Raw genomic sequence first — 279183 nt, 5'->3', positions numbered from 1 at the left:
CAGAAGTGCCCTGGGTGCCGCGTGGCCTGCGCTGAGCAGCTGTGCAGTGGGGAGGTGGGCCTGCTCCCGGGGATGCAGCTCAAGGGCAGCATCAAAAGCACAAGGAGCACTTCTGAGGCTAGTGGACAGGGATGAGGCAAGCTGCCTTGTAAGCTTAGTGGAAGTGTGGGGACCTCTGGTGTGAGGCTGCTGGGCAGAATGCTGATGAATGCTGGTGGGGTGCAGATGTGCCAGCTCTGAGGCTGGATGTGCTTGTGCTGTTCTGATGGGGGACAAGCAGCTGGTCAGTGCTAAGTGTAAGCTGTGTGGCAACTTGCTGCCACAGTGTGGGTGACTTTGTTTCACAAACGGCCTAGATAAAGTCAGTGTGCTAACAGTTGTCTGTTGTGTAGGTTTTTGGGATAGATAACTAGAAACTGACTAGAACTGCCCCTCCCCAAAAACTCAATCAGGATGGCTTTCTGTATGCACTATTGCAAAACCCATTTCTGTAATCCACTGCCGTGTTAATTGCAACACCTCAAAGAAACCTCAGATTTGGAGGAAGTAATGACAGATGTAGCTTTGAACAGTGAACTTCGCTCCCCTTGCAGGCCTTCTTAGAGAGAACTGTGGAAGCTTAGGCAGAAGTGGCTTCTACTAAAAGCTTTGGCTGGAAGGTGACCTGAATCTTGATTCCACTTGCATCCGTTCCTCGGATGTTTAATATGAAAGAAAAGGCTCCTAATTCAAGGCAGAGCAATCTTCTAGACGCCCTAGGGGGTAGCCATGTTCAGCTAGCATCACTGATATTGTAACTAAGTTTCTGCAATGAATTCTGGACTTCACCTACAAGGCAAGTGAACCCCGTCTCCTGGTTGCAATAAAACTGCAGAATGGATGGAACAATCTACTTCTGAACTGCACCAAACACTTCTTTATGTGTCTATAGGAAAGACTTGAAAAGGATCCGGGTTACAGGAGGTTAGATCTTTGTTAATGCAGAACTAATTTGTAGTTGATGAGGCTTTCCTTTCAGTCTTTAACTAAAACCACTTCTGGGAGGGAGTCTTATGTGATTGTAGCCCTTACTCTCCTGAACTTTTGGTGTGCAGAACTGAGAGGATTACCCTTCCTTCTTGGCTGCTTGAGTTGGCTTTAACTGGATAGGGGAGAATAGCAGAGTGAACAGCCTAAACCATCTGAAAAACTAGCAGCTCTTTTGTAACATCCTACACTAGTGTAAGAGGCAGCTACACATCCATGTGGAACAAACAAGTCTCCCCTCTAGGAAGCTTAATTCCTACCAAGGGTCAGCCAGACTTGCATGTAAGGAGTCCCTGGACAGCACAAGCATTTGAAATGCCTGTTTGCAGTACTTTTTTGTGGCCATTTTGAGCACGCAGGAGTATTTTTTGTGCTACTTAATCAGGACTCAAACCTTTGAGTATTGATGCCATGGTGTCAGGGAATGAGGTGGCCCTTGCATTGCTGCTGGTGCTGTTTCAGCTGTGGTCACGGGTGGCTGCTCAGCTGCTCATCATCTTCCAGTCCAAAGGTGGACTTCCTAATGTACTCCAGAGCAAGGCTGAAACAAAATGGGTCTTTCTAAACGCTTCAGAATCAAAGAATGAACTTCTATGAGACTATTTTAAAGCTTTCAGGTCAGAAGTAACTCTTTTGAGGCAGTACGTCGGGGCTCTTGTTTCTGGCAGTACTCTGTTAAAGGTGATGAGCCCATTTGCTGCTTTGGAGACCAAGCTTTGGGTTTGTGTGCTGCTGGCTGCATGTTCAGTACCTCCAAGGTGGTGGTGAGGAGGTGGCTGTGGTGGTCTGTGGTGGTGGCTGTGGTGGTGAACTGCAAGCTGTGCTGCTCTTCCTGAGTCCAGCAGTTGGGTTAGCGAGTGTTTGGACCTGAATGCTTCATCAGGTGGAGGTATTGCATGGGAGGAGGGAGTCCTTTCTCCAAGGAACAAAGTGTAGCAGGAATATGAACAGTCACTGCTATCTCAATCTATCTGATGAAGCTGTGTGTTTCATCCCAAGTCAGAGCATGGGGCAGATACCCCTTCTCTGGTAGAAAAGGCCTCATGTGGGATAACACAAGGCGACCTGTTAAACACTGGGGGTGTTTAAGAACTCAAAGTTCAGTAACGTTAAGAGCTATGGCTCTCATTCAGGCTGCATCCTGCTGCAGTAGCAAAGCCTGCTTTGCTACGTTTCTTCCCAAATTCCACTGAGGAGAGCCTCTGCATTCTGGACTCAGGGAGGGCACAAATGCCAAGGTAACAAGTTCAAATGCAGACCTAAGTAGGGAATGCGTTTGTGCTGCAGTGCTTGCCCTGCTGTGAAGCTGGCTGCTCAGGGGATGTTCTGTGGCCAGTAGTGCTTGAGCAGCAGCAGTTTCATTTCAGGACTGTGGGTAAGTCACTTCCCCATGCTGTAAGGGAATGCGCCTCCCTGACACTCCAGGTGGTCAAGTGACCAAGTTAGCCTTGCACAATTCTTCCCTGTGCTGACTCAGCTGTTCTGATGCTGCCATCTGACAAAGGCAGCGTTATTTGGGGAACTTCCTAATGTGTCTTTTCTCTTGCAGCCTTGGGAGCCGCTTATGGAACTGCGAAGAGTGGCACGGGTATTGCAGCCATGTCTGTCATGAGGCCTGAGCTCATCATGAAGTCGATTATTCCTGTTGTCATGGCGGGTATTATAGCTATCTATGGCCTCGTAGTGGCGGTCCTCATTGCCAATGCCCTTTCACCAACTATCACACTATTCAAGTAAGTTCTGTATCTGTGAATTTCGTTGAAATTTGAATGCTCTGGAATGGGTAGATTTTTCATTAAGCTCTTCAGAAAGTGTGGGTTGCTGTGAATGTTGAATGCTCCCAAGCTGACCTCAAGAACACCAACTGGACTTCAGCTGTCCTACGCAGTGTCTTAGCATCGGTGATAGAGATGTGTTAGCTGACAGATCAGAAGCAGTATTGTGAGCTACAGTCATGGTTTATGTCTCCAGAAAAGTAGTGCAGCCAGGGAATGGGGGCCTGAGTTTGTTTCACAGTGTCACATTCTAGACATGGAGTACGCAGGTCTTCTCACGAGTTAATCAAGGTATCTAAATAGCTTTCCTGTTGCCTGGGAGATGCAAGTGAATAATTCATGTTGCTTGCTTCTTTACATGCTGGTGAATCAATCCTCAGTCTATGCATTGTACCTCTATACCAGCCATAGTCTGAAACTTAATCTGCTCAGCTTCTGAGGGTAGCTAGCTCTAGCTTGATGGATGTCAGAATAAAACAATGCTTCTGAGGCTTAACAGAGCAGGTAGCTGTGCTGCTGTACATGTGAGCGCAGATGAGCATTGTGGTTGGCTGAGCTGTAAGCCTTTATCTAAGAAACAGCAGGCGGAAATATAACTGCAAAGGAACCAGGTGGTCAGACTCTTAAGGACTGCTCTTCAGGCAGCTCATCTGGAAAGCCAGAGCATCCCTGACTGACCTGTCCATATTAACTCCATGTGCAACTCTTGTGCTGCAGGAGGGCTTCTCACCAGTGTATGCCATGGCTGTGTAATATGGCTGCTGAAGGCAGGAAGGAAAAGCAGCCATGAATAGGCTGCACATCACTGGGATATGTGTTAGTGTGAATGCTACAGTGAGCCCAGAGTAAGCACTGGAGCTAGGAGTCATGGGAGGCATCTGCTTCATGAGATGTGCTGTGCTTGCTTAAATGAGTAGAGATCTTTCTGCAGGAAAGAGGTTCTCTTTAGATGTTTATTTGCCCCCGCTTCCCGAAGAGAGGGACTAAGTTCATCCTGAAGATGGAAGGTGACGTCCTGCTGCTCACCACTGAGCCTTCTTTTCATCTGTCCTACAGGAGCTTTCTTCAGCTGGGTGCTGGCTTGAGCGTGGGCCTCAGCGGTCTGGCTGCTGGCTTTGCCATTGGCATCGTGGGTGATGCAGGAGTACGGGGCACAGCACAGCAGCCCAGGTTATTTGTGGGCATGATCCTCATTTTGATCTTCGCTGAAGTCTTGGGTCTCTACGGCCTCATTGTTGCCCTTATCCTCTCCACAAAGTAAACGTCGCAGTATGATGTAAAGAGATGTAACAAATCAGCATTTAAAAAACAACAAAGCTCCAGAATGGAAATGGTCTCTCCAATGTGTACAGTTGTCCCAATTTGGTAGTTGATCTCTTGTAAATGCGCAATGTACGTTAGTGACTTGTCCGTCATGTGTGTAATTCAATATTAAATTGGTTGGGCAGCTCCAAGCCTGCTGCGTGGCTTGGGGTGGCCTGCGTGCAATTTTCCACCCATTGCTGTTAGTACTTTATGTATAAATATGAACTAGAAATGTAATTTTTCTCTTCACTGGATGTTTATTTATAAAAGACTTGACATGTTCATACATCTATGGAGCAAAGATTTTCAATTTCCCATGCTATATATATTAATCTTATATATAGGTAGATTACACTGTGGGGTCAATTGTAAGTGCAGAGAATTCCTTGGATGTAACTTTGATTCTAAAGATTGCTGTAGTGTCATGGTATTGGAGTATGAGAATCTTGTGTTTTATTACAGCAATTGTCCGAAACACTCCCGTGTTTCAGTAGTAACTGCGTATGCTCTGGCATCAGAGTTGTGCACCCACTGTTGGGTTACGAACTTATACGATGTTTCCAAATAAAACTTCCTCACTACATTGCTGTAACGACTCTTCTGCCTCTGATTTAATGCTTTTGCTGCCGCTCTGGGGAGAGGAGGGGTTCTAAGAGGGGGAGGCAGGGCCTTGGAAGTGACTGAGTGCTATGTGGAAGTTGTTGATGACTGTTGAACGCATTCTTTTTTCTTCCTGGGCAGAGAGCGATGGATGCTGCTGCTGCCTGGGCTGTGCTTGTGAGCAGAATGCTGGGCTGCTGCGGTGCTGTCAGTGCTCGGCTCTGCCTGGTCAGGTGGTGCTTCGCTGTGTGGTTGTGCAGTGTGGGAGTAAGGGTACAAACTGCTGTGTGTGGCAAGGAATGGGAGCTGCTGAGTGACCGCGTGTCCTGATTGCTCTGCAGGACTTGGATGGAGGGATTGCTGCTGGAGTACCTGAACGACTGTCTCATCAACAAAATGGATTCGTTTAGGAACTCGTACTTTGAAAGTCAGGAGCATTCAAGCTGAGAAGTCTGCTGTTGCAGCTGGGAAGCGCTGAAGCAGAGTTCTCCCATCCAGGGGGTTTGTGGATATCACAAAACAATGCTGGAGCTCCCATGGGAGCTGTATGTTGGACCCTTACAAAGCTAGTGCTTGCAGATGTTATCCAGAGTCCATTTGGGAAGTACATGGCCTTTAATAGTTTGGGGAACAGAAAGAGCTTTTTCTGATTCATTATCTAAGTTAATATTACTTAGATATGTAGTAGCATCTTGGTAATCAAGCTGGGAGGTCTGGAATGATTTATCTGTGTGACTGGGAATGCTGGTATGGCAGAGCTGTATCTCAGGTATAGCAGTGCAATGGGCAGCTCTGCACAACACAGCTGTGGCCAGAGCTCTGGGAGCCACTGAGCATCACCACCCTGAGCCTTAACCTGGTAGGAACATGTGCACCTTCAGAATAGCTGATCTTTAAACTAGAGACCACCCAGCAGCATTGTTAACAAGCTAACTGGTTTGTTGGCTAAAAGATGTCTGCCTGGGTTCATGTGACAGGCTGTCAGCTGCTTGGCTCCGGGTTGGAGAGAACCATGGCTTTTGTTTCAAGTGGCTCGACTTCAGGGCACCCTCAGCAACGCTCTCAGTAGTGCTCAGTGGTACAGAGATGTGGGCTGCATGTTTGAATGGGATGGGGATAGAAACAGAATTGGATGGGGAGGAAAATGTCTCTTCAATGTTTCCTGATCTGAATCACATCGATCCCATTTTCCTGAGGAACAGCAGTGGACTCAGACCCTGTGAGCTGTGTTTTCTCAGATGTTCTGAACACTTCTGGAAAAAAATACAATATACTAAAGTCTCCTTGCAGTGATTGCAATGAGTGCTTCTGTGAAGTGCCTGTAGCTTGGAGAGGTGATGGTGGATTCGGGCTGTCTGGAGGAGGTGCACTGCTCTTGTGTGGCAGGAGTCTTGTGTGGAGGGCCTGGCTGGGTGAAATCATTTGAGATCTGACACGAGGAGGACATGCTGCCAGCCTTGCTTTTGGCCAGATGAGAAGAATATAAGCAAACGTGTTTGGGAGCAACCAAATGCTTGTGGTAGTCTGATCTCTGGGATAAGAAAAGCAATTTAAAGGCACCAGCCTATAGGAACTTGTTTGGACCCTGGCATAGCCACAGTGTTGGTTACCAGGCTTAGAATCACGATGGATACTTACATAACCAAATACAGATAAAATGCCATCAACAGCATCTTGATTTATGCCTTGGAGTGCCAAGCCTTCTGCATTTATAAACCCACACAAATCGTGAGAACAGCTTAAAAAAAAAGCCAGGGTTATTGTGAAAGGGAAAGGATTGCCTTGCATTAGTACCTGCAAATACACCAGGAGTAGAATTAACAGTTTAAATCCATTGGCTGTTCTCTGTTACAGCCGTGCTCTAGATCCTCACTGGTGACTCCCAGGTGAAAACTTGCCTTTCAAGTCCTCTGGTGAGGCTACTGTGTCACCAGATTTCTGAGGTGATTCAAAGTACTAAAAATTACAGACCTTTCAGCTCCTTTCCTTCATTTACTGACCGCTCTTCTGCTAGGTCTGAGCGCAGCCCCATCCACCAGGGATTGACTTTGCTTTGGAAGAGCAGAGCAGGCAGCCCCAGAGCATGGAACGACAGCCTCGTGGCGGGCCTGACTGAGAAGAGGTGGCGTCTGCTGGCACATAAATAGTTCTGTGTAATGTGGCAGATTGCGTGCACTGCAGAGTGAGTCAGCCCTGCAGAGAGAACAGAACAGAATGGCTCTGCAGCAGCAGCAGCAGCAGAGGGTGATGTCCATTAGCAGTCAGTTCAAGCTAGGTAAAGGCGAGGGATGCCTGCTCTCCGATGCTGTCAGCATAGACAATGTGTTGGAAGAGCTTACTGACCTTTTGCTTTGTTAGCTTTCGTATGTTGGGGTTTTTTTCCTCACCAAATGCTGTGATTTTTTAAATTATTTAATGCTCTGCTGTAGAAGCAGAACCTACCTATGTTGGTCAGTGACTGCTTTTTAGGACTGCTTTAGTAAATCCAAATGCATCTGAAAATTAATTGCAATAAAGTAACTCCTGTTTGGAGAATTATAGAATCACAGAATGGCCTGGGTTGCAAAGGAGCACAGTGCTCATCCAGTTCCAACCCCTGCTGTGTGCAGGCCGCCAACCAGCAGCCCAGGCTGCCCAGAGCCGCATCCAGCCTGGCCTTGAATGCCTGCAGGGATGGGGGATCTGTTCCAGTGAAACCCCTGCTCCTGTGCCCTGGGTTCCTGTGGTTGCTGCATTACAGGGGATCGAAGTGAGCAACGCCAAACAGAACAGTGTAAAGCAAACCAAGCAATAAGAGCTGCAGAAAGGTGTATATATAAGGGGAAAGCTGGAGATGCCCTTGAACATCTGGATCCCATTTCCAGCTTTACTGCAGTTTGAATGTGATGCTGAACAGTCTCTGCTGCAGTTTTGTAGTGAAATGGAGGTAGCACTTTATGTTTTGTCAGTGATGTGGATTTAGCTGTTCATGCAGTGTCCAGCTTCATTCAGAGGGGGCAGGGTGACAGGACGGCCTCACGCAGCAGAGGGTGATGACCACCTTGGTCCAATGGTTTTGTCTCTCTCGGGCTGAGGGCTAATCTTAGGAAACCCCTGGAGTTCCCAAGGTCAGCATGGTGTCCAGCTCACAGATATGAGCAGCATCTCTGGTCCCTGTTCATTAGAACAATTTTTAGACCTCCTTGGGAATGCACATGAAAAACGAGAAACCAAATCTCCATCTCCACAAGCCTTTATTTTGGCAGCAGAGCTAGCCTAAGCCCTCCTTGCTTTGGTACCTGTACCTTTGCTCACATCTGTAAGCCTCCCCTGTTTCTCCCAAACGTGCTGCTACAGCTTTTCCTGTGGCGAGGCAGTGAATCTGATTTGGGAATTGAGCCAGGTTAAAAATAACTTGACCTGAAAAAGAAATGATTTGCTAAGGGAAAAACAAGTGAAGCTACTGCTTGTGATTCCCTCAGCCTGTTACTGGGGCAGTGGAGAGAAAGAGCATGCAGTTATTAAAGGAGGAGCGTGTGATTCTTGGTGAGGCAAGGCAGGGTTGGTTTAATTCTGTGAAATAGAGAGCATCCAAAGGGACAATCCTTAAGTGGAGATGGGTGACATGAAGTTGGGCTGGGCACCTACAGCATTGCTGAGGCAGATTCCCATACCTGTTGTCTCAGAACAGGCTGTTCTGTTTGTTCATGCAGCAGAACAGAGGGAGGTCAGGGCCATCTCCCAGTGCTGTGATTCAGTGGCTCGCTTCTGGCTTTCATCATAGATGTTTTGCCAAAGGGTTGGTGAAGCTGTTGGCAGGCTGGGCCCCATGGCAAGCTCTGTTATAGTGGACGTTACCACGTGTAACTACCTGGATGTTTCTTCCACTGCCAAGGAAAACTGCTGTCACAACATGCTGTCACACATGCTGTCAGCATGTGCATGCATGTGAAAATGCCATTTGGCTGTAAGCCGTTTGGGTGCTCTGTGTGCCTTTTGACATCTGAATTTAGCTGTTTGGAAGGGTGCTTCTGCCCTAAGAAAGTTACTGGCTTGAATAAACAGGCCTGAGATACATTGTTAGGATTCATTTTCTAATTTTCTGGTTTTGGAGTCTCTTTAGCGGTACTAAAGCCACAAGTCATTCTCACTGACGTGCTGCTGGGTGCCCCTGAGGATGGATAATTCAACCACGATGAGTAAAACCCACCTGAAGCCACTCCTAGCTTCACATTCCCAAACCAGGCTGTATGTAGTTTTCTTGGGATAAACTAACATCATTCTCCATTTCAATGGCCTTTACTGGCATCCTGCTGACACTGAAAGGTAGCTTTGTTGTGCAGACAAGCACTGACATGTGGAATAAGTACAGTATTAAATGCTGATCTCTACATTAACTTCCTGGCTAGACGGGGATGTTATGTTCATGCACCATTACATTTCACTTCATTTATCTTTTCTCAACATGATTCATCAGAGGAGCTCACATCAGCACCCTGCTTAGACACAGTTCTGGACGAGGTAATTGACTCTGCAACGCTGTGGGACACTGAACTAGATACAACGAGAGCAAGTGTTGGTTGGACACTGCTGCAGCAACATGGAGCAAAGAGAATGGAAGGGAATGTCTGCAAGCAGACATCTAGGAGTAAATACAGAGTTCGGTGGGGATGCTGCTTTAATTAGAACAAAGTTTAACATTATGGCGGTCAGACATGATTTCCCTTCTGCCCACAGAGATGCAGACATCAGAAGGACCACTGGTGGCATGGTGTGCTGGTGAGGACAGCCCGGGGCTGGCACTTAGAGCACAGAATAGCTTTGTCTTCTCTCCCAGGCTGCTGCAAACTTGTCAGATGACCGGAGCAGCCTGCCTACAGCAATGCTGTCAGCTTAGAAGTAACATTTAAAAGAAGGAATGACTTACATGTCCAGGTCACAGTTAACTTTCTTTCCCTGAAGCTGAGAGCGGAACAGCGAAGTGAGGGGTTCCAGAAACCTTACTTTGCCCAAGCCAATAAACAATTATGGTTTCATCTTGTTCGTGTAGTTATTGTGGTGTAGCGTTGTGCCTAGCCAGATTTCTGAGCAGCTACACAATTTCCAGCACACTGCCAGCTCTTGGGGCTGAGCATCAGCCACTCCTTCAGCTATTAGCAGGCCTGCATCTGCCTATGGTTCCCTTTCAGGAGGTAAATAACCACGAGCAGGATGGATGCATCACAGCCTGCAGCGCTACTTCCCTTCACAGTGAGCACGGCCCCTCGGCCCCACGCCGTACACATGCCTGCAGCAGGCAGTCACATGCGGGTGCAATGCACGAGGACAAAGCAGAGCAGCTCCTCCAGGCAGACTCCTCATTCCCTGGGGAGGAACGAGCCGCTGCAGCCACTCAAGCCAGAGTTACTTATTCACAAATTCAGACTTAAAAGCCATTAGGAACCACTAATCCCTCTTGTCTGACCTTCCAGGCCTTTGAACTTTGCCTGATAAAACACGAATACTCGAATGTAACATTTCCATGCCATTTAACTGGCGTTGGCATAGGGCTGCTCGCTGAGCAATGCTGGGGAGAACAGCATGGAGATGTGACAGGGCTCTGACAGCAAGGATGGGCCGGGAGCTGTGCTATGCATGGCTCACTGGGGGCTGCAGCAGCCTTGTCTGGGTGATACAAGGGCTGGGAACACAGCTAACTTGTGGAGATGAAGGCACCAGGGCTGCCTCAGTCCTTTGGCATTGATCCTCTGGGCCACCTTCTGCACTAAAGGGCTCTAAACTGGAATCAGCACAGACTCAATGGCAAAAAGACTCTGCCCCAAGTGTTCATAATCTGAGCTCAAGGCAGGAGGCAGCGGGAGCTGTGTGGGATGAGGTAACGAGGAGACGGCTCCCGTGGTCCATGCAGGAGATGGGTGCCCGCTGCCTCCCGCTTCTTCCAGCCCGCCGTGTTTGAAATGCTGTGTTTGAGGTGGGATTCCCCAGGAATCACAGCCTTCCTACTGGTGCTCTGCACACCTTCTCAAGAGCCCTGAAGCACGCTGCACTGGAACACCGGCGTACGCTTCTGCCAGCCTCCACAGGAGCTCAGATGTGGCATTGCAGAGCTGTTATGGTTGGGAAAGACCTCAAAACCTTCTCTTGGAAAGGGTTGATAACAGCAGGATGAGGGGAAATGGTTTGAAGTTGAGGGAGGGCAGATTGAGGTTGGATGTCAGGGGAAGTTGTGTGCTATGAGAGCGGTGAGGTGCTGGAACAGCTGCCCAGAGAGGCTGTGATGCCCCGTCCATCCCTGGAGGTGTTCAAGGCCAGGTTGGATGGGGCCCTGGGCAGCCTGGGCTGATATGAAATGGAGAGGTTGGTGGCCTTGCATGCGGCAGGGGGCTAGAGCTTCATGATCCTTGAGGTCCCTTCCAACCCTGTGATTCTGTGATTCTGTGACTTTTGACATCTGAATTTAGCTCCCTGCCCGCCGGCGGCTGAGGAGAAACCGCGACCTCCCCAAGATGGCGGCGGCCCTTTGCCACCTCCCCAAGATGGCGGCGCCCTTGGGCCGGTCATGTGTGGGGCGGGGCGGGGCGGGGCGGGGCGGCCGTTCGGAGCGCTCACGTGAGAGGACCGGCGGTGCCCCGGGGTAAGCGCGGCTCCTCGCCCCGCCCCGCTCCCCTCTGCCCGCCGCCCTCCGCCGGCGGTCCCGGGCTCTGTGCCCGGCTGCTGCCTTTGGTCCGAACGTGGGCCCGGGGCCGCTGGGAGGAGCCGGGCCCCGGCCCGGCCGCCGGTTCCGCGGTCCCGCCCTGCCCTCGCGCAGCCCCGCTGCGGGTCGACTCCTTCGGCCCGGCGATGCCGTCCAACAAATCCGTGTCGGACGCCCCCATCGTGCAGTTCACCAACTGCCGCCTCCTGCGGGGCCGCCGCCTGCAGCGGTGAGTGGGACCACGCGGGGTGCGGGGGGCCCCGGGCGGGGTGTGAGCGTGGTGTGAGCGTGGTGTCCCCGCAGGGAGGATCTGTGGGTGCGGGAGGGGAAGATCCTCAACCCCGAGAAACTCTTCTTCGACGAGAAGGGTTCTGCCGACGTCCAGCTGGACTGCAAGGGCTGCATCCTCGCCCCGGGCTTCATCGACGTGCAGATCAACGGTGAGGTGCACGCCGCTGCCCCTTCCTCTGTGCTGGGGGGAATGGATGGCGTTGGCTGGGTTTGCGCTGTCAGAACTTCGGGAATTTGGGGCAGAAGTGCTGGTGAAGCCTTTTTGCTTCCAGGCTGTGCTGTGCAAAGCTGGAGGCTTGCTCTGCTCACCCCAAATGGTTCCACAGCGTTTTGGGGTTGGGAATCGTCAGGTGCAGCCCCAGTGCCTTGCTGGGCCCGGGCTGGAGATGGGGCTCTGGGCAGCACTGCCTGGCTGCTGCGGATCCTGCGGCTTCACCTTTGTTTTGTTCATGGTGCAGGAGGCTTTGGGGTGGATTTCTCCCTGGCTACGGATGATTTCAGATCAGGGATTGACCTGGTCGGTCAGAAAATACTCTCCCATGGAGTGACCTCCTTCTGTCCCACCCTGGTGACATCCCCTCCATCTGTGTACCACCAGGTGAGTGACTTTCTCCACCTCTTATCCTTAGGGTGATAAAGAGCTGATGCTGGTACAAGAGAGCCAAGGCTGGTTCCTCAGCCTCATCTTCAGACAATGAGACGGCTGCCATAGTGGATGAGTTGTGGACATAAGGACCTGAACAGCCCCAGGTTTCTTGCCCTTAAGCTTTACACCACTGAGGCAGCAGTGTTTCCCAGGCCAGCAGGTAGCTACCTTGCACAGAGGGGCTTGCAGCTTGCTTTTCCTTTGTGAGCTGCTTGGCTTTTCGTTTCTGGTGGTGCAGCAGCTCTGTGGGAGCCCAAGGTTTGGGTTGCTTTGGCAGTGCTGTGTATGTGAGGTGTCTGACTAACCCCTTTCTATAGATTCTTCCCCAGATCAGTGTAAGAAATGGTGGAGCTCACGGAGCTGGTATCCTGGGTAAGTGATTTTGTCACTGTCCTATTTGGTGCCTGTTGTTTATCCTTTTCCTTCTTAAGAAAAAGAAGCTGTTTTAGGAACAGAAGAATTGGGAGCTGAAGCTTTCTCGGTGGCAGGGATACATAGGTGGGCACAGGCCTGCTGTCTCCCTGAACCTGTCCCCAGCCTTTGCAGTGTGCTCTGCCATCAGCCCTATGGGGTTTGACAGAGTAACGGCTATAGGGCTGGCCAGTGCTGCCTCTGTTGCTGTACTGAGCTCTGATTTACCTGAACTCTGCTTTACTGTGGGAGAATGGGAAGAGCTTGGCTGGAGCAGGGTGGACACGGCAGGTTTCTTGTTCCTTGGTTGGAAGAGGAAGAAAGATGACTCTGTTCCCCTTTGAGCAGGGGCTCACCTGGAAGGACCATTCATCAGCAAGGAGAAAAAGGGGGCACACCCAGAGCACTGCATCCGCACCTTCGAGGAAAATGCTTTCCAGGACTTGCTTGCCACCTACGGGTCCCTGGACTGCATCCGCATTGTCACCTTGGCCCCAGAGATAAAGAGGAGCAATGAGGTGATCCAGGAACTCACCAAGCGAGGCATCTGTGTCTCCCTCGGTAAGGGCTGGGGGGAGGCTCGGTCTGTCCGTGTCACATGCAGCATGGGTCGGGCAGCCCAGGGCTGTGATATCTCTAATGGTGTCTCTGTGTGGCTGGGCTGGGTGGTATTTCCTTTTGTCACCCCTTTCCTGGCCTTCAGGGAGGGTGACAGATGTGTGACATACAGGGAACTCAGTTGATGCTGTAAATCTGTCACCCTGTCTGCAAACAGAAGGTTGGTCGAAGGGCTCCTGTAGTTTTGCACAGGGTAGCACTGGTGCTGGGAAAACACAGGAAAGAACAGCAGTCATAATTTCCTTTCTTTTTTTTTTTAACGTTCAGTTTAATAAGGATGTAATTCCAGGCTGACTACTTGGAAAGGTTCAAACTCTGAAGTTCAGCAGCTTTAGGCCTTATTTGACAGGCAATACTGTTTTCCAAAGGTTGCTGTTGAGTCTTGATGACTCGGTTATACAACTAGAAGAGCTGAAGACCTCTCCCACCACTCCCACCACCCTTTCTTCAAGGTGAAACTGAACCTTAATTCAGTTGGGTATTTGTGCAGCAGAGATATCTTGTCTCACAGTCACGTAAAGACAATCAAAGAAAGGCAACAGATCTGCTGTCCATGTTAGGGAAAACAACATTTTCTTTCTGGGTTTTGTTTTATCAACATTTCATTTCTTGGAGAACTGCCTACTGTCTCCCTACGTCTTTGACACCTCTCTGTATAAAGCCTTGAAATATCTGAGGAGAGCAGAAATGCAAATCCTAGGACTTGTAGCCCAGCCAGAAGGCAACTCTCCCCAGTGCCTGTAGGAGCAAGGCAGCGTTTGTGACTGTTGTGACCAGTGTGTTCAGGTGAATCCCCTCCTGCCAGTCCCCACTGGTTGTGGTCAGACAGCTCAGCAACAAGGCTGGTGCTCACCTAAGCCCAGGGTGGAGCTTCAGAGCAGAGCCCTAACAGAGCATCTTTACTCTTGGGTGTTCCTCTGGGAAAATAAATGCAGAGATGAGCAGAAGAATCACGTAGCGGTCTCTGTTCCAGGTCACTCGGTGGCTAACCTCTCCCAGGCTGAGGAGGCTGTGCAGCACGGTGCTACCTTCATCACTCACCTCTTCAATGCCATGCTGCCGGTGAGTTGCCAAGGGCATTTGTCCTGTGCCAGCATTGCTTTCACTGCTTTCTCTCTTGCTCCCCACAAACGCTTATTTGCATCATCAACTTGTTTTGTACCAGGCCTTGCAGTGGAATTTCAGCACAGAACCTCTGGCTTCATGCTTCTACTGCCTGACTTAAGAGAGTCAAAGCTGTAGCAGTCTCTTGAAATTGGAGGGGTTGCCTGGTTACGCTTGATAATGGATGAAGTGCCCAGCTGCCAGGCACTGTTTGATAGAGATGACAGCAGGAAGGGTCTCAGCCCGCGAGTCCTGGTGTGACACCCATCATCTTTTCCTCTCCCACTTTGGGTAGTTCCACCATCGTGACCCTGGGATCGTGGGGCTGCTGACAAGTGATAAGATTCCTGCTGGGCGGAGGGTCTTCTACGGCATGATCTCTGATGGCATCCACACCAACCCTGCTGCCCTGCGGATCGCCCATCGAGCCCACCCCAAAGGTAGGCCGTACTGTGCCCACACAGTGGCAGCAGCGTGGTGTCACCAGCATCACAAATGCTGTGCCATCTCCCACCACTGCTGTGGCTTGTTATCGTGCTGTCTGAAAGAAGTCTTAATCCGCAGCCTGTCACCTCAGCTGGATGCAGCTGGAGATGTCTTGGTACCTCTCAGGGGGGGTTGGCATGGCACAGAGCTCAGATTATAATGCAGTGGGATTAGTTGCAAAGCTGCTCCAGCCTGTTTCCTTGCATTCCTCAGGCATGGTGCTGGTGACGGACGCTATTGCTGGCATGGGGCTGGCACCAGGTCGGCATACACTGGGCCAGCAGGTGGTGGAGATCGATGGCCTCAACACCTACATTGCAGGTAGGTGCCTCTTGCCAAAGAGCTGCACACAGTCATATCACTCATGCCTATTCCTGGAGAGCTCAGCACACCTTGCAGAGCTCGTCAGCGTGAAGCAGCGCTTGTGCCATCTTGGGTTTTGTTGCCTGATCATTTAATATCTCTGCCATAACTTGATTGCGAGGAGAGTGGTGCATCTCATGAAAAGGAAAATTGACCTGTCTTGTTGGAGTGAGGAGGAATTTGACAATTCTTAGCTTGTCTGCAGCACCTTTGATCTCCTTGCCAAGTAGGGTGGATGCTAGAAATTGGTGCATGGTCAGAAAGGACAAAGAAATCCCACTGTTATTTATTGTCCCTTGTCTTTACTGCAGCATCATCACTTTCTGCTAAGTAAGCTCCCTAATCTGCAAACAGCTGGAGACTGGGAAGATATTCTGGAGGGCTATTCCTTTGTCACTTCCCTCCCTCTGTCTCTGGCAGCAGGTGCCTGCATTGTGAGCTAGAGTTTCAACCAGTCCAGCTGGTCTTAACAGGGGAGCTGCATGGTGACATCTTCATGTGTCTTCCTTCACTGCCAGCACGAACGCTCTTGCCTCTTTCTGTTACTCCTCAGCAGTGGCTGAGAGCCCTTCAACTTGCTCCTCACATGACCCAGGATTTCTGCCCCTTTGGGGTTCTGCTCAGTGCTGTCCTGTTCTCTCCCAGGCACAAAGACCCTGAGTGGTAGTGTGGCAACCATGGACACGTGTGTGCGACACTTTCTGGAAGCTACAGGTGGGTGAGCGTTGTCCACAAGCTGTTCCTCCCCGTGAAGAAGTCTTGTTCTTGCCAGCTGTGTCTGCTCAGCTATAGATGTCCCCTCTTGTCCGAGACACGAGGAGAAGGGCTGACATCAGTGGTACTGGCCTTGGAGACAAACACCTTTAGGAGGGGTGCTTCATTATAACCTGCAGCACTAAGTAGGGTTGAACTGTTCTGCTCTTTTCCCATACCTAAAAGTGAACGACTTTCCCCACCCTGTACCTTAAGAAATCAGTTCTCTTCTTCCTACTGTTTCCCTTAGAGATGTTTCCCCTCCCCAGCTCCAGCCATCTGTGACTGGGCCTCCCAGCTCCTCCTGCCCTGTAGTTCAGGGCAGTAGCAGTCAGATCAGTGTTAGTGCTCTACTGTACCAGGACAGGACACAGAGAGTGCCAACAAAGACGCTGGGGCCCTGCACATGGGTTTGGTTGTCACAAAGATCCCCGCAGTGCCACCAGTTGCCTTAGCCAAGGACTGGGCTGCTCTGCTGATGAGGCTGTTTGCTGCACTAACGCTTCTTCCTCCAAGGGTGCTCAGTGGAGACTGCGCTGGAGGCAGCATCTCTGCATCCTGCCCAGCTCTTGGGGATTGAAGACAGAAAGGGGACCCTGAATTATGATTCTGATGCAGGTACTGTTATGGGGATGGTGGGAAGGGTTTCTGCATGCTGGAGAAAAGTAGGGCCTGCTATAAATGCAGGATGCTTCTGCTGCTTCACTGGGGGCACTGGGGACCCTCACTCTGCCCAGGATCTGCTTTGGGCTTTTGCTTTGGTGATTTTTTTTTTCCTGTGGGTGCTGGTGATGCTTCATGAGCCTTTTGGAGAAGATCCCACATCTCAGATGAGCTTGGAGCAGAGCAAGGATGGTTCTACACTGCAGTCCTGCCCTGTTTCTGGAGTGGGGAGAAACTCCTCAGTGTGGAGGCAGCCCTAGAGCCCAGCTCCTCTGAGCCAGCTTCAGCTGCCCCAGTTGCTCTTCCTCTGTTCCTCTGACAGCTGTTTCTTTTCTCTCCTATCTGGTGCAGATTTCCTGATGCTGGATGATAGCCTGCACGTGCAAGCCACGTACATCGCGGGCGAGGAAGTCTGGAGACAGGATGCTTTAGGCATGTGACACTGGGCTGGCCTGTGCCTTCCAAGGCATCCTGGCACTGTGATTAGCAGCTTTGGTAACCACCCCACTTCTCTTCTCTTGTTTTGTTTTTTTCCCTTCCTTCCTGCAACACCCCTGAAGGAGCCTCATACCAAAGAGCTGTGTTTTCCAGCGCAACCACTGCTTCCAGTTACAGCCATGCCTGCAATGACTCTGTTGGTGCTCAGTTGGTGGAGTGGGGAGAACAAGCAAATCAGGAGGGACTGTCAGTCTCTGGAGAGACCTGAAAGACTGCACAGCTGTCCTGTGTGGAGTCCCCAGACAGGTGCTCACGTGTCCATCTCATAGCGGTGTGAAGCTGTCCCAGCCTTTGCACTGTTTATGCAGCACACAACCTGCCTGTGCCTAAGGCAGACTCAAGCCATATCCATCCCTCTCTTTGCTGCCTTGCTCCTGGGCAGCTGTAACTGGCAGGATGTCAGCAGCCACCAGTTCAGCTCGCAGCTCTTCCCATTACAAAGTTCCTGTTGTGTCAGTGGAAGCTGAGGACCACATTCTGACCGACCGGCCCTCCCTCTTGTGTTCCCTGGAGCAAGGCTGGTGCAGCTCACTGACTTGGTGCCATTGCGGGGCTGTGAATCGGTGTGGGCTGAATCCTCAGGGCAGAGATCAAACCCAGGAAAACGAGGCATTGCTGGTCCTTTGTGCCTTTTTCTCTGCATGGGTGTGGAGCCCACAGCATATGATTTTGTCTGCAGACAGAGATGCTGTCGTGCCCTGGAAATCAACGTTTCTCTCAGCTCTGCTTGACGCCTGGCTGGGTTCTGCAGGCTCAGGACAGCCCCCGCCTCCTCCAGCCCTGGGAGGAGGAGGACACTTGCTTCAGGGATGCATCCAGATGGGCAGTGGGCAGCTCAGAGCTGGAGGGAGAGAGCCCCGTGGAGAAGGGAGAACTGCAGCCACCTTCTGGCCTTTCAAGGCCGTTGCTGATAGCTCATTAATCTTCTGCTCATTATTGTCTTCTTCCGTTTTTGGCTGTCAGCTCTTTCCCTGACATCTGGGCATTTCGAGCCAGGACTGACGCCGTTCCGGAGCCTCCCGCCGTCAGCGGGGCCCCGTGTCGCGTCCTGCCTGCCGCCCAGGCGCCAGCCTCGCGTACATCACGCCTGCAGCCCCCGGGACGGGGCGATGCGGGAGCGGCACCCGGGGCTGCGCTGCAAGCGCTGCGCCTCGGCTGCCGGCGGTGATGCGGGGGGGGAGAGGGGGGGAAGGCGGAAAAAAAGCAATGCGAATAAAAAGTGTCATAAAAATAAAAGGAAATCTGAAGGACGGGGAGCGGGCGGGCCGGGGGTGGCGGGGAGATCGAGCTGAGGGCGGGGGCGGAACGGAGGCGCGTGCGGAACGGAGGCGCAGGGCGCGGCGCGCCGCGGGGACGCTTTTGGCGGCGGACAGCGGCGCTGCGCGGGGTGCGGCGGGGCTGCGGGGCTCACACGCGGTGTGCCGGCTGTCCCGCTGGAGCCAGGCACAGCCCTTCCCCGAGCGCTCAGCCGGAGGTTCCCGTGGGCAGATCGTGGCCCCGGCCCCAGGTGCGTTGCCTCTTTCACCATCCGCAGCCAAATTCCAGCCTTGCGTGGCCAGATTTGTTCTGTTCTTTCTTTCCTCCGTCCTGTTCTCGCGTGACACGGGATTTGTTCCTAATGCGAAACGACACGAAGCTGGTCTGTGATTAAGGCGTTGAACTTCCAGAGCTGTCTGTAAGCTGCTTTATTCTTTTCCCTATGGCTTTGGATCGCCCTGTGTTCTGCCTTGTCTCTTATTTCATCTCCGGTTGCCTGTCGGTTGGTTCTGCTACAGCTCTACTTTAGTTTACCAGACCTGGAGAAATACAGAATCAGAAACAGGCCCTTAAACACCAGTAAGTTTATCTTTATGAGGCTTGGGCTTCATTTTTCAGGTTTGAAGGGGAAAGACAAAATCTGTGAAATGCTTTTCAGGAGAATCTGTTAACGTGTGAAGACGTGTCCTGCTTCTACGAATGGCTCACACTCAGTGTCTAGGGAAGAAGCGTGGTTGCCCTTTGTAAGATGCCTAGCAGAGCGTTTGCTGGTGCACCTGAGGATGGAGCAGTAATTAACACGTGCCCACTCACTGTGCTGGGGCGTCAGGGTGCTTGCTCACCCCCATGTCTTGTGTTTCAACCTTCAAGCTCCTGCCACAGGGCAGCAGGAATGGCCTCTAGAAGCTGTTCACAGCAAGGCAGCGAGAGGCAGACTTGGCTGAAAAGGGCCCATCTGTGCAGTGCCTGAGGGAGGAGAACGAAGCAGCATTGCTGAAGGTAGCCAGGCTGTGGAGTGGCAGATTGCCATAGAAATCTGTGGTGATGGGGCAGATCCCATCAGGATTGAGATCATGGCCTGGATCAATGATGTGCAGCATAGCTCAGGCAGGCCAGCTATGAGATCTTCAGCAAAAATAGCTCACAAATGGGGAGGAGCACTTCCTCTGAGGGTTTTTCTAGTTCTCCCTTTGTAATTGCTCTTAGTGGCAAGCAGTCCTTGATTGCGGCCAGCTAAACTCAGCTGGAGGTGTGTGTGCTCAGGGTGCTGACACCCAGGGGCTATGAAGGTACGTCCCACTTTTTTGGGTGACCACAGCCCCATTGAGGTGCTTCTGCCTCATGCAGAGCCATTACTCCTTTCATAACGTGGGATGTTCAGCATTACATCTGCAGTGCTCCTGCAAGATACCGTTTGTTTGGCTGGTTTGTGTGAGCCTCAAGCAAGAGTCCTGTGTTTTAGGGTGTACTCGCTGCTCAGTCAGCTCTTCCCCAGTTTTCCCAGAGAACAGACACCGTGCTGTGCTCCTGGATTTCTCAGTTGCTCCGAGGGAATGGTTGTTAAGCAGTCAGTAGCCTCAGTGCTGTTAGTTGCACATTTGCCTCACTGTAAGATTCTTCACATATGTATGGTAAGATGCTAAAGGGTCTATTTTTTTTTTTTCTGTTAAGGATGTTTCATGGTATTGTTTCAGCTCCTAGAAGCACTTGGAGCTTATTTTCATCTAACTGTCATGAATCAGAGGTGGTGTAAGCACAGTACACATTCGGAAGAGACTCGGTCATTGGAGTCTCATGGGAGATTTTTTAGGGCCCACCATAACTTGTTTCTTGTTTCTCTCGTCTTTTTCTTGAGTGCAGCAGAAGAGACAGAGCATGTTCTCAAGGTGCTGTGCTCCCATGGGACTGCTTTTGTAAAGAAGCAAGAAGTGATAAACTGTGTGCTTGGGGATTGTCATCTTGAAAGAGCTGAGGACTGGAAGAGCACAAAGAAGGCAGGTGAGCTTGTGCAGTCCCTTTGGGGAGTGGTGCTGTTTGGCTCTTTACTGTGAATTTCCCATCTCACAGCTTTGGGTTGGATTGCTTCTCTGGCAGTGCTTTTACAGGGGGAGTAGCAATGGCATCCCCATAGTAGGAAACAGTCATCATGATAGAAACATTATTTTTCTTTTCTAGGCACAAAACTTGTTGATGTGGAAGTACAGCAAGGCAGTGGGCAGGCTACAGAAGGTATGTCATGTGGGGAACAGTCAGACCAGATTTCTAAGGCAAAACCAGAGGGGTTCACATCATCTCACTACAACACCCAATTTGATTTTTTTGCTTTGTAAAGCAGACCCAGAAGCAGCTGGTGCACCTTTGGAAGCAGTCCCTGGTGTCAGCACTGCTGAGCAGATGCAAACCAGTGTAAGAACCACAGAGCAAAAGAACTCTGCAGTGGAGCTCTGAGTTTTGCTGCCTCTGGCCAAGAACCCAAGTTGTCTTTCAGCTTTGCCATTCCTAAAGAAGACTGTCCTCTGGTCCCATTAGTTCCAGCCAGCCAACGTATGGAGGGTGCAGCAGATCGTGAGGTGCTGGATAATGCAGTGCCTGCTGAGTCAGTAGATGTGGTGCAGATTTCAGCATTGGAGAAGTCTGACTTGGATCAAACTGCGAGTGCTGTGCCCAGAGAGGATGAAAGCCATGTCACACTAAAGATGTCCAAGCCAGAGAGTGCCCCTGGGGATAGCACAGTGATAGAGAAATCAGCATCAGAGGGAGCTGCACAAAGGAAGAAAAAGAAGAAGAAACAAAATGCATCTGTCAGTAAAAAAGACGTGAAAGAAACTGAGACCAAGAGGAAGGCAAAGGTGGAAGCTAATGGATGCCAGAATAAAGATGCAGCCCATCAGGATGAGACCTCTCAGGTATTCAAATATTGATGGGATCCTATAATTTTAATCCTTCAGTAAAAAAGAAACTTAATGTCAGTGCAGTTAGTATATGACATGAATTGAGATGAATGTGAAAGACAGAGATTGCTGCTGACTTGGAGCAGCAGTTTTCTCCCTTTTGAGCCTGATCAATGGAAACAAATGTAATGCTCCTTTGTTTTCTGTTTCAGACCTGTGCTGAAGCATTTGATGTTTAGAGTTGTAATCCTAATCCTGGGAAGCTGGGTGTCATGTTTTATTTAACATAAACCAAGAACTGTCATCAGCCAGTGCCGTGCTGGTGTCAGCGGGCACCGAAGGAGGCACTGTGCTCTTGACTGGCACCTTATCAGGGAGGATGAGTTACTCACAGAATGCACATAGGAAAGCTCTGAGGTGCTGCAGCCGTGGCTATGGCACGTTGCAGTGCAAAGCCTGAGAACTTTGGGGAAGGCTCCCACCGTGAGGCAGGCCCAAGTTCAGCTGAAGTTGCAAGTTATGTGAAGACACCATTAAGATTCTCTGATCTGAACACATCGTGAGATTTTCTGATGTTCTGCTATGGTCCAGGTCTTCCTTTTGTTTTTCTTTTCAGCATTGTTGTAGTTGTTATTATTAAACCCTGCCAGCTGAGCAATTCTGAGACACAAAATTGCAAGGAAGTTGCTTTTAATGTTTTAGACTGAAGTTGTATTATATGTATGCATTATCTGCTTCTTGAACAACAGCCCTGCCAGTAAACACTGCTGAATATCAGAGAGTTGAAAAGATTTGAAAGTGATGCAAATCCCATCCCATTCATTAGAAAGAGACTGCTGTAAGGAAGAGGAAGAGGTAGCATGAGAACTTTTGTGCTTCAGCTGTAGGATGCAGCTCTTTTCCTTTCCACTCGCTGGCTGTGTTTGTTAGGACTTCTTCCATCTTTGAGGGCTTCGTCTCCCTTGACTTCATGCATTTCTGGTTGAGCAAGCACTTGGGCTGAGACACCAGGGCTCAGCTTCTGATTTTGTCCATTGCTTACTGTTGGATTTTGGGCAAGTTTTTGGGTAGCCTTTTGTTTTGTTAATGCTTATTCCTCTCATCCGTAAGTTGAATTTACAGCTTCTTTCTTATGGATGGTCCTGACCAGCTTTCCACTGTGTCATCTGAGTGACAGCCAGCTATTAAATCCATCAGACAGAGACAGTGAATTGCAACTAAACGTTTGTCCAGTGCTTTAAGTTTATCCAGTGAAAATATAGACAACAGGGAAGTTGTATTGAAGCTTGTAATCTCCAGAGCCTGAAATTCGGGATGGTCCTGCCTTTATGCAGCTTGATTTTTTCCTGTTTAGCAACTGCTGCTCTAATTTTGGGGTGGTTTATTTCCTTGTGCTCACTCTGTTCCATAGCAGTCAGATGACCAGCTGCAGAAAGAGGTGGATTGGTGTGTGGAACAACTGGAAATTGGCTTGAAGACACAGAAATCCACTCCCAAGCAGGGTGAGTATTCTAATAAATGAGAAATCTCCCTTGTTGGAGGGTTCAGAGAATCTTAAACTGAGTTGTTTCTCCCTTGTGCTGCTCCAGTTGAGGAGGCTGTCCGTGCAATCAGGACGCTGCGCAGTGACAAGGCTCCGCTGGTGAAGAAACGTCAAATCATGAGAGCCATATTTGGAGACTACAGGAAGAAGATGGAGGAGGAGCTGTGCAAACAGCTGAAGCTTATGCTATGTGGTAGGGAAACTTTGCATGCAGGGGGAAATTAAAGAGGAAGGGACTTTGCTCCCGCCCTACGTACAGCTCTGCAGTGTGGGAGCTTGCCATATGAAGTGAATAAAATCCCTTCCTGCTGTTTTCTCCCCTCTTTAAGATGCAAAATCTGCCAAGATCGTGGAAGTGCAGAACAAGAAATGCCAGGTCATCAGGAAGCGCCCTGGAGCATGCAGTAAAAGCCAAGGATCAGCAGGATCCCTTCCGGAGTCAGCCGACACACCTGACACAGGCACATTCAAATTCACGGTTTCTCAAGAAGAGTTTCGCTTTAATTTCTTCTAGGACAGTCTTTTAGATTGGAACCATGGCTCAAAACTCTGCTAAAGCTCCTTAAGAAGGATGCTGTGCTATAGAAAATGTTACAGAGGAATCCCAGTTTATTTCCTATGGAAAGGATTCTCCTTTTGAGTGCCTTCAGAGGTGCAAAACAGATCTGCCAGCCTGGCATATGAACCCAAGACTCAATCTACTCCAGTAGTCCTCCATGCTCACACTGTAGAAAGTCACCTTTGCAGCATGGAGTCTGGTAGGCTCTGGTTTTCTTCCTGCAGAATTTCTGTTAACTTAAGAATGTCTCTTATACTGTGAGTTTTTCCCACTCTCCTGTTGCCTTCAAGTAGAGGAGGCCTTTTTTAGCAAGTGAGAAAGCAGCACACACAAAACGGAATGCTCTGTGAAGAAGACCCAGTTTCTGCAGAGGGAGAAGAGGGGAGGCAATCTAAATGCACTGGCTGTCTGGATGAATCCATTCCACCTGACAGCTGTGCCATGCAGCTTCTGGTGTCAAGGAAGCACAGGGCAGTGTGTAATTACTGCTACTTTTATTCATAGAATAAAAAAGTTCAGAATCTGGGACAAAAATGAGTGAGAATCATCCTTGCTCTTTCATCTATTTAATTGACAGGTGTTGACTTAGAACAGCAGATGCTGATTTGTTCAAGCCTAGGAATGTTAGAGCAATAGTTTCCAGTCAGGGAAAGATTTGTGTTTCTGAGCTCACTTTCAAGTAGCCCAGAGGATAACTGAGTTGTGTGCTAAACTTTGGGTGGTGGTGAAAAGAGCTGTGGGAGCCCAAAGGTTCTCTTGCATTTGATTTGTATTAAATTTTTGCTTTCTGATCGGCTGAATGTGTGTCTCCTGGGTCTCTGTATTGCTTCAGCCAGTCAGCCCGTGCCCTGCGTTCATGCAGAAGTTCTTCCCCACTCAGCCTAAAAAAGCTGGGGGAACAGAAGTCCTTTAAAAGGAAATGTGGTATCAGGTGCCCTGGGGCCACAGTGCTTTCCTTCCTTTTTATAGTCCAGTCAGTCATCCTGTATGAGAAGCAAGAAATGGAAGTGTAGGCAGATTCCAGCATGTGCTGAGAGCAACAGAGTGTTGGTGGGAAACATTTACAGAGAAAGACTTGGGAAAAAAAAACTCCTGCTGCCTACAAAAAGAAATAGATTTTATTACTAAGCAGCCTGTTGCATCTGCCAGGGTATTTTTTGTTTAAAATATGTTAAATTATGACTGTCAGGGCATAACGAGAAACTGAACGTGAGTAGCATGTGCAGTGGGTAGAGATGAGAAAGAAGACTTCAGTCTGGAAGCCAATAGTTTAGGTGATCCTTGTGGTTTGCTGGGAAGTACTGCAGGCATTTTGACTCTGCGTAACAACCAGGATTCATTTTATTTCCAGGATTAAGTGTATGAAAGCTGCACTGATCTCAAACTTTTAACGTTTTCATGCCATTTGCTAAGATTAATGGCATGCTGTATGTGAGCTCAGAGCCTCAGTTCTTTCCTTACCTAGTTGGTGATGCAGAATATGCCTGGGAAATAGTTTTGGTTTTCTTCCTTTCTTTTTTCAGATGAGTCCTGAGCTGGTGAGACACGGGATGTTCCTGTGCTGTGGAAGGCTGCAGGAGCATTCTAGGAAGCATCCTTACACATTCTTGCTTCGGTCTCTTTTCTTTAGGTATCCACTATTAGAATAGAGATACCGGTGAGTTGAATATTCAGTGTGACTTAATCCAGCCATGTTATCTGCAAGGAAAGCAGAGGGAAAAAAAGGCATTCTCAGAGGTGAGAGGCTGCTGTGGTTTTTCAGAGGTTTTTATATAATACTGACTTGCAAAGCCAACACATATTCCTTTTGCAGGACTTCTTCATAGCCGTGCTTGGCCTGGGTTAGAGTTATTGGAGTGAGGGTTGGAGTTTGGGTAGAGGGATAGGGGTATTAGAGTTAGTGTTAGGGTTTAGAGTAAGGTTTATCATGGTTAGGGTTATTAGCATCAGGGGTAGGATTAGAGTTTAGGGATAGAGGTGGGTTTAGGGTGAGGGTAAGATTAGGGTTACCTTTATTTTAGGGTTATGTTTAGAGTACTGAAGTTAGTGGTAACGTTAGGGTTATTATAGTTAGGATTCAGGTTTGGGTTAGTGTTAATTTTATTAGCATTAGGATTATGCCCAAAGGGTTATGCCCAGGGTTTGCCTGGAGAGCACCAATGGTGGTGCCTATCTGGGGATGCCCCATCTCTGCAGGTGTTCAAGGCCAGTTTGGATGGGGCCCTGGGCTACCTGGTCTTATGGTAAGCAACCCTGCCCATGGCATTTCACCCTAAGCCATTCTATGATTCCATGGTTAGAGTTATTAGTGTCGGGGTTTCAGTTAGGGTTGGAGTTATTAGGGTTGGGGCTAGGCTCAGGGTTTGGGTGTCAGTTCCACAGGTAGTCTGTGTCAGCTCTGCAGTGTCTGTAGCATCTCTGCTGCATTACCATTTCATTAATTTCGAAGGAAATAATATTATTGTAGGTTAGGAAATGCTGTTGCTTCTCTATCAGTCTGTTCCTCTTCATGAAGGTCGTAATGCAGTCTTAATGACATTTGAATTGTTTTCCCCTTTGTACCATTACTTTCTTTAGACTTTTGGTGACATTTCTGGCTTTTGTGATGTCTTATTGCAGCAGTGTCAGATCTAGGGGAGGGCTTAGCTCTACTAGTTGCTGTAATACGTGTAGCTAGAGATATCACCCTACAGAATTCACAGTGTGCAGCAGTGGGAAAAAGAGAAATGTGTCCAGTTTTGGTAGAAAATGTCGCTTAGTGCTGACCTGTCTCTGCCTGTATTCCTGTCCTAAGCTTTGTGCCGTCCACTTGAGATTGGTGTGAGAGGCGCAGGCAGGTTCATAGCTCTATATCCCTCTGGTGGTGCCCCCCAAAATCTAGTGCACCCATTGCAGGCCAGGCCTGTACCAGCAAACTGCTCACAAGAGCCTCCAGAATGGTTGTGACCTCAGGAAAAAATATAAAAACCAGGCAAAAAGGGGCTGCAAAGTACAACAGTGCCTCTAGAGTGGATCCTGACCAATAGCTTTGGTCTTGGGACAGCAGAAGTGGAGGATGACAAGACACTGTTTTTTCTCAGACCGTTTGCCTTGGCAAAGCAAGAGAAAGATCTCAGTTCTGGGAACAAAGTGAGGAATTTTGGAGTTGTTTCTGCGGCAGAAGAGTGAGACCGAGCGCATTAACACACAGAGGCAGCAGAGTGTGATCTCTGCTCCTTTTAGGCTTGGCAGCCTCATCTGTAAAAAGATCCCCTAGCAAAGGTTAGGAAACGCAATCCCATTCCACGCAGACCCTGACTCTGAGGGGAGAGCGGTGCTGATGGCTGGTGGCTGCCCTCCCATCTTACAGGCTGGCCCCATCCTGGCAGATTTTGTCGCTGTTTCCCTTTTGGCTGTTGACTGTGGTTGGTAAGTTCTTCCAATCCCCTTTCGGGCTCGGTCAGTGGACATGCATTCATTGGTCCCTGGGCTGCCTGTCCTCTGCCTTGAGCAGCTGGGGGGCAGAGCCACTGCTGGGCAGCCTACAAAGGCTCTCCAAGGGATCCCCGCCAGGTGCAGCTGGAACCACCTCCGGAGGCCTGGGAGCCCCTCTCCCAACAAAACCAGGCCTACCGAATCTGTAGCAATCTCAAGCAACTGAGATTCCCTTCTGACAGCTGTTTGCAGAGTGCTGGGTGTGCACCTCATGACCCCCAAAGGATAAAACAATCCGTGATCTTCCACAGGAGAGGAAAAACCCAATCCCACCTTATCTTCTGTTTGAATTAGAAAGAAGAAAACCTTACCACTTCAAGCAAGACAGAAAAAGAAAAGAATTTTGAAGAGTAGTAAGCACTGTACCTGCAGTTTCTTAATAAAACCAAGGAGGAATACTGCTGTTCTAAGACATATGAAGCTGTGACAGATGATCCTCCATCTTTCTGCTGAAGTTATTTTACTCCAGGGACAAAACAGTTCTGTTTTCTTTGCTTAAATTTTCTTTTGCTGTCCACCATTGCTGCATTCGTACTTGGAACTGAAGGAAAGTTTACAAGCCATACTGCCTTAGAAAATTGAACGTTGACATTACGTTACTGTGGTGCTTCGATTACTGGCAACAGTCCTTTCCTGTGGATACTGACACACCTACTGTGTTTGGCACATCTGTCTTTTTCCCTTCGAGTACATTGACAAGCATTAGCCACCGAAATGGAAGAAGTCTGGGTTGTGTATCTGTGCCTGATCTTGTTTGTCATCGTGGTTTATCTAATGAAGCATAACCGACACGTGGAGGAGGTCAAGAAAGAGATGGAAAGCAAAAGCCCTCCACCTTCCTCTTCCTTTTTTCCCAGTAACGTTGGCAAGCAACTGGAGCACACCCAGGAGGAGCTGGAGCACTACCTGGAGAGGTTAACCCATGTCTTTGACACAGACGCCAGGAAAAGGGAGGGCCACCACGACCAGAGGTCCCACCATCACCAGCACAAAAGCGCCGGTGCGATGTCTGAAGCTGTGGAGCACTCAGGAAAGGGAGCAGCTTACTCTCCACATCTGGCAAGCCATACAAGGGTTCAGGTACGAGGCCCATCCAAACCTTCAGGCCCCAGCAGACCTACAGCTCCTGCTTGGGGAGCTAAGCCTGTGGAAATGCACAGCCCATAAATTTGGATGGGGAAGAGTTGGGCGGAAAGCCTCACTATTCTGAAGAATAACAGTGCTTCCATATTTTTGCAACATTGAGCAGTCAGTGAGAGGAACCTGTGTGTGACCTTACTTTTATATATGTTGCAAGTATAAGAGATTAACGTTCTTGTTAGTATCTGTGCATGTGTGTGTCTGTCTAAACAACACCCCCTCCTGTGTGAACAGAAACAGGTTTCATTCCTTATTTTAAGAAATGATCAGGCACGTTTTTATCTGTAAAAGTCTCCCACTTTTCTGACAGGCAGTGGTGTTTGGCCACTTTGCTCAGGCAAGGATATGCTGTGGTAGGGCACAGGAGCTCTGCAGGCACCTGGCCTAGCCTAGGCTGAACACGGGCTATTGAGCCATGGGAGAGACTTGGGTAATTTTTCTGCTTTGCATGAAGATGGTGCACAGTGTGCTCTGAAAACATGAGAGTTGCTATTGGCAACCTGCAGAATTCTCTTATTTGGCCAAGGCACTTATTTAGGGAATGGAACAAGATGCATGCCTTTATATTTTTATCGTTATCCTCATTGCAATACATCAGGTTGTGCCCTTGAGATGACAGAGATGCATGGCAGCTATGCAAGGCTGTGTTACTTTATGCTAGCAGCTGTTTATAGTCTTCATTCTTGAGACACGTATCTTGCAGTGCCAATACCCCTCTGTGTCAGTGAGCACGTTCTGGGTCCAGGTGGGAACTCCGGGACGAAGCCGTCCCCATAGAGGAGAGACAGACCTTGATGTCGGTAACCACAGCCTGCCAAAGAACCAAGAGAAAGGTTTCTTTTCATAGCATTGAAGGTGCTGCTATAAACAGCCTTTTTGGGGAGCCAGGCAGCTCCCTAAGAGATCATCGTTCCTTCTTCGTCCAGAGCTGCCTGAGCTATTTGGAATCAATGCATCCACGTGGAGGGAGAGAGGCAAACATACGAAATGTGAGACTGTTGTGCAGAGCGCATGAGTGGAGGCAGTAATTCCAGTGGTTATTTATTTACTGGCACCTTTCATTTACTAAAGTCAGTGCTATTAGTTTCATTAGATCTGCTGCAGATCAAAAATAGCAATGATTTTTCATGTGAAAACGCATCGTTGCAAAATAACATCATCTTCCTCCTGAAGCACAATGGAAAGCTTTTCAACATCACCTGAACAGCATCAGTGCCAGAAAGGCAGAGTTTGTAATTATGGTCATGCAATTGTGCTGGGACAGTTCTGGGGCAGGATTTGAGTGGGCATGGTTCCCCAGGTGCGTGGCGTGATGGAGGTGTCGTTTCTGTGCCCCCCAAGAGTTGGCATTGGGTGGACACCAGGGCTTTTCTCTCTCCTGGGCTGAGGGAGGACCTGCTCAGGGAAGGAGCAGCATTCTTTTCCTTCTGAGCATTTCCTGTCTCTTTCAAAGTGAGTGTAGGTTGGTGCCGAGTTAGGATCTCTGGAAAATGAAATCCTCAGTATTGTCTAGCAGAGGTAGGATTTGCAGCAAAAGCTCCTTTGGAGATCACATCAGTCTTCTTAAGCAGGCACATCCAGAATTTCTGCTGGCTTTCCTGCCTGGTTCTGAGAAAGCAGGCAGCTGGTGCTGCTGTGGGAGGGAGGTGGCATGAAACCTGCTTTGATGGAGAGAAAACACCACCTAACCAGGATGGGCAAGCATTCAGGTGGAGATTGAGAATAACAGAAACGGTGCCAGCAGGAGGCCTTGCGGATTCTTTACAGGCACTGAACTTATTAAATGGACTCTGATCAAGTCGTGGTTGGTCAGCATCAGTGCAGACACCCTCCGTTATCCCATCTTCCACCAGAGAAAGCTCTCCTGTCTTTTAAACTGATGTCCAAAAGGATCTAGAGATGTCTGTCCTTCACTGCACTCATCTAAGCCTTTGTCTAGTAAGGTAGAACCTGTTTTCTTATGAATTTCTATTTGGTTTTGCACATGACTGTACTAAATGAACTACAAGCCATTTCCAGAGATTCCCTGTTCTCATGGAAACTGAGCGGTCCACTCATGGCAGCCAAAACAGAGCAAGCAAACAGTCAGAATTAATGCCACAAAACGCAGGAAGGTGGGATGGGTGAGGGTAGAACAGAGTAGTAAGCAGACCATGTAGGAAAGATGTACTCCGAGGGCTTCCTGCTTCATCGAGCTAAATCAGAGCGGGGTTATTCTCAGGTTGTTCTCAGAAGCAATGGAAAATGAGTGGTGACAGATGGCAAAGAGGCGTGGGCCTCCTACTTGCTGGTAAAATAGATGGCCAGCCAAGCTGCGATACCGTGCAGGGTAGTGAATGCATTCCTGTTAGGACAAGGCAGAATCTGGAAGTCTTTCAACACAGCCACAGGTTTTAGAAAACCCTCGGTGTCAGCTCTGGGCCACGCAGTGGTTGGAAGCACAGTGCCCCAGCTGGGGATGAGCTGAGCTGTATCCTAAGGGATGTGCCCTGCGGCAGAGGAAATCCCAGCTCCGAACGGGCATGTCTGCGGGGTCTGCAGTGGGTAAACACGTGGTAACTTCCCCAACTTGAAGGCAGTGACTCTCCTGACACCCCATCGGGGGCCCATAGTTGTGTGTGCTGTGTTTGACGTGAGTCAAAAGGTTCAGTGCTACCAGTGCTGCTGGAAGTGCCTCCCAAGGTCAGTAAATGAATGCAGTGCTGTCTGTAACTCGTGAGCCCCCACCTGCAGCACTGCATCCAGCTCCAGCCCTGGCACAGGGACCTATTTAAAGGGTGTTGATAAAAGAAAGGATTGAGACCAACTTGTTACGTGGTCTGATAACGATAGGACAAGGGAGATGGCTTTAAACTAAGAGGTGAAATGTGAGGAGGAAATTCTTTACCCAGAGTGTGGTGAGGCACTGGCACTGCCCAGAGCTGTGGGTGACCATCCCTGGAGGTGCCAATGGCCTTGGATGGACCCCAGGAGCTTGATCTGAGGGGGGGGGAGCAGCCAGTCCATGGCAGGGGTGGGGAGGCCCTTCCCACCCACCCATGCTGTGGTTCTACGATATCAGGACATATATCTGAAAACAGATGTTTCACATTTGCTTCAACCCTGACTTTTAAAGAGACACATTCCAAGCAGCACAGGGAACTTGAGGTTCACCTTGAAACACGATGAACTTCCAAGCTTCTCTTTTTAACGTGAGAGGACAGTTCTGCCCTGCTTTTCTTTGCCATTAAGGAAGCGAGGACGTTCCAGCAAGCTGATCAGAGGCTCAGTGCCTTTCAAGCCTATCGTCAGTAATGAGGTTTACAGGTACAGAATTTCCTTCCCCTTGAATCACTTTCCCCGCCCCAGCAGCTGGTGACATTTAAGTAACAGCTATATTTGTAGTCTAGCAGATTAGGATTTTTTAACTTGCAAGATTTAACTCCAGTTGGCTGAAAAATTAATTGTGACATAAACCTTCATGTGATCCATGAGAATCCAGCACGTCCCAGCAGTTGGTAGTGTGAGCCAGCAACCAGCAATGTAGATGTGCATGGATCTGCTCCATGCCTTACAAGAGAGGGACTGACAAAGACTGAAAAGGAGAAGAAAATTCCTTTAATTGTTTGTGCTTTGTTAGCTTGTAGGAGGTTTTGTATACACCATGTCTGGGAGGTGGTATAGAAGAATATTCCAAGAATAAGTCAACATTGTCATCTTGTACGATCCCCATTTTTAGGCTTGTTGAATGATGTCTAGTTTCAGTAGTGGATGTAAGATTCTTGTTAAAGAAGGTAAATGGAGGGCTATAAGATGGCAAATAAGCAGGAATATTAGAATGGTAGAGGATGGAAATTTATGTTCCTCTGTGGATCTTTGCTCTTGAATGGCTGCTCAGACTGGGCATTTTCAAGAGCTCTGTTCCAGGTTTTGAGGACTTTGTGTAAGTAAATTTCTGCCTTGGTGTCAGCCCTAAGCTGTACTGTAATTGTTGTCATTTGGTATCACATCACGTTCTGTGATGGGGCATCTTTAGCCGTGTGAGGTGCTCATACAGCTGGGTGAGATGAGATGAAGAAGGGATACGTGGCTGACTCACGAAGTGATTCAGTTATTTGAGGAAAGATTAGAAAGAGTGGATATTATTTGATGGAAAACCGATGCATGTTTGGTAGAGCCTTGCATGTTTCCTTTCCTGGCTGCTTGAATGAGGCATTGATGAGATCAGGCAGGCCAGGTGGCAGCAGCAGAAGAAAATGACCATAAACAGGCAGGCAAGCTCTTAATATCATACCAATGATAATATCAGTATGGCTTTATCCTGTTGGCATGTCAGTCTGTCCTCCGTGCTGTGCTCTGCAGTGGCAGTGTTCCGGCCTTTGATGTGTAGGACTCTGTTTAACTGAAGGGAAATCTCGATCACAGTGTTGTCTGTGCTCTGCTCTGAGTGTTGCCAGGCCTGCAGCAGGACCCCTGCCCGCCACTTCAGGTGGGCAGAAGTGACCTCAGGGGTATTCACACTGTTTAACTTCAGACATTTCACTTAGGTGCCCCGAGGCACGATTTGGAGCATTGAAGTTAGGAGCAAAAACAAAATGCCTAATGTAGCCTTGATAAAGGGTGTGATTAACCATGTCCCAGCTCCCTTGCCCTTAGCCTGTACCACCCTGACTAACTGTGGTATTCCCACTGAAGAATAGAATGAGGCCTAGAAGCACAGCATTACAGCTCAGAAATTCCAAAGCCTTTCAGTGCTTGTTAGCACGTACAAGAGGCCTGAACCCTTAACTTGTCTAACTGGAGAGGGAAGAGTATGCCTGACTGCAGACTTAGGTACCTACAAGTCCACACATAAAGCCTGAGCTAATTAACCATTGCTGCTACTGTACACAAGAGGAAAACAGGCATCCTCGGAAGGTGATCCGTTGGGTGCATTGGCACCTCTGTTCAGATGGGTTGCCAAAACTGGGTGTTGAGTCCTGGTTCCTCTGTGGTGCAGCACTGTGTGGTGGGGATGCCTGAGCTGCTGGTGGAAACTCAGTGCAGCTCAGTTGGAGCAGAACTCCGCTCACACTAATTAGCTCAGTGTTCTCCTTACTAATTATTTCAAATTGCTTCACAATTTGCAGATCACTGCTGTAGATTTTTTTCAGGTTTTCATGAGGAGGACAAACGTGGTTAATGTGTCTAACTAATTGCTGTGGCCAATGGGCCAGAATAAGAAAAAGGGCCTTTCCACTAAACTCGGGGTTTTCAGGACTTCCTTGTGTCCCATAGAGAATCATAGAATCAGAGAATCACAAGGTTGGAGACTACCTACAAGATCATCTAGTCCAACCGTCGCCTTATCACCACTGCCACCACTAGCACTAAAGAGAATGCATCGCCTTCAATCCCAGTTAAATAAGTTACCAAAGAGATTAACAGACGAGCAAATCTCTACTTTAGTCTTAAAACAAAATGCCTGTTACTTGAGCAGAGTCATTCTTGTGATCATTCTGTGGTTTAAAGGCAATACAGAAACTGACTGAATGTCTCAGGAAATTGCATGCAGACAGAAGGCAATCTTTCAAGTGGATGGTTGAATTATTGACTTGGCTGCTGTGGCATCCTTTTTTAATCCAGTCCAGTTGATAGTAAACACATCTCCTGTCAGTTTGGTACCTGCCAGAGTCCTGGCATGAGCCATCACTGTCCACGCCGTGCCTTCTTTAGAGACGTGCATGGGACGGTGTGCTTGTTTGGTCTTTGTGCCTTTGGACAAACGTCAAGTTCAACGTCAATTCAGAAAGCATTAATCTGAATCTCAAATGCGTCAGGGAGAAAGGCAGATGAAGAGAACAAGGCCAAGGCTGTGCAACCTGAAGGACGCAGGGAAGTGAGCTGGGGATGATGGTGTGCTCGCTCTGTTTCCTTGCAAAAATGGGAGCTAGCCAGCAGAACTGCCAAGCATCAGATTTACAGCAAAGAGCAGCACTCACAGAGCACAGCTGTGAATTTCTGCCAAACAACAGCATGGCAGTCAAATGTATGGATTTCTGAAGAACTACAGGCCTTTGTAAAAGCTGTGGGCATGAGAGGCTCCCTGATTGCAATCAGAAGGACAAATATCCACATAGGATTAATTAAAAAACAAGCAAACAACAATCCTGTTACCTTGTGTACGCCATGTCCTAGATTTGGACATGACCATGATTCGATGGCCATCTTCCCTCAGCAAATGGGATAAGCAAACCAAAGAGAGGCAGGGCACAGTGCTGAGCATTCAGCCTCTGCAGCCTGGCCAGAAGGGATGAGATTCTCCAGTCCTGGCAAACACACAAAGTGAGCTCACAGATAAACCAACAGCACCATTTGTTCCAGCCTGCCTCACTTGTGATAAACCAGGTTTCAAGATCTTCTGGTCATCAGAAGGGAATCCAACATAGTTGCTAGCTATCCAAATCGCAGGAATGAGCAACGATACCAGAATGCGTAATGACAGATTTACAATCGATCACATAGCAGTCCTCGGGTTGGGGACAGCTGAAGGGCTTTGTGAGAAATGCTAGTGCATTACAGAGGGCTCCAAAGGAGCACACGGGTCTACAGCAAGGAGTGGAGCCAGGTTGGGTTCAGCCCTTTGAAGAACCATTATAAGCCCAAAGGTGGATTCCTAGACAGGAGAAAGACTTCTGTCTGCCAGTGGGACAAAAATACCATTTTCTTGGGATGGATCAGTTTGGACTGACCCAGGATTTGGGAGCTGACAGTGAGGTAATAATAATTAGTGTCAAACCCTTTTTGGATTCCCGGTCTTTGGTGAGTAGGACAGCATTATGGCCAGGGCTCAGCAGCTCTGGGTTCTGTGCCTCACTTCTCTGCTTCAGCTTGGATAAGTCTCACTGCAGGCTTTATTCAGCAGAGCACTTGGAGGCAGCCCTCAAGACCAGGTTTACACAGAGAACTGTATGTTCTTCAGATAGACTCTGATGGGCTGTTTGGGGCCACTGCTGAGCATACGGCACAGGTTGCTCACCTTCAAAGCCTTTGAATGCACATGAGGAAGGTTGGAGAGTCCATCATACTCCCAGGAGACACAGCCTCAGCCTGCCTTCTGAAAATGAAATCAGTCCACCCATACATAAGTAAGCCGTAAGAAAGGGCAGTATGGAGCTGCAAGAGGAACGAGAGTAATAGCTCATTTAAGGCTTTTAGTATTCTAACCATGAGATGAGGAAGGGGACTGACCAGAAATAATGAAAGCTTGCGTGCAGGGGCAAAGTCAAAAGGTGCCAGCCAATGCTCTGAGGCTGTGGAGGTAAGACAGAAAGGATGTGATGAAGGGTCTTCCTAGGAAAAGACAGAGTGCCTATGGCGCATCAAGTTTGGCAAAGGAGATGATGCCTTGGCAGAGACACCAGGATAAAACACTGATATTAAGGAAATAGGTGGAAATATTTAAAAAGTTTTTGATTGTACGCAGCACAATTTGAGAACAGAGAAGGTGATTGCAGCTTCCAGCAGGACCTGGAAGGAAAGAACTGATGGCAATGTGAGCACAGAGTGGGCTAGAGGACTGTGAAAAATAGGACAGTAAATTGGAAAAGCAGGTGAGTAGGAAATGTAAAAAAGAATGTGACTGAGAAAGAACGAAGGGGTGGTGTTTGGGGATAGAAAGACAGATAGGACCAAGGTCTATGGACCAGGGTTTGTGGATTTGTCGACTGTCAGTAGTGTTCTCATCAGGGCTGGAAGTGAAGAGTCAAGATGAATTCAAGAAGTCGTGGGACAAGAGGATTGAAAGGAGCAGGTCAGGAGTGGCTAACTGAGCTTCCCCAGAGTAACAAAGAGGGCTGACGGCCAACTCAGTAGGTGGAGAACTGGGCAGGGAGTCACTGAGCGCAGAGAGCCCACAGGATGGGGAGAGGGCAAGTCAGAGTGGTGAGAGGATCAGTGAGGAGCAACCCGGAGGAACTCAGTGAGGGGAATTGCCAAGAAGTGGTAAAACTCTCTGTAGGCTTGAATAAAACTCCCCAGCAGAGCTGCTGAAGCTGTCTATCATGTGCCCACTGTAGCCCACTCAAGTGTGGAGATTTGTATGTTAGTTTAAATCACTCTTAAGATGTTCTAAGTCATTTTTGCTTTGCCACCAGCATGCGCCTTGGCTCAGCTGACGTGGCTCAGCTCAGTGTGTTGTGATGTGGTCATTTGATCTCTTGCAGTGAGTCTGAGGAAGGGTGGAGCAAAATCACTTCTTGCATCTGGCGATGTCCAGTGGCACTGGCACATCTCTGGGTGACAGTTCCTCAACAGGCCTGAGCTTGAGTCAGTAATGTTTGCTCTGCATTAAACGCCCTTTGGGTTTAGGAAATGCAAGTCGCTGAGAGCCGGGCAGCCGTGACCACGTAACACCAAGTCAGGTGTGAGGGAAGCACTAATCCTGTGTGTAATTGCTTGGCAGGAGGAGCTGCTGTGGTTTCCCCATAAACTGTTTGTGCCCAGGGAAGCCAGCAGTCTTGAGTCGTGCACCAGCAGCTGGTCAGGCCCTGTGGTCTGCTCCTCCTGCTGCTCTTGTTCAGGCTCTGCTCTCAGGCTCCGGGCTCTCTGGGCATCCTGGTGTTTGTGAGGTCAGAGGGCAACACTTTGTGGAGCAGCTGGGAAACCCATGGTTCTTAAAAGCTGCTTCTTGTTTGAAAGCAGTCTTGGTCCCAGCATCCCCTTCGCCCTCGGCCACTGCCTGTCCCTCCACCTGGCGGTGTGGGGCTCCTGCAGGCAGGGCGCTGGGGTGTGGGCAGCCTGACCAGCACCGCATTGAGTTACAGTCAGGCCCCCACAGGAATGCAGGGCCCTGCCAGTGTGACCCGTTCAGATATCCCAACCAACAGCAGGAGCCACTGGCTGTCTTTAAACCAGATAGGTCAAGTTAATGTCACAGCTCAGCTTTGCCAGAAGGAAGGCTGGAGTGCAGTGTGGGGGAGATAGCTGGGTTTGCTTTTCCTGTTTGTCCTGTATTTTTCCATTCCTTTGTTCAGCCGCTCCTTCCCACAGATCAGCACTGACCTGTTGGGAAGGCACCAGGTTTGGGATGCTGGAGGGCAATGCTGAAGCCCTGGTGGGCCAACCTTTCCCTGGGTTGCTCAGATGGCTTCTGGGAGCTGCTTGAAGCCCCTGGCTGCTACAGCATGAGCCACCAAATAAAGAGACCTCTCAATTCAGAAAAGCCTGAGCAGCAGCAGTTTGTCTGTGCACCCAGCAAGACTCTTCTCAGCCTAAAGATCAGGTCCTGATCAAGCTGCTCGCACCTGCCATGCAAGTAAGGAACGTGATTCCTTGCACCAGCTCCCTGCAAGGAAACTCAGTAAGCCACAGCTGTGCTTGGAGACAAGAGAAGCAGATTTAGGAGCGGAGTGCAGAGATTTATTTTACAAGCATATGAGGAGTGACCCCAAAGGGCGCCCGCCTGTGAGCTGACCCGAAATGCAAACCCGCTGTTCACAGTATCAGCAGGCAGGCGCTGGGCTCACAGCTGATCCACTGTAATCCATAGGCTCTAGGAAAACAATCTAACACGTCCTTATCATTAAACACTCGTGTGAGAGCTCAGGAGTCACTTGTATCCCTGCTTCTGGTTTGTAGCTGCAGCAGAGTTTTGCTGGCAGCACTCAGTGCTGTTTGCTGAGAGAGAGCAAAGCGTGGCAGCTGGCTGCAGCCCTGCATGCTTGTGCCTCCCTAGCTCCGACACAGCCCTCTTCCTTAAGTCACGTTCATTTCCAAGCTGCCATAAGCAGGATGAGTGCAGAACAGGCAAGGCACGGTCGAGAGCCCAGAAGATATTTTGGGGTTGGTTAAAAGGGGATTTCTGTATTCAGCTGCTCTGTGCCCAAGAGCAGCTGTGGCAAGGGGCTGTCAGCAGCAGAGGGCACTGACGGTGACAGCAGCGTGTGGCTGACGGGTACAGGACCAAAAATGATACTTGCATGTCAAGTAAAGCAACTTGGAGTTGTGTTCTTTTCTCCCTGTGATGGTAAAGGAAGGGATTCATTGTTCTGATCTTTTGAAGTCAGTGGAATGGTTTCCTTTATTATCCCAAACTACAAAGCCACAAATGCTCACCACCTGGGGATCAATGTCCATTTCCACTAAGAAACGCTGTGAGACTTCAGCTGCCATTTCGCCTCATTTCTTTTCCTGGTTCATCTTTTTCTCTGCTGTGGTTGCTGAGTTTGTTCATCGTCGTTCCTCCTTGTGCATGTCAGCCACGCCAGTGGTGTCTTCTGGAAAGATGAGCAGTGGCCATTCTTTGCTCTTTCACCCAAACTCTGGAGCATGCAGTGCCAATTTTCAGGTCTCTGAATGTTGCTTTTTTAAGGAAAAAAAGTCCTGAGAAGGACTTTGCTCTTGACGTGGTTGCACAGCAGCAGAACTGAAGGACTCACGCCGGATGGGATGGCAACCACTTTGCTGGGTGGAGCAGCTGAAGGCAGCCGAGAGCAGGAGGGCTCCAGCTCTGCTCCTGTGATGCCCATGGTCTTAATCGTAGCGATGGTGGAAAGCCCCAGGGCTTCCTGCTCTTCTCTCAGAGCAAAGGGTCAGGTCAAGGAGGCACCCACCTGAGGTTGTTATTCTTTTTTGTTTGTTTTGTTTTGTTTCTGAACAGGAGAGAACCACTCCTCCTGGAAGCACTGAGAATATTGTGGAAGAGATTGGTGAGTTGGGCCAAACTCTAAGATTGTGCTTTTGCCACTTCAACCAGAAGTGATGGGGTGAAACACTCCTGGCTTTGCCCTCTCGTGCATGAACATCCAGCTGTTCAGATTCCTTCCTCGTTAGCGCTCAGTGCTGTGCAGTATCTGCTAGGCACAAGGGGAGTTGTTGATTTCAAAACCAAACTTTATCTTGTCCCCTTACAAAGCAACCCTTCCTTCACATGGAAGTGGTGAGACCACAAGTTGAGACTTCAGTGGGCAGGGCTGGTCAAATGAAGGAGAGCTGCATCAGGCTGGGTTGTGTGGGGTTCATGCTTGTCCCAGCCCTTCAACCACCAGCAGGTTCCCAACCAGCCCTCAAAAACATGTGGTCAACAACTGGTGGCAGCTCCTGGAAGCTTTAGATGTTTTGCTACTATCGCCCACAAAACTATTTTTTTTTTAACAATGTGAAATAATTAAATCCATGTTTTGTTTTAGAGGAAATCTTCTGTTGCTGAAAGAAAAGCATTTATCAGTAACGAGATGATCTTAGTTCAGATGCTGTTCTTGTGAGGAAAATATTTAAACCTTTTCACCTCCAAACCTACTTTGGCCTGCCTACTTCCCCCTGGGTTTGGTTGTTCCCCCTTTAGCTTTAGTGGGAAAACACAGTGGGTGTTTCCCACTGGACCCGTGCACTTGGCATCCCATCTGAGGGTGTTCTAGATAGATGCAGTCACTTGGAATACCAGCATTACCTGTTCAACTATTTAAATACTCATGTGAGTATACTAGTCCTATCATGAGCATCCTTGCAAATTCTTGCCTTTGGTCTGCAGCACCTCTAATGGATCTTCATGTCCCAAGGAGCCACTCACCAAAGGCTTACTGCAAAACCAGCTCTCAGACCAGCTGGGCCATGTGTTGGATATTTGACTAGCTCTCCAGCAATTTAGAATTGTGTGTATTAAAAGGAAGGAAGCCCTCATAATTTCAATTTCCTCTGCTTTATCACACACAGGTAAAGCCACTTCACTCGCTTCCTTCCTCTTTTTGTAAACTCTACAGATCTGTGTTTGGAAACGTCAGCTTATTTTTATGCTAACTGCACACACATTTAACATAATAACTGTGTGTGCACCGTTTGACAATGGTGAAATGTGTGTGCGGCACACAGAGCACAGGCACAGATTGTCAGTTCACCAGCAGGTAAGGAAGAGACCGAACAGCGACGCACTGATGGCAGCTCTCCAAAAGGGACCCATTTCTGGCCATTCTGTTTTGTGCTCTTCTATGCTGCATGAACCAATGTGAGAAACAGAGCAGGTGAGGCACTACCTAGGAAAGCAGGAAAGACAGATTCATGTACAGAGGGTGTGCTGCACTCGTCAGGCCTGCTGTTAGCCAGCATGGAGGAGAAGGGAGGCCAATGGAATGGCCACGGAGCCGTTTGGTGACCGTTCCTCTGTATGCACATAAGGACAGCGAGCGTGCTGGAAGCCAATGGCTCCCTAATTCTGCCTGTGTGGGGCCGAGTAAATCACAGCTGCAGAAGCCCCTCCTGGTTCTTGGAGAGTGCGTGCGCTGTGGTCTCCCTGTGCTGTGCAGCAGTTGCGATTTCAGGAGGTCAGTGTGCTGGGTTTCCAAACATACTGGAAAATCATAATCAGGCTGGAGAGGGTAGAGGTATTTTCAGCCAAGGAAAGGGGGCAGTACAGTGTTTACATGGGATGCGGCACTTGGGCAGCCATTCCTAACCTCCTTAGCCCCACCAGCAACTATTGCCACAGAAACTTCTGCAGGGCCTGCTGAAGACTTCAAGGAGCTTATCAACAGAGCTGTCTCTCTCTTTGTCCTGCTTCCAGAACAAGCGGTTCAGGAGACTGTAGACACAGATTTCTATGTGAGGAGAAGACAGCACCCGTCTGCTTCCAGGAGATACCGTGAGGGTCACTGGTAAACACAGCTCTCCGTGGGTACCCTTGTTTTGGCTGTAGCTCTCCTTGCAACCTCCCTCCTTTGTTTTCTTGCTCTCCTGGGCTCCGTTTATGTTAAGCTCAGATGTGTCCTTAAGCAGTCAGGGGGAGAGGAGAGCTGCTGGCACCTCCCAGTAGTGTTGGTGGCCCCGTGGGGAGGCGTTTGGTGGCCCTGGGGCCGGGGGCTGCTGCGGGAGGGAAGAGGAGCTGCAGGAGTGGGTGAGGGAAGGGTGACGTTGTGAGAATGGGGGATGTGGAGGAACACAAAATAATCCTGGGATGTTTCTCCTCCTCTGATGTGTGGCAGAAGCTCGGGCCATGCAGGAGGAGGAGGACTGGAGAGCAGGTGGCACCATTTGCTTCCTTGATGTGGGCCAGTGAAGAAAGGTTTTCATGAGTGACCTGAATTGCTTGACATGTCAGCAAGGGTTTCCATCACTCACTCTGTGTCCTATCTGGGGAAATGCAGTGGAAATGGAGAGGTCTTTCCCAATGAAATGCCTCTGGGTGGCAGCTGAGCCCCTGATGGCACCCAGCATCCAGCCAGCATCCTGTTGGGCTGCAATGGCCATGCAAGGCACTGCACTTGGTCTGCCTTGTCTGAGCTGTGCAGACGTGCTGGGAGTTGTGCTCTGGGTACGAAGAGGAAAGGCTTCATTAGTGTGGCAGAGCCACTGCATGCAGACTCATCCCTCAGAGTCCGCCAGGCTGACGGACTAGGGCTGAGGAGATTGAGAGTGGGCTCAGCCTGGAGTTTGCTGTGACCCAGGTGACAGGAAGGGGAGAAACTGCACCTATGGAAGCCCTGGCTCTCACAGCCAGGCAGCTGTCTGTCCAGTTTCTTGGCCACTTTGGGAAAAGTAGGAGAGCAGTGTGGGTATAGAGTTTGTGCAAACAAGAGAAGAGTGTGACTACCATGTGCTGTTCAGCTACTAAAAAGCACCTGCTTGGGATTCTTTTTCCTTCCCTGTTTCACTGCTCAATATTTAGATGCGCTCAGAGAACACTTCTGTAATCCGCAGCTTGGGGGGCTTGGTTTCACACAGCCACACTCCATCGTCGTGCTTCTGTCTGACGTGGTGCACAGATGGATGTGTGTGCATACAGACACACGTGGCTGTGTGTTCTTCTAGAGCATTGCTCAATTCCTCCTGCTTTAGCACACGTGAATCATTTGTTCGGGTTTCATGAACTAGATGCAGCTGCAGGTGGTTTACATTCGCATGCTTATGGTTAGGTACGCGCTCCCAGCGATGTTTGTGGTGCACTATCTGTATGCAATATATCATATCATGTACAGCATGTGTGTATGGGGTGCATGTATAATGATAGTTTAATCTTGTTTTGGCTCTGCAAGGTAAGCCACCCCAAATCCTCTGTTGGAGCAATTTAGAGCTGACACAGAGCCCCTGAGCATCAGGTTATCTTGACAGCTGAAGTAACCTTCCTTAGGCATGCCAAGTATCTGCCAGTTTATAATTAGAGCCCTTTCCTTGGCAGCTGCACCAGTGCAATGTCAGCTCAGAGAGAGGTGGGGAGAGTGGAGAAGGGCTCTTGGTGCCTCTCAGCACACTGCAGAAAGGGCATTCAGAGAGCCCATCTCCCAGGAGGCAGCGAGCTGGGAAGAGGACATCCCTTTCTATTAGGGCTGCTGAAAGCAAGAATTTCTCATGCTCTCAGAGCCAAGGGTTTAAAGTGTGTTTTGATCACCTTTGCAAATGCCTGGACAAACAGCCTCAGCTTTTCACAGATGAAATGCTCTTCAAGAATGGGCAGCAGGACCCTGCATGCTGGAAGGGCCTTTGACAATCTGATCTGCTGTGGTTGCTGGTTTTCTCATCTGCACTGTCACAGCTCAGCCCTGGTCTTATTTCATTCTGGTGTTAAGTCCAGCTTGGGACACAGAAGCCATTTGGGTTTTACACCCTTGCAAATAAGATGAGAGCTCAGGCTGGAGCTGTCAGTGTACAAAAAGCTCTGCAACCAGGCAGGCAAAGAGCAGCCTGGTGGGGCTGGTTCTCCTCTCTCCCCTTCCCATCCCCAGTATGGCAGTCGGGGCAGAGCACTATCCCAGCCACGCAGTGGGATACTGCCAGCAAGTTCTCACTTTGCTCCCCATGATTTGAGCTGCCATGTCCTTTGGCCATGAGATACATCAGTAGCTCTCACCTGCAATCGCTGGGCTGAGGACCAGTGCTCTGCCTAGCAAGTGTCCTCCCTGCAAAGGTGATGCCACTGGTTTGTTTCTGCTTTAGCTTCAGGATGCAATTGTCTTCCCCTCAGTAATTGCCTGCATATTTTTGTTCTGTTCCTTTCCTGCAGGCCTGAAACAGCCAGCAAGCCTGAGACCGACAGCACTTAGAGCAGTTGCTGGTACGTGTCCCTCCCCTCAGTGCCCATTGCATACAGCTCCATCGTGGTGTTAGGTGGCCACAGCTTGCAATGCCCCTCTGCCGTGGTCATTACACGTGGCTGTCCTGTTAAACCCTGTGTCCATGGACTGAGAATCAGACGGTCCCTGCAGAAGGCCACCTCCCCTCCTGACTTCCTCTGTCCATGCCCAGGGAGCCCCTGGGCAGCACTGCAGGGTGGGAGGGTTGGGCTGGTGTCCTGAGCTCAGCCTGCACTTCCTATAACATCCCCAGCAGGCTTGGGGTCCCAATGCTTCTTCCTGGCCTGCATGCCATTGCCTCCACACCTGGATGCTTAGGGGAGGAGGATGGAGAGAGATCCCATCTCCTTTCTGTCTGTGTTGCCCTACCACTGCAAGGCTCCTGCCTCGGTCTCGTGGTCTCTGTGTTTTCCATGCGTACCTTGTTACCAGTCTAGAAGATCTATGCTCTGCTGGGATACAGCCTGAGCCTGTCTGAGCAAAACAGAGCTGGTAGAGGTGTTGCTGGCTGCAGAACTTTGCAGAGCCACCTGAACAAACCGCCCGCTCACCTGAATTAGCTGCAGTTGCATTTACTCAGTGCCCAGAGAAATCCCTGGGCCCAGCAAGGGGCTGAGAGATGGTGAAAACTCCCATTTGTCAGGAGGATCAGAAATCCAGAAATGGAAATACACCTCTATAGCCATTACTGTCATCTGCCTTGAAGTGAATCTAGCCCTGTAGTAGGGGTTTGCTCCTATGGAGCAGTTTAGGTGCCCACCAGTAGTGCCTGGTCCCATTGGAGCTACCCTTGGGATCTCCCCAGCTTCCTGCTGTCATTCCCAGAAGGCAGATCTTCTGTAAGCCCCGAGTTACAGCTCTCACACCTTGCAGAGCTTTGAGCTCATAGAATCTCTGGTGGAACTGGACACCTGTGCTTAAACACCTGAATTGCGTCCTGATTTCATCGTGTTTCCCAAATAAGTTTACATCTGATGTTTACCCTGCGTGGTGTAGGAAAAGGAACTGCCCCTCCTCTGCCCTTGTGGAGATCTCAGCAGTCTGCTGCTGGGAAAAGACTGGGAAAAGAAAAGAAAGGGAAGGGAGAGGAGGAAGCAGAGCCCACCATCAGCACCAGCTTTGCTGCATTTGCCTTCTGACCAGATCACAGTCCACCAGCACTTACTCGTACTCCTGCAGTCTCTGTGTGCTTCCCACTCCTGCAGCCTCTGTCTTTGGGTACCAACTTAAGCCCAGCCTCACTCCCTCTCCTTCTGTTCCCCAACAGCTCCGGCTTCCATGGCGTGTGGTGGCAGCTTGCAGAACTTAGCGGCATTGCAGCCTTCCTGGAGGAGACCTGGAATGAACCAAGGGGTCTGGGGGGAGGGGGAGGTCAGGGCATCTTTATGGCATACCCAGGTGAGGGGAGGAGGAACATTCAACACTGCAGTTCTACTTTAGGTAGGGCAAAGAGCTTTCCCTGTGCTGAGGCCAGGTCAGGTACATTTGCTGTTTCTTGAGAAATAAACACTCCATCTTATTTGTAAAGCTGCAGTGTTGATCCAATCAGAAATTTACTGGCAGCATCCCACGCAGCTGCTGGGGTTGGCAGGCACCACTCTGCACCAAGAGAAAAAAGCAATGCCTAAAAACAGAAGGCAAAATCTCAAGAAGCACCAAATGATTTGGCCTGGCCGGTTTCTTTTTGAGTTAGGCATTGCAGTAAGTGCCTGTTTCAGGTTCCTTGCAGAATGCAAAGCTCTTCGCTGACCTGAGAACATCGATAGCTGGTAGCTGCCTGGCTTGACCCTTCTGGCTGAACTGAGATGGGGTTTGCACACACACTGCTGACACTGGGGGCTGGCAGTGCTTAGCTCCATCAGGGGATTCGAGGCAAAAGCTGTTGCCTGCTGTTTCGGTTCAATATCTGCAAATTGAGAGAGGAGCCAGGGAGTGCTGGGGCTGGACACTGAAGGGTTTTCCATCTCCAAAGCCCTTTCCCATATGGCAGCACTTGAAAGTCAGAGGAGTTGGATGTGACCAGTGACATTGGTGACAGAGGCTCAGTGGGGAAGAAGAGTAAACAGTAGGTAGAAATGCACTGGGTGCTGATCCATCATCTACTAACCCACTAAACCCCATCCAACAGATTTTCAGTCCCTTCTTTGCAATGTAAAGGCTGCCCTGAAGGCCTTGCAACGCTCTCTCATCTGCTGTGAGCACTTTACATCCTTGTGCTACAGTCCCTGTGATATCACGTGGGGTGCACAGTACCAAGCAATGTAGTCTGCCAGGAAAAGAAGAAAAAAACACCTCTACAGATCTCTCAATTCACAGCCATTCCAGCCAGCAATGGGGGAAGGAAAAAAGCTGAAGTGGATAAATAGTGGGGATTTCCTCAGGATTTCATCTAGGATGGTTGCAGGTGAGCAACGCAGAGGTGCTGAAAACAGCCTCCAAGCAGACAATGGCTGCCAGGGTCATCCTGTGTGTGGTGCTGCCCTTCCAGGCAGGATCCTGGCAGCACACAAAGCCTGCAGCTCCTGTAGCTCTGCCCAGCTCCCCCGCAGTCTTCCTAAGCCCTGACATCTAATCCTAAGGGTGGGGAGCGTGTCCTTGTTGGGGGCTGTGAACTCCTGCCTGAACACTTCACCTTGCCCCTCAGATGGGCTCCTCACTCGAGCAGCAAATGCCTGACATCTCTCAGCCTACAAGGGACAGGCCAGCGGCTCTGAAAGCGCTTTGCTGGAAGCAGTACAGAGGTCTCCAGCTTCAGGAGGGCAGTGCGTGTTAGACTTGCTTGCAGCAGTAGCCTTAGAGGCAGCACATGCAGCAGCCTGCGCTGTAGAAGTAGCAGTGAAATGGAAAGGTCCTGTGAACACAGGGAGGAGCTCAGAGGTGCCTCTGTTGCAGCAGCAGAGCAGTGCTGCTCCACACATACACGGCCAGGCACGGCTCACCACAGCTGGGTGCTGGCACAGGCTGGGGATGGCCCACAACCTCGTGCCTCCCACAGCTGTCCAGGCACCAGCAGCTGGGTGCAGGCTGCCCTCGGTTCAGGGTGCTTGGAAGCCTCCCCAAGGCAGCCTCCAGCAGCACATGTGTCTGTGTGCACAGCAGAGTCAGCCCATTCCTCGTACGAACCACGAGCCATCAGAGCAAAACCAATAAACACTGAGCTCTTAGTGCCTCCTGCCTGCTGGAACTGCTGACCTGAGCCTCGCTGCCCCTCTCTGTTCTTCACCTCCCCACATCCCCTCCCCACTCAGTCCACGTGTCTGGTGGCACCTCGGCCGCATCCACCTGGCCTCACAGCCTTGTCTGGGCACAGTGCCTGCATGTCACCAGCGGGACATGATGCAGCAGTGAGCACCCCCTGCTGAACACCCACTCACTGTCACCTCAGCCCCATGCTGGCTCCAAGCACATCCTTGCTACTCCCCAGGCCCGCTGGCGCGCATCCTGCAGCCAAGGCACAACAGCTGAGCTTGCTCCAACACCAAAGGACTCCACTGGAAGGCTGCAGCCTGCTCTGCCCCCAGAGGGAGCCCCCCACTGAGATTGGACCCCCCCCCCCCCCCCCACGGCAGTGAGAGCTCAAAGCTTTCCTCCTCATGCTGTGGCCCAGGGCTGCTGGCTCACATCCCTGCAACACAGACACAAAGAGAATGCGAGCATCAGCAACAGGGCCCGAGAACATCAGACATGAGTGGGACGTGAACAGGAGGCCCAACCTGGTTCTGCCCCACTGCCCTGGGCTCCCTGCCTCACGCTGTCCTTGCAGTGGGCCTGCCATGTTTTTTGCCTCCCTAGAGCTGTGGGTTCAGTGGGAAAGACCCAGGAGGGGCAGCAGGAGCTTTCTGTGTGCCCGAGCACCAGCAGAGTGCTCAGGGGTGTGAGGGGACATGGAGCAGGCTGGAACCACATGGGGGACACCAGGAGCTGTGGCCACCTCAGGCCAGAAAGGACTGAGTTGGGTTCCCTTGGGAAAGGGATTTTCCCCTCCCAACAGTTCTACACCACCCTTTGTGCGTCAGAAGCCCTGTGATTGCATAAACACGGTGCTTCCAAAAATCACAGAACTGCAGAATCACAGAATGGCAGGGGTTGGAAGGGACCTCAAGAGATCATTGAGCCCAGCCGCCCTGCTAAAGCAGGTTCCCTACAGTAGGTCCAGCACTCCACCACCTTTACCATAAAGAATTTCTTCCATATGTTAACACAGAACTGCCTGCATTCAAGTTTTAGGCCATTGCTCCTTGTCCTATTGCTACACACCACTGAGAAGAACCTCATCCATTTGCCTCACATCTCCCTTTAGATATTTATAAACATGAATCAGATCCCCTCTCAGTCTTCTTTTCCCCAGGCTGAACAGAGCCCACTTACTCAGCCTTTCCTCATCAGGGAGGTGCTCCACGCCCCTCACCATCTTTGTGGCCCTGTCTTTAATGGTAAAAATGAGCAAACCCTGTCAGGAAGAACACGGGCTCACAGGACAGTCAGTTGCAGTGCCTGCAGGCCAGGGCAACTGTGACACTGCAGAGCTCAGCTCAGTGCTCATCACTGCATGGCATGCCCCAGTGCCAGACACCATCGCTCCAACGGCCGTGAGATGCAGCACCCCGCGGCTCTCACTCCCTGTGGGCTGCCCTGCACTGCCAGGAGCACGCCGGGCTCAGCCTCTTCCCAGAACAACTGCAGCCCTTCTGGCAGAGCTTCCCCCTCCTGCCGGAGCCCTGGTTTCCAGTTACAAGAAGGAGGAAAACACCGAAAACAGCAGGCTGCTGAGTCACCAGCAGGAACTCACATCTGGCTGGCAGCAGGAGCAGCACTCCAACAGCTGAGTGCTCAGCTAGCCTAGAGTGGGCCGGCCTGCTCCCAGCAGCTCTGAGCCCCCCATGCTCTGCGGGCTGACCCACTCCCAGCAGCTCCAAGAAACCCATGCTCTGCAGCGGGGCCAAACCAGTGGAGAGGTCGGCACAGGACCCAGCCCCACAGCAGGCCTGGGGGAGCAGGGCACCAGATCGGTGGGAGGAGGGTCAGGAAGCCCCTCACCAGGGAAGGGGAGCCCAGCGCCACCTGGGGGGCTGCAGGCCGGGCTGGGTGCTGGTAGGTGCATGGCACGGACGTGGCATCGGGGTACAAGGGCTCACGGAGGTCCCACGGGAACCCTGTGCCATGGCCACCAGTGTTGGCTGCGCGCAGCCACGCGGCACTGCCCGAGAGCCCTCCAAATCCTGGTTCCAACACTGAGCCGTGCGAGGAGCGACGCACAGAGCTCCGGTGGGGCTGCGAGTCCCATCGCGGAGAGGCAGGCGCACAGCAGACAAACATCCGTCCGTCTGTCCCTCGCCTTGGGAGAAGGAGCTCCTGGGACACGTATGTGGGGACACGGAGCTCGTGGGCGGCTGCCGCAGCTCTAAGGCGGGCTTTTTCCGCCGGGGCCGCGTGGGGAGACACCCGGGTTCAGATGGACACCGCCCGTCGGAGCCGCTCCGGGCCGCAGCGCAGCGCAGCCGCCCCGCCCCCCGGTGCTGCCCCGATGGCGGCGGTGGTGCGCCCGGGCAGCGAGCGGCGGTGAGTGCGGGGACGGCTCGGGGTTGTGCGGGGCTGTGCGGGGCCCCACGGCCTCATCTCTGTCCCTGTCACCCTGCGGTGGCCGCACCAGCATGGCTGCGAAGCGGGGACGAGGCAAAGCCGCCCCGCGGAGTTGAAGGGAGCTGCGTCGGCTCTGCTGCCCCGCAGGCTGTCCGTCCGGCTCCGCGTCGCTTGTTGCTTGCTGTGGTTTCTTGTGGCTTTCCTTCCGTCTGCGTGCAGCCCCGAGCCGGAGCTCCCCCTTCTTTCTCTGTTCTTTAAGTGAAATGGGGAGAGAACATGGAAATGGGGCACCTGTGGGAACGGGCTGAGGGGAGAGGCGAGTTCAGCTTCCATCTCTTTGGATGCTGGGAAGCACCGAGTCTGCCTGTGGGTGCTAACGGGGGGTTTGCAGAGACCCGTGCCTGGAGTGGGAAAAGAGACCACCGTCCCTAGTAAATTCCCATGGAGACAGCTATTAGCAGTGACATCAGTGTTAAAGCTCAGGGCTGTGAAGCCTGAGATGGCTTTGTCCCACTGCAGCCACTGCAGTGAATCTTGACAAACCTCTGAAGAAAGAGAAGGGAAAATTCGAGATGCCCACACATGCAGGGCTTTTAAACCATTAAATTGCACTGCTGTGTTTCTGTGTTTCCTAACTAGATTTTGTCTTTTCTTCCCCCTTCCCCTTCCCCTGCCCCCATCCCGTGCCTTTTTAAGGAGCTGAGCTGGGAAATCCTTGTTCAAACCATCCTCTTCTCAGTTGGATTTTTGTGGGACTGCTGCTTTGCTCACTCCCTGGAGAAGTGCCTCTTGCATCCAGAGGTCTCATCCTGGTGCCCTGCAGTGGCACAGCAGCAGTGTCCCTCTGTGCTGCTCCGGCTGTCAGAAGGACAGTTTTCTCCTCTAGGTCAGAACTGAAGCAAATCCCAGCTATCATCATGAGAGCTGTCTGGCTGGTTGGACTGATGGGGCTTATGTACATCTGGTTTCCCAGAGTTGCTGCCCAGAGTCCCATAAAAAGCCCCAGGGACCAGAAAACAGAGCACACCCTCTTGATCAATGAAATCAACGCTGACACCCCAGGAGAGGACACTTCTGAGTTTGTGGAGCTCTATCACACCAGTGGTCAAACAGCCCCTTTGGATGGCTACTACCTGGTTTTCTACAATGGCAATGGAAACCAAGCCTACAAAGTTCTGAACCTCCAAGGCAAGGCTACTAACAGCCGAGGGTTCTTCCTCGTTGGCTCCGCCTCTGTGAAGCCAGCAATAGTTATTCCTAAGAACACCATCCAGAATGGCCCTGACGCGATCGCTGTGTATTATGGAAAAGGGAGCTACAAGGAAGGCATGAGCGTCACAGGTAAAGGACTGGTGGATGCCTTGGTGCATAAGACGAAGAAGACAGACAGAGCGGATACGCTGCTAGGGGTGCTGACCCCCGGCAGAGATGCTTTGCTGGAGGACTCCACCTTCAGGTCTATGGACGAGTCAATCGAAAGGTGCCATGGGGCGGACGCTCAGTGGTTCTTCCAGGTGGCCGTGCCGACCCCAGGCACAGATAACCACTGCGTCCTCACTCCTCAGCTGAACGCATCTGCTGTCCTGATCAGTGAGGTCCACGTTGCCTCTTCTTTGGAAGATTCTGAGTTCATCGAGCTCCAGGGTCCCCACTCCACTGTGCTGAGGGACGTCGTCCTGGTGCTGATTGATGGTCAGACCAAAGACATTTATTTCACTATGGATGTTTATGGCAAGACTTCATTGGATGGGCTTCTCCTGATCGGCCCAGCACAAAGAGAAATCCCAGGTAAGGGCTGCACGTTGCTGGCTGCACGGAGCCGGGGGAGCTGTCTGCTGAGTCCGGGGTTGGAGGATGCTGTCTCTTTTTATGGTGGTTTGGCGTTGTGATGGATGAATGCGAGAATTCCAGCTCGGTACTTGGTGACAGATAAAAGAGCTAATGAAAGGAAAAGGAGCTGCGTAAAGCAAGTAAAATATTGGCAATTATTAAAAAAGAGAAAAAATTATTAAAAAAGAGAAAAAAAATGAGGAGATATCTCAGGCTGCTCAAAGAGGCTGTGATGCCCCGTGCATCCCTGGAGGTGTTCAAGGCTGGGTTGGATGGGGCCCTGGGCAGCCTGGACTGGTATGAAATGTGGAGGTTGGTGGCCCTGCATGTGGTGGGGGGTTGGAGATTCGTGATCCTTGAGATCCCTTCCAACCCTGGCCATTCTGTGATTCTGTGATTTGATACTACTGTGTAAATCCATTACTTTCTGGTATCTTGTATGGTGCAGTGTCTTGAACTCATAAAGGATATATTAGGATGGGAGAGATTCAGAGAAGGTCAGGAAGGATGGCCAGTGTGGGGCCCTGCTCAGAAGCAGAGGCTGTGCTCTCACCACACCGCCTGCCAGCACAGTTCCCACTCGTCCCTTCCCCTCAGTGCTCCCAGGCAACCAGAGGAGGAGGTGGAGGAAACGTCTCATTATTTTGGGTGCTCAAAAGGAGATGTTGCAGCTGGGGATGCTGACTCTGCAGATGCTTTGTGCAATTCTCTGACTCACCATTTGTGAGTCACGGCGTGTGTTCGTCACTCACAGATCTGGTTCCCACTTGCAATTCATGAAAGCTGAAGAACTGGGCCGTGTTGGAGTCAGCAGATGGGACAGTCCACAAAGCTGAGCAAAGCTCAGGCGAGTGCTGTGCAGGAAGGGGCAAGCTGCAGCAACTGAGGTGTGTCCTCATGATGGCAGCCCCACAATGTGTTGGTGCCCAACCATCACAGAGCTGCATCAGGGGAGGGTTGGAGGTTGGTAGGGAAGGGTGCTGCACCTTGCTGTGCTCAGCAGCTCTCACTGGCTGGCAGAGAAGTGGCTGGGGGAAAAGGGAACACTATGCACAGGGAAGGAAATAGGGAAACCCCACCAAACTGCAGCCTTAATTCTGTCTGCTGGTATTCTGGACTCTTGCTGAGTATGTGTATTCATGCAGAGAATGTGTGTTTGTGAATAACAAGGATTGTTAGTGAAATGCTAGAACAAAGTACTGCTATTTTAAAATATTTTTTGTGTATTGTCAGAATAACTGCTGCCGTAAATCTTAGTTCATTTTGCAGGCATCTTTTTTGAATTAAAAATGAGCATCTGCACCTGTTTTCCTGCTTCCCTGCTCCTGCCTGAAGCAGCTTCACCATCTGCAGCACCTGCAGAACAAGTGCTGCTCAGGATGCCCCTCTGCCCTCCTGCAGCCTGTGGAGCTGCTCATAAACAGGGAAATCTGGGCTATGAGAGTGGGAAATGTCAGGGAGCAGAAAGGTGTTGAGTATCCCACTTGTTTTCTGTGTTACTGTATCTGGAGCCATGCTATTTTCCTGTACAGGGGGAATTGCTCGTCCCTGGCTTGTGGGGCATGGTTTTTGGGGTGTCACTCTCATGTGTCTGACATGCTGTCCTTGTTCTTTTCCTTGCTGGTGTGCAGTGGACTTGGCATTCCCAGAGAACTCCACTCATCCTGTCCTCAGGGATGGCCCCAATGCCATTGCTCTCTACAGAGGCAACAGCAGCAGCTTTGCTCCAGGGAAAGCACTGACAGCTGGCCTGCTGGATGCTTTCGTCTATACGAGCACTGAGGGACCGAGCCCTGAGCTGCTGGACACCCTGACACCAGGCAGACCTGCCTATAGGAGCGTGAGGTGAGAGAGAGCTTGCTGTCACAGCATTCCTTGCTGCCTGGGGTCATCCCTGCCCACATCTTCAGCCCTCCTGAGAGCAGCACTGACTGCCAGGAGGTTGAGGCCACCTGGGAGGTCGGGGTGTGGGTACATCTGTCTCCAGTTGGGTCCCTGCTGCCCTGTGCAAATGAGAGCTGATGGCACCTTGGGTCATCTCACATCCCACCTGAGGTGGTGGGTTCTTGGCATCTCCACTCAGGCCCTTCTAGTACTTGAATGGAGCTTATGAACAGGAGGGGAATTGACTTCTTACACAGTCTCATAGTGACAGGACAAGGGGGAATGGCTTTAAACCAAAAGAGGGGCAAATTAGGTGAAATGTTAGGGGAAAATTCTTCACTCAGAGGGCAATGAGGTGCTGGCATAGGCTGTCCAGAGAGGTTGTGGATGCCCCATCCCTGGAGGCATTCAACCCAGGTTGGATGGGGCCCTGTGCAGTCTGATCTGGAGGTTGGCAGCCCTGTCCACAGCAGGGGGTTGGGACTAGATGAGGTCCCTTCCAACCTAATCCATTCTGTGATTCTGTTTGATTCTGTGATTTTCTGGGTGGGCATGAGAAAAGCCTGCCTGAGACTGCAGTAGTCAACTGTATCAGGAAAGAGTGTGGTCCACTCACTCCTGTGGCAGTCATCACTTAATCACAGCACATTCCTATTCCTTCCTTTGCACGTGTTCTTCCCACTTGTCAAATAAACCTGCACTTGTCCCATAAGGAGGTTATAGCCTTCCCCGAGGAGCTCTGTTCTATGCAGCTCCTCATAGTGGGGCTTCATCCTCTTTCCTTGGAGCTGAGCTCCTGCCTAATCATTTCACCCACAAGTGTTGCATTTCCAGTTTCCCTGTTGTACCCAACTGCCCTTCCCAGTGCTCGCAGCCTGAGCATGAGTGCCTCTATACTAACTTACTTGTGTTCAGATCAGGCAAAAAATGAGTTGCCAGAAGATAAAAGGAGGCCCATGCTCTTCTCTTTTTAAGGCTTAGGGATGTCTTGGGCACCTTTTTTAGACAAGGAGGTACTGATGAGGGTGGGATGACTCTCCAGACCCCAAGAAGGGAGAAGACTTTACTCTCTGGTGAGAATTTTCCCGCTCTGGTGCAGGCAGGTGTGAGTGGTGGGTGATGAGCAGACCGGTCTCTGGCTGGCAGGTTGTGTTCTGTCTCATTCTCACATCTGTATCTTTCAGGCACCAGCTTGGAGATGTGTCCATGAGCCAGTGCAACTGCTGCTCAGTGACTCGGGACTCCTTGTCCTATATCCTCAGCAGACCCACCCCTGGCAGATTCAATGATTGCCCCAGCAGACGCTTCAGTCAGACTGTTTCCTTCTGCCTTCGTGTAGCAGGTGGGTGTTGGTTACCTCTGCTTCTGTAGGCTGGACCTCCTGAGGAGCAGAGCATGTACTCCACGGCCAGGATATCTAGAATATCCACCCAGGGTTGTGCTGGGGTACACATAGGTACACCAAGGAAATGCAGTCAGGACGTCTGACTGTTCTCTGCTGCACTGTTATTTGTGGCCGCCCTTTCTGGGCTGAAACTCTCTACTATTCACTCCCACTCCCGGGGTGAAGTGGAGCCTTTTGGGCTTTCCAGGTGATGAATAGGAGCTGAGTTGCAGAATGTCCCAGGGACCCATGTCCCAGAATGAGCTGGAGCTGTGCCTGAGGCTGCAGTTAGCTTTTTGTTGGGTAACAGTTAGCTTTTTGTTTCCTAGAATGCCAGGAGTGGCTCCCAAAGTCAGAAGAGATCCTGGTGACTCTGGTGCAAGCCCTTGACAGATCCTGCAGTTGTGGAGTTTTTCCAGCCTACTTCAAAGGTGAGGCAGTAAGGAGTGGAGGAGCCTGAGTGCTGTCAGTGGTTACTGCTCATCTGCTTTTGATTTTTAGCCCTGGGTTTCCTTCTGGTTTGCATCCTCCTGGCTTGGATCTCAGCTAACTTGAACTCGGTTCTGATCATGAAAGTGCTGAGGGTTGGGCAGAGTGTGATGCTGTTCTGCATTGTGCTCCATCAGCTCTGGCAGCCAGCACACATCAGTGCTGGTTTGCAAACGTTGAGTGTTTGCTGTCAGACAGATTATAGAAACACAGAATCATAACTGTTGGAGAAGACCAATAAGATCATCCAGTCCGACCATCAACCCATCACCACCTTGCCCACTGAACATGTCCCAAAGTGCCACATCTACCTTTTTCTTGATGTGGCAACAGGGCCAACATCCCAGCTTGGAGACTAACTGTCCTTGTGATCCATATGGACTGAGCCAAGTTGCAGCAGAAGTGAGAGTGGACTTACTGGTCTGTTTTTCTGGTATCCCTGCTAGATTTCTGCACAAATGGGATGGGCACATGTGGATACATGAAGAAAACGGCGTGACTCTGCAGTGTGCATTGTCAGCAACAGCACTTTCAGCTCAGCATGTTTAGAAGCCCCAAAAAGATCATTCTATCTGCTGCTGGGATTGCAAGGCTTCCAAAAGAATGAGGATGTCTGTCAGTGAGCTGTGTCATCTGGTCCCAGACTCGAGCTGCAGGGTGGTACTGGTGGTACAGGCTGCCCCACCAAACCCTTCTCTTGTGTCTGTCTGACCAGGGGGCAGTGGTGGTAGACGAGGAGCGGATGAGCTTCGTGTCCCTTCCAGGTGAAAGTGCATCTTTAGAGATGTGGTGACACTGAAACAGACCTCTGCTTGCCTTGGCAGATCTAAAGGCAGCCTGCCAGGACCAGGGGCTTGTGTTCACCACCCTGCTCACTGCAAAGTCAGAAGCCCAGCTGAATAGCCTGCTGCTTGCCTTCCAGACCTTCCTGGAGAGCCCCAGGGCTGTGAGTTTTGACGAGAGGAATATCACAGCAGAAAGCTCCTGCTTCAAGGATATCCCTGCTCCAGACTTGACCCCAGGTACTGGTCATCATTCTTGTGTGTTGGGGAACACTGTGTTTGAGGATGAGCATGTGGGCCCAGCCCTCCCAGGTTCAGCTCCTTTATTTTACTGGTGTCCATATGCAGACAAGCTGTGAGAAGCTCTGGTTCCTCTGTGTGCAGGGGACACCAACATGAGCTGGTGCGCTGTGAGGGGCAGCTCCCGTCACCTGGGGGGCATCAGGTTCATGTAGGGCTGGCACAGCCTTGGCTCCTAATGGACATTGTAAAGGCCATTGGGAACCTCTGTGTGTTGGTACAAGAGGGGAAACGTGTGTGTTGGGGTGCTGGGCAAACATCCACAGTGTTCTGCTGAATTTGGTCATTCTCCAGCAAAGCAGTGTGCAAAGCTGTGTTCTTTGCAGTGTGGTGCCATGCACAGGGCCACGTTCTGTTCATGACATTTTTGCTTTCCTAGGTGCCCCATCAGCGATACCAAAAGGAACAGCAGAGCCCTCGAGACAAGCAGGCAAAGTACTCATCAATGAGGTGAACCCAGACAACCCAGGGGGAAGAGAAGACACGGAGTACATTGAACTCTTCTACACTGGACAAACATCCTTTGACCTCCAGGGATACTGGTTGGTCCTCTACAATGGCAAGACAGGACGGGCCTACCGGGTGCTGGAGCTGTCTGGACACCACACAGACAGTCTGGGTTTCTTCCTGGTGGGAAGCAGTGCTGTGCGCCCAGCACCCATGGTCAGGCTGCCCCCAAACACCATCCAGAATGGGGCGGACGCTGTGGCTCTCTACTACAGCAGCAGCACGCGCTACGTGCTGAACATGGCTGTGACTGCCAAGGGGCTGGTGGACGCCGTGGTGTACACATCCCGAGGGCCAGAGAAGGCAGAGCAGCTGCTCAAGGTGCTGGTGCCAGGGCAGGGCATCCTGTATGAAAATGACTCACACAGCACAGAGGATGAGTCCCTGAGCCGCTGCCACAGCCTGAGTGCTAGACAGCAGAGCAGCTTCCAGGTGGGTTGATGGCAGATGTCTGCTCTCCATCTGTAGGCACTGAGAAAGCAATGGTCGTGTTTCAGTGTGTCCCTGATTCCCACCAGGGAAAGTGGGGCATTCTGCTGAGCCATTCCACCTCCAGTGAGCTGCTGCTGCTCTCACCTGCCCTCACCTTTCTGACCCTCCTGTGTGCCTCCTGTTGGCCAGATAACAACCCCACATCCCATGCCTCAGAACCAGGAGATCCCTGGGGCAGCTCACATGTCAACAGTCCCAAAACCTGGGGGCCTGCTTCTGGGCAGCATTCTGGAGCCTTCAGTTACCCTGAGCCACCTCTTCAGCCCCACTTGCTTGGTGCCACTCTGTAATGCATGGCACAGCACTTCACATCCCTCAAATCCAGTTTCCCACATGCCGGTGCATGAAGGACCCTCTTTGATCACTGGCAGGATTCAATTTTAATTTGTTCCAGTTGTTCTTTTTTTTAATGTTGAGCATCAAATAGGCCCCGTGAGAGAATGCTGGCAGAGAGCATAAGTCAGATAAGGGAGGGCTGTACTGTTGCACTGCTAACGTCTGATGGGGTCAGGCCAGCACGGGGGAACGGGTGGGAGGCAGAATGGCTGTAGGCCTGTTGGGCCTGACATAAGCAGATGGCAGCAGCTCTTGTATGTCCTGCAGGTGACTGTGATGACACCGCTCAAGGAGAATGCCTGCAGCAGCCCCTCTGCACCATCCACAGCCACCATCCGCATCAGCGAGCTGGGCCTGGCGGGTGGTGGAACCGTCCACTTCATGGAGCTGGAAGGGCAGCCAGGGGCCAGCCTAGCTGGGCTCAGTCTGCTTGTCTTCACGGGCCAGGAGGGCAAAGTGCAACGCAGCATCACACTGAAAGGCAGCATTGGAGCATCAGGGCTGCTACTGCTGGGCAGTGAGCATGGTGAGGCAGGCAGTGGGCACCGTGTGGGCACCGTGGGGTGGGCACTGGGCACCATGAATCAGGCTGTGGGCACCATGGGGTGGGCCCACACTCAAGATGTTCACCCATTTATCCCACTGACATTCCCAGGTGGGATGGAGTTGGCATTTGAGGACATCTCTGCTGCTAGTGAAGGCATCAGTGCTATTGCTCTGTACAGCACCAGTTTGGTTCCTGGTGGCATGAAGGCAACATCAGAGAACCTAGTGGATGCTGTGGTGTTCACGTGCGGGCCGAGCACAGTGGGAGGACACCTGGACATCCTTGGCCCGCTGTATGCTGTGCCCTGCGGTTATGACAGGTGAGGCCACTTCTCTGGAAGATGTCCCTGGGCTCTTGGCTCCCAGAGCCTTGGCTGGCATGTCACCAAACTTGCTGCTTTGTCCTGTGCAGCCAGGTGTATTCACCAGCCTTGAGTTGGAAAGCAGATAGATGGGCAGTGTATTGCAATGGAAAATGCTTCTACTTCAGTGTAAGACAGCTCTTCCACTGCCAGGTGAATTTTGCTTAGCGAGAAATGGGGTTGAGACTTTCTCTTGGTAGGAGTGCTAGTAGAATTTCTGCTTTCCACAAAATCAGCTCTTTTAGTTAAAACTGTCCTCTGCAAGTCCTCTGCTCCACTGTCACAGTGGCTCGGATAGAGGTTCTGTGTTGGCAGCCTGCCCCTGGGAGCACACGTGAACCAGGAGCAGCCATAGGAGCACCCTTTTCTCAGAAAATCAAAGTCTCCAGCTTCTGGCTGGCTGAAAAATTGTACTGAAAGACCTCCTCCAGAAACCAGTCTCCTTGAATAGGTTTACTATGACCAAGCCCCAGTGCAGTCCAGCTGATGGGGTCAGCTGCTCCCATCTGTCACAGCCCTGTAAAGGCTGATTTCAGCTCCAGCAAACTGTCTGTCATCCCTGGCAGTGCAGGGATTGGGAGCACTGAGGGGGTGTCTGGTTGGAGCCTCAAAGACAGATAAATGTCTTTGATGATGGCATTGATGTGCTTACACTCCTCTTCTGGTGGACAGGTCGGTGTCCTTGAGCCGCTGCCCCTCCAGTGATGCCAGCACAGAGCTGCAGTTTGCCATCTCGGAGCCTACCCCCGGTCTGCAGAACAGCTGTCCTCAGGGCACCTTTGCCGTGGGTCTGGACCTGTGCTTCCTGATACCCAGTAAGCAGAGCTGTGTGCCCCCACCAGCATGTGGAAGCAGTGTGGTGCAGGCCACGGCTGCCTGTGGGAGGTGAGGGGCTGGCAGGAAACCTTCCCTGCACTGTTGATGTGATGGAAAACATACCACTGTCCCAAGTCGGCACTCTTGCTCGTGGTTTTGGTGCACGCTTGTGTGAAAGTGGCTGCATGTTTCATTTGAGACACCTGCAGGCTGCAGCTCCCGCTCGAGGTCCCACCGAATTGTATCCATGCCTGCTGAGCTTCGCTCCTGAGCTCAGGCAGGAAGCTGAGTATTTAGCATCGGGAGTGCGATGGGGATGCCATCACTGGGGCTGAGCTGCACTCAAGAGGCGACCACTTCTCTTCCCACAGATTGCTCTGTGTGGATCCTGAACCATGAGAGGATGCTGGAAAGCTTGAGGAAGGCCTTGGTGAGCTCTCTGGAGGAGAAATGCTCCTGTGGTGTCTCTGAGCTCTACCTGCAAGGTTGGTGCTCCTCTCCATCTCCCTGGTTTGCACCGTGCCCCCCTCAGCCACTGCACTGGGCACCAAAGGGAGGGCTGTGTTCCCATTACTCTGGAGGTCCAGGAGGGCTCATTGCCCAGCAGCCAGTCCCTTCTCAGCCCAACCTACGGGCTGCTCGTGCTGAGAGTCCACAGTGGGCTGCCTATAGGGGAAGGGCAGCCTAGAGGGACCAAGAAATGGGAGTTTCCAGGTTAACCAAAGCATCTCGAAGCCACACATTCTTCTGTAAGTCACGTCCAAGGGCCAGTTCTAAAGGCAGAATTCATCCAGTATGTCATGGGATGGTGGAGATGGGCCTCATTGCCCCTTACACGGGTGTCACACACTTTCTGAAATGGTCCTTGTCCCTTGTGCAGGGCTTCTGAGCCAGACAGCCTGGGGTGACAGTTCTGATCTCCCCACTGAGTTGGTCATGTTGGTTATGATTTAGGACAGCTGCCTCAGAAGGGCTTTGTGAAGGGTGCCCTCAGGTGTCTGTGAGACAAACCGAATATCCTAAACCCGCAAAGTTTAGGATAGTTCTCAACCCTTTCTCAGCCAGGCTCCTATGCTTATTTGAAGTACCTGGAGCAAAAAGTCACTTCTGGAAGTTTTAGAGCTCTTCCTCTTCTCGAGGTTATGAAGAAATATTTTTTATTTATTGGCTGAGCTTGAAGGAAATGAGGGCTCTGCAGTCATGCTGGCTGTCAGTCCTCCCCTGCTCTAACACTATCTGATTTCTATCAGGTTTGATGGGGCCCTGGGCAATCTGATCTGGTGCTTAGTCTAGTGGTTAGCAACCCTGCCTGTGGCAGGGGATTTGGAACTTGATCCTTGGGATCCCTTCCAACCCAAGCCATTCCATGATTCTATGATTCTATGAACACATCTTTGTTCCTTTGAGCAGTTTCAGACAGTTCTGACCAGTGGGTAAAGATCATAATTTATGAAGCAGAGTTCGAAGGACTTTACTGGATTCAGAGGACACTCCCAGCCCATTTTGTTGCTGAAAAAAGAAAAGCCAGAGCACGTGCTCAGGTTGCTTGTTATGAAGTGCGGTGCCCTACAGAAGGTGGTGAAGAGAGCATGGGGGGAGGAGGTGGTTCCTGGAGCAGGAGCAAGGTGTTGCCATGCAGCAGGTGGGCTCCCCCCTGCTCAAGGCATGCCGGTGCTTCTCTGCAGAGCTGAACCTGACGTGTGTAGACTCTGTGGTGAAGATCTCAGGTCGGATGCATGTTCCACTGCCAGAGCAGCAGCAGCCCGTGGAGAGCTGGCGCAAGGACCTCCTGGCCAGTCCCCACCGCTTCTCTGTGGATGGAAGAGAGTTGGAAACCAGCCCCGAGTGTATGGCCCAAAGAAGAACGCCAGTGTCATCGCAAAGCAGTTGTGAGTGGGAGCAGAGCTGGGCATGGGGATCAGCACCAGAAGGGCTGGGCTCGCACATCTGGTGCTGCTGCTTACACAAAGCTGTCTTCTGGCACTGATGGGTGATGGGGAGTGGGGTAACGATGGCTGGCTGCTTCACTGTAAGGGGTGATAGGGCAGTCACCTTGCCATCTTGGTGCCCCTGGAAGTCTGGGTGCCTGCATCTGCCTGTGGGCCTGGGGTAGCCCCATTCAAGAAGCCCCAGTGCTGGCTGCTTGAAGCCAGCCAGAGCTAGAGTTCCACAGGGTGTTTGCAGGCAGGTGGAAGAGGAGTGAGATGGGGGCTGAAGACGGCCCCCTCGTGGCACACCGTGCTGGGCAGGGTCCTGACTGCAACACCCCATCTCTGCCTTCACACCCCCAGCCTCCCTCCACAGCTGGGAGATCGCCCTGTTTGTCGTGGGAGCTCTGCTGCTCGTGCTCTTGCTGGTGGGCCTGGCGTTGCACTTCATCAAAAGGTGAGAAACTGATCCTAAGGTAACCACTGATAAAACCATGGGTGGAAGGGCTGCTCCTTGGAGTGAGCTGGAAGCGACGGATGGTTGAGGATAGGCTTGAGAGGAGACAGCTTCCACGTTACAGCACCGCTTTAAACAATTACTGGATGGCCCTAGCGTTGCTAGCAGGCTGCTTAACGTTCCAGTGGTCAAAAGCAGTGTTGGTGGGTGGGTTATTTAACCAACTCAGGTGATGAAGATTCCGTGATCTTCTTTTATCATAGGCTAGGGTGCTGCTATGCAAGTGCGAGAAGAGAGGAAAGTTATTAAATCACGTTTGAGGAATGGAAAACTCAGGAAGTATTTTACAAGGGAGTGTGAAAAATACTGCCAGGTCTAGAGAGTCTTTTCCAGAAATCAAGGCAGCTTAAAGCCAATCTACTTGTGTAGGTGTTCTGCCTGTTTTTCCCCACAATGCTAACAGGCACCATGGTAAACTCAGTGATTGAAGACTGGTCATCCAGCCTCTTCATTTTAAGTGCAAAGCTGAGATGAAGAGTGAGAGCCTGGTGCCCAGACACAGGAGGGGAGATGGAACAATCATTCCCTGCTTTCTGCCGAAGAATGGAGTAACTGATCTTTCGTTTTACTTTGTCCATTGCTTTTCAGACGTTTCCAAAATTACACCAACATTGAATTGAATGATTGCACTGAGATGGCAGCAGACTTCTAATGCTCCCAGGTACACCTACAGTGGCACAGCCACCACCACCAAGGCCGGGCTTGTGTCTGCAGGTGGCAGACAAGCTGTCCAGCTCCCTCTTCCTCCAGGACCTGCAAAACCCCATGTGTATATATGCATATGTGGGTACATACACAGGTGTATACACACACACACATACGTACACAACATGCCTGAACTATTTTTACACTTCTAATTTTTTACCTCAAACTAAAGGAGTTGAAAGAAACAAACAGATTTTGTGCTGTGATGACCAGAAGGAAACCTCCTTGGCTCATGCACAGCCCTACAGCAGTGAAAGTCTTTCAGCCTCCCCTGATCCCCTCTTGTCCAGGCAAGGGAGTTCAGAGCATCATACCTCTGAAACCTCTGCTGCAGCAGTTCTGTAGCACCAACAGCTGGGGTCACCAGACTTTCTCTGCAGATAATCCATGTAGCCTTTAGGCAGCTGCCACAGACTCTGAGGCATTAGCTTCATGACTTTGTCCTCCTGTGGTGCCAGCTCACCCTGCTGTCAATGCAGCCATGCTGGAACACCCTGCCTTCACGAAAGGTCAGAGGAGCTCCATCCTGAACTGGCACTATGGGTGAGGGCTTAGCCGTGCTGCTGAATGGATGCAGGGCTGGTTGGTCGGCACAGCATCGTGGTTCATGTGGAGCTGAGCTGCTGCAGCATCATCAGCATTTCCTGCTGGAGCCGCTGCTGACATTCCTGCTGGTGCTCCAGGTGGCACTGCCTCTTCAGCTCTGTGTGCAGTGCCTGCCTCAGCTCCTGGGTCTCCGTGTGTACAGCATCCAGCTTCTCAGCAATGGCATGGGAGTCAGGAGCAGCAAGAAGTGCTGCTCCACCTCAAGAGGGGTCGTAATTTCTAGGGCTTGTGGGATTGGGCAGGGCAGTCTGAGTGCTGGCATCTTTGACCTGAAACAGCAGGAGGCATGAGAGAAGTGAAAAATCACCAGCTGCTCCTTCAGTGAGGTCTGGCACTTTCTTCCCCCATGCTTCTCCCAGCCTGGTCTGGACCAAGATACAGCAGGGCACCACGCAGGACTACTCCTGTAGGCACCACAGTGCCTGCTCCAGCTGGAGCTGACTGCTCCTCTGGAACCTGCTTTGTCACCCAGCATCCTGCCTTTTCTGCTGAAGAGCCCTGTCTAGAAGCATTGTCTTTACCACCAGGGGTGGGCTCCTGGCAGGGAGCACAACCAGCCTCACCAAGATGGGTGGCATCTCTATGGGGGCAGCTGTGGTCCCTAGTGTCAGCAGCTCTGTGGAGCCGTGGGGGCATTGTCACCTGCAAGGGGCAGAAGAGAAATGCCTCAATAGGCGATCCCATCCCCAAACTTCCTAGAGGAGAGGAGCATGGAGCCCTCGCCCTGCAGGACTGGGTGGGGACCCAGCTGTACTCCTCCCAGGGGGCCATCCTGCAGGTGAGCCCTCACCACCCTGGCAGAGCGAGGTCATGCTGACAATCTGAATATCCTCCTTGCTGTGCTGGCTGATGGCAGGAGTTGTGCTGGGCAGTGCACGGAGCTGTGTGCCCAGTATCTGGGGTTGCTCAGCCACGTGTCTCTGCTCCATGGACCAGGGCTGTTCTGCACCTCAGTCAGCTACTGCTGTCTCTGGCTCCATGCTATTCTGCTTGATGAAGCGGTGGACAGCCTGTGGTATCACCTGGATGCCATCCAGCTCAAGAACATTCTTGATCTTGCAGAAGCTCATCCCAGCCCTATGCAGTCCTACAGTCTTCTTGGTGTAGTATCCAGGCATCCCATCACTCTCAGCACCTATACCTAGCTGGTGCCGCCGCTCAACCCCACAGCACAGAGCAGAGCAGGGACACAGTGACAACCAGACATCACCATGCAGTGCTAGGGCACTGTTAGCACTCTGCTACCAGGCTGGTGGCTATGGAGCCGTGTGATGACACAGGGCCCAGACACAGGGAACGAGGAGGGGGCTCTGGCTGGCAGAAAAACTTCTTTGCTCATATGCTCTGTAGGGTCCCACCTGATGCCCCAGTCCCACAAGGGCATGGAGGATACTAACGGGCTTTGCTCTGCCCGATGTGAGCAGTGCATCAGAGAAGGGTGGGGAAGAAAGCAGAAGAAGAGCAGGTTCGGGAGGGTGTGCATCTCTCCTGACAGACAGATGGGTTGTTGGAGGACTAGGGTGAGTAATAAACAGGGTAACTCCAAATCCACTCACAAAGCCATTCTGAGGTCTGTTATCACTCCCTGTTGTTATGACCTCCTCGGATGGCTGTGGCTGACCAGGGCAGCCCCCTTGTTTCAGACACAGCCGGAGTATCAGGGTTGTGCCAGCTCTGCGGCAGTGATGTGTGAGTGCTGCTCCTCATTGGTGGTGTGCCACCGCACTCAGACCCATGGCTGCTCAGGTCTGCAAGTGGCCATGGTGCAGCTGTGTCCCAGTGCCCAGTCTGGGCCCCCAGGACTCAGCTCTGTGGGGAGCTGGGTGCAAGTCCTGCCCAGCAGCATGTCTCTGTGGGAGTCCATCAGGTCCCTGCTGGAGCTTTGTATCTGCTTGGTGGCAGGAAAAGCTGTGGTAAGCTGTAGCTTGGTGCCTGGGAGTCCACCCATCAGGTCTGTAGGTGCTGCTGTCTCATACCATTGAGAGAAGCAAAAGCAACCATTTATATGTCACTGTAAAGAAAGTCTGGGTACACACACATGACTGCACCTCCTGGGCTCCCCCTTCCCCATGCAGGGAATGCATGGCAAGGACAGTGGGTCACAACACAGTCACACACCACATGTACATAGGGATATACTTGTAAATATGGGAACAATGCACATATACATGTGTGCATGTCTTCTACAGCAGGGGAGGTTTTTTCCATTTTCTGTCAGCTTCGTTCACCTGCAGGCATCCTTGGAAAATCAGTCCTGCATCTGCTGCTCAGCAAACATAGCGGGGGGCCTCACCTCCCTGAACAAACAGCCCCCAGGAAAGCACAGCACAGCACAATGTTTTGCAAAATACAGTTTGTACCAGGGATCACATTGGGTGGCTGCTGCCAAGCAGATGCCATCCACACATCTTCTCCAAATCCCTCTTTCACAGGCGTACACTGGTCTTGAAAAAGACCTTAACACGTTTTATGTGCCAAGAAGGCACAGAGACTGCTGCAGATCATCTACAGAAAGCCAGGGAAGAAACAGCACTAGTTGTTTGGTTGTACTGCTTTGCGCTGTACTTCTTCCATGGCAAAAAAAAGGGGCATTAACCAGATGTAGACTGCACTTTGATCCAGAGTTGTTTGCAGCTAAAGGCCATCCCACACGCTGTTACTCACGAGTGACCTTGTAGATGAGAGCTGCAGAGGGCAGGCGGTGGAGATCGCAGTATCAAAGAATCGTAGAATGGGTTGAAAAGGACCTCAAAGATCATCTTGTTTCAGCCCCCCCAGGTACATGCAGAGTCGCCAGCCACTAGACCAGGCTGCCCAGAGCCACATCCCACCTTTGTGGCATTTTGAAGCTGCACTTTTGCAGTAATTTGAACATCCAGAAATTACATCCCGTGTGTCTCAGGCTGCCTGCTGCAGGAGGTGGCTGGTGCTGCATGCTGGGCCCTTCCTCCTTTGCTCGCTCATCCCCAGCCCTCAGCATGTCATGCAGTGTCAGACAGCTCAGCTCCAGTTCTGGTGAAGTCTTCTCACTTTGCTGGGTAAAGAACAGGCAGGGAGGCTGGGCCCAGAGAGTGGTGGTGAATGGAGTGACAGCCAGCTGGCAACTGATCCAGGTGTTGGTATTACATTACTGGATAGGACAAGAGACAATGCCTCAAGTTGCAGCAAGAGAAGTCCAGTTTGAGTATGTTGGAAATATCCAGAACAGTATCTCTGATAAAGCAAATTTTATTTGCAGTTGCAATGGTAGCCCTCCCTGCAAACAGGAGAGCACACAGAAAACAGCATTACATCTTTTGTGCCCTATTACTCGATGCTTATCTCTTTCTCCCCTGGTTCCTCGTTGGCTGAGTACTGCAGATTCACAATCTTACCGATGCTCAACTAAACATACCTGGCTAAACTTAAATCTTTGCTGGCTAAGCATAAACCTCTAATTATTTAATTAGCTTATAGCACTTTGTCCACACTTGGTCATTGTTTCTGGACATCTGCTTGTCCTTCCTTGCATAGAGATAAGCTCGGAAGGAGGATAGAGGGGAGTATCTTGATGCCTGCCTGTTGCCTCCCAATCTTCCCACAGAGTGAGGCAGCCCAGCCTTGTGTAGAGGCCCTGGCTTCTTTGATGTTTGTAAAATCTGTTTTTCTTTTGCTGAGAGTTTCTTATCCTAACAAAACAACCCTACAATATGTTTTCTAATCCCTAGCACTATGCCCACATTGTTTGGAACATTTAAAAACTATTGCAGTTTTGCAAGAAAGAATTAATCACATAAATCAGCAGTTATGTTTCTAAAACAGGCTGCTAAGGTATACAGTATTCCTACTTTTTACATCAACTATTTCTAAGGATAAGTTACAGAATACAAAAACATTATGTTCTAATTCTTCAAATCAATTGTCCTTTTAAAGATCTAATGCAGAAACAACACTGCATTCCCATGAGTATTAGGAAAAACTTTTTCTCTGAAAGAGTGGTCAGGCATTGGAATGGGCTGGAGGAGAACATGGCAATGCCCGGATGGACACGGGTTGGCTGGAGTACTGCGTCCAGATCTGGAGCCCCCAGGACAAGCAAGACAGGGAGCTCTTGGAGAGGGTGCAGGGGAGCCACAGAGATGATCAGGGGCTGCAGCACCTCCACTACAAAGACAGGCTGAGGGAGCTGGGCTTGTTCAGCCTGGAGAAAAGAAGGCTGGGGGTGACCTCATTGCAGCCTGCAGTACCTAAAGGGAGCCTACAGACAGGAGGGGAGTCAACTCCTGAAAAGGGTGGATAACAGCAGGACAAGGGGAAATGGTTTGAAGTTGAGGGAGGGCAGATTGAGGTTGGATGTCAGGGGAAGTTCTTTGCTGTGAGAGTGTTGAGGTGCTGGAACAGCTGCCCAGAGAGGCTGTGATGCCCCGTCCATCCATGGAGGTGTTCAAGGCCAGGTTGGATGGGGCCCTGGGCAGCCTGGGCTGGTATGAAATGGGGAGGTTGGTGGCCCTGCGTGTGGCAGGGTGCTGGAGCTTCGTGATCCTTGAGGTCCCTTCCAACCCCGGCCATTCTGTGATTCTGTAACACGGAGCACCCAAACGGTGCCTTTAAGGCGCCCGAGCTGCTGCCCCCTCCTCCATCCCTCCCTCCCCGTGACGTCATCACTGCTCGCCACGCGGAGGCTCTTCCCGCCCGCGCTGCGCTAATCGTGTGCGACGGGTCGGAGCGGTGGTTGCGGAGGGCGCCGAGGATGTGAGTGGGGCGGGAGCTGATTGTCTGCGCGGGCATCGGCCGCCATCCGTCCGGCCGCCGCTCGGTGCGGCCTCGCCGCCGCTCGGGATTGCTCAGGGGAGCCGGCGGGAGCCGATGGAGTGGTTATGGAGGGAGATGAGAGACAGGGATGGCGCCGCGGCCTACCGCGGCCGGGGGCGGGGAGGAAGGCGGGAGGCCGGGCAGGGGCGGAGCCGGGCCTGAGGCCTGCAGCGGAGCTGGGGCCGGGGGTCCCGCCGCCCAGCAGCGGGCGGGCAAAGCGTCGGGAGCGCCCCGCGGGTCTCGCTCCGCTCGGCGCCGTACTGCAGCCTGTGAGCGGCTGAGGCCCGGCCCTGCGCTGCCCTTATAGCCAGGCGGCGGCGTTGAAAGAAGCTGCCGATTCGGGTCAGTCTTAATTCATGCGAGGAAAACTTTTCTATGCTTGACAAACAAGGACCTATAAGCAAGTTGCCGTTCCAGGACGCGCCTGCCAGGCAAGAAGGCCTAGGGAGAGCCGAGGTCGTTGCCTTGGCTGCAGCTGTCTATGGGCATAGGTCTCCTCAGAGCTCACTGTGTGCAGGGAGCAGCTGGCCTGTTAGAGTGCTCTGAGGCCGGCTGTGCTGGGCTGGGTGCTGCATGAATGCTGAGATGTTGGGGGGGGTATCGGAGTTTGTTTCCGTTTTAGGAAGGGAGGTGTTGCTTAGGAATGCCTTGTGTTGTTAATGCGCTCACACTGCAGTGTTATTCTTTATGGAGGTGTGTTCCAGTGAACGCCTGAGCATGTGCATGTGAAAGTGCCCAGGGGCTGCGTCTCCCAGGCCGAGGTTTCCAAGTGAAACTTTCTTGGGAACAGTATATTTTAATTGGGTGAAAGAAGAACGCTGATTAGCCTAAGGGCTGCCTGAAAGCTGACTTTGACAGAAGTTTGCTGGATGTGTCAGCCTCATTTGGTTGTCGTGTCTGGTAAGTGCTAGCCCTGTGGGTGCACGGAAGAGTGGTGCTGCTGGCAGCTGTTTACATGCAGTGCTTCCCAGCACTCCGGCAGCAGGCAGGGTAATGGCAAAGCACTTGTTGGTCTTCTGAGCTTTCATTTCCCATCTTGCAGCAAGGTGCAGCTGGAGCTGGCTGCCATTGGGAAATGGGTTTTGAGCTTGTGGTGTCCTGGCTGCAGTGGTGTGAGAGTGTTTGGTGTGTAGGGAGAAATAAGACAAGCCTGAGTGGTGTGCTCAGGAGAAGAGGGCCAGGAAATGAAAATGTCATCTTTGGAGTAGGCCAGCTGCTTTGACACAGGGACCTTTTCTAAGCTGTGGGTCTGTCATCTTTCTTACTAGAGTCAATAGCTGCTTAGGGAAAAACTGTAAAGCTGAAAATCAGGAATGTAGCGATCTCTTCCCAAAGCTGAGTGTCACTGCAGTGTAGAGGATCAAGGTGGTGATGGTCAGAAGCAGCAGGACCTTGTTAGCTAATTTTGCCTTCGATGCAGCTGTTGGTGCACCAGGAACATGCAGTGTGATTACTGTGTGATGCCTCTGCTGATGACGATGGCAGTTCACAGAGATGCTCGTCTCCATTCTGTATGAACTGGAGGGAGAATGGCTGTTTCTGAGTGTGGAAAGCAATAGGACAACGGGGGGTGGTTTTAAACTGAGACAGGGGAAGTTTAGGTTGGATATGAGGAGGAAGTTTTTCAGCCAGAGGGTGGTGAGGCACTGGAACAGGTTGCCCAAGGAGGCTATGATGCCCCATCTCTGCAGGCATTCAAGGCCAGGCTGGATGTGGCTCTGGGCAGCCTGGGCTGCTGGTTGGCAACCTGCACACAGCAGGGGTTGGCACTGAATGAGCATTGTGGGCCTTTGCAACCCAGGCCCTGCTATGATTCTTTGTTTCCCAAGTGTTTCCTGTGTGGGTAGATACTATGTTTCACAGCAGCGCATATCTGCCAAATTCTTTTCAAGGTTATTAAATGTATGTGGAGGCAGCTTTGTGATCCAGATAGAATCAGCGAAATGCAGCAGCATGTTTAGATGTCACAGAGTATGTGATAGATGACCCTCGTGTAGAAAATGCTTGAAATTGAGCTCTCAGAGTTGAGGTTCTACATGTGAGCAGTCAATTCCTATGTGTGCAGCACACTGCCATACATATTCATTCTTTTCCAAGAACTCCTCAATGTGTGCTCAAGTCCCCCTGGGCACCTGCAGTTGCATTGTGGCTGGTTATATGCCCACTTAGTTTATCCCCATTTTTTCCACCGCCAGCCTCATCACAGAGACTTTTGGTTGAGCTGTAGCTGTTTTTCCCCAGTTTGGCCAAATTCCATTGCTTCTTAGGCCACAGTGAGCAACTTCCAACACAACGTGTGTGAAAATCCAAGGAAAGCATCCTTGCACGTGGTGAGATGCAGAGATCAGTAGTCTGCCATGACTGCAGTGCTGCTTGTGAAGTGGAATTAAGAGAAAACAAGGCTGATCACACACCAAGCAAAGCAGAAATGGAAGGTTTTAGGACTAGCGCTCACTGCTTCCTTCTGCTAAACTAATATATTGCTCCTCAGACTAACTTACTGATCTCTGTTGCTAAACAAACCAGCCTGTATCACCACTCAGCAGCCATCTCTTCCTGCCTAGCATGTGTTCTGTGGCACAGAGGGACTTTGGAGGAAAGCAGAGCTTGCTCCTCAGGAGATGAGGATGTTGGCAATAGGCAGGAGCTGCACGTGTGTCTTGTGTAGGGGATGGACGTCCTCTGTGCGCCTTCCAGGGGGGTGTATAGGATCCTTTTTACTTCTGTGGCTATCAGAATTTGTAGCTTTGAACACGCATACGAGTCTGTATGCCGTGAAGGTGTGAGCTGGCCCAGGCTGTAACGGCCAAGCAGCACTGGGCCTGGCTGCAGTGCCTGCAGACCTCACCTGTCCTCTGGTATGCTGCCACTGCTGCACAGCAGGTCTGCTGTTGTGTCTGTTCATTTCTTGTTTCTGAGCGCTCTCACCTTGTCTCTTGGCTGGTCTTTGGAGTGTACTGCTCTCAATCAGGGGGCACTTCTCAGAATTGAGGAGTTGGAACTGAGATTTGACACAAGTGAGGCCCATTTGGAGCTGCTTTGGACACCTCTGCAAGGGAAATGGAGTTAATGGGAATGAAAAATGATGGGAATGAAAAAGAAGAGTTTGCTAGGACTCAAAGAAAATAATAAAAAATCCAGCACTAGGTTTACTTTCCAAATTTTCAAGGCCTAATGAAGTGGGGGTGTCGTAGGGTGCTGGGGCTTTCCCAGCAAGGGAGAGGAGTTGGAGGTGCATCTCTTTGGTGAACTTGCATATGACAGTTTCCGTATGCTAAAGCTGTTGTCCTCAAAGCTGCTGCTCTGCAACGTGAAACGTTTTCCTTTCTTCTAAAAAGCCCCAACTTACCTGATGCTTTAACTCTGCTCTCACGGTAATCTTGGTCACGTTTGAAGTTCCGTGTTCTGTGTTGCTGTTCTGTGCCTCGTTTGAGTGTGGTTTTCTGTTCTTGTGTGTTTTCCATATTAAACAACCCCTTCTGCCGTGTGTTCTTGAAGGGCTCCCTCACCAACCAAACGCAAGGATAGGTCTGAAGAGAAATCAAAGGACCGATCCAAGGACAAAGCAGCCACTAAGGAATCTGGTGAAAAGGATCGCGGTCGGGACAAGACGCGCAAAAGGCGCAGTGCTTCCAGTGGGAGTAGCAGCACCAGGTAGCTACCATTCCAGGCAGTAACAAATTCGTGTTTTCAGAGCCACCCATGGTTGGCTGAATTCCATGGCTTGGACTTACACAAGCTTGGAATTGCGTTGGTCACGGTGAAGTGATGGAAGGGGTTTTGGATCGGTGAGGTGTGATTGGATCAGTGAACTATGGAGAGTCGCTCTTCATTGCTTTAACTTGCAGTTGCTTTCTGTCTCATTATCAGGAGATCTTCAGCCGTTCTTTCTCTGGGCATTCCATTCAGTTTTTCTTTCCCTTGCAGGTCCCGCTCCAGCTCCACTTCCAGCTCAGGATCCAGTTCCAGCACTGGTTCCAGCAGTGGCTCCAGCTCCTCTTCGGCCTCAAGCCGCTCTGGGAGCTCCAGCACCTCACGCAGCTCCAGTTCCAGCAGCTCCTCTGGATCCCCCAGCCCGTCCCGACGGAGGCATGACAACAGGAGGCGGTCCCGCTCCAAGTGAGTGCTCCGTGTCTTTCAGGAGTTCTAGAGAGCAGATCGACTTCCTTGTGCAATTCAAGGTGGTGATCAAATGGGTTTTTGCCAAGGACTTTTACTTTCTCTGTGACTCAGAGATGTGAATTTTGTTAGAATAGGCAGGTTCCTTTGGATGGCTGTCGAATCATACACGTGCCTTGTGGAGGTGAACGAGGAAAGAGTTTCTTTTCTAAAGGTGATTGGTACATGCTGTATTTTGTGGAGGCAGTTTGAGTCGGTGTTCACCCACTGCAATGGGAAAATGGGGGTGCAAGATGACAGTAAAGGTGTTCACGTATTTCCTGTAAGTTGTAGTCAAGCCTGCCAGAAAAGTTGGGACTGAAAATGGTGGATAGGTGTGTGCGTGTGTGTGTGTGTGTGCACTGTATGTGTAAAAATGATAGGAGTGGGGGGACCAATGGAAGAGTTTTTTGGTAAGGGTGGCAGTCCAACTTGTAATGCCCACATGTTGGGTTTGTTTTTTTTCTTTGGATAATTCTGTAAATAATTATTTAGATTGTGGAAGGCTAAAATCGATTATAATCCAGTTTGCTTTGTGTATCCTGCAGTTTATGGACAGTAAGATTTGGAAGAGGCATAAATACAGATATTCTGCATGCTTGGATTTGGGGTTTTCTTTTTGGTGCTTTTTACAAATGTGGCTTGTAATTTCAAAAGCCTGCAAGCAAACTGTAACACAATTATTTAAATAATTCAGATGTGATGTTTCTTGTCTTCTGTGGTGCACAGAAAACACGCAGGTCACTAGATCCATTATTTGGCTGTGCTGTGCTTTGGTGCTCCTGGCTTTATTTTGCCTCTTTAATTGTTGACACGTGATGATTTTTGTTCCTGCACCTCCAGAGTTAATGCTAGCAATGATTTTGAGTAAATCCTTGGTAAATCAAATTTAGTAAACCTAGCTAACCTTTAATGTATTTAAAATAAATTAAAAAAAGCCCCTTTAATTCCAGAAGGCTGTAAAGCAAAAGCAGACAAGACAAATACAAATCTTCCTACCCTTCTGAGCGGAGCACAGCCACCACCCTAGCAATTCCTAATTTGTAATATCTTAAGAGAAAAGCTACCTTGACAAGAAAAATGGTACTTCTCTTAAAATCACGTGCTAGAAATTGGCTTCTAGTTCTTGTCTTCTCGTTTTCCCCGGAAGCTGTAAATGTTTTCTTGTCAAAATCAGATCCAAGCCACCCAAGAGAGATGAAAAGGAGCGGAAGCGGCGCAGCCCATCGCCCAGACCTACAAAAGTGCACGTTGGGAGGCTCACTAGAAATGTCACCAAGGTAATGGCGTGCTCTCCTCTGATGCCAAGCAGGTGCTTCTCTTGTGGGTTGTGTGCTGGTGGCTTTTTTAAAGCCTTCAGTGTTTCTTTTGTTTGTGGACTGCTGCCAGAACAGTGCTGTTGGAAATTCCTGCTTTGTGTCCAAATGGATGAGTGAGGAATGCTTCAGTAGAGCTTCCCCAAGTCAAATTAAGTGCAGCCTTATGAGATTCACCAGTGTTAAAAGCTCTGTGTGCTTTGTTGGTACCCCAGAGCTTGTACTTCGCCTTCCTAGGAAGAAAGCTGTGTAAGTCAGTACAACAGTAGAAATCACGTGGGAGGCATTAAAGTCACCTGGGGCTTCACTAAAGGAGCTCCAGGGGAGCTGGATTGGCTGGAGCTGTCTTTGCTGGAATGTAGTTTAGAGGTGTGCAGAGGTACAGGTTTAGGGTGCAGGAAAAGATGCTATTTTAAAAAAAGATATGAAGGCTTGTATCTGAGGACTTCCTATCTGAGGACACAACTTCGCTTTCTAAAACCCCAGGAAGGTTTTCTCACTAGTGCAGCTTCTGTAGCCTGTGATGATGCTCAGGAATTCTGATAAGGTCTGGAATGATCTGAAGCAAAATAGACAGAGACATCAGTAGAGGCTGTGGTAACCCCAGTGTGATTTCCACACCTGATTAGTGGAATGTATCTCCTGCGGGTGGCATTGATTTAAAGGTGGTTTGGTGCTGTGTGCTCTGTAGTGGCCAGAGCTGCTCGGTGAGAGAGCTGCACATCCTTAAGTTCTGCTCCTTCTTGGCAGGATCACATCATGGAAATTTTTTCCACTTATGGAAAGATTAAAATGATTGACATGCCAGTTGACAGGCTAAATCCACACCTCTCTAAAGGCTACGCTTACGTGGAGTTTGAGAACCCAGATGATGCTGAGAAAGCCCTGAAACACATGGATGGAGGTGGGTGTCAAGTGCTGCAAGGAGGCTGGGAGGCTGGGTGCTTTGAAAGCAGTCTGTGGAGCGAGTGGATTTGATGTGAAAATGAGATGGAGATGATGGGGTACCTTCTGGGGAGCTGATCTGATATGCTGTCATTCTGTTTTCAGTGCAGATGCCTTTGGCTTTTGTGTGGTGTCAGGACAGATTGGAAAAAAACCAAAACTATTAAAGTGATGTTTTTTTTCCAAACTGAAAATCACTTAAATTTCTGTGAAAATCCTTCCTGATCAATGTCTGATGGGGAACTTGGTTAAGAAGTCTGGTGTGCGTGTGATTTGGTCAGCAGAACTTCAGAGTGCGTGGTGGAAATAGCAGCACAGGGTTGTGTTGCTTGGACAGAGCTGTGAATCACCGTCACTTGGTCTGTTGGTGCTGGAAAACGCTCACTTTCTGTTTGTGACTTTCTGAGCAGGGCAGATCGATGGGCAGGAGATCACTGCCACGGCCGTGCTGGCACCACGACCCAGGCCGCCTCCTCGGCGCTTCAGCCCACCCAGGAGGATGCTGCCACCACCACCCATGTGGCGTAGGTCACCCCCTCGGATGAGGAGAAGGTGAGAGCTGAGCCTTATATAATGTCTTATTTCCTTCTCACTGTAACAAGAATTTATCGCCGAGTCCCAGCATGAGGACGACTTCATCTCATTGGACCTGAGCTTCCCCTCCAATGATGGTTCAAAAAACCAAAACAAAGCACAAAAGAACAAACAAACCACCTTCTGGGCATCAGTTGAACTCAGATTGTACTTCTTGAAAGGTTGAGGGAACTGGGCTTGTTTAACTTGGAGAAAAGAAGGCTCCAGGGAGACCTTCCAATACTTGAAGGGAGCGTATAAACAGGAGGGGAAAGGCAACAAGGGTGGGTAGAGATAGGACAAGGGGTTTTAAACTGAGACAGGGGAGGTTTAGGTTGGATATGAGGAGGAAGTTTTTCACCTAGAGGGTGGTGAGGCACTGGCACAGGTTGCCCAAGGAGGCTGTGGATGCCCCAGCCCTGCAGGCATTCAAGGCCAGGCTGGATGTGGCTCTGGGCAGCCTGGGCTGCTGGTTGGCGACCTGCACACAGCAGGGGTTGGAACTGGATGAGCACTGTGGTTCTTTGCAACCCAAGGCATTATGTGACTCTATGATAATTAATTGCTTAATGCCAGAGTTGACCCTGATCTATTTCCTGAATGAAGTCCATCAGAAATGTTTAGATCCCAGCCTGTTCCCTTCTGTGTAGTGCTTTGAGGTGAAGTGGGGACAGACTTGTGGCTGGCTAGTAGGATGCTTTTGGCAGCCTGGTCTGGTTGCCTTTTTCAGAAGCCCTTATCTCCTTTCTGTCAGTGGGAAAATGAGGGTAAAGCAGTCCTCCTGCATCAGGTGTGTGTGACCCCAAGGAGGGACCTGACATCTGTTGTGTGACTTGGGGCTGCCTGAATCCTCAGGCTCCAAAAAACTTAACATTGATGTTCTCAGCATGTGGGTGAGCTCCACTATCCTGGAAACCTGCTGAAACTCTTGTCCTTACTAATGCAGTTCCTAATTTGAACCAGCTGATTGCTTCTCCATAAAGTGCTTTTTACTGCACTAAATGCTAGGTTGGATGATCTGTTTGCTTCCCTCATCTTCTACTGTGCTGTCTGGCTCTGTTAATATTCCGTGCCCAGCACCTTGGTGTCGTACTGATGGCTGTACAGACAACTGTAGCACTGCAGATTCTGAAGCTCAGCTATTTCTTTAGAGTTGGACTTCCTGTGAGAAGTGTGTCTGTGGTACTGCGTGACCTGTGTAAATACTGAATATTTCAGGAGCTAGAATTTCAGAGGAGCCTTTCAGATGAAGGAGAATCTGATGTAGAAAGAACCTGTTTGTGTTGTGTGAGGTAGAAGATGAGATCCTTGTCTGTTATTTGGATGTGAAGCAGTCTTTCAAATTCTGAAGCAGAGGGATGGCAAAATAGCTAGAAAATTCCTCCTAGAATATTCCTGTTCGGATTGCCCTTCTGCTTTCTGGAGTTGTTGGATCTCTTTCAGAGTATCTATGAGATTTTTCTGGAGGATACGGAAGGAAGCAATTTGCAAACACTGCAGACATTGCTGGAAGCTGCTGTGCCTCCTAACGGAGCTCTTCTCCGTCCCTTCCTGCAGGTCCCGCTCTCCGAGGCGCAGATCTCCTGTCCGCCGGCGCTCGCGGTCGAGGTCTCCCGGACGAAGGCGCCATCGCAGCCGCTCCAGCTCCAACTCTTCACGATAAAGCAAAAAGAATGGACAGCTTTTTATTTTTTAACTTAAATTCCATGAAAATAAATATTGTACCTTTTTTTATAATGGGTCTAGGTGAGGAAGGGAGAGAGGGGGGAGAGAGGATCCTGGCAGTGAGGGTAATCCAAGAGGAGGCAGCAGCAGTTCCTGGCCGTTAGTCAGCCTCTGCTGTGGGGCTCCTGGTTTCCTGGCATTTAATTGACATTATTGAAAAATGGCTGTGATGATTTTTTTTTTATTTTTTTATTTTTTTTTTTAAGGCTATAAAACCAACATCTGTCCTGGATCGATGTTATGGCTTTCTCCAGTTAGCAGACTGCTGCTTAATGATTTCTAAGTGCTTAGCATGCTGTACAGATGAGCATGTAAATCTTGAGCTGTTTTGGAAATGCTGCATAATAGGGCAGGGAGGCAGTGAACCCAATTGCTGGGATTGTCAGAGCGGCTGGAGTCCAGATTACAAAATCTGTCTGAGACTTAATGAGCTGTTTGCTTTATTCCCATTCCCAAACTATGATTAGTTTCTGCATATTGACCTTCTGTAATGCATATACCACTTGAATGCTGCAGAGACAGCAGCCTGGCCTGCTGAATACTGTACTTTAGAAAAGAAGCTGGAAATGTTAATAATGGGTTTGTAGCTGCTGCCCTGGTTGATTCCTTCCACATTTTCTTAAAGATTTTGGTAAGTTTCCTATTCAGTTCCTTAAGGAAATGATGCAAGTGCTTCTGCTTTTACAAATCTCCAGTTAGCAACCAATTGTCAACCCCTGCAAGGAAACTGCGAGGCAGAGCGAGGCTGGGGGCTGTGCTGCTGCCTGGGGAAAGGCAAAGAACCACCTGTTGTACAGTCAATACTATAAAGTTTTGTTGTTTTTTTCATTATTTTTGTGTCGTTTTGTATCACTTTGTAGCCTTTGGGGCCACGTTGTGTTTGTACTTGTATAGGACGAGCGACTGGTAATAAAGCAGTAGAGGTGAGAACTGCCCGTCTCGCTCGTTTCCGCCCGCGCTCTCAGAGACAGAGGGGCTCCTGCGCCTTTAAGAACAGCGTGGGCGGGGCCTTCTTCTGGCACTACCATTGGTCACCACATGGCGGCCGGAAGTGGGCACGGCCTCCACCATGGCGGCCGGAAGCGGTACGATCTCCATCATGGCGGCGGCCTTGGAGAGCGCTCTGCAGGCGGCCGGGCCCGGGCTCCGTCCTGAGGCAGAGGCGGTGGGCGCCGTGCGGGCGGCCCTGGCTGCGGCGGGGGATCCAGCGGCACTCGGCGAGCGAGAGCGGGCGCGCCTCGGCGCCTTCTTGCGCAACCTGGCGGCGGGGCCGGAGGAGCCGGCCGGCCCGTGGCGGAGCCTCTTCCTGGAGGGCCCGCCCGATCTCGCCTTCAGCGCGCTGACCGACAGCCTGGCGGCCCCGCGGTCAGTGCCGCGCCTCGGGGATCGGGCAGGGGAGTGGGGGTTGAGTGGGTCTTCCCGTGGGGTCATGGAGCGGCCGTGCTGCTCGACTCGGCGGCTCGGGGTCGCCTTTAGGGGATGGCAGAATCCAGGAGCGGTTGAGCTGGGAGGAACCTCGCAGCCCCATCCCTGTCCCGGGCTGCCTGCAGCCCACCCACGGCCGGGGTCGGGGCGCCTCGGGGCGGCGGTGCCCGCAGCGGGGTTGCGGCGGTAGCAGCACGGCAGCCGCGCGCGCAGCTCCTTGCGGCGGGGCGGGGTGGGCACTCAGCGCAGCTCTCCTCCTTCAGCTCCGACTGGCGGCTGGCGGCGGTGCCCGAGGTGCTGGAGATGTTCCTGCGGCAGGGCCGCCTGTCCGCGCTCATCTGGGAGCAGTGCCAGCAGCATTCCCGACCCGGCTCGGCCGAACGGCAGGACGCGCTGCTGGGCAGGATCGTGTGTCTGCCCGACCTCGTCGGCAACAGCCTCCTGGGCCGGAGCCCCGCCGTGTTCTTCCCGCAGCATTACTTCCCTCTGCTGGGCGGCGCGGTTCTCCAGGTGCTGCACAACGTCTCTGCTTCGCTCAGAGGTGAGAATGCAGAACTGGTGCGTATAGGCGGCTCCTCTGGAGTGTTTTGTGCGTGGAGCCCTCGACTGGTGCTCGAGGTGTAAATAATGGGTGTTGTGGAGCCTTAAGTTCATCTTCTATTGTGAAGTATGTTGTGCTTTAAGAGGATAAGATACCAGGATTGAGACTGAGGCTGTTAAAAGTCCTGCTAAAAGCTGCAGCCCTGTGAACTATTAAATATCCTCATCCCTTGCCAGCTGTGAGCTAAATGAAGTGTGTGGAAGACCAGTGCAGAACCAACCGCTAATGCACTCACCGTTGTGCTGAAGCAGCACTGAGCTATTCAGTGCTCTCACTCCACCTCTGCGTGGATGATGTTGGGTTGGTTTGTACCTGAAGGCAGATGGGGGGGGTGGGGGTGGCTGAAGTCATGCCTCAAAAGAAAACTCATCTGCATTTTCAGACTTGTGGCCTGTAGGTATGTGTGTACCAGCTTTGTGTGATGCTGGTGATGATCTTGTTAAGCTTCTGTCTGTTTCATTCCAGGTGGCTTGGATTGCTCAGTCTCTTTCGTTTCACATATTCTGGGAAAGGTCTGTGTTCATGGGAGACAAAGTGAGTGTTCTACCTGACCTGGTAGCTTTGAGGTTTTATTTGTGGATCAGCACAGGCTGCTCTCTGCTTTCTGAGGCCGCTCAGCTACAGACCTGATAGATGGCGATGCTCTTCTATCATCTCATGCAAGTGTGATGTGCTCATACCTTGAAAACATGTGAGCTTTCTGCCCTTCCCCTTGCCGTTTGGGGCATAACTATTAAGTGCTCTTCTAGTGCATCTAATCCAGTAACCTGAAAGTGTGTTGTAAATACCAGCAAAAATCACTCCCCATATGTAATAATCATCTCCTATGAGTAGCCTTCAGTCTCGCTTGGCTTAGGAGTTTAAAGTCACAGTAGTTGCTGACAGGGCTTCAGGGACAAGAAGGAGAGATTGCACATCTGTTTACTGCAGTGAGGAATGCTTGCAAGTTTCTTAGGCTGCACAGTGTTCCCACCACAGAAAGAAAATAGAATTGCAGACTGTTCTGTTTCTCCGTCCATGAAGATCTTTATGCTTGCAGCTGACCTCAAGAAGCGTTGCAGTCCTTCTTCCCAGCTGATGTGTTTCTTTCTTTTCTCCTTCAGAGGAAATTCTGAGTGTTTTGATGCCCCACCTCACGGATCTCACCAAGTCTGACTGCATCTGGCGAAGAATTTGCTGGCGGTTGGTTGAGTGTGTGCCAGACCGCTGGATGGAGGCAGTGGTCCTTGGTTTTGTTCAGAGAGCGCCGGGGTAAGAACTCTGTTTTCCAGCTTTTGCTCTGCTTCAGGGAGGAACTTTGCCACAGACACTTAGGACAGATGCTGGCACACACACACGTGTGTAATCTGTTTCTTACAGTGCCATTTCCTGAGGGACCAAGGGACAAAATTGCTGGTTGTTCCCCCTCAGCTAGAACCTGCACTGCTCCCTACAGGCCTGAGCCATGGCATGCAGTGAAAAAAAACATTATTTGCAACCATTGAGTGACTCGTAACACTTAGAGGTGTTCACTTCAGTGCAAATAGCTGCTCAAAGAATCTCATGTAATGAGAGGCAGTGTGACAATCCCTCCATAGATCCCTAATGTTTTGCTGTTGTTTTGCTAGGGCAGATGTCTTGTCTAGATTGCTGGGGAATCTGGTTGTGAAAAATAAGAAAGCTCAGTTTGTCGTGACACAGAAGATGCTGCTGTTGCAGTATGGCTGCACGGTAAGGGCTCTGAGCTGAACAGCAGTGAAGCAATGCCAGTCTTTGCCATAGTGCCAATTTGTTGTTGTTGGGTTTGGTTTGATTTAGCTGAGCTCCAGGTCTAGACTGTGTCTGTTCTGTATTTGTCTGGTCTTGCTGGTACCAGTGCTGCATTCCTGTCCTGATTTGCCATATATTTCATCAGCAATTGCTTGTATTGCTTTTTTGTTCTTATTTTTTCCTTTTTTAATTAGTTTTTTTGTTTGAATGCTGTCAACCAGTCCTTCACATTGTAGTTTAACACACGTTCAGCATTGCTGGACGCTGACTTTATGCCCAGTTAAAGCAAGACCTGTGGTTTTCATTACAGACTGCAGTGCTGCAGAATCTTCTTGGCTATCTGTCCCTGGAGAGCCTTCGTCGTGCCTTACTGATCAAGGTAAGGTTAAGGCATGGCCTTGGTGAGGTGTCTGATCGGAAGGAATTCTACACTATGAATGTGTGTCCGTGTGGGGTGGGGTGTTGGAATTTCCCTAAGTCACTCTTGCTGCTGCTCGTGGCAGCAATGGCAGCCCTGGGATGCTGACTGGTGCAAAACCAACACGTTGTGCAAAACCAAAGACGTTCTGCACTGCTGATGCTTTTCATATTCACTTGGCAAATTGTCCTCCAGGTAGCAAAACTGCAAAGGTCTGGATTGTTACAGGTGCCCTTTGTCCTCCTCAGCTTCTCTCAGCTGACCTGGGTGACAGAAAGTGCTGAAGTTGGTTATGAGCCGTCTGTGTGCTGCATGCTTGATGCTTCAGAATCTCTTTTTCCCCCTTAACCTCAGTGGGGATACAGATCATTTCTCTCTCCAGTTTAGCAGTGTACCACCAGAACTTCCAGGAAGTTTGTATTTCTGGAAATCACCCTGTTTTGGTATCATTTTGATGTGTTGGGTTTTTGTTTGTTTGTTTGTTTGTTTTTTGCAGTGGTTACAAGCTCTAAAATCTAAGACCACTGGCAGCTGCTCTTTGAACATTGGACTGGAAACATTGTGTGATAGCAGATAATGTGCAGAACAATGTATTACTGTCAGAAAGCAGTATGATACTGTGTTTAAGAAAAAGAAATGTGTTTATCATTCAAAAATCTTACATTTAACAAGATATTAAAGGAAGATGGTCTGGACTTCTCAGCTGGCCAAGCACAAGACCGTTTTGGTCTCTGAAATACAAAGTTAGCACCATGGGTAGGGAGGCTGACTGCACTGAGAGGCATTAAGACCTGTGGGCCATCCTGAGGTGTCATGTGCTGTATGTCTGACACGTGGAAAAGATCTGTTCCAAGATAGTTTGGATGAACAAAGTTGTTTATACTCTGATTCAGGTGCTGCGAGAGCTGTTGGAGACCTGGGGCAGCAGCAGTGCAGTGAAACACTCTCCAGTGGAGCAGCAGCAGTACATTAGTAAGGCCATTCTTATCTGCCTTTCTCACCTGAAGGAACCCGAAATAGAGAGCTGCAGGCAAGGTGAGGTGGCAGAAGTGAGGCATGGATGTGTTTAACAGAAAGTCTGACTGGGAAGAGAGAATGATTTGTTTTGATGTGTAGGGGAACAAAACTGTCCTGTCTTCATCCTGTCAGGCCGGGTGTCCTGCTGGAATCCTTTTCCTTTAGCAATGATACAAAGTGATTCCAAGCACGGAGCTTTAAAGTGTGAAGTTGGAGATCGGTATCTTTGAACTGAAGTTCTTAGCTGAATAGTGGCCCTAGGAACCCTTAAGTTTTGTCTCAGGAAAACTTGGATTGGTTCTGGAACTGGGTGGAGGAATCAAGTGCTTAAATTGTCTTGGTGCTGGAGCGTGAGTAACACTTCAGAAGAGATGGGAGGGAAGAGCACCATGAATCAGAAGCAGTTTGGCTAGGCTCTGTCTGTGTGCATTCCTGTGTTCTGCTCCCTCAGTGTGCTCACTTGTTAGGTGAGTAGTGATAGTGTGTTACAGGCAAGGACTGTTTTGTGATTAGATAACATGTAGCAGAGTGGGGTTCTGGTCTGAAAATAAAACTTTTATTGCAAAAAAAAAGTAATATCTGTCCAATTTTTAGAGTTGCTTCTTGTCTGGCTTTGTTTTTCACTTGTTGGAAGGTTGACTTGGGACAACCTGTTCTGCCATTTCAGGCTGGAGTTCATTGTGCTTCACAAGACCTGCTACTGCCTCAAGTTTTACTGTGCTCAAGTTTTATAACCTGTTTTCTCTCTGGCAGCTGCTGAACACATAAGCTTTTCTGAGCTGACAGTAGGTCTGCCAGATAAGGATGGCAATCACAGTTCTCTCTGGGCTGAGAAATGCTGATGTTAGTTACCTGTGTCAGCTTGCCTAGGTGATGAGGGAAACTCCTGCCCCTGATTATTGCACTGGCCAGAATTTGCCATTTCCTCATGCTGTGGGTTTCACTTACCCAGTTTCAAAGCTCTAAACATGAGCTAAGGATTGAAATCTTTTCTGTTTTTTTATACCAGTGAAAAACTAAATATTCCAGATTCATAATATGTTTGTGATGTGTGCTTGTGTGCCCACAACAAAGCATGGCTTCAGTATGTTGGTGTTGAAAGGCAGTACTGCCATTGCAGGCAGAAGTCGTGGTTGCTTAGGCCCTTCTTGCCTTTCTGCCCTTTGCTGGATGACCTCTGAAGGCACACATTTGGCTCTGGCATTGTCTGCGTGCTGTCTGTGTTCTGCAGAACTTCTCACGAGCATGATGGAGGGTGTGAAGTGCCACCTGGACAGCAGCCTGCCTCAGATACGGCGCCTGGGGATGATAGTGGCCGAGAGCATCAGTTCAAAGATTAACACGGATGGGCCCGTCCTGCAGTTTCAGGTAAAGGTTATAGTGAAATTTCTCTCTGGTACGTGGGGCACAGAGGGAGTACAAGTTTAAAAGCAGGTGAGCCAGAGCGTTATCACAGAGTCATAGAATGGCCTGGGTTGCAAAGGAGCACAGTGCTCATCAGTTCCAATCCCCTGCTGTGTGCAGGTCGCCAACCAGCAGCCCAGGCTGCCCAGAGCCACATCCAGCCTGGCCTTGAATGCCTGCAGGGATGGGGCATCCACAGCCTCCTTGGGCAACCTGTGCCAGTGCCTCACCACCCTCTGGCTGAAAAACTTCCTCCTAAGATCCAACCTTCTAACACTTCTTATCTGGAAGTGAGGAGAGTCAGCGATGTTTTCCAAAAGAGAGGTTGCCCGATTACAAAAAGGAATTGCATAAAAACCAGGCGGACGGGTGAGGGTGGCCCTAGGGGCGTAATCTGATGGTTAAGCTTATGGTAAATTGTTAGTAAGTAATGGACCACTGGAAGATTGTCACATTGTGTGAGGAAACCCCAGTCTGACCTATGGGAGCTGGGAGTGGTGAGTGTGTGTTCCCTGACATGCTGGGAACGCCTGCCCTGAGATTTTCAAGATTGACATGGGGATCTTTGTCATGTTATTGCCAGTATAATGTATAAGAATTATGTGATAAAATCCCATTTGTTCAATAAAAACCTGATTCATTCTCCTTGTTGCATTGCCACTTATGAAACGTTTTGAAGATTATAAATAACACTGAGACAAGGTCTGACCAAGCACTACCATGAAATACAGGGGGGAAGATTACGCATGGCACTGATCTCTGTGCAGCTTTAATGTTACTGCTGGTAGTGATTGAAACAAAAGGGATGGCTGTGTGTTCAGCTGAGGATGATTCAGTCCCCATTTGCACACTGCAGAGGGGTCAGGTGTTGCATGCTGAGCATGTTTGTCATCTTGAGAGCAGTAACAGTTATTCTGAATGTCTAGTATGAAGAAGATGATGAAGCAAGAGAGCTGAAGTCCCTTCTGGTACAAGCTGCACCACTCAGTGTCCTCCCAGGTCTTCCAGACAATGAGTAAGACATTGCTGCTCTTCATTTCCATGTAGCAGATACAAAAAATATGCTGAGTAACAGGAAGTTTTGTCTGATTTGATTTTTTCGCTTGATAATCTTTGGGGACTGCATCTGGAAGAGATGTGTTGTTTGATTCTGAACTTTTTAATTCTCCTCATGCCTTTTTTGTCGATCGTTGTCCCTTCCAGACAAGCCCTCAATTTTTTTGTCATTCCTTGTATGTAATCAATTTTGAGCCCCTGGTCATTCTTTTTGCCTTTCTGTGTACCTTTTTTGAGCTGTACTTTAGGACCATATGTGGAATTCAAGATGTCTTTTATATTCTTACAAAGCATTGCAATGCACTGTTGTTATAACGCAATATAATTATCTTAAATTCACAACTCAAATGGTAGCATGTGTTAGAATTGCTTCTTTGACAGCTGATCGTAGTGAAACCATGCTGCAGTTTGTAGGGATTTTACGTTCCCCTGAGCAGAGTTGAATGGGCCTCTCTGTCTGCATCTGAGAGATCTTCTGTGTCCAGACCATTCATCAGTAAGAAAAATATGGGATATCTGTCAGTTGACCATTCCTGGTTCTGTGGTGCTCTTTGCTTTCGTGGCATCTGCTGTAGCTCTTGAAGCACTTATTCTTAACAGCAGATAAATCAGTCACTTGATGTTATTAGCAAATGAAGCTGTCCAGCACTTCAGTGAATTACAGAAGATGTAAAGCTCCTGTTTCAGTGGTGTAGTCAGCACTGACAGCTGCTTAGGCAGCATTTGAGAAGTAGAGAGATTAAAGGACATACCAAAGTCCAAAGAAATACTTTACTGCACTTGTCTCCTTAGGAGAGGTTTGAGATCCTAGCTCTCCACTTGGTCAGTGTCACTGATGGTCTCCAGACCAGTGTGATCCACCTACCACAGACGAGTCTTTCCTTAGCAATCCTAGGTACAACTTAGCAGAGGGAGAATGCAGCAAATGAGCTAACTCAGGTTCTGTTTTCTATTACATTTCAGCTGTGAGATTCTGTTTCTCCCCTCACCGCGTTCTCTGCCTCAGGACTTTGTTCCTTGTGTGGGTGGGACAACACAGAAACGAGAATTTGTCATACTATTGAGGCAGTGGGGCTGTGATGGAGCTGGGAGCTTTTTGCTTGTGAATGCAGACTGTTACCTTATTGGTTTTATTGTTTCTCATTGCTTTCAGCAGGAATGAGAATGCAGATGCTGCACTGCCACCAGTATTGGAAAGTAATGGGAAATCACCTACAGCAGCGACTCATGTGATGCCAGATGAGGAGTCAGATGCTGAGCTTGACAGGTGTGAGTCAAGAAACTGGTAGGAAATGGAAAAGAAATAGTAGGTTCTTAAAAGCAGCCTTGGAGAGGAGGGAGCAAATTTTGTTCTTTCTGACCAGAATGAGGGAGCAGACCTTGTTCAGCTGAATGGTGTTCTGCAGAGTAAGACATCATGTAGGAAACTGTATGCAAGAACATTTGTCAATAACTGGAGCAAAGCCACTGTCAGGCACAACCATTGTATTCATTGTTTGATTGACTGATGAGACATTTCTTGGATTTACTGATATATGTACTCATTAGTGGACCTGCTTATCCTGGCTTTTTACAAATATCATATAAAGAAATCTCAAGAATCAGCTTCATGCCTCTGGGTCTCCTGACCCCTGCCTACACTTGGCCAGATCTGCTTACAGAGTCATTCTTACAACTTCCCAGGGAGCTCCTTTAGCGTGGGCTGCAGCCATGCTGCTCTGCATTGCAGTAGTAGTGGTGTAACAGTGGTGTTTGTGCTGCTTCTTTACTTCCTTGAGGTCAGCTGGGCAAAGAATAGCCTTCCCCTGTGGGCTAACTCCTGCCCTTGTTTTGTTTACAGTGATGATGACCTGACGCCTTACGACATGTCAGAGGATAAAGAACTGAAGAAGACAAAGGCTCCAGTGTATATTCGAGACTGTATTGAAGGTGTGAGATGTTGGGATGAGTCTTCATCTTTTCTGACTGTTTTGGGGAGAGCGGTCTCGTTCGGTTGTTTTTATCGGAGCTAATGCAGAGAAGCTGTATTTTTTCAGTTATCTGGGCTCAAGTGCTGAACTGTCATTCATAAAGAGCTGCAGTCCAGCTCTTAATGCTGGTTGTGTGCTGGGTCAGCTGTGCCTTCTTGTAAGAAGACAAACTGCTGGCAGAGGAAAATTAGGGCATGTACCTGAGCAGAGCCGTTCTGTTAATATCTTGCCTGCCTTCTGTTTGCCTTCAGTCCTGACAGGTTCTGAAGATCTGGACAAGTGGGAAGAAGCTGTCAAGGCTCTTGAGAGCTTGGTTCGGAAGAATCCAGCGGCAGCAAGAGAGGTGAAGCAGTGTGAGCTAACAGTGAGCAGTGGGCTCTGGTGCTGGGCGATCCCTTTGGCCTTGTGAGGAGATCAGTCTTCCCAGCAGAGCAACCCACTGAGCTAATGTCTGAATTTTGAGCTTGGGAAGGGAAATAGAAGGAAATAGTTGCTTTTGAGCTGAGGCTACAGAGCACAAAGAAGTAGGCAGGAGTGAAGGCAGCAGAGTGGCACTGAGCAGCTCCAGCACTGAAAAAGAAATGTGTTTGCAAGTAGACCTTGCCAGTCACTTGGGCAGCAGGGCAATTTCCATGCTTTGTGCTGGGCAGAAAAAGCTTTGGAAAGGCAACACGTAGAGCTGCCATGAATCCCACAGATAAAATAATTTTAATTTTGGATGTAATTGACATTGAATTGAAATTGAATAATTGTTATTTCCCAACAAAAATGAAATAAAATCAAATGGACTTCCTGTCTTTGCTTGTACAAATGTAGCTCCTTAACAAGGGAGCAGGTGGGTTGTGTTATCAAGATTAAAAGCCTGAGTGAAGGGAGCTTAGGTCAAAGATGCTGCTGTGATGACTGCTCACAGCGACGTGGCAGGGAACACCTAAAGGTGGGATTTGATTCAGGAACTGTAGGGTCAGGTCTTCCTGTCTCACGATGTTAGCATTTGTCTAAAAAGCCAAAGTGAAAAATGAACGTGGATGGAGAAATCAGCTGAGGGTTTTGTTCTGTGTTTTGAGAAATCCATCTTGATGATGTTTATCTTAATGTGTTGTTTCTCCCTCGTGAGTAAAGGACATGTTGTTACCTGTATTGTTCCCTCTGTGCTACAGCATTAGAAGTGGAAGGTGGATGGGACTCTGTAAAACCTGTGAGAAGCATAACCTGCAGTGGCATGATTCCTGTTGTCTTATTTTGAGCAGGTTAGCGTGGAGCTGGCAAAAATACTGTTGCATCTGGAGGAGAAGACCTGCCTGGAAGGCTTTGCAGAGCTCCGTCAGAAGGCACAAGTAGCTGTTTTAACCACTGATCCAATACCTGTTAGTCTCTCTTACTGCTTCCTTTTTTCCAGTTGAGGCACTGGCAAAAATTTAAGGAGGTGAAGTCTCTGGCTGGTTTGGTAATGGCAGCTTCAGAGCGTGAAGAGCTGGTTCAAATCTGGCAGTGCCTCAGAGATGGGCTGGGCACGGAAGGATCTGGAATGGATAACAAACAACAGGAAAGCAGAAGCTTGTTCAAGAGCTGTAACAGGCTGAAGGACATGATTTTGTGTGTATGGGTGTACCTGATGAGACAAGTTAGATAAGGATTCCTGCACTAAAGGAAGATGGCTTTATGTAGGAGCAAGCTGAGGCACACTGGCAGCCTGCTGTTTGTAATCAGCTGCCATGACAGCTGTTTGAAAACCTCTGCATAGGGGGAGAGAAGAATAGCAAAGTCCTGTTTGTTGTTCACTTCCTCTGGGAGAATCTAGAATTGGAAGTATTTGATTTCCCCTGTTCATAGAGTGCTCTTCTTCCCCAAGCTCAGAGTCTTGTTGTTAGCTGACAGGAAACTGAACATTGCCTCAAATGGAGAGTTTAGAATGTTTGGAATGAGTAGAAAGGCTGTTTACAGACTGGGCTCACTGCTCCTTGATTTTTCTGCACAGGTAGCACAGTACTTGACCTCCCAGTTCTACTCTCTGAACTACAGCCTTCGTCAGCGCATGGATATTCTCGATGTAAGCGCTCTTCTCTTCGCTTCCCACTTCTCTTATGTCTTTGTTGCACCAGTGCAGTGTCCCTAAGATGCAATGGGGACCCTTTTTCCTTGTAGGAGAGGTGAGAAGGAAGCAGAGGCATGAGAATCTCTTAGTTATATTTGAGCCTGCCATTCTTCTCTTGCTCTTAATTCTGTTGCATTTGAATTAAGCAGCAGTTGTTGCCCACACAATGAAAAATGTGTGATGATCTTTTGCCATAAAGCAGCCATTTTCTCCTGATGTGTCATCATTCTGGGATCTCTTTGCTTTTTGCAAGCCAGCAGTCTGCCTGTGCCTCTTTCTGTGTCAGGGTTACAGAGTCTGAACAGGGGGCTGCTGTTCTGTTTCAGGGCAGTGACTGCTTGCACCATTACCTCAGAGTCCATTCACTGGGTTTCAATTGCTTGCCTTGCAGTTCTTAATTCTAAACTTGTGTCTTTCTGCCTTGCTGTTCCCGTTGTTTTGGGTGCATTCAACTTGTTTCCTCAGTACAGATTATCTCTATTTTAACACCATCCCCCCTTCTTTTTCATCTAGGTGCTGGTTTTAGCAGCTCAGGAACTGTCCTGTGCCAAAGGCCACGGGAAGACCAAACATTCTGGTGCCCAAAACCCTCGTATCCAGCTCCTTCCTGAGAGTGGCAGCTCCAAGGACTGGAGAAGAATTGTTGATGAGAGAATCAAAAGCAAGACGAGGAGGTTTGCTAAGGTGAGGCCACGGCAGCAACAAATGTCAAATCCAGCAGAAACAAGGACAGGAGGGGTTGCTGTAGTTTTATCTGGAGAGAGCAAAATAGACGTGAAATTGAGCCCAGTCCAAAGGCAGGACTGGATTACTTAAAATGTCAGTTTCACTTCAGTGTTTTGTTAAATTTTTTTCAGTACCAAATCCTGTAGTCCTCTCCCAGGAGGAGAATGAAAGTAAATCTTGGTCTCCTTGTCTCGCATTGAAGGATAGCTCTGGCCATTCTTTGCATGTTCTGAGCTTGTCTGGCCACTGCAGGGAGCTGTGGCTGCACCTCAGAGAGCATCCTCCTTCAGTGCAGCTGCATCTGCAGTGGACAGTCTCAGACTTCCTCTCTTTTGCAGGGAGATAAGTTATTGCCAGTTTCCCAGGTCCTGTGACTCCCCAATGGTTCATCCCAGAGGATTGCTTTCCAAAACTCTCTTCTTGTTTTTTATATGTAACCCAGCAGTACTGAGGTATATTTTAGTGAAACATTTGGACGTGTGAGAGGATCTGAAGTGGAGAGTGAGTTGACTGGCCTGGAAGCTAGCAGCCATAGGTGTTCAAGTAAGCAATAGCTGGCAGTGGGATGGCTGCAATAGATGAATGTAGAACTATGGGTGCTGCATCTTGTGTCTAAGTTTATTTTTCCTTTGGACAGGGGCAGTCTCAAGTGGAACAGCCTTCGCATCCAAATGAGTTCAATTCTCTTGCTGGACACTTCTTTTTTCCGTTGATCCAGAACTTTGACAGGTGAGTGAACACCTTGGGATGTGAACTTGACAGCTTGAGAGTGAATCTCTTGCTTGTTCCGCTTGTCTCAGAGCAGCAGAATAGAGCCCAGAGGTTATGTGGGAGTCTTGTGACACCACACTGATGCCTGGCTCGTGGATAAAACACACTGAGGAAGATTTTCTGCTCTCCACTTATCCAATGAAGTTTTCTTGGATGGAAATATGTGAGACCCTGCAGTAAGCGAATGCATTACTAAGCACAGCCTGTCAGCAGGTCCACAGGGTGATGATTTTCGCAGCATCCAACAGCACTTTGGCTGGTTCATACAAAGCCACAGAACTCAGGCTGCCCTCTTTAACAGAAATTAACTGCATCATGTTAGAGGACACGGGTTATTGTCAATCACTCAAGTCTTTGTTTACCAAAGGAAGGGTCAGTAATTGATTCCACTGGAATCAAGATTCTTGTACTATCTGTCTTTATGGTTTGTTTCTAGGATGGCAGCAATGCTAGCTTTGGCATGCAGTTCTTTCAAACAAAGCTAGGCTGCTGGTCAAGCAAGTGATCCTCACTGGAGAGGATGTTTCTGGTCTGGGAGCAAGCAGCTGTGGTCTGTATTGGAGTCTGTGAAGTGACTGCTGTTTTAGGAAGTCAGATTTGCGCGTGACCGTTTGCTCTTCACAACCACCCCAACCATTCCAGAGATCATCCCTGTCACTGGTTCAGAACTGTGTCTTGCACTTGCAGACCTTTGTCAACGTTTGATCTCCTGGGGGAAGATCACTTTGTCCTTGGAAGACTGGTCCACACTTTAGCAGTCCTGATGTACCTGGCTGTCAACACCATGGTAAGGAAGGCTGTGTGGAGTGAGTTCCAGCCTGGGAGCTCAGAGGTGCTGTTGGACACAGCAGTGGGCTCTGAGGCCTGCAGTGAGTTTGGGTCACGTGCTGAGGAGTCCTTAAAGGGCTGAGAAAAGATGATCAGAAAGGAGGTGTGGGATTCAGGCAGCCCTGCACTTCCTTCTGCTGCTTCTGGTAGTTTTTCTTTCAATTTCTATGGGAAGTTGGGTACATCAGTTCTTCTGACTGCCTCAGTTTTCTCTTCTGTAAAATAATTGTTAACCCTGACATTCACAGCAGTGCGCATCGAGATCCAGTCCTTTGAAGTGATGTGAGTGTGAAGGTATTCAGCGTTTGTCATAATCCTGTTTTACAGGCAGTTACTGCAATGGGAAAGGCACTGCTGGAGTTTGTTTGGGCTCTGCGTTTCCACACTGACTCGTGAGTTGTAGCTGTGTGCATTTGTTTCTAAAGATCCCCTGTGCTGGCCAGCCACAGCCTGTCCTTGTCCTTGTCCAGCACCTGGCTGGGAATGCCAGTGACTTCCCCAGTTCTTCTCAACGCTGACCTCTGGCCTTGTGCTCCTTTGAGCATTGCTAGAGTGTGTAATGAAATCATGGCTTTGATGTCAAACAAACAGGTACTAGCTGGTGTCTTCTAGTGTGGAGGTACAATCATTACCTATAAAAAACAGGGCACGTTCCTCCAACTATCCTTGTAATGTTTTCAACTGAATAAGCTCAGAGAACTTTAGATGCAGCTCCAGCATTCAACTTGAAAGGAAATTAACACGTAGCTAAAATGCTGGAAACACACAAGTTCTGTTTTCAACTCAGAGTTTTCCAGGTCTCTGTGTTCTGCTATGCACACTGAGCCCATGTGTGGGAGAGGCTCTGTATGTGAGTGGCATGCCAGCTGATACATAATTACACTCCTAATTAGTAGGAAGGTGGCAATGGTTATCATAAGAGGTCTGGATGAGGAGCTATGAGATACGGTTTAGTGGCCTGTGGTAGCAGTGGTAGTGGGAGGATGGTTGGAATAGATGATCTTGTAGGTCCTTTCCAACCTTGTGATTCTATGATTCTATAATCACAAATAGTGGAAACTGGAGAAGCCTTAAGGTGAGCCATAAGAAGCAACTCAAGGTAGAGCAGGAAGCTGCAGGTTCTGACTGGTTTGCCTCTCTCCAACAGGTACGTGCGGCAGGGGCTGCTGTCCTGTGTCTCCTCCATACTCCTCAGTGTCCCTGCAGAGCATCTTCTGCAAGATGTGACAGAGGAACTTCTGGAGGCTCGGTCCTGGCTGGAAGGTGAGACGTGATGGGGAATGTCAGTGTTTTTCTGGTTTGCATCTCTTTAAGAGTGGCTGCAGCAGTAGTGTGCTTGTGTTGTGCACCACACTGGTGTGACAAACATATACCCACTGCTCGCCTTGAAGTCTGGGGCAGGTGGGAGAGCACATCGTGTGCTGTAGAGACGTATTGTAGAGGTCTCTAAAGCACAAGCTGAGAGGTGTGTGAGGCATCTCAAAGTGCAGCTGTCCTCACGCTTTAGAACAGTTGCCAAACAAATATCCTAGAATATGCTGTGCACCCCCTTCTCTGCCTAAGCCTCCAAGCACTCTTCTCATGAAGCTGCAGAACGCTGTCGCGTTGCACCTTGCATCCAGGCAGTGACATACAAGGCTTATGTGGCTGTGTTATGCTGTGTGCACGTTCTATAGGAGGAGGAAGAGCCCCATCTCCTGACATCCTATTGCTGAAGGAAGTAACAGCCTGTGAAAGAGAGCAGCTTGTGCTGAACAATGTGTGCAAACTCCAATTTTTATGAGTAGTGCACAGCTAGAACTGCACAAGGGCATGGTTGCGTACTGCAGCATGCTGCAGGCACAAGAGGAAATGATGCTGTGTGGTCTGTGCTCCTGGAGCCTGCACTGTTCTGTGTGGCCCTTGTGTGACTCCCTGGGTTGGTTTCCTTCACCATTGCCCCTCTTGGTGAGCTGGCTTTCCCCAGGGAGCAGGCAGGAAGCAGCACTGACACAGGCGGCCTCTGATCCTCACAGGTTGCAGAGCTCTGTGGCCTTTAACAGAAAGAGAGCTGCCTTGTGGGGCCAAAAGCTTTACTTTCCCCATGACATGGTGTGCTCTGAAGAATCTGCTCGTCTCAGCTGTTAACCACTGCTATCACCAAGTAAAGCCTTTCCAGGGATGCTGTGGCTCTCTTTTCAGAATGAGGGGTGTGTGTAGTCTGGTTTTAATGAGTTGGAAGGAGGAGAACAGGGTTAGCAGCATTTTTCTGTGCCTGTAGGAAGTGTAACAGGCTTTTCTTGTGGTGCTGTTGCCTGGAAATTGTGCGATAGCTCCTGGTGGGAACATGTAAGCTCCCATGATGTATTTAGAAACCTTTAAGAACACAACTCTGCTCCATGTGTAGCCAGGTGTCGTTTAAGTGCCACTTAAAACTTGTGTCCTTATGGAGCTTCTTCCTGAAACACAAGTTCTTGAGCTGTGGCTTTGCTCTGGAGGTCCCTTCCAACCCCTACAATTCTGTGATTCTGTGATTGTTGGTAAAAGGTCTCTCCCTGGGAGGTTCTGGGCTCCTCCTTGCTGCTCCTGCAGATGAGGTCAGGCATTAGAGACCTGCCTTTGTGACAGTCAGGTCTGAGGGGAATACCTGAGCGTTTCTAGGAAACTACTCCTTCAAAGGCAGCTGCTGAGGAATTGAGGGAATTCCCCCCCCCCCCCCCCCCCCCCTCCCAGCCTTGCAAGTGCTGTGGAGCTGCCATGGGTAAATTTATTCGATGAAATGAGCTGAGTGTATCTTAGTACCCCCTAAGTGGCAGCAATTCAAGGTCTGTGCTCGTGGAATTAGAAGCAGTGCCAATGTCAGTCTCTTAGCTTATGAGCTCGCAGTAAGCTGTCTTGTAGCCTTCCCGTTTTCTCCTTCTGTAGAGGGAGGGTGGAAACACTGCAGTGAGGCTCTCCGTGAGGTTATAAATAGTTCTGCTCAATCTGAATGAGTCATGTGTTTGGGCTGACAGTGCTGGGCTCTGAGCACACTGCTTGTGCGTACAGGATATCCTTGCACAGGCTCTCTGCTCTTCCAGGCTCCCCCTGCTCAGACATCCTGCGTGCATCCTGGTTTGTGCTTTGCAGGCTCGGTAAGGGCCCCTGAAATAACAGCTGCTTGAAGCAGCTTCGTCCCCTCCCTTTCATTCTCCATAAAACATAAAAAATGTACTAGTTTAGCAGAAGACCAGCAGAAGGAAAATTATGTTAAAGAAGCAGGCATGGAAGTTCCTTATCCCCAGTTCAAGAGTGCTGTAACTACATTTCAGGAGGAAGCACTGAGCTGTCGTGTAGAATTGCAGAATGGAGACTTTAGGCTTCTGAATCAGTATATTTTTAACTGCAGACTGTATTCATGCTAGAGGATGGGCTACAGAATGGTTCCGGATAGCTCAAGGGGAGAAGTGTGAATTCTGGCATGGCAGATGTTTTGCTGTTGCCTTTAGGGCCGTGATGGTCAGTGTAACATTACAGACAGGCTGGGTGAAGAGCAGTGTTTTAGTCCATTTTCCAACTTAGCCTCGGCATGTTCTTTTACAGATGTGGTAGAGAAAGATCCGGATGGGGACTGCAGGAGGTTGGCCTTGCAGAACTTGCTACTAATGGAGAACATGAAGAAGAAACTGGAAACTGCCCCGTCCTAGCTGAAGGGTAAAAGAAATGACCTTAACCTCATCCTCTTGCCAGCTGGACTTGTGTAGGCACTGCTGGGGCCTCTTCAGCAGTCACCTGGCTGGAGAAGAGGAAGAAGGGGGAAGGGCGCAGTGCTGTAAGCCAGCAAACCTGACTTGACATCTGGACTTTGTAGTGGAGGCCAACTTAGTGAGCTATTGCTATCCGGTACGGGGTGTACAGATGCAGGAAGGCAGGCGAGCGCTGCCATCCTCCCCTCGCCCCCAGCCCCCACCCCAGCTATTTATAACCTTGGCAGGTTTGAATGCTCTGCTAAAAATACAGGGAAGATCTCATAGCAGACTTCTTGTCAGAAAAACAGGAGGGCTGGAAGCAGCCACTTACCTCGCAGGGCTGTCTGTGACACCCCCTGACAAAGGCTCCCATCCTCTGGCAGCATTGGAGGGCTGCTGCTTCAAGGGGGAGGTGGTGTAGGGGATGACCCTGAGAGATGGAAGCACTGAATCGCTGCAGCAAAGTTCTGAAATGAATTGCCAGGGCTTAAAGGTTTGAGTTAGAGCTGCACTGGGGTGAGTAAGGAACAAAGTGATTCTTTCTGTATAATACACAGACAGACAGGAGATTCTTCTGAAGTAACTGAGGACCAGATTCTGATCTTAAAATGTTCCTTCACCTTTCTTGTCTGAGTGCATACAATTCAAGGCTTTCCTGGTCACACCAAAATTTGGCACAAAGTCATCAAAAAAAAATCACTGCAAACAGAAGGGCTCATTAATCTGACAGTTCTGTGCGTGACGCTTTCATGGGGCACCATAAGACACTGAAAGCTCAGTGAGCCCTTGGTTATTGATGTTGGCTTTATGTTCCATGCATGCCTGTGGTCCCGTTTGTGCCAGAAAGAAACTTCCATTCTAAAATCTGACATGCACAGAGCAGTGAGAGGCTTTGCTGGCTGCAGGTGACCCTGCTCAGAGACAGGTGGGGTGTGGGACCAGATGACGTCTAGGGCTCCCTTACAAACTCAACCACTCTACAATTCAGAGGCTTCAACTCCAGCTTTCTTGTAAACCACAGCTCCAGCCTGGATGAGCCTATAATATTGAAATAAAGCTTTGAGGTGAGGAGAGCGTGCAGTAGAAGGGCAGTGGTTTGACTTCTGCCCAAGCTCCTGGCCACGTGGAACTGAGATTGTTTTCAGAAGTTTGCTAAGGAAAGAGAAGTATGTTGGCACCTGTACCTGAGAATTTGGCCAGCTCACAATTTTTCACCTTACTTCCTCCTCAAACAAGGCCTGAGCTTGCAATATGCAGCTCTCTTTTAAAATTTTTCTTTATTAAAATACAAAAACTAGATTCATACCAGGCTAGGTACAGTCTGCTTTTTGTACGTAGTGTTTAAAATAATCCATCACTGTTGATTACAGAGTCAAGCAGAAAAAAAATAAATTTCTTGGTAATAATCAAAAGAGTCTGCTGCAGCAGTTGCTGACTGATCTGTGACCCCTAAAGACTACAGAATAAACGATGCAGTGCTCGGCCTTGGTGCTGCTAACTGTGAGGTGTCAGGGCCCTTCCACTTCATCAGCCACTTCTTCTTCCACATCCTTGTTCTCTGTGCTGCTGTGCTGACTCTGCTCTGGAAGCAAGGCTTGGCTGATGGGAATTCCTGCTCCTCGGTGAACCGCCTCAATCGTCTGCTGCTTGACATAGTAAGCCAGGTTTGTGCATGGAATTCTTTTCCGCATCTGTTCCAGGTACTGGTAAGCCTAGAGGAAAGCACAGAAATCACTGTTAGAGGGAGGAGGGTGCGCTGCTTCTACAGCTCCCAGCAAAAAGGTGAAAAGCATCCATCCTCAGAGCCTGGCTGAGGAGCTCTTCAGTTGACAAAATGTGCTGGTGTACAAGTTTGGGCTCTTCAGCGTGTGAGAGCTGAAAATTAACTTACCACATGGAATTCCTCCACTTGTAAATAATGTTCAACCAGAAATCCCAGGACATCGCCCTGCCGGATGGTGTCGTCAAGATCTTGTTCAGCCAGGAGAAGTTCGCACTGTCTGACAGCTTCTTTGGGATCCTCAGAGTAAACCCTAGCAAAAGAGCAAACAGAAAAATCGTGTGGGGGAGGACTTTCAGCTTGCCACGTGAAGCACGGGAAAGATTTTTGTACTGTGCATTTGATAATCATCCAACCAAAGATGGCTGTGGTTCTCCAGGTCAACAGTTACTCATATTTCTGGTTATACTTTGGTCTCGAATGCCAACATAGCTTTTAAAATCACCTCTGGTTCCCTGCTACAACTACTTATAGAAGTGTGTCTTCTGCAAATGATTTATTGAATTGTGAGTGTTTTCCTCTTGCATGATACTTTTGTCATTAGTCTACATGCTCCAAACACAGCAACTCACCTCCGAGCGTGGATGAATCGCTTTATCAGAGCCATCTTGCTTTGCAAATGTGCTAGCTTGCTTTCCTGTTCCAGAGGGCTTTTGGTCTTTGCTTTTGAAAGACATTTATATGCTTCTGTCAGTGCTCCCTGTGCTTTCTCATAGTTCTGATACTCATCAATTTCCACCTGCAGGAAGGGAGATTCAGATGAGGCTCTTACTGCACAGCTAACAACCTAAACACCTTGAAGAATGACAGAAGCTGGGTGTACCTGAGCACACACATCGTAAAATCCTGCCAACAGATCCAGGGCCCTCCCTTTGGTGTAGAAGCTGATGATGTTCTTCATAATCTCTGGGTCCTTACGCCAATCCAGTGACTGCAAATAGTTGGCTGCCATGATGTAAATCTCTCTCTGTCTAGAGACTCCCGCAAAGAAGACAATTTTCTCTGTGTCTCCAGATCTCAGCAGTGCCTTCATAGCCTAACAATGGATGGGGGTGGGAGGGCAGAGAGAGCAAATAGAATACAAAAATCAAATACAAAAATCAAACAGTGCTAAAATGATTGGGAAGCCTCCTCTGGACAGCCTACTGACTGTTCCAAGACCTACCTCTCAAATCACTCTTGTAAAACTGTACAAAGGTGAGAGGCTCAGCCTCCTCAGCTGTTTTTTCTACCTGTCCCAACTGACCTTTAACTTATTTCCAGCTTGTGTGTACTTCTTGGTTGCCATGTGGTAATTGCCTTGTCTCATGCAGCAGTCTGCAATTTGCTCCAAGAGTTCTCTGCGGGACTCCTCAGAGAGGTCCTTGGAGTCCTTAGAGACCGTCATCCGCTCAGCCATCTCCTCTGTGATGGTCAGGTTCTGCTTCAGGCACAGCTGCAGAGCTTCGTGGTACTAATGGAAATGAGAAAGCAGTGAGCTGCTGCAAGCACTGCAGTGTGATTTCATGCTGTCTGTGGTGTCACTTTTAGAAATCAGCTGTATGAAGGCACAAATGCAAGCAGATGATTCTCTAATTAGAACACTTGTGCAAAGTGTCCTAACAGCAACTCAAATTCAAGCATACACTCCCATTTTTTCTGTAAGAACATGATTTCTCATCTCTTTTCTCAGAGGACATCATTAAGTGGCAGAAAAGATTTATCTATTTTTTCTTTGAGTGTGATGCTACCAGAGACATCTGAGTCAGATTTGTTTGGTGTGGTTGATTACGTGGAGGTTTTTCAGCAAATACAAATAAAAGGATACAGGTACTTTGAAGTATTTCATCAAATGTTTTCTTACTTCAAATACAGAAACAAAGGAATAGGATACACCACAGCTATTTCCTTTTAAGCCAGAAAAGAGCTACTGTGCCCTTGCTAACTATGGGAGAAAGTGAGTCACAGCAAATTGATAATTGGGACTCAGAATTTTGGTAAGGCTGAGCTGCCAGCACAAGAAGGAGGGCGATGACTTCAGGTGAGAAATGAAGCACTGTAACTACATTTGGTGGGACAGAAACCACTGGTTTTTATTTATTTGTTTATTTTTGACTGCTAATAATATAATTCCTCCATCTCCAAATATATTTAGACAGTAGGATTTCTTTTTTCTCCAAGAATGCAAAGTCTGTGCAGGTGCCAGAAATAAGACAGAGCCAGGGGTTTATCCATTTCTGCACCTGAGGCAGTGGGCTGCCACCCTGTGACTCAGCAGTCTGAAAAGAAACCTTAAAGCTTACAAATGTTTTTGTGTAGGAGCTTATGAATAAAGAGAGACGTGAGTGCATGCATGTGCACACCTCTTGTGCTCCTCTCCATCGGTGCACAGAGGGAGCAGGAAGGCAGAGCTTACCTTTTTGGCTGTGAGCAGCAATTCCACTGCCTTCTCATACTGAGCATGTTCAATAAAAAAATCAGAACAGCGAGCCAGCAGAGCTGGGTCTGACTTCTCATCAAGGTCTTCAGCAATTAGCTGTAAGGCTCCAAACTGCTGCGTGGCAAAGGCTAACTCCAGTGCTTTGGAGAAATGTCCTGCCTGTAAAATTAAGGACGAGACTTTGGGGACTGGAATAAGCATTGCAGAATTAATTTACCAGATACCCTAGTGTGGATTAACAGAGTGTTAGTGTGAAGAAATGACTGATAATTGTACATAATCAAATCACGCAGCGTCAGTTTAATGTCTGGTATTCTTACTAAGGAGTCATTTACCTTGTGGTACAACATCACAGCTCTGTCCATTTGCTCCCCCTTCTCCTCATAATAGCAGGCTGCCTCTATCATGTCTTCTGGAGAGCTCAGGAGAGCCAGGTTCATCAGTTGATCATCTAAATTGTTCTCCTGGTCAAAAGCAAAGATTTGGGTCTCAGTAAGCAGCAAACTGACTTCACGAGCCTGCCTCCTTTCAAGCTTCCAGCTTTGTGCTGTCACATAGCAGCCCATCAACCACCTTCTATGGAAAACCCATACCAACTCCAATGGCTTTGAGCTGCAACAATCATAGCTTGTTTTAGACAGTTTTCTGTTGACATGTAGGACAAGAAAACACTCAGTCCCACACAACCCTTTGTAATGATGTCCTTGTAGAAGATGCAGGCAGAAACGGGGACCGTCTTCATGAACAAGCAATATCTCACAAGAGAGAATGAGAACAGATCTCCTGTACCACTTTCACTCTGTACACTACCTAAGGGCAGAATCCTACTTCAGGTTTGGACATAACAGTGTGTGTCCTTCCATACCTTACACAGGCGAATGGCATTGTTAAATGCCTGGGCCCTGGTGTAGAAGTGCACAGCCTGCTTGATTTCATCCTGGCTCTCATACTGGCGGGCCAAGTGGTATGAAGCCGCCCAATTTCCTGTTTCATTTGCTATTTCAGCAGCCTGGAAAGGAAATCACATATCTTTATGCTGTGACCATACTCATCCTAGGAATGAGAATTCTCCGGGAACAAATTGCAGCAGGCTGCTTTACCTTCTGAATGTTGCCCTGAAAGCAGTGGACACGGACTAGGGAAAAATAATCCTGAGCCAGTGCGTAGTATTTTAATGCAGATTCCAAATCTGATTGGCTCTCCAGGTACTGTGCCCACCATTTCCACAGGCTCCTAGAAAAACAACATTGATAAGTATTAACTGCAGTAACCAGAATTGCCAGAGAATGCATTTCTCAGCCCTGGAGATCTTGAACTCAAGACCAGATTTATTTTCTTGGAATGCAGATAGGTTTTACCTAAACACAAGGGTGATATTCAAAGATCTGCACTATGAGGGAGCTCAACCTAAACATCCAGTGTGGCAGTTTTGAGTGAAATGTGCCATGATCCTGAAAAGCCAAGGGAGGATCAAAAGGCATTAAGCAGATGTTGAACTCACAGAGGAGAGGATCCCTACTTCTTCCCTGCTCTCCTCACAGACTGTATTTCAGACCCAAAAGTCCCACTCAGGAGAAGGAATGAGCACAGCACTGACTTGTCTTTCATCTTGTTGACGTAGTTCTCCAATGCCTGCAGGTCTTCAGAGAGCATTCGGGGCACCTCGAACCTGTGTGTGTCTGACTTCTCATAGCTGTGGGCAAAAAGAACATATCAGATGTGAAATGACTGACTGAAATCTCACTTCCTTGTCTAAAAAATCCACTTCATGGTTTGTGTTTTTTGAGAGCTACCAAGTTGCAACCTCGATAACAGTGCTCCATGTGTTTCCTCTAAGATTATGAGCAATCAGCCAGAACTACCAAAAACTCTTAAGACCACAGAGGCAATGAGATCATAGAGTTGTAAACACTTCAAAAGTACCAGTGATACTCTGAGGAATGATCCAGGAAAGCTCTCAAAACATTAACTATACCCCTGTGCAACTGGCTGAAAAGGCAGAAAATGCCCTGGGCTCCTCTTGCTTAGTACTTCTGCCACCAAACTGCAATTTCTGGCTCTTTCGCACTGCTGGGAGATGACTGCATTAATGCCACCCATCTACTGCTGCAGTCTGTCCCTGTCTTCCTGCCTACCTGGACCACCTTATGGGTCTGTCCGATCACACTGCAGCTCTACTTTGCTGCTGAATGGGCAGAACTTTCCAATATTATCATTCTAGTGAGATTTCCCACGGTAAAAGTCATATAAAAACAGGACTTTGAACAAATACAACACATGAAAATCTCCACAGAGATTTTCCTCCACAAACTTCTCCAGGGACTCACCAGCCACAGCAGAGGACTGGGCACCAGAAACACCCAAATCAAACCAAATTGTGCCATACAATTTGTGACTGAGACTATCAAAAGCAAACAGTTGGAAAAGGTAGGAGAGTAGCTGTGACCTTTCAGAGACAAGCACAGGACTGGGTTATTACTGGCATTCAGCTATCAGCCCCTGACAAGACAAGGCTTCCTGACAATAAGCTTTATTTCCCCAGGACAGTGCAGGCAGGTTGACTGCAACACTGCTGAGATAAAAAGAGACCAAAAATAAGAATTAATTGCTAGCCCTCATCGCCAGGCATCCTCTCTATCCCACTTCTAGTCTTCACAGAAGAAAAAGGCTCCACATCCCCCAAACACAATTCGGCCATAGGCGGATGCTTACTGGCTGAGTGCAAGAGCGTGCTCTCCGACTGCCTCCAGGTGCTTAGCATAGCTGTAGTAAGTGGTGCGGAGGTGAACCCGGTCGTGAGCTTCAGCTGTTTCAATGGCTTTCTGCCACTGGTTTGTGGCCTGATAGAACTTGTTCAGAAGGTCGTAGCGTTTGCAAGCCTTGTACAGCTGCTCTGCGTCCTCCTGAAGGGAGAGGATACAAGCAGCTCGTTAGCTCCACGTGTCTTATGGGCGTCCATCGAAGCAGAAGGTCACAGCAGGCACTGCACTTATGAGTATTTTAGTTATGCAAGCGATGCAATTAATGCAACAATAATTCAGTCAGGAGGGCTAACCAATGAATATACTTAGCCTGGAATAGCACATTACTGGGAAACAGGATGTTTATGTGAAAATAAGGAAAGCATTCAGATCCTGGCACTTACTGTACAGTATCAACTGGGGGCTGACACGAGCAAGCCATCAACAATGAAACGCTGTCACCAGGAGCGTGAATCACTTCAGAAAGGGGAGATAAGCTGCAGTGAATGGCCACACTGCCTAGGAGTGACGTGCAGAAGGTCAGAGGGACCTCGGAGCAGGTCTCAGAGGTAGGAACTCTTACTTGGATGACTGAGAGCCAGTCCTGGCCATGAGCACTATTCATGTCAGACAGAAGCAGATCAGGAGGATTTTGCCTGTACTGACGCAAGGGTAAGCAAATTTGGAACTATTATTTTTGAGAGGCTCTCCTGTGGAAGAAGCCCTTTCCTGCCCCACCCAACTGCTGTTCAGCTGAACACTATATTTAGTAAATTGAGATTATCTGTCCAGGATAGAAAAATAGTTTCTGTCTCTTATTGTTTCAAATTCTAAAAGCATAGAAAGTCAAGATGGAAGTTGTTGGCACTGTGATGCTACTCTATGAGCAAATAAACCAGCAGAGCAGCATTTGCCTTGCTCCAGCTTCCCTCCACCTCTCCAAACAGATGCCAATATCCTGGAGTATGAACACTTTTCAGCCTCACAGCTTTCTCTGCCAGGAAGCTTTTCCAAACATCTAGTTCAAAAGGTCCTTTTTTCCTCTATTTAATTAAGGATAGTTCAACTACCTCTCTAGCATTTAGACTCTTAAAATGGCTGCAGATTGCTGAATTCTAGCCCTTCCAGTCTTGAAAATCTTTCCAAGAGCTGAACGGTTTGCCCTGATTTTCTCTGAACTTCCAGTTCATCAACATTTTTTTTCTGGTAATGAGAAGAGGTGGAAGGCAACGTTCCAGCTGCAGCTGCAACAACCACACAGATGAAAGCCACCGCAGCCCCGGGATGCAGTGTCTCCGCAGAGGCCCCTGCAGATTTTCTGCTGTCACAGCATTTCGTGTCTAATTGGTGATGTCCTGTGAACTGTGGGGTGTGTCACTATTTCTGTCCCTCTTACTGATTTGCCTGGGACTAAGAACTAAAGACCTCGCTTGTGTTTTTCTAACAGATCACTGATGAAGACATGAGGTGGAGGCTGAGAAGGACACACGCTCTCCTCATCCACGGACCTTGGCGGTGCTCCAGTCAGTTTTCAATCCGTGTGATAATCAGCCTAGGCTCCATTTCAGATCTCAGCTGTATTGGTAAAGCACAATGATCAAGGGCAGAAAATTCAGACTATAAGGAAGCTGAGTAGCAGAGACACTTTGGTGTGCGCTGGCTGCCAGCTCAGGCTCCAGACACGAGGGACACTCTTCCACTGCATCGAGCTGTAGGGAGACAGCAGAACAGCCCAACTGCTCAGTGCTGGAACCAGGCACATCACTGCCAGCACAGCAGGAGCAGGCATGGAGACCTGGGCAATTGGACAGCAGATGACCCTGGGACAACACAAGCAGCCAGTCTGACTGGCCAGAGCTTTCCAACCCTGCAGCCAGACCCCAGCACTGGGGCAGCAACTTGAAACACAGCTCCAGACTGGAATTCTACAAACAAACACTTCAAAACGAAGCTTGCATTTATCATGCTGGACCTTAAAATACATTGGCTGAAGTATTTTAGCTAGAATATTTTAAAGTACATCTTTTTTTTTTTTTTAATCCAGTCAAACCTAGAATTATTAAGTCTGGAAGAATTGTGGCCCAAGAAAAATGCAAGACAGAGCTTACAACGTTTCATCCTCAAAAGATGCTTCCTCCACTCGGCAGTTCTACTGCCATTATATATCCTGAAAACAGACAAATTGATTTGCCATAAACTTATACTGCTATGGCTCTTGGCACTCTTATTTTCTGACACTGGATTCTGCTGTACTCATTCTCATCTAACTTTCAAGAACCACGAAAACAGCTCATGGGACTGATGAGCCTATAGAATTCCCACAGATAGCAGAGAAAGACTCCATGCAATGTGGCACAGTAGCTGTGCATCACTGGGTTGTGTAACACTGGAGGGGATGCCTACTTCTTTAGGATAAAAACACAGCTTCAAGGAATTAATGGTAAGAACTATTGTTCCTTACTCCTTGTAATATGGTTAATGGAAATATGGTTATAGATATTACTCGCCTCCAAAGTTTTGGCATCTCTCTCAGATTTCTCAAATGGTCACGTTTTCACTCTGTTCTCTAGTAAACAGAGTGGACATTGCAGGATGCATATGATTGACAGGCTTACCAGCATGCCCAGCTGAACTGCCAGCACAGCAACTCTGGCTTCCTGCTCAGGTTCCCGCTCTGCTTCCCTTAATGCTTTGGCTCCTCTTGCATGACCCATGTTTCCAAGGCAAATTTTGGCAACATCAAGCCTCTGAGTCTTCACACACATGCGAGCCATGTTCTCCCAGACAGCCTCACTGCGATAAAACAGAAAGAATGGGAGAGCTGTTATGGTATCACCATCATGGAGTGGGTATTGAGCAGGTAAGAGGCAAGGAGCAAGAAAGGCCAATGCATTAGCATGTTCCACACGTATCGGACATGAACAGACTCTGGTTGTTCGACGAAGATTTAAGAGGAATAGAAATGGTTCTCAGACGTAAAAGGTAGTAATGGAGCTGAAGGTGCACGGCTTTAAGGAAGTATTGTGGCATCGGATTTGTACCAATATCTAAGCAAAAGCAGTCATATTTGCACACATATAAACATTTATTGTGCACCCATCTCTTTTGCTTTTACTGTAGCAGTAACATATGTATCTTCTGACTCTCTATTCTCCTGGAGAAGCTGCAGCCCATGACTTGGATAGGTGCACTCTTTGCTGGGTAAAGAACTGGCTGGAGGGCCGGGCCCAGAGAGTGGAGGTGAATGGAGCTACACCCAGCTGGCGACTGGTCGTAAGTGCTGGTCCCCACGTGTTGGCACTGGGACCTGTCCTGTTTGATGCCTTTACTGATGATCTGATGAGGGCATTGGGTGCACCCTCAGTAAGTTTGCAAATGACACCAAGCTGGGGGAAGCATTGACCTGCCTGAGGGTAGGAAGGTCCCACATAACAACCTGGACAGGCTACAGTTTGAGTATCAGGAAAAACTTCTTCTCTGAAAGAAGAGAATGCTGAATTGCTCATTCTCAGCAATGCCTGAGAATGCTCAGGCATTGGAACAGGCTGCCCAGGGCGGTGGTGGAGTTACCATCCCTGGAGATGTTCAAGAACCACGGAGATGTGGCACTGAGGGCCATGGTCAGCAGGCACAGTGGGATGGATTGATGGTTGGACTTGGTGATTTTAGAGGTCTTTTCCAATCTTAGTGTCTCCATATGCATAATACTCCCATATCACTGTTCAGAAAGAAATTTATAAAGAAAAAAAAAAACGGGAACATTTTAACATACAGATACAAAACTTACAGCAGAAACATGCTGCTTCTGTCCTGCGTAGTTCAAAGATGGATCAGCCATTGGCAGCCCACCAGCCATACTCACCAGCAAGGAATGTTGTCTGAGAAACGACTGACCAAACCATTGCGTTCTGATCAAAGTGCACAAAAAGTGGCACAAAGAAAAGCCGTGCGATGCTCAGAATGGGAACACCTCAAGGTTGAGAGTTTACCCTTAACACTGCTAACACATCTGTCATTGCTGGCAGCATTACTACCATCCCAGCTCCAGGCTCCCATGCAGTACGGTCAGGGCCATGCAGCTTCACAGGAGCAAGCAAAGATTTGCACAGAGCCTCTTTACATCTGAGGCTCTTCAGGGTAAAAGGCAGCATGTTTGATTAACAAAACATTTGCATTCAAAATAGGGCCCAGCAGAGATCCGTGTGGCTCTCAGGCACCACCATGACACAAATTAAGTACAAGGATGGTGAAAGCAGGGAAAAAAAAAGTTTTCTTCTTTTTTTTTTTTTGGAAGAGTTGAATGACACTTCAGGTCCTGCACCTGCAAACAAATCCCCTTCCAGTTTGGGGGTGGGGGGGCTGACAATCATGTTTTCCTATGATTAAAATGTTTTTCTCTTCCCAGTGGCTGTGGGAAAGACCTGCACAAACAGGGGAAACTGACTAACCGGGAAGCAGCAAAGGAGATGAGACGCAACGTGCTGTCAAGCACATTCAGCCAGTGAAGGAGGAAAAAAATGTTTTTCCTGATTTACTTTAAAATCAGATTATATTTTTATTTGCAACTACAACCCGTGCAAAATTCTCAGGTGGTGATCAATAGAAATGTGAGACCTACACTTCATAAATGCCAAAGTGTATGGAGGAAATAAAGTAGGATCAGAAGTAATAAATGAGGGGTGAATTTCAGGTGTTCAGAAGTTCTGCTTCTTAAAGCAAAAAGATGTCTCTGAAAATATTACTGAATTCCTTGTATCTGCTTGTCCACACTGACCGTGGTTCAAACACAGCCTCCTCAGCTCTGTGCCGACGTATCTGAGTCCCTTCCAGGAAGAAATGCCAAAAGGAACATGGAACATCAGAACTGGAAATTCCATGCTCCATCCTTCTGAGCGTAAGCCTACGATGCACTTCTGTCCAACACAGAAATGCCGATTTCTACCAGCAGAAGATGCAGCCATTCTCATTCTCGTAAAGTCTTAGTTGTTTTTTTCTTTTAAGCCAGCCACTGCTTATACCCAGAACAGGGGACAGCAGGAAAGACATCTTTAAAGGACATTGAGGTCATATTAGATATTGTCACCTGGCTTTGATCAACAAAGACAGACATTTCTATCACTAGCACAAGATGTCAAATGTAGCATGCATGTATGAATGGCTGCACTTCACGACACACAGGGAAAAGGCCTCTATTTCCCAAACACTGTAACACACCAGAAGAAGCTGCCAACAGCTGAAGGAACACAGGCTTGTGCAGTGCTGTGCCAAACAAGCAGTGCATTTCTGAAAGGAGATCAAAATCTTTAAGAACCCTGAGAGCTTGCAGTTCCCTGGATGCAAGAAGATGAGAGTTCATGGACTTGAACAGAGACAAGGTACGAATTGCATTTAGCCTACAGTGAGTGGAAACTTCTGAAAGAAAATAAACTAAATTGTATATTTTGTACAAAGTTAAAAATACTGGTGTGCAGAGAAACACAACGAGACTTGAAAGAATCATCTAGGATGGAAAAGACCCAGGATGGACATGTGCAGAATCATCTAGGATGGAAAAGTCCTTCAAGATTACCAAGCCCAACCACCAGCCTATCTTAGCAAATCCTGTCACCAAACCACATCCCTCAGTGCTACATCCACATTGCTCCAATACCTGCAGGGATGGTGACTCCACCTCCTCCCTGGGCTTCCAATGCTTGGCCACCCTCTCTGGGAAGAAATCCTTCTTGATATTCAATCTAAATCTCCCCTTATGTCACTTGAAGATGTTGACTTGCATCCTTGCCACCTAAGAAAAGAGACCAACACCTCCTCACTGCAGCCTCTCGTAGGTGTAGGGAGCAATGAGACCCCACTTCCCTCAGGCACACCTCATCGGCCTTCCTTTCCAGTCCCTTCACCAGCTTCATTGCTCCTTTCTGTACACATCTGAGCAATTCAATACCTTTCTTGTACTGAGGGGACCAAAACTGAACCCAGTATTTGAGGCACAGTCTCACTGCATACAATGGACAACCATTTCCTGCTGTTACCTGGCATCTATTGGCAGCATTACGCTTTTGTGAATGGCTGTGGCTCCTGACAACGTGAAAACTCAGTGGGGGCTGCTGTTGCCCACGGGATTCCTCTCTGAGAGCTCCTGTCCCACACACAAACTGTCAGCGTGTCACCCCTGGCACCTGTGCCATCCATACGCCATAGACCACAATGTATCTCCACTCTGAAAAGCTGGAGCTCAGCCATTCCATTTGCTCCTCCTCCACTGCAACCCATATACAGAAGTAAGCTGACCGGCCCCAGCAGCCAGCTACCAACTGGGTGGAACAGAAACAGAGGAAGAAACATTTCCCGGTGATGCGCTCTGGGTTTGGTTTGATTTTGTTACCCTAGGGCGACAATCCCCTCCAGACAGTCAGAGGGGCCCAGGCACCTTCTGTACAGACCCAGCTGGGCAGGAGATGGTGAGCACGCGTTACAGACTGCACAGAGCACACTGAATTTATAAGTGTTCACAGCTGGGCAGTGCTTGCGTGCATTCATCCAAAGCAAGCAAGGCACTGAGAGCAGTTCACTTCACCAGCATGCTGAGTACCTGCAACAGGAAAACACCGCCTCTCCAACTGTTCCCTCCCACTGCCTTCTAGAAATGCTTGAAGGAATGTTTCACCCAAATCATTCAGAGGAGTTCCCATTCTCTCACTGGAGCTAAGGACAGCTCAGTTATCAGACGGGTGGAGCATCCACAGCTAAATCTTCTCCTTTGGCCCAAATGCAGAAGCTGGTTATTTCCTGTGGATGTGCCCCTCACAAAGGACTCTGCTCTGATAAAGGTATATACATGTATTATCATAGAATCATCATAGAATCATGCATGGCCTGGGTTGAAAGGGAGCACAATGCTCATCTATTTTCAGCCCCCTGCTATGATCAGGGTCGCCAACCACCAGACCAGGCTGCCCAGAGCCGCATCCAGCCTGGCCTTGAATGAATACATAAACATACATACGTGCATTCCTGCAGTTCAGTTCCTGCTCCTGCTCTGAGAGACCAATCACTGGCCTCTCACCAGCCTCCAGCACTGCAGCCTACTTCTGATATGGGATCAAGGGTTTCAAACTCAGTTACATGCTGTTCCTTTCCAAAGATCATTTTCATGAGCAGATAAAAGTTCAATATATATTCACATATTGATGCTTGCATTTATTATTTTAACTATTAATTTATCTATTGCATCTTATTTAAAAACCAGAAAGGTATCAGAGTGACATCACCAGAAATGTAAAAACAAACTCATGCAAAAGGCAGGTGGTCTGACTCCCCAACAGAGGCAAAACGCACACAGCTGCTGAGCACCACAGAGCACACAACCAAGTGGAGGCTGGGAAGCAGCACGGATCATGTTGTGCCAACACCACAGCAGGACGGTGCAGCAGACTGAGCTCACACTGATGGCAGCCAGGGCCAGTGTTCATCTTCCCATAACTCCTGCAGAAAGCCCAGAGGACCTCCAGCAACCAAAATGCAGCCAGAACCTCTGTTCTGCTTTGCCCTAGAATCTATTCTATTCTATTCTATTCTATTCTATTCTATTCTATTCTATTCTATTCTATTCTATTCTATTCTATTCTATTCTATTCTATTCTATTCTATTCTATTCCTCAGTGAGCAGCAAGACATCTCCAGCATCAGAACAGCCCCAGGGACAGCCACGCTTCAGTTTTGCTGTCTCAAGATATGCACAAACAATGCAAGCCTGGTTAAGAAACAAGAAACGCCAGGAGCTGAACATTCTCACGTAATCCAAGGCAAGAACAGTTTCTTTTTTGACAGTTGGTAGGTCAGGGAGAAAGACACGTCTGTCTTTACATCCTTAAAAGGCAGCAACTCTTCTCCCAGGGCTGGCCTTGCCGTCACATACACAAGGCCAAGGAATGATTTACCCTCCCCCCCAGACCACATTCTGAGAACTTCCTGTTCTTCCCCTCCTCCTCTTTCTTTTCTTCCCTCTGGAAAGCAGCTCACATCTGTGCTTCGTTAGCCACAACTGGATCCTTAACGGAGACCAGATGCAGCCCCAGCAGAGCCGCAGGAACGCCCTCCCTGCTTGTCTCAGGGAGCTGAGCCTGCCCGTGCAGCACGTCAGCAAACTGCCTGTGCTGCACCCTGAGCTTCAGGCCATGCAGGAGCACGACAGATTCCAAACAAAACCTTGATGCCCCTTCAGACACAAGTTTTTCCACGTATTTGATGAAATAGTTTTTCTAACAGCGTTCTCACCTTTCTGGATCTGTTTTTCTGTGAAATGACGCTTCCAGCATTCAACATCTGATTTCACAAACCCTTCTATCGCTATATATTTTTCCACACAACAAAAAACACAACAGGAAAAGGAGTATTATTTAAAGTGCTGGAGATTCACGTGTCTGAAGCATCTTACAACTCTCTCTCCTCCTTTAATGGGGTTCATTTGAAAAAGGCACATACTTGCATTCCATCTCATCTCTAATATCTTGACCAGGAAAAGAAAGAATCTCTCTTTTCAACTTGGGCCCCACTTTGATAACAGGGTAATGCTATAAGCATCAGACATAGCATCTACAACACTGTGTGATTTATGTAATGCTGTAATGCTGTGGGGAGGTGGGTAGATTTTCCTGCCAGTCACCGAGGACATGCGGTGTAACACTTCCATTTGAACAAGTGACGAAAACAGAGCACGTATTTATCTCAGTCTCAACCACCCTCCCCCAGTAACTCCAGCACAAGGCCGCATCCCAGCACAGCACCTGGGGTGGGTGAGTGTCCCTTGTGCCTCAGACACAGCCTGCACCACTACAGAGGGAAATCCAGGTTTCACTGCTGAGCAAGTGGCAGTTTTTCTTGAGCAAAGAGCAGACACAAGGATGAGATTCTCAGCAGTTCAACTAGCACGCACACAGTGGATGTACTGTTCTGGTGCTAAGTGTTTACTGAGAGACTCACCACAATGTAAACCACGTCTGGGCTGCCCTGGACAAACACTGGGCACCACCCTGTCCCTATCCTCCACCCATCGCCTACATGCTGCTCTTGGGTGTTTTCCATGCAAAGGAAAAGGATGGGACAAAGCAGGTGCTGCTTCCTAAGGAAAATTAACAATATATATCACCATTTTCCAAATGTTAATTACGTGCACCCTTGCCTGGATATCAGTAAATTGAAACTGCACCTGACTAGCCCCAAAAGAAGTGTTAGAATAATGCAATCTGTCTTAAATATAGCATAGAATCATAGAATCATAGAATCACAGAATGCCCTGGGTTGCAAAGGCCCACAGTGCTCATCCAGTCCCAACCCCCTGCTGTGTGCAGGTCGCCAACCAGCAGCCCAGGCTGCCCAGAGCCACATCCAGCCTGGCCTTGAATGCCTGCAGGGATGGGGCATCCACAGCCTCCTTGGGCAACCTGTTCCAGTGCCTCACCGCCCTCTGTGTGAACAGTAGGTGATTCTGCAAGCAACTTCACAGTACAAGTTTGCTAGACTGGTTACAGGACACAAGCATCACATCATGGACCATAGTGGCTACTGGGGGCTCGGACATGGCCACATCAGACACACTACTTGACATTAATGGGGCTTCCAACCTCATCATTTACAAGCGTAAATCTTTAAAGACATCTAAGAACTGAACACTGATCTTATCTTCAAATCAATGCAAAATCAACACGGAGCTACAATACCAGAGCTGGTGGGATGCTGCCTTTTCTCTTGTAATTGGGAAGTTCATCATATTAAATGAATGCTATTCTGGGAAAGGTGTCAAGCATTTTTCATATATGTTCAAAACATTGAAAACTGTCTGGACTATTCTTAGGAATTCTTCCCTGGCAGAAACAAAATGCTTGATAAAGCAGGAAAAGTCTTACAGAATGATATTGGTGTCATATTGAATACATGGCTTTGCCTACTCCAAACTTATCCTGGTGAAGTCAACAGCAAGCCGTAGTTTTGTGTGAATTACATCAAACAAAACCTTGTGTCCTAAGTACTGCAATAAGTACTGCTTTAGGCACAAGAAAATCAGTCACCCAATTCCTCCAAACACCCACTCAGACCTTTTCCTAAGATTTTTTCAATATGTGGTATTCTATTGCAGTATTTGGCAAAATCACACTATCTATTTTTATACAAATGGAAATAAAGCTGCTTGGTTATCATTGGTATTCTTTGCTTCCTGTTCTGAAATTATGTGCACTTCAGTTCCAAGAAAGGACTGGAAGGACTAAGAATGGAATATGCTCATACACATCTGTCAGCAGAGAAGTGTTCACTGCAGTGATTTCTTCTCTTTTAAAGGACAGGCAGGATTCCCTGACTGTTCTGTACTAGAAGCATAAGATCTCTGTGCAAAGAGAACATCACTAAGTGCCAACAAGAACCTGAATGAGACAGTGAGGAGCTAATAAAAATAATAATGATAATAATAATAATAATAACTGAGCCATTTTAGTAAGAGGAAGCCAGGAAAACTTACTGGATCTTTTCAAAACTCATTTGCTTTTCATTTGGTCCAACCTACTCCTTTCAAGTATGCCCCAACTTTTCAGTTTTTGATGTCATTATTGGTTGAATAGAATGATAAATGATTAAAAAAACCACTTGTCCATGGAACGCTGTTTCAACAATGGATCATGTCCTGCATAAACAAATGCAAAGAGAATTTATTAGGTACTAAACAGAGAAACTTCGTACAGAATCAACTAGTTATCCAAATCACTGAGACTCCAAAAGTAGAATTACATTATTTCTCACACAGAAATGCCCCAAGTGCTCTATAAGCTGCTTTGCAAATTGCATGGGAAAATGTAACCCACCACTGAACAGAACTGCACCTCGTCACGGAAGACGGCAAACAGCTCATTATGGACAAGGCCAGCCACCAGAAATTCTGCCATGGGAAAAAAAGTCTTGCTAAACGTGCTTGCTAAATTACTGCAGACAGCAATTATCGCTGCTTTGCATTGCTCCTCAGATACACTTTGTGTGTTATCTGGGTGGGATGAAGACCGCAGTGCTGCCATCCCATCTGCTCTGTATGGAGGGATTGGAGCTCCCAGAAACATTCCCATTATAAGCCTGGAGTTGGCTGCAATGAGACCATCCTCACCTGCAGGGGGACAACATGGACATAAAATTACACAGCACGTTCTGAGATGATCATCTCACTGTAACTACAAGATGCGTCCTCAGGCTTCAATAAATCACTGAAAAATCAGTGACCAAAAAATCAGGAAGGAGCAGAGACAAGTTTACTGCTGGATAGAACAGGTTTATCTTTGGCATCATCTACGATGGCCACATCATCTGCCCTGCTGCAGGCTTAAAATAACAAAAAAAAAAATCCATGGTCTCTCGCTACAAAAGTATGGTCATTGCTGTTCAGACATTTCTTTGAAGAATGATTATAAATGTTTGCCAATAGCAGTGTTTGCCAAATTTCTAAGAACACGGATGTATACCAATATGACCAATCACTTACAGGAAAAGCAGACACAAATGATGCTGCACTGCTGCGAACGCACAAAGTGCCTCAAGCTTCATCTGTCTAAGGACTGAAATGAACCAAGCACACAGACGGGAGGGGAATTTACAGCAAGCTTTGTGCGTTCAACTCTGATGGCTGAAAGCTGACTACAGGGTTGTATGGGATTCACTGAACCATTTTCCACCCCTGTTAGCAACAAGTCAGTCAGAAAAACTAAAAATCTCCTTAAAACAAATTTCCACTTTGCATGTCAGTAGGGATCTGTTTACTACAGGTAATGACACCTGGCTGACAAAAAAAAAACAACACACTGCTTTAAACATTTTTCACTCTCGTTTTGTTAATCCCACGGATGTGAACTGCTGACACACCTCAGCACTGTGCCCATCTCTCTCCCGACTCCTGGTTCCTCACTCTGCAGGCTGACTACAAGCACACCACCCCCCTTCACAAGGCAGAGTATTACCAGACGTTAAACCTAGTGCAGTGTGGGGTTTTTTGTTTGTTCAGCTTAGACACTGCCGATGGGCTCAGAGCAAGGAGCAGCTGCAGCAGAGCTGGACGTGGGGCTCAGGGCCGCATCTGTCCCACAGCCACAGCCCAGCAATCCCCAGCTTCCATCACTCCACACATTGCGACTTCGTTCAGGCACCCACGTATCTTCTCCCAGCTTTACATTTTCTGTTTGGCTGCCAGATTCCAATCGAGGGTTGCAAGGAGGGATGGCAGCCTCCTAACGCTGCAGCCCGACGCCCAGGGGTCTGTGTGGGAGCACAGGGGACCCCGATGTCCCGCAGCCCCCCGGCTCGCACTGAGGGGAGGAGTGAGGCGGGAAGGGGACGCTCCAAGGGGAGGAGGGACAACTTTAGAAGTCTCCATATGTCTTTTCCTTTCAGGAAACACATCCTGTTCATGTTTGACTGCCGTGGCAGCGGCTCTGTTTGTTGCAGTCGACTACGCCCTGAGGCTCACCAAAAACAGCCACAAAAACAGCCATTTCCTCTGAGTGCAGAGGTGGGGGGCGGGGGGCAGACCTTTTCCTCACGGCACTCCGCGCTCCAGCCCCCACCGCTCGCAGCGCTGGTGCTCGGAGAGACGCAGCGGAGCAAATTCCTCGAGATACTCCAGGCTTTCCTAGCTCCTTGGGATGAAAACATTCGTCTGGAGTTCAGCTGGGCTTTAAGGATGCCATCTGTCAGCATTCGCGGGATATTCTGAAGCGCTCATCCGAAGGACACCGCGAGGATCCCGCGCCCCGGGGTGCGCTGGGCACGCTGCCGGCCGGCACCCAGCGCCCGCGCTCTGCCCGCAGCCTGGATCCCCACAGCGCCTGCCTCGGCTCGCAGGGAATGGACCTCCCCGTCTTCCAGTTCATCACCGGCCTGGCACTGCTCATCAAGGTGCAAGAAGGTGGATAAGCCAACGCTGGGAAGGACAGAAACTTGAGTAAGCTTCCTGGTGTTCTTATTTTATGGAATTATCCTACCTACCTCACAAAATTCTCATTTGCTTCTTCAGAAACACCTCTGGAGTTGACTTTGAGAATGAACGGTGATGTCCTCTAGCCACTCATAACATCCTATCCAAGCTGCCTCCATTTCAAGCCCCATTTCAATGTGCTGCAGCTGACTGAGACCTTGCGTCTTCTGCTAATAGAGACTGGCAGCGGGCTGACAGTCAGATATGACTGTCCAGAAACTGGTAGCTACAGCTGTGTTGGTAGCCTTGGTCTCACTTATTCTTAACAACGCGGCTGCCTTTACTCCTAACTGGGTGTACCAGACCCTGGAAGATGGGCGTAAGCGCAGCGTGGGGCTCTGGAAGATGTGCTGGCTGGCAGAGAGGAGCAAGGCAGGAGCGAGCACGAGCAGCAGGCACGGGCAAGGGGAGGAGCGCGAGTGCGAAGCCCTGGGCTGGGGCTCGGAGTCAGCCGGGTTCCAGGAGTCTCGCAGCACTGTCAAATGTAAGTTCCATCTCTTCTCTGCTTATGCTGGATTGTCATAGATACAGAGTACCTGGTGCTGAGGAATGTGTAGCCCGGCAGAACATCCGCATAGCTCATAGCACATCAGTGTGGACCGTTTGATTCTAAAAGTTTCTTAAGGTTAACAGTAAAATAAAATCAGGAGAATGAGAATAATTATGTCCACCCACTGGCTATGATTCCTCCTCCCTCCCCAAAAGAAGTAATCTGCATTGCACTCACTGTCCTGTTTTATGGCATATGGAACCACGCGCTTTGAAAAAATCCGTCCAGAAAACTTAAGTCTAAAGCTCTCAGACGCCTCCTCCTTGCCTTTCCCTCTTCTTGGATTCCTGCTATGAGCGTATATCTCCCCTCATTACATTAAATCATTATCGTGGCTGCTCTGATACTGAAAAAGAGAACCAAATTTTTCAGATTCTATGTTAGTTCCCTTTTTTTTTTCATCTGGAGGACAGCTATATCTTTGGCAAAAATTACTAAGCTGAGCTAGGTATTAACATATAGAAATACACTTTTGGTGAAAAAAACCTAAGTACTTGTGGAATAAGAAAAACATTAAGTGTGGCATAGTTCTCACATGGAATTTCAGACACCTTTGTTAAATCACAGCTGATGGGTCCAAAGGCACTCATTGAGAACCTCTGCTTCCAGCAGCTCTCCCAACCAGCAGACAGCAGAGGAGGGCTCTGAGCAGCACTGCCTCAGGGTTTGTTCCATCAGGCAAACTCAACCAACACTAAGTGGATCCTTCAAGGAAATGAATTTAAAGTATTAAATGTCTATAAAGCTCATGCCTTGGCAGACATTAGGACTTTTTCTAGAGATTTTAATACTGCTTTTAAACTGTGCTGGTACCTCTGAAGACTCGTAACAGTAACATTAGTAAGAAAAAAGGCTCCATGCTTTTTTTTCATGGTTTGAAATATGGAGAAAAGGAAAAACGCTGTTCTGCCCTAAAGTCTCTTATACCCCTCTTGAGACCAAATGAAAATAAGAGAGGAATTTCTTTCCAAAATATGTTTTAGTGTGGGCTCACACAACATCATGCTTTCCAGAAAGCAGCGGCTCCCTTGTGTGCACATGCTAACATCAAATCCCCAAAAGTCACCTGTAGAGAACATGTCAACCACTATGAATCCCTGAATATGATCTTTGGTCTTGCCCACCAGAATTTTTGTTATGACAAACAATAACAAACAGAATTAGACTTTTGAAAAACTTCTTTGATGCCAACCTGTAACTTCATCACCTGAATGACTGCCCTGATTGTTACTGATCAGTCAGGTTCTGACTTAAAAAGCTTGCTTACCATTCACGAACTTTAAAAGTACCTGGTCTCTATGGAACAGATGGAGTAAGTTCCTGTGTATTGAATCGGGCTTCTGTAGCTTTTTAAGCCCACCAACTCACAGTTCCTGCTGTGCACAGTTCAGAAGATGGGTGGTGCTCTAAAGATAGGCATAGAAGAACTGGTTTCATAGCAAAATGGTGTGGCAACAATTTCTTACATGAAACAGAAGCAAAATGTGATAGAATTTTTTTAAACACTATAACTACAGCACAGTCATGTGCCTCCCACCTTCCCCCCAGTTCTCTAACACTTAAAAGCTCTTAAAATGCTGGTTTAAAGAAGGATTTTGAGGTCCAGTGACTCATTTTGTTCAGCATCCATGCATTAATGTGGGAGCCAGCAGTAAGCAGAAGTCAAATTTTCAGTCTCTGGAGAAAGGAAAATCTCACTTCTGCAGCTCTACCATGACAAACTAATGAAGAAACTCATCTGTTGCACATTAAGATGCATTTCCATGGGTTGTACACCTTATCAATACGGGCCTGATCCTGCATTCATAATTTCATAACTTTAAAGATGCTGTCTAATGATGAATCGCATTAGTGATGTAAGAAGGCAGTCCTCATCTGTCAGTTAGAATGACACTGGTGTGTGTGTTACGTACATACATACAGATGGGTGCCCCCTCCCTGGAAGCTCTCAAGGCCAGGCTGGATGCAGCTGTGAGCATCCTGGTCTAGAGGGAGGTGTTTCTGCATATAGGAGAGGGTTGGAACGAGATGGTCTTAAGGGTCCCTTCCAACCCAAGCCATTCTATGTATGATTCTACTCTCTCTCTATGTATATACATGTGCACAGCTTTTTGAATGAAAAATTCCTTCCTCATAGTTAAGGCGTAGTAGTATTCTGGATGCAATAAGTGGAAAAGCAGGTTCTTCCAATAGAATGCAAGAAAAGATGCAGTATTGGTCATAACATTTCTTCACACATTGATGTGGACGTGTTTGTGAGGCAAGTTGATCTCAGTTCATCAGGAAAAACTTAAACCTGTGGGAATTCCAGGTACTGTGTGAGTAACAGCCAACTAAAGGCAGTGCTGTAAGTAGGCTCACTCACTGGCAGAAATGGATATTCTTAAACACTGAATATCATTTAAGGGCCCGTTCTTTCTTCCATTGAAATCATTGGCAAACCTCCTTTCACAGGACACAAAGCCAAGTTTTTCTCTACCCGTGGGTACACAGCCCAAACAAAATGACTTCCATAAGAACAAGGGAAGTCGCTCACTATGTCACAGTCTGCACGTGCTTCAACTGAAAATACACTACACTACATTGAAAGAAATAACAAATTGAGTCTTGCACGTTTGGTAAAAATGACAGAAATGCTCCGTCAAAAGATCACACAGGCCAGCAACAGTCAGTGTGATACAGCACTTCTGCCAAAACTGCTCTGAGATGGAAAGTCAAATTCCACACCAGAACCTCTCTGATCCAATTCCCCACTCATGGGACATCTGCGTAAATCATTGCATCATAACACACAAACCACTGAAGCAAGAGGAAAATTAAGGTGTTCTGGATTTAATTCATATGATATGAACACTGCATCAAGGGTATTAAAGTCAATAAAGGATAGATAGAATAAATACCAAGATGTACATATACGCAACATTATAGATGCTGCAGAGTCACCATGAAGAAACAGAGATTAGAAATAGGGGGAAGAAGTCCAGAGAGAGGAGTCAGTGATGCTAAAGAAAAAACAGATAGTAATTAAATATCTCAGTGTGAACCATCTCTGCAAGGTACACCGTGAAAGAAATGCAGGCGACTTGGGTTCTGAGGGGAAAACTTCAACTCTGTTCTGACCAACGCCTCAGTGCCCCTGGAAGGCGGGGATCAGTCCCTTCTGGCTTTAACCACATTTTCCCTTCCCTCCCTTTTGGCCACACATTCCTGCACCCTTCCTTCAGACACCTGTGATACTAGAAAGCTTCTGTGAGACAGCTGAAATGACTAAGAGCAAGGAAATACCCAGGTTTGAAGAGGAATCCTTCAGGTTTGGATTGTTTTTTTTCCGCTTGGTTATATTCTGATGGATTAAGCAGTGGGCTCAGGAGTCACTCCTTGTTGAAATGTGATGTGTACCTTGTTGATGAAACAAGCACAGGCTGAGTGATGGAGGTGTGATGGTGGCAGAGGGCTCCCTTTCGGAGGCAACACATCAGAGATCTTTCCTTATGCTGAGAATCCCAGCCTCGTTAGGAGGATAACAGGCAAAGTTTTTCCAACAAGGGCAAGCCAACAGATGATACTTCAAGCCACTGAGCACTCACACAGCATGTTCTCTCTTCCAAGCACTTCAGGGAATCCTGCCTGCTCATGCAGCCTTCCACTCCTGAACATGAGCGAGGGCAAGGAGTTCAGCTCGGTCAGCTCCCCCCTCGCCCGGCCCTGCACCATATGTACATACCCCAGCACACTGGGGTACTTGGAATCAGCACTGGTATTTCTGACCACGCTGCTCAGTGCAGCTGTGCCCCTAAGCCCCACAGCACTGCCGGCTCTGTGGACAGATGGAGCTCATTTATTTGTTAGCAAAGGTCACATTCTGTTCCTTTTTGTCTGAAGACCATTACGAACAATTTGGAACTGCAGGAATAGATATTTTTTTAAAACTTCACTTGGTTCTTCAGGGAGCCAGAAGGACTGAATGCAAATCCCAGCAGTGGGATGCTTATTTCTACTACAGATGCCAAGAGCAAGACATCCGTAGTTCTTACAAGCAGCACAACCAGTGACAGGGAGAGGCACGGCATCACGAGTGACTACGTGACTCCAGAAGGACTGAATATAAACACCTGCCAGCCTCAGAGCATGATTTATGCAGACACTTGCACTATGAAGAGCAGTGCTAAGCCAGGCTGCTGCTCTGCGTGGGAACAGCGCTGGCTTTTGTTTGCAGAGGTAACAATTCAGAGTGACACTGGCTGCTGATGTTTGGCTGGACCGAAGCCATGCCATGTCAGGCAGTGAGCATCACATTAGTTTTTTACATAGACAGATCAAGAATGAAGGGTCACTACACCTGGAAAAGACAGCTATCAAGAGATTAAATACAGCCAGACACTCACTGTGTCCATGGGTGCCTGCCCAAGATATAACCTGCAGAGGCTGTTGCACAGACACAGTTTGCCCTGCTGGCAGCTCCGAGCTTCTGATTTCCCTTCCTAGCACCTGCAATGTGATCAGCATTTCAGTTAGTGAAATGACTAATTGCAGCAGGGGAGGCAAATATGCAGGAGGTAAAATTTAAGAGGTCTGCTCTTCAAATTGGAGTCAGTGCTCATCTTGACATAGATTTTACTTCGCTATGGACTCAGTCCTGAAGTTCCAAACCACTTTTTTACTGAGCTGTCATAGTTCAGTTGGGACAGACCTACAAGGATCATCGTGTCTGGCTGCAATAGCCAGAATTGTTTCATTGGGCCAGAACTGCTTGATTCCTTCCCCCTTTTATTTCTCTAATTTGTAATGTATCCACCCAGCATCAGAGTGCATTGAGGACTCCTAAGATCTGAAAGCCGTAGACCTGCTGATGGGGATTCCCTAAGGAAGACTTTACTTTCAAGGAAAGCCCTGCTCTTACAATAAGACAGGCAAAAAAAAAATTGTGTAGAAAGGGTTCCAAAGTTCCTTATACCGTGGGACATTTATTGAAGAGAAATTCCACTCCGATCTTTTTTGCTGTCAATTAAATTCAGACCCTTGAAATAAACTACTGAAGAGGCAGCATTTTAATTAAATCTTCCCATGGTCTGAGTTTCATGATAAAAGGTGAACTTGGATATTCCCAGCACTCTTGTCTGCTTAACAGACACCTTTAAAGAGCTTCAGTACTTCCTAATTCATTCTTCCCCTCCCCCAAAATCTCAAAGATTAACATAAATAACAACAAACCAAAATCAACATGAGAAATGAAAAGTCCAAAGACTTGATAGCACAAAGGCATACAATGATGCTGGTTGTCAATAACCAGGGACAGTGATTCTGTTTATTGCCTTCATCTTAATTGTTTTGCAATGAAAGCCTTACTCTTGTACTTCTGTTGTAAAATGAAGAAAACTCTTTGATCACTTATCATCTTCCCACAAAACCTGTCTCATTTACTCAACGACCTAAGAACAGAGATTAGTGGGCATTCAAACTGTGATAACTAGGAGGGTAAAAACGACAGCACTGCTCATTAATTTTGTATTGTGAATTCGTAATCACACCAAGAGAAACTTCTCAGCACTTTGTATTTATTCTCTCTTGACACTCAAGGCCCAGCTGCAGCTGTTCTCTATGTGAGCAGTGGGGACTTTCTGCACATCTGACCTTTGGTGACAATGCTGACATCCAAACCAGAGGAACAGACAGTTAACAGTCAGAAGTTTGGCTAATGTGGATTTTTTTAGAATGATAAATAAGGGTTTCTTCCAAAAAAACACATAATTCACTTCTCCGGGATGGAATTAAAGTTCTTTAGGAACAAGACCACGAGTAACAGCAAGACAAATCAAGTAGAGAGACTTACACAGCACATAGCTGTGTGCAGCCCAACGCGTCCCAGATGTCCCACATCCCCGTCTGTCCCATCCCCAGGTCCCCATATGGCCCAGGTCCTCACCCTGTGGTGCCCCAATACAGCACCAGCCCCACCTCGATGGCATTGCTCAGTGCCTGCAGCAGCTCTGTGGGGATGGAGACAGGGCCTATGGGGGCTGCGTGGGGTCTGGGAGCACACAGCTATCTAAGTCTGCACGCATCCCTTCAACATCTTTCCTTTCCGATGTGCCTTCATGCACTGATCCAATCAGTGCTCCCTGAAAGACCAGTATAAGCACACTTACACGTACTGTTCTGGCTTTTCCTGACGTTCAGATGCTTGGTTTTGCATTCCTGAAATATGACGTGAATTGTAAAAGCAATTTGGAAAGATTGAAATAGTACAACTCCACTATGAAGAACCACACACTACCGCCAACCTGAACCATGGGCAGGCTTCAAAAAGCCTGGGCATAACCAACTGTTCCTTTCTAACTGCCTTAACTGTGGCAGGATAAGAAATTGAATTCATCAGACTCCCGGAGGAAGGGCTCAGAGCTTGGAACACAAAACAAAACCAAGCTGCTGGCTCTCTGCTCTCTGCGTCTGGTAATGCAGTGCCTTCCCAGAAGCCAGGGGTGAACACATGAAGGCTGCAGTCAGTCTGGGGACACAACACTGCTCTGTAACACCGCTATGGGCTCAGAGAGATGCTGTGAGGAACACGGCTCTCATTTGAGGCTTTCGGAAGACTTACCAGCTATGTTAAGGAAATGTGTGCAAAGACTTCTCAGACTATTTACTGAAGTAGATTTGTTAGGAGCAACCAGAGATGCATCCTTCCTGGGCTAAGGGCTTAGCAAAGTGTCAAGTTCCAGATGAAAACCATGTACTCAGAATGTCTTCATCATGTTAGAGGAAATCTAATTACTTTGCCAATTCAGACTAAATTGTATCAGAAGCAGCAGATGATCTCAGCCTGCAGACAAAGGTTGCAAATAGATACCAAAGAGTGTAACTTTTGGGATTAAGAGAACTGAAGTTAAACATAAGATAACCATTTTAACACTAACACAATCAGTAGGAACAAGCAAGTTTCCTCAAGAGAAGAATATCCTGAAGTACTGACACACTCACAGGTACAATTCAATTAGCAGCAGCTTAAGGTGCTGCTATCCTTCAGTGCAGTGAATTCCTAAGAGCTGACTGAAATTTAAGTTGATCTTTCAGATTTAAACACGCTGTCCCAAAGCAGGGATAGGTGAGCAGTGTGCTTACAGACCGTTCCTCCAGTGTAGATGACAAGCAGTAAGCTGTGAAGCCATGGTGAGATGTGCAGGTCCTGTGCTGCTCCTACACAGTGAGGAAGCTGTGCTCGCTCACCTCTTCCCATGCCTGGTAACTGAAGTACAGAAGCTGGCCTGAAGTTTACGCTGACAATTTTGGAAGTGCTGTTTCTAAGGGAAGTTGTAGATAAGTATTAGGGCATCTTGGGCTGCTTAGTATGAATACAGACACCGTGATGTAATCTGTCAACAGCTCGAATTCCCACCTATCACTGTTTTTTCCCTAAATGCAAACAAAATAGGGAAAGAAAACCTGAGACTTTCAGCAATCAGCACCATCTGATTTTGCAATGAGATCATCCTTCCCAATAATTCTGAAACACTGTGAGTTACCCTCTAGCACGACTAATCTGCTTTTGCAAAGCACAAATAACCCTGAGGCTATCATGTAGCATTAAATTGCTGCTTGCAAATAAGCAAATCAAATCAACATTGCTAATCCAGATGGATACTTCTGGTCTAGGAAATGAGCAATGCAGTGGGGAATTTGAACTGGTCTCATCCCTGGGATTTGGGTTTTGACCCTTGACTGGTCACTGTCAAAGCAGAACTCAACAGCCAGGGCCCCAAACTGTCCAGCTGCACAATAAACCCAGCTGGGTTCCCTGCCCGTGAATTGAGTTCTTCTCAGAGCATACTGGGATCCAGACAAGCTTCCAAAAAGGAAAAGTCAGTGATCAGTACTTTGTAGTATTTAACAGCAGCCACCTAGAGCAGAGTATTGAAGTCATTCAGTACTTATCCCTATCCCTGTTCTCAAGAGTTAAATTGCATTAAGAGAGGTGAAGGAAAAGTGTGACAAAAGCAGGGGAGTACTGGATTGACCTCCACTCCTCCCTTAATTGAGACTCAAAGTAATTATGAACATCTCCTGTTGTCTCCAGTTCTGTTCTGCTAGAAGCAACCTGTTCTAGCTTAGGAAATGCCTTTGATGGCAAATCTTCAGGAGATATGTGCCATTAGCAATGAATTCAAAACAAAAAAGTGGGATGTCCAAAATAGCTGTGTTGTCAGGACAGCCTTACACAAGAGATTCTAGGAGCTACTGGTTAACTGAAATGCCTATAATTGACTACACAACTGTTATGAACCTCTTACTTTCACATTCTGTGACTCATATACATCATTTTGTAAAAATGAAGCTTTTAAAAGACACAAAGGCTGTAGTGAAATCAATATGGTTGGACATTCATACCAATTATAACAAACATGGAAAGCCCACTGGAATGGACTGCAGCTTGCTAACAAGGAGTTTCTGTGAATATAAAATTTAAATATCAACAGGCAGACTGAAAGAGCAAACACCAAATTTCAGGGCTCACACAAAAATGCTGTTATAGCTATCTTCGTGAAAGACTGCTTATGCCTGGATTGACCACTTACGCAGACATGAGAACAGCCTTGTGCCCTTCCTCAGCATAATTTACAGCTTTGAAGACTTTGGGCACAAGCTCTGAAAAAATGCTTCTCGTGCATTTTTTAGGTTATCCTCAGTCATAGATACCTGTGCAACAGAATCACAGATTCACCCAGGTTGGCAAAGGCCTTCAAGATCATCAAGTCCAACCATCAACCTGAATTACCGAGCCCTATCACCACACCACATCCTTTAGTGCCACATCCACGTCTCTCTTCCTCCAGGGATGGAAACAGCACCACTTCCCTGGGGCCACGGGTGCTTCCCACATCGACCACCTTTTTGAAGGGGGTGGTGTGGGGGGGTTTCGGGTTGAAGAAGCTCAGCTTAGGGTTGCACGTGTACGAAATAGAAGTAGGTGCTGAGCTGACAACATGTAAAGTTACGATGGCTCAATAAGAGCAGAGTAAGCTGCAGAGTGGCATTTCCAAACTGAGTACAATTAGTAAGTTCCACTGAGAAAAGAATGGAGTTAATTTTGATTCGCACTGCTAATTTTGATCCCCTTCCTTCTCAAAGAGCAGTCATTACAACTCTGGAACAAAATGAAGAGATGACAGGTCATACATTAGAAGTTTTAGGATGAAACGGCTGCTATATTCCAATAGGGGGGGTGGAAGGGCACTCAGTTATTGTCCTACCTTATCCACAACAATAACTGCTTTCATGTTTCATAAGATCACACCAACTGCCTCCTGCGTAACATTTTACTTAATGTGAAAAAGTGGAGTGGCCTCTGATTCTTATTAAACTCCTTAAAATGAAACAACATATTTTAATGAAGCTTAATTGAACCACGAGCTGTTTCTTACAGCACTGGGAGCTAAAGATGAGCAACGAAGAACATAAAAGTAAACTCATTTTGATGGCTCACGCCGGTAGACTGGACTGAATGGTTACTACTGTGAAGTTCACTCTTGCTTGTCTCTATCAAGGAGCTGTGGGGTTCTTTGCACTCCTGGCAGTCCCCCTAGAGGATCAGGAGTTTCAGTCTCAGCTAAAGGGTTAAGGTGGCAAAGAATGACAAGATCCAACCACTTGGCAAGCACGGCGTTACTTGAACAACAGAAGAGATCAGAATTTCAGCTTACACTCCAAACTCTCTTTGTTCTCTACTGCTGTCTGCTTTCTTAGGTATCAGCTCTTCTGTCATTCATGGACTGTCATGGAAACAGAAGGTGGAAAAAGCCTATCTTTCCAACAAGAAGTCAGTACAACGAATCACACAAAGCCTTACTGCCCAGTAACCTGCAGTGGGAGCAGTGACCTTTCCGAAATGTTCTACAGAAAGGAAAAATGCATTGTGAGGTCTGGAGACACTGAAATCCAGAAACCTGCTGCCAAAATAGGAACAGGCCTTAGGCAAAGCATTCTAGCTGACAACCAATCCTTTGTTAACAGCTTCCCGGAAAATAAAATTAGTGCATCCAAATTCAATGCTAACAGCTCAGTCACTTCTGAAAGCCTGATGAAAATTAATGTCTGGAGCCTTTCTAATACTCTGTGTTTCTAATACTTTGCACATTGAGCTGCTTTTATTTCAGAATAGCAGTGACATATTGGCAAGAGATGTTGAACTGGCACAATGATGTTTACAAAACCCACCTTTTTGCTCAAGAGGAAGGAAAAGGATGAAAACAGGACATCCACCAGGTTAACAGGAAAAGTAGGAAAAGAAGCCTGACTGAAAGGACTGAACTATGCAGTGAATATATTCTGTCCAGCAGCCAGCTGAATCGGGTTCCAATCCAAGACTTGAGATATTTATATCTGTAATTATTTCTGCATTTCTTTACCTTTAATGTGTACAAATACATAAGGTCACATAACTTTTCATGTAAATGATGGCAGAACACCTAAATCAGAACTGTCAAACACTGACATCATTACACAGCAAGAAATACAAGGGCCTTCTCAGAGGGTCCAAAAGATTAATAAATGTTAAAAGAAGGAAGATTTAAAAATTCTCTATTTAATTCTATTATCAACATCTCTTAAGCCAGTAATATATTAGCATTTGCCCACAGAATGCTTAAGGACAAGAGAGCTGCAGATTTCTTTTGCCATGAGATGATTGTTTAAGGGCCTTGAAAACCCAAGCCATGAACCAAGGCTCTATTTCAATCAGTGCCATACAAATGCAGAACAAAAGGACAGTTCCTGCAACACCCAACTCTGACTGCTAATTACACACAGAATCTTTGCAGGGCAGAAGCCAAGAGGTTTTGGTGGGCTGTCCTTAAAATGGGCTGCTTGCTTCAGCCCAGATTGTTTGGCACTGAAGCAGAAGTGACAGGATTTTCATTAACTAAAGGAAAGATCACCTGAAGAAAATCTGTTCCTAATCAGACCACAGAAAATGCAGTTAAGAGGGTTAAGACTAAAGGGCTGTCAGGAGTAGGAAAGATATGTAAGAATCATTTTCCATGGACTGAGAATTCTACATACCTGCTCAGCCAGGATTTTTTCTTTCCTTCTCACCCTCAAACCCTCTTTTTTAATCTCATTCTAACTGTAGGCTTCCTTCTCATGTTTCCCCAGTGCAGTTTGACATGATGCGCGCCTGCAACCTCATCGCTACCGTTGCTCTGACTGCTGGCCAGCTCATCTTCGTCCTGGGCCTGGTGGAGATACCCATCATTTCTCAGGATACCCAGTGGTGGGAGGAGGCCATTGCTGCTGTGTTCCAGCTTGCCAGTAAGTACACTTCTTTTTTTAAGGAAAAATTCGTCCATCCCTACTAAATCCAGGTGGAAAAGATGGTTACTTGGAGCAACTTCCAGGTGACAAGGCTTAGCGAAAAGGCCCCAATCTCAAAGTAAACACACGCTGGCTCTCAAAAGCTCTCCGCTCAAGATTCTGCAGTATATGACTACAAGCTTTCATGCTGGAAATATCAGAATGCTTTTTCTAAGTTGGCAGAAGACTAAGCCATTCCTATTTCCTATGAAACCTGAAAGAAATACAATCAATGCAATGTATTTCCACCGTTTAGCAGGACAGAAAATACCTCAGCAGCTGTTTGAATGCAGAATGACAGGATGAATTTCACTGAAGCACAGCTGTTTTGCTTTCAGCTAACTGAATTTTGCACTGCGAAGATCAGCTGGACTTTGGGAGACAAACGTGTCTTTCAATCTTGCAAATTTTAACAGGGACAGTTGTAACTAAAATTCCCACAGCAATCCTCATAGACAAAAATTGTATATAGAGATGAGTGAGGGAAGGAGGAAATCACAGCATCATATTGAGAGTTTTGCATAAAGTCACTTCATCTTCTTTACATAAAGTCACTTGGTATTTATTACAGTAATCCTATACAAATCCATGTATGAAACCATCATTAATGGAGTACTACATTCAGATTGCCTACAAGTCCATATTAGAAACATATAGTTATTATTAATGTATAACCCAATAGGTTATAATCACTGTTGGTTTTTTTAAATTCAATTCTGATTCTTACAACACTGAATAGCTAGAGTGCTACAAGTGTGAGATCTCCAGCCCACACTGCCGCAGGAGCAGCATCTAGCCCAGGTTATTTAAGTATGGTTCCCATAGCAATAACCACCACACTGAGGTGAACCTGAACTTCAAACAAGAGGAGACTGCAGTTCCCTTATCTCTCAAAGCGTCCCATCCAGTTTCCAGGTGCATTGGCTCAGTGCAATGAGAAGCCAGACATTCAGCCTCACTGCAGAGCAGCCTCCTCCAGCCTTGCACACCACGGTCTTTTGCAACCCTGGATACCTTCTGCATAACTCTCCCTGATCTTCAGGTGCAGTGCTGGCTTTACTCTCACTCCTCCTCCCCAAAACTCTGCATGTCTGTTTTTCACAGAGGAAATGCATTCTGGCCCTGTTTAGATTTGTTGTTTCATTGACAAACAGCGCAGTGGACAGCCCTGTGCCTTTATTCTATCAAGGCTGCTAATTTTAGACTTTTTTTTTCCTGTGCTGGAGTCCGTTTTAAACACAGTCAGAGAGAGACTGAAGGGCGCCAGGATATCCCGACACAGGAGGAGGAAATGCCTGCTATTACCTGTTATGCAAGCTGAACCTTGAAATCCCCAGTGCTGGGAGGGGAGAAGGGAAGAAAGCCAGAGTCAGAGTGATTAACAAAACACTAATGAGAATGGCTGAAGAAGCTGCTGAATCAAGGAGTTCATCTGCTTGTCTGTGTTCAAAAGGTGTGAGGAGAAGGATCTGGCAGCTCATGACAGCTCCAAAGAAAGACGTCATGCTGCATGAATCCAAGCTCTCCCATCCGCACAAACGATGCAGTGACTTTGGTGGCTGTTCCCCCCCGTCATCCTCCTTTGCAATTACACCGTGCTCTCCTTTGCTGTCAGATGGCTGTCTTGCAGTCAGTACTGGTTCACACCTCATTTGCATAATGTAAATTTTACAGTAAACGAAGTCCTTTCAGATATCCAGAACCACCAGCTTTGGGAATGTGTATTTAAAAGAAAAAAATCCTAAAATCCGCCACGATCTCAATACAGAACTGCCTTCTTGGAAACCTCTCTAATCTGCCAGAACGGTGGTATATGAATGCTGATTGCCTTGCTAAAGCAGTGGTCTGTCCTCTCAGGACAGGCAGTTCAAAGTAACAGCCTGCACTGACAGAAGAGGCTGTTTCTTCTTTCAGAAAGAAATGCTTTGCAATGTTGGGCCACCAACAGGGCACAGAAATCAGCCACACCAACCAAATGCCCTGGACTGAGCCCAGATGACAGCACTTTATTTTATATTTTTATTTTATTTTATTAGCCATTTTAGAATGGCTAATGTTATTTCTGATGGATATCAGACAAAACACGTGCAAATCGTGAGTGTGCCCACCATTTCTGTTGTTCTGGTGAAGGATTGCTGCTACATCTAGGACACCACCATTTCTTTAATAAAGGGGAGGACAGGGGCTGCCTCTCGCCCTGCAAACCACAGGCAGTGCTTTGCCTTTGAGCCTCCACCCCAAGGATGAACATTTCATCTGTTTTCAAGTGCAGTAGAGCATCAGAAAAGAACAGTGGATTATCCAAAAGTCCATGCAGCTGCCTGAGCTGAATTGCTACAGGATCTGCTCTACTTCATTTGTATTACAGTACAGTCCTTTGTCACCACTTCCCAGGAGCACACATCCTAGTAATCACATCCAGTCCTCAGGCTGGTTGGTTCAAGGTCAAAAGATGACAAAGATTTCTCAAATAAGCAAAGCAGCTACAGATTAAGTTGTGAAAGACCCTCTGCTTTCACCCAAGTTCAATTCACTGAATTCCTGTCCTGTTACAAAGCCTGTTTTCCATACACATTGAGTAACGTGGATGAGAGAGGGTATTTTGAGGGTTAAACCAATATATTTTAGTCCAGACAGATCATCCGTGTGAGAAGAACAAACATTCTAGAATGTACATACTTGGATCTTATTAAAGATTTCCTGAGTATTGTCTGGGCAATTTATTACACTTTCAAATGTCAACCTGCTGCATACTGAAAATGTAAGCTCCTCATGTTTTCTTTTCCAAAAACCAAATGCTGGGGAGATTTGTTCTGCAGTTCCTCAGTCAGTGATTCAGAGAAAACGTATCTTGGATCGTGTTCCCTCTAACTCCAGTGCACGTCTGATCTCCAACTTTTGTGTCGATAGCAGACAGAAACAAAACTAACAGTCACTGAGAGTGAAATCCAGCATTACAGAGGAAGATTTAAGTATGCAGCTCAGAATCAACATGAACCTGCCACTCACTTATTTTCAGTCACAGCATATTGCTAAAGCATTGTGCGTACAGTCTCCTCAACTCTGAAAGAAGTCATTTTGGCTTCAAAAAACTAAGCAAACTAAATATCATCTTCAAAACCCCATCACAAGTTCAAACCAACCATCTCTGGTCCCATGAGAGACTCCAGGCTTCATTCTGCCACCTGCACAAGTGTTTGACTGCCATTCAGAAAGGATGGACCTCTGACAGAAAATAAAGCCCCAGGAAGCAACGAGGAAGGAAAGAAGAGAGCAAACAGTGTTGCTCCTGGGCCAGCAATGGGATTCACACAGCTCCAGAGCCCTGCAACCTCACACCTCCCAGTTAACAGGAAAGCAAACTGTTTGCTTTGGAAAAGGAATGTGGTGAAAATGGAACCAGTGTTGTATGTGGAATTTTGTGTCACTGCTCAGAAATTTCTCTCCAGAGGGCTTTTCTTTGCTGTTTTTTTCCCAAGGAACTGTTAAAGACTCAATGTGCTGAGCATTAGATGGGTAACAGAGTCACCCAAGCAGTTGTAAAGGGAAATCCATACTAAGAGGATAGGAAATAAAGAGCACTTCAGAAAATATTAATCTACTGCAAGCAGGAACCTGCCAGACTGGATCCCAACTCATGTATTCCAGCCAAGATTCCTCTTCTGTACAACAGTGAATGTTAGGCAGTAGATTGAAATGCTGGAAACAGAGGAGGAAAGCTAGAATAAAATATCCTTTACTTTAGATCTCATCCTAGTTTCTGAAAGTCCAACATTGGAATAAACCTGAATAATAATGATTAATATTCATTCAAATTACTTATCGGTATTAAATTACTTTAATACTATCCTGAAGATTAAAACATTTTGTGCCCCCACTAAGCTTGTCACTTACAGCCAAACCATTACAATTTTACCTCTCCTGAATTTCAAGCCTTGCATACCAACTTTTCCTATGTTTTTCAGCTGACAGAAATTTTCATTCCAGATCCCAACACAGCTGAGGAAACCTGAGTTCATACATATTCATGTCTGTGCTGCTAAGCCTTAAAAAACAAAACAAAAGAGCATTGAACCATTCACCTTCTCTTCCTTCTCAGTATTATAACTCCAGATTTGCTGATATCCAGAAAAAACTTAATGCAGAACAGAACAGCAAAGCAGCCACTGGAGAATAAAACTGACTATAATAATGATAGCAACGCGATCCTGATTTCTGTACAACTTCCTTCCACCTTTTGCCTTCGCAGCACCCACAAGCAAGTTTTGTTTTAAAAGGAGGTTCTATGGAGCTCTAGCCTAATACTTCCTGAAGAAAAAAAAAGCAAATTAATGACTCTAAGTCTAAAAATTGTAAGAAAAAGGAAGAACTCGGCTGCTTGACTTGTGCTAAATGTTCCTGTTATTTCTCACTTTTTTTACTGCAGCACCAAAACTTGTTCTTTTTGTGACTGCAAACCTCACTGATCTTGCTTTCAATGTCTGCAAAATTAACCAGAAAGATCTTAAAATATGGAAGACTATCCTGCTTATTTTGACTGACGTGCTTCACATGAGCCAGCAAATGGGAAGGGCAGCAGCTCAGAACTCTTCACCTGGTAAAACTGCAGACAGAAGATAGTCTGCCTGTATTTTTCATGTCTAAATACAGATTTGAGTAGCAGGCAATTAGTTAAAACATCTCAACATCAATGGCACATTCTGATTATAAAGCTGGTATTATTACCAGAGAAATACACAAGTGTAAGGAACAGGTTTTATGGCTGCGTTAGAAATAATACAGTAATGCAGGAGAAAAAAGATCCCAACAGTTAAAAATCAGTTCATAAGCAAAAAATATTAGATGCCTCCTAAAGTTTCAGCCTGAGCCATTTAGCTAAATCCAACGTTGAGCTGCTGTTTGTCCTTTGATGCATCAGAAGATGGAGCACAGTTCTTGAAAACCCTTAAAGACAAATGACCACCGCTAACATTTCTACAGTTATCATCTGTCAATGACTGCTTTTCTCTGCAGCATTCTTCTCTGCAGCTTTTTGCTCAGGCTGACAAGAGCTCTTACCTGTCTGACTCATGATCTGCCTTGGTCAAAGGCAGAGTTTCATCAGCTCTAGTTGCCTGTGATTCAGAGGTGCCAAGCAATGTTTGCAGCTGAAGTTCAATCTTCAAGCCTGCACATTTATTTTTATTTAAGCAGATAGCCAACAGAAATTATGTCTAATTCACAGGGAATTATTTTTAACCAACATTCAAGAGCTTGCATTATTTCTATGGAAATCTCCAAAAGGTAACTAAGAAAAGACAGCTTATTGTCAGAAGACCTACACTTGTTAAACAGTGCTCAGCACCTCCCTTAGGAGATTTCCACCAACAAAGCAGAAATTGGTGCCTTACACCAAGTCTCTCAGTCTTAGGAGGTTACAGAGATGGATTGCCACATTCAAAGAACACCACTGTTGTCCCTGAGAAGCTCTGCTACTCACAACTTGTGTAATTCTCAGAGATGTTATGTTTTAACCCAAATGCTTGGGAGTTTTTATAGTACTCATAATATCCAGCTGAAAACTCAGAGGCAGCTTTGGGGCATCATCAACCACAGCAATCATACTGCTACTGCTCTCATACTGCAAAGAGCACAGAACTATTACAGAAGGTCTGCACAAACCTTGCACTGTTATAACAGGATATTATTACAGGAAAATATGTTAATTGATTCCTCATTTACATTAACTCCTACGTCATTCACACTGGGAATCTACATCATGTTGATAAAAATGCACTTGTACAAGTAGATGAGCTAAGCTTGCAACTCAGAGTGGTAAAATCATTCTGTATAAAGTTTACTGAGTATGTAGAGAAGGGAGTGAAGCATTCTCCTCACATCCATTTGCTATTACACAGCATAAGAGTGGTTTGTGAATTCTGAACAGGCTGGCTGCTCTATTTTCCTCTGTCTTCCTCTTTCTGGCAGCAAAAGTCACCCTGCAGGACAAGCTTTAAAGAAGAGGATTAGAAACTCTTGCAGCAGTGACCTACTAAGCTGGCTTCTTTGTCTATAGAAATTAGCCTGCTGTGTGCTCTCTTACATAGCAGGGAGCTAGGGGATAAGACTGCTTCCTGAAGCACATGAACCCTGTTACTGATAGAGATCTTTTACCAGCCCAGGAAAAAAATAAAGAATTACAAAATATTCATAAAAAAAGATTCCTAAGATTCGAAGTTCCTAGGATTTCTAAGCAGTGGCACAGGCTGCCCTGCAAGATGGTGGAGCCACCATCCCAGTTGGTGTTTGAGGAGCACGGAGTCGTGGCACTCGGGGGTTTAGTGGGCAGTGCTGGTGGCAGGCAGGCAGGGGGACTGGATGGTCTTAGAGGTCTTTTCCAGCCCCAATGAGTCTGTGAATCTAAGAAGGCAGCATCTGCATACTGAGAAGATTTCTACAATTCAGCCATGTGTCTGGGGGAAAAAAAATAATCGCATCAGTACAAAGCGACTATGAAAGTGCTTTTAAAATGCTACAAGTCTGCAGCTGGCTTATGGCCAGCCACGCTCAAACAGGAAGTTCAGCACACAGATCTAAAATACAAGTTCAAAAAGTAGCATTCCCCCAAACCCACCCCCACCAACAGTCAAATACTGTCCCAACCAAAAGTCTTCCTAGTGAATTTGTTATCTGTTTCCTTCCCCAGCGGAAAAGCCCCCCCCCATTCAGGCTTGTTTTGCTACAGATGGGAAACAACTAGAGATAAACAGCAGCTCTATGGGAAAATAAAGTACTCTAAGTAATCTCATCAGGATTTTAGTAAAGATCTGGCCTCTGTGCAGACTTTCAGACAATGCACAATAAGTGACCTGAAATTGATTGAAATACATTTCTTCCCAGTGAAATTATTCCAGGGAAATTCAGCTATGCATCTAAAAGCCCCGTCACAGCTATCCGACAGAAATGAAATTGATTAGTCCAAAATATTTAGTATTTTTATAACTAAACTCAGAGGACTGAAGAAATACATCCCAGTGGCATGTATGGAAATAACCTCCTGATGCAGCTGGTAAGAGTGCCTACCACTAGGCTTACTACTCACAAGCAGAGAAGGACAGATGGGAGATTTGGAGGTCAGGAGCTGCCTTGTGGGCACTGTGGGCACTGTGGGCAGTGGGGTTGCAGTTCTCTACACCTGGTGAAGTCGGGAGGGGGCTCAGCAAAACCGCCTCCTTGGAGGGTAGACTTTGAACTGGTTGGGACATTGGTAGGGAGGATCCATTGGGAGTCAGTCCTGAAGGGTAAAGGAGTCTGGGAAGGCTGGTCCTCCTCAGGAAGGAACTCTTGGAGGTGCAGGAGCAGGCTGGGGAAGAAGACCAGTGTGGATGAACAGGGAACTTAGAGACTCCAGGAGAAGAAGAGTTTACCTCCTGTGGAAGAAGGGATGGGCAACTCTGGGAGAACACAGCAAGCTTGTTAGGATATGCAAGGAGAAAATTAGAAAGGCACAAACTGAGCTTGAACCCAACCTTGCCTTGCCAAGAGAAGAAAAAACGTTTTAACAAATATATTAACAGTAAGAGGAGGGCTAAGGAGAATCTTTATCCTTTACTGGATGCAGCAAGGAACATGAGCGCTGAAGATAAGGAAAAGGCTGAAGTTCTCAATGCCTTCTTTACATCTGTCTTTAAAAGTCAGGTCAGTTATCCTTAGGGTGCTCTACCCCCTGACCTGGAAGTCTCAGATGGAGAGAAGAATAAACCCCCCACCAGTGTGACTCCCATCTACAAGAAGGGTCATAAGGACCCAGATCTGTCAGCCTGCACTCAGTGCCAGGGAAGCTTATCGAAGAAATCATCTTGAGCGAGATCATGCAGTGTATGTAGGACAACTGGGGTCAGGCCCAGGCAGCAAGGGTTCATGAAAGGTGGGTCCTGCTTGACCAACATGATCTCCTGCTATGATCTAGTGACCCGCCTGGTGGAAGGGAAGGCTGCTGATGGAATCTGCCTGGACTTCACAGAATCACAGAATCACAGAATCACCCGGGTTGGAAGGGACCCCAAGGATCATGTAGTTCCAACCCCCCTGCCTAGCAGGGCCACCAAACATACATATTCAGATCAGGTTGCCCAGGACCCCGTCCAACCTGGCCTTAAACACGTCCAAGGACGGGGCATCCACAACCTCCCTGGGCAGCCCGTTCCAGGGCCTAACCACTCTCCTAGTAAAGAACTTCCCCCTAACATCTAACCTAAATCTTCCCTCCTTCAACTTAAAACCATTTCCCCTAGTCCTGCTGTTGTCAGCCCTTTTGAAGAGTTTACTCCCCTCCTGGGTGTAGGTTCCCTTCAGGTATTGATAGGCTGCAATGAGGTCACCCCGCAGCCTTCTCTTCTCCAGGCTGAACAAGCCCAACTCCCTCAGCCTTCAGCAAGGCCTTTGACACGGCCCTGCACAATATTCTCCTGCAGAAGCTGTACCTGTCCGTGGCCTGGACAAGTGCACGCTTTGCTGGGTAAAGAACTGGCAGGAAGGCCGGGTCCAGAGAGTGGGGTGAATGGAGTTATACCCATCTGTCATGGAGTCAGTACTGGGGCCTGTCCTGTTTGATATCTTTATTGATGAGAGCATTGAGTGCATCCTCAGTAAGTAAGATGACACCAAGCTGGGGAAGTTTGATCTGCCTGGGCAGGAAGGCCCTGCAGAACAACCTGGACAGGCTGAGGACAATGGGATGAAGTTCAACAAGACTAAGACATTGCTATATTTACATTAACAACTGATTTAAGAACCCATTTTATATAACTTCCAGCAGGAGTTGAATTCCAGCACCATCTTTCCTACAGCACATTTTTGCAAATGATACAGAATCATAGAATCACAGAATTGCAGGGGTTGGAAGGGACCTCCAGAGATGACCGAGTCCAAGCCCTGCTAAAGCTGTTCCCTAATTCCCTACAGCAGGGCACACAAGGAGGCGTCCAGGTGGATCTTGAACACCTCCAGAGAAGGAGATCCACGACCCCCCTGGGCAGCCTGTTCCAGTGCACTGCATGAATTTTCAGGAATATTCAGGACAACACATTAAAATATTGATTTAAATTCCTACTGCTGGTAACGGCCACAGTGAAGGCTGTAAAAAAGCATAGAGATTTCCTCTATGAAAATACTTGGCTTCAGCTATGTTAGTAAAATATTAGTCGAATTCCAGTTTCACTCTTTCATTACAGAAATTAGTTACTACTGCATCAACACAATAGGATTTGCAACCACGTGGTACACGTGTTAACTTTCAAGGCTTTACCCATCAGCCTGGCAGAACAGACAGCTTGGATATGGCCATGTAAAAGAGGCCTACCAAAATTATATACCCACACATATATATCTACTTTCTCTGATTAATTGTGGAAACTGTAGAGCAATGTGCTTCCAACTCTCGCACTTCTGTCATGCTTTTTTCTCTCTTAAATGTCAGTTCCTGTCTAGCCCATTGCAAAGAATTCTAAACAGATGCTCTGTTTTTCACTGAAGAGCTCCAGTGACTCACTCCTGCTATCGGCCAAATCAGGGAGCTCTGAAAGTGACTATCTCCCAGTTCCCTCTCGCTCAGTCACTGGCACAGAACTGCAGAAGAAGAGAAAGCCTGTTGCATGATTGGCTGCTCGTCCGATCTAGGGTTCAGGCAAAGGGCCTGTGAAGGGAAACAGTCTTGCTAACATAAATAGTTTTATTTTGGGCCCTGTAAGGAAGCCTTAGTTCTTTTTCCTGGCAGATAATTTCTCCATCAGATAGAAGGATGCTCATGAAGTCAGCCCGTCTAGCGCACCGATGTGCAGCCACTCAGGACAGTAATAGGCCACAAGTGATAGATAAGCAGGAAATAAAAAGATCACCGATATAATTAAAAGCTGTTTGTTTGGGAAAAAAAATTAAATCTTGAAAGTAATTCCTACAGCATTTATTTACCTGTATATTGCCATAAAGGAACTGACTGCTGCTGTCTCAGCTAAACAAGGCACACGATGGGGCAAAGTTATGCCCAGGGGAGTACAGCTCATACACGGTCCTAAAGACTTTTCCCAGCACAAGCAGATCTGACTTTCAGTAAGGAAATGGGAAGCATAAGTTAGAGATAACAGTAAAAACTCATAGACCTGCTGTCAGGAAGGCATCAGTCACAATTCAGCAGCTGAGCACTGTGCTGCAAGGCATTGCTGCCACCAGGGTTACTCTGTGCAGCTGGTGATCCTCACCTAGCTTCCTCTTCCAAGAGCATACTGCAAAGTAAAGTGGACGATCAGCAATTAAAACTGACCCTCAGAGGTACCTGTAAGTGGTTGCTGATTAGCTTTAAAGCTTGTTCCTGCTCACTGAGTAATAAATTGAACCCTATCATTGAAATGCACGTGAATTAAGCTATTTCAAATCCAGCCAGCGCATCTGACAGATCTTATGGTTTGCATCACACCTTTTTTTCTATACTATTTAATGTGGGTTTTTTTATTCCCTGTGAAAACGTAAACTGGGAAAAAGTTCTAAAAGGAACTCAAGAAGAAAAGTGGTAACAAAATTTGGTGATGCTCCAGGCAGACTCATCAGTAAGATGGGTCCCTTGCTTTGCACCTCAGTGCCCCCCTTCCTCTGAGAATGTTAAACCAGAACGAAAAGAAACAGGCCTGCAACTTTTGCCATAGGAATTACGACCAGCCTCCTTTTCTCTCAGCTTCCTGTCTTTACATGAGAAAAGTGGTATCTATCAGCCATTGAAAAGTGGATGGCAACCTGTAAAGAGCAAAACAGTTGCATGAATACCTAAAGACCTCAAACAGAGAAGAGACAAATTCTCTACAAGCACATTACAGCCGGTGCACACTGCTCTCAAAACCATGGCATTACAGAACCAAGACACTGAACTCAAGATAACTGCAGTACATGTACTACTCTGGAAATGAGACAAAACTATCTGATTTCCCAGATACGCCAGAATCTTATGTGCTATTATTGCTAACCATAAAGGCAAAACTCATACAGGACCCAGAAAACAGCAAACAAGCAGATCTTGACTTAGAATTCAAAAGCAATCAAGGAAACTTCACAGAAAAGGAAGAGCACCATTAACTGGAGTTCTGGGGACAAAAGTGGCATTCTGGAAGGGCCAACCAACATAAAATTCAGAGTGGGCTTTGACTGCACAAGGAAAGAACTTTTCCCCTTTCAGGTGAGCAAAGCACATGAACATAAAGCAAAGTGGACTCCTTCAAAGACAAACAACACACCTTCAACATTCTGTCCCATATTCCAGGATGCAGATGACAAACCTGGCTTCAAAACAACCAGGATTTTTAGAAAGCATGCATAATCTGCTGTACAGCATGTCGTCCAACACTTACGATCAAAACAAGATTCAAGCTTGTCAATTTATGCTTGACAGTTAAGTTTCACAAGTTTTCCACCTCAGCCATCAGTATTTCATCAAACAGGAATCAAGAAGCAACTTTCAAACTGGTGCACTTAGCAAATCATGCTGGATGACCTGTGTGCTAACATCCCCTCTCCAACTCAGCGATGGTCAAAACTGCCCTCTTTTCCAATTGGTGTACATTTTAACAAGGAATCCAGAAGCCTGCAGACTCACGTTGAGTGCTGATGAGCAGTCACTGCACAGCTCACTGATTTCTAGCATTGCTAGCATTTTTCTGAAAGAAGAAACACCTGACAGAATGCACACTCAGGCTGTGCTCTGAAAAAAACCAAGGTGCAGAGCCAGGCTGGGACCATTTCAGAGCACTGCGGTGTATCTGTGGGAAGTGCAGCTAATTGAGAAAACAGAGCACGCAGACTCCAGTGCTTCCTAAGGAAAGGCTTCCTCCCCCTTGTCTTTGCCCATGCACTTCAGGAGACAGTGTCTGCAAACCCTTCTGGCTGCTTATGGGCCTTTATTCTCATCTTCCTTTGTGAAGGGCTCCCTTTGTCAATGCAATTTCTTGTGATACGGCGGTGGTTAAGGTATGAGATCTAAGAGAAAGCCTTTTCCTGTGTCAGAAATATATTTGCCTCTGTTTCAATCTAAATTGTCTCAGAAAGCTGAAAAGCAGTTTTATTTGGGAGTAGGGATAGAAAAACAAATACAGTGAACAGGGAGCAGAAAACTACCTGTGCTTACTGCTGCGTTCTTCAAGGAAAGGGCATTCTTATTAACACTAAAAAGTGGGAGTCGAGGACATGGATTCAGGCTGTTCTAACACGCACATCCTGCATGTTAGAAAAGCCACCTCACCTTATCTGCAATATGACAACCTTTTATCAGTGGTGCTCACAAAAAAAAAAAGGAAAATCTTTTCTTTCTCCCATGTTTTTGCAAGTGACGTTGTGACATCTGTGGATGGAAATACTAGATAAGTGCACTGATGTTATTCCTGTATTAACTGCCTTTTAAGGAATTTAATACTGTGCTTACTGTTAGAAAAGGAACAGAAGCTTCTGGCAGCTTCTGCAGGCACATTAAAAAAGTAGGACCCAGTGATTTCAACCTCTTTCTTTTTCTTTTGTTTGCTTTCATGCATTCGCACGCAGAATATATATTTTATCATTTCTGCAACACAAAGGGATAAAACATGAAATGCAACAAAGTAGGAGTAAGAAATTTAGACCGGTGTCAACAGATTTAAGCTGAATGTTAAGACTGCTTTGCAGGCACCTCGCTTTGCATATTCCATCGTGTTTAAGAGCGGGTTAAAGAACACACGCAGCGCAGTGAACAGCGAGGGAAAGGCTCTGCAGATTCAGAAATGTCCAGCTTGTAGCATCTGGCCACTGCAGAAATTCAGGAGTAACCGAACAATTCTCACGCTCTTTGCAGGTTTTGTTCTGGTCATTGGATTGGTGACCTTCTACCGCATCGGGCCGTACACCAACCTCTCGTGGTCCTGCTACCTGAACATTGGAGCCTGTCTTTTGGCCACACTGGCAGCTGCCATCCTCATATGGAACATCCTCCATAGGCGCGAGGACTGCATGGCGCCGCGGGTCATCGTCATCAGCCGCACCCTGACCGCTCGGTTCCGCCGGGGCCTGGAGAACGACTACGTGGAGTCGCCGTGCTGAAAGCGTGGACTTGCAAGGGGAAAGGTCTCCAAGGAGATCTGCGATGGTGTTTTATATAAATAGATGCTATAATTTAAAACTAAGGGTTGAAGGACATCACGAAGCTCACTCTTGTGGGCAGAGGCCCTCAATTATTATTTGGATGGGCTCCATCTATATACATATGTATAAAGCATATAATTTTATATATATTATATTGCCCTCTTCCTCTACTGTACAGCGCAGAATATTGGGCTGTCAGAATCCTGACAGCATCACAGCTGTGTGTCAGCCAGAGCAGAGAGATCCGATGAGACCACAGAGGAGAGACGACCTAACATTTACTGCCTGGATAAAGTTGTCTTGCTCCCTTAATAACATGGAAAGCTTTGGGAGACCGGTGATGACCAGCTTTCCTTTGCAATTAACAGGCAGTCTGAGAAAGCAGAAAACTCACTGTAGAGTAAGTGATGATTTTTAACAGCTGTTAAGATTTCATGGCTTTTTAGCCTTCCATCCCCATCCCATTCATCCATTTCAAGGAACTTCTCATTAACTGCAACACCTACTCTTTTCAAGCCACATCATAAAGCAAGAACTACAACTCTAATAGCTCTAATTGGTAAAGGAATGCAGAAGAATTCAGCTGCATTTTCTCCAGACACTGCTTTCTTCACCCTAAGAGAGAGCTTTGGGTTTATCCTATGTGTAAATAGATGCCATTAAAAATGAAAAGGGCATGCCACTAGAACAGGCCTTACACGGTGCTGACAGTCTCCTTCAGTGTTACACTGTGGGCAGATCTACAGAAGGCGGTGACCTGGATTCTCTCATAATCATAGATACTACTGATTCTACTGATACTACTTCACAGGAAATTATTAGTAATAATCAATATTTCAGCCCACATAAGTTTCTTCCTGGCTTGCTTTAACTTTTGCCAGGTAACTTCCAGATTAGAGTGCTATGTTAGGACGTCCAGCTCTGCCCAGCAATGCTCAGAGGCACCTTATAGAATACTGGAGACAGTACCTGCTACTGCAGCACATAACTGGAGAATAAGACAAACATAGACTTTGCCATGAGATAAAGCATCTGTCCGTTAACTTCATATGGTAATGAAAGGAAAATTAGTACCTCCAGAGCTAGGCACGATGCCTGTTGGCCTCACAAGGGCTCACAAGGCATGCATGCAGCCTTCAGGAAGAAAAAACAACGGGTCAAAAACTGTTATGCCAAAATACTTCAGACACAGCCGCAACGACAGACGTTTAGGAGTTGTCAGCAGAGGCTCCTCTGAGCACTTCCTGACAGATCTGAAGGGCTGAGCTGTGAATGTGAGCTGTGAATGTCACAGACTGCACGACGCTGTCGTGTTGCTCCCAGCCAAAACACTGCTCCTCTTTGCTGTTATTTTCACCATAGTTCGCCACACTTAGAACGTGATCATCAAGCTGGCTCTTGAATTCTGTTCTCAAACTCAGTTCTGATGCGATAAGAAACTCACCCCCAACTGCTACTCTGCATCATGTTCATAGTCAGCAACCCTGTGCAGAGACTGATGCTCCAGAGCAATTTATTGTTCTAGACTATCAGCACAGAATACCTTCATGCTGACAAAGAGTTTCTTCTAACAGTAGGTTTGTAAAAACCAACTAAAATTTGTATTCACTCGCCTGCATTACTTCCTGGAAAAGCTCTACCTTTCCTAGAAGCAACATGCTATGATTAATTGCAGGGATTTTTAAAAATTAAACTATTTGAATATTTAAAAGACATTATATTATTTCTTCTAATATTGCAATATCCGTATTATAATAATGTACATTTAAATTTAAAAATCAGCTATGTGGTCAGTAAATTTGTAATACTTGGTATGACTGTGAGTATTTTAGATGTATAAATAAAATTATGAATGTTCACTCTCCTCTGGTGATAAGGCAGAATTTGTGCCAGGCACAGGGGAAGGTTACTCATCTGCCCCCAGTCAGTGATCAAAATCTGCAGTTCAGTGCCTCGTGGACAAAGAATAAGCAGAGTTTACATTAAAAGTCAGTAAAATAAAGATTTCATCTTTCTGAGAATGAAAGGGAAAATGAAATAAAAGCAGTAAGTGAAATTAAGAGGATCAGAATGTCCCGTCAACTTTCATTGAAAATATACTCCACTCGTAAGGAAATGCACACAGATACACGCTGTACCTTTTTATCAGCTTGATGGACTTGAACGCCTCGTCCATGTCCCCAGCAGTCAGATAGAAGCTGAAGTTCAGCATGGCATCCCGGGTAGCCTTATCACAGTCTCCTAATCCAACAAAATCTCTCATGGGTCGTCTGGAAGCCATCTGCAAGACCTTTGAGCCTGACTCCGCTTGTCCTTTCCCGGTTTCCCCTGGCTAAAACGAGCACACTGTCATTTAGGTATCAAGGAGGATGAAGTTTACTCCTTTCAGTGTCCGAATGTTAAATTTCCACTGCAGTCCCAAGATTTCTATTCCTACAAAACCACGACCAGTCGTGACAATAGCCACAATATTTCTGATCTGCCTAGAAAATACCCCAGGGCATGAAATGTCACAGACGAGCTTAGCGTGCCGTGAGTCAGAATGAGCAACCAACAATTCAGGATGGGCAGCTCAGGGGCTTTCAGGAGGCCACCCAGAAGAGGCAGCCATGGTTCTAACAGCTGCTATCGTAGTCTTAGCTGTTAGTTCAAGTCTGCAGAGTTCTGAAAGTTTCAGACAAACTTCTCCGGGGTTTGTTTCTTCTGAAAAATCAATCTGCTATTCTGGAAGTTAACAATAGAGACCAAGTTCATTTATTCTTGCCTTCGTGTGAAGGTTATAAATATTAAATCTCAGATTCAAGATGTTCCCCATACAATACGTAGTTCTCGAGCCTCTAAACCTTCAGTAATATCCTCACTGGTCACTGAAAACCACCCCAGAGGGGCTTTGTAAGACAATAAGAATCAAGTCAATCACCAATATGATATTATCTGTCTAGAGTGTAAGGCAGCCATTTTCACAACCCGATAGCAAAAAATCATCCCAGTCATGACACCGAATTTCACGTATACCCCATAGCAGCCTTATAGTAGAGGAAAGCATTAAGAGTTGCAGAAGCCATTGCAATGTAGTATTTTAAATGCACTATTTAAAAAATTATTAGGGGCAGAAACAATTCAGGATAGACAGCTCAGGGGTTTTTAGGATGCCACCCAGAAGAGGCAGCAGATTCTAACAGCTGCTAAAAGAAACCAAAAGCACATTTTGGTTTGACTACAGTTTGGGGAATTTCTGGAACCAGGAAAGATACTACAATAAGAAGAAACGATGGAGTGAAACTCAGTCAGGCCAGACTTCTTCACAAAAGCACACATGGCTGCGGTGGGCCCTGCCACCCCCCCGCCCTGCCGTGGTCTGAGCCCCAAAGCTCAGCTCCCCAAGGCCCATCTGAGGCCATTGGTGCCTCCAGGGATGGGCACCTGCAGCTCTGAGCAGCACTGCCAGCACCTCACTGCCCTTTGAGTGAAGGATTTCCTCCTAATATCTAACCTAAAGCCTCTCTCTCAGTTTAAAACCGTTCCCCCTTGTCCTACCGTTATCAGACTATCACCATCAGCTGTTGCATCAACTGGATTTGTTGTATTTAAAGCACACTACCCCTGTAGTAAAACACGGTTCCAAAATGAACTACTAGAATCATAGAATCATAGAATCACCAAGGTTGGAAAAGACCTCAAAGCTCATCCAGCCCAACCGTTGGCCTATTACCAACAGCTCCCACTAAACCATGTCCCTCAACACAACATCCAGCCTTTCCTTGAACACCCCCAGGCTCGGTGACTCCATCACCTCCCTGGGCATCCATTCCAGTGCCTGACCACCCTTTCTGAACAGTAATACTTCCTGATGTCCAGCCTGAATCTCCCCTGCCGTAGCTTGAAGCCATTCCCTCTGCTCCTATCACTGATGACACGAGAGAAGAGGCCGACCCCCAGCTCACTACAACCTCCCTTCAGGAAGTTATAGAGAGCAATAAGGTCTCCCCTGAGCCTCCTCTTCTCCAGGCTGAACATTCCCAGCTCCTTCAGCCTCTCCTCATATGGCCTGTGTTCCAGACCCCTCACCAGCTTTGTTGCCCTCCTTTGAACACGTTCCAGGGCCTCAATATCTTTCTTGCAGTGAGGGGCCCAAAACTGGACACAGCACTCGAGGTGCGGCCTCACCAGTGCTGAATATAGGGGAACAATCACCTCTCTGCTCCTGCTTGCAACGCTGTTTCTGATGCAAGCCAGGATGCCATTGGCCTTCTTGGCCACCTGGGCACACTGTCGGCTCATGTTCAGCCGAGCATCAATCAATACCCCCAGGTATACTACATAACAATTTAGTCACAAAGCTGCATGTAACCCTACTGAAGGAAGGAAATGCGAACAAGAGAAAAGCAGACAATGAAGCAGAGCTGAATATTACAGTTAACAGATACTTACAGATTTATAGACAAAGTCCCTCCAAAAAATTAACTAATGGCAGCAATAATCCACACAGATGGGCAGAGAGAAAAACAAGAGAAGCAGTATCAAAGTAAAATAGCACAAGTCATGATCAGGGAAGTGTTATGTTAACACAGTGGAAAATGCAGCAAATCTTGGATGTTTCAAACTGATGGGAAAGTAAGAGAGCAGCTCTAACAGCTAAATATATTTAAAGTGAAAAAAATATCTAGATAAAAGTCTCCTTGTTTAAATTAACCCAGTATATGAAGTTTGGTTCACATAATTGCACTGGTCTGTTATTCAGAAGAAAATCATGGGATTAGAAGTCACATTAAGTTCCTAAAATGCCTTGGCAGAAGAAACAAAATAGGTTCCTCTACAAGAAGGCTGCAGGAGATTTCATTATAATCACAGATCTTAACTAAGATACTCATGTCAGAGCTTAACCAGAAAACCAATCTGTAGAGAACAGGCTTAACTTTCTCCAGTACACATGGCATTAAGGTACAGACAATTTTGTCTTCACGGTCGAGTTTCCAAGATGTTACAGCATGCAATTCTAGTGTTTGCAGCAAGGATGCAGTGTCAGTGCAGAATGAGCATTCTCACTCTTTGCTGTGCTGTGGGAAGTAAGCTCCACGCCAACAGGAAGCGGGCTGCTGCTGCTGAAGCTAGCAGGAACTGTCTGCTGTTATGGGATGTGCAAGCCTGACACACACCTCAAATGCAAAAGAATGGTGCCTACATAACAGTGAGGTTTTGCTGCTTTTGAGCACCTCCTTAGTTGCAATGCCTGGTGACTGCAGTGTCTGTACATCTCACCCAGTCCACAACACCCAGGAAGAATATTAACTTCATGTCACTGCTACAGCTGCCACTGGATTTGCCCTATTTATTGCAGGCTTTTGGTTACGTTTGAACCCTACAGAATGAAAATTTGGAACCTATGGGAGGGGAAGGAATTGTGAAAGATGCCCTCACCTTTTTTGCAAAGTAAAAATGTGGTACATCAATGCCCAGAAGAACCTCACACGATGAAGGCAGTGGGAAGCTGTCCTGAAGCAAAAGGCCGTGTTCTTCAGTACTGAAGAATGATACGACCCAAACATCCACCTGGAAAAGAAAGTCGAGAATTGTTTTGTTTTTATGATGCAACATCCTCCTCTCGTTTTGTTTTTATTTTCCATTCTCGGTTGGCAAAACCTTCTCTCAAAAATAATGACATCCATTCTCCCACACCTGCTGGAAAGAGCAGAGCCACGCACTTCCTCCCTGCAGCGAGCTGCCAAAGATTCACTCTGCATTTCAGACTGTTCCTACTGCAAAGGGCCCTCGACCTCTGCATCTCAGGAACTAACTGCATCAGTCACAAAAAGAGAAGCCCCAGGCTACAGGCTGATGTTCCACAGGTCTGTCAGATCCCCTCGTTTCCAGCATTTTTTAAACACAGCATTATTTCTGGTCCAATTTCAGCAGTTCACTGCTTTGGGTTCCCAGAGAATGCACCAATCATTTAAACACAGTCTGTGTAATGGCTGACTTATTCAAGTCAAAACACAAGCATTTATTTCCAACTGAAGTTTATCAGACTTCTCATTTCTTCAGCAGTAACCACAGCAAAAACTTCTGTGGAATAGGGGCCAAACATCCAGTTACACTCCTTTCACATCCTTTTCTTTTTCAACTTTACATGGAAACACTTTTGCTTCTTTACACAAGGAATATTAGGTTGAAGTGTTCTTTTTTTTTGCTGGAAGACCCTAGCAAGCCACTTTGAGCCATCCCTATTCCACTCTTCGTAATATCACTTTCTATGTTGACCTTCCCAGAATCCTTTTTACAGCCAATTCAGCCAGCAAAAGAAACAAAGCTTTCCATCTCTAAATGGAAAAGAATTGACTAAAATTATGCACAAATCAGAACACTAATTGAACATGGACTTTTTAAATTAAAGGAATATTTAGGAAGACACTTCTACAGACAAATTTTTAAGGGCTACTGCAAGCACGTCAGCAGGTTAAGCAGGGAATGGTTGCTGAACTGATGAAAGCTCTTTGCTTGCATTGTTTCTGATCTATAAAAACTTTCAATTTTTCTACAAGATGATGCACACAACTACTTCTGCAGGTTAAAAAAATACCAATGATTTACTGCTTGGTAGGGAAAAACATCACGTAGAGCAAGGAGAAACAAAACCAACCATACCGTGCTCTCAGTCTGACTGTTCTTCTGACCTGGGGGCCGTACCCCTGTTTCAGGAGCTGTCTCACATACAAAAAGTCTCGGTTCACTGCAGTCCCAGAAATGGCAAACAGGGATGTGATTGTGCAGCTCTGGATACTCCACAACAGACCTATCAAAAACCAGACACACAGAATCATAGAGTCACTGAGGTTGGAAAAGCCCTCCAAGATCACAGAATCACAGAATTGTAGGGGTTGGAAGGGATCTCCAGAGATCATCGAGTCCAACCCTCCTGCCAAAGCAGGTTCATACAACGTAAATTATTCTCTGATGAGTTTACTAGTTTTGATTTCAGGATGCTCTAAATGAAGCACTGATAAATGAATCACTCACACAGACTCTGCTACTCACGAGTCAGTGAAGCTGTAATACCAGCTTGTAGTGGCCTCTTATGGGCTGCACAAGACACTGCACTTGGAAACAACTTTCATTACTCACATTTGCCTAACTGACAGGATTTGCAATGGGTTGTTTATTCTACTTTGCAGCACTGAAAACCACACCATAATCTGGTTTGCCCATAACACCCAGTTGTTGAAAAGGACTAAATCACCTTCTAGTCTAAGGCTGTTACTTCTTAAGAAAACTTCATTATGAAAAATCACTGTAAAAACAAATAGAAATTTCTACCCTAATGTTCCACTGTATTAGAAAACCCAGTTGACTGCATTTACTCTCATTGCTACAAGGATTTCCAACGTGCTGTGGTGTTTGCACACTGATAGGCAGCTCAGCTCCACCGTAGCACTCTCTACTTCTTCCTTCTCTAAAGGTTAGGGGGGGAAAATGCAGAAAAAGCTCATGTATTGGAAAAAAAAACAGGGAGATCACTCACCTATTACCACTATTGATAAAAGGCTCAGCAGAAAGGAGATTAACGCAGCTTTTTGCCTACTAATAGCAGCTTAGAGCAGGGAAGCAAAATCAAACTAAAAATACCTCCCTTCTTCATCCACCTTCTTCTACCTCCTTCCCCTAAGGTTTGCAGTCAGTCCATAATGCTTTGTTTCGTTTCTGCTGCTCTTTCCTCCTTGCTCTCTTACCCTGCTCCAGCATGAGGTCCCTCCCTGGGATGCGTCCCAAACTGATCCTTTGTGGGCTTCCTTTGGCAAGGAACACCTTTCATTCAGCTGCATGTTGTCTGAAGAATCATCACCTCTCCTCCTTATTTTAAGCTTGCTTTACATAGCTTTTTTTGGTACTCCTTAGTTAATGGATTGGGAGAGTCAGAGATGCAGGTTGATTGGCTGCTAATGCACCAGTTTAGTCAAACTAAACTTCTGAGTGCCAAACCGGTCTCTATCATCTTTTGATAGGTCTTAGAGAATGAGAGGGGTGTCTGAAGACTGGGGAATATCTAACGTCACTCAAGTCTTCAAAAAGGGCAAGGAGGAGGATCTGGGAAATTACAGGCCAGTCAGCCTCACCTTCTTCCCTGATGATGCAACTTGTTCTGGATGACATCTCCAAGCAGTTAGAAAAAAAGATGGTTACCAGGAGTAGACGACATGATTTCACCAAGGGGAAATCATGCTTGACCTATCTGGTAGCCTTCTGTGTTGTCACCACTGGCTGGGTAGAAGAAGGGAGAGCGGTGGATTTTGCATACCTTGATTTCAGCAAAGTGTAACAGTCTCCACAACACCCTTATAATGAAGTGTAGGAAGTGTGGGATGGATGAGTGGAGTGATGGGTGGATAAATAGCTGGACTGGCAGAGCTCAGAGGGCTGTGATCAGTGGCACAGAGTATAGATGGAGGCCTGTAACTAGTGGTGCTCCCCAGGGGTTGGTGCTGTGTCCAGTCTTGTTCAATATCTTCATAAACAGCTTGGATGAAGGGACAGAATCCACCCTCAGAACATTTGCTGATGATACAAAGCTGGGAGGAGTGGCTGCACACCAACGAGACCTGGATGAGGCCACATCTGGAATACTGTGTCCAGTTCCACATTCCTCAGTCCAGAAAAGACAGGGATCTCCTAGAGAATCCAGTGGAGGGTGACAAAGATGATCAGGGGCCTGGAGCATCTTCTGCACAAAGAAAGGCTGAGATACCTGGGACTCTTCAGTCTGGAGAAGTCTTAGGGGGGTCTCATTACTTTCTAAACATTTAAAGTGCAGAAGTCAAGTCAATGGGCAAGACCCTTTTCAGTGGTGTACAGCAATGGAAGAAGTGGCAATGGACAAAAACTGGAACACAAGTTCCATACAAACACCCTTTTTTACAATGAGAGCAACTGAGCCCTGGAACGAATGGCAAAGAAAGGCTGTGGAGTCTCCTTCACTGGAGATATTCAAGACCTACCTGGATACTTTCCTGTGTGACCTACCGTAAGAACCCTGCTTTAGTAGGGGAGTTGGATTTGATAATCTTCAGAGGTCCCTTCCCACCCCTACAAATCTGTGATTCTTGAGAAAACAATTTAAATGGCCTAAACTCCTACACAGAGTAATGCCAGTATCAAGATGTTGCTCATCTTCACAGGGCAGATTACCTTAAAGTCTCAAGTAATAATGCTCAGAATTGTTACTTACCTGCCAGTACCATGCCCAGAAGAAAGCTTATCTCTACCAATTCCTTGTTCAGCTTTGAAATCAAAGAGTGTAACTTTGTCCATTTCAACATCATAGAAACAGACTTTGGAATCAGTACTCCCATTTGCCTACAAGAAGGCAAAAAATATTGCTGAAGCACACAGTTAAAGAAAAAGGCTGACAGTTTGGATAGTATGTTTATCTCATCTGATCCATATTCCTATGGTTTCGTGTACTTGTAATCATACAAGAACATTCTCTGCAAGAGTATCAGAAAATTACCTGGTGTTCTTCTATTCTAGCAAGTTTGCTTTGGATTTCTTTGAAATGCTACAGAACAGCTTTTGTACTGAACTACTGCTTTCATTGCTGTGCTCTTCTCAGAAGTACAAAACCTTAACACAGCTTAACTTAAGCATTCAGCTACGTGCTTGCTGTGCGCTTTGCAGTCCCAGTGCAGTGCACAGAAGTTGAAGGTTTATTTCTGTAAGGTTAATCTTGCATCTTTAGGAACCATCTTGACCTGTACACCAGTCTGTTAACTGGTGTTGAGGCCACACGGTGCTAAATGAAGTTTTGCCTCACCTTGCTAACGAGGATGCTGACTTTACTGCCGTTAGCGTTGCACTTGACAGATGCAATGTTTCCAAGGCCAGGAAACAGCTCAGAGAAATTCTTGCTATTGCAGTGCACTTTTGCCTCTCTGTGAAATGGAACAGACTCAAGTCATACAGTGGCAAGCATGTGCCAACAGCTGTTGGCCAAAACATTTTTCAAGTTAAAAAATAAAAAACCTTATCAACAACACCAACAAGTTATTTCTACCCCCCAGGACCACGGCCCCAGACTCTTGCTTCTCCTGCTGTGACCTGCCTTTCCTCTAGAAGTTAAGGAAGGAAAGGCTCATTCCTCAAAGAGCTAGCAAGAACAAGCTCCCATGCTTCTCCAGGAATCCAAAAAGAGCAATCCTACCAGAGTTTTAAATACAGAGGCCTGCATTTTGCTCTGCAAGTTGAACAGTACTGTAATGTTGAATATAGCCTTTCGATGAAGTTCAACATATGGAAAAAAAAACACTCTGGAACAAAAGAAAAGAAAAATCACTGGGAGTGGGGGTTCATTTATGTTGTACCAGCTGCTTTCCAACTGTGCACAAGTCCCAAAAGACTGTCCCATCTCTGAAGAATCTCATCACTTCTACAGATACAAACCCAGAAATTATTCAGCAAAGAAGACAAACCTCATCAATCTAAAGAATGTAACAGAAAGAAGTGACAGTAACTCAGACCCATGATATGATTCCACACAATAGATCTTTGATTCTGTAAAAATGACATTCTTGGGTTACGTTTGGACTTCTCATTTATTTTAAGTCATCAGTTTTAGCTTTAAAATTAAGGTGTGCTATGCTGTCATCATTTGAGAAGGGGTGTCAGGTATTATCATTATTAGCCACGACAATTTAACAGGCTACAGATGAGTTCAGCTAGTAGCTTTCACTATCAACAACCATAACCAGTCTAATGCCGGCCCAAAACTAACACCTTCAAATTGTGTCCTATGTCGTATGTAGGCAACTTCAGTCCAGCAGTTCTCTGGTCACAGTACCTGAGAACAAAGATTATTTTGCTCTTACAGGTAATTTGGAAAAACTTCATCATTAGAAATCATTTTTTGAATTGAACATTGTGTCAGGCACATCTTTCACATGCCACAGCAGTTTGTCAGAATGGGAACACAGCATAAGTTGAACAAAATTAAATAAACCTCTCACTTAACCTAATAAGGAGAAAGAACAGCATCCACAATTCACTTTCTTCACTGGATTCAAGTTTGTTGGTTTATGAGAAGCTGAGTCTTTTTGTCAGCTTTTCTGAGGCTGTCAGCAGAAATGATCATAGAACCATAGAAACCTTAGAGCTGGAAGGGGCCTCTGAGGGCCATCCAGTCCAAGTCCCTGCGATGCACAGGGACACACAGCTGAACCAGGTTGCCCACGGCCTGATGCAGCCCGGCCTTGAACGCCTCCAGCAGCCTGTTCCCGTGCCTCACCACCCTCACTGTGAAACACTTTTTCTTTTATCCAACCTAAATCTCCCCTCTTTGAGCTTGAAACCATTTCCCCTTGTTCTCTCACCACAGACCCTGCTGAAGTGTCTGTCCCCTTCTTTCCTGTAGCTGCCCTGCAGATACTGATGGGCCACTCTCAGGTCACCTCACAGCCTTCTCTTCTCCAGGCTGCACGTCTTCCATAAGTTCTCCATCCTCTTTAAGTTCCTACATTCTTTGTTCTGTGACTTACCCAATCATTCTATGATTCTGCTCTTCCCTTGCTTCAGAAATGCCATCAGTTCATACAGATTGCACGTATTGTCTTGTTCAAAGAGGTTACTGCTTTTCAAAGGATCTAAGCCAGCTAAAGATTTCCCACCCCTCACACACAAAATGAGCAGATTGTTTTTAAGGCTTGTTAGTACCTGCGAGAGAGATCGAAGATTTTAAAGTGAGCCAAATCAGTTCCCACAGCCAGGAAGTTTCCACAGACATCCAAGAGGCACGGATTCCCCTCTGCTTCAGAAAACACCAGAAGCTGTTTAACTGTTCCCTGAGAAGAAAAGAATAACACTAGGTTTGGACATTTGGGTTTAACTAGGAGGGATTTTATTTTGTCTCTAAGCCAGCCAATGAATCTCTGTATTAGACAAATCACCATCAGCAAAATGAAAGAAACTGCTCTTTACACAGACTTCAAAAGGTCTCACAGTCTGCTTCAGGTTGAAAACGAGATGTGTGGTCTCCAAAAGAGTTCAAATTTTTCTTGTGTTGGCCCTTTGATAACACACCTTTTTTCATTAAAGAAGGATGCATGAATACAGCTCCCTCAACGTTCATTAATATGAAGTTGGAAAAACAAATAATGCATACATAAGAATGGAATCATTCCTTAATCTGACAAAACCTACCTTTTCTTGAATATTAAATAAAATCATACATCAGAACTATAAAGATTTTATCTCTCCCTTTGGTTATGGTTGACAAGGATAAGCCACAAGCTTTAAGTGACACTCCATAGTGAACACACAATATGCAGGGGATATTTTCATCCTCTCAAAATGCACTATTTTCTATTAGTAATATGTATTTGTATGCTAACAATTTAGATCCTCATAAGCAGTCTGGTCCTTAAAGAATTCTGTTTTCTATTATAAATACTTGTTACTGTTAGCTGAAGTGTAGTAGCTGTTAAACGTGACACACTAAAGAACTCAAATTGTAAACGAGCTCAACAGGTTTTTCCTGTGACAAGAGTACAGTCAGCAGGTTTGCACAACTTCCTTTTATCTTCTAAACTGCAACATCAGTCTCTGAAAAACAGTGAGATGAATTCCTTGCTCTGAGTTTTCATCAGCTCTTACCTGCCAGGTACGAACTTGGACCCGATACGGCTCAACTGTGTACAGATTTTCTCCATGCACTGACAGAACTGGAGAGTCACAAAGAAAAGAGCCTGGAACGATCACAATAAAACCATCATCACAATAAGCAGATGGCTGGGACTTCTGTGTGTGTTTTGGTGTTTTAAAAAGACTTGAAATGACTGCTCCCATCTTGCACCAACTGCATTTTACAACCCATGACTCCTACTGGTTCCCAAACTCCTTGGTATTCTGGTCTTCCTCCAGTCTGTCACTACAGTGAAAGCTGGGACTCCTTCTGTGAACAGGCTTTTGTACATTCTGCACATAAAAACGAGCGGGAGAGGATGGGGAAGGTGCTGAAATGGGTGATGACAAAGAAAACAAGTAGTGCAGTATGAAGTTCCATCAAGGGAATTCACACGTTCCTTCACTGAATAGAGGAACATCTGTCAGAAAAGAGTGGTTTTAAAATAGTTTCATTGCTGGGAACTTGGTTATTAAAATACAAAGCCTGAACTGTCCCTCGAGACTTTGGGTAGGATTAATGAAATTCTGCATATCCTGTTTCTCAATGAATGAATATGCAGGAAGAATTCATCACAGAACAAACTAATTTACCTTAGCCAGCTGTACATTCAGCAATGTCTGAAACAGCTTTTCCTGACAGCTGACACTAGAACCCACTCCTTCCCCATTCCTGTGCAAGTGCTGTGCAAACATGACTTGCAGATGACACCAGGCTGTGTGGTGCACTCACACACAGCAGGGAAGGGATGCATCCAGAGGGACCTGGGCAAGCGTTAGAGGTGGGCATGTGCAAACATCACGGAGTTCAACAAGGCCAAGTGCAAGGTCCTGCATCTGGGTCAGGGCAATCCCAAGCCCAAAAACAGACTGGGCAGAGAATGGGTTGAAAGCAGCTCTGAGAAGAACTTGGAGGCATGAGCAGGCCAAGGCATTTTAATCAAAGACCTTATTTGTAAATCATACAGGAATACCAGCATATTCTGAGGTCAATTAGCATGGTATATCCCAGCACATTTAGTGAATAAAGCAGAGATCTAGGAGCTGGTATTTGAGTTCTGGTTCTGCTGATAACTTGTGTAATTACTGACCCATAGCTTTATAATATAACCTTTCTGTTCTACAGCGTGGGGATATGAAGTCTAATTAACATTCATAAGTGCAAAGTGAAAAATGTTATTATAACATGACAGTTGATATGAATGAAGAGAATGTAACTTTGCATTCATTTTGGTCCAAAGAAGGGCAACGAGGCTGGGAAGGGCTTGGAGAATTGCCCTATGAGGAGAGACTGAAGGAACTGGGGCTGTTTGGTCTGGGGAAGAGGAGGCTGAGGGGGGACCTTGCTGCTCTCTTCCAATACCTGAAAGGTGACAACAGCAGAGCAGGGTTGGTCTCTTCTCACTGGTGACAGGATGAGGGGAAATGGCCTCAAGTTGCACTGGGGAGGTTTAGGTTGGATATCAGAAACAACTGTACAGAAAGGGTGGTTAGCACTGGAATGGGCTGCCAGGGAGGTGTTTTGAGTCACCTTCCCTGGATGAGTTTAAAATCCATTTGGATGTGGTGCACATGATTTAGGACATGATTTAGGGGTGAGTTCTGAGAGTTAGGGTGTGTGGTTGGCTTGTGGTTGGACTCGATGATCTTTAAGGTCTTTTCCAACCCGAGTGATTCTGTGATTCTATGGTTCAATGATTCAGGAACACAAACACTTCAACTCTGAACAATTAGCTCATTGCTGTTTTCCAGATCCTACCTGCATTTCTTAAGGTATCTTCTGAGCACTCAAAGACAGTAACTTGCTTCCCATTCCAGAGCACTACAGCATCCTAAAAAAAAATTTTAAAAATGAGTCATTTTGACTCATGCAGTAATTCATGCAGAAACACTGAGATTTTCCACACAATTGCCACCTTTTACTGGTTGCCCTGTATATTAGGCTGGAAGGATTTGCAACTGAAAAAAACTGAAGTCAGTATCCAGAGAACTCCCAAGTCAGTGCACGACATGAAAACCAGCACAATATGATGGCTATGAGCCACGAGAGTACTTCTGTTATACAAATGGAATAACAAAGAATTATATTAAGGACTTGGAAAGTCTGGTCCCTATTGTATGGGAACTGCTGAGTCACGGCCTGAACCTCTGATTGATCACCTGAGGTGAGCCATGAGTCAGCCAGAGGAGCACAGGTGAAGGCAATTCACCTGTGCTACCAGAAGGGGTGGAGCCAGGCTCCAGCCCTCCTGGACCTATTTAAGAGCTGGCTACCAGAGGGGAAGGATCTCTTCTGGAGATCCTCCTCTTTGATATCTTCTAGTGAGCTCAACCCAAGGGTAAGCTCTTCTACTTATTCTCTTTTGTGATCCTTGTTTGCTTTGCCTTACTCTTTTGATTATATTGCAATTATAACATCTTGGTTATACACCTATACTCCTAGCTAGGCAAACAGTTGAGCAAATATCCAAAAACGTGACCTTGGTAGCGAAGACTCCGTTCACAGTCATATCAACATGAAGATTGTGTGTGGCTCCCGTGCTGAAGAAGGTCACATTAAACAGGCTGGGAGACACCTGCACAGCAGCCACTTGCTGATTATAGTGACACGACATGGCCTGCTCACTGAGGATGACCACAGAGCTGATGCTGTTCACTGCCAGGAGGTTTTTTCGGGAGCCCCACTGCGTGCGGGAGCAAGAAAAGAAAGCACAGTGAGTAATTGCATCTGAGACCTCAACAGTCACAACAGCATCCCAGGAGAGATGAGGAGGGCTGCGATGGAATAAACACTTTGTGTCTATATGTACGTAAGCTCAAGCACACATACATGGTACAAAGTCCAACTACAGCCAACAACTAGGAATTATGAGATGAAAATATTACACTTGTTACCCAGCTGCTCAGACTCAGTTTAAGTAAAGGAACTGGTTTTTGTATTAAAATAATTTTTCTTCTTAAGATATTATTATACCACCTTATATTTGAGAGAATCACACTTGAAGGGGTTAATAACACTTTGATTTGTTGCACTTGCAGTATTTTATTTGATTACCTCTTTCTTTCCTGCAGTTTTGATAGCCCTCTCAGTGAGAGCAGTTCACATTCCTCAACAAACAGTGCTATGTCACAACTAAGTGATCCAAAAAACACAGGGATTCTTCAAGGAAAAGGAGGAAGTATTCCAGCTAACTTTTTAAGTGAGTGTTATGAAGATGCATCTTTCCCATCCTATTTTAGGATTGAAAAAGAGCGCTCGTACAGAGCAGAGCAATCCCAAAATTGAAGTTACACTTCAAAAATTCACAGAACAATAAGATGTGCTTCTGAGATGGCTTGCAAGGACAGACTTTAACACGCAGCTGATTAATTATTTCTGTATGAAGGAGGAAATAATGCACCTTTTTTCAATCTGTCTTTCCATATTCACAGCTAAGCAAAAGCATCTGACACTGATCATGTTTATTCCTACCACAGGACAATTCCTTTCAGAAAGCACTGGGGCAACCAGCTGACCATCCAGGAGCTCTTCTTCCTTAAGATGTTAGTGAGAGATGGTCTGAATGTTTACAGTCTGGAACCTATAACCACATGCACAGTGCAGGACAGTGGTGCTCTGTCTGAACTCCAACTCTATTGATAACACTCCCTGATGAGCAAGTTATCATCACAGGTTTGAAATAGAAGCTGCCTTCGTGGCTGGGCAGGGCACACAAAGGCCACAAAGGTCAGGGGAGGAGGCTCCTGTGTCAGTAGTTGGTTTTTGTGTTTTGTGGTTGGTTGCTGTTTCGTTCATTTGTTGTAAAACTAACCAACACTTTCTGACAAAAGCAGACAGAACATCATTTTATACGTAAAAGTATAGCGTGTCCTTCTGGGGAGCACCTCTTTTCACATGAAAAATATTCAGAAGGAAATATATATTTGTTATTTAGCTGCCGGTGAAAGCAAACTTCACACTGAGACAGTGACAAAAAAATAAAAAAAATGCCCTATCTAGAAAATAATTTAAATTAGATTTTTTTTTGTTTGCTATGTTAATACATTTAAATAAACTTCAGATATTAGGAAGAGGTTTTTCAACAGAGGGTGGGTGGCAACAGAGGGCATGGAACAGGCTCTCCAGAGCAGTGGGCACAGCCCCACACTGCTCTCAGATGCAGAGCTGAGCTCTGGGTGTTGCTGTGCCAGCAGTCAGATCAAGGAGCCCTGCAGTCCCCTCCAACTCAGGATATTCTACACTTCCATCAAAGGTGACATTTCTGCCAGTCTGTCTTCTCCAGAAAATAATTTCAGCATGTTGAATCCAAAGAGTTAATCAGTGAGAAATATGAAGGAGAGATGTTTGGATTTAAGGATGCTGCGACTCCCACTTCTCCCGGGCAGAGAGATCTACAAGGGCTGCTCCAAAGGCAATGCCTCCTAGTTGATTGTATTGGCCCAAGATGTCAGAGGTAGGGATGGCAATAGAGATTGAACCTTTCCACCCATATTCCATTATATTTTGTTGCCATGTGATGGATGGCAGCAGAGTGTGACAAGATGATGTCTGACATGGAAGTACATACGAAGCAAATGTGCCATTGAACTTCATGAGGGAAAAAATGACAACCGCTGACATTTGACACTTGCTGAACATTTAAGGAGACCAAACAGTGGATGTGAGCACAGCGAGGTGGTGGGTGATGCATTTCAGCAGTGGTGACAATGAGGCACCTCCCCGGGTGCAGATTTCTGGTAGCGCAGCATGCAGCTCTTGTTCATCGCTGGCAAAAGTGCAAAGTTAATGGTGGTGACTACACTGAAAAACAGTGCTTTGTGGTTGAGAATTCACTCTATCAAAAAGTATTACAGTGCTCTTTGTTTCTGATGTGGATGGAAACAAATAGGAGCAATCCAGGTATTTGCATTTTGGTGCATATTGCTGTGCATTTCATCCCTGTCTGTAACACAACAGCTACAAGCAGTTAATACTGCAGCTCATCTCAATTTTGAAAGTTGCTTTATTCAAGGGCTTTCCTCCTCCAGGAAGCTGACTGGTCCCTTCGGCAGTGTGTGCATCTGCAGATTAGCAGTCATAGTTGTCTATTTCACAAACATGGCATACTCAGCTGATGTTTCTGAAGCCTTAATAAAATGCAGGAATGCTCTTTCTTTCCTTACCTTTATCTGAGTGATATTTCCTTCAAGTTCTGTAGATGCATGGAGCTTCCACTTCTCCTTGCCCTCCAAAGCCCCTGTGCTCTGACTGGATACTGACATGTTCCTCCACATTGCCACTCTCCCTTTGTTAGTACCAGCTGCTAGGAGACCTGCCATTCACAGACATTTCAGACACTTCTCATCTTATTTTTATCTTATCAAGCTTCAGAAAAACAAACAGGACACAAAGCAGTAGGCAGCCTAGCTCTGCTTCTGAGGCACTGGGAAGCCTTATTCTAGCACAGTTTGTTTCCTTGCCCTCTGCAAATCAGCATTCTAACCCTGTACTGGAGAACCTTTCAGGAAAAAAAATGGAAAAAGTTCTTTTTGAGAATCAATGGCTGTTTTCTAAGCTACTGGATGAAGTTATCTTTTAAATACATCAGACACTGATTTCATTTTAAATAACTACTTTTGTAGTACAGATAGACAAGTCGCCATTAAAACCACTCTGCTAGGCCGAATCTCTGCCTACATTAGCAAACAAGGCAACAGATAGGAGTGACTCTGTAGAGAAACCCATTGCAAGGCCCAGCATCCACACTATGCATTTGGTAAGTTCTGCTCTGCATGAAGTTCTCATATAGGCTTGCTGACTGTCCATAGCACATGGGAACACGGTAGGTGTGCTCCAGGAACACATTCACTGCTTCAGTCTCAAAGGGAATCCAGCCAGTGTGCTCAGAAACAACTTCTCAATGGGAAAAAAAATGCACTGAGTGCTGAATGATCTCACTGCCCCTTTGGGAGGGCTACACCAAACCAATCCTACAAGACATGCTACTGCTGAAACGCCCTGTAAGAAGAATCTACTGAAATGGCTACAGAGCACTGAAGGCTGACAATTTGAAAAGGGTTTGGAATCAGAGATCACCGCTGCCCTATTATTCCTCACCTTTAGCACTGCAGTAAGAAACACAGTTCATGCACTCCCCAGCCTCAAAGCCAAATTGCGCATCGGGGGAGAGCACATAGTTCTCACCTCGGTCCAAATCCCAAAACCTAAAGGTACACAAAACAAGAGTTAACAATGCTTCTCCTTCCAGCTACCTTGCTAAACTGTCAGGATGACTTGTACAAGGCACTAATCTGCTATTGCCTTAATCACAGAATGAACTACATTGGAAGAGATTTCAAAGGTGATCTAGTTCCAGCCCTCCTGATGCAGCCAGTAGGTCAGGCTGCCCAAGGCGCATCCAGACAGGTCTTGAGCACCTTCAGGGATGGGGCATCCACCACCTCTCTGAGCAGCCTGTTCCAGCACCTTACAGCCTATCACTGATAACACATACATACTTAATTTTTAAAGTGAAATTGTCAGCAGCTGCCTCTGGAATGAGAACTTCTTAATCTCCTGTTTGCCTTCGACTTTTCAGGATGCAGGATGTTTTGTGAAAGGAGTCAGAAGCAAACCCAGTTTTAAGGAAAACAACAAGAAAATGAGGCATAGCTGCAGTATTCTCCCCCCTCTTTTGTGGCTCCAGTATTCCCTCTTTCAACCTGTAGCCCTTCGGACTACTGATATATTCTCTAGAACTAAACATTATCAAATTCCTTCTTGCTCAATACTTGATCTTTATCACTTTGTCATAACATTAACAGACTCTTCCTGGCAGTAGCTGGCAGAGACTCAAACAAGTGAACCACAGATGTTAATGGAATTCCCTTCTTCCTCTCCTCACCCCTCAGATTCAGAGGAAATAAGTACAGTAAGTCACAGTAAAAGCAGAAGGGAAAAAAAAACAACAATGTAGTACTTTAAAAAGACTCCAGAAAAAGTAGTTTTAAAACTACATAACATTATAATATAGCAGCATGGCAAAGTAACAGTGTTCAATGAATTATGGAAAGAAATCACTATAATACTTGTGTTATATTGCAGTAAAAGAGAAGTCCTAGAAAATAAGCACTTTTTCCTGCTGTTATTGCCATAATTATCATAAGAATCGGACAGTAAAGATGGAAAGAACAGCAAAGTGGCTTTCTCATGTCAATAAGGTAAAGAAAACCAAACACCCACACAACCCAAAGAACTCAAGAGACTAGAAATCGCTTGGTCAGATTTCTCACGTGCAGCAAGAACAGCTTAAAAACAGGATTCTTACCTGAGTACTGTCTCACCCATTGCTGTAACAATAAGGCTATGGTCTATTAAAAAGATGTCTGCAGAATTACCAGTTTTCCCACTCAACTTCACCTGTTAACAAAAGTGAAAACAGAAAAGTGACAGAAGGTAGAATCAACACTCTGAATGTCTAAGCCTCTGAATTGTACAGTACGACCCCAGAGTTCAAACATAAACCCTGACCTGTGTGATGATTCATAGAGACCAAGGAGTGACCACCATTAAACTTATCAAGTATCAGATGTATACATTCACAAAAAGAAGTTTCGCAGTCAGGCAGGAAGGTAAGGAACAGTGTTTCTTCTTGTATTGGATCTCCTGGGATTTGGTAAGTATTGTGTTAACTGCAAAATCATAGAATGGTTGCAAAGGCCCACAGTGCTCATCCAGTTCCAACCCCCTGCTGTGTGCAGCTCACCAACCAGCAGCCCAGGCTGCCCAGAGCCACATCCAGCCTGGCCTTGAATGCCTGCAGGGATGGGGCATCCACCAATTAATAAAAAGCTGACATTCTTGTGACACAGAAGTGCCCACCCTTTTCTGATCTTAGTTGAAGAAAACCAGAAAACAAATATGAAGGCCCTTCCTCACCTTCAAAGCAGTATGCCCCAACAGTACAGCATTTTATCTGCACGTTGGTCAAGGTGGCTGTACCTGATGGAAGACGTCAGTTTGGTTTTCAGCCCTACACAAATAACAATGTAGTGACACAGAAGTCATTCTACGACTTGGGGAGTTTTTGTTTAAAGTCTTCTGGGACTTCTGCAGCTGCAGAGGACACTGTCACAAAGTGAGAACAAAGCCATCTTTCAGGCTTACAGAAAAAGAGCATCACAACAAGGAAGGCACTGCTCCTGCTAATATGAAATATGCAACCGAGCAACTGATGGTGATGAAAATGAGGACATATAACCTGTAACTATTTCTCCATGAAATGTTTTAACAAACATTTGATTGCACCAAAATTACGTATCGCTTTTAAGAGTATCCCCTTTTAATTCAGTAAGACATTAAGGAGTAAAAAAACCTAACAGGATCACAATGAAAGAAACTAAGACAAAACACAACTCTCCAAGTTCAGTAGCACACTCCTGTTTTTCCTTTAAATGCTCATATATTTGGTCTCCAAGATATCAACAGAGAAAAAAAGCTGATTCATTTCTGAGTGAAGGAAACAATGATTTTAAAAAATCCTAAGAGGAGATTAAATATTGCAGCTCTACTTTGTTGTGTGACTCTCACCTTCATGAGCTCCTTGGCATCTCCCTCGAGAGTAACTGTATGCAAGGACAACAGCAGGTTCTCCGTTATTACAACCAATGCATCTTTTTTCTCCATGAACAGAAGCTTCTGTACAAGGTTGTCAGCTGACAATATGTGGCTTGTCTTTCCTTTCTCATTCATGTAGTGCACAGAACCTGTAGTACACATAAACAGTTACACAGCTCTTAGTTAACAGCTCCTGTAGCCATAGAAATTGAATTTGCTCCTTGCTACTTCAATAAAATAGTCCTCGAGTGCTGAAAGAAAAACAACCACAGCTGTTGTCTCACAGTTTGTCTCTGGCTGTGGACAATGACAAGAGCTGACTGTGGCAAGAAATCAAAATCATTCGCTTTCGCTCACCTAGAAAATCCAGATGCAAACCATTTAAGTGGCATCACAAACACTGTTCAATTAAAAACACTTTCTGCATATGTGTGCAGGTATGCAAAGGCCAAATGATGGCTTCTAAAATCTTCAGCAGTCATAATTTGTGAAAGAACCTAAGAATTAATACACTCACAGCAAAGTTTAGGTTACAGAAGCCTGAGCACACGGAGTTCCTCATTGTCCAGAAACACCCCAGCACACAGCGAGCAGCTTTTCTACAGGAGTTCCACAAAATACCAGGTAGGGTAGCAGTGAATCAGAACAAGCAAACAGGATTGTGTCTCACCTGAAACACTTCAGGCAGCGTGCACTGCCCAGTTACATGGTGGCAATGCCCAAGTCCTAGGCAGAGCTAAGCAATGAAAAACCCTATAGCACCTAGCAGTTTGCAAATGGGATTACTGAAACCACCTGCTGCAACCTGACAGATGCCAATGTTATAGATATACCATTTCCTAACAAAAATATAAATGTGGTATTTCAATTTGCTGCAAGTTTAATTTGCCCTGTGAAATGAAACATGCCCAAAAGAAGCTGAAGTAGAAAACAAAGGCATAAGTCTGATCACCGAGGATCTATGCTGAAATGTTGTACCTAAAGGGTAACAAGATGTAGCTTTAAAAGAATCTTTCCATTTATGGCTCTCTACACATCATCTCCATTACCTACATTTAAAAAGTTCCAAACTCCTGTCCCACCTGTGATCATACTGCTGAATTTTCTACCTAAAATAAACACTGAAGTTTCTCTTGTTCAAACAGTTCTCCAACGCAGTCCTTATGCACAGAGAAAGGCTTATTGCAGCCATCCTTTGTAACAGCCCATCATCTACAGAACCTGGAATTGGCTCACAGACAGCATTCTTCACAGCACATGTGCAAGATGAGGGAACAGATCCCTGCAGCTACAAACAAAAGTCCACCAGCAGGAAGCTCAGGATGCCTTACAGACCCACGTTATCCCCAATGCCTGTGCCAGTCATCTCAAATGCTTTGCACTGAAGATTTTTTGTGGTCGTGAGAGTATTACAAAGCAACATTTTTGAACTGCTAACAATCAGGCATCCTTTCTTTAGATCAGTATCTTGTGTCACATATTGTCTGAATTATTTTTTTTCAACTACATTGATCAGCATTTTGAGTGCAGCAATGGATCTAGGCTCGTACTTAAAACAGAGGTTTACCATCTTTTGAGGAGCTCCACTGTTCATTCCAGTTTAGCTTCAAATGATGCTGCACTCCTGGCTTTAGTCAAGTCAATTCTGAGACATTTTACAATTGCATTCGCAATGTTTAAAGCATTAAAAACGTTAAAGCAATAATTTAATTTGTTTTCATTAGAACAAGTTTGTGATGAAAAATCACAACTGCAGTTCACATTTACACGCTATGAAAATGTTCACTCATTCTGACAGACCACCCTGTAGAATAAGAGCCGAGTCCAAATGACATCAACCCGTGCAATGAGAAAGCTCAGAAAAGAAACCACCAGTGCCATACGGTAGAAAATTAAAGTTTAAACAGGAGGCCTGGAAACAAAGAGAATTTTGAGTACACCCACTTGCAGGACTCCGAGTCTGTCTCTAGATGGGGCTGTGTACCAAATCAGCTGCTAGCAGGCACACAGCGAGCCAGAGATTTTCATCCATCACCTTTGCATTAAAAACAAAACAAAACGTGTCCTGTAACCCTTTTAAATCTGAACGGTTCATGTTTAGGAAAGAAGCTTACACCTCCCAAATGCAATGAAGGCAGAGCCTGCTGCTGAGCAAGGTCAGCGAACCGCTAGGCAACAACGCAACTGTAAGGCAGTGAGCGTGCTGGTGTTCATTATGGAGTCTAATTCCACTACCATAATGAACCTAAACACTGAATCATGCTGTAATTGAGCTGTAGAGCCAGCATAACTTCAATAGTTTTCGGAGTTGTCAGCACTTGAATGGAAAGGATTATGTATTCATTACAGTGATTGCCTCACACTCTAGCTCTAGATCCAAGAGGTAAGCAGGAGACAAAAGGCATCGTGAGGAGGAAGAAAGTTAGTTGGTAATTGTAGCAGAAATGCTAACACACTCCTGAACCAGTGATTCAGTACCTGGTGGGAAGGCAGAGCCAATCCAGGGGAGCTCAGGTGCATGCACTACATTTGACTGACCAGAAGGGGTGAAGCCAAGACCCATCCCTTCCCAGCCCTCATTTAAGGGCTGGCAATGGAGGCAAAGGTATCTCATTGGAGATCCCTGCTTACCAGAGGCCTTACAAAGGTAAGCAGTTTTTCTTCCTTCGTGTCTGCAACTGCTGCGTTTGGGCTTGTTCTCATTTGCTGTAGCTTAGGATTGTGCCACTCCCTATTACTGCTGTACTTTCCTTCATGTTACAGCATTACACTTGGTGAGCCAGTCAGACACTTACTTAGGATGGATTATTTAAAAAAAAATAAAAAAAATGGTGCATTGGATGTTCGCTGGGACTACTAATACACTGAAAAAGGAACTCCCAGGGAAAACTCGGAGATTCCTGGGTTCCCCATGGCTAATTTCTGCACAGATTATTGAACAGTGGGGACCTATAAGGGCCAGTGCCCCCATTATTAAATCCCCTTCAAAAATGGCTGACTTCCTGAAAGAGTGAGGACAAAATCTTTTGATAACTGAGGAAAGAGTTGCAGCAGCATCTGCTGTGGCATGGCAGCTGCTTCTCACTATTAATGCATATCATTCCTTGGAGGAGGAATTACAAGATGAGAAAAAGCTGTAAAAAGCACATATTAGACAACTGGAAAAGAAAATTACACCTTTGACAGGACAAACTGCCCCACCTTTAAGTAGAATTTCCTCTTTGAAATTAAGACCCATGTCATTAGAAGAGAAAAAGACTTGGACCAGCAGGATCCTTGGATCCTAGTTGAACCCAAGAACAAAAAGAAAGCCAAGCAGACTAAAATCCAACTAGAAGATCTGGGAACCTCACATCCTCTAGAAATATGCTCAGTAATAACTCAAAAGACAAAGAAACTCCAGGACAGACCAGCAGGGTGGGCACCTGGAGAGCTGCCCCCTGCCCACACCACAAGTAACAGCGTGTCCATATGCAGCTGCTGAGCTTATGGACTTGTTGCAAAAATTTAAGCACAGACCCCTAGAGAGCATCCCAGCTTGGCCTTTGAGATCATAGGGTATGGGGGCTGAAAATGTGGTAAATAATGGGCCTGAGATTTCCAAACTTGCATCTGTTACCACGCATCCAGCTCTCAGGCTGTATGCAAAGGAATACATAATGAACAAAACCATTCCTTGATTCAATGGATAATGGCAGCACGTAGAATTATGTGGCCGAAGAAAGGTATGTACTGCTAAATGCTGGTTTATGGACCTCAGAGGAAGAACTCCAAAACTGTATGAGAGAACAAGGGATGAAGGAGGTCATTCATAATAACGCATTCGAGAGTCCTGACCTGGTTAAATCTCAGCAGGGATGAGGGACCTCATACTACAACCAGCCCATCCCAACCCATATGGCACACTGATGTCTGTACTGAGCCCTTTAGTGGCCTTAGAGGCCATCATCCAACAAGCTGTCCAATGGGTGGCGGATCTAGAGGAGACAGAGTGCTTTCAGAACAGGTGAAATATCCAAATGTTAGAAAGGGCCAAGGTCCACTATGCAACTAAAACCAGGAAACCCACCCCACAGACACAATAGGGACCCATAAGGGTATCCCGAAAGCAGATGTTTAATGACTCAATCCAGGCTGGGGTGCAATTTGCTGAAATTGATCACAAGCCCTATCGTGTCCTCCTCCAGCTATGGAGACGCTTAGAGGACAATCAAAAACTTCAAAATCACCCCAAAAAACCTGGGGTGAGAATTACTGAAAAAATACCAACAAGAAGATGGAACCTGGAGGATTTCCTAGCTCCCAATAAAAGGAAAAACTTCCTCAGGTGACCCAGGCCACTATGCCCAAGCTGCCTGAAGAATAAGAATTGGCAATTACACAGTTACTTGCATGATACGGGATGCCAGCTCCCCTGCACTTAGGGCTCCCAGATGGGACCCGAGGCCCTCTGTTGAACTGATGATTTTTTTGGTCCTGAAAGAATATACAGCAAGTTATGGCACTAGTTGACATGGATGCAGAAACGTCAGTTATTTCTGGTGATCCAAGCAAATTCCATGGAGATGAGGTGATAATTGGTGGGTCTGGGGGCCAGACCATCCCTGCAACCCAACATAGAGGTTGGGGGTTGTGTGTCTCCCACCCCAGGAGTATAAGGTGTCTGTTGCCCCAGTCCCAGAGTACATACTGGGCATAGACATCCCATGGGGTCTGACTCTCCAGATGACCGTTCAGGCTGAGAAAGGGATGTATTAGCATCCAGGTGGGGCAGGTGATATTAAGAGGCCATGCAAAACTTAAGCCTGTTCACTTGCCAAATGCATGCCAGATTACTAATACTAAACAGTACAGACTTCTGGAGGGGCAAGGAGAAATCTCTAGAATGCTGCAGGAGCTAGAAAATGCTGGGATCATAAGACCTGCACATAGCCTGTGTAATTCCCCCATATGGCCAGTGGGGAAGTCAGGCTGCACATGGAGAATGACAGTGGGTTACAGAGCATTAAATAAGGTTACGTTTCTTGTTCATGCAGCCGTACCCAACATTGCCTCTGATGGACACAGGGATGGAGTAGGGACATAAAAACCTACCACTGTGTCCTAGACTTGGCAAATGCATTCTTCACTATTGCCATCCATGAAGAATCCCAAGGTCGGTTTGCATTTACATGGGGAGGCAGGCAGCAGACCTTTCAGGGCCTGCCACAAACGTGTGTGCATTCACCAACCTGTTGTCAGGACAGGCCCAGGCACTGGGTATATTCAGTCCTACCCTTCCAGCCAAACTAGACGTCCATGGAACTCAGGATGGGTTTGGCTGGGGCCTATGGCAGTTCCAAAATTCTCTTTGAACTCCAGTTGGGTTCTGGTCTCAGGTTTGGCATGGAGCAGAAGTGAGGTACAGCATGACTGAAAAACATTATTGGCTGCCTATTCCGTATTACAAGCAGTAGAGCTAATAACCCAAACAACTGAAGTCGTAGTTAAGACCACCTTGCCAATTCAGGGCTGGGTGAAAGATCTGACCCACCTTCCTAAGACAGGAGTGGCCCAAGTACAGACAATGGCAGATGGGTTGTCTATCTTGGGCAAAGGAATAGTCTGCCTTCATCACCACAGTGATCTCTCTACCAGAGAAGAGTCCCGTTCAAGAAGGGAAATATCCCATTCCTGAAGATGCCTGGTGTACAGACGGGTCCAGCAAGGGTAACCCGAGCAAGTGGAGAGCAGTGGCATACCATCCCTCCACTAAAATAATCTGGTTTGAAGAGGGGGACAGTCAGAGTAGCCAACAGGCAGAGCTGTGAGCTGTGTGGATGGTTATAACCAAGGAACCCCGTGATGATATACTGAATATCTGCACAGGCAGTTGGGCTGTGTACTGTGGGCTCACCCTTTGGATTGCACAGTGGGCCATCCAGGAATGGACTACCCACACCCAACCAATCTGGGGCAGAGATTTGTGGTTGGACATACAGAATGTGGTTAGACACAGGACTGTACATGTCTACCACATTTCTGGCACCAACCTCTACAGTCACCAGAAAATGGTGAAGCCAACACGATGGCCCGAATTGGATGGATTGAGGATTCACCATCTGAGAACATCGCCCATTGGTTATGTCAGAAGCTGCAGCATGCAGGATAAAAGTGGGCAGCTGCTAAAGCATGGGGACTGCCCATACAGCTATCTGACAACGCCAAGGCATGCTGAGACTGCGATGCTTGCTCCAGTATGAGACAAAGACTGTTGCCCTAAACATCAGCCCATCTTGCAAGAGGAAACAATCCTCTCCAGCAATGGCAGGTCAACTACATCGAGCCCCTCCCTCGATCTGAGGGGGCAAGATATGCCCTGACCTGAATCAACACATCCAGTGGGCTAATGCAGGCCTATATACTGCCAACAGTGAACCAGGCATAATACCTTCAGAGCATTCACCAAACTGATGGCTGCCTACAGGACACCTCGAGTAATTGAGAGTGACTGAGGAACTCATTTTACTGGTGGTACAACTCTGGGCAGAAGAAAACAACACTGAGTGGCAATTCCACCTGCCATATAATCCAATGGGATAGACTCTCAGTCTCTGCTGGGGTGGACAAAGAGACTCTACAAAACCCTGTGGGACCTGAACAAAAGGCCTAGAGACAGCAAACCCTGTGCCCTAAAGATGCTATAGACAACATGGGCCTACCCACTTAGGATCCAAATTGCAGACACAGATAGTCGGGTAAGACCCCAAATTGCAAAGACAATAATCTGCTCACTGCCCCTGAAAACCTAGAACCCTGTAGCCATAAAAAAGAATGGCCTTGGAAATTGCAAATTAGACCAAAGTTGTGTGGCCTACTTGCACCTTGGGGGAGATTATTGGAGGTTGGAGGATCTGTAGTCCCCCCAGTAACAGGCACATGGCCTGCAGGCATCATGGTCAGCACTCTGGTTTTCATTGCTAAGGGGACCTTAATCATGGTCCGTGACAAATCTGGACTCCCCCTTTGGTACCCAATATAGTTACAGAGCCTTGCTATTGAGCCAATGGGTATGGTATATCTGGCCAGGACATGCCCTAGTGCAAGCTTTAGTACTGACCCAGGACAGGAACATGGCATGTATCCTGCTGTGGAGGGCGGGCCTACACCTTCTGGTACTTCTGAAACATCTGTGCTGTCCCCCGAGTCTCTTCTGATCACCGGGAGTGGCAACATGACATCCAATGTCACTGAAAGATCAGCATGACACCTGGGGGTGGACTGTATGGAACTGATGACATGCAAGCCAAACCTTCCCTGGTCCAAGCAGCTATGTGCCTCCAGGAAACCATCGAGTACTGGCCCACAAAGGAACATGAATTTCAACCATCAATCATCTCATTTTGTCAACCTGCACCGTGACAGGCAAATTGTATGAAGCATCATGGTGTACTGGATCACTGTAATGGGAAAAGGCTTACCTGCAACCTGCTCAATCATTGGTTCAAGCCAGGAAGGGGTGGAATGTAGCAGAAATCTAAGTCATTAAACTGTTTTGAACCACTAACAGGCAAGTTCACAGCAGCTGAAAAAAGTGTTCTTGCTCTTACCATCAGTCAAGGTGACAAAGAAGGACAGTCCTTCCTGGAGTCCTGTTTTCAAAGGTGCTTCTGTTCCAGCTTTTCTCCAGTTAAACATATCCAAGGCTTTCTCATCACCACTCACAGCAGCTTTTGCCAGCTGTAGGAAGTCTCTGCAAACAAAAGATACTTCATTTCCAATTCCCTACATAACAGAATACATTCCATCCTAAAGAAAGGAATATTTCATAGAACTGTAAAGAGAGAAGAAAGATGTTTCATGCACTGGTTGGAAATCAACTAACTCCCGAAAGATATAAAGCTCATTTAGTACCAGTTTTCACTTGTATTGCTTCACCCTTTTTTCCCCCTTTAAGCATTATTATTTTTAGAGAGATGTGAAACAATGTCCCAGACAAAGAAAAATCCGTTTGTTTGGTTTTTTTCCTTAATATTATACCTTATTACTACTTCTTTCTTGAAGAGAAAAGACAGATTTAAGAATTCAGTTATTCTTGCCAATAATTTCATGAATAACTGTTTCCAGTGTGCTTTGTGCTTTTCTAATTGGCAAATGTCACTGATTATGAAGAACTAAAGAAAGAAGAATGAACAGCAACAGTGAGAGGGGTGTTGACAAAACGAAAGACTTGTCACTGCGTGCAGAACACAAACAGCCTCTGCTGCAAATAGAGAGGAAGAAAAGCTTGGAACCAGAGGACAACTACAAGGACAGTTTTGTATTATTATTATTTATTAAATCATAGAATCATAGAATTGCTCAGGTTGGAAAAGACCTTAAAGATCATCAAGTCCAACCACAACCCAACCATAGTACCCTAATTCTTACAGCCTACACCTACATCACATCCCTGAGCACCACAACCAAATGGTTTTTAAACACATCCAGGGATGGTGAGTCAACCACCTCCCTGGGGGAGCCTATTCCAGTGCCTAACAACTGTTACTGTAAAGAAGCATTTCCTGATATCCAACCTAAACCTCCCCTGGTGAAACTTAAGGCCGTTTCTCCTTGTCCTGTCACCAGTGAGGAGAGACCAGCCCCACTCTCTCTGTAATCATATTTCAGGTATTGGAAGAGAGCAGCAAGGTCTCCCCTCAGCTTCCTTTTCCCCAGACTGAACAGCCCCAGTTCCTTCAATCTCTCCTCATAGGCAGTTCCCCAACATATTCTCTTCACAGCCTTGTTGCCCTTCTTTGGACCTGCTCCAGCACCTCCGTGTCCTTTCTGTACTGAGCTGCCCAAAACTGAACACAGCACTCGAGGTGAGGCCTCACCAGTGCTGAGTACAGGGCAGGATGACTGCCCTGGTCCTGCTCACCACTCCATTCCTGATCCGAGCCAGAATGTCCTCGTCAAGATCATTAATAAAGATGTTAAATAGAAATGGTCTGTGAACAGAGCTGGTCCACCTGCGCTGCGGCAGGACACAGCACTTACTCGCCAGGAGGGGGCGGTCGGAAGATGCAGTGCGACAGACATTTTCCATAGTCGTGTTTCAGCACGGGAGGACCTTGCACTCGACCTCGCTGGTCCATTCTCCATAGAAACAAGATACCATGCTACAAAGAAAAAAAAGACCGCGGTTAATTCATCACACGTTGCACATATGTGAGAATTCAGTCTCTAGAAGAATCACAAGTTAAAGAAAGCAAGGCTAGTTAGCTAATTAATGCAACAGTAGTCAATGGAAGTTGATGCTGGAAAATAATTGCACCCCATTTCTTTCAGTCTGATTTTAAAAGAATTTTGAGTGACAAAATTTCTACAATTTCCCAATGAAAGAACTTCATAGCCTTGCTGTCTGCCCCTCCCTTAACATTTGTCTAACTTTCACCTGCTTACTTCATTCCAAACAGAACTTCAATCTTACAAACAAATCTCAGAATTTCAAATGAATTTCATTACGACAGATTGCACTCTTAAGATTTAATCTGGTTATCAATTGAATATAAAACCTAGGAATACATATTCACTGTCTTTTTTTCTGTTCAAACACGTACTTTCTATAACACGTATTTGCAGTGTAGGTGAGAACCATCACACAAACAATCTCAGTTTGTGCCTTCTGCTGCAAGGAGGAACACAAGCACACACCAAAGTGCAACCACTGTGCAAATCTTAGAGCCTGGTGCAGGTTTTGGAGGTAATAAGCATTTGGCAGTGCCAGCTCAGAATGCATAGAGCCCCAGTGACTAGAAAATATGGATGAAGAAGGCAGAGATGCAAAAAGCCTTCAGCATGTCATGTGCCTGAACTGTCCCAACGAGCTGACCTACGCTGCAGCTTCACAGCTGGAACTTTATTATTTATTTTTGTTATTATGTTCATGCTTAGGGAAACAAATGGCATTTGGATGTCCTCTGTATAAGCACTGCATGAACAAAACAACAACTTGCGATGCAAAGTTCAACCTCCTTTTGCTTCATTAATGCAGGCAACAAAAGCAGTGGTTTTACTGACCCTACACCTGTTTTAAGGAGACTTATTGTGATCCAACACCAAAAACCAATTTGAAAAAGTCTGTTCCCAAGTGCCACATGAATGTGAACAGCAGTTACATTAACATATTCTCCACATGAACTCCCAGTTACTGTTATCATCCTTCCTTCAGGCAACATCTTTTCTAATTAAGAGGATAAATGCAATCACGACTCAATGTTTAATTTCTGCATTTCTGTCAAATGCAGAAAGGGCAAAAGAATTTTAACAAGGATGATGTAAAATTACATTTCCCTCCAAATCATAGGAAAAAGTCTTGAGAACTGAAGCAAAATTCTTGGGCATGCTCAGATTTATCGGAAAGAATGTAAAAAAGCACATTGTCACCATTTGCTCACTCAAGAGCTGACAAATCGGAATCTTCTGTGAATGCTTAGTCCTGAATAGTAGATATTTTATTATTAGCATCTCGTTTCACTACATAAAGGGTAACAAGCTTACCAATAGACTGATATTTCAACCATTTCCAAAGTATTTTCCATACAGTAAGTACAATTCATATTAGCGTACTGTTGAAATGCAAACTTCCTGCATACACAGGGACAAGCAACTGAAATCACCCACAGCTCAAACATTCTGTGCATCAAACAGCCTGAAATCCTGACCTACTATTCTAATCACAGAATGGCCTGAGTTGAAAAGGCCCACAAAGCTCATCCAGTTCCAACCCCTGCTGTGTGCAGGTCACCAACCAGCAGCCCAGGCTGCCCAGAGCCACATCCAGCCTGGCCTCGAATGCCTGCAGGGATGGGGCATCCACAGCCTCCTTGGGCAACCTGTGCCAGTGCCTCACCGCCCTCAGCAAGGCTAGAGATGCTCATTTAAAGACAGATTGAAAAAACTGTGGAAAAGTTAACACAATTACGTTTGTTTTCACTCCCTAACCATTTTAATTTGTACCTAAAGCAAGGAAATGTATCCCTCCCCTGCTCCTGCACCTATTCCCTTCCTTTGCAGTCCACTCCGTGATCCTTTCCATCACAAGGCACGCACTGTATTCCAGATGAAGGTTTGACAGCTGAGTGCTTACCCTGTCCCCAGACACCAGGCGGGAGCCATTGCTGCTCCACTGTAGGATAGAGATTTTGGCGCTGTGGTTTGGTGGCATGGTGTGGAGCTCCTTGTCTTGTTTGTTAAGTATGACGACTTCTCCAGTCTCCCAGCCAGCTGCCAGGATCGGCCTGGAAGGGTGCCAGGAGAGCAATGTGACCTGAGAGCTTCTCTCCACGCGTGTGTCAGGCACGTGTTCTCCCTGCAAACAGAAACAAAGGGCACGATCAACGCAAGAATGCAGCTAAACCTTCAGATTTACTCCCCGGCCAACAAGATATTTTCTTGTCTAAAAGAACTGACTTGCATCAGAACATCTGGTAAGACACAAGAAGTGGCTACACCATGTATTTCTGGCTATTTCACATGCATGGGTGTGCTACGATATGCAGCACAGCCACTTGAAAATAGCTGCTGAAAACACAGTGGTGTTAAGTGACAGCTTCCCTCTGCTTTGCAAGGCTATTCCTCCCTCACAGCATGCACAAAGAGCTCTCACTAAACAGGAGATTCCTATAAGAACGATATGATGGCCCCCACCACATTGCAGTTTAAAAAAAAAGAAGAAAAACAATAAAGCTCTTCACCGATAATACAATAAACTAAGGCTTAATTAGCTCCAAAAGGTAGGCTCTCCTCTGAGCATAGTTTGCTGCATTATTTCAGGCAAATTGTTTAACACCTCCATGTATTTATTTTCCTATTTATCAAATGTGGATGACAGTTTTTCATAATACACTCTTAAAGTTATGCATTTTATAGAATACTCACATTAACAAATGTCAATGTTTTCAGTGCATCTGCTGCACCATTCCCCTAAATAGCACAGATTCTTATTTTCCCCTGGAAATGGTGCAAACTGAAGTGCTACACGAGCCCCTCGTGCATAGCTTACGAGAGCAGCACAGCAAATAGCTGTCTACAGCCCTCTCAGATGCCATGAGCTGGGTCTAGCAAACCAAGGCAGGCTCAAGGGGAAGAATGATTTTTTTCCTAATTCCCATTATTGAGTACACTTGATTCCCTTAAAGTTTAAAAAGAGAAAAAAGAAGCACGTGGCCATTCTATTGTTAAGCCTAACCTGCAAACTGGTAAGCATCACCAGGAAAACTTGGAATTGCAGGCATACGTAATGCCAAAGTGAAGTTTCAGAGCAGCAAAGCTGCTGATTGCTCACCTGCTCCAGGTAGATATCCACACAGCCTCCTGCCGCTGTGCTGATGGAAGCGACTGCCAGGAGAGGTTGGACAGAGTGCCACGTTATAAGAGAAGGGGAGGCCACTGAATCCGGAGCCTCTGTCCGGTGATCCACATACACAGCCATGGCAGAAGTCACTGACTGCAAGTTTGCATGAGGAAAACAGGCGTTTAACAGGGAAGTATGCGAAAAACGGGGAAAAAAACAAAGCTACCACATCACCATCTTAATGCGCGTCCACCTTAATGAAAAAGGGCCAAGTGGTATTTTTGAAGAGCAGTGGGCAGTACGGAGCCTTTAGCCCATAGAGCACGGTGTGCACAGAGCAGCACCTGGTCTCCCAGTGGCTTACGCTGATTTATTTCAGAGAACATTCTGGTAAGCTCAGAGTTCTTTCAAGAGTATTTCGAGCACTTCATGTCTGAAGAGAACGATGTGCAGAGTGACCTCCGGCTGTAAAGCCTCACATCTGAGCTTTCTTTCAAAGTGAGCTTTAGAAGTTGTCACCATTTTGGAGCTTATACTGCTGAAATCACCGGACCAACAGTCCGGTCATGCAAAACCAAAGCAACTTATCTTAACATCTGAATGAAAGCCCTCAATAAGTGATCCTTTTCCAAGGAAAATAAACCTGAAATGGTGTTCTTCTCAGAAATGGAGTGGGTAATTCGGTCTTTGAAAGTTTACATATGAAAACTGGTTGGGGGATTTGTGTTGTACAATCTCATTGGCTTGGTTTAGAACAAACAGCCAGAGACAACCACCTTTTAAGCACCTCAGTTATTAGCTAAAATGCCAAGACCTGAGAAACAAGAAATTAAAATAACCCATCGAAGGTTTAAACAGTTCCTTGACACCTGTGGGGACGAAGATCTTTTATGACCACCTCAGCCACGAGTTGCTGACCTGTAGGCACATGTAGGTAAGAAGATCTTCCCAGGTCACCAATCAGACACAGAAAGTCTCTTTAGTTTAAATATTCCATCACTGCTTAAAATGAAGATTTTTCTTTAAGAGGGTTGTCTTCTCCCCCCCAAAATAGAAAAATCAAATTCAGCACCTTTGATCAGATGTGTTAGAAAGATAGGCAATGTTTTTAAATAGCCTGGTGGTTCTGTACCTTGCCACTGACATTGTCAGCAACGTGAACTACACACAGGAACCAAACCAACATTATATCTGCATAATCTTAAAAATTCGTTATCTATCTTAACTGTTCAAAGAAGAAAGTGAAAAACGAGGACTGTCTTCCATAAGTGCTCCTAGCATGGCACGTCCTATTTTTTTCCAAGGTTGAAAAAAGAATTTCTCACAAAGTTCAGGTATGGAAGGTGATCAAGCCCAGCTATATGATCTCTTTAATCATAGAACAGCTTAGGTTGGAAGGGACTTAAAGACCTCCTGTTTATAAGCTCCCTTTAAGTATTGAAAGTCCACAATGAAGTCTCTTCTCCAAGTTAAACAAGCCCAATTCCCTCAGCCTGTCTGCATAGCAGAGCTGCTCCAACCTCCGAGCATCTTCATTGCCTCCCACCCTTCCTGTGCTGGGCCCCAGGCCTGGACGCAGCACTGCAGCTGGGGGCTCCGCGGGCAGAGCAGAGGAGACAATCCCCTCCCTCACACGGATCACGGAGGATATACACGATAGACACTTTTGAAACAATGCACAGAAAGCTAACAGAGGAAAGCAGAGGGAGATTGAAGCTCAACCTCTGCTCCTGTTCCTACCTGGCCAGAGGAGCAGCCCCACTCCGGACACCAGTGCTGGCACGGCTCTGCAGTCCGGCCCTCGGGGAATCCTCACGGAGCTCAGCGCAGCGCACCCAGCACTACGAACCTAACACAGCCATCCGGATCCCGGCTGGAGCAGGTCGGCAGCTGTCCGGAGCTGTGCCTGGCCGCACCTACCAACCTAACGAGGTACAATTTCACTGCAACGCACAGCTGGATGAAAAGCGCTGCCCTGCACGGCTCCGGGGCGTTTCCGTCGGGACGAGGCCCGGCCGCCGCTGCTCGGCCCTGCTACGCCCGCAGCCCGGCTCCCGGCTGAAGTCGCCTCCCCGCCCCACCGCGTTCCGGCGCCCCGTCCCGCGCAGGCCGTACCCGCAGCCCGCTCTGCCTGCAGCGGCCGCGCCACCCGAAGACCGCGCTGGCTCCGATGCTCCGCGTTACCCCTGACAACGGGGCGGGGCCCTGAGCGGAAACTTCCGAAGCGAAACCGAAGAGCGACGGAAGCGGCCGACGCGGGGCAGCCGGCAGGGGCCGAGAGGAGCCGAGAGGAGCCGGTCCGGCCCGCTGGAAGCGCCACGGAGAGCTTTGTAGCTCTCGTTCTCAGCGAGGCGTACATCGGTGATTGGGACATTTCGGACAGAAAGACGTCAGTGCTGTCAGAAAGCAGCACTGGTGGGAGGTAGCACTGCATGGGAACACGCGTGAGCGTCTTCCACACCTTAACAGGAGTAAGAATTATCTAAAAAACGTGGACCATCTTTGCTCGAGTGACTATTTCACAGCTTTCACATTTACCCGATTCCATTACTAATGCAAGTCCGGCCAATATCTAAATTATATATCTCCAGTTGTGCAGATTTAGATGGAAATTGGCGTTTCCTAGTAATATTCAGCAGAGAAGCCCTGCTGGAAGATACTCATATCCTATTGGAGACATAAGCAGACCATCATCCTAGGGTGCTTTGATCACTGCCTTCAAGAAAGATGCCCAGTTAGCAGCTCTGAGGTACCAAGGACGTGCAAAGAAGAGGCTCAGCAGCACGGTCACATGCAGTGCATTTCATCCCTTCCTCTAAGGGCTTGACCTCAGCTGCTGAGGAAAATAAAGCTGTGTGATTAGGCAATTCCTGCTTAGTAAGACATGAAGGATTAACAACAGACGTCTGACCTTTGGTTTAAATCCTCTTACCTGAATGGGGAAGAACTGCTGTACAAACACTGAAATCATCCATCATCGTTTGCCAGATTATTCAATCAAGAGTCTTTTAAGAACGGATGCATTATTAAAATTAATAGCTAAGCTAAAAGGATGACACCTACTTTGGTGATGGCTAAGAACTCTGAGAAATAAGTTTCACACTGTAATTAGCACAAAGTGCAAACTTAAGACTACAACATAAAACAAAATTAAGACCACCACAGATAATGAAACATCGAGTACACAGTGCATGCAATCTATATTCATTTCAAAATATACTGGAAGAGTAACAAATCTGTTTGTGTGCTTGCTCAGTCTAGAAAACCATGGCAACAAACACTGAAAGATTATTTGCATGTTGTATCTGCACAGGTTTGCACAAGCACGGCCTCCCTACCATCAAACAAATGAACGGTTCAAGTGCTTTTCAACATCTCAGCTTCACCCTGCCTCTCAGCTCTTGTCCAGCGCCTTTTTATTCAGTCTTTCTTTCATGGACATTTACGCACATGACTATTTTACACCTTACCAGTCTACTTGAGGCAATGGGGCTACATGCAAGCATACAAAGTTATTTACACACATGGGAACCTCCAGCTCTGAGCCTTTGGGGAACTGAACATGTCTTTGTGTGTTTTTGCAGAGCATCATTTAAATACATGGCACTATAGATGCAGAAAGCCTCATTTCCTGACGTGGTTAAATTTGCTTGTGGTTAAACCAAGTGGCAAAAATACTTGATACAAGCCATATGATCTCATGCTACATGATAATAAGACTAAAAAAAATACTCTCTACAAACTAATTAAGGAGTGGATTAAAACACAAACGTCTGCAGTTGTGACAAAAGCTGGCTCTTCTGCGTTTACAAATTTCTAACAATAAACTTGTTACTCATAGCTGTGCTTTAGAGCGTATTTATAGAAGATGATAAAGGTGAAGACATGCTTGAATTTAACATCATAAGATGGTTACTTGCAACACCAGGGGGGCCTTAACTGCCACAGTTCACCTGCCATTCTGAAGGTCAGACTGTTAAGCCGCAGATTTCTGTGCTATAGCTTAGAATCATAGAATCAGTACAATTGGAAAAGCCCTCTAAGATCACCAAGTCCAACCACCAGCCCATCACACTGCGCCCATTGACAACACCCCTCAGTGCCACATCTCCACACCTTCTTGCACACCTCTGGGGATGGTGACACCACTACCTGGGTGGCAGTGCCATTACCTCACCTCTTACTGAGAAGAAATTTTTCCTAATATCCAACCTGAACCTCCCCTGGCACAACTCATAGCCATTACCTCTCATCCTATCGCTATTACCTGGGAGCAGAGGCTGACCCCTGCCTCCCCACAGCCTCCTTCCAGGGAGCTATTGAGAGCAATAAGGTCCCCTGAGCCCCTTTTCTCCAGATGGAACCATCCCATTTCCTCAGCCTCGTGCTCCAGACCCCTCACAGCTCCATGCCCCACTCTGGACACACTGCAGGGCCTTGCTGTCTTGTCTTGCAGTGAGGAGCCCAGAGCTGAGCACAGCACTGCGGCCTCCCCAGAACTGAGTGCAGTGGGACGATCACCTGCTTGTGACAATTTTCCTTGAATGAACAGGAATAAAACAGCTTTTCCTACAGTGAGACCCAGGAACTTTTTCTAAGAGGGTATCCTTTCCACACATCATTTACCAACAGCTGCTGGGGGAAAAATCTGCACGGTACTTGTGCTAAGATTTGGAAATTGTTTTAGCTAGCCATTAACAAGAAATCACCGTTTATATGCTGCAGTCACTGGAAAGCAGGCCAACACAGCAAATGAAATTAAACCCCTCTTAATTTTGTACATCACTGAGTAATGCTTCCTTCATTCTGGAGACGCTGAGAACTTCACATGAATTAAACTGGAAGCCCTGAAAGTGATAAACGTTTCCTACAGATTCCACATCTGTCAGTTTATGCATTTCATTTTCAACACTAAGGAAAAAGAATGAGCTGATTAAAGCTGTTAATTGCTAAGAACAGTGCACCAGCCAGTGCCTCATCAACCCAACTCAACCCAACCTCTCCCTGTGTCCTCGCCGCCGCACGCAAAGCAACACCTCGCCGGCCAATGATATTCGAGAGCATGCCCAAGGCCTCCAACGATAGCGCTCTCAATTGGTTACCTTTCAGCCAATCGACAGCCAGATCTTGGGAATCGTCCCGCCCCCAGACGGACACCGGCTGCCTCCTCTTCCTGTGCGTAAAGTTGTCGTCACCCGCCCCGCGCCGCGCTTTCATTGGTCTGAGTCCAGGCTGAGTCCCCGCCCCCCGCCTCGCTCCCGCGTGCCGTCAGCCAATGCGACGGTTTGTTTGGGGTCGCGGGAGGGGCGTGCCGCGGCGCGCCTAGCGGGGCCCGCGCGCCACGCCCCGCCCCCTCGGCCCGGCGCAGGCTGACGAGGAAGCGGAGCCGCGGCGGCCCGGACCCATCGCGGCCCGCGTAAGGGCCGAGCCTGGGCGCCAGGGAGCCGCGGCTCCGGCCGGTGGCGCCACGGTTGCGGGGGAACCGGGGACGAGAGGTCGGCTGTCCGGTCGGGAAGCGCTGCCGCTCCCGCCGGCAGCGTCGGGAGGGCCGCTGGAGGCCGCGGGGGTCGCGGGGCGCGCCGGCCTCCCCCCGAGCTGGCAGCTGCGAGGCGCGGCCTGGGGGTGCCTGGGGCCGGGGGAGCCGGAGCGGCCGCCGCAGGGAGAGCTGGAGCGCGGAGGCTGCGCGGCGGCGTTGATGCGGCAGGTAACGCTGCGGGCCGGGCGGGCGGGGACCCCGGATCTCGCGTGTCCCCGGGGCCGAATGCTCGAGCACCGGCGACCGTGCGGGGAGAGCGGCCGGGCTGCGGGGCGGTGCGGGGCCCGTGATGGCAGGACGGGAGTGTTCCGGGTGGAGAGAGAAAGGGAAAGTGGCGTTGGGTGAGAAGGGAGGGGATGCAGCGGGGTGAGCCCGGCCGGAGGGCTGGCTGGAGCAGGGAGACGGCCGGGGATGGCTGCTTTGCCTCGAGAACTCGCTAAGGGGGGGGGGGAACTCTCCTGCCCTGGTGCTGGGGTGCAGCGCCCAGTCTGTGGCCGTGGAGCTGAGGATGGGGTCAGATCCTGCCCTGCTGAAGAGGACGTCTGAGCACGGGCTGTCAGAGTTGTTAGAATGACAGAAATCTTACAACTGAAAGCATCGTGGTTTAGTCGTCTGGAGAAGTCTTTGTGTGGGTAATCAGGGCTTCGTCAGGGTTTGGTGTGAAATTTCAGTATGGAAGTTTTAACATGGGTTTAGATTTGTGGTTCACACCAGCATATGGTACCTACTGTGAAGAATGGAACATTGCCCAGCATCCTTCTGGGCTGCTGGGTGCAGTGCTTCGGCCGGGAGATGTTAGAGGAAAACGCTTCGCTTCAGTCACAGGAGCACGTGCCACGACCTGCAGGCACACACGCTCCCATGTCACAGGCAGGTGATGCACCTGGTGCACTTTAAAGCGCTTTTTTATGATGTTGGCCCAACGCGCAGTAATGCCACTGCTCCAAGGGTGACGTTTTGAGTTTCCTTCTCTTGTGAGCATCTCTTTGCCCATGCTTGAAGTTGGCTCTGAAGTTGGCTCTGCTGCTGCTGTGGGGAGCCACAATGTGGGCGTTGTTCTCCCGCTGCTGCTGGACGGCCTTCCTTCCAGGTGGACTTCAGGAGGTGCCCACCACGCTCTCTCCAGAACCTTGGGTTTCAGTAGGCAGTGGGTCTGAGCGCCTTTGGGTGCCCACACCGGGTGCTGTGCTCCAGGTACAGCTCGCAGTGCAGCAGGCACGTTTTGAGGTGGAGGCTCACCCGGGTGCCCCTCGAAGCCCCATCCCCGGGCAGATAACCGCGCGCAGCTCCCTGAGGCCGCGGTTCCCGAGCGCGGCGTGGAGGCGGCGGGGCTCCGTGGCGGCCCCGGGGCGCATTGATGCTGGGGTCCCTCCGCCGCCGCCGGGCATCGCGGGCAGACGCCGACGAGGCGGCCCCGGGCCCGGCCCGGCCGTCGCTGACGGGAGAACCGCGGCCGGGCGATGCTCCCCGCAGAGGCGGTGGGACCGGCCGTGCCCGGAGCCCCCCGGGTGGAGCGCGGCCCCGGGGAGGTGCGGGGTGGGGGCGGAGGGGAGCTGGAAATCTTGGTCGCCGCGGCCAGTCCCAGCCCCAGCCGCACACACACACAGGGAGGAGGAGAAGCCGCCGCCGCCGCATCGAGGAGCATGGAGCCCCCCCCCGCGGCGGGCCGGGCCGGCTCGGCCCCACGGTGAGGAGGGCGAGGAGCCCCCCCGGAGCTCCCGGAGCCGTCGGGGGGGTGGGATGGGGCCGAGCCCCGGGCCGGCCCGACCGCTCTGCCCCGCTCCGCCGGGCCCGGCGCTGCCTCCCTCGCCGCCTGCCGAGCGCTTCCAGCGCCCGAGTTCGCCTCGGCGATTTCTCCTCTGAAGGCGGCCCGGAGCCCTCCGGGGGGTGCCGGGGGGATCGCCGGGGGAGCCCCGCCGCCTTTTGGGCCGGTTTCGGGGGGTTCCCGCGGAGCTCTCCCCTCCCGCCCTCGGCACAGGTTGTTGGGTCGGGACAGCAAACGAAAGGGGATTTAGTAACAAACAACGGCGGCCATGTTGAGAGGAATTTCTGCAGCTAAACTTCTCCCCTCTCAGCCCAGGGGTTTCTGCCCCTCTCTGGGGGGCTCCCCGGCCTGACTTTATGTCTCTCTCCTTTCTTTTTCTCCTCCCCAACAGGATGACAGTGAAACTGGGCGAGAGCGGCGGGGAGGAAGGGGTGAAAAAGCTGGGCAAGAGAGCAGGAGGAGATGAGGAGTCCCTGGAAGAAGAAGGGGCAGGAGGAGGAGGAGAGGCAGCTCCAGGCAGCAGCGGCACAAAGAAAGAAGAGAAGATCATCAACAGCAACACTACCAGCAGCCCCCCACCGAACCCCAGTTTAGCCCAGGCCCCGGCTGTCCTCCAGCCCTCCCACAGCCAGGACCAGCATCATTTTCTCAGGTCCAGTGTCAGACCTCAGAGCAAGAGGCTGAAGAAGGATTCCCAGGCATCCTCTTCAGTTGGGAGCAGTGCTGCTGTAAAAGGCAAAGGTACTGTATTTTGGCACCCCCCAGAACCCGCAGGGGGGTGGGGTGTGGATGGGCCACCTGTGTGTATGGGGGTTGTCATTCTCTTCCTGCAGATGCCATCTTTTGTTTGGTTTTGGGGAAGGAGCTGTGGGGCCTGTTTCTCACAGCAGCTGAAATCTTCTTTGTGTCCCAAGGCTTCAACTTCTCTGCTGCCCACTGTCCTGTTCCCAAAAAAGGGGGGTGGGGGAGTGGGGGTGGGCTGGGTTTGTATGTGGAAGAGGAAAATTCCATTATTGGAGCAGTCCTTCCATTCCTTCTTGTGTTTCATCACTTGAGTTTTAGGAAATTTCTGTATTTTTCATTAGGAAATTAGACTCGAACAAGCTGTGTAATCAGATGGCTGCACCCTGAACTCTGTCACTGAATAATAAGAAATTCAGTGGGTGATAGTTTAATAAATGGGGGGAAAAGTAAACCCTGATATACTGCTGATTTTCCCCAATGATTTCTGTGACTATTTTAACCATGGAACTATTTTGGAAGCGTCTTTGAGGCGCACGTTTTGAACTGTTTGTTTCCAAAGGTTTGTGAGTCGCCCTCACTGTATTCTCTAGAGCAGCTGGGGGCAGTTCCATACAATTTGAGGGTGGGTTTTTGTTGTTTGGTTTGTTTGTTTGTTGTTGTTGTTTTTCTCTTTTAAGGTTTCATCGCACACATCTGTGTACATGCACATACGTGCCTGCATGCGTATGTGCACACATATATAGGCTTTCCTGCCTCAGCACTGAGGATGAGAGTGTGACTTTTAGTCAGAGCTGTTTCTTTCTGAAGTAGCTGGGAGGCAGCGAGGCCATGTGAGTCTTTGGTGCTATTGTGTGTGCTCGGCTCTCCCCGGCCAACACCTGGCGCTGTAACTGTGCGGTGCTTGACATTAATCTTGGGTACCTTGTCCGAAAGTACTCAAATATTAATTTCTGATACATTTTGAGAGGAAAATAACACTTGCAGGTTTCTTTAAGACTAGAAATAGCCAAGTTTTATTCTTGTCCGCTGAAACAAAATCAAACTGCAGCTCAAATGCATATTGGGCATTACCTCACTTTTTCAGTCCGCTGCAGTGCTATGTGCATGCTGGGCAATAGGTGAGCATTAATAATTGTTATAGTTTTGTGTTATGGGAGGAAAGCAGCCCTTTGCACATGGTGGTGTTTTAGTTATTGCCATATAATGAAAAAACCCTGAGCTCAGTTGTTTGACAGTCAGTTTATATGATTGGCTGAGGGATTCTTAGTAAGTCTGCTTTAAGACATTGAACTTTTTTAAGTGAAGATCTTCTTGTGTGTACTGTTGGAAGATAGAGCAGAAAGGGCTGCGTAATTTTTTCTCCCAGCTGCATTAAACCAAATAAACAAACAGATGGAATACCCAGGAGTGCTTAGCTACAGACAATTATTTCAAGGGTTGTAAGTGGTGTTAAATGGGAGGAGATGTTTATTTGTGGAGTGTATTGTCCATCATGGACAAGTGCATTGTATGCATTTGAAATTACTTCTTCACTCTGAAAGTGAATGCACACATGCACAAAGATGACATAATTTGTTCATGTGTATATTTACATTTGTACATAAATACTCAATTTATGATTTTAGAGGAGCGGAGTAATTCTTCCTGGGTTAAAACGCAGCTAAGAATGAACTTGAGTTTATTTTGCAGTTCAAATTCCAAAAGAGCCGTAATAAAACTATATACAAAATAGGCCATCTTATTTCAGTAGATGGTCATAGACTGGTAATTGCTGTGCTTGACTACACTGTCAGGTTTGGGGAGACTTTCTTAAATTGTTGGGAGTGATGGTCATTGGTAGAATGACAACTGTAGTTTCCCTTCTTGAATTGTAAGACCAGCCACATCTTTGCCTGGCTTAAATGTGAATGTCTGAAAGCTGATTTCTGTCATATGGAAAGGATTGTAACTGGCAGCTGTTGGAGAACAGACCTGTGCAGTGGGGTCCTCTCTACGTAGGTTGCTCCAAAAGTAATGCCTCCTAATAATTTCAAATGGAAACTGCAATAGATCCAAAGAACAGAGTGGCACTGTTTGATAGAGCACGTTCTCAGCTAACAAAAAACCAAACACCATTTTTCAGCATCATTACCTCTGTTGGTGGTGCACTTTTGCCAGTGATGAGCAAGAGCTGCATGTCATGCTCATGCAGATTGCAGCCCCACTGTCCCCACTGCTGAAATGCACCACCCTCCTCTCTGTGCTCACATCCATTGTTTAGTTTCCATTGGTGTTCAGCAGGTGTTGATGAATGTCAGTGGGTGCCGTTTTTCCACGTGTAGGAATTCAGTGACACACCTTTGCTCCGTGTGCACTTCTGTGCCTGGTGCCCTTTTGTCAAGCTGCCCCTCTGCTGCCGTCTGTCACACAGCAACAAAAGGTAATGGGGTATTGGTGGGAAGGTTCAGCCTCTGCTGCCATCCCCCCAAAAGAGGTGGCTGACATTGTGGGCCAATGCAGTGAGGAAGGAGGCATTACTTTCGGAGCAGTCCTCATGGTTTGAGTTCTTTATGTGCAGAGCTCCATACTGAGATGCTTTCCAGGGTTGTCTGAGTTCTCTCTAATCCAGTGTTATCAGAATTTATAGGGCTGTGCATTCCTGATGAAGTGTCTCTCTAAGCTGACTTTAATAGAGAACCAGTTGAACATTGAAAATTTCCAGTAAAGTTGAGACTTAAATCCCTGCACTTGCTATCCTGTCAACTTTCTCTTCCCCTCAAAGTATAAAAAAGATAAAAAGCTTGAATCTTTTGTATCAGCCCTGGAAATTTGAGTCTGTTTTATGATTTGCTTGTCACAAGCAGCGTGATAAGTGCAAAGGTAACGCTGTTCAGACCACGCTTAGATTTGGTCCACTGAAACCAGGAACTTGTTTCTGCTGTGATCTTTTAATAACAGTATGTAACTCTTCAGGTTATATCAAAGTGGTCCTGCTTTCAGAATCTGTGTATTCTGAAGTGAAATCTCTTTTGAATGCTATTATTGGCAGTGGGGGTCCCATCCCTGGAGGGGCATTGGGCAGCCTCATCTGGGGGGGCAGGCTGCCCATGGTAGGGGTGGGACTGGGGGGGATGTGAGGTGCCTTCCAACATTACCATCCTTTGATTAAGGAGTGTGATTGTTAAATTAATTTCTTTCAAACGGCTGTTACCCAGCAGGCATTAGTTTGTTCTAGTTGTGTCTTTAAAAGCCGTTTCAGTGGCAGTATTTTCAGTTTGTCACATCCCTTTTTTTTTCTTTTTTTTTTTTTTGCTCTTCTGTTTTTAGAGTACTTTATTGGAGCAGAGAAGTTGTTGTTGAAGTCAACTTCAGTGTACATAACTGGAGGACTTCATGCACTCAGCATCTGCTGGTGTTTTGACTTTACTGTATTCCTATGGTTCTGGGAGGGTTTATAAGAATTCACAAATTCTTCCAAGTAAAACGCATGAAAATACTGATTTCCAGATGACTGCGATAGAACAATTAGCTGCAGATTATTTTATTTGAATTTTTTATTCTGATTTACCCATTCTGTGTGTACTGTGTTGTAGTTTTATTTCGGGGGGGGGGAGGGAGAGAAAAAAGCATGAAATTATTGTAATAGAGGGAAAATGTTTGAAAACATGAGCTTGCATAGGTCATGCCATTTTGGTTGCTGAAAGGTTTATTAAATTCACTGCATGAGAATCTAAATATGTGTAATTTGGGGGAAATTATTGTTACCCTATTTTCGAATATTGGCTATCTTAATTATTTCAAGTTCCATGGCTCAGACAGAGCGCTCCTTTTGGAGTACGGGTGCTTGGAGGTCAGGCTTGAAGTAACTCGCAGCAAACCAGAGAAGGAACCCAAGGGAATGGTGGAGGCAGTTGATTGAGAGTTTGGAGATACAGAAGTTGATTGAGGAAGAGGAAGAAGAGGAAGCAGGCCGTTACAAGGTTGCTGAAGAAGAGGGATTTCTGAGTTTTCTTCTTCAGTACAAACAATCTGCGCCGTTGTTGAGCATCAGTTTTAGAGTGGGTTTGGGGACTTCTTTCTGTGAAGCAGTAAGTGGTGGAAATACACACGTGAGTGTTGTCATCACCATGTTACCAAAAGTAATTGTAGAATCGTGCCATTGTGTGCTGTAGCTCTGCTGTGAGCTAACACAGGGTTAAAAGCTAACATAACCATTTCTGTGGTTATCATCTGTTTTGTGAATGCAGAATGCAGGCAGGAGGAAGCACTAACGAAACGTAGTGGTGATGAGCTGAAGCTTGAAGATATCTGTCGTGCTGCTACTCCAGATTTATTCATAAAATGTATAATAAGCAGTTTTCTTTAAAAAGAAAAAACCACAAACAGCCTCTGCTGAAAACATGAATAGAATTGAAACATTCCATCTTTTTGCACTGTGTAAACCTCACTGGAAAGCATTCCGTAGTTTGCTTCAGCCAACCAAAGTTGCTTGTTCTGTAGTGTGTGAATTAAATTAGTTAGTATGTCCTCCTGTGAAGAGGCTGAATGTACCAGGATAACTGATACATGTACTTAACAATATGATTTTACTGTATCTTCCCAAATGTGTGTGCTACACGTGTTCTAGCCTTTGAGGGAAATACTGTTCCTCTATCATTTCTCTAGGGAATGAATGGCTCTTTAAAAACTATTCGTACAGCCCCTTGTTCTAATGCTCTTAATTCTGTCCATCTCATTTACCACTGATACCCCTCCTTCCATCCCACCCTGACGTATCCATTTAAGGTGGCTGAGGACCAGAACTCCATGGTATCTCATCTCAGACCACAACAGGAGGATTTTGTTTCATGTGCCCTGTACTGTAGGTACTGAGCTTTGAAAGATGCCTGCAAGGTACAGGTGCAGATGGAACCCTGCACCAGGCTCTGTGCCCAGTATACATGCTTACAATGTGTTATTCTATTTAAGGATTTTTTTTCTAGTGGAACAGCAAGAGAATGATTTACTCGAGGCAGGGCAGTGACAAGATTTACTTATTTAAAGAAAATAGGGGTTTTTTTTGTTTGTTTTTTGTTTGTTTGTTTTTTTTTTTTAAAACAGTGATGCTTGGTTAGCTCAGATACTGCTGCAACTGATAGCTTGAATGTGTACTGTTCATACAAAAGCAAGCACTGGTATAATTTTGTGTGTGCTCACCTGTTGGTTTACATGTGTTCAGCAAAATCAGAGAATCATAGAATGGCCTGGGTTGCAAAGGAGCACAATGCTCATCCAGCTCCAACCCCCTGCTGTGTGCAGGTCGCCAACCAGCAGCCCAGGCTGCCCAGAGCCACATCCAGCCTGGCCTTGAATGCCTGCAGGGATGGGGCATCCACTTTGACCCTACATCTGGGTTTTGCAAATCTAAATAGTAAGAGATAGAAGAAGCTGTGCTGTTTGATTTCTGTAGGGCATTCATGTGTTGTATTATAAAGCTTTGGGTGTTAATTCATAATGAGTGTAACATGGTATGAATGTACGCCATGGCTTTAACTGTCCTAGGCCTTCTTAGAAGTCTCTGCTGTTTACCACAGAGACATGCAGTGTGGAAGCTCACTTTCCAGTTAAAATGTTAGTCCTCAGTTTGAAGCACTGACTGGCTGGAAATATGTCAGTCTCTCCCTCTCTTGCCTGTGTTCTAAGCTGCAGTTCTTGAAGAGAAGAGCAAATTGAATCCAGCTGCAGGTATGTTGGGTCTTTCCACAAAGCAAGTGGCTTCACTTAAATTCCTGTGTTACACACTACCAATGATTGGTATGATTGGTATATTGGTATACACTTGATGTATGATGTCTTATTTACCTGTGGAAAGACATGTGGCTAAAATTGGGACTTGTATACCTTGTGATCAGGAAGAAAGTTTGGATTTTTTTTTTTTTTCCAGTAATTAAAAGTGAGGAGTAAATGCATTTTGAGGAGAGCTCTGTCATGAGAATAGCAGAACAAGTTCGGAAGTGTTCTGCAAAGTTTAAGACTATTTGCATTTTATGCAACTCTGTGGGCTGCAAGTGTTTTGATGCACATTTCTGAGGACTGCCAAGGCTGCAGGTGTGTGAGAATAAAACAGTCAAGCATTTTCTGCAGTGGCTTTCTTAGTGGCACTCCTTACCAAGAAGTGCTTTTGAACTTCACTGTAGTTCAGCCTCGTTACTGGCTTGTATAGAATCCAAAGCAAGGATAAAATGCTTTGAAGGAATCTTGCTGATGTGTTACAAGTCAGTGTTTGCACCCCATGCCTTGCAGAGGGAGTCAGCGTTTTGCACTCTGGATTTGGTTGCAGCGTGCAAGAGTCATGGAATCACAGAATCACTCAGGTTGGAAAGGACCTGAAAGATCATTGAGTCCAAAAAAACATCACCGGGTCTGTGAACTTAGCATCTCCCTCCTGAAGGTATTTCCTGGTAGCTGTTCCACCTGCAGCTGACTGGTGACTCCTGCAGAAGTTCACACTTTGCAGCTAACCCTAAAGAAGGCCAGTAAGAGAGCCAGCCTCCATGTTGAGACACGTGAGTGTAGTGGGGCTTGACTCTGCCAAGTTCCAAAATCCCTAGAAGGTGTGAATCAGCAGGCAGGTAGGAGCTGCTGGTAGAAAATGGAAGAGTTGACACTAAGATGCTGCCAGGAGCTGAAAAGGAGGAACTTGTGGCTACAGTCAGGACAAGACACTGGTACTGCCTGCAACTCGTGATATGTGCAGTGTTCCACTGAGTGTCATTTTCATGTTAGATCTCAAGCTGCACTCTTTAAATCCCTTTGTATTTAAGTATTCTAGCTTTCCATAGGACTGTGAAGATGTCTTCATCTACAGAAAAAAGTATCTGAAATTCTAAGGAAGGACACTGAATTACCAAACAAGTGTCTGAAGCACTGATTCTCTCATCTGTGGTCTTTCTGGAGGTTGTAGTTCAGGTACCAAGTATGGAATCTCCGTGTCTCTGTGAATTGTTGTTGAAAGCTGAATGATCTCTTGCAGTGAGGAGCCCAGAGCTGAGCACAGCACTGCGGCCTCCCCAGGGCTGAGTGCAGTGGGGCGATCACCTCCCTCCTGCTGGCTGCACTGTTGCTGACACAACCAGGATGCCGTTGGCCTTTTCGGCCACCTGGGCGCACTGCTGGCTCACGTTCAGCTGAGCGTTGGCCAACACCCCCAGGTCCATTTCCTGCACGTTTTCCTTCTGTCCACTCTGCCCCACGCCTGTGGGGTTGCCTGGGCTTGTTGTGGCCAAAGTGCAGGACCCAGCACTTGTCTGGTTGAGCCTCAGCCCACTGTCCTCAGCCCAGCGATCAGCCCGTCCAAGTTATTCTGTGGGACTTTCCTACTCTCAGGCAGATCAATGCTTCCCCCATTTTGGTGTCATTTGCAAACTTACTGAGGGTGCAGCCAATGCCCTCATCCAGATCATTAATAAAGACATTAAACATATTAAAGACATGCTAATTATGATACAATAGTTTCACCTTTACAGAGTAAATAAGTGGTTCTGGCTCTTAAAACTGCTGTTTATCTTCTCAGCCATGTATTACAGTATGTCACATTTTTCCAATGGTTTCACGTTTTTGAAGGCTTTACAGTATCAGAATTTGCTTAATTGTCAGTTATTTTATGAGACACATAAGGGGGCTTTAGGACACGGAGAAGCTTTTCATTTGCTTGGGGTTCTTTGGTTGATTTTTTTTTTTTTTTTTTTTTAGGTGAATTTTCTCATTCTCTTTCATGCTTTGCCTTATGTGCTTCCCTGTGGTGACAGCAATTGTCTTCAAAATGATCAAATGGTTCCTGGAAATAAAAGAAAAATTAACTTTAAAATGACCAATTTATTTTGAGATAAACCATGTCCAGTCACCGTCCCTTACAATTGGAAACAGTAATATGTTCTTTTTCTGTAGTAAGAAGAGGATGTTCAATGTTGGAAGAATATTTTTTTATAGGGTATACTGGTGCTCTGATCTGTGTGGCCAAATCTTAAATGCTGCATCTTAGCAAAATGGGGGAAAGTGTGTTTTGGGAGTATAGCCTATTGAGAATGGTTGGATTCTCTTGGAAACGAAAAGAGTGTTCTTTTGGGGAAGTCTCTCTGGTTTCTGGGTTCTCATAACCTGTTATAACATCACAAATGCTTGGTTTGGCTTCTGTTGTGGATGAATAATGCATTTGAAGTTGATTGACAATGTTTTTAATGATATCTTCAAAAGAACTTCGTTTCAGGGGTGATTTAAAAGATAAGAAGGGTTTTCCTTCTCAGTTAGGGTTGGGGGAGTGTGATCTACTGCATTATACGCAGTATAATTCTTCCTCCCCAATTTCTTCAGTCCTTTTAATGTTTCTGCTACTTGCAAAGCTGGTGATTCCTCATAGTTGCATCAGGGGCTTTATCACCCTCATCCCACTATTGCTGATCTCTGCTTTTTGGTGTTCCCCTGCCCGCAGATCGTGTCCTTTGGGGTGCCAACCACTGAGAAAGGTACAGTCAAGTTTGCACTGCTGTATCCTCTTACAGTTGTTGCACCAGAATCTTTGGAGGGAGGAAGTGCTGGGACTTGTTGTCACTGGGATAGCTTGGATTATTTTTGTGTTTTCCCAGGTGGGCTGAATTCCTCGCTTATCCATGAATCCCCTGTGGGTTTAATATTCACATGTGTTGCTTTGGGGTTTTTTGCAGGGGCAGATAATGGAGGGAGTGCATCTGGTGGCACATCAGGAATACCTCCCAGCAATCCGAGTGGGAATTCCAAGTCAGCAGCAAGGAACCTGGGCTCCTCAGCTGGGGAGAAGGAGGAAGGGAAGAAGGTCCGGCGGCAGTGGGAGTCGTGGAGCACGGAGGACAAAAACACGTTCTTTGAGGGACTGTATGAGGTGCGTGGAGAGGAAAATATCCAGGTTACGTGGTTTCATTGGGTACGTGAGTGTTGCTGAACAAGCTTGATTGAAGTGGCTTTTGCAGGAGCACCCCCCATATGCTTATATTACTTTTTTGGTGCACGTGTGCCTGTGCAGTTGGCTATACAACAGTTGTGAATCAAAGCCACCTTTCCAAAGTCAAGCTTTTTTCGTTTTTTCCTTTTTTTTTTTTTTCTTTTTAAATACTATGGTAAATATGTGAGTTACTCTTAATAATATTTTCAATTATGATTCTCTTTCAACTGAGGAAAAAAACAATGTTGCCATCTCAACTTTTGGAAGCAACGCATGCTAATATTAGCAAATAAGAAATTGTTTTAAAGTGTTGCAGAATACTGTATTTAGTCCTCTGATATAAAAGAGTAAAACCATTTTGGTGGTAGGGTTGAGAGACAAGGAAAGTTAGATCACCTAACTTCTTGTCTCATATATTGAATGCAATATATTCCTGTTTGTTTTTTTTTTTTTTCCCCCCAAAGTTATTTTAGGAATACTGATTTAAGAGCCTTTATGGCTATAAAAATATGTGCTGAAGGTGAAAACTGAAGGAATGGTCACAAGTTTGGTTTTTTTAAATTGTCAGTTATGATTCGTGAGCTTTGTCAACACAACAAACATGTGAACAGTTTCCTTCAAGTCCTTCTGACACCAAGAGGAATTGTTAATTTGGTTCCCTGCTTCCATTCTTTTAATGCTGTTAATATTAAAGAGATTTTCCTATTTTGTAGTTGTATTAAAATCAACTCCAACATCTTCTGAATTCTGGGAAATGAGTTCAGTGGTAATTTATGTTCTTAAAGGATTTTATAGGGATTGGATAGTTTTTAAGGGACACTTAAGATTCTTAGTTTTATTTTTCCCTGGCAATAAGCTTCTCGTGTAAAAGCATTTCTTCTGTAGGTACCACCAACTTTCCCTTCATTGCTTGAAACTCAGATGTAGCACTAATAACTCAAATGTGAAATTCCCTGTAAGTAGAAGTTGTTAAACAAAGCATTAGTCCCAGGTTAGAAGTATACTGAGGAGTGAAGAGAGGGGAAAGTAGTGAAGGAAGTAAGGAGAGCTGAGTGACAAAGTCAGTGTTTTCAGTTCTGCCACTCAGTGCATTTGAGTAAAGTTGTCCTTTGAAAAAGTTGCTAGTAATGTACATTTTATTTTGAAACAACCCAATCAAAAGGTGGCATCCATAGTTGGCATCCATAATGCATTTTACATATAGGAAAGGAAAATACTGTCATTCTTTTGCTGTTGAGTTTTGACATTGAAATCTAACTTCCCAGAAATAACCCCCAAATCCTTCGTGTTGTTTCAGTTATGTTACAAAAAGAGATTTTGACTGTTTGGGTTTATTTGATTTGTTCTTCAGCATGGGAAGGACTTTGAAGCTATCCAGAACAACATTGCCCTGAAGTACAAGAAGAAAGGCAAGCCAGCAAGCATGGTGAAGAACAAGGAGCAGGTCCGCCATTTCTACTACCGCACCTGGCACAAGATCTCAAAGTACATTGACTTTGATAATGGTTAGTATGCAGGGAAGTGGGCTTAGTGCAGAACTCCCAGGCTTGTCCGTATGGGAGTCCAACCTTTTGGAGTCATCACGGAGGGTAGAAATGATGGGAATGAGAAAACAAGTACTGAATAGGATCTGTTGTGAATACTTTGTGTGACTGGGAGCGTAACCACAGGGAGGTTCATCGTCTTTGCAAAACACTTCTCAAAAAGTTCTGTTCTTTATCATCACCTATCAGTCACACCATAGTAACAGCTGATCCTGGTGCTAGTGCTGGGGAAAAGGCAGGTTTGAGGAAGTTTCTCTTTCTGTTCTCAGGAACACACCCTAGAGAACATGTGCCTAAATGGTAGCTGGTCAGGCATGACTTCATCAAGCAAACTGACTCTTGCACTTTTTGCACTTCTTAGTGGAAGGTAGAAATAAATAAGTAGTCTGAAACAGATGTGAGTGATGAAATGGTTATGTACACTTTAAATAAGCCTGAAACCGTGTCATTAATTCTTTAGTCAGGAGTTCCTGTGTTCTGTTTCCTACTTAACATTCTTTCTTTCCTTCCCCAGCATTCTAAATGGAAACAAAATTCGGAAGTTGTATGAACTGCTAGGGGTGTTTTGTAGCAATATGTGGTCATTGATTTTTGTCAGTTGCTTACTCTCCAGTAATGGGCAGTGAGGATTCAGGTCAATTTCTGGATAGCCTGCTTTGACAAGTGGTTAAAGGAATCTACTGCAGAGTGAATAGACTGTACTAACGTGCAGTTCTGTTGTCTATTTTAAGGGATTATGAAGATTGTTAGCTTTTATTTGAGTAAAGATTTCCAGGGCCTTCCTGTCATTTTGATGTTGTATTCTGAGTTGCATAGATTGTGATAGTGTCATCATTGTTCAAAGTTTTGGTCTTGAAACATTTTTTTTTAACTTCAGCAAGTCTGAATGGCAAATTTGTCTTTACAATGTGTGGCCAGAACCTCTCACATTAAAAATGACTCAGTGAGAAATGGCTGGGACTTTTAAGTGCTAATAAAAATAAATAAAAAGCTGAATAAATGTAAAGATAGTGTACAAAACAGTCTCTTTATGAACTTAATCTCAGGAAGAAGCAAAATTAGGTTATCTTAAGAAGGGTTTACACAACTAAAGCACTTCCCATAAGGTGTATTTTTGTTTGTTTTCCACATCAAGACAAGACACTGACATGAACCAAGCCATTAGTATACAGTAGTGCTGTATGGAAAACGTAAGCAAACAGAGTTGTCTTGGTGGGACTTCATCTGTTTCTTGGATAATGTTAAGACTTGGGTCTGAACCTATAAGGTACAAATCCCATTGGCTGTAGTAATTTAAGAATTAGTGCTGTGCCTCATTTACCTTTAATAATGGTCAAAATACATGTCTGAATTCTGAGGTTAAGCAACCTTGCAAGTCCAAGAACACCAAATTCTTGAAAAGAATAAATGCTTTCTTCTGATTTATACATCGCAACACTTTGAGTGCTGTTATATTCACATCTGTTAGAAATAATAATGTTTCTCTGTGTGTTAATAAGAAGGGGGGGGGGGGGGGGGGTTGAAAAAGTTCCTTCAGCTGAACGAGTGCAACTCTTTAGATAAAATATAAAGTCTAGAATTTGCCTTAAATCTCCAATTTGCTTTCCTGTGGAGTATGCATCTTCTGGAGAACTCAGGCCAACTTCTTAAAGAGTTGTATGCAGTTTCTGGGGAGCACATGGATAATTTCTTCAGAAATTGTTAACAGTGTCATGATAGTAAGGTTGATGCCACAGGATTAGCTCTATTTTATATATTGGACAATTGGATGCTTGTTTAAATCCTGCAGAAGCTGCTTAGTCTTACCTTCTGTGAGGTGTTTGTCTCATTGCTAAAAATGTGCATCGTTCGTCTTTTCACAGAATTGAAATGAGTATCTGCTTTTTGGATGATGTCATCTCACTTGTACCTTCTCTATTTTTTCTTCAGTGTTTTCTCAAGGGCTGAAAAAATCATCCCTGGAGCTTTATGGCCTGATCTGCTATGGAGAGTTGAGGAAAAAGATCGGGGGATGTGAGTATGAATTGTTTCAGATGACTGGAAATTATTTTTATACGGTAGAATCAAAAGTATCTTCCTTTGAAGTTAGGCATGTCTGGTACAGTTTTACTTTTGTCTTGTTGAAGATTTTGTGTTCATTGTATTCTATTGCAGTCAATTGCACAAGTCCCCTTTTTCTTTGTTGTATTTCTTTAGCTTTTACTGTATGTGAGATGCAGCTCATGTGACACCCACAGATGACAGGTCAAAGTATTTGCAGTTTGGATTATGTCTGTTTTGTTACACCTGAGCAGTATTTGTACTCCAGTGTTTCTGCTTACGCTGTCAAAGTTTGGGCCGGCACCTTTCTCCACGTCAGTCTCTTTTCAGTAATAATGAACACTGAAGATGGAAAAGGCATTATGGGTTATTAGAAACATTAGCTTTCCTGGCTAGTCAGAATGCATTGGGACCCTCATGTTAGTCCCACAGGCTGATTGTGCCCTCAAGGGCAAGTGGCAAGTGTAGATGATGAGCACGTGCCTTACCTGTGCTCCCCAGTCTGCTGGAAATGGATGGGTTGCATTAGCAAGGTGCATGGTCTTGATGGCTTCCAGAGCAGAGGGACTAACGTGGAGGATGGGTAAAATAACAAGTGTTGTATTCTCCAGCCCACCTACGTGTATCTTTTCATTTGTTCCCAAGTTTTTTGTGCAGTTAGTTGGTGCTGGATCCAAGTACTGCACGTTTTGTTTGCAAAAGGAGGGAAATAATCAAAATTCTATCATTTGTAAACTCAGATTTTTTTGAGTTTTTTCAGAGAGCTGAAAAAAAAAGGAAGTTGTGGCCATGTACAAATCCCAAATCCAGCAGTTGTTTTTGCAGGTTTTTTTGTTAGATTATCCCCTCACCTGGGATTTTAGTGAACTCTGTCATCACTTAGGATGTTTGGAATGTTCTTACTTTGTTCTGTGAAGACATTTTGAACTGTTCAGTGACAAAGAAGGTGCAGAGGCAAGGTACAGATGGCATTGCCAGTGGAAACGTGTATTGGTGTTTCTTTCCTTTATCCACATCTTTTCTTAAAAGCAGACCCTCCTTGGCTCCAAATGGGAACGAGGGTTTGCACAGTCACCATGGCAATGCATGCATACTCTGTGCTTCTGCCTTTTTATGATTTTGGTACTTGGTTAAATATTTTACCTTCCAATTTGCCCACAATGAAGTCTCCTCCCTGACATCAAATGGACTTGAGCAGACAAGCTCCTATACCCAGCTTAAAGGAGTCTGCTCTGCAGGTGGTGAAGGTTGTTTTTCTCTTTGTTTTGCAATTCCTTACCCAGTCCTGTCTGCCCAGAAATTGAGAAAACTTTTGTAGAGCCACTTAGAAACAAAAGCACATCAGGACTTTTTTCATCATTGCCACGGGGAGGTTAATTGTACAGTAAGTAGATTTGGGCATAACTATTCAGAGAATACAAATCAAGTTATCATAATGTCTTCTTTAAAACGTTCGGTGTAGTGCATGTAAGAAAGGTGTGATTTACACATGCATTTTGTTATTTTGACTTCTCTCTCCTCTCCTTGCGAAGGCTCTGCTCTTCCATCACGCTGTGCTGCCTTAGCAACAGAGATGGAGCTGGCAGATGAGGGAGCTTTCTTTTCAATACTGCAGTGTCAGATTAATGCACAACAACCCAGGATGTGTAGCACCTAATCTGGGGTCATATAATTGTTAAGGTGTAATTTTCACTGCGAGGACCATGCGATGCTTGTGCTCTATGGGAATAGAATGTTTTCTAAAAATTAAGCCTATTTATGCACCTTAGTCCTTCATAAGAAGAAAATGTAATAGTTTTGAAAACCAAATGGCACAGAAATAAAGGTCAGGACTGCATCACTTAGAATTCTAATTTACTGTTTTGTCCTTTTTCACATGAAGGTCTGGATGACAAGAATGCAGCCAAACTTAATGAGCTTATTCAGGCTGGGTAAGTAAAAACTTACTCCTGAAACTCTCAAAATGGATTGTTGGATTGGTCATCCAGACTCTGAGACCACTTTTACTTTTTCAGGGCCAGAATTTCACATTTGACACTTAGTTTCTTTTGTATATGTTTTTTATCATGAGGGACTGTGGTCATTATACTGAATGCCTTCCCAGTTGCAGTTGCTCAGCAGCCATCAGCTTGTCCTAATCATGTCTTCAGAAGAGACTGGTAAACAGTTTCATTTTGTCTCACACAAGTTGCTTTTTATTCTTGGCGTTTGTGCTTTTAGACTATGCTATTGTAGCTAATTACTGATGAACTAAGCTGTACTGTAAAATAGAGGGGAAAAAAAAAGGAAGGCTTGTCATAGTGAGCAGCTGCTGACTTCAGCTTACATAAGGGGGATACTTGGTGCTGCATTTTTCACTGGTTGTAAGTTCAGTCCCCATGTGAGTGCCTTACAGTCTCTTCTCCTGAAAGCTGTAGTCCATGCAGCCTGCTGGTGTGCTGTAGCTCATGGATATGATTGCTGATGAGATCACTGGTTCATTCTTTTGTTTACCAAATTTCAAATTAAAGCAGAAGCTTCCATTTGGGTTTTGTACAAATCTTACTAATTTTTTTCTTCCATAAATGAAAGGATTTTTAAAACAGATTGCTTAATCCACTTTATGTATCAGTCAGAATGGTCTGGGCTTCCTTTTTCCTCCTGCGCCTCTTACTCTGCTTGGTGGAAAACCTGTAGATCTTACAGGAGCAAAATGTGCTCATGTTTTCCTCCTCATTAGCACCTGCACATCTGCATTAAGTGAGTTAATCCCCTGCCCATGCAGGACAGCTCCACAAAAAAACCCAATGCATGCATCCCATTAGGTAAAACATTCTCATTCCATCTTGCTCAGAGGTGTTAAAATTCTGTGATCTCTCTATTTGTAAGCGGGTCTCTTTTTTTTCCAGTTCCTAACATCTTTCTTTCAAGTCTGGTACTCCTCCTTCCTTTCCTTTGAGTGCAGAACACTTGTCACTATGTTGAAAGTCTTGACTGAAAGTAATTAGCAATTAAGAATGACAAATGTGAACATGCATGATTGCAGTAATCTTCTCCTGAAGCAGGTAAAGGTGAGCAGGGGTTGTTTGGTAGGGGTCAAGGGAAGCGAGGGCTGTGAGGAGCTGTCTCTGGCAGTTTGCATGTTTTGTCTGTCAGACATCATCTCTGACTTTGTGTAATAATTGCTTGGTGTAAGAAAAACAAATGTCTCTGAGATGCTTGTAGCAAAACCATATTGAAACTCTTCCTAGTTGAGCTTGTAAACCCAGCTTACATATAAAAACAGTGCTTGAAAATATAATTAAGTTATTTAATGTAAAGGCAGAATCTTTATGTTAAACGTCCCTGTTTGATTATTGAAGCTAACAGCATCCAGTGCTGGACTTCTGTTACTTGTCTTTAGAACTTCATGGATCTGTAAGGGCAGCTGGCACATAGCTTTTGGTTCAGCTGCAGTTGGCTGAGTCAGTGATATGTCAGAAGATGGATCCTCGCTACCAAGTCCAAGGGGAGCAGGAGAATTACTCTGTCAGCTTTTGTAACTGATCCGAGTAGCTTGGCACACTCATGCCCACACTGGCACACATGGGCTGCTTACACAGGTTTCAGAATCACCAAGCAGGACACCTATGAAACAAAACTCAGAAAGTACAGGGAATCCAAATGGCTGTTTGCCCAGTCTTTTCTTGCTAGTTCTTTGTTACAGCATTGTTCCCTTGGCTTCTGATGGCTTAGTGCAGGTTCAGGAGATCTGCCCTTCCAGCCCTGGCCTATTCTGAGCCTGCAGAGGTTTGCAGCGTGCTGTGTGAAACTTCTGCACTGCTCACCTCTTCCACTGCATCTCTGCCTCCTGCTGCCCCTTTGTGACTTTCCCTCTTGGCTGCATTGACAAGTGCTCACCTTGTGAGATGTTACCTTCCTTACATCCAGATCCTGCTCTAAGAACATCCTCCATAATTTCTTTCCTACAAAGGCTTGTGTGTAACTTGCTGCTTCTGTGCTCAGTGGTCCTTATTGTTTGAGGTGTAAATACTGCCATCAGTACCTTTCTATCAGTGCCTGCCTGCCTTTTTAAGCCTCTGAAAACACAACAGAGCTGACTGGATGAAGGTAGCTCTGCTGCTCAAGAAGCAGAAAGTAGTCTTATTTTTAAGGATCTTTATAGCTACTCCTGTGGTATTGGAACTTATAATGTAGAAGTGACTGTTCAGATTCCTGCACAAGTGGTTTGGCCTCGTTTCTGCAATGGTTGTGTTTGTATTATGGAGTGGAAGACTTCTTAAGAGCTTCAGGTTTTTTGGTTTGTTTTTATAGTGAAAACTAGGAATATAAAGAAGAGACGAAAGCACAACCAATTGTCTTTTCCAAACAAGCTTTATCTGAGGGTACTATGCAACCAAGTAACATGATTTTGGTCTGTGTATCTTAACAACCCTTCCCTTAGTGCACGTAACAGGACACAGTGTGTTGTGGGTGTCTGGAAGGGGAGTGTTACAAGAGTAGCATTTCTGTAACGAAAAGTAAGGTGATGAAAAATATATTAAAAAAAAAACAAAAATCAAAAAACAAAAAACAAAAAACAAACAAAAAAACCCCAGCCTGACTGCCTTTTTGAATCTGCATTGCAAACTCCTAATCTCTTAGTTCCTGTAGAGATGACTGGTCTGATTGTACCACAGCTGTGTACCTAAGTCTCAAGTTAATGGTGCCTGTAAATACTTCTCTTCCAATATATCCAGGGCTACGACTGTTCGCTACAAAGGCAGAAACCTTCGTATCAAAGCTCCAATGTGCAGGGCTTTGAAGAAGCTCTGTGATCCAGATGGTAAGAGATGCTGAAATGTGAAAGAGTTTTAACAGAGAGTTGGAAGAATATGAGAGTAGAGCTGTTTGAATGTATGTGTTACTGGCAGGGGAATTTGTGTTGTTTTCCATTTGTATTGGGCACAGATATGTTCCTGTTCTCTTATTATAACGCTGTTTGTTTGTAGAATTTGCTAACTTTAAGATCCATCTGAGTATGGCACTCATTTTTTTACAGAGATTACAGAAATTACAGAGGAGATATTTATACCATAGAAGATGGCTACAGCTTTGCCAGTTTTTCTTTCATTATATTTGAAGATTAGTTGTCCTACTATATCAGTGAAACAACAGGAGTGAATTTTTACCATCAAGCATTTCAGATTTTTTTTTTACATTCTTTATTTCAACCCTTCTCCCACCCCCAATAAGTAGTATCAGTGCAGTTTAAAGATCTGAAATACTGTACTTGTTCAGAGCTTCTAGCTGCCTGACATTGAAAGACATTGAGATTTTGGAAAGGGTCCAGAGGAGGGCGACTAAGATGATGAGGGGGCTGGAGCACCTCCCCTATGAGGACAGGCTGAGGGAGTTGGGCTTGTTCAGCCTGGAGAAGAGAAGGCTGTGGGGTGACCTCATTGCAGCCTATCAATACCTGAAGGGAACCTACACCCAGGAGGGGAGTAAACTCTTCAAAAGGGCTGACAACAGCAGGACTAGGGGAAATGGTTTTAAGTTGAAGGAGGGAAGATTTAGGTTGGATGTTAGGGGGAAGTTCTTTACTAGGAGAGTGGTTAGGCCCTGGAACGGGCTGCCCAGGGAGGTTGTGGATGCCCCGTCCTTGGACGTGTTTAAGGCCAGTTTGGACGGGGTCCTGGGCAACCTGATCTGAATGTGGATGTTTGGTGGCCCTGCTAGGCAGGGGGGTTGGAACTACATGATCCTTGGGGTCCCTTCTAACCCGGGTGATTCTGTGATTCTGTGATTCTGTGACATTGACACTGCAGTGTCCAAGGCACAACATCAACATACTGGAATGGGAGGTAATCTAAGGGAGCAGGGAGCACCACTGGTAAAGCTGAGTTGCTTAAGTTGTCTGTAGGTGGTGCTGATACCTGTGATGCTTTTTTCTTACGTAATTGAACATAAAGCATTCTGCTTGAGCTTTCTTGCTTTGATCCATTCCCTCTGTGCTTCATCTCCCTTCAGGCATTAGTGATGAAGAGGACCAGAAGCCAGTACGTCTTCCTCTCAAGGTCCCCGTGGAGTTGCAGCCACGAAATAATCATGCATGGGCTCGAGTGCAGAGCCTTGCCCAGAATCCACGGCTCAGGTAACAAAGACTTGATTTTGTTCATGGCTCAGGACAGAATAGAGAAGTGTGTGGGCAGTATTCTATTCTGTGGTACGTAATTGATAATGCAGTTTGCCTAAACATACTTATTCTGAAGCCTTTGTCCAACCAGGGTACATGGTTCTCATGGAAAGTTTGATTTACTTTTATTCTTCACACGTTTTAATTTGGGTAATGATAGGAGATGCTGAAGTTGGAGATGGATTTGTTTGGTGCCATTTACATCCAGTTGTCAGGGTAGAGACAAATGGACTGGGGACAGGCAGCATTACTTCTATTAAAATTTGTACTGGACATGCTGTGAGACAGAGGCATCGGGGAGGGAAGTAAAACAACAGCCAGAGGCACCTGCATCAGGAGTCTGAATGTGTCAAATGCAACACAGTGGTAGCAGGAATAGAAATATTTAGCTTGACTTGCTTCCAACCAAATCTGCCTGCTTTTGTTGCTCAGTGCTGTCAGTGGCTGTCCATCTGAGTCCTCACAGCTAGTCTGAAAGTTGTGGCTGATGGGCCTCTGAGATGCTGATAGCTCCTTCTTGTGAAGCATTTCTTCATAATGACTGAATGTCATGTGAAGAGAACAAAGATGTGTAGTGCAAGATTTACTTTTAAAATGCTTTGAGAGCAAAAAGAGTAAAATAAATAAATAAATAAAATTTTGTCCCCATTTTTCTTCCCGTGTTTCATGTCGTAGCACTGTGCCTTGTTTGAACTACTCTGGTTTAGCCAAATTTTGCCATCTTCTCTGATGTTTTGTTGTTTTTCTGTTTCTGTCTGGTAGAGTAGTATCTTGAACGGTGGCAGGCAGATTTATCGCATAGGTTTTTAGGTCTTTCACAGCTGCAAGTTAATTATGTATTAATGTTGCAATTTCTGGCCAGCTGTTCTTGTATTGTTCAGGAATGGTGGCTGTGTTCTGTGTGCTATGTTACAGGATGCCAATTTGTTCCTATAATTCCCATGCTAGCATGGGGCTCTGATTGGAATTTCTGTTGATGTTTTTTTTTCACTACTTGTTTGCTTCATCTTGCACACAGGATGATTGTGGAGTTACATCGGAAGGTTTCCAGCCTTATTGAATTCCTGAAGCAGAAGTGGGCTCTCCATGAAGTGCGTATTGTATCCTTTTCTTCCTTTGTTCTGTATGCCTTGGCTTGGGACCAATTCCCTTCTTAAAAGTTCATCTAAGAAATGTAAGTCTGCTTAATAAATGTACCAGCCCATGCTTGGTGAAGATAGAGGTAGTATCTCAGCATCACTAATGTGAAGGTGCCTTTTGTGGGAAATCCTGTAGCATTTCATTCACTTCTACCTCAACTCTTCTATAGTACAATCCCCAGAAAAGCTAGTTAGCAATAAGTCCCCATAAACTTAGTTTGTGCTTGGAGCAGATCTTTAGTATAGTTTTTATCAACACAGGACTAACTTCTGATCGTAGAGCTTTCATATCTATGCTGAATAGAGAACGTACACCCCTGATAAGCTGCTAATTTTGTTCATTTGCAAAATAGGCCATCAGGTGCTTGTTTTGAAGGGACAGATAATGGTTATAATCTTTAACACATCTTTTCTAGCGTAAAACACTAGAGGAACGGCAGCTTCAAGACTCCAGAGATTCAGAAACAAGAGGCAGCCTCTCAGAGGAGAAGGTGATGCTCCATCTCTTTCCAGGAGAGAACTGTACACTCACCCCACTGCCTGGGGTAGCCCGAGTGGTCCACTCCAAGGCTTTCTGCACGGTGCATTGGCAGGAAACTGGCAAATGCAAACAGAACACAAAAGACTCTCACTTACTACCACCTGCACAAATTCTGGGCATACAGAGTGGTCAGGGGACAGCTAGGGGACAACTGAAATACCCGCGGGGAACAGAAGGCAAGAGTGTTGGAAGGGCTGAGAGCACTACAGAATCGAGCAGAACCCCTCAGCCCACAGCTGAAGTTTCTGCAAGCACTGAAGATGGCTCTGCAGATTCTGGTCTGGTGGAGGGAGCAGCCTCAAACCCAGGCATCACTAACTCTCTCAGCAAGCCGCCTTCTGGACTTCAAGATCAAGAAGGGAATCATGAAAAGCTGAGCTCAGCAGCCTTCTGTGTGGAAGGCAGGGAGGCCTTGGCTGGTGACCAAGCAACTGTAGTAGCATCGTGCAGCACAGCTTGTGCTTGCAGTAAGATCCCTGATGTGGAAGAGCTCTCTCTGCTCGATCCATTCCCACGGTACATGAAGTCCTGTCAGGATCTGATTGTCCCAGAGAAATGTTCTTGCACAGACAAACCACATGGGAAGGATTCTGCTCCAGCAGCTGGTGATACTTCTCCTGTGGCTTTTCCAAGTGGGAGGAGCACAGAGACATCTGACTCCTATTCTCAGCTACTGAGAGGTGGTGTGGCTTCACCCAGCAGCGGCACAGCCAGATGTGAAGCTCAGGCTAGCCAGAGCCAGCAGCTCGATGCATGTACCAAGGAGATAACAGATGCGGTAATGGAGGATTCTCAAGAGAAGCTGAGCTCCTCATTTCCACCTCCACCTCAGGGACAATCTAACACGAAGTCTCTCAAGGATGACCCAAGCCGGCTCTCTCAACAAGTTAGAGAAGAAGGATGGAGCCTGCGAACTTCTGAGAGCCTTACGCTGGCTGAAGTCTACCTCATGATGGGCAAACCGAACAAGCTGCAGCTGGAATATGACTGGCTGGCTGTCTTGGAGCCAGAAACCCAGGATGCCAGGGAGCAAACATCTGAATCAAGTGCTGTTCCTACATGTACTACCTTTCACAAGCAGAAACTCCTAAATTGCCTTTTAAAACTCATCTCTACTGAAGTCAATCCCAAACCAGTAAGTAGCACTTCTTTACCCTTCAGAAGCTACACTCTTATTTGTACTGGGAAATAATTCCTGTTCCTATTATGTTCCAGCTAAATCAATAACCAGCTCTCCTAAGATTGTAGAGATTCCTGTGTTTAAAAAAATAAATAAATAATAATAATAATAAAAATGTCCAAACAGGTTGCTGCTGCAGGGTGGACTTGGCCTCACTGTGCTCCATTTGCTTTTTACAATACCGTTTGGTTTCTGGCTTGTCATGAGTCTCAGCAGTATTGCAGTGAACTCAGGAGATCAGTCATGAGCACAGTTAGGTGCTTTCTCTCAAGTTAAAATTCCAAACAAAAACTACAGTCCTAAATTTCTAATGTTAATGTAGCTCAAATCATGCCAAGTGGAAAAACAATCCATTTCCTTGAAACTGGCTAGCTACAGTGATTTTTTCTGTAGAACTTCTGAGGCTCTAGGATGATGTTTAACATATCTAGAAAAACAATTTCTTGTTAGGCAGACAAGTGGGAATGAACTTGCTTTCCTTGTTGTGTGCTGTAACCAATGTTTAAGGTCTGCCACTGTGATAACTTGTCTGCTGTTTCTTCCTACTGTAATTAATTGAAGCTTAATAAAACGTGCTTTTCAAGATCAAAAAAAGCCAAATTCAGCAGATCTGACTGAATTCCTGCGATGAAGATGTGATGAGCTGAAGATACTGTTTGCATCATATTCCAGCATAGGATGCAAATGAATCTCTCTTCCCTGACACCTGTAGTCTTTGATCTGTGTTGTTTGGTGCAGGTTTAGTAACAGCACAGCACCTCCTTTTGTTTCTGATTTCACAGTCTTACGTTTTAAGACTTTCTAAATGTAGAACCATCTTTGTTCAGCTGCAGCTCCTCACTTAGGTTTTATTCTGTCTCTCAAGACTTCTGGTGCACCGTCAGGCAGATGTGTGACAGTGGCACAGATCTCTTGGCATCTCCTGCGGGTGGCACACGTGACAGGCAGGGAAGATGTTTAACAACTGCAAATGGAAGGAAGGTTATCTCACTAAACTTGAGGGAGAAGGCAAAGGAAAAAAAAGGATGTGAGGCTGTTATTATTTACAAATGCTTTCTTTTTGGCTTTCTTTTTGGCTTTCTTTGTCTTAAACAGAGCAAGCTAATACACCTGAAAAGCAATGTGCCTTCTAATACATTCCAATAGAAAGTAACATAACCTTTTTCTTTATTTTTCCAAATACCACTTTATCTTTTTCTGAAACATGAAATGTAAAAGCTTCTTGTGGCAGTGAATGTCACTGAATGACGTATGCATTCAGGAGTCAAGGTGATACTTGCTGCTGTCTGAAGGTGCCAGATCCTGCGGTTTGCTCGGGATTACCAGAATGCTTGATTGTTCCATGGTTCATTTTTCTAAATGAAGATTACAAGCATAAAGCAAACTGTATCAAATTGGGTTGCAGCCAAGCATAGGTGTTAATTTTATGCCTGTGAAAGGGTACATTTTCTAGAAAACCATGCAAGAAACAAATCAGTTGGATAGACCTGGAAAATCAGTAATGTGCCCTGCCGTGTGCACTGTGTTACTGCCATGTAACAGTACGGAGTAGGAGAAGGAATGGGAAAAATTTCAAAACTACTTGTCTGTATTTGATGAGCATTGACAGCAAAGTATTTTTGTCCAGGTCTGCTTCCAAGGTTCTACTTCCAGGTTCTGCTTCTTCATCTCATGGTGATTAGAGCTTATGAAAATTTCTCCTGAATTAAAAGCAGCCCCTCTTTTGTTACTATGTCAAATATTTGTCATTACCTCTACTTTTAAATGCATATGGGAAGAATTTCAGCCTTCCACCACATGCTCACAGAGGCACTGGTTAGATTATTACAGGTATTCTAGTACATCAGGTTTGGTTTGTTGTGGTTTTTTTTTCAGTGTTTCCTAAGTAGAACAAATTTAACAATGTGTTTGCTCCAATGGTGGCCGATATTCTTTTAATGTACTTGTGTTTTCAGACCCCTGAGATGAGCTCTGTTGCCACATCACCTATCAAGCCTACTCAGGAGGAGCAGTCACTGACTCCTCCAGGGAAGGTGGTTACCATCAGCACCAGAAGTCCAGGCTGCACTCGAAATCAGTCTGCCCTTCGCAACAACAAGACGTTTTCTCCTGCTGCTGCTTCCAGCTCCTCAGGTGAGTATTCATAGAAATCTGTTTCAAGGGATCAGACTATGAATGCCTCATACCATGGTGGACGTGTTCCACTCTGCAGTGACTCTGGCAGGGCGAGTGTTACTGCTGTTACAAACGTTATTGTGTAGGAGCATGGTATATTTGCTTTGGGGTTGTCCTAAGTTCAGTTCTTTGAATCTTGCAAAGCAATCTGTCAACAGCACAGCTCTGAATCCAGAAAATGTCTCAGCAGTCAGAAGAAGATGCTGGTGTTTGCTAGGAGAAGGGATGAGAGGAGGTAGGGGATCTTCAGAGAGTGAAGGCTTCCAGAGCTGGGAAGTGAACACGTGGCATAAAGGCTGTTGGTAAAGTCATGGCTGAAAAATGTGTGTCGTTCTCCTGTGCAGTACCTATCAAAGACAGTCTGAGTGACTTCAGCTAATCTGTTTGGCTTGAGCACAGGTGCATGAAGTGCTGAATACAGCATTCTGCCTAGTTTGTTTATCTCCTCTACAACTCTGCTTGAGCTGTTATTCTCAGCATCTGCCTCAGGTGTTGGCATTCCAGTACATCATACTGATAGCCAAGCATGTCCTCACTCATGCTCTACTGGTAGATAAACTTAATCCCACTTATCAGCCCTGATATCATCCTGAGGGTGTTTTGAATCTAAAATAATGATGGATTAGGACCTTTAGTACACAATAATTATCAAGCTTCTTTGTATCTTCATATGCAATGTGATTATGTGGCTGCAGTAATCTGGCTATCAGAAAGCAAGCTGCTTTTGGTGATGAGTCTTTTGGGTTTGTTCCCGTACAGGAGTAGGTCCTGAATCAGTCTAGCTGCAAACTGTTTTTTTGTTTTTGTTGTCTTTATTTTCCTAAAGATAAATTGATTTGTTCTTCGTAGTAGAAAATAGAGAAGGTAGCTTGTGTCCTTTGCAGAAGATCTGAAAGTGCTGATAGACAGCTTCACAAAAGGCACACAGGTAGCTGGGGGGAAAATAACAGGCGTTAAAAAGAATCATGGTAAGAGATTTAGGGAAGAGTGAAGCAACAACTGTGGTGCAACATAACCTATAATATCTACAATCTTGCTACATAATTGAGGTGCATCCCTTGACAGATTTCAAAGGAAATATGTTGTGTGTGAACAATTCCTAGTCAAGCAGGAGACACAAATATATTGGGTGTTCAGCATTTAATTGTTTTTTGGGTATTTTGGCACACTGTAATTTCCACTGTCCCATTGGAAAAAAGCAGTGGTGCAGAATGGCAGGATGGGGGTGGCAGTTCTGCTTTTTAAACAAGAGAATAATAATTCCTCCCATTTGTTACGAAGTTTCTTCTTCAGAACTCCTCCTGAGCAGTGCTGTAGTTAGCCATCACTGTGTTAGGACAGCTCAGCCCTGTGCTGAACTGTTCTCCTGCCCAGGGAGGCTGCAGGCTTTGGTGGAAGTCATTGAGGCAGATGAGTTTTGCTTCCTTGCTGATACCTGCAGCCTAGCAGGAGGCTGAGAGCCCTGCCAAGCAAGGATGCCATACTGAGTGTAAAAAAAAGCCATTTTTGTCTATTGTAATGAAGCAGTGTTGTATGTACAGCATATAAGAGAGGTACACTTAGTTGTCTAAGATTGATGCACAACAATACTGTTGTTCATTTTGACTGAATGCCTGCAGAATTGGCACAGAGCTGTGAAATAATACAACGTTTTGAAATTAATTTTTTTTAAATGTAAACAGAGAAGTTTTGTTCAGACCAGATATCATTATTCCAATGTGCTGCACATATTACTAAGATGATCCATCTTTTGGAAGGTATTTTTGGTAAATGATCCCTGCTTTTTGTTTGCTCTCTCACTAGAATCATTTTACTGAGGTTGCACTTTGAACTACCACACTGGGGAGGGGTGTCCAAATAAAACCTAGTTATTGTAGAATGAATCTGTATTTGTATTATCATAGCCTACAAAAGGAGTGGATCAGGTGGATATAGAGCTTATGTAGTGGAAGGACTGACCCTCAGGTGTGTGGGTTGCACTGAATGTAATGCCTTCTATTTATCTTCCATGGAAACTACAGCAGGTACAAAGAACACAATAATAGTATTTGATAGAGCAAATTCTCAGCTACAAAGCACTATTTTTCAATATAGACATCACCATTAGTTACGCATTTTTGCCAGCAGTGAAGAAGAGCTGCGTGCTGCGCTTGTACGAATCTGTACCAGTGGAGGTGCCCCACTGTGTTGTTGCCACTGCTGAAATGCATCACCCACTGATTCACTGTGCCAGCACTCACTGTTTGTGCTCCATAAACATTCAGCAGGTGTCAGTGAGTGTCAGTGGTGCCATTTTTCCACATGGAGGAATTCAGTTCCAGCCTTTTGCTTCATCTGCTCTTCCATGTCAGATGCTGCTCTGTCAAAGTGCCCCTTGGCTGCCATCTGACACACAGCAACAAAACGCAGCAGAGTGTTGGTGGGAAGGGTCCACCTCTGCTGCCATCCCACCAACATCCACCTCTGATACAGTGGGTGAAGGCAATGCAATAGAATCATAGGATCATAGAATCACAGAATGGCCTGGGTTGCAAAGGTCTACAGTGCTCATCCAGTTCCAACCCCCTGTTGTGTGCAGGTCACCAACCAGCAGACCAGGCTGCCCAGAGCCACATCCAGCCTGGCCTTGAATGCCTGCAGGGCTGGGGCATCCACAGCCTCCTTGGGCAACCTGTTCCAGTGCCTCACCACCCTCTGGGGAAAAAACTTCTTCCTAATATCAAACCTAAACCTTCCCTGTCTCATTTTAAAACCATTCCCCCTTGTCCTATCACCATCCACCCTTGTGAACAGTCTTTCCCTTTCTTGTTTATGTACATCCTTCAAGTATTGGAAGGCCACAAACAGTGGCAGGGCCAGGATCCATAAGTCTGAGCTCTCTGTAACCTTCAGTTACCAGATAGTTATTTTTGTCTTCATTTAAATTGCACTGAAATCTTCCAGGTTTGAGAAACCTCCCCAGACCTCTGCTGGTGGCTGGACCTTCGAGTTCTGGAAGCGCTGATGCTGATGGTGGACTCTTTGCTGTTCCTACAACTCTGCCCCCCAACAGCCGCCACGGGAAGCTGTTCTTGCCTAGCAAGGAAGCAGAGCTGACCTTCCGTCAGCACTTAGACACAATCAGTGTAAGTGAGATCAGTGTGTGAAGACGTGCCGTTCTGTGCCTGAGCAGCTTGTTGGATTATAGGCTTTTTATTTCATCAGGAGGCATGGGCGTCCCTACAGAGCAGCGCTTCCAGTAGTGCTGAAGCTGTATCAGCTGAGTTTAATCACATTTTGGTTATTTTTGAGGTTGATGTCACTTCTTCAGAGCTGAATGCCACCATCATGTTTCGTGATGGACCTGGTTCGCTCTCTAATTAAATTGCTCCAAAGAAATCTTTTGGCCGGGTTGATCACAACTGGCTAAACGTACAATGAATTTTAATACAACTTCATTTGCTGTATTTAATTGAAATATTCATGCGGTCTCAATAACAGCTTCTTGCCAACCTGTGGTAGATAAGTAGTGAAATGACTTTCTGTGAGGTGAAAGCTTTGTCCCTGTAAAACAAGAAGAAAAATAATGGACTGCTAGTGAGAAACTTCTAGCAGTGTTTCAGTTGTTCTAGCAGAAGGTTGGAGATATGAATATAAGTGTTAATTTTTGAGTTAAGGAAATGGGATTTTCTTGCTCCATTTTCTTTTACTGGACTGTGTGTTTAAGGAGCTTTCAATTAAAGCATAAATAGGTGGGGATAGAACATCAGAATCAAATGAGATGCATGTAACTTAATGGCAGTTTGGGAAAGACTGTTAGACAGTATGGAACAAAGCAACATTATAGTTGCAGTTTTATTGAAAAAGAGTTTATGGATGTAGTTTATTGTGTGCATGCTTAAAATACTTCCTAATGCGTTCCCTGTTCTTCCCTAGATGCAGTCAGACTTCTTCTTGCCAAAGCCAAGGAAGCTGAGGAACCGGCACTTGCGAAAGCCGTTAGTAGTACAGGTGAGAATAATGTGTGAAGTGGGACCACAGGTTGTTGTAGGGTCTTGTGGCAGGTGGAGAACATACAAAAATAAAAATAAAATAGTGGACACTCGTCTGGGGAAAGGGAAGTTATCAAGTATCAATATACCCTTTGGTCTCTACGGCTCTAGGAGACCTAGAAGATGCATGCAGTTGGTTTGTGGTAGTGAGACACTCTCTGCATTTCCATTGGTTTTTAAGCCTGACAAATGATGCAGTTCCCTCTTCAATTCATTCTTGTGTAATTGTGATGGGAGATCGGTTTGTCCAGATCCAATCCTTAAGCTCAAGATACTGTAGCATCTTGGGAAAATTAAAAATGATTGCATGAATAATCAGAGTGGAGTTCAGTTCTAACTCACATTTGTCTGAGAGTTGTCCATGTGGAGATTTCTTACCGTAGCTTACAGAGGACACACCATTTGTATCTGTATAACATTCTGCTTCTTACTCTAGAAGGTGTCATGAACTTCTGTGCCCAGGAAGACCATTTTACACTCAACTTGTAATAAAATGTGTTTTGATTTATTGTTGTTCCTGTCACACAGAGAACACTGCTCCCCAGGCCATCTGGAAATCCGTCCCAGCACGTGTGCTCCTTTTCTATTCTATCCAATTCGTCCATTACAGGTGAGTTTCAAGTACATTCTTTCACTTCTTTGCTGTTAGGAGGTGTCTCATTAAGCTGCAGAAAGGAATCACTTTTGAGAAGAGGAAAATATCTTTTCAAAACCGTAGTTATTAATTGATTGAATCACTTCCCACAAGAACATGCAGCTGTTCAGCGAACCATGATTATGACTGGAAAAAACAACACTTCTCCCCATTTCCCAGCAGTGAAATTAGGGGAGAGCAAGCAGTACCTTTTCACAAGGAGACAAAACTGGAATAAATTACTAAGATAATTTTTTTTCTGTAGGATGTAGTCATTGGTCTGGGTCTTATAAGAAACTTTTCCTGGTACCTGGGGTGCTCTTTGAGTTTCATGCAGTGTAAACAAAATGCTGCCCTTCTTGTTGGTGGAGCAGTATACTTACTTGTCCCTTCCTGCTGATGTGCTTCTCTTGAGTACAGTGGTAATACAGGTGGTCTCAGATCTCAGCTTCAATCACAAAATCAACGTCAGAGCTTAGAGGTTATCTTCACTCAAAACGAGGAGAGCAGCTTCAGTTACACAGCAGCACCTGCTGTTGCATTTCTGTGATAAGGCGCTGGTTAGCTTGTGTTAGTCTTTAGGTCTGTTTCTGTGTCTGCTGTTTGCATTCATGGAAGCTAGCTGCTGCTTGGAATGAGTATTTTTTTCTTCCACTGAACTGTTGTGCCCTGCTTTGAAGATGTCAGATCTCATTTGCTTGATTGGTATTTAATCTTTCACTTAGGGAGAGGCTCATTTCGGCCAATCCAGTCCTCACTGACTAAAGCTGCTGTCTCGCGCCCCATTGTGCCCAAAGTTCTTCCAACACAGGCTACCAACCATCTGTCCAGTAAGTCATTTGTTAAGCAGTGAAAATTAAGGTCTGTCGCGGTCTGTGTGATGTTACACTGTTGGTTTCTTCTTCCTGGGTAAGAATGGTTAGTGCCTTTTGAAGTCAAGGAAAACGTGGGATGTTGTAAATGGCATCTTACATGCAGACTTCGTGGCTGGAGAAAGGGAGAGGTCACTGGAAAATTCCAGACTGGGTTTTTTTTGCAGTGTCTAACTTGCTAGAAAGGGGTTTAGAATTGGTGAGCAATTGGGTGATAGGTTATTTGATCGTTTTTTGCAAGACCACTTTACAAAAAAAAAAAGAAAGAGGTGGTGACATCTGCTGTAAGTTTTGTTCAGTCGTGTACGAACACGGCACTGGGAGCTCTGCAAAAAAGAAGAAAAAGCCAGCATAGCCCCAGCAGCAACTGCCTTGTAACAAAAGATGGTCCTATAACTAGAGTGCCTAGTGACATAATGCAGTGAGTTCCTCTTAGAGGCTTAGAGAACTCTCTGTGACGGGAAGACATTCAGGTGTATACATGGATTTTCAAAGATCTGGATGATGTTGTTCATGCAGTAACCTAAGTTTATATACTGAGTCTAAATCGCTGCTGGGGGCAAGGTAACAAAGTAAAACTATTGTTTCTATGCCTCCTCTGTTAAACTGTAGGAAATTTCTAGGAAATGCATAACCAACTATGTAATAATTTTCAGGACAAAAAAAAAAGAGGGGAGAACCAAACTGTTTTGATATACCTGACAACATACAGGAGCAGAGCAAAAAATTGTAAATGTTCAGCTGAAATGAACATTATACATCATGAAGGAAAAATGGATAGAGATGATCAGATAGTAACCATTCTTTTTGCATGAATCAAGTTTTCATTTACTGGCCAATGTTTAAAAAAACTAATTTATTTAGTTTTAGGAGTGTCACTACAAGGTAATTGTGTGAAGAAAAGACCTGAAATGTGTCTTTTTTGTGTGTCTTTTTGTTCTGTTTGTTTCACCAAAGGTGCTATTGACTTGGCAGCTAAAAGTGCTGGTATTATCCCTGGTAGCCCTGTGCCTGTCCTGGATGCAGATGGTTTGTCAGGTGTATCTCCACTGTCACCAGACAGAGTGACCACAGTGGTAACAGGGCAGGAGTCGACGACTGCACATCAGAATGGAAGCTCCATCACCACTGTGGAGGTCAGAGTCTCTTGAGTTTGCCCTTCCATTGTGTGAAAAGCTGTAGTAATGATGAGTTTCCAGTGACCTTTGTCTTGTAGCTTGCTATTAGACGTGACTTACCATGGCAAACCTAGGCTGTGCTGCGTGGCACGTGTTCAGGGGCTGAAGGATCAAATCACCATTGCATTGAATGGATTTCCATCCCATAAAGTAGCCATCATCTGTGACACTGTGCAAGTTGTCCATCCAAAAATCTGGGCATAAAAAGAAACAGTAGCATTTCAAGATACAGTGACTCAGAAAGAAATATGGGGACAAAACATGGATTTCTGTGATGCAATTGGAATGAAAACAGATTTCTCATTGCTGGTTTCCTTTGCTGAGATCCTTGGTGCATGTCAGTCCTTGTCATGTTCTTGGGGAGCTGATGGACCATTTTGAAAGGCAGAGTATGTAGAAAGAACATGCATAAATGGTGATATACACTTCTCTCATCTCCCTAGCTATATTTCCATCATCTTATGTGAAAGTGTGACCTATGTGATTCCTGCTATTCCTTTTAGGGCTCAAGCTCTGGGTGTCGAGTTCCATTTATCAGCCTACCAACACGTCACGAGCAGGAGACAGTTCCTGATGGTTTTCAGGTAGAGTATGTGTTGAAAGAGCAGCTGTATGAAAGGAGTAATGTTTTAAAAACGCCGCTGCTCCTACTAGCTAGATACCCTTATTCTCAGATAGTTGCATTCCATCATTAGTGTTTGGTAGAGTTGAAAATCTAGCATCTAAAGAAATTCAGAAACAATGTTCAAATTTAATTGGAGGCCATTCTCTAAAAATGCAAAACAAATGTGACAGGCTCTAACTTCTGAAGGATATACAAGTCTGACTTGTTTATGATTGCTCAGCAATAAACTACATGTGTATTTTAGACTCCACAAAGAAAGATTTCAGCAGTCCTTTGCTGAAAGAGGAATACTTGTTTCAGTACATTGCTGAGGGAGGAATATTAAGCCTAAAAACATGATTGTTGTGTCAGCATCCACTTCAGAAAATCACATTTCTTGATGCTGGATGCAATAAGATGTAGTTACTTAGAAGGTAGGTGCTGCCATACTTGCTGTCTAAGAGTGTTGTCATCTTGTCCCCACCTTCCTTCTCCAGTGGGTCCATGACGTCCATGAGCTGTGACAGGTACAGGCAGAAAAATAAAGATAAAAATTAATTGAAGAGTATAAAGGAAAGGAAGCACATTTGTCAGGATGTAGAATCATAGAAGGGCTTAGGTGGGAAAGGACCTCAAAGCCCATTTAGCTCCAGCCATTGACCACGACGCTTTGACTGCCATCGTGCAACCAATTTGTTATCCACCAAACAGCACACCCTTCAGATCCATCTCACTTTAGAGATAAGGATGTCATGTGAGACCATGTCAAAGGCCTTGCACAAGTGCAGGTAGACGACAGCAGTTGCCTTTGCTTTGCCCACTGGTGCTGTCACCCCATCACAGAAAGCCACCAGATTGATCAGGCATGATCTGCCCTTCGTGAAGCTGTGCCAGCTCTCTTGGGTCACCTCCTTATCTCTCATGTGCCTTAACATAGCAGGAGAATCAGCTCCCTGCTCCCAGACACAGATGTAAGGCTCATTAGCCTGTCATTTCTCAAGTCTTCCTTTCTCCCTTTCTTGAAAATGGGAGTGATGTTTCTTTATTTTTCAGTCTTCACCTGACAGCCATGACTTCTCAGATAGCATGGAGAGTAGCTTGGCAACCACATCAGGCAGTTTAACCAGAACTCTGAGATGCTTGTCATCTGGTCCCACAGACTTGTGCACATTCAGTCTCATGAGGCAGTTTCAGACTTCCTCTGCTCTTAGTCTGGGAGGGATTTTGCTCCCCCAGGCCTCACCTTGAGACTGCAGGATGTGAGTGGTGTGGGAAGCCTGACTGCCAGTGAAGAAAGACTGAGGCAGAGAACTCACTGAGTACGTCAGCCCTCTCCATAACTGCTGGAACCAGTTTTCCCTTGTTATTTATAAGAAGGGGTGCACTCTCCTCTGTCTTTCTGGCCAATATAATGTAAAACTCCTTGTAGTTTTTGATATCCCTTGTTCAGTTCCATCTGTGCCTCGTTCCAATCCTGTGTCTGCATGTCCAGACAGCATCTCTTTATTCTTCCCAGGCCACCCATCGCTGCTTCCACTGCCTGTAACTTTCCATCTTTTTCCTCAGTTTGATCAGCACGTCCTTGTTCAGCCATGCCAGCTTCCTACCTCTTCTACTTCAGACTTCTATTTATATTTATATATTTTATTTTTTAAATATGTATTTTTAATATATATATTTATGCTGGGGATATGAACCTACTAAGGGTATATCTGTGGTGAATGAGGTCTTAGGTTCTGGTTCCTTTTCTCAGAATCACTCTGTATATTACAGAATCACGAAGTGGTTGAGGTTGGAAGGGACCTCTGGAGGTCACATTGTCCAGATTTCCCCTGCTCTGCTTGGGCCATTTAGAGCAGGATGCCCAGAACCACGTCCAGATGACTTTTGATGATCTCTAAGGATGAGTATTTCAGCAGCCTTTCTGAAAAGCCAGTGCTCAGTCATCATTCACAGTAAAGGAGTGCTTTCTGATATTCAGATGAAGTCTCTGTGCTTCAGTTTATGCCCTTTGCCTCTTTTCCTGTCACTGAGCAGCACTGAAGAGTGCATGATTCTGATCTCTTTGCACCCTCCCTTCAGGCATTTATGTATGTTAATATTATTCCCCCTGAGCCTTCTCTTCTCTGAGCTGGAGTCCCAGCTCTCTCCTTTCCATGTAGGAGAGATCATAGGAAGATTATAGAATCATAGAATGATTTGGCTTGGAAGGGACCTGTAAGATCATCCAGTTCCAATCCCCCATAGCCAGGGATGCCTCCCTGTAGCCCAGTTTGCTCACAGCCCCATCTGGCCTGGCTTTGAGTGTTTCCAGACAGGGGGCATCACAACCTTGCTGGGCAACCTGTTTCAGCATTTCACCACCTTCACCTTCAGAATTTCTTTCTCATATCTAGTCTAAATTTACCCTCTTCCAGTTTAAAACCATTTCCCCTTGTCCGGTTGCTGCATGCCCTTATGGAAGTCACTCCCTGGCTTTCCTGTAGGGGAAGGATGTTTATAAGATGCTCCACTTCTTTCTCTGGACTCTTTCATATGTTTGTGTCTCAGTTTTTAATGAGGAGTCCAAAAGTAGATGCAGCACTTCAGGTGCGACCTCACCAGTGCTGAAGGGAAGGAACTCCTTCCTTGATGTGCTGTCGGTGCTTTTCCTAATGCAGCCCAGAATACCATTAGCCTTCTTTGTGGTGAGGGCATATTGCTGCCTCATGCTCAGCTTGGTTTCTACCAGAAAACCACGTCCTTCTCTGGAGAGCTGCTTTCCTGCTGGTGAGCCCTTAGCATATATTGGTGCATGGGTTTGTTCCTGCCCAGGTGCAGGACTTGGCACTTCCCACAAGACTCTATTAATGGTATGCAATTACCTGGGAGCACGGGTACATAACTGGTAATACCAGTTGGGTTTTCAAAACATTACTCATTTTCTGATGTACATCAGAAAAAAACACAAACAGTTGTGCTAAGGGGCACTAGAACCAAGATTGCTTACAAAAGAAGATTTCGTTTTGGCAAGTCTGGCTGTAAGGAGATAGGCTTTTAAAATCTTCATAATCGTTAGGCAGCTACAGGGCTTTTTTTTGTCTGTACAAAGGCAAATGTAATACTTAATTCTTAAAAACTATCCTGCAGGTCCTAGAAAATAATTCTGTTATTATAGTTCAATGCTTATTTCTGTTTTGTAGATGTATTAAATGTTCTTTGGAATGTTACCGACCAATATTTTTTCTGATGACTTGGTAGGTTATGGGCTGAGAAACATTTGCTTGTGCTTGCAGATATCTTTTTTTATATAAAGAACGTGAGTTGTACTTATGAGTGGATATCCAAAATATGGAAACAATCTTCTGTAGCTAAGCGAGAAGAATATTTTGAGGCATTTTTGATCATTAAAAGAAGTATTAAGAATATATTAGGTTATTGTCCTATCTTTTAAACTCCATCATTTTATTCTGTCGTTTAGAAGCTAAGTTGTTTTTTTTCAGAGATGTATGTAGGACTGCCATAAATTCATGAACACTGCACTCTGCTTCTTGTAACAGGGCACGTCAGTCCTTTCCCTGTCAGAGCTGTCCAAGACTCCCCTCCAAAATGGACTTTCCACTCCTCCACTTCCTTCACTAGAGGCTTCCAGTACCCGGCTCTCTCCTCCCAATGTTTCTGCTCTCCTGGATATTTCTCTGCCTGGACCACCTGAAGATGTACTTTCTCAAGGGGAACCTGCCACTCAAATCAGTGATTCTATCATTGAAATAGCTATAAGCTCTGGTCAATACAGTAAGTCTGAGTTTAGCTAAGGTTGTCTTGTTAGCGTTAAAAACAGTAATTAAAAGAATCCTTGTCATCTTGCACGTCAGCAGAAATTTTTGGGAAGCTGTTTTTGAACTTTTCTAAGATGTGTTTTGAAAACCCGTTGCGTGGCTGACCTGTCTTTTCTGATGTATGTAGGTGGTTTCTTGTTGTTTTTCATGTAAATTGCTGTGGTGTTCTGTGACTTCACCACATGGACTGAACCAGTGACTCTTCACGTTGGCTTACAGGTGAAGGGGTTTCTCTTTCTCCTGCAAAGCTGAATGGCAGTGACAGCTCCAAAAGTCTTCCGTCCCCATCCAGTAGTCCTCAGCAGAACTGGATTGCCTCTCCCAGCCACGACCCTCAGTGGTACCCCAATGACTCCACAGACTCGTCTCTCAGCAGCTTATTTTGTGAGTGTTGGTATATGAGGAAATGCATGTGTACGAAAAGAAAGAAAGAAAAAAACAAAAACAAAAAACAGAAAAATCCTCTGTTTATTGGAAGTGATCCTTTGGAAAATAGTTAAGTAGGACACTTGTGGAATTTTTCCCTTACTGTTTTGTTTTTTTCTTGTTGTTGGGGTTTTTTTTTTGTTCTTTTTGCCTTGGATGCATTTTCTTTCCCTTCGCAAATCTGTTCCTAAAACAATCCTGTTGCTAAATTGAAGCCCATACCTTTGGGTGAATAATTCATTGGTACTTCTTTGGAGTCTGCTTGGGGCCTGACTCATCAGCTGGTTGAGACATTTGGATGTTCTGCCAAAATGAAAAGGTGCCCTTGGCTCTGCTGCTGGAAAATAGGCTTTGCTGTGTGCTTGGTGAGCCTGGCTTCGGAGATGAGATCATTGAGTTTATTTGTTGGGGGAGGGTGGTTTTTTTGTTTATTTGCTCGCCCTGGGGTTTTTTTTGGTTGTTGTTTTTTTTTTTTTTTAGTTAAACTTAATGAGCCTGCACTTTGCTGATGGTGTTCATACTGGCAACATGTAATTATAGGAGATAGAGGAGACAGTCATCCTTCGTTTGTAGTTCCCTTGTCTTTGTCCTTGTTGTGGCAAACTTTTCTGTGCAGTGTCTTACTGATGTGCCTGTTCTTTTCAGCAAGTTTCATATCCCCTGAGAAGGGACGGAAGATGTTGCCAACTCCTGTTGGGACTGCCAGTGGCACCTCGTTGCTGGGACCTAGCCTTCTGGATGGGAACTCACGGGACTCTTTTGTATCGCGCTCTCTGGCAGACGTAGCAGAGGTATGTAATCAAATCGCTTCCAGCTGGTTTGGCTTCCTTTTTTAGCACACTGTTACTGCATTTTGTCCATCATATCTTCCTGAGGCACTTAAGACAAAGATGCTGTAATATCTGTTCTGCAGCTTAAGAAAATAAGTTTACAGTCTTCAATGAATGATGTGAAATGGTCTCAGGTGAGAGCTGTTGTGTGGAACTGCTTTGGATAAACTTTGACACAGGCTCTTTTTGCTGGAAGAGCTCATACTGGCCTTGTTGGGTATAGCTTTGTTTTGACAGAGGGAGTTTTAATCCTCCCTTTAATTCTTCTGTTTTGTGTGTCCTACTTTATAGAACAGGAGTTGAAAAGACAAAGGATTAGAGAAGGATTAAATATTGGTGCACCTACGTTACAATTGGAGGAAAAAACAAATAGGCCCAGAAAGAAGAAGCATGAAATGGCTAATGCTAAGTTACCAAAAATGTAGTTATCCTCTCTATTGGTAGAATTATATTTGGTTTGAGGAGGTAGAGGTAGACTCTGACTACAGAAGCTATAAAGGAAAGCTTTATCACCCTGAGGATAAATAGGCAGTGGAACAGGTCACCCAGAGAGGTTGTGCAGTGTCTGCCTTGAGAACTTCTCAGGACTAATGAGGGTAAAACCCCAGATAAGGTGATCTGTCCTCCTAGGTGACCCTGCTTTGAGCAGTCTGTTGACATTTCTTCAGGTCCTTTCCAATCTTAATTAACCTATGATTTACAGTCACTGATTTGGTGTAACAACATGTACAGAGTAACTTCATGAGTGCTTGTCCCAAGGGAAGGAAAATGTCATTCCTCTATTGGATTTGGATAAAGAAATTGTATATGAACTTTGTAACCAGAAGCTGCAGGAAGCTAGTAATGTTGGTCCAGTGTTTCTTTGAGCATCAGAGTCTATGCACAGCTCCATTTCCTGGTGTAAATGCAAAGATTCTGCAAACTGAGAATCTGTAGAGTATGCACGTTGATTAGCATGCATGCCTTTAGTTTCTTTGTGGTTTTGAAGTGACAGTGCAGCCCTTGATCTTACAAACTACTTTCAGAGGAAAATGGGTTAAGTCAAAATTTTAGGCACGCCAAAGCTGCTGCAGTGTTTTCTTGCTGTTGTGGCAGATGCAGGTTTGTATGGGAGTCTTTAGAGGAAGCAGGTGTCATTAAAAATAGCTTTAATGATGAGAGGATTCTGTAAGGCCTATTATTAAGTGTCCTGCAGAATCAAGTTTTATTTACAAAAAATGCAGGTATTAAATAGAATGCAATATATATATACAGCTTTTGCACAACACCTTTAGTGGTACAGCTTCATGCTGAATTAAGGATGTGCAGGTAAGGCTCGTTCAGAGCCTTTTTCTTTTTTTGAGAGGCTTACATTTAACCACACTTAAGAGCTATTCTCTAACTCAGATGAAGTGAGACAAAGAGCATCTTTCATGTGAGGGGAGGCTGAGAATGAAAGACAGGAAACAGTGGGCAAAAACTGAAACGCATGGAAGACCATGTAAACATTAGAAAACTTCTTTGCTATGGGTCGTCAGAAACTGGAACGGGTTGCTTAGAGAGGTAACGGTGTCTCCACCTATGGAGATACTCAGAACCTGACTGGATGTGATCCTGGGCAGCCTGTTCTTGTTGACCTGGTTTGAGCAGGGGAGTTGGACAAGGTGATCACAGGTCCTCCCTTGCCCTTCAATTCTGTGAAATTTCCACTGACATGTAACTCTTCTGTCATGTCTCTTACAGGTGGTGGATTCCCAGTTGGCTTGCATGATGAATGAAAACAGCATTGATTACATATCTCGTTTTAATGACCTTGCCCAGGAACTATCCATACCTGAGCCAACGCGCAGGGAAATTCTGTTTGATGGAGGAGGTGGTGGTCCCCCTATTGGGGATCTCTCCCAGTGAGTGTTTGAGACCAGCAGGCTGGTGTAGACTGTTCAGCTTAAGTTGGAGCTTGCAGTGCTGGATCATGGCAAGAGCAGATTGCAGACGCTCAGTTGTCCCTGTCTTGGTGCACTTCTTTCTGAAAAAGAAGCGTTGTCTTCAAAGGTCTGAAGAACTGCTTGCAGGTCCTGGAATGTGCAATATACTGGGAACAAGAAAATGTGGAATGATATTACAGAAAACAGTGTGTCCCCTGCATCAGTGGTATAAGATGGCAGGTTTGTGAGACAGTCCTGGACTTGTACGTTGGAATGGCCGAGGCAAGAAGCTCAAGCAGGAAAGGGTATTGCCAGAAGCTCCCCTACATGAATTGTTTTTGCATAGTTCTCAAAATAACCATGATTTGGATTCCACACTGAAGCTGTGGAGAATGAAGTGGGTGGGTAGGTATAAAAAATGTTTTGCGTCTTGACATGTCCTGGTTGGCACTCTGTGTGTGAATGCAGGCAAACTGAAATGTGTTGCACTCTCTTCAAAGATGCTGCAACTCTCTGATGCTTCATAGAGCTTTATGTTTCTCTGCCTGTCTTTCTCTGACCATTCCAGCAGGGGCCCATGCCTGCTTTCTTGTTTTGTAGGGGAGCTCTGCTTTACCCTTCTCCCAGACTGCATGGATCCCTGGGGAGTTTACTCTAGTTTTAAAGCCCTTCACACATCTGTCATCCTTCTGACTGCACTCACGTTCTTCACCTTTCAGATTCTTCACCACGTTCACAGTTCACCCCAGGGGTTGGAAAGTGCTTTTCCACTTTCCGTGAGGAACAGTTGCTTTTCGTGTCAGGAAACACTGCAAAAGAGTTTATCACTATGAAAGCTTTGTCATTAGTTTTGGCTGTGCTGGAAACCTGTATATATTGCTATCTTTCTCAAAAAAAAAAAAAAAAAAAAAGCAAAAAAAAAAAAAGCAAGCGCTGAGAATTTTCCCAGGAGACGAAATAGGAAAGAGTAATGTAATCTATAGATAAAAACTATTTTAATGCTCGAGCTGTTGAAATCTGTCTTGTGTCATGAAGAGAAAAGGTGTCAGGTCCTGTCTTAATCCCTTAGCTGCTCCTTGATCTATGAATTCCAGGTGCTCTGCAGTACCTCAGGGCATCATTTTTCTTTACCGTTGCTCCCAGGCACTGATGGATCTGGAACTCCCTCTGCTAAATCCCTATGCATTTAATGATAGTCTTTCAATATCTGAAAGACCCAGATCCTGATTCCAGCTGGTTGAAAGGAATCTAAAGTTACTTTTTTTGCAGTTGGTTTTTACTTCAATTCTACCTTTATAACTCAGGAGACTTTTCCTATTTCCTTTCCTGCCAGTTTAGAGAGAGAGTACCTTTCTGTGCCCCTTTGTTTAGCACTTGTCTGTTCTCCAGTCCTCTGGCTCTTTTAAGTCTCTCTGAAATTTTCCAAGGGGACAGTCCTATATAAACCTCAACTTTATAATGTTACTAAATAAACAAAACTTCCCCGTTTCTTAGGCATTTATCAGGGGTTCACTTTCCCAACTTGCACTATTCTCGGTGGATGGAATTCTGCCTGCCTGCCTTTAGATGCTTTTACAAGGCATTTGACTGAGACTTTCTGCTTGTAACCTTGCTCATGATGCACTGGTGGCATTTGCTGTTTTCCCATTTTACCCTGCTCGCACAGATTTTGGTTTACTGCTCCATAGTTTGCCTTATGCTCTTATCGTTTAGGGAAAACGTGACGAGTTTTGAGGCACCTTTTGTGCAGCCCAGAGCGACTTTACTGATGTCAGTCAAAAAGTCATGAGATTTATATGACATTCCAAGACACCACATAAGATTGCTACATTCTCTGGCATAGGAACTATGCACCTGTGTAAAAACCATGTTAGCATCAGTAGTTGTTCCCAGCAGGGAGTCAGGCCTGTATTAGTAGCAGGAAGATGGTTGTGCCTAGAAAAACTGAGAATTTCATATTTGTGAGCTAACTTTCTGTGCTGGGTCGTGTGGGATGTTCCTTGCTCTTTATTTCTGTCATTATCCTTAGGGAGTGTTGTTTGAGAATGGTGATGCGATTATCAGGAAATTACATAAAGTTGGCATTTGAAATCTCAAACGAGGAATGAGTGCTGAGGATTGTGATTCTGAGCATTCATCCTTGTTATGAAGAGAATATCTATGAATCTCGAGTCACTCCCTCCAAAATATGTGAAGTTTTGCTGAAAGTCGAGCTATACTTTGATTCAGTCTTACCGAAGTGTCTCCATTTGGCTTTGGCTTCATATGTTAGTAGTGCTGGTTATCATACATGCTGTACCTCCAAAAACCCTTCAGCCTTGCAGGACAGAAGCAGAGGGCTCCTCTTGTAGCTGGGACTGGATTACAGGACGTGCAGGAGGAGATGTGATGTATTCCAAGCAAGTACTGTAACAAAAAACTGAACTTCAGCATTGTGAAAGACCAGCTTGGTGGTCTGTAACATATGTAGATAGCTTGACAGACACTGCATCTTCTCAATCCATGCCACTGGTTAGGTGGATAGCGTGCTAATTTTGACTCTTAGATTGCCTAGAAGTGGTGCCAGTGTCGCTGCACCACAAGGCAGAGTGTTTCATCAAGGTCTGTGAAGAGTTTCTGCCTCCTGATGCAGGGAGCTGTCAGGCTGTCCCTTCTCAGCCCATTCAGTTGCCATAGAGGAAAAAGAATGAATGTTAACACAGTGGCTATTTCTAATGGTGCTCTGAGATCAGAACATCTTAACATGCTGGACCCTTGCAAGGAGACTTGGACCACTGAGTAATAACAGAGTGGAAATGACAGAAGTCAGTTCAGCGCCAACACTTCTATGGTTAGAAATGTGTTTAGCATCAGCCTCAAAATTCTGATGACAAAACAGAGTTTGGCATCCTTTCTTTCACCAGAATCTCTCGGCGTGGTCCTGTCTTTTCGGACTGAAGTTCCTAAAGACTCCTGCCTTCCATATTTGTCTTCTGACTTCAGAAGTGCAGTGCTCTGCAAACAGCATTTTAATAACTGAGCCCTTTCAGGACAATAAAGCTTTATCAGGGAAAAACTTGGCAGTAACTTAAGTAATAGTGGTAATTTTGAATTGATGCAGAACTCGTTACCTTACCATATGAAGAGTCACTTAGACACACTTCTGACTTATTTCTGTATTCTCTGTGGATGTGCTTTACATACCAACGGTCTTCAATTTGTGCCTAAGGGAAAAGCTGGTGGGTGGATGTGGATGTAAGTGTGTGTGTGCACATACATACTGCCAAAAGCCAAAACTTTTTTGTTTCAGTTTTAATTTTTGCAGCTTCCCTGACAGAAGTAAGAGGATTTGTGTTTGTAACAATGCCAGCTTATCTTAAGCAAACATTCAAGCAAGCTGTGCTGATGTTTGGGTAGGATTGTTCAAATGAAACATAACTTTGCTAGCTTAATAGCTGCCTGCTGCACTTGGGACAGTTGAAGAGGACAAACGGACGCTAAGAACCTCCAGTTCTGGTATTAATTGCTGTAAGGCTTTAGTTTTTTACTAGTTCTACTTGTAAACCTCTGCTAGGTTTGCCCCATGCTGGTTTAGTGACTGTATGTACAACGCAGAAGCACTGAGTGGCTCAGCCAGGTATTTGCTGTCGTAACACCGTGGTGAGAAGCAGTTCTGCACCCAGAGAATTGGCTGCTGTGTGCTGACAGAGCTCCTTCTTCTGGGTGCTGCACCCCGCTTAGCCACGCAGTTAGTTTAGCCTTTATCACTAAATCTACTAAGCATAGGAATACTAATTGTTTTTAGTATGGCTTTGTCAGGCCTTCCTTGACACCCCTGTTTATATTTCTAAATTAAGTAGCCTGGATCAAATCTGAACTTACAAACCATCTCATGTACTGACTCAGATCCCGGAGTGGAGATTAAGTTGCATTTTGGTTTTTACTCTCAAACTTTGGATGCATTTATAAAGGAAAGTACTGCACTTTTTTTTTTTTTTTTTTTTTTTTTTTTTTACTTTTTCAAACCTTTGAATCTCTTAATTTCAAAACAATTTGTAAATGTTAACTAAGTGAAACCTTGGCAAGCACTACGGCGATAAGTTATCATTAATTATTGAAACATGATAACTGCTTTAGAGCTTATGGTTCTGGCAGCAAAATTTAATGCTGTTTCTTTTAATAATAGTTAAGCCATATCATCTAAGGTTTCTGGCTTGTTTGAGATGTGAATTTGTTTTATAGATTATAAATATACCTATATAGTGTATGTATAAAGCAGAATGCTTGTCCTTACTGATTATTTTTTTGTACCATATTGTAAATTATATTATTTATTCTTTACCAATTTTGGAAAAAGGTGTTTTGGTTATTTAATATAATATACAAAAGCTGTTAAACTTCCTCTGTTTAAATTTCCAATTCAACTTGTAAAGCTGTTTTTATTCTTGTGCATAAATACATACTAATACTTGGTCTAACTCATGTCCAGTGTGTTCATTGCAGTTCATGGTCAGATTTCTCATTTAATCTGTTTTCAATGTGAATAATTACCATTCATATCTCCCAGAATTCCCTGGATTGTCATGATGGGGAACGTTCTGATTAGGGGCTGTAGTACTTTCCATATTGTTAACATCAGAAATAAGTCAAACCAGAGCTTTCTCTGTCCTGACTCCCTGTGCAGGACACTGGTCACCACTAACAAGGATTGAGGAGGGGAGTCTATTTTGATTCTTCCCCCACCCAAACACACCCCATACATCTTCACTAACGACAGATGAGCAGGAGCTGGAGCATGGAGGTGTTGTGCTGTTGCATTTATATACGTAACTCTGGAGGAAACCCACCACCAGGCAGTGAAGGGAGCACCAGCAGCTGTGCAGCTTCAGCAGAGCTCTTGGAGGCTGCTGGAGGCTCGCCCTGCTTCCAGCAACTGGAGGACTCCTGAAGTTCCTTTCAGCCTGAATTAGCCTATGCTACTTTACCCATTTGTGATTCCTTTTGCATATGCGTTTCAGCCAATTGGAAAGCACGAGGGTAGTCCTGTGAAAAGAAATGAAGCACATCTTGGGGAGCACGATGCCCCCCGCCTCATCCCATGCTTCCTCTCCCTCTCTGAGGTGAGGATTCAGCTCCCATCCATGTGCTGGGAAGGCACAGCCCTGTGTGAGCTCTGCTCAGCTGCTCCTTCCTGCTGCCAGCTAAGAAAAGTCTTCAGCTCTTCCCAATAACTTTGGGAAAATGACCTTGGTGTGCTGATGGACAGTCAGCTGAATGTGAGCCAGCACTGTGCCCAGGTGGCCAAGAAGGCCAATGGCATCCTGGCTCAGATCAGGAATGATGCGGTGAGCAGGACCAGGGCAGTCATCCTGCCCTGTACTCAGCACTGGTGAGGCCTCACCTCGAGTGCTGTGTTCAGTTTTGGGCAGCTCAGTACAGAAAGGACACGGAGGTGCTGGAGCGGGTCCAAAGAAGGGCAACAAGGCTGTGAAGGGCTTGGAGAATATGGCCTATGAGGAGAGACTGAAGGAACTGGGGCTGTTTGGTCTGGGGAAGAGGAGGCTGAGGGGAGACCTTGCTGCTCTCTTCCAATACCTGAAATATGATTACAGAGAGAGTGGGGCTGGTCTCTCCTCACTGGTGACAGGACGAGGAGAAATGGCCTCAAGTTTCACCGGGGAGGTTTAGTTTGGATATCAGGAAAAACTTTACAGGGTGGTTAGCACTGGAACGGGCTGCCAGGGACGTGTTTAAAATCCATTTGGATGTGGTGCTCAGGGACGTGATTTAGGGATGGGTTGTGAGAGTTAGGGTGTATGGTTGGGTTGCGGTTGGACTCGATGATCTTTAAGGTCTTTCCCAACCTGAGCAACTCCGCGGTTCCGACTCACCCACACATAACGCCCGGCGCCGTTCGGCCCCCTCCGACCCTTTAAATCTCCTCCCCCGCTCGCCCCGCCCTTCCTCTTCGCTCCGTTGTTCCCTGATTGACACGCGGAGCTGCCAATGGGAGCCGGCCGGGCCCGGCGCCGGCGCGTGCCGCGTTCAAGCTTCCCTCCTGCTGCGAGGCGCTCTGGGTGGGCGGGACCCCGGGAGGGGCGGGCCGGCTCCGATAGGCGGCTCGCCTTGATGGACAGCTGCGATCACCAACCACGGGGTGGGGCGGGGCGCTACCTGCTCCCCAGGCGGCCGAGGAGGAGCGCCGCGCGGCTCGCGCTCTCGCATCATGTTCCAGGGCCCCGAGGCCGAGGCGGCTAAGCCCAGCTCCAGGTGAGGCGGCTGGGGGCCGTCGGGCGCCGCGGGGCGGTGTGGGCTCCTCGGTTCCGGGGCTCGGCGCGGGTCGGAGGCGCGCGGGGGGCTTCGGCCGGGGCGCGGCGCCGAGGGGCGGAGGCCGGGGGGGGGTCCGGCCGCGTTCCAGAGGCTCCCGGGGCTCCGGCTCCGCGTCGGGGGAAGCGGCTGCGGGTTCGTTGTTCCCTCGCGGAGCCGCAACGCGCCGCGGCTGCGGGCTGGGCGCTGCTCCCCGGCCCGCCTTTGTCCCGCGTGGCGGGTAGCCGGGCTCCGCCCTGAGCGGCCGCGGGGCTCTGAACGGAGCTTTGTCTGTGGGTAAATCAGATCCTCCTGCGCTGCTCGCTGCGTGGCGCTTCCAGGTCGAGGATCCTTGCGGTCGGTTCGTAGAATCGTCGGAAATGATCCTCAAAGCCCTCCGGTCCCACTCCCCTGCTATGAACAGGGACGCGTGCAGCTCCGCCGGTGCTCAGAGCCCCGCAGGCTGACCTCGGGTGTTTGCAGGGATGGAGCAGCGCCCGCTGCCTCTCTGGGCGCCCCGTGCCACTGCTTCACTGCCCGTGTTGTAACAAACTTCTTCCTTGTGTCTAATCTTCCTTCTCTTAGTTTGAAATCGTTTCCCCTCGTCCTGGCACAGCAGTCCCTGCCGAAGGGTCTGTCCCTTCTTTCTTACGGTCTCCCTTTAGATATCGAAGGCTGCTCTCCGCGCTCCTTGCAGCCTTCTCCATGCTGCACAGCCCCAGCTCTCAGCCTGTCCCATATGGGAGGAGGTGTTCGATCCTTTCTGTTGCTTTTCACTCCTTTTGTCATTTTTGTGATTCTCATCTGGTGTGTGAGCAGCTTCCAAACTGCTGTGCTGAAGATATTGAATGCTGTCCTAACTGTTAGCCTTGCTAACACAACAGCGCGCTGCACGTTCTGACTTCCTCCCCACCAGCATCACTGCAGCGTGCTGCAGGGCTCCCGGAGCAATAGCATGAGTGCTCTGAAGCCTGCTGTTTGTTTGTAGGACAGGTGAGCTGTTCAATGAGCAAGGAGCCTGCAGTGACCCACGAGCAGAAGCTGACCAGCAGCTTTCTGATCTTTGCTTCAGAGCTTGTTGCTCCACACCTTGGTGTTTGCCTTCTGCTCGTTGGCATAGAGGTGGTCTCTGGTGTGGAATGCAGCTCTTCTCTTTTACCTTCTTTAATAGAACTGTCTGAGAACCAGTAGGGCTTCAGTGTTCAACTTCCAGATGTATGTAACTGTAGGTGTGTGATTTATATAAATATATGGGTGGGTAGGCAGAGTCTTGAGGTAATGGATAAGCCCTGGAGCTCCTTCCATAGCTTGGCTGAAAGGCTTAATTGGGAAAGAATGTTCAAATTCAGTGTTTGAATGTAGAAAAAAAGCCCACAAGACCTGATTAAAATTCTTCAAGCCTGCTAGGAGAGAACAAAGCAATTAGTAGAGGCTTTTATATATACAGGGTAGGTTTGTAGTTTGGCTGCTTGAGATGAATTGACAGACTTCCAGTTAACTGGGGGTGCTTAATTTCCATCTGCTTAAAGTGCTTCTCTCTTCCTTTCAGCCTCTGTGGTAGCATACTCAGATTAGTACAGCTAGAGCTCAGATAAGAGTAAATGCATAAAAACAGCTGAAGTGATTGGAAGTCAGAAATCGCCCCAATTCTGTGAGGGTAGCAGCAGGCTTACTGCTTTAAGCAGAGCTCCTTCTCAAACTTGTCTTGTCTGTTCTGGTTCCTTTTGTCCATTCCATCTCCCAAGTTTAAGTACTGAAAGTGCTTCTTACATTTTCTAGACTGTTGTGAATGATGGAACGTGTAACTTGCCCCTGTGATGTATGCTTTAATAGCAATTTTAGGTCTTCTGAAGTATGTGGAAGGCCTGTAGTGCAGTTAGATCCATAGCGTGTTGAACACTAAACTGTACATCAGCTTCTGCTCGGGTCCTGTCTGCACAGCTTTTAGTTGCTTCCTTAAAGTCAAGAGGTTTGTGGAAGCCAGCCAGCTAAGGGCTGGAGTGCTGGAATTGGCCAGTAAAGGCAAGATCCTTCTGAGGTTGCTTCTGACTTTATAAACTGCTCCCAGACCAAAATGGGAACTGCTGTCTCCCTCCTCACAAAGAGAGCAGAACTGCTTTCTGCATCCTGATGTGCTGACAGAGCCCATTTCCTGGTGGGGCAGCCTGATATCTCAGCTTCTGTGGGATTAAGTCTTAATAAAAGATGTTGGCTGAGAGGAGCCCCTTCTTACAGCTGATGTCTGACCTGCACTGGCTGGCCTCTGCTGCAGATGGTGGAGTGTTGTGCTGTATTGTGTTGTTAATTCACTGACATTTGAATTCTCTTCATCTAGAGGGGTGGTGTTAAAGATCCTGTAATTTACTATGCTCTCTTTGTATAAAAGGAAAGGTTTGTTAGGCTCCAGGTCAGGTGTTGGATTAGAAGAGGTGTAATTGAGCTGCTAGTTTTGCTCAGCTACTAAGATTGCAGGTAATTGATCAAGTAGATACAAGTGTGAAGGTGGGTTTCAGTGCCTGCGTTGGCGTTGCATTGCTTTTTCTGTGGATTTTCCAATCAATTCCACTTGCACTGCTCCCAGGTAATGGTTCTGTTCTCCTTCAGGACAGGACAAAGTGTTCAACAGGGCATTGTAAGTAGCTGTAGGTTTATTTAATGGCAAGCATGACTTCTGGTAGATTTCAGTAAGTCAATCAATTTCTAATATAATCTTCAATTTTAATAGGGTCTATTTGCTATACCTATAGTGTAGATCTTTGGTCTCAATGGTTTTGCATCAACAACTGAAAATTTATCTTCTTGCATCTTCCTTTCTGTTGTCAACTCTGCAGCACTTCATGTCACACCTGATGGCTGAAACTAGAACGTTTTCAGCAGTGATGTCTGACTCTGTTTGTCTAACTTTTACTTGTAAAAATTTGTTTGAACTGCATGAGATGCAAAGTCAATAAATGAAGCTCAGCAGAAAGTCCAGTGCTGTAAGTAAGGGCTTATTTTCAAGAGAAGATTTCTGACCCTGGTTTGTGTCTTTGTCCCGTTTGTGTCTGGCAGCACAGCAGTTTGCTCTGGTGCCACTGCTCGGACCATTTCAGGTAACAGCCGAGGAGGTGGGCAGTGCTTATGTGAAACCTGAGAATATTTTATCGGGACATCTGCTGCAAAGTAGATATTTCATGGACTTGGATTTGTCTGAAGTAAATTCAAATCAGAGTAATTAATGATGGCATACAAGGGAGAATGTGGAGGAGGGCATCAAATACGTTTCCAAACAGACATTCATCTCTTGCTTCCCTCCTCCCGTGCTGCAGGGTACTGAAGCCCCCTGGAGGAGGGTCCAGTAATCTCTTTGGAAGTGCAGAAGAAGTTTCTTCTTCCAGCAAGCCGCACCGGATGGCCTCCAATATCTTTGGAGCATCAGAAGAACCACAGAATCTTCCGAAAAGAACAAACCCTCCAGGTAAGGGCAGCCACTCCCACAGCATGGCTGGGCTCTGCATTGCAGAGCAGAGCTGGATTTGTGCTGTGGAGTGCTGTTGTCTGATGTCATGTTTTCACAGCATGAGTGGGCCTGAGCTCTAGATCTATTCTCATGCATGAAGGTATGAATATTTCAGTGACTTACATATTCATAGGCTTTTTAGCACATCAAGGCTAATTCTTTCTGAGTTGAGGCCTAGGAAGTGATGAAAGGAAGCTGATTCTATTCTAGAGCTCTGTTGTCAGCTAGCTGCCATGAGTACAGCTGGGAATCTGAGATCTCTATTGAATCCTTGTAACAAAGGATTTCAAACAGTATCTTCAGGTAAGAGAAAATCAGTCTCTAGTTAGTAAGGCTCCAGAAGTCTTTGAATTGTTACTTTTTTTTAATAGCTTGGTAAAACTAAGTTGTGGGAAAAAAAAAAAAAACCCAACTGTTTTTCAGGGGGAAAAGAAAGTGGTATTTTTGAGGATTCTGGTACTGCTCAGCCTCGTCCACGCATGAATCCACCTGGTGGGAAGACAAGTGATATCTTTGGCTCTCCAGTCTCTACCAACGTTGTGCGAGCACACCCAAACAAGCCTAAGGTACTGGTTTGGCTCTCACTGGAGCAAGGAGCTGGCAGCTCAGAGTCACCCTGATGTCTGCTCAGCCATACAGCAGTGCCTGTTGTTCTTGAGGTGACAAACCTAAATGATGCATGGGGTAACTTCAGATTAGACACTTAGTCCTGAAATCTCATTTAATAGTTTATCTGTGGTGTGTTGGTTCTCAGGGTGCTTCCAGTTTGTGATACAACTGTTAATTGCTGTTAATAACTGCGTTAAGAAATAAGTGCTTCTGAATCGTTTGGTTTTAGGTGAGGTTTGGCTGGAGCTCTCATGGCACACAGATGAGAGATCTTTTAAGAAGGGTAGGAGATTTTTCTCTTTATTCTGCAATTTGGCAGAGGTGATGTTGACACTCGCTCTGGCAAACCAGTGAGTATCAGTGAGCTGCAGTGACCTTGCTGCCCTCTTTGCCTCTCCCAAATACACACGTCTGCATTCAGTGTGAAAGAACTCCAACAGGAGATTAAGCTTAAGTGACCAACACGAGAAAACTGCAGGTCAGCTTTGAGTGCCAGATCTGCTGTGGTTCTGTGAGGTCAGACAAATGTATGTCTTGGTACATCAGTTATTGTTTGTCACTCTGAAAGCTGCAATATGGAACAGATGGAGAGGCTTGAGCTTGCAACCAAATCTGGTTTTGAAAAATTAAAAAAAAAAAAAAAAGGAAACTTAGCAAATTATATTCAGCTTTTGTGTTGAAATGCCCTGTGTTTGGGTTAACGACTGCTGCTTTCCTGTCAGCTGGCACTCTTGAAGGAGTGATTGCTGTGTTTCAGTGGTTCTGGTATGTCAGGTACCTGCCGTGCAGCTGACACTCCTAATGATGGGAATGTATGAGCAGTCTCATTTTTCCTGGAACCTTAGGAAGGAAAGATTGCACCAATTTAATTTTCTCTACTTTCCCCCTTAAATTTGGAGGTGCTGATTGTGGGCTCTTAGCTAACTTGTGATGGTGAGATCTCTAGTTTATTTGGGAGGCATTGGGTGACAAGGGAGGAAGAAAAGAAAGGCTGTGGAATCTAGGCTGTGTTGGGAGTAGTGCTGCCGGAGTAGGAAAGTGCTTTGTGTTCCTCTGTACCCCTTTGTGGGGCTGCTCTATGACTCCTCTCAGCTTTTTTTAAATGTGACATTTTAATTCTCATGAATTCCTGTCTAAATGGAGGATGGACCTTTGGAAACTCCTATGAGTTTAGCTACAGCATTGGTATGATGGGAAATACAGGAGATTGCAACTTGAAAGGATTGTAGCAAATGAGCTTTTGTGGATGGGGATAACAGGGAAACTTTTCTGAAGTATTGTTGTGTGTTTCTGATGATCAATTAATGTTATTGGGAAATGGTCTCAAAAGCCTTTAATTACTGTCCTGTTTGGGTCGCTGTTGATGCCTACCTGCATCAGGAGCTGCTGCTTATCGGTGTGAGTGCTGCAGGGCTGCTCGTGTTCCAGCTGCTCTGGGTTAAGAATTGACTTCTCTGAAGTGATATTAGGTATTTTCAGGTGTGGGACTGGAATCATAGAATCGTTTGAGTTGGAAGAGACCCTTAAAGGCCATCTATTCTAATGCCCCTGCAGTGAACAGGGGCAATTCTTGGCTTTTGGGCTGAGCTGTCTGTCAGCAGGTTTTAAGCATCTGAAGAGTTAATGTAATGTTTTCCCTTGTTTCAGTGAATTGTCTGAGATGTGCACCTGAATGTAATGTAGAAGTTAACTTTAGGAATTTAATTCTAGTAGTGCTTTTGGGATTACACAGAGGTGGGGGGATGAAGGGCTGTGCGCAGTGTCTGCGGCTATCGGCTCTTACCACGATAAACAAGTGAACTTTGGTCAGAAACAAAGCAAAGCCTTCTGAAGATTCTGTTCTGTTTGAGGTACTGTTTGAGAACAGTGGTACACTGAGGTTGCTTTTGGTTTCATTGCAGGATCACATCGTCTTGAAGGAAGATGAAACACCAAAGAAGCCAGAAGGTCAGCAAGAGAAACTGTTGTTTTTGAGAATGTGTGCTGTGAGGGGTGGCTTCTTGTGCTTCCTCTTAACAACACAAGTCTAACACTAGAGGTTAGCGTAATATTGCAGAGGGGATTTCCTTCTCAGTCAGAAACTGAGTCATGACTTCAGGGAAATTGTCCTCTTCCTCTTATTGAGGAGAACAGCACATGCATGAGTCTTGATAGTGTGTGCAGTGTGAGTATCTACTTCGCTTGGTGCTGTGTTGGTACTGTAGATAGAGATACATCTGCGTATTTATAAAACACCCTAAAAGATTCTTTCTCCTTTGCCATCTCCTACAAGTGTGTAATCTAGGCATCCTCTAGCAGCGAACAACAAATAACTGACTGACAAAATGTGCTGTTGCTCTGCTAATTATAGTTAAGGAATGATGAGTGCGTGGTTTTCAAGCTTGATATGACAGAATTGCTTGGTATGTTGCATCTCTTAATTGCCTGAAAGTGCCAAAATAATTCTGAATTGCTTAGCCTACATATCTTTCCTAGAGAGACTGCTTAAGGAAGGAAACTACTACAAAAGTGAAATTCTTTCCTGGAATCTGTTTCCTTCAGTAAAAATGAATAGGTATAAACCATGTCCTTGGTGTGCTGTGGATGGGAGACATTGGGAAGAATTTTCTCAGGATGACACATACAAAAAGTGCTTCATTCACTACAGTGTGCAAGTTGGTCTCATCCTTTTTTTTCTTTTTATTCAGCTGCAGAAAATAACAAACCACAGCTGCAAGATGATGGCGAGAAAAAAGATGTGGGCAAAGAGGAGCGATGCAAGGAGCCAGAACCCAAGATAGACAATCATGAGCCCAGATTAGGGCCGAGGCCACGCTCACACAACAAAGTTCTCAATCCCCCGGGTGGAAAATCTAGCATTGCGTTCTATTAGGGTCATCTGTTTGCTTTCACTAATGGAGTCTGCACAGAAAGTCTGGTCTGTGGTTGCAAGGTCAGTTTTCAGGGTATTGTTTGTGGATAGATCCTTAGGCTGATGGATGAGGGTTGTGCTAAAGCGTGTGGAAAAGAAAACTGGTGATCTGGGGGGGAGGGCTGAGGGAGGGAAGGGATGCCTTGTGGAGACAGGAGTAAGGGACTGCCTAGGTGGGTGGTGGAGGGGAACATTAGTGTAACTTTGTGAAAGAGCAGTGCTACTTTGTGGAGAGTTCATTGGGCTAGGAGTGGCTCAGGACACGCTGGTGGAACTAGGCTTCTCTGTATGGTCAACATGTAAGACGTTGTGACTGGGTAGAGACCTGGAGGTCACATCTGGAATATTTTGAAGCAGAGCAGGTAGGCTGAGCTTTTTTCTTGGCAGTGGGAGACAGTTTCACAGTGTGAGTTGACTTGCAGTCACTTTAATGTAAATAGTTCCACTGGAACAACTAGTGCTGCCGTGTTCTTGAGAGACTTTAGTCTTTGGTTCTCTTTCCTTTCTTGCTTCACAGCATGTGATTGCTGATATGAGTGCAAAACATGCTGAAGGTCTCTCTTTTATACTCTCATAAATCACCGTATGTTAATAGATATCTTGATTTATTTTTTTCCCCTCCCCAGAGCATTCTGGCCTTTCTTCTGCCTTCAGTAATCTGCTGATTACTATGAGTAGCTCTAGCTAAATGATAACACCAGTCCAGTGTACCATTTCATGTAGGTGCTTCTACAAGTCTTTAAATGAAAGTATCATGGTTGAGTGCTTGCACACTTTATGGAAAAGATGTGAGTGCAAGCAGTTGCTTCATAGCACTCTTTGAACAGAAACAACATGTGATCTGCAGTTACTGTAGAAAATATGCTGAGATGTCTAGCCAGCTGGCTTTGATAACCCAACTTGTATAGAAATGCCTTAGTTTCTGCAATGGTTTTTCACTTTTGTATGCTGTGGAAACCAGGACTGTTATGCTGTCTTCACCACAGTGCATTTTTCGTTTGCCTGTGCTGACTCTGTTAGTGAATCCTCTCGTCTTCCGTCAGCCTCGCGTTTGCCTTTGACTGCCTCGGATTTTTGTTGCTAAGGAAGAAAGCTATTTGAATTCTTCCCAAACCATGATTGTAGTTGTTTTGAGTCATACTGTAGACTGTCCTAGTTGGAGAAGCAAAGACAATACAGCCCTTTTGTTTATGCTGGCTTTCTTAAGTCATGTTTGGAAAATGTGCATTTATTGAACAAGAGTATGGGGGGGGGGGGGGGTTTGCTCCCACCGTTGTTTCTCTGAATGGGCTCCTGGTCATATTCAGAGCTTTTGTATTTGAATGTCAACGTTAAGTGCTTAGACAGTCCAATGTATTTAGTAGTGACTTTTTAAATTTGACATTTGAAAACAGGAGTTGTTCAGGTACACCAAAGAACAAGTGGCCTTATCTGCATATATCCACTGCTGTTCTAGCCCAGGTTCCCTGAAAATCGCTGCTGTTTAGAGGGAACTTTCTGGGTCAGGTGCTAAAAAACACTCTTGATTATGGTGCTTATTAGTCTGTTCTGTTTAAAGTCTGCTCTGCTTAGTTTGTCAGAAGTGGTGGATGACTGTTTGAAGACTTAGTTGCCTTTTCAGATTGTGAAAGTGAAATATATGGGGCAATGTGAAGGATCTAAATAATGTGGAAAGTAGGAGTTCCAAAGCTTCTGTGTCTTTCACGTGGATTTGGGGCTCTCTGTTGTTTGGCTCCCTTGAAGAACAGCACAAGGATTCTAACTTAAGCCTTATATTGCATTTATGCTACTTCCAAACATGTATTTCTTAGCAGCTTTTCTCAAGTCTGTGCTGCTATGCCTCTGGCTGAGCTTCAATCGCTTCTGTTTCAACACCTTGGTCCATACCTGACAAGATTTTAAGAGGTTACTAAATTAAACAAAAACAACCTCAACCAGAAGCTGCTTTCTGCATTGAAAGATCTGGTACAGTTGACGTTGTCTCTAATACTGAGCTTAGGTCTGTCATCTCTTAGTGCATTGGCTACAGTGCCTGTCTTTTAAACAGACTTCAGACTGGGCCTTTACATTGGTTAGTTTGTTTTCATGGTTTTTTTGTTTGCTGTCTAAACCGTGCCTCCAGTTCTTCAAGTGAACCTGTTGAGAGCCTTTCTCTGCCACAGAAATGATTTGAAATCAAATGATGAATCATGCACTTGTCAATAAACCTCTGTATTTTGCTACTTCACTGTGTGCTGTAGATGTGTGCTCTTATAAACTAATTGGTGGCCTCGCCGAATAACACTGAATTTTATCTGAAACTGGAAAAGTTGCACAAAGTTCTTGGGCCTTCAGTAGTGTAAAGCTTTGGAGATGTGACCCTGCCTGAGGCTGCTCATGAGAAGACATCTCTTACCCCTGGGGAGTTAAGGAACGCAGCGAGGGTGGGCTAGTTAGGCTTATTTTTGGGGAGGGAGATAACATTTCATGTTCTCCACAATACAGGAATGCTGTTATGCTCTTCAGTATTGGTCTGAATATTCAAATATTTTTAATATTTAAGTATTTGTAGTACAGTGTAATAACTCCCCCTGAGCAGAGGATTCTCTTTGTGTGAAGAAGTTGTATTCCTACATTTTCCAGTGAGTGTAAAACTGCCCTCCTTTGCCATGTTATCTCTGCCAAGAGAATGGAGTGACCATAATTTCAGTTCAGGTGAGTTGGACGTGGTGTCTGCTGATATTGTGCCTTAAGTTTCAAGCTGCGATGCCCTGCAGAGCCTCTCACTCAGCACCTGTTACTAGCCATTTCTCTATTCTGCACTGAGAAATTTGCCACTTACAGTTCAAAACTCTTCTCTCAAGTATGCACAATGCTTTGGATAGGATCTTCGTGTGACAACCTGTGAATGTCCTTGTTGCAATGCTTGTTGCACTGGTAACAAGAGATTGTCCCTGCAGACTACAGAACAGTTTCATTTCACACATTTCATCTCTGCACGTAACTTCATTACTTTGCCCCTAAATTGAGGATTTGAAGCACCCTTGGCATAGGTTGTTATCCAGGTTACTGGTCCAGTTGTGGAAGGAAAATGCAAATTTGTCTTATGTTGAATCAAGATCGGTGCAGTTTTTCTGCTGTTAAGACTGCTGACTGTTGTGCACTACATTTTAAGCATCTTGTGATATTGTTCTCTTGCATCACTGCGTGGCCTTTGATAAGCAACACCCACGGTTTTCACTCTCGATGAAGAATATTGATGCGCTGTCTGCCTGACGGAAGTCGTGTTACTGCTTTTTCATTTGTCGCGGCTGCCTGGTGATCATGTGATGGAGAACTGCTTGATGCCTGCCTGTCAAAGCATCTCTGTAGTTCGGGAGTCAGCTGGTTTGTTCAAGTCCTCTGAACTGGCTGTTATTTAACTTGTGCTTCAAGCTCTGCTGACGTCCCGTGTAGCATCGCTGTGGGGAAGATGAAGGTTTAGAATGCTGAGGCTAGGGGCTTTGCATTACTTTGTTTACTTGTCTTGAAAGGTAAAGAAGTGTCACAACCAGGATGTCGTGTTGGCTATAGAAAGCAGAAGGATATTGACTTATGGGAACATAAACTATGAGACTATGACAATAACAAACCTTTCATGTGACTACTTTTTATCCGTACACAAAGTAATGATTTACTGCTGGCCAAAAACTGATGAACAGACCCCAACCAACAGGCAGTGGGCTATGTGGATGTGTGGGTTCCTGCTCCCCTTCCTGAAAGTGTAGTTAATGAGCAGAAAGAATGGTTTTTAAATGCTGTGTTAAATTTACAGCCCTATTTTTTTTTTTACCTTGCTGCTGCTAATGAAGATTATCCACTCGAATCTGACTTTCCCTTCTTTCAAGTTGCAATGCCTGTTGTCAACACAATCTCCTCTTCTTCAAGCAGCTTGAAATGCTGACTGTAATTGGCAAGAATGCTTTCATTCGCTTTACCCATCAGCCTGTCTCCAGCCTGCTTCTAATTCTGGACTCCTATCCTACCTCTTCCCTCATATGTATACATAGATATTAAAAAGCAGCTTTTCATTATCCTTCCCATTATACTCCCTGATACATACTGTATGCCACTTAAGGCTTTGTGTTAAAGCATAACAGAAGCATAGAAATGTCTATCAAAAGTGACCAGGAACATGGTGTTGTGCCTGTCAGTTCATGAAGATGATGGCTTTGCTTCAGCTGCCGCTGCATGTAACTGTGTGCTCCACTGTGTTAAAGAGTTCAACGTGCTGGATTCTGGGAGTGTGCTGTGGAGGCTGTGCTGGCAAAAAGAGTGAAAAACCTTCAGCGTGAGCTGCCTGAAGTCCCCTTTCTAGTTTTGCATAGTTTGTTGTGAAAGTTGCTATCCAGTGTGTTGTATGCAAATAAAGGTTCTGCCAAATAACATTATCCAAAAGAATCTGATTACACTATTTCCAGGGTTGCCCTGGGCTAGAGAGAGGGTAAGGAGTGGGGACTTTCAATTGCCTGCATACATAAATGCAACACTACAGAAATTCAACAGATGCAAACAGAGTTGTTACTTTCCATTTATTACAGCATATTGACTCCTGCGAAAGCCACTCTCATTTTTGTGGCAGGCTTAATGAATGTAAAGAACCATTTAATTACTTTGGAAAAAGTTTATCCGAAGTGAGCTCTGACACTGCAGTGGCTGCTGTCAAACAAGCAGGAAGACAGGCAAAGCAAAGCTTTCTTGTCATCGTTGGAGTGATGGATGAAAGGAGCAGTTAAACACGAGTGACAGGAATCTGCTGATGTACTCACATGAGGAAGCACAGGTACTGTTGCTTGTTCTCTGCCTCCTTACTGTAGTTACATCAGCTTCAGCCTTTTAAGTCTGACCTGAAAGACATGAATGGCCTTTGGAAACAGTTTGTCTGTAAGAGGCTCTAGTAGAGTCATCCTACCCAAAGATGGGTCTGGGCTCACAGGCAGTAGGGCTGCTAGGAATTCCCTGTTGCTCCCACCCTGTATTTCTTTTTAGGATCATAATAGTTTTTAAGAGCATTTGCAGGGATCTTTGCAGTGGTATCCATTAAAAACTAATCAGCAGAAGTTCTCATGTTACATGCTGCAATGCACAAATACATAGGAAAGCTTCACAATGACACCTGGTAGGCAGTAAAACTTCCAGGGCTACATCTACATGAGAACCATTAACCAAGGGCAGGTTCTATGAAAAGAACAGCTCTTCCTCAAAGCAGGAGAGTAAAGTTGTAACCAGAAGTAGATGATGGGATGACAAACAAGGGCTGGCAGGTTTATGAGCTTCCATAGTGAAACAAGTACAGGACTTTAGTGCATGTTCCAGCACTCATTACAGCCACACTGAGTTCAGCTGCAGCAGTGTATAGTGTAGAAACTGGGAGAGCTGATCACCTCCTGTTAATCAGCCTGGTTTGACTGACAGCCATTGCTTTAAAGCCAGGTGTTGGTAAAATATGGCACACAAAATCAGCTCTTTTGAACACAAGGTTTCTTTTGTAGACAAACCTTCAGCATAAGAAAGTGCTGAATGTGGGTTTTTTCAATAATGCCTCTCCTCCTATGAGAGCTGGAACTGTTCAGCCTGGAAAAGAGATGGCTTAGGGAGAGCTTACCAGTGGGTGTAAATACCTGCTGGGAGGCAGTGGCAAACAGGGAGCCAGACTCTGCTCAGGACAAGATGGGGCAAAAATTAGTTTTTATTTTTACCAGTGAGGGTAGTCAAATATGAGAACAGGTTGTACAGAGGCAGTGGAGTCTCCATCAGTGGCAACACAGCTTAAGAAAAGTTTAAGAAAAGGGTGGATTTGTCTTCTCTGATCACCCTGAAAGAGGTGGCTTTACTGGCAGTGCTCTGAGTGACTTTTAGTGCTTTTAGTGCTCATGTTAAATCTAACTTGAACAGAACTTTTTCACTTAAGAATTTGTTATAATTAATCTAAGTCATTTATTTCAGCATGCCTTGCACTTGGCAAGGTTAAAAGTTTACTTCATTCTTGAAGCATAACTTGTGCTTCTGTAAACAGTTGGTGTGTTTGCATTTTGCACAGTGCAACTGAAGCCATTAATGAGTGAGAGCACCCTGGCTTAAAGGACAAAACTTCAGATTGAAACCTCTTATGCTTTTGAGGGTGAGTGGGCAGTGCTTGTGGAAACCTTGCTGCTAAGGCAATGTGCAATTAAGCTGTGCTTGAAGGCAGAAGGCAATCCCTTTGATTAACTTGGTCTTCAGCCTCCAGCCTGACGGTTAGCATTATTTTGGATATCTGATTTGTACAAGATGCATAGTAATGTAGGACAGCAGGGGGGAACAGGGATTAACGAGTTCTGATACACAGAATTCTTGTGACTGAGCATCAGTAGTACGGGCAGGCATATCTTAGGGAGGGAGCTTCTATGCAAGACTGAAAAGCAGCTATCTAGTGGCTTGTGAACAAGCTGGGCCTTGAGAGGTTTCACTTAGTGTCGTGTAGTTCTTGAAGCACCCCATGCAGGTTTGTGTGTGTTGGAGAACTGCTTGACTGCCGTGTTTCATTTGAGTGCCAGATACAAGAAAGTAGAAGCATTGTCTGCAGATAATTCCCTCTGAGATTCCCTTAAGCATGTTTTAAATGCATACGCTAGAAATCAACTTTCAGATGGGTTAGTGCTGTGTCTGGCAGCTGTCATTCTTCTCAGAGGTTCAGCTAACAGAGCCTCTGTCTCCTGCTGCATCACCAAGGAGCAGTGTGGTACCCGCAGGGACTCTGCCCTCCTGCTGCACAAGGTCCCCTTTCTTGTTCTGTTCTGCGGCCCACCCTAAAAATTCACAGAAGCACTTAGTGGCAAAAAGGACATCGTTCCTCCTGCACAAATATCACAAGGGTGAGGAGGCCTTTCCCCTCACCTCCTTTCAAAAACGCTACACCCACCAGTACCTTGATGCTGGGTCAGACCGGTAAGTGCTGCGTCAGTATTCTAGTAGCTGACTCTTTCTCTGGAGTCCTCTTTTTGTGTTGGGGAATTACTCATACATGTATCCAACAGCTGTGACATCAATAAAGGCAAGCTGGTGATGCAAGGCTATTTTCCACCTTTGTCACGTTTACTTGTTTCTTGTCTGCGATGTTGAGGCTTATGGAAGCAACAAGGTGTGCATAGTGTTTACCAACATAAGGATCACTGTGTGTTGCCAGAGCCGCAGGAGAGTCTTTAATTCGCTAGAAAAGGGCAGAAAACATTCAAGGGACCAATTGTTCTGTCTTAAGGCACCTCTCTAGTTCCATGCAGGTTGTGAAGACGCTGATTTCTCTTCGCAGTATTCCATTAACATGCTGCTGATGTCTCTGTATGGAGTGGCAGGGGAAGCATTCCCACCTGCACTTTGTTCTGAGAATGTGCCCAGCAAGATTTGAAAGGCCAGTTCCAATCATCTGGACAGAAGTTGCAAGCCTTATAGCTGTTCCTAAAGTTGCTTGGGAGACCACAGGAAGTATAGATGGCCTGGCAGGAGTAATGAAAAGAAGAATTAGCAGTTTTTGAAGGTGTTAGGTTGTCACTGGTTCTAAGAGGAATTAAGAACTTACTATTTCCATTAAATAAACATCTGTGCTTCCTCTTTAAGAAATCTGGTGTACATCCCTCCCAGCCAATGGCAGGTTCAAGACTGTTCTCTATCCTTTTCAAGCAGCTTGAGAGAGCATAGACAGTGTGTAGCTTCAAACTGGAAAAGGCGACTAGATTCCTGAATGGGACATGATGGCTTAGCACATAAGCCTCTAAGGAAGTCTGGTTGAGAAAAGCAAAATCACTGGGAAAAGCAAAAACAAGCTTAATGCTTCATGCTGTAACAAACAGTCCTTTACTCTGGGTTTTGTGCTATGGTGGTTTGTTGCTGGGTATTTGCAGCTAGCCAAGTTCTTCAGGTTTGGAGTGCCAGTGGCTTCAAACCATTCCTGTTCAACTTGCTCATCAGGACACGTGGCTGATATTGTAGCAGGCTATTGCTAATTCCACTCATTAATTGGGACAAAACCTTACCAGAGAACCTGCATCAAGAATTCAGGTGAAGTGGCAGGCTTTAATAAAGAGAAGAAGAAAAATAAACCATTCTGCTCTTAACAGTTATAAAAATGAGCTCAGGCTCGACTTCTCCAATCATACTTCTATTTGCTAGCATTTGGTGCTACTGCAGGAACAGAGGCTTGCATACAGGTGGGTTTATGTTATTTCCTCCAGTTCAGATCAAAGAGCATCTTGCAGGCTACAGGGAATGAAAAGAGTGCTTGACCAGGAGTAACAAGCCAAAATCTGGTGAGGAATTGTAGCAGGCATTTGGAAAGGTGGGAGAAACGCACTGGGTACTCATAACTAATACGCCAACTGCTGCAGAGAGAACAGGGGAGCTGAGGTGCTGCACCAGCAATATATACTGCATATACAGTGCAGTGCTTGTTGCACAGCAGTGTGCACAGCAGCCTGCTGATTGTAACCAGAATATTTATCTTGAATAAACTTGCTAAAAATTAAAACAAAGAAAGTGAAGTCACTTGATCTGGTTGTTTTGATGGAAAGTAAACCTGAGCACAAACATACAGCAAGGGTGTTAATGAGAGGATTTGTAAGGAACTTTGGTACAGTCTGGTTTGCCTTTGTTTCCTTTTTAATCGATGCACATCAGATGGAAGCTGCTAGTTTAAAGTGCCGCTTTGGAAGGGTGTTTTGCACTCAGAAAACTGCAGGTTAAGGTTGTACTTATGTTCAGAAACTTCAGCACAGCTCACAAGAAGAATTTTGCCCTTGCTTATCCAAAGCAGGATTTGTAATGTTTCTCTTTGAAGAGGCAGGAAACTTTCTCATTCCAAGGGTGAGAACACTGAGGGGCAGGAAAGTATTTCAAAATAATGTCAGCACAGATCAGTGTAGAAATTGAACATCTGTGTCTTAAAGGTACCAGGAATTCTCCCTCAGTCTCCAAGGATCCTTTTAGTTAAAGCAGAAATTATACAAACCAGGTTTAGTGTTCGTGGTCAGGAAGTCAGCCTTTCACCTTCTCTAGGGGGACGCAAAAATGGCATAAAAACTTACTGGATTCTTTGCGGTTTACAGTCATAGCATCTTTGAGAGACCAGTGTAGAGATCTGTACCTGCCTGAACCTCGTTTGGCTTTGCATGGCTTCTTCCAATTAGTAGTAATTAGCCTTTATAGCTTGTGCCCATCCGAGCATGGAACAACGCTGTGCTCTGATGTTTTACTGCAGTGATAGCTACCAACCTCCTGTGGCCTTGGGCCTGCTGTTTTCCAAGTGGGAAGATGCAGAGCATATTTTGCCAGAAAAGATGCTTGAAGTGTGACTTAGTGGCTGAGTTTTTGCTGCACAACAGAATGCAAGGAGGCAGAATTGCAGAAATGAGGATTCCATTTTCAGTTTTAACTGTTTTCGGGTTAAAATGAGAAGGCAGCTCATAGGAAGTCCATCTCATCAAGGTGAACCTTTCTTGCTTTGAATTTATTTGTTTTAATATTTAGAGTTTGTTCTACATTTGTTACAGCAGTTGATGGTGTTTCTTCATTCTCAGCTTCAGGGCAGAGTGTGCTATGTATCACTAATGAAACAGTACCAAAATAATGTTTGTGTTTTTACTGACGGCCTCTGCTCTTTTAAAAGTTCACAACCAGAGAGAAGCCACATTATCCACGTTTTACAAATAGGAAGAAAGCAGCAAAATGATAAACGTGAAGCAGAGCCACAGGACAGAAAAGGGAGTCCCAGTTGAGCTGAGCTGTCATAAACAAATGGAAATAGGAAACAAAGGAAATCTGTAAGACTTGGGTTGAGATGCAAAGGTTTCCTCGCTTCCAAAGCAAGGCTGATGCAAACTTTGCTTCATTCCAAGCACAGCAGACAACGTGCTGGAACTGCGGGCAGAGCTGCCTGCGGCGGTGCAGCTGAAGCTCCACCCGTCTGCACAGGCAGCCAGCTTGTGGGACTGGCTCAAAGGTGAAATGTCTATGGGCTGTTTTCAAACAGGGCATTTCTTCCCCTTCTCCCAGATGGAATGAATCACTTCCCTTTAAGTTGTTGTTCAGAAGCCTCCTTCAAACTGTCTTTGAAGGGAACGAAAGTCAAAGAATCCTCATACTCTTCAGCTAAGTGTTAAAATCATGTTTCTCTGTGTTTCACAAGTGGAAGGAAAAGGTATGTCATTCCCCTATTTCCCAGTCAGCTAAAAATGAAAGGTGTGTGAGGCTCAGAGAGGTCTGTGTCAGTCGCTGGGGCTACAGCCATTGAGCAACACGTGGCGTCTGCTGCGAAGGGGAGAGCTCCATTTGGAAGAACATGATGGTGAGAACCAGGAGCCAGTGGTGATGTGGAAGATGCCGGCTGTCCTGAGTCCTCTGCAAAGAAAAGATGCCCTCAGTCAGCACTCTGCTGTAGGCCATCAAAGGACGCTGAAGTCTTAAGAAGTAATAGCAGAGAATGCAAAGGCAGCTCACACACCTCTGACAGAAATTCTGCACGTGCTGTAAGCATGAAGAATCTGTTCTTTATTCAATTAAAAAAAACCCACAGCAAATAACATCCCACAGTGCCATTTTATAAGGGCTATGGATGCAGGACACTACTCCGAGCAGGCTGTAAGAGCCTACTGCACAACCTTGGAGAAACCAGAAGATACCATATAAACGGCTACAGCAGGAAAGAGAAGCCAGTAGCAACACATAGTGAGAAGAAAGCTGTCTAATTTTAAGTGCCAGAAAAAGTTGTATTGTATTGTCTTAATGCTTATTCCAAGACAGATGAATGCAATGAGGAATGGAAGATGAAGGCTGGCAGAAAATAGTTCAGTATTGGCCAGATAACCTACTTTCTATTCCAGATCTTGAGATAGAAAGCAGTTTCAGAAGGAGACTATTATCTAGTTTTATCCAGAAAAGCCTCCTTTGAGTGGTGACCAGTAAGAAATACCTGCCTCAATGAAGTAATGCTATTCAGAGTGCTGAGGTGGCTCTCCAAAGGCTCCAAATACACGTGATCTGAAGAGAAAAGTTGCATGTGCCCGACAGCTTGCAGATGCCGTATCCTCAGATACCCTTGAAGTCCTATGCAGCGGTGCTGATGCCCTCTCCTGGCCGGTAGCAGTGCTTACCTCTGCATCCCAGCCTGTCAGAAATAGAGATGGGAAAGCTGTGTACAGCCTGCCACCTTTTTGGATTCTTGCTGGAATCCAAATCCAAGCCAAGCTAGTTCAGACCCACTTTATCGGGTGTGCTGACCACGAGGGCTGAAATAAAACCAAGCACACAAAGCAGGAAATGACACAGCAGGTGTTAGAAAACCAAGTGACAAAATCATGTAATGCATATAATACACAGAATTCCCTATGACTGTTCTCAGCTTCTCTTGACATTAATACCACAGTCTCACAGTAGGACTGTTTACCTTTTACCACCCTCTAAGACAATCCTCAAGCTCTTTGTCCACTAAAATTTCCACCCTCCGGAACTTCCTGAGGCCTGTGACACTGAAGCTCCTCTCTGAAGATGGCCACTTTGTTGGGCTGTGATCAGAATGGCTTCTGAACTGCAGCAGGCCTGTGCCCAGCAAGCCCAAGGTTAACACAGCCCAGAGTGGGGGTCAACCGGGGGCTGTGACTGGCCTTTACAAGGGCAACAGGACCCCAAAAGCTCTTGGCTCCGTCTCCAGCAACATTCTGTTTCCCCTGGTCAGAAATGCTTCCACAGACAGTCGTTTTCAGCTTCTCCAGGGCTGCAGCAATAATAATGGTGTAAATTGGCCTTGGGGATGGCGTCAAATGGAGTTGTTTATTAGTGTGATTCTGTGCACAACCCCAAGGCCCTGTGGCTTCAATCATCAATCTGACTGCAAGGCAGAGGGAGGGACTCATGCAGATGCAGATGGTTATCTCTGAACAATACTTGTCTGGATCTCCCCAGATATTACCACCCCATTCTTCAGGAGATGCATTTACCAATTTGAGCTATGCCACGTTGAATTTGGAGATTGCATCCATGCCATTTCAATACATTATCCCAGTTTTTGGTGCTTTAATTGAAACTCTTGAAGCTCATTTAGCAATTTCTCTGTTTCTAATAACAACAACAGCTCAGTCGATCAGACATCCTGTGAAGTCATCTTGTAAAGCCTCTATTTTACTGTTTGGTTTTCCCCTCCCTTGGCAAGAAGACAATGCAACCTTTTGCAGATTATACCTTTATCTTTTTCATCCTTAGTCAAACTTCAAGCATCAGTTAATGCTCCCCTACTTCTGCCTACTTACACCAGTTATCAAAAGCCAAATCCTCAGGGAACATAGGCTTACGTTGGATCTCACATTGTTGTAACTATTTGGTGACTCTGCTTGTAATCCTGCTGACTCCACCAGTTTGGCATCACAGGAAATGACAAATGCATTTCACTTGGTTTTATTCATCAGCAATTCAAGAGGCATTGATAATTTTTAATGATACTGATAAATTTTAGCTCAAATGCTAACATTGTAACAGCACTTAATCATAAACTAATTAGGAGGTCAGTAACATGACTTAATGAAAATGTGATAATTAAACAGAGGCCGGAGTACAGATTCAGAGATGGCGAGATCCAACTCACTAACAGGATACCCTGCATCTATGGACAGATACGGACACGGATAAGAGAAACATATGGATCTAATAAAACAACACCCACATTTGTGCAACAAATGCGTACAATTACAGGGCATAAACAAGTAGGGAGGTGGAGTAAGAAGAGTGAGCTGGCCTCTGCTCACGGTTTCCCTCGCCTTGAATGTAGAGCAGGCATTCACCAAGCACTGCCATTCCTCAGCAGATGACAACTGAGGCTGACTCGAGTGGCAGGACTTTGCCCCGGCTTCCATTGATCGACAGCCCCGAGGATTCGGTCATCCCTGAAAGGCATCCCAACCCAGGTTGGGCCAGGTGCTTGTACAGAGCAGCTCCATGCATGGTGCCACCTTCTGCTGCTTAGCACCAGCGGCACAAACGCCAGCACGTGCTGGCCTCACCAATTCCGTGCTGCCCCCTTGGCCAGGATCCAGTGGAACGGGTGCACGGCCCCTGAACTCTGAGCAGCAGGGAAATCAGGAGAACAGAATGCAGGCGCTGCTGATTTTGACCAGTTTGCTTTCAGACTCACTGCACAGTTTCAGGAAAAGTGTCCCCACAGTACAAGAAAAAAAAGGAACAAGGTTGGTTGAAAAGGAATAGGGTTGGTTTTAATTGTTTTTTGTTGTTGTTTGTTTTAAAATATACAATCAGACTATGGTGTTACACTGTCAATGATGTCAGACAGTTCCTGAAGGAGCTCGTCCATATCCTTCTCAGTATCCATGTCAATTTCTCCTTCTAACTCATCTCCAATGATTTCCATCATTAATGTCTCGATGTCCTCATCCTCGGAGATGAGCGCTTTCTCTGCCTCTGTGCAGCTCAGCTGCTGCATCTGATGTGCTGCTTGTGAGGCACAAGGCACAGAGTCTGCCACGGAGTCTGCCTGGCTTCCCAGAAGCAGTTCCAGACTGGGGAGAACAAGGAAGAGAACAATCAGCACCTGACATTTCTAACTGCAGGTACGCTTTCAGCTACCAGCTGTGATCTGTGGTTAACCCCTCCCGCACCTCACGCTCGCATAGGGATGGCGATTCAGTTAACCTGAGGCTGCCTTGAGAGTGCAAGATACCAGCAGGCACATGTGTCACAGTGGGAATTGATGTGTACAGATAGAGCAGTTTGAGTCCAGCCACCAGGGGCCAGGTTTTGTAGCAGAAGCACACTGCCAGCCTCATTATTTGACTGTAAAAGCGTGAAGAAGTCATCCTCTGCATAAAGCTGTTTACTGACTGAGTTCCTTGTCCCCATGGCATACTCAGCAGAGATTCTGAGCGAGCAATTTAAGTTATTGCAGATGACCTCTTTGTTTGTTGGATTATGCCACGGTACATCTCAAACACCCCATTTGTCCCCTGATGTGAAAGAACTTATGTCCAATGTAAAAATGGCACTGACAAAGAACAAGTTGTGGTCATCACCTGCTCGGAGGTGTTTCAACTGCAGGAATGGTCACCAGGCTGTCCCCAGGCAGGGCTGGAACGATGGCCTAGGAAGAAACAAGACTGTGTATGAAGCATGGCTCAAAGCTTCCTAAGTAGCTTCTTTTCCCAGAGAAGCTGTGGATGCCCCATCCCTGGAGGTAGTCAAGGCCAGGCTGGATGGGTTTCAGGCTGTCAGATCTCGTGGCTGGCAGCCCTGGCCACAGCAGGACAGCTGGAACACCAGATGATCTTTGAGGCACTCCTCCCTCCCCTGGGCACTGCTGAGCCTGAACCCAAACACAGAAGCTCGGGGCTCCTGAAGAAAGCGTTCTCTTGAAGGTTACAGTGACCTTGGGTGCTTTTAACAGCGCAGCATTCGTGGACAAAATCCTTCACACCCCAGAGCAATCTGAGAATTGTAGAATCACAGAGTCTTACATAATCCTTGCTCTACATCTACCCAAAATAGAGGTCTTCCACAAGTACCCTGTGAGACATCTGCTGCCTTCAAAGGAAACAGCAGACCTGTAGAACATTTGCAATGTCCACCTTGACTTCAAGTGCAGTGTAAACCTTCCGTATGCACTGCTGCTGTTGCTGCTGCTCTTACCATAGGCAGTTTTCTGGCTGGGGGCTCATCGGTGTCCTCAGCAGCAGACGGTTCCATGTCCGCTGCTTTCCGCTTCAGTGTCTGCTTCCTGGGGAAGGTGGATTTCCAATCAACAGACCTGAGGTACACCTTGCGTCCAGCTGCAGTAAAAGGAAGAGGTTGCTGATAAGGTCTTGCTGTGCCTCAAGACAAACCCCCGTTCTCTTATCATTCCCACAACCCAACCCACAACAAAGCTAAATACATTTGGCCAGCGGAATTACATTGCCATGTCCAGGATTCTCAGCAATGTTTTGCACACAGCCATCTCTACCAACAGCGCATCGAAAGGAAGAAAGAAACCCACGAGCTGCACTCAGCAATAGTCCAGGGCAAGGAAAACTCTGACACACAACAATGCTGAGTGGCAGCATCACTGTGCTGAGGCACAGCAACAAGCTCCTGGTGCTCACCCTTGACTCTCTTCTTGAGAGGCAACTCGCTTGCTTTGCCCTTCTCCTCACATCGCTTGCGCTTTTGCGCAGCGGGGCCATGGGAGGAAGATGGGATGTCACCTGCAGAGAACAGTCCAGGAGAGAACAATCAGAACATGGGAGTAGAAAGGCAGCGCCTCAAACCCAGATGCCTGTTCAGTATCTGTACCTCTCTCTGCTGCCTTCTCAACCTCTGTCTGGCTCTCCAGACTTTCTGCAGGGCCGCTGGTCAGAGGAAGGCTTGTGTCAGCTTCTGGCAGAAAGGAGACAAGAAATAATTGAAGAGCATCTCTTTGGAGGAAGGTTTCAGCACACCAAGCCACAAGCTTCCAATTTTCAAGCATAGTTTCTTGCATTGGCCTTTCCCCTGCTCAAATGTTGCGCCGTTTCTGCAGTCGGCACAGACCTGCAATGCATTGACCTCTCTCCAGAAAACACCCACCCCTATTCTGACAGCCAAAACACAAACCAATATTTCACTTATCACCACTCTTCTCTGTGCTCCCCAATGAATGTTACCTGACATCCTGCACCCGCTCAGAACTAATATTCATCATTAAGTCTGTCATGCTTCATGCCATCAGGAACTCACCGTCACTTGGTGGTACAGTCAGTGCCTTCCCACTGCGTTCCTTCAAGTGAAGGAAAGGGCAGTGGGCTTTCTGACAGCCTCCCGGCTGATTCTCCCAATAGCAGGGAATCTCACTGCGCTTCTTCTGAAGAGAGAGAGAAAGGAAGGGTCATGGAAACAGGCAGAGGAGGTTTGCAGAGAGATGCAGCGCTGCAGGTCGTGCCTGAGGGAAGTGGAGAGCTCATCTTTAGGCAAGCACTCACATCAATTTTTGTGTGTCTGAGCCTGCAGTCGCTGCTGGAACAGCGACCCTGCATCCACAGCTTGCAGACCTCTTCATTCCCCAGAGCCGCTTCGCAGTGGCGGAAGGGACAGCTGTCTCCCTGCAAGCAAAAGGAACATAAGAGCACAGCCTGAAAGGCGTCCGTGCTGTCGGCCCAGGTTGGTAGCAGGGAGTGCACAATCCCACTGCTGATGAAGGCAACGCATTGCCAGCAGGTCTCCCCCTGCTCCAGCCCTTCCTCTTCAAAGCGAGGAAAGGAAGAAAATCCAGGCAAAAGACTCCCAACCATACCTTAAAGCAGACAGAGTTGAAATAGAAGTGGCAGTCGACTCCTTTCTGAGGCATGGGGAACTTCTTGGAGCAAGGTTGGGCTGTCTCCAAAGGAATTCCCCGCTCTTGGAAAGAGGCGGCTGCACTCTGGGACTGCTTGGACCCAAGATCACCTTTCAGAGTGGAACCCTAAGGAAAGAGTCAACAAGGGAAGAACCATGAGGAATAAGCATTTTCCCAGCTTTCTTTGTTTATGTGACTCTCGAGGAGTCTCAGAAGCAGCAGGTTGCAAGAACTGTGCCAAGTCTAGATCCAACTTGTGTCTAACTGCCACGACTTCTCCCAACAAGCACTGTCCTCCATCTCACCACCAGTTATACACCTAGCAGCACGCATTTTGCGTTCCTGACATGAAAATGACTCCCTTCATCTTCTCCTCTTGCTGCAGCTGCAATGGATGCACTGGTACGACTCCCACGTTTGACAAACCTACAGTTCTGGCTTACCAGGCACAGCTGCAGTCCCTCTCCCTTCCAGCTCACACTCCAGCCCAATGGCTGAGCAGCACCGTCAGCGACAGCGGGCAGCACCCGTCAGCCACCACCACTCTCACTGCCAGCCGGGACGAGAGCTTACGCAGCGTGTCCACACTGCTGCGCAGCGCTCACGGCTGTGGCACTCACTGGTGGCAGCCACGGCCCCAGCACAGTGCTTGTGATGTCACCGTGCTTGTGATGTCACCGGACAGTGCATGTCCCCAGCTGAGCACCCGGCTCTCCACCGTGACTTCAGTGGGGTTTTGTTAAAAATGTGCTGGATACGGCACAGCCAGCGCTCCGTGGGTCATTAAAGCACAAGTTGCACTGCGTCAAGTCTGTGCTCTTCTTCCTTTGTCCTGTCTGAGGTGAAGGCTGGGGCCCAGCAACAGTTTTGCAGGGCTGTATGGCAATGGTCAGTCACAGCTTGAGGCAGTGATTGAGCACCTGGTGGGAAGGCAGGGCAGCTCAGGTGCACACAAACTCTTCCCAGACATCACTGAAGGGTTGGCAGTGGAGGCAAGGGTGTCTGAGTGGAGATCCCTGCTACCTGAGGCCTTCCAAGGCTCAGCAGCTTTTTTCCTTTCTTTCTGTGTCCACAGCTGCTGCACTTGGGCAAATCCTCGCTTGCTGCAGCCTAGGACTTTGCCACCCTGTTGTTACTGCTGCACTTTGCATTGCACTGTAGCATTACACAGGAGAGTGACGGCAATTCGTCATCCTCACCCAAACGTGTGCCACAATCTCTCAGAGAATCCATTTCCCCTGGAAACAGCCATTGGGAAGGGCCTCGTTTGAGCTGGGAACTCCTCCCCAGCCCAGCTTTTCTGCTGAGACTCCTTCCAGCCACCACGCAGCACCAAGCCCAGCTCACCTCTTGGTCCAGGTCAGTCCAGGCTGTGCCCAGGTCACACACACACCGCAGCGGTGCTTCTGACGGGCTCTCAAGGATGATCCTTGCCACAAAACGCTCAGAGCTCAGTCTCTGTGTGCCACTCGCTCACTAGAGCACCAGCTCTGCTTGCCACGGAGGGCCAAGCCCTGCCACCCCAGCAACGACTGTGACCTCAGCACGGTTCCGCATCACTCCTGCGCTTTCATTCCAAGCAAAGGAAGCGGACACCTCCTAGATCCAAATTCTAAGAGACCGACACAGGGGTCACCCAGTGGGGTTATTGGAAGTGAGATAACAGAGAAATTAAGGTGACTCTTGTGCAGCCATCTCGGGTCACCCTCTTGCTCAGGCGCCACACGATTGCACCCAGGAGATGTTGCCTCCACCTTGAAGGCTGGAAGGATTTGGGCTTCCAAACAATCAGCAAGCATTTGGATGAGCCAGCCCTCTGGTTTTACGCAGACAGACACGTCCTGCTTGGGAAGCCGGCCCAGCGAAGGCAGAATAGCTCTGGCCTTGGGCCTCAGCACTCCACTGCCAGGCGCCGCTCAAACTCCTGGGCTGCATTTCCTCCTGGGCTCCCGCGCACGCTCTGGCTCTCCTGCAGCTTTCTTTTTCACGGAAGCCCAAGGCTGTGTCACCACCTCCTATTGCAGTCTTGGGGAGTCAGCTGCAACCCTCCAGCCAATATGGGGTCATGGGTTTGTAGATGGGATGAGGCAATCCCGGACACCCCTTTTATGGGAACCTTGGGAAGCCAGCTCGGCAAAGGCAGAATAGCTCTGGCTGTGGGCAACAGCACTCCATGGCCAGGTGCCTCAGGGGCAGGTGGACAGAGCTCCCAGCCTCCTGGAGGGGTGGCATCAGGGGGTCAGTGCAGTGAGAAACTTTCCTGGTCTTGGAAATGAGGCACAGTGCAGAAGAAATGCAATTTGTTGGTCACAACTTAAAAAAAGAAAAGTGCAGTGTTGTACTGGCTTTCTGCAGGCAGCATGATCTGTGTAGAAATTTGATGAACATATCGTTCTCCATAGAGAGGCAATAAATAGCCAAATTGTACAGCAACCAGTGTCGATACTCGGTCATTCTTCCCTGTCCCTCCAAATGTTCATCTCACACTCTTCCTTTCCGCTGACAGAAAAGCCCTCAGTCAGCTGGACTGACTATATTGTGAGAAAATCTTGCACGAAGCTCCCCAGACATTTTTTTTCAGACCCATTGTAGGTATAGAGGTTTGTTGCAGGAAGGAGTCTTTGGTTCAGAGAAAGATGGTAGGACTAAGTCTTCAGCTTCCAGAAGAGCAAAACACTGGACTGAAGGATGCTTATCTGCCTTTCAATATTATTTCCATTGTCTTCAGTGGGGTATTAAGTTACCTAAATCTAGGAGAATCCCTAAGACAGGTCTTGGATCATGGTCACCCCTCTGCAACATTCCCTCTGTGGAGATAAAGCTGACCTGTAGAGGGTTAGATAGCAACATTATCTGAAGACCTCCTTTTGGAAAGACACGGGTGATTACACCAAGGACATTACTAATTATGCTAATGAAAATAAATGAATACAAGCCTTATGAGGAGCAGTTGAGAGAGCTGGGGTCGTTCTGTCTGGAGGAGAGGAAGCTCAGGGGTGACCTTGTTGCTCTCTTCAACTACCTGAAGGGGAGTTGTGGTGAGGTGGGAGTTGGTCTCTTCTCCCAAGTAACTAGCAATAGGACTGGAGGGAACAGCCCCAAGTTGCACAAGGGGAGATTCAGGTTGGACGTTAGGAAATACCTCTATTCCATAGAGTGGTGAGGCTGAGGCACAGGCTGCTCAGGGGGGTGGGGGAATCACTGTCCCTGGAGGTGTTCAAGAAACAGGTAGATGTTGAATTGAGGGATGTGGTTTAGTGGGAAACATTGGTGATAGGTGAACGGTTGGACTGGATCATCTCAGAGGTCTTTTCCAACCTTGATGATTCTATGATTCTATGATATAAACAAAGCCAGGCTGCAGGCAAAGCCCTACAGTACAGAAAAAAGGAACTCTAAAGCCTATGACGCTTCTGAGGTGAGAGGGGATAACAAGCTTGAAGCGGTTGTTAACAAAGATGAGTCATTTTTGGTTTCCTTTATTATTCTCCCCACCTATTCTGTCCTATTAAACTGTTTTTATCTCTACATGTGAGTTTTGCCTTTCTCTGGTCTTTCTCCCCCATTTTGCTGTGACAGAACAGCAGTGCAGTGCTGGGCTCCTCTTCACGGCTGCAGTTCTTAACCCTGGTCAGGTTCTGCAGCAGTAAAGAGGAGACACTTGTGCTCTTTTCCCCCAGCAGAGGGCTGATGATCTTGGAGGTCTTTTCCAGCCTCATCAAATCCGTGATAAAGCCAGTGGGAAATTTGACCTTGTTTTGGTGAAACTAATGCATCGGCCTGGTTCGATGGCGGTGAAGTGAGATGTCAGGGTGTTCGTCATCGGGGTGTTTGTCAGGGCTTCCTGGAATTTGACTCCTCATGCTTCATCTTTGAAAATGGTTGTTCACAGCTTGTGTGTGCGTGTGTGAGAAAGCGATGATGTGAATAAGGTGTGACTGTGAAGGAGAGGTATTTCTCTCTGCTAAGAGAGGCCAGAGACATGATCAGATCTTTGAGCTGGATACCTGGCAGCAACCCCATGCGTTCCATGTGGAAACCTGCAGCTAACAGAGCTGCAAACGTGACATGAAAACAGAGAAACGGAGCCGTAAGTAGACCAGAATTATTATTTTTTTTAATCTTCAAACCTATTTTCAGATTCCTTTGTGACACTTAGAGAAGCAGGAGGCAATCGGGCAGGAACACGTGCATCTGAGCCCTTTGGCTGCAGGAGCAGTGAGACAGTCTGTGTTCAGGTGCCGTCCTGAGTGACGTGGTTGGTGGGTGGACAGCTGGACTGGATGATACTGCAGATCTTTTCCAACCTGGGAAGATTAGACCGTCGTGAGCCACTCTTAAAAGCGATGTGTGTGGAAACCGAGGAAAATGTCCCTGCACGTTTTGAGGCAAAAGATGAAAGCATCCTATCGCGACTCCAGTACTTGCTGTGAGGCGAAATCCCGGAGGCAGGAGATGGCGCCACGGCAACAGCGCCCTCGTGAGGGGGCAGCGGGAAGGGCTCGCGCTCCGCACGCATGCGCCGTGGCCGCCGTGCGCGTGAACCGCCAACCGCCCCAATTCGAATTCGCATCCTCGTCGTCCAATCGCGGCCCGCGGGGCGGGAACGGCCCCACCTCCCGTCATCCTCCCGACCAATCAGACGGCGCGCCGTGTTTAAAAAGAAGTGCGCGCGGCCGGTAGGCGTCGCTCAGCGGATTTCGGTCCGCGGCGGAGGGGCGGAGTTGCGGCCGCCCCGCGGAGGCGCCGCTTGAGCTCGGCCGGGGCGGAGTCAACCTCACGCTCCTACTCTGACCCGCGCTGAGCGCCGAGGGGGCGCGGCCTCGTGCGGTTATCGCCGCCCCTCGGTCGGAGCCGGTGCGGGTGCGGCTGTCGCTGCGTGCGCTCGGTCCGCGAGGAGCGCCACGATGAAGGCGGGCGGTGAGTGCGGGCCGCGCGGCTCTCCTGCCTTCCTTCCCTGCCTTTCCCCCTCGGCTCCGCGCGGGTCCCTCTGAGGGCAGCCCGGGAGGCTGCGGGGCCGCGGCGGTGCGGGCAGCTCGGATGGCGGCGGGGCGGGGGAGGTCGGAGCGGGGCGGCGGTTCGTCCCGGGCCGGCGGTTCGTCCCGGGCCGCGGCGGGCGGAGATGCGGCTGTGCCCGCTCCGTGCCGGCCGCCGCCGCTCCCTGCGAGGCCGTGGACTTTCCTGGGCGATGGGCGAGAGACGTTGAGCGCCTCCGCCGGAAGGTCGCAGCGAGGGGAAACGCCACGGAGCGGCGGCGACCGCCTACGGACGGTCTGATCCCTCCGTGCCCGGTTCGGCTCGTCGTTTGGCTTCCCGGTGTTCGTTTGCTGAGTCGCGGCGGGGTTTGGGGCTCCCGAGTGCAGGCGGAGCTCGGGCGGCCGCAGCCCTGTGCCGTCCCAACGGATGGATGGATGAAGGGGCTTCGGGCTTTCTGCCTTCTGCCGGCGTTACTCCTGTGCTCCTCCTGGCTTCGCCTCGTCTCTGAGCTCGTTTGCTTCTCCCAGCCGATGTGTCCAGGGCAAACTCCCAGCTAGGAGCGGTGATGCAGGCGGTCCTCCGGTCTGTGGGAGCTGCCAGATGCTGGAACGGGCTCTGAGGGCTCTGCCGGGAGCAGCTCCTGCAGAGATGGGCTTTGGACTCGGGTGCTTAACGGGCCTTACCTTCCTAATCTCTTCGGTCGCGGTTCAAGGACTGTTATCTATTGACAAGGAGGAGTTGGAGCGTGGGGGAGGTTCGTGCAGTTGCAGCAGTGACAGCTGAACAAAACGCAGCCGAATGATGGGGTCATAGCAGGGCTGTGCTGTGATGAGTGTGCGCCGTCCCTTCTGGGCACCTTGCTTCAGCTGCCTGAACTGAACGAGTCGCTTCTGCATGGTTTGGCCTTACAGCACTCTGTGCTGAGTTGCTGTGGTTGGTGTGCTTGAAGAACTGTCCTCCACGATGAAACATGCCTTCTGTATGCACCTTTTTTCCCTTACTGTTCTGTCACTAACCGAGGTGGTGTTTTTGTTTTCCAGTGGTTCACTGCCGCTGTTCCAGATGTTTCTCTTTCCCTGCCAAGCGAAGGATAAGAAAACGGCCCCGCGTCCTGACATTGCTGAGTCTGCCAGAGGATGTTCTGCTCCATGTTCTGAAGGGCCTTCCTGCTGAGGACATCCTCTCGCTCAGAGCGGTGAGTGCCGGCCCCTCCTGCAGTGCAGGGACTTATTTCTGCCCCCGGGAGCCAGAACTGCACGCAGGAATGCCTGCATCCGCAGAGACACGAGGAGAGCCACAAAGTACGTGCAGTAGATGGGTGTCTGCTGCGCTGACAGCTAGATTTCTCACTCCTCTAGCCTCAAAGACTCGCAGCAGTATTTGTGTGTTTTGTGTGAGGTTTCTATGGGAATTGTCCTTCTGGATCAGCGTGACTGGAAAAGTGAGTTTAGTTTGGCATCTCTTGTTGTAGTGATGGTTAGGCAGGAAAAGTTACAATGAACTTGTGATTAGTTACCTATCTAAAATTGGATCGCAAACTATTTTTCTGTTGGTTCCTTTATTTTAACAATTATTTGATGCTCCCCTCCTACATTGCAGGTACACTCCCATCTTAAATACCTCGTAGATGATCATGCCAGTGTTTGGGCATGTGCAAGTTTTGAAGATGTATGGCCTTCTCCAAAAACTCTGAAGGTGTTTGAAAGGTGAGCTTCAAAGGAATGCTGGTGCTTAAAGTTGTAGAGGAGGGCATCTAATGCTACACCTACAATCCCTATCAGTCTTCACTGTCAGTGGTGAAGCTGACTGTCCTTATTTGTAGAAGTCTGCACACAGTGGTGAGGGTAGCTGACTTTGTGTCGAAACTGCAAATAACAATGGCTGTTTTGTTAATTGGAGCAGGGCCTACAGCATACATGGAAGCTATTACTCTGAGGGCATTACTGCTCCTGGTTTGAACATAACACATGAACTGAAATCTGTTACTGGTGCTTCCATATGAACAAGCGAGATCAAAGAGCACAGTCCTAAGTCTTGGGTTTTTTTTTTTTTTGTTTTGTTTTTTTTTTTTTTTTTTTTTCTCAAACCAATGTAGTAAAAAAAAAAAGCGTCAACTTCAGTATTAAAGCATGTGGAAAAGGAGAACGCAGTTTATCTGTCTGATTTGAAGGATATGGGTTGACTTAAATGTCATGCTAATTGTTCTGCCTCTAACTATTGTGCTTGCTATGATTCATGTATTATCTACTTTGTGAAGAAGCTGCTATCTGAAAATAGATCTGTGAGGGAGGAGCACAGGGACTGAGGCATGTCCTTGAGGGTGCAAGTACCTAAACCTGCTTTCTTGCATTGGGATGTTGCATGGGACTGGGAAGTGATTCCTGTCAGATTGTCCTGGACGGATGTATGAAAGTACTGCAGCAAGAAGAGCCACATCATAACTCACGTGTAACTTCTGTAGTGAAATCAGGTGTGCTCGTGATCAGCAAACAACAAATTCACAGCCAGGCCTTCACTGCAGTAACTTGTCTGATGTGGAAGCATCTATTGACTTCAACCTGAAGTATCTTTTCTGTTCCCATTCAGGGCTGCTGAAAGAGGCAACTTTGAAGCTGCTGTGAAGCTGGGGATAGCGTACCTGTACAATGAAGGCTGTAAGTATGCAAGCTTTACTTGGATCCCTGAGGAAAATGGCACAATTGAAAGATACACAGATGAGCTGATGGCTTAATTATAGATACAGATCAGACTAATTGTCTCAGTTTTTACTGGTTGCCTACAAAGCTATTTCTTTTGAATACTGATGGTTCTGTGCTCAGATTCTAGAGCAGTGATGTGCAGAAGTCTGCTTTCCTCAATGTGTGTTAGGTTTCATGTGCTGTCATGCCTCTTCAGCTTTGTCTTTCAGTGTAACTTAAGAACTGGGCAGCACATAGCTAGGTGTTCAGTGATAGCCTGGCACACAGGGCTTCTGGAACTCCCAGGTGTGCCCATGCATAGCTTTTGGACTTGCACTGAGAGGTAATCTTTTGTAAACTTCCAGCTGAGCTCTGCTATATCCCTGGTGTGCTGGGTGAATCAGAAGGGACTGATGGCTGACAGGAGGAGCCTCCTTGCTGAAGGTGACTTGCCCAGCACTTTGTGCAGTGCCAGGAGTTAGCAAATGAACTCTGCTTTGACTGTTGGCATTTATAAGGTTAAATTTGTAAAATACTTCTCCCAGGCTTAGGATCTTACGTCCCACAAACTAATTGTAGTAAGACTTTTTTTTTTTCTCTCCTTTTGCCAGCTCCATGACTTGTAAAGCTTTATGGAGTTCATTCTTTTCCTGGGGTTATGCTGTTCTCTCTTGGCTGCCAACACCCTGTTGTGGATAAACTGTAACCTGTTTTGGACTCTTGTTGTGCAGTGTCCATCTCGGACGAGGGCCGTGCAGAAGTGAATGGATTGAAGGCGTCTCATTTCTTCAGTCTGGCGGAGCGGCTGAACGGTGCAGCCCCCTTCATCTGGCTCTTTATTCGTCCTCCCTGGTCCTTGACTGGAAGCTGTTGTAAAGCTGTGGTCTATGAGAGTCTCAAAGCAGAGTGTCAACTGGACAAAGTAAGATTGCTTTCTGCCTTTGACTTTAAGATAAGCTGGGAACTGCACTGAGCCCTTTTAGAGAAATGATTTTGCCTCCCCAAGGAGCTCCTGTTCTCCCACTGCTTAAATAACTGTGGATTGATCGTTTTAATGAACTTGCTGCCAAACTACAGTGTGTGGTTGGAGAGGCACGTGCTGTCTGTTCTGAGGCATTCAGTACCGTCCCAAAGATGACAAAGAAAAGCAGAGGGGGAAGAATGGAAGGCCAACCCAATTTTAGTCTGGAATACCTAGCAAAAATTGCTGTTCTTTGTTTGTCTTCATCAGTGTTTTGTCTTGTTTTTTCAGGCTCAGAAAGGATCTATTCTGTACTGCTTGGCAAAGGTCTTGAGCCTCTTTGAGGTGAGCAGTGTTTCTGATTTGTGTGTTTGGGGATTTTGAAAATGACTTCTTTGCTAATGTGGTAGTGATAATACGACTGGTTTTGTATTCCTCAAGTGGCCTAAGGTGTTTCTACTCTCATGCATTTTACTTACTGGTTGTTTTAAGGAATGTGGTCAACTTGTTCAATTTTAGAAACAGTAAAATTAATTTTGGCTTGATCATGGGTTTGCTGTGTGGTCAGGTCTTAAAGAGGACCTTTCCTTCCTAATATGAACCAAAAGCAACCAGATGCAAACAGCGTTCAGCAGAATGCAGGTTAGAAAGCTTTCCTATAGCTGAGAGAAACCTCAGTTCTCAGCCAGAATCTTTTAAATGCTGAGTGGGTGTCGGAGCAGCCCCTGCAGCCTGGGGGGGCTCACAACTTCTGCAGTTTATGGTACAGAGTTTTCTGTAGTTTCTGAAGCATTAAGTTTGGCTGGGCAGCATAAATACCATCATGCCTTTTGTCCTTAGGATGAAGAAAAAAGAAAAGAGTCTCTTGAAATGTTTGAGGAGTCTTCGAAGCAGGGTTGTTTAAATAGCTCCTACCTCCTTTGGGAAAATAACAGGAAGGTTGCTGTAAGTAACTTTCCTTTTTTTCTTCTCTCAAAGCATTTTCATTATGTCTGGACCTTTTATCACATACAAGGGACATACTTGATACATTTTCCTCAGATCTTACCTTCTTCACAATGAAGAAGAGCACTGAAAACACTCAGAAATGAGCTCTTGGTGTTTGAAGCTAGCAAGTCTACATGCATTTGTAGCAGAGGTGTAAGCAGTTCTTTGACAGTGACTACTGAAGGCATAGGCACTGCTGGTCAGGCTGCTCACTCGTTGGCAGGGAGGCTGCCTGCCTTGTCACTAATTTTGCAAAGCTCATATATGGGAATCCTGGGTGACCCATCTCATTTCTTGTAAGACCTTGGGCAAGAACTGAAGAAAGCTTCTTAACAACAGTATTGTAGCTCTGATGATGAGGAACAGACTGGTTGTGGAACAATAGATGTACCTACAGGCTGTGTTTTTTCTCTTCTGTTTCTTAAGTAAAGGTGATGGTATTTGAAATCTGTCCATATTGTTCTCTGTAGATGTTAGACCCTGGCAGATACCTCCAAAGTCTCAGGAAGCTACGGGACTATGCAGCAAAGGGATGCTGGGATGCACAGGTACGTTTTTCTGGTTGTGTTGCTTTTTTTTTTTCCTCCTAGGGAATTTAGCTGCTTTTTTGCTATGCTGTCACTGTAGACTTAAGCTTCTCCTTTCAGAAACATGGTCAGAATTGCTGAGTGATATCTTTGTGTGCATATCTATTCTTCACAAATAGCTCTTGAAAAATGCTGTACTTCCTTGGTGTGATCCAAGGATTGAACTAGTGACAGAAAAGCCTGTCCCCAAATAACATGTGCAGTGTTCAGCATTCAAGCTAGACTAAGAACCAATTCTACTAGCAGTTCTTCCAAGTATTTTTCTATTGTTCACTGTTTCCACCAGAAAAATTACAGGACCATTCTCTACTGCTTTAATTTGCATTTGGTAAAAGTCCTTTTCTGTGCATGTTTTTTTTCCTCTACTACAGATAGCGTTAGCCAAGGCTTGTGGAAATGGAAACCAACTAGGATTAGAAGCAAAATCTTCCACTGAAATGGTGGCTCAGTTGTTTCAAGCCTCCCGTCCTATCAGCAAGCAAAATATCTTCACTGTGCAGAAAAAAATAAATGAAACAATGAGGTAAAAACTCACATCCAGAAGTGAGGTCACACAGCAGGAATCACTGCTTATTTCTGTTTGCATCAGTGAAGGGGGGAACATATCTAGAATGAGGCCTGTTGGGAGATAAACTCTTCACCTTTACCCCTCTGCAGTGTGCAATCACAGAAAGGGATGACACTTGCAAAGGGACAGAAACCTCATTTCATGCCCAAGAAGTGAACGCAGGGGTGTGAGGTTGGGGGGGGGGGGGGGGGGTTCTTTTCTGGACTGTAAATACTTTGTGTTTGTTAAGACTGACAGTTTCCCACAGATCTGGAGGCACTGCTGGACTTTCTGGCATTGTAGTTGGTTGCTCTCTGGTTTTCTTAGGTGGCCTTTGGACTCCTAATTGATGCACCTCACCCCATTTCTTGTGTGAGTGCACATTACTTGTCTGTGAAGTGAAATCAGAAGCTGACTTACAACTTGAGATGACCACTGACCCTTCAGATCATAACTGGCTCAAATCCTTATCTTGGTGCCACGTGTTGGTTTTCTGAAAACATCACCTCCTCCTTTTGTTGAATTTCCTAATTTGGAACTTCTGAGTGGAGAAGGGATTCAGATGAGCAGGCACAGGGAGGGTGTTCAGCACGACTCTGGATGGCTTTTAACTGGGCAGTTATGTTTCCCTTTGCCATCTAGGTACATCCTGGTTGACTGGCTGGTGGAAGTGGCAACCATGAAAGACTTCTCTTGCCTATGCCTTCACATGACAGTGGGCTGTGTGGACCGTTACCTGAGGCTGAGACCTGTGCCCAGGTATCAACTGCAGCTCCTGGGAATAGCCTGCATGGTCATTTGCACACGGTAGGAGTTCTGACTGATGGTGGGGGTGGTTATTGGGGTTGTTCAAACTCATTTGTGCAGCTCAAGCTTGTTTTTCCTCCAGTACTGGAAAGAACCCTCTGCACTAACTGCTACTTGAACTGTTTTCACATACAAACGCTTCCAGGCACTGCAAATTGACATATAATATTTCTCAAACATGTCTTTAATACAGAAATAACTCCACAGTAGCAGTTAAGTTTAAGCTTTCCATTCCACTGAGAACTGAAGTATTTCATTCTCATACTCATATTAGCATGAGAAACCCTGTATAAGGAACAGCAGTATTGTTCCCTAGTTCCATCTGTTATGCTCAGATGAACAGTGTGGTGTGTTGGAGAACTATTCTTCTCTGTTAGTTACCTCAATGTCTTGCATCGTAACTAGGAGAGGTTCCATAAGTGAAGATTTAGGGATGTTTTAGTTGATAGTTCTAGCATAAAGGTAAAAACAAACGAGGAGCTGCTGTTCCTTCTTTCACAGCTTGTACCTGACTTACAAAGTTTAACCTTAAAAATCTTTGTGAGGTTTAAAAACCCTGCAGAGTTTAGCCCCTTGGTTATCTTATCTATTATTTACTGGCCACAAAAAATGGTGCATAGGTACACAAACAGTCTTTATTCTTGGGCTAACTGTTAATTATACTTGATATTGCAGTTTTATCAGCAAAGAGATCTTGACAATACGGGAGGCTGTGTGGCTAACAGACAACACATACAAATATGAAGACCTGGTGAGAATGATGGGTGAGATCATCTCTGCCCTGGAAGGAAAGATAAGGGTGAGTTTGGGAAGCGGATGGGCAATTTTATCCCTGGGGCTGCAGTTGAAGTGGATCTTTTGAATAAAAAGAACAAAGTTGTATTGTAAGTGTTCCCTGTGGAGGCTGCACATTTAAGAGCATGCAGATACCAAACCATCTGCCTTCCTATAGAGGTTAAAACTTGAGTTTCTTAAGGCGCGTTCAGAGTTTATTGTTTCACTGGGGAGTATTTCATTGTTAGCATAGAATTTAAAATAATACTTGGTAATGAAAGCAGTGTCTTGTGAGAACAACTGTGGTCTAAATACTTGGTGCTTGAGTTGTGTTGCCAACCTCTGTTCTCCTTTGTGCATTAGATACCTACTATTGTGGACTACAAAGAAGTGCTGTCAAACATAGTCTCACTGGAGAGAAGAACTCTTCACCTTTACAGCTTCATTTGTGAGCTGTCTCTCCTAAACACGAGCCTTTTCGGGTACTCCCCAGCTCGGCTGGCTGCTGCAGCACTGCTGCTGGCTAAGATCCTGCATGGCCACGGTAAGGAGCAGCCCGTTCAGTGGAGCTGCAGCAAAGTGCATCAGGCTGCCTTGTCCCTTCAGGGAGCCTCTGTGGGCAAGGTGCCCCAACCACCCTGGGGAGTGTGGGAGGGGGGAAAGGTGTAATGTGTGAGAGTGGAGTTGAGTTTGGTCTGTAGCAATGCAATAACGTGAGCCCTGCATTTAAATGAGACTGAAAGGCTTTGCCCTTATCTATGCAGTAGAATTCTACTTAGGCATAGCTTCCATTTCTCAAGTAAGCCTATCCTAGAAGCAAATTCTGAACTTCAGCTGTGTGCAGGCAAAAGCTCCTAAAGATTGTCACCACACAGGCATGATCTTTACCCCATTAACAGCTCTGTCTGACTATAGAACTTGCGAGCTCTGTGAAATGGTAATGCCTGTTCCTCCTCCAGCACATCCCTGGACCAGCCAGCTGTCTGAGTGCACTGGGTTCTCTCTTGAAGACCTGTTGCCGTGTGTGCTGCGCCTTCACCAAAAATGGTAAAACTTGGGGAACTCTTCTGGGAGTGTTTTTGTATTCTGGCTCTCGTAGCCCTGCTGGAAGTCCTTCCAAAGGGAGGAGGTGGCTTCAGCAAACTGCTTTACTCCCCTACCCCAGGGCACTGACATCTAGGGGCTGCTTCAGTGACGGCTGTTGCGTTTGTCTTGCCTGGCAGTGGCCCTGGGTTACAGAAGCCCTGGTGCTCCCCAAGCCCAGCAGGTTTCAGCTTGCCAGCATCACTGTTTTCAGGTGACTGTGACCAGCTTTTTGATGAGCTCCAGAAGGAGTTCAGTAACAAAAATAATTCATTTCTGAAAGGCTGGAAGTCAAATATCTCAAGAAACAGAAACTGAATTGGATGCTTGCATGCTTAGCAGCTCTGCTGAAATGCCAGTTTCCTCGGCACAGAGCTGAGGTGGGCAGAGGGAAGGTGCTTACATGGCCAGAATTTGCTAACAATGTTCTATATAATCCATTCTAAGATTAAAGCCCTGGTCTTTCTTTCCAGTTTCCATGATGAGGTCCCTAAGGATTACAGGCAGGTGTCTTTAACCGCAGTGAGACAGAGATTTGAAGATGAGCGATACGATGAAGTAGGCAAAGAAAAGGTGGGTTTGTTCTTTTGTTTGCTGAAGTCTGACACCTAAAGCAAAAGCTACTATGTGGCAGGGTGTTCAAAACTTCCAGTAAGTGGAAGTGAATTTTAACTTCAGGTTTTGGAAGTAGAGAATGGCTGGGTAAGGTTGGGGCTTCTAAATTTTGTCTGCTGGGAATCTAACTGCTGTGGTTGAACAGCAGTTCTAGGAAGGACTCAACAGGATAGCTTTCTCCTGGAAAGAAATAAAGATAAATAAGGATAAAATAGCTGCTTCCTGGCAGAGGGAATCACATGGTCTAATTCTTAACCCTTTGTTTTTCAGGTGATGAGCTACAGCCAGCTCTGTTCACTGCTGGGTGTGAAGCAGGAGGACCTGAAACCCAGTCCCCTGCACACAAATGTCATAGAAATTAAAGCTTTCTTTAGCTCTCCCTCCGGGAAGAGATCTAAAAGGTGAGTATAACCCATGGCTGTAAAGGTCTGTGAAGACTTGCATGAGCCTTTCCTCCTCTCTGGCATCCTGAGCTTCCATTCCTTCTGCCATTACCTTGGCCTGACATCTCTATTAGAAGAGCTGGAGAAGCAGAGTTGGCTTTTAATGTGTGACTTCTGGATGTTCTTGCTACAGGAGGAGGGAAGACAGCACTCAGGATGACAGGGGCAGCTTAGTGACTACACCTACAGCTGAGCTATCCACCCAGGAAGAAAGTCTTCTGGACAGCTTCCTGGACTGGAGTTTAGATTCCTGCTCTGGTTATGAAGGCGATCAGGAAAGCGAAGGCGAGAGAGATGGAGATGGTAAGGCTTTTAGTCTTATTTAAAACAAACAAACAAACAAAAACACATAAGAGAACCTGAAAACCCGCCTTTTTATTTTTACGTAAAACTCCTTCTGGGAGCATCAGAAGAGCCTAAACTTTCCTAAGAGCAGCTGGGGAAACTCCTTCTCCCCGCAGTGGTTATAGTTGTTAAACTTTTAGGAGTGCATTTCTTCTCTTCACTGCTTCAGAACTTAAGGATTTTGCAGCCACTCAGCATTTCCAAGACAGTGTTTTCAGATGCTGCTACAGCATAACCAGCCTTGAATGGGTCCCACTGTAGCCAGTGTTGGAATGCTGTCAGCTGTTGTTTTATTGACACACAGGCTCTGGCCTTTCATTTTCCAAGTTGGGCAGTACCTCTCCAAACAGGGCGAGAGGGAAATATTAAATTACTTTAATGAGGGTAAGCTCTACCCTTACCCTCCCCTCTCGACAAGGTTTACACTTGCACTTTTTTTCTCTGCTCGACTGTTAGCTTGGTGTTGCCCAAATTCTGACTGGCCTTTTCCTTCTCTCATCCCTCAGTCACCAGTCCCAGTGGAATCCTGGATGTGACAGTGGTGTACATGGATCCAGCAGAGCACTGCTGTCAGGACTCCAGTGATGAGGACAGCCTCTCTGTCGAGTGTCCTGGGCACGCAGCACCGCCGAGGAAGGCCAGGACTCCAGATGAAACTCACAGAGTTTTTTCAGCCTGTGTTGCCTCAAGAAATCCCAGCTGTGAAGGGAGCTCAGGCTACTCTTCTGTCAGTGGTGCCAGTCCTACATCTTCCGTGGAAGGCAGCTGCGGAATACCTCTCAAACCTACCTCAGCACTGTCTGGTGGCAGTGCCATGAAGAAGGAGCCATGCCTGCCCCCCTACCTGGAATCACATTTGCCATCAGTGCATGCTAGAGCTGGTGATAGGAATTCTGCCCGAAGGCAAGTCAAGCGCAAAAACCTGGCAGAACACAGTGAAGAAAGGGTGAACTTGGGCTTCTTAAGCCTCTGATTTCATGCTTTCTAGGTTTTCTGGAAACAGCATTTCTGTCATAGTTGTACAGGAATGATAGTGAATAATTGTCAATACCTCCAGAAAGAGCCCTTTCCCTTAACTTTGCCTATTCCTACCACATTCTGTAAGCCTGTCTCTTAATTCTGTATCTCACTTCTGGCCTTTTTCCATCCTTGTTAACTGCGTTTTTAAAAGTATTTCCTCTTTTCTGATTCTCTCCAAGTTTCATAGACTGAGAGGGAGGTTAACTTTATGGCTTGTGTCATACCTCGCCTTGAGAATGACCTTGTCCTCTCCCTTGCTTCACTGTGAGGCCTGGCACCATGAAAGAAAGGAATTTGCTTTGGTCACAAAGTTACTGGATGTAACACTATGCTTGAAGTTGGTAGACCTCCGTGCGGTTATGCTGCATTTTAATTTTAGCCAGGTACTGTTTCAAGTCAGCTGGTGCTTCCCTCTTCTATGTATATATCTTCTGCTGCACTGATGTAAGGTTTTTATCAATACAGTCAAGAGGTAAATGAAGGCTCATTGCAGGTCTGAGCTTTTTTTTAACCTACCTCTCATGGTTTTAAAAACCCTATTTGACTCAGGCCTCAGTTGCCATGTGTTCCTTCCCTGAAATGTTATCCTCCTGTGCCTTAATGCTTCACTGCCCAATGCTACAGTACTGTGAACTGTTAGCCCATGCTGCAGCAGTGTGGTTTAACTGCCACCTCCTGTCCATGGCCCGCCTTCACTGCCTGTTTTCCTTGCTATTTCCATGAACGTGGCCTTCAGTAAAGCACACCTCACTTAAACACTAGAAGCAGGCAGCAATGCAGTAAGGGCAAACTGTCTGAAAGCCCTAATTTAAGCCTTGCAACTGCATCCTAGTCCGCAAGGGGAGCATATGCTTTCATTAAAATTGCAATCTTCTGTACTGTATCAAGTAGGGCTTTGAAGGAACCTCCTACACTGACCTCAGCCTAGCCATCCTGGGTTAAAGCTCCTTCAGCCTGCCTACATTAGGAAAATAGCCTTCTTTTTATGTGTTGGTATTTTAATGTTCTTTACTTGTTTTTATGACTTTCATGAATTGTCAATGATTTTAACACTGGAACTGGACTCCACAACTCTTCCTTTATCTAGAAGTTACTGTGGCAGGTGGCAACAGTTCAGATAGGATGTAGTGTTTGTTTGTTGTTTTTGTTTTTTTAATATAAAATTTGTTTTTACATCTATGAATGGCTCTCTGTGTCGCTTTTATGGCTGGTATCCGTTCACCTCTGCTGAGCTGGGGGATGAAGGCTATTTACATCCATACCACAAGCAGGTGGGAGAGGGCCCTGCGCAGAACATGAGACTCAAATCACAAATCTGCTGCACTGCCATGAGGAAAGAAAGCCAAAGCACAGCCTTGAATATTCCCCCAGTAACCCCATGCTGCAGGCTGTGTGTGCTTTCCAAAAAGTTTATTATAAAACAACAGTAGGTAAAATCTCTCACATCTTTTGGAAAAGCTTCACACTGCATAAAGCTCTGAACTGTGTTGTCCTGTGCAAGTTTTCTTGACCTAAAAGGAGACAAAAGGGGAACATAAATCAGTTTGTACAGTTTCCTCCCTGTAACTCAATGGAAAGCTGAAACACCACGGAAAACATGATGAAATGGCAGGGTAGAAAGGTCTTAAGCTACAGCAAGTGGAGATCTGCTGAGGTAATAGCAACAGTGCTCCACTGCTGCTTGGAGTGCAGGGGACTGGTGCTGTGTGCTGCAGCAGTCTGAACCGTGGGCACTTACTTAGGGCACTACCATGATATCCACAGAGTCATAAGCTGAAGCTTTCAGCATCTGCAGTGGCTTTTTGAAGAGCTGCCGCAGGGCCTCATAGTTTGGCTTCTCCTCATATTCCAGTGCCATTACTTGCTGCAGGTAGCTCTGAAGGGCAGCTGCAAAGCACATAATGTCACCATGTAGATCCACACAACCCATCACCTTCACAAAACTGGCAAGGAACATTTCCAGACTCCATTCCCTGCAGAGATCACTCCTCAGCCTTGGCCAGCTGCAGAGAGAGGAAAACTAAACCTGGGCTACAGTGGAAGTGCAGCCAGGAGGTCAGGGAAGGGATTCTCACCCTTCTACAGCTACAGAAAGACCTCACTGCTGCCCTTCAGTACCTGAAGGGGACTATGGGAAAGATGGGGAGGAAACTTTCTACAAGGGCATGAAGCAACAGGACATGGGGTAATGGCTTTACACTAAAAGAGGGACTGGCTTTAGATACAAGGAAGCAATTTTCCACTATGCAGGCCCTGGCACCACTGTCCAGAGAAGCTGTGGATGGATGCCCCATCCCTCGAGGCGCTCAGGGCCAGGCAGGATGGGACCCTGAGCTGCCTGAGCTGGGGGGAGGCATCCCTGCCCACGGCATGGCGGAGGGTGTCAAACTAGATGCTCTCTGAGGCCCCTCTCAGCCCAAACCATTCTATGAAAACAAAGAACTAATATAAAGTTTAAACAGGATGGAGAAATGACCTCAAGCCCCAAATTCTGCATTTTTAAAGCCACTAGAACACTGGCCTCTTCAGCAAGTCTTACGAACGTAGATGTAACAGGTAGCAGCCTTCTTTGCTTTGCTGCAAACAAGGGCTTTGTTCTTAGGAGGAGCCTGGCAGCTGGTCTGTGCACTGCTTTGTCACCACCACCACCACAAGCCATCCCAGTTAGCACCCCAGTGTGAGGAAAGCTCTGGCTTCAAGTATGGTCAATCCCCTCTCCCTCCCCAAGAAGCCCCTAGGAAAGCAAGCCTGCACCTGGAATCGACCTCTGCCTGCTGAAGCACTGTTGGAGAAGGCATGTCACATCATTTTTGTACCTGGAAGAACCAGTGCAGAGAGCTGTCAGAAGAGAAGCAATGGAGCAGGCACTGAAGCATCCTGTCTTTGACAAGAACAAAATACAAAAAAGGCCAAATTCAGATGGTCAGGCTCTAAATGCTGCTGAGAGCTGGGTTCACCAATAACCCTTTCACCCGGGAGATAATTTTGGCCACCTGCTTCCAGTGTGACTTTCCAGTGGGATTTATCCACACCACAATAAAGAGAAATCGTTTGATCACAGTCCTCTAGTCACAGAATCGCCCTCAGTGTTTCCTTTTGAGCATTTCCCAAAAGAGCAGATGAATACTCCTACATTTCTTTCTTTTCCATCACAGTTTCTACTTTGTCCAGCTCCTTAGACCAAGGCAAGAAGCCACAGAGCCATTTCAGAAGACAGTAGCCCAGGGATTCCAAGTCACTCCGTCGAGACGGTGCTGAAAGAAGAGAAATTCACATGCAGAAAATGGATTAGGAGCCATCCCAGGGGAGGTCCAGCTAGCACCTCTCCAAAGGAGCACTTCAGCACTCATGGCACATCCTCAGAAGTGTCTATTTCTGAGACCCAAACAAGTAGCTAATCTGAACATCCTTCCAGCTCTCTGCTTCAAGGTCAGAGTGGAGTCTGTTTTGGGCAGGGATCCAGCCTAGCTTGAAGCAGATCCCATCTAAGCCAGCATGAAGCAACCCAGTTTTCTATTCCTTGCACACTTGCAGGAGCCACGACCCCAGATGGAGCAGGAACACCCCTGCACCTCTTGCTACAGTTGCTGAGTAACCTGGCAATTCCCCAACACAGCAGCCTGGAAAGAGGTTTGAGGAAACAGGCCGAACAGAAACTGGGTTCCAGGTGCACATACATGCCTGGAAAGCAGCAGTAACAAGTGGCAGCAGGAAGCCCTAGCTTCAGAGAGCCTTGCTACAGAAACAGCTTCAGGCGGGCTTTTTACCAGCTTGTGTCAGAAACAGACTCACCTGCTCCCCTGTGGCTGTCCTGGCTGATAAACTCTATCGTGCCCTCATGAGGAGTCCTGCTGCCTTCACGCCTAGCCACATGCTTCCCTTCTGGGCAGTAACGGAAGGCAAAGTAGTAGCCTGCGAGGGTCACCTGGAAGACAGCAGGAAACACACTTCTGAGCATTACTACTTGGGGCCAAGACCACAGGCTGTGCATCTGCTCTGCTTGCTCCACAGAGGTCTCCAAGTCAGAGCCTGAATCTTCCCTCTGAGTAATCCCTTTATGCAACACCAGGTGGCTTCTAAGGTTTCCTGCCTTTGGGTGTTAAACCTGTGCATCCCCCAGTCCTGCACTGCTGCACGTGAACACTGCATGAACTGCATTGCTCCCCTGCTCTAAAGCTGCTCTGTCCCACTTGTATGAGCCCAACTCAGTTGCCATTTCCTTGCAGCACTGCTCCCACTCAATACCTGCGTGAGGTCTGCTGGGTTCACATAGATGTTGTCAGCTGTGATGTCCCCATGCACATACTCATTTTCGTGAAGGTACTCCAGGCAATCCAGCTACAGGTAAACAGAAGAGCAGAGCGTATCAGACCGACACACTCCTCACTCAGCACCCAGGCTTCCACTGAGCTGGACCCTGCTCCCACATTTCTTGTAGCTGTATGGAGGATACATGAGCACCATGTCCCACAGCCTCTGATTTTCAAGGTTTCTTTCATCCTCCTTACCTCAGATTCCTTCTATTTTACACACTGCTCAAGAGATGCTACTCAGGTTTACAACAGTCTCTAGAGATGCTACTTTAAGAGCCAGCAAACCCCCCTGGATTAGCTTTAAAGTACCTTTAAAAGATGAGGGAGGAAGTTATATGCCTTTCCTTAACAAGTCTTTTGGAAAGTGTTGGCTCCCTACGTACCAGCCGGACTGCAATCTGAAAAGCTGCCTTCTCATTCAGGTGTAAGTTGTCATTCAGAATGGACTGAAGAGATCGCCCTAAATCAGAGAACACCAAAAACCTACAAAAGACAAGGATGTAGCAGTGCCTGCCTGGTACAGAAGCCCTGCAATAGAAACTCAAGTGATCTGCCTGGATTAGAACCCCCCCCCCACTACTTCACACTAACCTGGGCAAAGCTTCCCTCACTTAGGTAACAAAAGTTCCTCCTACAGGAGTTTGTTGCAGATAAAAGAGACTGAGATTTTTTTTTTTTTTTAAATTTAAAAGGCAAGAACAAGGTGCCACTGGGCCAGAGGAGCAGAAGCCGCAAATGCAATGGCTACACCAGCAACCCCAGGGACTAGAGGAAACAGGATGGCGAGAGGCAAAGCATTTGTTAATAAATTAGGAGAGGCACATTACATTCAGAGCCCAGGGAACAGCGAGAAAAAGGACAGTGCACAGCAAGAAGGGAAGGAGGAAAGCCCAGGAAGATGGCAGTGCAGACAGAAGAGCTCAGCTGTGCTCTTTACAGAGTCACCTCACCTGTATTTATCTGCATGCAGTCCAAAGCCAAGACAGCTGGGGATGCCCAGCAGGGGCAAAGAGTGCAGCTTCTTCCACTTCTCCACTAGGAGGGAAAAGAGTGCGGCAGATGCCAAGCTGTTTCCATACTGATCTGCCCCAGAAATGCCAGCCTAATGTGCCAGGGTGTTGGCATGTCAGTGCACATAGCACTGCAGAGCAAGAATAAGACAGCAAGGATGCTGGGAATACCAGAGCAGGCTACAGCATGTGCTTGCTGTGGGGCTACATAAAACAGCAAGGGGAGAAGAGAGAGCCAGGAACAGCAATGGAGAAGCAAATTCTACAAACAGGTCTGCAAAGGATTTGAGTATAGCCCTCCCAGAAGTGTTCATTTGGCAGGAATTCCCCTATCATGTCTGGTCAGCTTTGTTGACTTTAAAAACCTGAGCGTGGGCAAAGTAAATACTTGACAGCAGCTGACAGAAATGCCTACAGAGGGAACACAGAAGGGAACAGCAGCCCGTCAGGCTGTGTGACAATACAGCTAAGGCTGACTAGAACAAGAGAGCTGCAAAATGCCAGTGCTGTGCCCTCTTAAGGTACACTGCTGGAGAGCAGGCCTAGGATTGAATTGCTCAGCACTGGCACAGAGGAAGAAGCAAACTGGTTTATTCTAGTGCGGCCTTCTGAGAGACTTAGATAACAAAGGAGAGATGACAGCTCTCCTAACAAGCAGCCTAGCCTTCACCCTACCAAAGAGCACCAACCTCTGTCTTTCTTTGCAGCTCGCTGGAAAAAGTTCTGTTCATTGTAGATTTTACTGTCTTTGACATCCTGAAAGAAACAGAAAGAAAACACATTACTTCAGCTACATAGTTCCTGCTAGAAAGGGAAATTTGGACACGATTGCTACACAATCTTCACTATACATTTGAAAGAACTTCCCCTGTCCCACCCTCTTCAGAAGAAAAAAAGAAAAAACAAGTAAGAGAACAGAGTTTGGGTCTCTTATCTCACTGCTTAGTGCTGCACATCAGCACAAAGCAAGGCAGCAGCTGCCTCACGTCTCAAGCACCACCACTAAGAAGCATGTAGGTTAACAGCAACAATGCAAACCAGCCCAGAGTGAGCTCCAGTCCTGAAGCTGTTGCATTAGGAGCCAGAGGCAGCCTTCTTAGCCACAGCATGAGTAGGTTATTTCTGCAAGCAGGTGAGTTCAAAAAGCAGCTGTTCTGTTTTATGCTAGCTGACAGAAAACAAGACAAGCAAGAAAGTCTGTAGTCACCACGTTTCCCAAGTGTCTGGGTGATGCTGAATTCTTAAAACCCATCCTTTTTACAGCAACCAGCATTACTGCTCTTTTAGTCCTGCTGCTAAGAAGTGACCCGACAGCTCACAAACCAATACACAAGTCTGAGTGCCCACACATGTTTATGTATGCATACATGAGTACTCAGCTCAGCACAGACTAACATGGGAGGGATGCTGTGCAGGGAGGAGGTGGGCGTTTCACTCCCTGCTGTGTTCGATACCACAGGTCCCACCCAAGAGGAGCTCTGCTTTCTGCAGGATCAGCAGTCTCCAGACAGCACAAATAACCACATCACCAAAGATATCGTGCATCTTGCCTGGGAAGCCAATGTGAACTGTCAAACCCAGGAACTGAAACACCCTCTGCTGCAAAGCCAGGAGGTGCCAAAGGTGATGAGTTGTGAGTGTTATGCTCATAAGTGTGCAGAGCTCCTCACCTGCTTGTCCTACTTCAGTAGCAGTGAGCTGTCTCTTCTCATTAATAACACTGCTCTCACTCTCTGACACATTACTCTGATAGCAGAGCGAGTAATTTTACAAGTGCATGTGAGCGGGCACCACTACAGCCCTCACACAGCCATCATTCTGCCACCAAGCTGTAATCACAGAGCAGCTATTACTGAAAATACCACATTTCTGGAGATGCCGACCCACCCAGAGACTCTGGCACTGCGTCTCTCAGTGCTGCTTCATGGCACTGCTTCAGCACAGCCACCAATCCTGCCATCCCCAGCTCCCCCAAGACTGCAGTAGCATTTGTGCACGTCATACCAAAACAGCACACCTGATGCTAACAAAGCAGGAACCTCACACCACTGCATTCAATTCTAGAGATCACCCAGCCTGCTGGATGAAAGAGACAATCTCCTGGGATGAAGGTTTTCTGCTGTTGTTTTAAATTAAATTCTCCTAATTGTTTTTGCACCATCAGGGGAAGAGCCAACCAAGAAGCTCCTGGGAAGTTTTATCTGTTCCCTAAGCAACGGGACCCTAAGCTCCCTCACTTCTCTAAGGAATACACCCATGGCAATGAGGACGGTGAGTTGGTGCCCACTCCATGGGAGAGCACAGCCGTGGCCTTTCAGATCACATTCTCTGCATTCATGGGACACTTTGGTGACACAGAGCAGACAGGTCAGGCCCAGGATGCAGCACTACACACTATTCCTTACCCAAGCGTATCAAAACTCACAAGTTTGAGGGAGAATCTTTGCTTTTGAGGGCAGGTTCCAGATGCTGACTGTGCTGTGGAAGGATGGAACAGATGTGGTTACAGAGCACAGAAAAGAGGCACCTGCGGTGTCAGCTGCATCGCTCAGCACCGCCTGCACAGCTGACTTCTGCTGATCCTCTGCTTCTTGGTCTCTGCAAAAGCATCTCTGTGACGGTGCTTACCAGTGCTTCTACAGAACAACTCTTACCTTGCTCTGGGGGCTCAGCACCCCGACATGGCTGCAGGTGCAGCACTGCTCAATTCACATAGAGCTACAGCAGTATGGGCTTTGTACATAAAGAACAAATTGTTAGCAGAACCTCCAAGGCACCCTCCATCAATTTGTGAGCACTCCCTCCAGCTCATTTTGTAGTTTATCAGAGCTGGATGAGATCACGTCTGCAAATGCACAGCCTGCATTACGCAGCAGTGAAAGTGAGCACAAAGATGCTAACGCCAAACATCAGGCAAAGCTTCAGAGTGGAGAAAACTCCCCCTGAGCAACTTCCAGGATTGAAATGTTTCTTTTGGAAGCCTACAACCGCTCAGGCATGCACTCAGGCTCCCAATCACGTTCCTGCCTGCCCCGAACTGACGCGTGACACGGAGACGCGCGACCCGCAGGGCAGCAGCAGCGCAGCCAGGCCACTTTCCGCCGAGACGCACAGCAGCGTGAAGCGCTCAGTGCCAACGTCTGCGGTCCGGAGGCCCCGGGGTAGCGGGCCCCCCCACCCCCCCGCCCCTCGGGGTCCCGCACCTTCGTAGAGCAGCCCGCAGCCGCCTCCCTGCTCCAGCAGCCGCCGCAGCCGCCAGCGCCCGGCGCCGCGGTCCCGCAGCTCCTCGCCCTCCGGGAGCGGCTCGGCGGGACCGGGCCGGGCCTTGCGGGGCGAGGGGGAAGCGCGCCGCGCCGCGAGACACGGCGGGCGGGGCGGGGTGCGGGCGGCCGGCGGGGAGAGCACCGGCACGGCCGCGCTCCGCTCACCCCCGGCGGCGGCCGCGGGGCTCGGGGCCTGCGGTGGCGGCGGGCCGGCCGCGTCCCTCGGTGGCGGCGGTGCCGGCAGTCTGTCGCCGCAGGCCGGGCAGAACCTGAAGGTGGGCTCCACGCCGCCGCCGCACTGCGGGCAGAACCGGGTCACCCTGCGGGCACAGCACGCAGCGTCAGGGCCGGACCGGAGCGGCACGGCCCGCCCGCTCCTCGCCACCACCTGTGACCAACGCGGGGCGGCTCCTGCTGCTCCGGCTCCTGCTGCTCCTCCTCCTGCTGCTCCGCGCCGCCATCACGCGCGGCCCCGACCGCCCCACGGCCCCGACCACGGCTCCGCCGCCCGCGTCCCCGCATCGCCATCACAGCGCCCGGCCGGAGCGCGGCGTGCGCATGCGCACAGCGAGGGGGGGGCTGCAACCAATGGGGTGGGCGGGAAGGGGAAACGGAAAGGAAAGGGAGGAAAAGGGAAGCGGAAGTGGAGAGAAAGGGAAGCGGAAGAACTGCGGTGTCGCTGCGGCCTGGAAGACTTCCCAGGCCCTGGCCAAAGGGGGTCCCTCAGAAGCCACGCCGGTTGCTGGGGCTGCTTCCTGCACTGCGGCTCAGCCTCCAGCTCCCTCCTGAATCCCCCCATCGTTGTGTTCCCCTGTAAACCTCCTGCGGGCCCCAGCGTGAGTGCTGGGCTTCAGCACAGATTTATTAAGCCCCACCTTACAATATATGCACACACATACTCACATTACTTTTTAAAACAGTGTTAATTTGCGTCACAGCTCTGTAATTCCAATGGTTGTTGCCTAGGGAGCAGTGATCACATGCTGACAGCATGCTGACAACACTTTGGGAAGAGAATATCTGGTAATCAAGAATATGAAGTGCTTTACCAAGACAAAGCACATAAAGCCATTAGGAGCCATGAGGAAAGTGGTGGGAAAAGGTGGGCAGGAAAGCACAAGTGGGGAAAGAAACCTTGAAGATTTCAAGAGCCTCTAATCATAAAGCATGGAATGGCCTCGGCTGGAAGGGACCTCAAGGATCATGAAGCTCCAACTCCCATACTGTGCAGTATGCAGGGCACCAACCTCCCCAATTAATACCAGACCAGGCTGCCCGGGGCCCCATCCAACCTGGCCTTGAACACCTCTAGGGATGGGACATCTCAGCCACTCTGGGCAGCTGTTCCAGCACCTGACTGCTCTCATAGTAAAGAACTTCCCCCCACTGGGCTGTCAGGAGATGAGTGACTCCACCGCTGTTCTTGGGCAATGGGATGAGAAGCAGGAGTCAGATGCAATAAGGGATTGCTCTAATGCTCCAAGCTGCTGCCCCTTGCTGCCCATGGGCAAGCAGGGTGTAGGAAAGGAAAGGGGTGTGATGGTTGTACTGGGTGTGCAGCTTTTCACAGAATCACAGAATTGTAGGGGTTGGAAGGGACCTCCAGAGATCATTGAGTCCAACCCCCTGCCAAAGCAGGTTCCCTACAGCAGGTCGCACAGGTCGGCATCCAGGCAGGTCTTGAACATCTCCAGAGAAGGAGACTCCACCACCTCTCTGGGCAGCCTGTTCCAGTGCTCCGTCACCTCACTGTAAAGAAGTTCTTGCGCACATTTGTGCGGAACTTCCTATGCTGCAGTTTCCAGCCGTTTCCCCTTGTCCTGTCTCCACTCACCACTGAAAACAGTCTGGCCTCGCCATTCTGCCCCCCACACCTTAGATATTTATAGACCTGGATCAGGTCCCCTCTCAGTCTTCTTTTCTCAAGGCTGAAAAGACCCAGTTCACTCAGCCTTTCCTCATAGGAGAGATGCTCCAGGCCCTTCACCATCTTTGTGGCCCTCCACTGGACTCTTTCCAAGAGATCCCTGTCAAATCAAGAGATCCCTTTTGTTCAAGGAGAAGAACCACACCATGCAGCATGAGACCTGAGGGAAGGGGGAGAAAGTGGGAGGTGGGGGTGGCAGCGCTGCGGTTGACACAGGCATTGTCCAAAGAAGCAGAACCCCAGAGATCCCACATGGGCCCAATGAAGAGTTTTGCCAAGTGGGGAGGAAGGAAGAAGTTTCAGGTTTGCCCTTGTGGATAGACATCTTTCTGTGCCCACACCAGTGCATTGTGCTCTTGATGCTGAAGGCAGCTGCCCGGGGCTGGGGAGTGGGTGCACGGCCCCTGAACTCTGAGCAGCAGGGAAATCAGGAGAACAGAATGCAGGCGCTGCTGATTTTGACCAGTTTGCTTTCAGACTCATTGCACAGTTTCAGGAAAAGTGTCCCCACAGTATAAGAAAGAAAAGGAACAAGGTTGGTTGAAAAGGAATAGGGTTGGTTTTAATTGTTTTTTGTTGTTGTTTGTCTTAAAATATACAATCAGACTATGGTGTTACACTGTCAATGATGTCAGACAGTTCCTGAAGGAGCTCGTCCATATCCTTCTCAGTATCCATGTCAATTTCTCCTTCTAACTCATCTCCAATGATTTCCATCATTAATGTCTCGATGTCCTCATCCTCGGAGATGAGCGCTTTCTCCGCCTCTGTGCAGCTCAGCTGCTGCATCTGATGTGCTGCTTGTGAGGCACAAGGCACAGAGTCTGCCACGGAGTCTGCCTGGCTTCCCAGAAGCAGTTCCAGACTGGGGAGAACAAGGAAGAGAACAATCAGCACCTGACATTTCTAACTGCAGGTACGCTTTCAGCTACCAACTGTGATCTGTGGTTAACCCCTCCCGCACCTCACGCTCGCATAGGGAGGGCGATTCAGTTAACCTGAGGCTGCCTTGAGAGTGCAAGATACCAGCAGGCACATGTGTCACAGTGGGAATTGATGTGTACAGACAGAGCAGTTTGAGTCCAGCCAACAGGGGCCAGGTTTTGTAGCAGAAGCACACTGCCAGCCTCATTATTTGACTGTAAATGCGTGAAGAAGTCATCCTCTGCATAAAGCTGTTTACTGACTGAGTTCCTTGTCCCCATGGCATACTCAGCAGAGATTCTGAGCGAGCAATTTAAGTTATTGCCGATGACCTCCTTGTTTGTTGGATTATGCCATGGCACATCTCAAACACCCCATTTGTCCCCTGATGTGAAAGAACTTATGTCCAATGTAAAAATGGCACTGACAAAGAACAAGTTGTGGTCATCACCTGCTAGGAGGTGTTTCAACTGCAGGAATGGTCACCAGGCTGTCCCCAGGCAGGGCTGGAACGATGGCCTAGGAAGAAACAAGACAGTGTGTATGAAGCATGGCTCAAAGCTTCCTAAGTAGCTTCTTTTCCCAGAGAAGCTGTGGATGCCCCATTCCTGGAGGCATTCAAGGCCAGGCTGGATGGGTTTCAGGCTGTCAGATCTCGTGGCTGGCAGCCCTGGCCACAGCAGGACAGCTGGAATACCGGATGATCTTTGAGGACTGCTCCTCCCTCCCCTGGGCACTGCTGAGCCTGAACCCAAACACAGAAGCTCGGGGCTCCTGAAGAAAGCGTCCTCTTGAAGGTTACAGTGACCTTGGGTGCTTTTAACAGCGCAGCATTCGTGGACAAAATCCTTCACACCCCAGAGCAATCTGAGAATTGTAGAATCACAGAGTCTTACATAATCCTTGCTCTACATCTACCCAAAATAGAGGTCTTCCACAAGTACCCTGTGAGACATCTGCTGCCTTCAAAGGAAACAGCAGACCTGTAGAACATTTGCAATGTCCACCTTGACTTCAAGTGCAGTGTAAACCTTCCGTATGCACTGCTGCTGTTGCTGCTGCTCTTACCATAGGCAGTTTTCTGGCTGGGGGCTCATCGGTGTCCTCAGCAGCAGACGGTTCCATGTCCGCTGCTTTCCGCTTCAGTGTCTGCTTCCTGGGGAAGGTGGATTTCCAATCAACAGACCTGAGGTACACCTTGCGTCCAGCTGCAGTAAAAGGAAGAGGTTGCTGATAAGGTCTTGCTGTGCCTCAAGACAAACCCCCGTTCTCTTATCATTCCCACAACCCAACCCACAACAAAGCTAAATACATTTGGCCAGCGGAATTACATTGCCATGTCCAGGATTCTCAGCAATGTTTTGCACACAGCCATCTCTACCAACAGCGCATCGAAAGGAAGAAAGAAACCCACGAGCTGCACTCAGCAATAGTCCAGGGCAAGGAAAACTCTGACACACAACAATGCTGAGTGGCAGCATCACTGTGCTGAGGCACAGCAACAAGCTCCTGGTGCTCACCCTTGACTCTCTTCTTGAGAGGCAACTCGCTTGCTTTGCCCTTCTCCTCACATCGCTTGCGCTTTTGCGCAGCCGGGCCATGGGAGGAAGATGGGATGTCACCTGCAGAGAACAGTCCAGGAGAGAACAATCAGAACATGGGAGTAGAAAGGCAGCACCTCAAACCCAGATGCCTGTTCAGTATCTGTACCTCTCTCTGCTGCCTTCTCAACCTCTGTCTGGCTCTCCAGACTTTGTGCAGGGCCGCTGGTCAGAGGAAGGCTCGTGTCAGCTTCTGGCAGAAAGGAGACAAGAAATAATTGAAGAGCATCTCTTTGGAGGAAGGTTTCAGCACACCAAGCCACAAGCTTCCAATTTTCAAGCATAGTTTCTTGCATTGGCCTTTCCCCTGCTCAAATGTTGTGCCATTTCTGCAGTCGGCACAGACCTGCAATGCATTGACCTCTCTCCAGAAAACACCCACCCCTATTCTGACAGCCAAAACACAAACCAATATTTCACTTATCACCACTCTTCCCTGCGCTCCCCAATGAATGGTTACCTGACATCCTGCACCTGCTCAGAACTAATATTCATCATTAAGTCTGTCATGCTTCGTGCCATCAGGAACTCACCGTCACTTGGTGGTACAGTCGTTGCCTTCCCACTGCGTTCCTTCAAGTGAAGGAAAGGGCAGTGGGCTTTCTGACAGCCTCCCGGCTGATTCTCCCAGTAGCAGGGAATCTCACTGCGCTTCTTCTGAAGAGAGAGAGAAAGGAAGGGTCATGGAAACAGGCAGAGGAGGTTTGCAGAGAGATGCAGCGCTGCAGGTCGTGCCTGAGGGAAGTGGAGAGCTCATCTTTAGGCAAGCACTCACATCAATTTTTGTGTGTCTGAGCCTGCAGTCGCTGCTGGAACAGCGACCCTGCATCCACAGCTTGCAGACCTCTTCACTCCCCAGAGCCGCTTCGCAGTGGCGGAAGGGACAGCTGTCTCCCTGCAAGCAAAAGGAACATAAGAGCACAGCCTGAAAGACGTCCGTGCTGTCGGCCCAGGTTGGTAGCAGGGAGCGCACAATCCCACTGCTGATGAAGGCAACGCATCGCCAGCAGGTCTCCCCCTGCTCCAGCCCTTCCTCTTCAAAGTGAGGAAAGGAAGAAAATCCAGGCAAAAGACTCCCAACCATACCTTAAAGCAGACAGAGTTGAAATAGAAGTGGCAGTCGACTCCTTTCTGAGGCATGGGGAACTTCTTGGAGCAAGGTTGGGCTGTCTCCAAAGGAATTCCCCGCTCTTGGAAAGAGGCGGCTGCACTCTGGGACTGCTTGGACCCAAGATCACCTTTCAGAGTGGAACCCTAAGGAAAGAGTCAACAAGGGAAGAACCATGAGGAATAAGCATTTTCCCAGCTTTCTTCGTTTATGTGACTCTCAAGGAGTCTCAGAAGCAGCAGGTTGCAAGAACTGTGCCAAGTCTAGATCCAACTTGTGTCTAACTGCCACGACTTCTCCCAGCAAGCACTGTCCTCCATCTCACCACCAGTTATACACCTAGCAGCACGCGTTTTGCGTTCCTGACATGAAAATGACTCCCTTCATCTTCTCCTCTTGCTGCAGCTGCAATGGATGCACTGCTACGACTCCCACGTTTGACAAACCTACAGTTCTGGCTTACCAGGCACAGCTGCAGTCCCTCTCCCTTCCAGCTCACACTCCAGCCCAATGGCTGAGCAGCACCGTCAGCGACAGCGGGCAGCACCCGTCAGCCACCACCACTCTCACTGCCAGCCGGGACGAGAGCTTACGCAGCGTGTCCACACTGCTGCGCAACGCTCACGGCTGTGGCACTCACTGGTGGCAGCCACGGCCCCAGCACAGTGCTTGTGATGTCACCGTGCTTGTGATGTCACCGGACAGTGCATGTCCCCAGCTGAGCACCCGGCTCTCCACCGTGACTTCAGTGGGGTTTTGTTAAAAATGTACTGGATACGGCACAGCCAGCGCTCCGTGGGTCATTAAAGCACAAGTTGCACTGCGTCAAGTCTGTGCTCTTCTTCCTTTGCCCTGTCTGAGGTGAAGGCTGGGGCCCAGCAGCAATTTTGTAGTGGCAAAGCTGTGTGGCAATGGTCACAGCTTGACTTGAGACAGTGATTGAGCACCTGGTGGGAAGGCAGGGCAGCTCAGGTGCACACAAACCCTTCCCAGACATCACTGAAGGGTTGGCAGTGGAGGCAAGGGTGTCTGAGTGGAGATCCCTGCTACCTGAGGCCTTCCAAGGCTCAGCAGCTTTTTTCCTTTCTTTCTGTGTCCACAGCTGCTGCACTTGGGCAAATCCTCCCTTGCTGCAGCCTAGGACTTTGCCACCCTGTTGTTACTGCTGCACTTTGCATTGCACTGTAGCGTTACACAGGGGAGTGACGGCAATTCGTCATCCTCACCCAAACGTGTGCCACAATCTCTCAGAGAATCCATTTCCCCTGGAAACAGCCATTGGGAAGGGCCTCGTTTGAGCTGGGAACTCCTCCCCAGCCCAGCTTTTCTGCTGAGACTCCTTCCAGCCACCACGCAGCACCAAGCCCAGCTCACCTCTTGGTCCAGGTCAGTCCAGGCTGTGCCCAGGTCACACACACGCCGCAGCGGTGCTTCTGACGGGCTCTCAAGGATGATCCTTGCCACAAAACGCTCAGAGCTCAGTCTCTGTGTGCCACTCGCTCACTAGAGCACCAGCTCTGCTCGCCACGGAGGGCCAAGCCCTGCCACCCCAGCAACG

At 46.9% G+C, this 279183-nt stretch overlaps 12 protein-coding genes across 29 annotated transcripts in view; 10 read left to right on the top strand and 2 right to left on the bottom strand.

The window, feature by feature from the left end:
- Positions 1 to 4689, top strand: part of ATP6V0C (ATPase H+ transporting V0 subunit c) — a 10830-nt gene extending 6141 nt beyond the window's left edge. Inside the window, exons 2-3 of the mRNA XM_048961915.1 lie at positions 2576 to 2759; positions 3858 to 4689. Coding sequence (XP_048817872.1) covers positions 2576 to 2759; positions 3858 to 4062 — 389 coding nt within the window. The 3' untranslated portion in view covers positions 4063 to 4689. The remainder of the gene's footprint in view (positions 1 to 2575; positions 2760 to 3857) is intronic.
- A 6590-nt stretch (positions 4690 to 11279) lies between these two features.
- On the top strand, positions 11280 to 18452 carry AMDHD2 (amidohydrolase domain containing 2). Of its 4 annotated transcripts, none has more exons than XR_007380083.1 (12): positions 11280 to 11608; positions 11683 to 11819; positions 12129 to 12268; positions 12634 to 12688; positions 13076 to 13288; positions 14319 to 14407; positions 14745 to 14889; positions 15149 to 15256; positions 15944 to 16012; positions 16568 to 16669; positions 17066 to 17209; positions 17324 to 17433. XR_007380083.1 is itself a non-coding variant. In XM_048962179.1 (12 exons), exons 1-12 carry the CDS (start codon positions 11526 to 11528, stop codon positions 17418 to 17420), a joined length of 1368 nt encoding a protein of 455 aa, XP_048818136.1. In that variant the 5' UTR covers positions 11280 to 11525; the 3' UTR covers positions 17421 to 18452. The 4 variants fall into 4 exon arrangements, 2 of the variants coding, with proteins under 2 accessions (XP_048818136.1, XP_048818137.1); XR_007380082.1 differs by having other exon boundaries at positions 17306 to 17417; XM_048962179.1 differs by having other exon boundaries at positions 17066 to 17146; positions 17275 to 18452.
- A 91-nt stretch (positions 18453 to 18543) lies between these two features.
- C15H8orf33 (chromosome 15 C8orf33 homolog) lies at positions 18544 to 25199 on the top strand. Of its 5 annotated transcripts, none has more exons than XM_048961852.1 (7): positions 18544 to 18719; positions 20333 to 20467; positions 20645 to 20698; positions 20802 to 21375; positions 22772 to 22862; positions 22950 to 23096; positions 23233 to 25199. In XM_048961852.1, the coding sequence occupies exons 4-7, from the start codon at positions 21016 to 21018 to the stop codon at positions 23415 to 23417; spliced, it is 783 nt and encodes a 260-aa protein (XP_048817809.1). In that variant the 5' UTR covers positions 18544 to 18719; positions 20333 to 20467; positions 20645 to 20698; positions 20802 to 21015; the 3' UTR covers positions 23418 to 25199. The 5 variants fall into 5 exon arrangements, with proteins under 5 accessions (XP_048817809.1, XP_048817807.1, XP_048817806.1 ...); XM_048961850.1 differs by having other exon boundaries at positions 20330 to 20467; positions 20805 to 21375; XM_048961849.1 differs by having other exon boundaries at positions 20330 to 20467.
- A 23078-nt stretch (positions 25200 to 48277) lies between these two features.
- Positions 48278 to 62799, top strand: LOC125700936 (uncharacterized). The gene is made up of 14 exons (XM_048962254.1): positions 48278 to 48652; positions 49370 to 50461; positions 52135 to 52348; positions 53572 to 53729; positions 54101 to 54202; positions 55085 to 55282; positions 55722 to 56281; positions 56945 to 57203; positions 57333 to 57543; positions 58258 to 58400; positions 58773 to 58886; positions 60087 to 60290; positions 60693 to 60786; positions 61435 to 62799. The coding sequence occupies exons 2-14, from the start codon at positions 49591 to 49593 to the stop codon at positions 61496 to 61498; spliced, it is 3192 nt and encodes a 1063-aa protein (XP_048818211.1). The 5' UTR covers positions 48278 to 48652; positions 49370 to 49590; the 3' UTR covers positions 61499 to 62799.
- Positions 62800 to 66787: 3988 nt separating this feature from the next.
- Positions 66788 to 76595, top strand: RNPS1 (RNA binding protein with serine rich domain 1). 2 transcript variants are annotated; one of them, XM_048961975.1, is made up of 7 exons: positions 66788 to 66888; positions 70447 to 70602; positions 70876 to 71067; positions 72284 to 72386; positions 73173 to 73326; positions 73778 to 73919; positions 75498 to 76595. In XM_048961975.1, coding segments are annotated over exons 1-7 (855 nt in total). In that variant the 5' UTR covers positions 66788 to 66886; the 3' UTR covers positions 75604 to 76595. The 2 variants fall into 2 exon arrangements, with proteins under 2 accessions (XP_048817932.1, XP_048817933.1); XM_048961976.1 differs by lacking the exon at positions 66788 to 66888 and adding an exon at positions 67324 to 70095.
- Positions 76596 to 76733: 138 nt separating this feature from the next.
- On the top strand, positions 76734 to 96063 carry TELO2 (telomere maintenance 2). Of its 3 annotated transcripts, none has more exons than XM_048961298.1 (21): positions 76734 to 77030; positions 77354 to 77631; positions 78157 to 78225; positions 78795 to 78942; positions 79299 to 79401; positions 79751 to 79819; positions 80752 to 80893; positions 82107 to 82243; positions 83206 to 83294; positions 84489 to 84602; positions 85176 to 85264; positions 85557 to 85648; positions 86556 to 86672; positions 87284 to 87355; positions 87914 to 88084; positions 88764 to 88855; positions 89585 to 89684; positions 90053 to 90117; positions 90873 to 90988; positions 93287 to 93397; positions 95958 to 96063. In XM_048961298.1, the coding sequence occupies exons 1-20, from the start codon at positions 76735 to 76737 to the stop codon at positions 93388 to 93390; spliced, it is 2463 nt and encodes an 820-aa protein (XP_048817255.1). In that variant the 5' UTR covers position 76734; the 3' UTR covers positions 93391 to 93397; positions 95958 to 96063. The 3 variants fall into 3 exon arrangements, with proteins under 3 accessions (XP_048817255.1, XP_048817256.1, XP_048817254.1); XM_048961299.1 differs by lacking the exon at positions 95958 to 96063 and adding an exon at positions 95133 to 95317 and having other exon boundaries at positions 84492 to 84602; XM_048961297.1 differs by lacking the exon at positions 95958 to 96063 and adding an exon at positions 95133 to 95317.
- IFT140 (intraflagellar transport 140) lies at positions 93392 to 177111 on the bottom strand. 5 transcript variants are annotated; one of them, XM_048961292.1, is made up of 31 exons: positions 174084 to 174164; positions 173709 to 173892; positions 171960 to 172121; positions 170763 to 170984; positions 168671 to 168792; positions 167239 to 167381; positions 159623 to 159798; positions 158361 to 158452; positions 157151 to 157257; positions 156217 to 156365; positions 153534 to 153737; positions 152813 to 152885; positions 151027 to 151118; positions 150088 to 150215; positions 148196 to 148313; positions 147611 to 147738; positions 145036 to 145183; positions 143812 to 143943; positions 140532 to 140725; positions 102988 to 103165; positions 100344 to 100534; positions 99229 to 99324; positions 98732 to 98864; positions 98497 to 98640; positions 97967 to 98095; positions 97608 to 97790; positions 96459 to 96665; positions 96036 to 96248; positions 95785 to 95951; positions 95324 to 95465; positions 93392 to 95144 (listed from the first exon to the last, which is right to left on the bottom strand). In XM_048961292.1, exons 3-31 carry the CDS (start codon positions 172104 to 172106, stop codon positions 94941 to 94943), a joined length of 4362 nt encoding a protein of 1453 aa, XP_048817249.1. In that variant the 5' UTR covers positions 172107 to 172121; positions 173709 to 173892; positions 174084 to 174164; the 3' UTR covers positions 93392 to 94940. The 5 variants fall into 5 exon arrangements, with proteins under 5 accessions (XP_048817249.1, XP_048817250.1, XP_048817253.1 ...); XM_048961293.1 differs by having other exon boundaries at positions 173709 to 173884; positions 174084 to 174101; XM_048961296.1 differs by lacking the exons at positions 173709 to 173892; positions 174084 to 174164 and adding an exon at positions 177071 to 177111.
- TMEM204 (transmembrane protein 204) lies at positions 111157 to 140257 on the top strand. Its single transcript, XM_048961300.1, has 3 exons — positions 111157 to 113856; positions 125068 to 125223; positions 138107 to 140257. Exons 1-3 carry the CDS (start codon positions 113577 to 113579, stop codon positions 138349 to 138351), a joined length of 681 nt encoding a protein of 226 aa, XP_048817257.1. The 5' UTR covers positions 111157 to 113576; the 3' UTR covers positions 138352 to 140257.
- Positions 177112 to 177544: 433 nt separating the features above from the next.
- On the top strand, positions 177545 to 222463 carry CRAMP1 (cramped chromatin regulator homolog 1). 3 transcript variants are annotated; one of them, XM_048961686.1, is made up of 21 exons: positions 177545 to 177672; positions 179661 to 180010; positions 188692 to 188885; positions 190297 to 190450; positions 192419 to 192502; positions 194412 to 194460; positions 197248 to 197333; positions 198521 to 198644; positions 199705 to 199786; positions 200242 to 201501; positions 203502 to 203679; positions 206665 to 206846; positions 207637 to 207711; positions 208281 to 208362; positions 209112 to 209216; positions 210216 to 210394; positions 210940 to 211020; positions 214580 to 214814; positions 215078 to 215242; positions 215930 to 216075; positions 217837 to 222463. In XM_048961686.1, the coding sequence occupies exons 2-21, from the start codon at positions 179662 to 179664 to the stop codon at positions 217999 to 218001; spliced, it is 3975 nt and encodes a 1324-aa protein (XP_048817643.1). In that variant the 5' UTR covers positions 177545 to 177672; position 179661; the 3' UTR covers positions 218002 to 222463. The 3 variants fall into 3 exon arrangements, with proteins under 3 accessions (XP_048817643.1, XP_048817642.1, XP_048817641.1); XM_048961685.1 differs by lacking the exon at positions 177545 to 177672 and adding an exon at positions 179074 to 179191 and having other exon boundaries at positions 199705 to 199777; XM_048961684.1 differs by lacking the exon at positions 177545 to 177672 and adding an exon at positions 179074 to 179191.
- Positions 222464 to 224159: 1696 nt separating this feature from the next.
- JPT2 (Jupiter microtubule associated homolog 2) lies at positions 224160 to 233549 on the top strand. The gene is made up of 5 exons (XM_048962010.1): positions 224160 to 224267; positions 227612 to 227760; positions 228226 to 228368; positions 230313 to 230358; positions 231099 to 233549. The coding sequence occupies exons 1-5, from the start codon at positions 224224 to 224226 to the stop codon at positions 231281 to 231283; spliced, it is 567 nt and encodes a 188-aa protein (XP_048817967.1). The 5' UTR covers positions 224160 to 224223; the 3' UTR covers positions 231284 to 233549.
- An 18805-nt stretch (positions 233550 to 252354) lies between these two features.
- Positions 252355 to 264603, top strand: LOC125700700 (cyclin-F-like). The gene is made up of 17 exons (XM_048961791.1): positions 252355 to 252575; positions 253673 to 253827; positions 254232 to 254338; positions 255219 to 255286; positions 256042 to 256232; positions 256563 to 256616; positions 257112 to 257216; positions 257729 to 257806; positions 258217 to 258368; positions 259035 to 259199; positions 259875 to 259998; positions 260337 to 260517; positions 260933 to 261020; positions 261530 to 261629; positions 261942 to 262072; positions 262248 to 262417; positions 262966 to 264603. The coding sequence occupies exons 1-17, from the start codon at positions 252563 to 252565 to the stop codon at positions 263430 to 263432; spliced, it is 2349 nt and encodes a 782-aa protein (XP_048817748.1). The 5' UTR covers positions 252355 to 252562; the 3' UTR covers positions 263433 to 264603.
- A 49-nt stretch (positions 264604 to 264652) lies between these two features.
- On the bottom strand, positions 264653 to 272637 carry VRK3 (VRK serine/threonine kinase 3). 2 transcript variants are annotated; one of them, XR_007380024.1, is made up of 13 exons: positions 272454 to 272637; positions 272006 to 272385; positions 271228 to 271280; positions 269492 to 269558; positions 268743 to 268827; positions 268176 to 268275; positions 267725 to 267817; positions 267272 to 267404; positions 266613 to 266733; positions 266234 to 266295; positions 265218 to 265366; positions 264924 to 264990; positions 264653 to 264763 (listed from the first exon to the last, which is right to left on the bottom strand). XR_007380024.1 is itself a non-coding variant. In XM_048961792.1 (12 exons), the coding sequence occupies exons 1-11, from the start codon at positions 272591 to 272593 to the stop codon at positions 265218 to 265220; spliced, it is 1383 nt and encodes a 460-aa protein (XP_048817749.1). In that variant the 5' UTR covers positions 272594 to 272637; the 3' UTR covers positions 264711 to 264990. The 2 variants fall into 2 exon arrangements, 1 of the variants encoding a protein (XP_048817749.1); XM_048961792.1 differs by having other exon boundaries at positions 264711 to 264990.
- Between the last annotated feature and the right edge of the window lie 6546 nt (positions 272638 to 279183).

Source organism: Lagopus muta, chromosome 15, assembly GCF_023343835.1.
Source record: "Lagopus muta isolate bLagMut1 chromosome 15, bLagMut1 primary, whole genome shotgun sequence".
NCBI classification, from domain to species: Eukaryota; Metazoa; Chordata; class Aves; order Galliformes; family Phasianidae; genus Lagopus; species Lagopus muta.
This window is presented reverse-complemented; position numbering and strand designations above follow the sequence as displayed.

Excerpts from the sequence above, each read along its gene's own strand:
- RNPS1 (XM_048961976.1), top strand. The coding sequence starts at position 70,031 with ATGATGGGAATGAAAAAGAAGAGTTTGCTAGGACTCAAAGAAAATAAT. Across the intron at positions 71,068-72,283 it reads AGGAGGCGGTCCCGCTCCAA|ATCCAAGCCACCCAAGAGAG; the intron begins GTGAGTGCTCCG and ends TGTCAAAATCAG. Across the intron at positions 73,327-73,777 it reads CCTGAAACACATGGATGGAG|GGCAGATCGATGGGCAGGAG; the intron begins GTGGGTGTCAAG and ends CTTTCTGAGCAG.
- JPT2 (XM_048962010.1), top strand. The coding sequence starts at position 224,224 with ATGTTCCAGGGCCCCGAGGCCGAGGCGGCTAAGCCCAGCTCCAG. Across the intron at positions 228,369-230,312 it reads CACACCCAAACAAGCCTAAG|GATCACATCGTCTTGAAGGA; the intron begins GTACTGGTTTGG and ends GTTTCATTGCAG. Across the intron at positions 230,359-231,098 it reads AACACCAAAGAAGCCAGAAG|CTGCAGAAAATAACAAACCA; the intron begins GTCAGCAAGAGA and ends CTTTTTATTCAG.
- AMDHD2 (XM_048962179.1), top strand. The coding sequence starts at position 11,526 with ATGCCGTCCAACAAATCCGTGTCGGACGCCCCCATCGTGCAGTTCACC. Across the intron at positions 12,269-12,633 it reads CTCCATCTGTGTACCACCAG|ATTCTTCCCCAGATCAGTGT; the intron begins GTGAGTGACTTT and ends CCCTTTCTATAG. Across the intron at positions 14,890-15,148 it reads CCATCGAGCCCACCCCAAAG|GCATGGTGCTGGTGACGGAC; the intron begins GTAGGCCGTACT and ends TGCATTCCTCAG.
- LOC125700700 (XM_048961791.1), top strand. Across the intron at positions 257,217-257,728 it reads AAAATAACAGGAAGGTTGCT|ATGTTAGACCCTGGCAGATA; the intron begins GTAAGTAACTTT and ends TGTTCTCTGTAG. Across the intron at positions 259,999-260,336 it reads CCCTGGAAGGAAAGATAAGG|ATACCTACTATTGTGGACTA; the intron begins GTGAGTTTGGGA and ends TTTGTGCATTAG.
- VRK3 (XM_048961792.1), bottom strand. The coding sequence starts at position 272,593 with ATGGCGATGCGGGGACGCGGGCGGCGGAGCCGTGGTCGGGGCCGTGGG. Across the intron at positions 266,734-267,271 it reads GGACAGCCACAGGGGAGCAG|CACCGTCTCGACGGAGTGAC; the intron begins GTGAGTCTGTTT and ends CTCTTCTTTCAG. Across the intron at positions 265,367-266,233 it reads CAGGCAGAGGTCGATTCCAG|CTGCCCTTCAGAGCTACCTG; the intron begins GTGCAGGCTTGC and ends TGTGCTTTGCAG.
- TMEM204 (XM_048961300.1), top strand. The coding sequence starts at position 113,577 with ATGACTGTCCAGAAACTGGTAGCTACAGCTGTGTTGGTAGCCTTGGTC. Across the intron at positions 113,857-125,067 it reads GTCTCGCAGCACTGTCAAAT|TGCAGTTTGACATGATGCGC; the intron begins GTAAGTTCCATC and ends ATGTTTCCCCAG. Across the intron at positions 125,224-138,106 it reads TGCTGTGTTCCAGCTTGCCA|GTTTTGTTCTGGTCATTGGA; the intron begins GTAAGTACACTT and ends CGCTCTTTGCAG.
- IFT140 (XM_048961296.1), bottom strand. The coding sequence starts at position 172,106 with ATGGCTGTGTATGTGGATCACCGGACAGAGGCTCCGGATTCAGTGGCC. Across the intron at positions 98,641-98,731 it reads TTCAGGGCAACATTCAGAAG|GCTGCTGAAATAGCAAATGA; the intron begins GTAAAGCAGCCT and ends TTTCCTTTCCAG. Across the intron at positions 96,666-97,607 it reads TGCTGCTCACAGCCAAAAAG|TACCACGAAGCTCTGCAGCT; the intron begins GTAAGCTCTGCC and ends CATTTCCATTAG.
- TELO2 (XM_048961298.1), top strand. The coding sequence starts at position 76,735 with ATGGCGGCCGGAAGCGGTACGATCTCCATCATGGCGGCGGCCTTGGAG. Across the intron at positions 85,265-85,556 it reads TATTCGAGACTGTATTGAAG|TCCTGACAGGTTCTGAAGAT; the intron begins GTGTGAGATGTT and ends GTTTGCCTTCAG. Across the intron at positions 86,673-87,283 it reads TAACCACTGATCCAATACCT|GTAGCACAGTACTTGACCTC; the intron begins GTTAGTCTCTCT and ends TTTTCTGCACAG.
- C15H8orf33 (XM_048961852.1), top strand. The coding sequence starts at position 21,016 with ATGGAGGGTGCAGCAGATCGTGAGGTGCTGGATAATGCAGTGCCTGCT. Across the intron at positions 21,376-22,771 it reads ATCAGGATGAGACCTCTCAG|CAGTCAGATGACCAGCTGCA; the intron begins GTATTCAAATAT and ends TCTGTTCCATAG. Across the intron at positions 23,097-23,232 it reads GCTGAAGCTTATGCTATGTG|ATGCAAAATCTGCCAAGATC; the intron begins GTAGGGAAACTT and ends CCCCTCTTTAAG.
- CRAMP1 (XM_048961684.1), top strand. The coding sequence starts at position 179,148 with ATGGAGCCCCCCCCCGCGGCGGGCCGGGCCGGCTCGGCCCCACG. Across the intron at positions 203,680-206,664 it reads TGCTGCTTCCAGCTCCTCAG|GTTTGAGAAACCTCCCCAGA; the intron begins GTGAGTATTCAT and ends GAAATCTTCCAG. Across the intron at positions 209,217-210,215 it reads GGCTACCAACCATCTGTCCA|GTGCTATTGACTTGGCAGCT; the intron begins GTAAGTCATTTG and ends GTTTCACCAAAG.
- LOC125700936 (XM_048962254.1), top strand. The coding sequence starts at position 49,591 with ATGAGAGCTGTCTGGCTGGTTGGACTGATGGGGCTTATGTACATCTGG. Across the intron at positions 50,462-52,134 it reads AGCACAAAGAGAAATCCCAG|TGGACTTGGCATTCCCAGAG; the intron begins GTAAGGGCTGCA and ends GCTGGTGTGCAG. Across the intron at positions 54,203-55,084 it reads TTTTCCAGCCTACTTCAAAG|ATCTAAAGGCAGCCTGCCAG; the intron begins GTGAGGCAGTAA and ends TTGCCTTGGCAG.